This window comes from Paramormyrops kingsleyae, chromosome 15 (assembly GCF_048594095.1).
Source record: "Paramormyrops kingsleyae isolate MSU_618 chromosome 15, PKINGS_0.4, whole genome shotgun sequence".
Classification (NCBI taxonomy): domain Eukaryota; kingdom Metazoa; phylum Chordata; class Actinopteri; order Osteoglossiformes; family Mormyridae; genus Paramormyrops; species Paramormyrops kingsleyae.
The window spans coordinates 5,142,492-5,370,663 of NC_132811.1; the positions used below are offsets into that span (position 1 = coordinate 5,142,492).

At 45.5% G+C, this 228,172-nt stretch overlaps 12 protein-coding genes across 29 annotated transcripts; 4 read left to right on the forward strand and 8 right to left on the reverse strand.

Annotated features, from left to right (window-relative positions):
• The first annotated feature begins 20,603 nt into the window (after positions 1 to 20,603).
• On the forward strand, positions 20,604 to 24,000 carry s1pr3a (sphingosine-1-phosphate receptor 3a). Its single transcript, XM_023843577.2, has 2 exons — positions 20,604 to 20,994; positions 21,681 to 24,000. The coding sequence occupies exon 2, from the start codon at positions 21,788 to 21,790 to the stop codon at positions 22,976 to 22,978; it is 1,191 nt and encodes a 396-aa protein (XP_023699345.1). The 5' UTR covers positions 20,604 to 20,994; positions 21,681 to 21,787; the 3' UTR covers positions 22,979 to 24,000.
• A 4,734-nt stretch (positions 24,001 to 28,734) lies between these two features.
• On the reverse strand, positions 28,735 to 48,698 carry shdb (Src homology 2 domain containing transforming protein D, b). 9 transcript variants are annotated; one of them, XM_023843533.2, is made up of 9 exons: positions 43,634 to 48,698; positions 43,384 to 43,434; positions 43,158 to 43,218; positions 42,100 to 42,881; positions 39,543 to 39,693; positions 37,417 to 37,611; positions 31,696 to 31,849; positions 30,727 to 30,846; positions 28,735 to 29,639 (listed from the first exon to the last, which is right to left on the reverse strand). In XM_023843533.2, the coding sequence occupies exons 4-9, from the start codon at positions 42,436 to 42,438 to the stop codon at positions 29,453 to 29,455; spliced, it is 1,146 nt and encodes a 381-aa protein (XP_023699301.2). In that variant the 5' UTR covers positions 42,439 to 42,881; positions 43,158 to 43,218; positions 43,384 to 43,434; positions 43,634 to 48,698; the 3' UTR covers positions 28,735 to 29,452. The 9 variants fall into 9 exon arrangements, with proteins under 9 accessions (XP_023699301.2, XP_023699302.2, XP_023699303.2 ...); XM_023843534.2 differs by lacking the exon at positions 43,384 to 43,434; XM_023843535.2 differs by lacking the exon at positions 43,158 to 43,218.
• A 4,508-nt stretch (positions 48,699 to 53,206) lies between these two features.
• yju2 (YJU2 splicing factor homolog) lies at positions 53,207 to 58,602 on the reverse strand. The gene is made up of 8 exons (XM_023843528.2): positions 58,470 to 58,602; positions 57,953 to 58,053; positions 57,568 to 57,712; positions 57,078 to 57,212; positions 56,562 to 56,743; positions 55,344 to 55,500; positions 54,438 to 54,612; positions 53,207 to 53,506 (listed from the first exon to the last, which is right to left on the reverse strand). Exons 1-8 carry the CDS (start codon positions 58,491 to 58,493, stop codon positions 53,391 to 53,393), a joined length of 1,035 nt encoding a protein of 344 aa, XP_023699296.1. The 5' UTR covers positions 58,494 to 58,602; the 3' UTR covers positions 53,207 to 53,390.
• A 612-nt stretch (positions 58,603 to 59,214) lies between these two features.
• On the forward strand, positions 59,215 to 75,487 carry ankrd24 (ankyrin repeat domain 24). 2 transcript variants are annotated; one of them, XM_072699925.1, is made up of 23 exons: positions 59,215 to 59,289; positions 59,466 to 59,530; positions 62,349 to 62,479; positions 62,773 to 62,861; positions 63,786 to 63,850; positions 64,110 to 64,167; positions 64,436 to 64,506; positions 65,833 to 65,939; positions 66,833 to 66,996; positions 68,003 to 68,025; positions 68,458 to 68,538; positions 68,762 to 68,845; positions 69,141 to 69,260; positions 69,364 to 69,496; positions 69,738 to 69,919; positions 70,410 to 70,576; positions 70,682 to 71,301; positions 71,395 to 71,729; positions 72,841 to 73,074; positions 73,165 to 73,341; positions 73,436 to 73,579; positions 74,191 to 74,256; positions 75,136 to 75,487. In XM_072699925.1, the coding sequence occupies exons 2-23, from the start codon at positions 59,495 to 59,497 to the stop codon at positions 75,205 to 75,207; spliced, it is 3,159 nt and encodes a 1,052-aa protein (XP_072556026.1). In that variant the 5' UTR covers positions 59,215 to 59,289; positions 59,466 to 59,494; the 3' UTR covers positions 75,208 to 75,487. The 2 variants fall into 2 exon arrangements, with proteins under 2 accessions (XP_072556026.1, XP_072556027.1); XM_072699926.1 differs by lacking the exons at positions 59,215 to 59,289; positions 59,466 to 59,530; positions 62,349 to 62,479; ... (3 more) ...; positions 64,436 to 64,506; positions 65,833 to 65,939 and adding an exon at positions 66,563 to 66,602.
• A 1,090-nt stretch (positions 75,488 to 76,577) lies between these two features.
• shc2 (SHC (Src homology 2 domain containing) transforming protein 2) lies at positions 76,578 to 98,569 on the reverse strand. Of its 5 annotated transcripts, none has more exons than XR_002841976.2 (13): positions 90,255 to 96,309; positions 86,972 to 87,042; positions 84,571 to 84,631; positions 84,341 to 84,460; positions 82,604 to 82,657; positions 82,454 to 82,505; positions 82,230 to 82,356; positions 81,521 to 81,698; positions 81,171 to 81,261; positions 80,699 to 80,869; positions 79,930 to 80,219; positions 78,461 to 79,022; positions 76,578 to 78,268 (listed from the first exon to the last, which is right to left on the reverse strand). XR_002841976.2 is itself a non-coding variant. In XM_023843561.2 (13 exons), exons 2-13 carry the CDS (start codon positions 90,396 to 90,398, stop codon positions 78,894 to 78,896), a joined length of 1,488 nt encoding a protein of 495 aa, XP_023699329.1. In that variant the 5' UTR covers positions 90,399 to 90,494; positions 98,470 to 98,569; the 3' UTR covers positions 76,578 to 78,893. The 5 variants fall into 5 exon arrangements, 4 of the variants coding, with proteins under 4 accessions (XP_023699329.1, XP_023699328.1, XP_023699327.1 ...); XM_023843561.2 differs by adding an exon at positions 98,470 to 98,569 and having other exon boundaries at positions 76,578 to 79,022; positions 90,255 to 90,494; XM_023843560.2 differs by adding an exon at positions 96,317 to 96,619 and having other exon boundaries at positions 76,578 to 79,022; positions 90,255 to 90,494.
• A 173-nt stretch (positions 98,570 to 98,742) lies between these two features.
• Positions 98,743 to 103,449, reverse strand: cimap1d (CIMAP1 family member D). 2 transcript variants are annotated; one of them, XM_023843563.2, is made up of 5 exons: positions 102,557 to 103,449; positions 102,200 to 102,244; positions 101,642 to 101,752; positions 100,612 to 100,725; positions 98,743 to 99,856 (listed from the first exon to the last, which is right to left on the reverse strand). In XM_023843563.2, the coding sequence occupies exons 1-5, from the start codon at positions 102,639 to 102,641 to the stop codon at positions 99,369 to 99,371; spliced, it is 843 nt and encodes a 280-aa protein (XP_023699331.2). In that variant the 5' UTR covers positions 102,642 to 103,449; the 3' UTR covers positions 98,743 to 99,368. The 2 variants fall into 2 exon arrangements, with proteins under 2 accessions (XP_023699331.2, XP_023699330.2); XM_023843562.2 differs by having other exon boundaries at positions 101,642 to 102,606.
• Positions 103,450 to 103,780: 331 nt separating this feature from the next.
• On the reverse strand, positions 103,781 to 151,991 carry cpamd8 (C3 and PZP like alpha-2-macroglobulin domain containing 8). The gene is made up of 43 exons (XM_072699924.1): positions 151,442 to 151,991; positions 148,142 to 148,293; positions 147,758 to 147,780; positions 147,109 to 147,274; positions 146,894 to 146,946; positions 146,322 to 146,339; positions 145,517 to 145,571; positions 145,139 to 145,252; positions 144,613 to 144,697; positions 144,318 to 144,426; positions 143,974 to 144,201; positions 143,580 to 143,750; positions 142,647 to 142,775; positions 142,233 to 142,425; positions 141,798 to 141,973; positions 140,690 to 140,839; positions 140,419 to 140,580; positions 137,811 to 137,953; positions 137,053 to 137,115; positions 135,556 to 135,787; positions 134,451 to 134,604; positions 131,053 to 131,192; positions 130,875 to 130,926; positions 129,933 to 130,231; positions 128,125 to 128,350; positions 127,456 to 127,632; positions 127,270 to 127,351; positions 123,642 to 123,798; positions 122,564 to 122,638; positions 120,537 to 120,702; positions 120,276 to 120,362; positions 119,888 to 120,024; positions 118,725 to 118,880; positions 117,860 to 117,922; positions 116,409 to 116,647; positions 115,740 to 115,827; positions 113,612 to 113,686; positions 111,769 to 111,874; positions 111,533 to 111,643; positions 110,513 to 110,725; positions 108,686 to 108,760; positions 105,135 to 105,297; positions 103,781 to 104,547 (listed from the first exon to the last, which is right to left on the reverse strand). Coding segments are annotated over exons 1-43 (5,556 nt in total). The 5' UTR covers positions 151,534 to 151,991; the 3' UTR covers positions 103,781 to 104,546.
• Positions 151,992 to 156,827: 4,836 nt separating this feature from the next.
• On the reverse strand, positions 156,828 to 160,872 carry sac3d1 (SAC3 domain containing 1). Its single transcript, XM_023843841.2, has 4 exons — positions 160,766 to 160,872; positions 159,075 to 159,729; positions 158,014 to 158,290; positions 156,828 to 157,424 (listed from the first exon to the last, which is right to left on the reverse strand). The coding sequence occupies exons 1-4, from the start codon at positions 160,789 to 160,791 to the stop codon at positions 156,961 to 156,963; spliced, it is 1,422 nt and encodes a 473-aa protein (XP_023699609.2). The 5' UTR covers positions 160,792 to 160,872; the 3' UTR covers positions 156,828 to 156,960.
• A 271-nt stretch (positions 160,873 to 161,143) lies between these two features.
• Positions 161,144 to 166,446, reverse strand: haus8 (HAUS augmin like complex subunit 8). Its single transcript, XM_023843845.2, has 11 exons — positions 166,291 to 166,446; positions 164,956 to 165,085; positions 164,464 to 164,522; positions 164,299 to 164,360; positions 163,847 to 163,979; positions 163,379 to 163,489; positions 163,203 to 163,294; positions 162,553 to 162,711; positions 162,263 to 162,404; positions 162,045 to 162,180; positions 161,144 to 161,376 (listed from the first exon to the last, which is right to left on the reverse strand). The coding sequence occupies exons 2-11, from the start codon at positions 165,018 to 165,020 to the stop codon at positions 161,250 to 161,252; spliced, it is 1,086 nt and encodes a 361-aa protein (XP_023699613.1). The 5' UTR covers positions 165,021 to 165,085; positions 166,291 to 166,446; the 3' UTR covers positions 161,144 to 161,249.
• rex1bd (required for excision 1-B domain containing) lies at positions 165,061 to 168,352 on the forward strand. The gene is made up of 5 exons (XM_023843847.2): positions 165,061 to 165,517; positions 165,746 to 165,828; positions 165,906 to 166,110; positions 167,206 to 167,294; positions 167,822 to 168,352. Exons 1-5 carry the CDS (start codon positions 165,482 to 165,484, stop codon positions 167,892 to 167,894), a joined length of 486 nt encoding a protein of 161 aa, XP_023699615.1. The 5' UTR covers positions 165,061 to 165,481; the 3' UTR covers positions 167,895 to 168,352.
• On the reverse strand, positions 168,197 to 182,078 carry crlf1b (cytokine receptor-like factor 1b). Of its 3 annotated transcripts, none has more exons than XM_023843843.2 (8): positions 181,520 to 182,077; positions 179,095 to 179,373; positions 177,650 to 177,779; positions 177,120 to 177,289; positions 173,140 to 173,297; positions 172,474 to 172,642; positions 170,040 to 170,225; positions 168,197 to 169,291 (listed from the first exon to the last, which is right to left on the reverse strand). In XM_023843843.2, the coding sequence occupies exons 1-8, from the start codon at positions 181,575 to 181,577 to the stop codon at positions 169,275 to 169,277; spliced, it is 1,167 nt and encodes a 388-aa protein (XP_023699611.1). In that variant the 5' UTR covers positions 181,578 to 182,077; the 3' UTR covers positions 168,197 to 169,274. The 3 variants fall into 3 exon arrangements, 2 of the variants coding, with proteins under 2 accessions (XP_023699611.1, XP_023699610.1); XM_023843842.2 differs by having other exon boundaries at positions 170,044 to 170,225; positions 181,520 to 182,076; XR_002842008.2 differs by lacking the exon at positions 168,197 to 169,291 and having other exon boundaries at positions 170,089 to 170,225; positions 171,214 to 172,642; positions 181,520 to 182,078.
• A 4,991-nt stretch (positions 182,079 to 187,069) lies between these two features.
• On the forward strand, positions 187,070 to 197,056 carry tmem59l (transmembrane protein 59-like). Of its 2 annotated transcripts, none has more exons than XM_023843570.2 (9): positions 187,070 to 187,512; positions 189,333 to 189,438; positions 189,863 to 189,957; positions 190,165 to 190,317; positions 192,436 to 192,631; positions 192,993 to 193,107; positions 193,805 to 193,922; positions 194,221 to 194,382; positions 195,899 to 197,056. In XM_023843570.2, exons 1-8 carry the CDS (start codon positions 187,348 to 187,350, stop codon positions 194,377 to 194,379), a joined length of 1,107 nt encoding a protein of 368 aa, XP_023699338.2. In that variant the 5' UTR covers positions 187,070 to 187,347; the 3' UTR covers positions 194,380 to 194,382; positions 195,899 to 197,056. The 2 variants fall into 2 exon arrangements, with proteins under 2 accessions (XP_023699338.2, XP_023699339.2); XM_023843571.2 differs by having other exon boundaries at positions 187,081 to 187,512; positions 192,436 to 192,517.
• The last annotated feature ends 31,116 nt before the right edge of the window (positions 197,057 to 228,172 follow it).

The following is a 228,172-nucleotide window of genomic DNA, read 5'->3' on the forward strand; positions in this document are numbered from 1 at the left end:
TGAAAACAAGGCCCGGATTTAGAATCGAGGTCCAGATTTGAAACCCTGATTTAGAGCATTTAGGGAGCATGGAGTGGTATTAGGATAGTGGAGGTATTGCTAAAACAAATGGGTCTTGAGGTGTTTCTCGAAGGTGGAATCTGATGACCGGATGTGGTTCAGCAGCTCATTCCGGCAATGGGGAACCACATATCACACATAGCACATATCTCACGCGGCGGAGGGAGCTCCGAACGGCATTGGTTTGCTGACTGAAGGGGGCGAGATGGGATGAAGGTCTGAAGGCTGGTTCGTACTTCTCTGCAGAAACGCAACACTCGTGTTTATATATATATACATATAATTCGCTGCACACATACCACAACAGTGAGGTTTATGTTAATTTCTTTATGTTTTACAAATTCAGGGAGCCAGCTCACACAGTTTGGTCAGCTGGGAGATTTCAATTCGAGACGAGTCTGTACACACATACACTCGCATTTACATGTAAGTAACAGTTTTATGACCTTGTCTTTAGGGTTAGCAAGCTACCCCAACGCTCGTCAAAAGCATCCATGCTGGTATTTAAGCTGGACTCCAGAGAGGTATGACCAAGTCTTTAAGGAGCCCTTTGATGCCTTGATGGCTCTGAAAGCCAGTATGGAGGACTTGAACTCATGCATTCTATATACTGAGAATGTATGTGCGAGGGCTTGGGGCGGCACCTGAGCATCTGCTCATTTTGCCTGAGTGCTTGAAACTGCCCCCCTTGTGATGTTCTAAGTGCCATTCACTGAGGGGACACCCCCGCCGGGTGGCACATCCCCCTGTTCGAACACCTGACCCCTGAAAGGCCTGTGCACATCACTGTGGTGCACATTCAAGTGGGGGTCTTCATTGTGACATCAGATAGAAGGACGCTGGCTGCAGCTGAGGTGAAGGACCATTCCTCAGACCTGCTCTGCCCTGTGTCGTAAACAGAAGCTCACAGACACGACCGGTGGTGCAGAGGGTTTCTTGTTGGGAACGGGCAGACAGAACTGGAATCGGGCAGGCGGAATCGGAGTCATGGTCACAGTGAGGAGAGGGTCAGAAGCCGAGGGTAGCACAGGAGACACGGGGCAGGCGAGATGGGGAGGTCTGAGGGGAACGGGATGGGAGCAGAGCGGGCAGATGGCACAGAACGGGAGGAAGGAGGCGCAGATCGGCTACACCTCGCACAGAATGCGGGGCAGGACTGGGCTAAATAGGGAGCTGGACATGTGTTATCATCCACGTGGGGCTGCTGCCTCTGCATTCTCAAGGGGGGGCGTGACACCCAGCCATCGCCCCCAGGGGGAGGCCTATGGAGCACTCCAGCATGCTTGGGGGCTTCACAAAGTTCCCTAACTTTGCGGGGTCCATGTAGGAGGATCTCAACCCAGTCAGTAAGAGCCAGACTATCAGTCAGGCAGCTGGGAGGGACCATCTAGGGCTCCCCCCCCAGGATCCGGTTAGGAAACACTGGTTTACAGTGACAGGTGGGGCATGGCATATACAAGGGCGGGGCCACAGGGCGCTGGCCCCAACTGAAAGCTGATTGGCCCCCAGAGTGCCTCCTCCCTTCCCACCCACCAATTCAAAACATATCACTGGCCAATGATACAGTTGGCCCCTCTGTATGAATCATGCCCGTCAAATGCCCAGCAACTTAGAACCCTAGAATCACACCCGGTGCCATGAAAATGCTACAGAGACAAAGCACCCAGATGCCTAACAGGGTCATACAGAGGGTCCAGTCTTCCATCTCCATTTATCTAGCAGAGGCTTCCAGGGTGTGATCTAGAACCTAGTCCAGGCAGCACCATATACCAGGCAGGTGAACACCCTAGACCTGATACCAGTCTATCTCAGAAGACACACACTAGGAGCAATTTAGAGACACCAATTATCCTAACTGCATTTTTTTTTTAACTAAAGGGGGAAGCCTGCACAGCACATGAAGATCATGCAGACTCCATACAGGCACGGAGGAAATGGGATTCAAACCTCAAACCATGGGCATGTGAGGCAACAGAACACTGAGCAACAGTCACTTAAATGCAAATACATTAACAGTGCAAGGATTAGAGTGAGTAATACAAACCACCACAAGCTGTTACTGCACTACAGTAACGCTGAAGCTGAGTGAAAAAGGCACAGAAAATAATGAAATGGATCACAATGGTGGCAGTTTCAGATCTTCATTTAAGGAATTAGAGAAGCAGACAGCAGGCACCGCGGCTCAGGCAGTGCTAACCTCCCTGTCTGGCTTGTCATCTCTCCGTGCTTTGCTAAGTAGGCGGCGGCTTATCGTCACGCGGCAGATTGGTGGGCTGGGAGCTTGGACGTCAGTGCACTGAGCACATTTGTGTTTTGCGAGGGTGGGGGGGCGGCACCCTGACGTGGGCAGCGCTGATTGTGATCTCAGCAGCCCCGTGTGTCACGTTGGGAAGGAACAACAACATTCAAGATTGCCAGGCTTTCTCTAAGAAACAGACGATCTCTCTTTTCATTCCCCGAGTTTTGTTTGCGTGACTCTTAATTTTTCCTCAGCATAAGTGAAATTCTCCCTTTGGTTATACATTACCATATAAGATAAGATAAAATGAACTTCATCAATCCCACCAAGGGAAATTCTGGTGTTAGAGCAGTAGTTATACACAGGATCAGACAATACACACAACATAGTGTGACATACGCTAATATTCTTGTTTAGCTGTGGAAAGTTGAGTGAACAACTGTAAATGAAAATATAAGTCAAACAAAACAAGTGTCATTTAAACATGGAAAGAGTATGTAACAGTGCATGTCTGACATCCTATTTACTGGTTGTGTGGTGATATCATAGTCAAATTCTAGGCTGTCCTTTAACTTTAAATGCATTAATTAACTGTTTCATCCCATGAAACAGAGCAGTATTTAATGTCCCTTGTAGAAAGAATGTCTCAGTTTTATCTGCTGTTATAACTGCTAGAGGAGGTTACTTTGACGAATCAAAGATGCGACATTTTCTTTCTAATAAAGGCATTCAAATGGTGAACATATTGTAAATTTGTTAGCAAAGAATATTGAATGTATTTTTAGTAAATGTTAAATGAATAACATGCAAATGTAGAAAATATTAACGTGTGCAAAAACTTTTGACTGGTAGTGTAAATATATAAATATAGTGATGCCTTGATGGTTAGGGAAGTGCACTTGTAATTGAAAGATTGCTGGTTCGAATCCCCGACCAGCAAGGCACCACTGAGGTACCCTGAGTAGGGTACTGCTCCCCGGGCGCTGAATTAGCTGCCCCCTGCTATGTCACGATGTCACATATGGGTTAAATGCAGAGGACACATTTCGTTGTTGTGTACTATATACAAACAACCAAATGGCAGCCATTTAAGACCTGAGATTGTACTGTATAAAGTGACGAGTGTCTGAATGTGTAAACATAGGCCATGAGATTAGGTGGTTCAGTGAGAAGAATTAGCAGTAATAATAATGACACAATAACAACAAAAAGTAGCCCATCCATCCATCTTCTAAAACCACTTGTCCTATTCAGGGTCATGGGGAGTCTGGAGCCTATGGGCACAAGGCAGAGACCTAGGATGGGGTGCCAACCTATCGCAGGGCACACTTATGGGCAATGTCGTAACTCCAGTTAGCCTCAGCATGTCTTTGGACTGTGGGGGAAACCAGAGTACCCAGAGGAAAGCCCATGACGACACGGGGAGAACATGTGAACTCCACACACACGGAGAGCTATGGTGGAGACTCAAACCCAGGTCCCAGAGGTGTGAGTGACTAACCACCGTGCCACCAGTAGTAGTAGTAATAATTATTAGTTGTTTTGCAAACATATTTTACTACAGGAATGTTAATAATAATATTAGCTGATTTACTAACATTCTTTACCACAATTACCCTACTCATCCATTTTCTCTGGGGGGGACAGTCAGCTTTGAACTTTGAACCCCTGCCCCCTCCCCCAGTTTTTTTTTCCTTTCTCTGGAGTGTTTGGTTCCTCTCCCCCCTTGTCTTCCGGCAGTCTTCATTCCCCTCTTCCCCGTTTCATACACCATTTTGAATTTATATAAACCAGATAGGAATGGATTGCCACACACTCTTGTCCAGTGCCTTGTGGCGACTCTATTGTGAAAGGCGCTATACAAAAATAAACTTAATTGAATACACTAGATGACATCAGTCAGTAGCCATGACTACAACCAGGCCCTTCCTCTGCTGGCGTTTCCTGAGCTGCCCCCCGTCAAACCAGACACAGCCTACAGCAGAATGGGAGATGCACGCCTCTACGCCTATGGCAGGTAGCCAGGTTCCTCACCTTCTTGTCTGTTTGCTGCACCACTCCAAGCTGACCAGGCACCTATAATACAGCAGCTGGACTTGGGTAAACGGCAGCCTCCTTCGTGCACATCCAGCTGCCCGTCTATCCTCGCTGCCACATCACTGACAAGAGATGTGCAACTGACCACAGGCACCTGACGTCGCTGTACGTTTGCCTCCACCCTCACCCTGTCCTCCTTATTCTCCACGGACTGATTAAACTGTATTGCAGTACCTTGACAAATTGCTACAGTCCTTGTATTAGTGGGGGGAGCAAATATTACTACCTCTTTTTGTCTTTTGTCTTGTTTTCTTAGTATTTTTATTTTTCTTTTCTTTTAATTTTTTTTGGTCCAACATGCTAATCATGCTAACCCTAACCCTAACCCTAACCCAGTAAATACTAAGAACAGGAATCAAAAGTAATCATTTTCTACTATGTCATTGTTCATTTTCATTGGTTTTGGTTTCACCCCCCCAACCCAATTCTGGGTGAAGTGAATGGACGGATGGATTACTTTGGTTTCACATTCCTAACGATTTGTCTACATGAGGAATGCACTGTGACGTGAGTGAGATATGTGAGATATGACTGCTTAAGCACGTTTGAACAATCATACCGCTGATCTTTCCATTCACAAAATACACAAAACAACACAATGAGTTCCAGAATCGACAGTATCTATTTATTTTTCAGCTGAATACTTTTAAAAGGTTATGTATTCATATTAATGAAATGGATGAAGCTCCAGAATGGCCAACAGATAGAACCAGTTTATTACTCGATTTAACCTAACATGATGGTCTTAACCCAATCAAGATCACTGCCCAGACCCACATTCTTTCAGAGGTAAGCATGCCTGTACTGTACTCTGATACACTGAAATACATGCAATAGACCTAGTTAGCAAACTATTATGAGTTAGTAAAACATCGATTAAAGATGGTAAAAACTTAGGCCACCAATATATCACATACAGACACTCCTCGGACAGCCGTTCATAACTTGAAATGTTCGTAAGTCATTATTCAACATCATTTTAAGGGTATACGCAAGTACAAAGAACTAGGATGCTGGGAGTATGCACGCTACGCTGCTGCGCGGCGGGAGTAGCGGCCAGAAGTCGTACTAGGCGGAATTGGCGCGCAGAAAAAAAAATTATGTTGCGGACAGGAAACGAGAGCCCAACGAACACAATTTGGACTTACAGTCCTCTTCGTTTGTATGTCTGAAAGTTCGTAAGTTGAGAATTTGTTCGTAAGGTCATATTTATCTGTCTTGGATTTATTTTAGGCTTTGGGTTTTGATGATTGCGTCAGTATCAAGAAGCCATGTACAGTAGCTCATATTTTTAAGAACATCTAACGTCCTAAATATCCCTGTGTTACGTCCTGCCCGTCATGTCCGCCTGACCCTACTGTCTCCTCCTTAACGTGACCCTGATGAGCTATGCCTGTTGCTTATAACCCCTTGTTAGCCTTTGTTTTCAACATTGCTTTCCACTCATAACCAAGAAATTCCCTGGAACACCCCCTGAAGTCGGAACTCCTATTTGGAAAGTCAGAAAAATCTACACTACCCCTAACTCAGAATTCAAGATGGCTGCATCCTTTATCAACAGAAGTTAAAACTGTAGTTTTATACTGTTTTAACACTTACATCTTATTTGTGGCTCATTAAATCGGTCATATACCAAGTACTCTCCACGCAGTATCTCTGGACGTGTTGCTTTGGTGTTTTTATGTGCCAAGTACTACGTAATGTGTTATCAGCTGACATTGCTAACAGTGGCTAATAAGGAACCTGGCTAGAACTGGGGCATGTTTCAGAAAGCATAGCCGGATTACTTGTCTGATTTAATGTAGTCTGGGCTAAATGTATGTGAACGAAGATAAAGGCCATTTAAACTGAGGTAAACTAGGAAACTAAAACTTGCTTTTTGAAACAGGTCCCTGGTATTGCTAAAAGGCTTTCCAGCTCACTGCACTGGAATGTGGGTAACTTGGGTGTGATGTCATTCCCGGGTAAATGGAACACGGTACAACACAAAGTACCTGTTTGTCCCATCAGTCCCAGTCAGGTCATTGCCGTCGCTTCTCCAGTCTGCCTGTGTCCTTCCCCATGTTCGCCTTCTTGTTTTGACCCCTCACAGTCTTGTTTGTTTCCCTGCTCCCATTTAGTTCAATAAACCCCTTTTTGTTTGCCACACGCCTGCTTCCTTCGTCTCGTATCACGTGACCAAATAACTGGACTCCCAAACAACTCCAGCAGTCTGCCCCTCTGCTCTAGCTTTCACGCCTCTCTGTATCTGACAGACTGGATTCCCCCAGTGCCTCAGATCCAAAGGGGATCCAAAGGGATTGCCAGCACTGTGGGACTTTTTCCTCACTCAACCTGCCACTGCCTCTCCTGCACATGAAGTCGCTCAGCCCGCTGCTGCCTCTCCAGCGTGTGAAGTCGCTCCACTCGCCACCTCTCCACCACGTAAAGCCATTTGTCCTGAGCCTCTAGATCCCTGCCCAGGGGAAGCTGCTGTCATGCCCCCAGAGCCCATCATGGCCTCTGCTGTGCCCACGCTCCAGGAGCCTGGCCTAAGAGGGGTTGCTTTGCACACGCCTGGTCTCGCAGCAGCCGTGTCATCCCTCGGGAACTCTAGTGCTCGCCTTCAGGTGTTCCGCTGACTCTCACTTCACCATCTCCTGCTGTTCGATTGGCTCCCACCTCGCAGTCTCCTGCCGTCATGTTGGCACCCTCTTCGCAGCCTCCTGTCATCCCGTCGGTGCCCTCCTTGTCCCCTGCAGATCACTGCCAGGCCGAACCCTGACTCCCCAGTTGCCACCAGGCCAGGTTGGGTTGACCCAGAAGATGCCCTGGCAGAGGACTTAGAATGGGACACTCTGAGCCTTGGCCTAAGTTCAGCTCCATGGGCCTTCGCCTCAACCCGAAGTTCACACCAACCTGATCCTAAGTCCAGGTGCGGTCAGTAGTGTTGACTGCAGCCCCAAAGAGGGGCTGGCTGAGTCTCCGTCTCCTGGAGGGGCACACTATCCATGCTGGTCACCCTGACTCTCGATTGCCCGACAGTGTCCACCTGGATAACTCCTCTGCTGAGGTCCGGGGGAGAATTCCCTCGGTGGCCCCTCAGCACCCTCCGGCCCTGCTGGCCCTCTGAGACCTTTAGGTGCTACGGTTCAGATGGACCCTGCCTCGCTGGTCAATAGGCCCAGGAGGGTCCACATGCCAGGGTCACGGCCTAGTTCCCCTGGGTCCAGAATACTTCCCAGACATTTCCCGTTCCCCCTGGTCACGCCTTGGTCCCTGTCCCAGTTCCCTGTCCTGTCTTGGTTTTGTCCTGGTCTGTGTCCACTGTGGCCCTCTCCTGTGTTTCCTCTACCTGTCTGCATTGTCCGGGTGTGTGTCTTTTTGGGTGTCCTCTCTGCTGTCCCTGATTTTTCCTTAGTCTTTTCCATGTTGTGCCCCAGGTGGTGTCATGTCTTATCCTGTGTCCTGGGTGTTGTCCATCTGGTGTTCTCAAGCATGGTGTTTTCAGTCAGTCTCTGTCCCTATCTCTTCTGCTCCCTGGTCCCCATTGATGTCAGGTGTTTGTCTTTCTGGTCCCTGGTCCATGGTCCCAGGTGCCTGGCTCCATCCTATGTTTAGTCTGTTTAGTCTGTGTGGCTCTGTTCGGTGTTGATCTTTACTGTGGTCCTTTTGGTCCCTGGTCTGGCCCCTGCCTGTTGCTTGCCTATTGTTGTGTTGTGTGTCCTGTCCTGTTGGTGGCTTGGCCCCTCTGGTCTGCTGTGGTGTCTCTTCCATGTACCCTGTCGGTCCTGCTGTGCCCTGTGCCATCTGGTGTCCTGTCTGTCCCCGGCCCTGTATGTCTGCCTTTGCATTCAGTCACCCTGATCCCCTCCCCAGTTTGTCCTCCGTGCCCAGAGGCCACGCTTCGGGGGAGGGACATACTGTTATGTCCTGCCCATCATGTCAGCCTGACCTAACTTGGCCCTAATGAGCCGCACCTGTTGTTTGTTACCCCTCGTCAGCCTTTAAATTTAAGTACCTGTTTGTCTTGTCAGCCCCAGTCCGGTCATTGCCGTCACTCCTCCAGTCTGCCTGTGTCCTTTCCCATGCTCGCCTTCTTGGTTTGACCCCTCGCAGTCTTGTTTGCTTCTCTGCTCCCGTTTACTCCAAAAAAGCACTTTCTGTTCGCCACACACCTGCTTTCGGTTCCTTTGTCTCGTATCACAGGGCACCATGCGTGTAACAAATTCTAGAAATAAATTTTTGGTTGTTTTAACATGCCCTCATGTATATATAAAACAGAAAAAAAATGTAAATTGGATGTTCTCCACTTTTTGTGTTCACGTACATTCACTAGACTATTTCATTGTAATTGTCCGTTGGTCCACAAGAGGGAGATGTTGATTTTAGAAAACCAGATGCAGTTAATAAATGGGGAAAACCTTTATGAAAAGTATTATAGCTTTGATATCCATTTAATGTATCGTTGTAAGTCATAACACTACGGTTATTTTCAGAAAATCGTCACTGGTAAAAGGATTAGTGCACTTTTTTAATGAACTCTGTATGAAAAGTCTCTTGTTTACGCCCAGTGTGTATACTGGGTTTTGTCTTACGCTTAGTGTGTTTACTCTATTATTGTAATCATGCATTGGTCCACAAGAGGGAGATGTTGATTTTAGAAGAGCAGATAGAGTTAATAATCAGAAAACCTTTCGCAAAGATATTGCTTCACAGCCAGCTAAAGTTTTGCCGAATTCAGTGACATTTGTCATCGTTGTGACACCACATTACATTTGGGGAAGCCGTCGATAGTAAGATTTATAGTGTGACAAAGATATTTGAATTTGTCCTGAAAGTCTGAAACAGCACGGGAGTTTCTTGGCTCTTGGTTTTCCATCTGAACCACAGTACAGTTACAATAGGGCTTATTAGGTTTCCTGTTCATGTACAGGCAGCCTGCGTGTAACGTTTATTTCCTTGATGTCCCTTCTGTTTGGTGATTTTTGTCTTATCGCTTTTGAGTTTGCGGATAATTATGCACAACTATGGGAAGTATGAATAATCTGAGAAGCTTACGCAGTCAGTCCCTGCACTTCCCCCTTGCCCTTTGCAAGACTCCCACTCACTCCCATTCGTCCGCTTGGCTTTTCCCAGTTTAAACAGGATGTTTATGCTTCCATGGGGCTGCAGACCAGATCTGATAATGCTCTCGTGCTCCCCCTGGACCTTCTCTCCTAACTCATCTGGGGTTTCCTCACCTCTGCCAGGGTTTCTCACGCCAAGGCGGTAAATATGCCACACAGAACAATTTACTTAATTTAATGTTGAACCTGTTCAAACCGCAACAAAGCTCAAGGAAGAAGCAGATGAGGTCACTGCTTAAAAAAAAAAAAGTGCCTTAGGTCATCAGGGACACATAGTGTCATACGGCGGCTTTCGTCAGATGGCTAAATTAAAGACATCATTTCCCTTTGGCTCTATGCGGTTTGTCTGTGAGTTCACAGACTACAGTAATCATTCGTCTGCCCAAACATATGTTCACAAATGTGTCTGAGTGGCGTGAGACTGCAGAATTATACAGGCCGGTGCGTGATAACCCAAACACTCCAAAATGACTCCAGCAGGGCAAAATCAAAGCGTGTGAAAGAGCTGTCTAACCAATTATTTGTTTTAGCCTTTTTTTATGACAAGTCACTGCTTCTGGCCAAAAGAGGAACTGAATATCTGTTGGGTGTGTTTGTCAGCAAGGATTTGAATAGAATAGAAATCCACCACATGATCTCCTTTGAAGAAAGTCGGAGAGCTGGTGGTGACAACCACATTTTAGGTGTTAGGTCACTTTTTCAGTTCTATCCCAATGTCCCACCCATCTGTCTCCAGATATTTTTCAGTGGCATTTATTTTACACATCAAAATTCCTTAGTGCGTAGCAGTTTAACAGCTGAGTTTTTGTGTTCATTTTGAGGGCACATTAGTCTGACAGATAAATCTAAGCCATGCCTGATCACGCTGCGCCGGTTAGAGTCAGCTAGCCGCCGTGTAGCATCCAGGCCGGTGCGCGAGCCTGGCATCTCGCATTCTGCACAACCGCGGAAGACATTCCTATTAACGTGTTCGACAGGATATGCAGCAAATGAGCTCCAAAACCACCTTCGGGGGGTTAAATAAAATTACACTTAAAGGAAAACATCAGTGACGGGTCTGTCTGTGCTAGTGCTGATAAGAATATTGGTCTGGAATTTATAGCAATAGTTACTTTTACAAGCTGTCCAAGTATGCATGCTAAATTTAGACAATGGGAGGGTGTCTTTACCTTATAAGCCCAGCATGGAAACTCCTGATTATGGTGGGCATTTCCTGTGGACTGTAATCAGCAAATGAAAATACCAGTGCGGAAAAAAATACCAAACCCTTTCCCATTCTCGCCCCCCCCCCCCCCCCCCAATCCATCCATCCTCCGTCTAGCATCCTACTGTTACTTTTTTTCACCCTCTCCATTTCTCTCTCTCCGTTACAAGAACACCGTGTTTGAAGTGATGGATTTCTGGATACTCCCAATGAAAAGAAGGCCTTGATTACTGTACAGCTGCACCCTGCATGAAACACGCCCCTCTGCGTAGCAATATACTCTTTCTGGCCACTTTCTTAGGTGCACATAGCTAGTTCTGGGGTAGAACTGGGTTTTGCCTCCAGGACCACTTCAGGAGTGGATGAGTTGGGTGTTCCGAGAAGCCTTTTTGCACACCACTGTTGCACTGAGCTGTTATGTTTGCAGTGGTAGTTTTCCTGATAGGTTTAATGAGCCTGGACGTTCTCACAGTCACATGGAAATGCCATAGATTGTGTTTTTTGTGTATGACACCTTCTAACAGACCATTTCTATAAACTCTAGAAGCTGTAATGTGTGAAAACTGCAGGAAAGTGGCTGTTCCATCTGTCACCAACAGTCACACCATGATCAGAGTCACTTAGATCACGCATCTTGGCCGTTGTAATGCTTAGCAAGACAGTAATCTCAAACCTCGGGAACCTTTGTGCTGCAGCCAAATGATAGGCTGTTTGTAAGAGCCTTACACATTACCAAGCAGGCGTACCTAATAAACTGGACACTCAGTGTGGGAATATTTCTGTTACTTTTCTTAATATTCACCCTAACCCAGATCTGAATTTGCATTAAGTGACGCTGTTAAATTTGTTACACCTAAACCAATAATCTTTTCACATACTCTTAAAGGCCCTTTGTATGTGTATGCTAATCTATGGTCTAATTAGCAATTTCCTTTGATCAGTTGTGGTTTGTTTTCATATAACACTGCTGGCATTTGGGTTTGAGTACCTAAAGCTGATATCCTTCTGAATGGGCCATGAACTATGGGTTGAGAATTAAAGGCCCACAGTAAACTGTGTCCACTTTTAGAAGGTAGTCAGGAAATGGAAGCGTTTCTCAGAGTCGTGTCCACTCACCTTCTACGTGGAAGTCCCCCAATCCACGTGCTTTATCGGTGGAGCTGCCACAGACATGACAGGCGCCTCTCAGAACCATTACGCAAATAAACTGCATGATTAGCTCATGATTAGTCACAAAGATAACTCAATCTGCAAGCTCCTCTACATCACAATGACATCACTGCCATGTGCTCTGGACTTTGTCACCCTGGTAGATATTCCTCTATAAAGCGTCCCTCCCCTAAAAAAGGCAAATCCGAGTCACGTCAGGAGAAGAGGCACAGATGTAAGAACTGCTAGTGATGATGCAAGCGATTCGTAACACAGTGGATGCTTTCTATGAGACACACTGCCTCTGGAACATCATGTTATCAAACTGCTCGACACTGAATAAAAGCGAGCCTGGCCCTCCATTCCAAATCCAGGCCTTGTTTTCAGTTCTCCCAGGTAGTTAGTTTAATAATGACTGATTCTGATTGGCCAGAGGTTTCACATCAGGCTCACAGGTAAAGGAAGGCTGGAAAATCGGCAGTGCTCAGTCCTTGAGGACCGTGATTTGAATAGATCTGTCGGTACAAGTTAGTTGAATAAATTGCAGCACTAGGGCCTTCTCCCTCCTTTGGTTCATTTATGTGTTGTATATAAGCACAATGTATTTGTGAAGTTACACGTAACTTCGACGGTTCCTATCAAAAAGAAACTTTGAGCAGCATGTTCCACACGGAAGAATATGCTGGTGGCTCAGTTCTCCCCAAATACTTATAGCGAACGCTGGTCTGCCAGACCTCAGTCTGAGCATTTCTCATGACCTTTTATTACCCTTATGTCTGTACTGCGATATCCAATCTGAATAAGGTGTAAGTATGTTGTGATCAGTGTGAGATGGCACTTCCCACTTCTGCGAGTTACTCTATGGAAGCTTGTGGACGTCCTGAGCTTCAGAGAGAGGCCACCTGGGGCTCTGGGCCATAGAGATAGCTGAGCTACACCTGCAGACCAAAGACTGGACACCACAGTCTAGCCCAGTTCTGAAAGCTCATTGTTTCCAGCCCTCGGCCAGTTTATTTTCCCGCTACATTCCCTTCCCCAGCACGAGTGGCCTCTCATCTCTTTCAACTTTCTCCATCAGACCAACACGTCTGAGAACAGCTCCTTCTCCTCCTGCACCAGAGCGTGTCACCCACACCCCTACAATCAAGAGTCCCCGTGGGGAGCACAGATATGAGTCCCCCAGCACCTAGGAGATCTCTCCTCCCCCCCCCCAGCCTCAGCAAAGATGCCTGCCTATTATTCCCACTATCTGGGCACAGATGTGGCTGCAGCAGCGATCAGACAAGCCCCCACAGCCTGGAAACTTCCTCATTACCAAAAACAGGCCCACTAGAATCACCACGGGTCCACTGAGAGTCACTGTAAAAAAATGCATCCCAGTTTTAAATAAGTATGACTACTTTAATTACACACATGCTAAGTCAGCCAAAAAAGAATGTCTAATTTTCAGGACAGGCAGGCTTTTAGTCCAGCAGAAATACGCATTAATTAATTCATCCATTTACCTTCATTAACCACTTATCTAGTACAAGGGTCATGGTGACATTGTTTTAATTATTGATCAATAACCACAGTTCTTAATGCAGAACCTTTAATAACATGTCACTAGGAAATTCTTGTCATCTACCCCATCCTGCTATCCATGAGAAAGACAAGAGCAGGCTTGGGGAGGGTGGTCACAGCAAATGGCAGCCACCTACATTGCCCAGGGGGGGGTGGGGGGTAAAAGGCCTTGCTCAAGGGCGCACGGACATGTAACTACCCCGTCGAGGTCGGGGCTCAAACTAGCAACCTTCCGACCACAGGCGCAGAGGCTTAGCCCACTGAACCACGCACCGCCCAAAAGCTAGTTGAAGAGCAAACTTCTGTCCTACTTTAATAACGCTAAAGAGCAGCACACTGAAATATAGAGACTGATTTCTAGCTACAGATTCAATAGGTATGATTCTAAGTTTAGAATAAAAGTGTACATACAGTGGCATGAAGCAAAAGTAGATTTTTCTTTGAGTCAGCTGAAGGAAGGTCTGTGTTGTTTCAGAATGTGCATCATCTAGTGAACCAATCGGATTCGGGCCCCGGAGACCCTCGGCCAGCCAGCTTGCTGGAGGTGCGGCGTGGTCTTGCTCTGAGGTGTCAGGCAGCTGCTGAGTCAGCACAGGTTCTGCCATTCCTGCACACTATCACTGGAATCCCAGCGACTGAGGTATCTCCTTCACCTTGCCCTCTCTGTGGCTTAACCCCTCAGGGTTAACGACATCATTCCCCCACGGGAGACAAAAGAGTCCCAAAATACCCGCTTCCTCCATTCATCTCAAACAAACAAGGTGTGGCTAAACGCTAATCTCTTGTCATACTAGGGACTGAAGGCTCAGTTTCTGCAACAGCACTTGAAGGACGGAGTCTTTTTAGAGGATTTGTGAGTAGGGTTGCAAAGGGCTGGAAAATTTCTGGAAATTTTCCTGAAACTTTCCATTCCATGGGAAGTTAAGCTGGGGAATTTTGGAAATATTCCACATTAGAAACTTTCCATGGGAATTAACGGGAAAGTATGGGAATTAACAAGAATATTCCTAGAATTTTGCAACCCTATTTGTGAGTCACAGTCCGCTTGTGGGAAGCCCCTGCGACTGTGAAAGCACTGCTTCACTGGTAGGTCCGACTGACTCCGCAAATAGACGGTCCAGATGGTTTTCAAGTTTCTCTGCGTGGCCACATGTGCTCGAAGCAAGAGAAGGGCAGACGGAAGAAATGGAACCAGCTGCTTAGCTGTGGCTCACTATCTTCAGTATATCTGCTATGAGAACAAGAGTGGAGGAGGACAACCCTGGATAAATTTATTCGTAGGAAAAATAAATGTTTGGGCATTTGGATTTATTAGCCTGCATCCTTATTTCAGCATCATTTCTAGAAAATCCACTAATCTGAAGAGTACGGCTTATAAATAAGGCTGAATTCGATTGAATGATGACCCTGGATTTAGCATTTGCAATGTCAGATATGCCTGATTGTAGATCTTGATGGTTCCCAGGGGAACAGAGCCAAAATCTTCACAGACACTAACAGCATGTCACCCATGAGATGGTCGATACTGCACACGTTTGCATAGCCAAAGGGTAAAGGGGTCCACTTTTTGGTCATCACAACAAAACCCACATACCCTGAAAATGCTGCTTTGAACTACATACCTAGGGGGCATCTGTAAAATCTCTCACATGTGTGCTATCTGAGGTAAAGAGAGAATTGCAGTAAACTCGCCATACGAGCCGAACTTTAAAGGGGAGCACTTTGAGAAGGATAGCTCAAGCCAACTTGAAATTCTGAAGGACACAACACAGAAATATAAAGAAAAAACAAATCTGTTAGTTTGCAGGCAGCCATGGTCACAGGAGAAAGAAAGCCATGTTTTTACAAACACACACAGGGACACAAGACCGTGCTATATGTCTGGGCATGACCTTGGCTGTCAGCCTAAAATGTTTCATGAATCAGTAAGAATCAAAGCACTCAAATGTTTACATGACTGGGATCCAAGTTATTTTTAAGTTATCTGGAACTGCAAAAGCCAGAATGTTATTTCCAGTTTAAAATAGTGATTGCACAGAAAAACAAATGGATGCCATTAAAATGTCCTCATAGGAGCACCAGCGAACGAGCAGTAGTACCGTGAAGCAGGGATTTATTTTGGAGAATCTGTGTTTACAGAATGACTCTCAAAAGTCTTAAGGATTTTGTTTAAGTATCTTTACTCTACGAGTCAAAGTTCTTGCACACCGCAGGTTTTTATAATTTATTTCATAACCTTGTCTTGTTAAGTATTGGAAAGTTGAGTGAACAACTGTAAATGAAAATGTAAGTCAAATAAAACAAGTTTCCTTTAAACATGGAAAGAGTATGTAACAGTGCATGTCTGACATCCTATTAATTGGTTGTGTGGTGACGAGTCAAATTCTGGGCTGTCATTTCACTTTAAATGCACTTGTTAACTGTTTCATCCTATGAAATAGGGTGGTATTTAATGTAGAAAGAATGTCTTGAAATTTCTCTGCTGTTTTAATTGCTAGAGGAGGTTACTTTGATGAATCAAAGATATTTTCTTGCTAAAGGCACTCAGATGGTGAACATGCTGTAAATTTATTTGTTAGCAAAGAATATTGAGTGTATTTTTAGTAAATATTAAGTACTTTCTACATGCAAATGTAGAAAATGTCAGTGTGTACAAAAACTTTTAACTGGTAGTGTATATAGCCAATATCAAATCTTTCCAGAAATTTCCCTAAAACCTTAAAGTCTCATTTGTGTGCTTTGAGCGGTTTCTAACTTGGAATATTTGGAATAACCTTCTGTGGTACATTAGTGGTTGGATTATAGTTATAAGCACCCATTAATTTTCAAAAATGACTCACCCAGTCAGGGCCTAACCTATTCCTGGAAATTAAGGGGGCGGGAGGGGGGGGGGATTTGGGGTCATCTGAGCAGCACTGGACTGTGGGAGGAAGCCAGACCGTCACTGGACTCAACGCATAGCTGCAGCCACAAACCATATGACATGGGAGATGCTTGTCACCCTATTGACCAAACGGAACAGTTACTGACAAAGTAAAATGATTAGACACCAATAATATCATTTCATTGGGAATCCATATATACTCATACACGCATTATAAAATGCAGAGAAAAACATTCAGCTATTTGTTAACAAGGGCAAGGAGATGTACAGTAAAATCTGAGCAAAAGGAGAATACATTTTTAAATGTGAAAACTGGGTATGGTAGGTTAAATTTGTGGCCCGACAGTACAGTGTTCCTCTGGTAATGAAGCGCATTCCCTCATTTCTTGTGCAGAGAAGGATTTTTTTCCATTTTGGTCCGTAAGTGTTAATTACATGTTCATAGTTTCCACACTGTATGATGAAATTTGTCTCTGTTTCTCTTAGATAATGGGGTGTCTGTGCCCCCCCCCCCCCCATCTGAATTGACCTTTGTCTCTCCAGCCTTAGAGCCCCATCAATACAGATGCTCTTTATTTTAAGTTTTCCCGGTGCCCCCGTCTCCCTTTGTAAGGCCGCTCGTCGTCATTCATTTTGCCGTCCTCATGTTTGCCTGCGATCCAGACGAATGTCAGAAACAGACACTTTAGTCTGAGCTCAGCCTGCATGTAATGAGCTGATTGCTTGAGTGAGAGACCACCCCCCTGCTCCGACACACTTTTAATGAGCCGTGTGACGGGCAGTTAGGGAACTGTCCCACTTATGGCCCACATGCCTTATTTGGGGGGGGGGGACCCTTTTTTTTTACCAGAATCATCTTCTCATTATAGAGGATGACCTTTATATATGATTTCCACATTGTGCAATTAAACTAGAGAGTAAATTTCAAGTTTCAATAATTATTTGTCTCATGCACAGTTATACTGAGGGCAATATGCAAATGTGTGGTTGCTCTAAGCTCCAGTCTGTGAAGGGAACGTAAAAAAAAAAGGACATAAGTTTAATAGACATGACAGAGACAAGATATGACACATTTGATACTAAATAATCATAAATATCTATGGTGGTAGTGGAGGTAGTGCAACGATGTAGGAATTAATAAGTATTCATACATGTGCATGTGTGGGTTAAGGAGGCTGCAGGTTGGTCTGGAGGCCCTGAACACTATCTACACTACAGAGCTGTAACATTTATAAATCTGTAATATTTTAACAATATTCTTAAAAATTATTCTTAATATTTGTTGGAATATACCATTTTATTGTTTTACTTTGACATAATAGATTCTCAGTTGCATCATTGCTGAACATATTTTGGTAATCTTAAACATTTGTACACGGGACGTTTTATGGAAGAAATTCAGGATCTTTGCTCAGTTTGTGTGTTGGATTCACCCTCCGGGACACAAGCACCATGTCAGCAGTGACTCTGGCTGACGGAGATCCTGCTCGTCTCTCCTTGGAATCTTATCTTTCGGGTTTTCCCTACATTCCTGCATCATGGCTGACTTCTGGCACAGTGACACAGTCAGCCTAGGCAGGAAAACGCCGCAACAGACTCTCCTATCCCACACCTCTAACCGAAGAAATGCCCACATTTTTCCCCCCCCAGTTTGCCAGTGTGCCAAATCCCGTCTCCCGCTCAGCTGCCAGTGACACTCCCCGAACGTGCCGGCGAGTGCCATCGGCAGCGGGCGTTCGCCTTCCAATTCGCACCCCTCGCTCGCGGCCCGGCGCTCCAGCACCACACCCCACACTCAGAAGGTCCCGCCGCTCGCTGCACCGCGCCGGCCGCGCCGTGGGCCCCCGCTTCTGCCGGCAGGCACAGTCGGTATGATGGGACTCCCTAGATATGCTCCTCTGTTAGCATCTCGGCATTTGTATATTTAATTACATCGTTTTTTTCCCCGCTGCATGCTACCAATTTAGCTACAGCATCTTTCTGGAGACAACAGATGCCTTTAAATCGATTGATGCACCTAAATGCCATAATATTATATATTTATAATGTGAAGTTTGCCGTCTGCTCCCACCAGCTACAACCACTATCCATGTAATTTCCTTAGCCAGTGGTCCAGTACCAGACTGTCTCAGTAGTGCATGGGACAGGCTGTCTGTCCATCACAGAACACACACACACACACACACACACACGCACGTGTCGGGTATACCTATCCTTATGGGGCCCGCTCATTCACTTCTATGGGAAAAATGCTAATGACAACCTTAACCCCCACCCAGCCCTAACCATAACCATAAGTAACCAAACAAAATACAAGAATTTTTGCATTTTTAGTTTTTTCGTAGCAGTCACAGATTTTTCTAAAATAGAGTTTCCCCTTATGGGGACCAGGAAACCGGTCCCCATAAGGGAAAAAAAACAGATATTTATCACGTTATGGGGACATTGTGTCCCCATAAGGATAGGCATACCCGCTCGCACGCGCACACACACACACACACACACCAGGGGCGATTTAGGGACACTTATTCAACTGTGGGAAAAATCCAGAGCAACCTCACTTGGACGCAGGAAAAGCAAGCAGACTGCGCACACAGAGCAGGACCCCAGAGGCACGAGGCCGCAGCTTCACATGCACGGCTGCGCGATCTGACAGCAGTAACCATGCGCGGCCCCTTCCTTAGGAAAAGCTTGCTACGCTGCCGGCGGATGCAATTACTGGGCAATGCATGTAGCGCATTTGTTTAATGAGACGTGGAGCAAACAAGCTTGTATATGGGGGGAGATATGCAGGGAATGTGTGGGTTAGGGATGAGGATGGCTGGGGGGGGGCGGGGGCAGTGAGGTGAAGGCCCCAGAGTCCCCCCTTGCCCCCTCCCCGCTGCCTCTCACCGCTTTCCCACCCCAAATCCCACTAAACTGTGGATTCCAAACCAGCTGCCTCGCCCGCCGGCTCCGTCAGCACAGCGCTAGCCAGCCGTGACGTGCGCGTACTCACACACACACACTCTGTCTCTGTCTCTCACACACACACAAATAAATTAGCGGGCCTGTTTTCCCAGCGGTCTTGGCCCGTCTCGGTCTGTTTCCAGCCCATGCTCCTCTGACCGTGTGGAGTCCGGAGCAGCTCAAATGATCCCTCCTGCTTTTCTCAAAAAGAAAAGGCCGGGACACGCTAATGCTAACAGCAACGAGATTCGCTCTGCCTTTCTAAATGACTTTTTTTACGCTGTTTTCTTTGAGAGAGAGGCTGCGATGTTCAGGCCGTCCGGCCCTGTCTGTGCATCGCCCTCTCTCTCCTCCAGGGAGAAGTAATGGCTTCACTCAGAGGAGTCGGAGGGCAGGAGGTATCGTGAAACGAGGGCGGTTCTTGTAGATGTGTAACTGCTCCGCCAGATAGCATTTCTGCTTGTTTATTTTCCCTGACCCCGTCACCCCAGGGTGCCTGTCTATCCATTGCTCGCAGAATGTTCCCACTTAGCATGGGAATACTCTCGGAATGGACGGCTGGTTCTGAGATAGCATATGGGAATGCAGCTGGAGTGGAAGAGACTGGATCTGTGACTCTGGGCCCACAAAACCACAGCAAAGATGACGTTTAAATCTGCCAGATCGGTCATCTCTCTCTTCAGCTCCTGTGGTGCATTTAGGACAGTATGCGAGAAGACAGGTCTGTCAGACTTGTGGAAGAACAGCAGGAAACATCTGCTGAACAAGGAAAACAAAAGAGGGTGGAAAAAAGCAGATCTGGTGACACTTAACTTGAGGAGGCACAAGTAACTTAGTAACTCAGTTACTACTCAAGTACAAATCATGCACAAATATAGTAACTGCAGGAAATACACGAACGTTATGACTGATTAATGATGACCGAACATGGAATCGGTAGGTAATTAACACTGAGTTTCTGGTTAATTCATACATTAAGTAGGAGTGCACAACTACATTATTTGCGCCCCCTCAAGTAAAGCGTTACCGGAGGTTTTACTAAAGGACATTTTACTAACAAAGGTGTAGTTAATCTATTGAAATTTAAATGCTTGTGTATATGTCTAAGACAAATAAAAATACATACAACAGCGCATATTAATAAAAGTGCTCTGCTTGGTTACGTTTAGGGCTTGTTTTGTGTATTTCAATTTTGAGCTTCGAGCCCTGTAACACAGTCCCTTTATCCATCTACGAAGCCGTAAGTTGCCGCAGCCTCATATGCATGCAAGATGAATAAAATCAGCCAATGACGTCCACCGCCGTTGTGTATATAAGTAGTGCCGCCCGTTCTCCGTGATGCGCCAAGCTGAAGCTGTAACAACTTGCCAGAAACGGCTCCTTTGAAACTCGAAACACCCGCCCTGAACTGCGTGCGTTACCCCCGATTGGCCGAGGGGCATTTGGAGAGCTGCAGGCAGCTGCCTTATTATGGGAGAGACCGAGAAGACACGCACATACACACGGCGCACCGGCAAAAGTTTGCGCAGGAGCTGGGAAGGGAACGCGAGCTGGGGTCCGCTTTAACGAAAGCGAAACTGATCGAGCTTAAACTGATTTCTAATCGCATGGAAGGTCAGAGAGTGATGTGTTCAGGAACGATGCAGCCTGCCGGAGACCAGTGAAAACGGGGGACCAGCGGGCGATCGGGCCGGGATGTTCAGCCAGATGTAGTGGCGTACCGGCAATTACGACAAAACAGGTATGCATGTCACCTGGTTAATAAATTCGTTAAGGTAAACTGTAATTATTAAACCCAAGGGTGGGGTGATGGTGCATAATTATTTTTGACGCAGTCTAATTGGAAATTTATGAGCCATAAATCATGATTGTAAGTTTAGAGGAATCAATGCAAATATGCATTGATAAATGCTTCATTACGTGCGTATTACATTTTACTTAAGGCATGGGGTTCTCGCAACATGCTTGACTAATACCGTACTAGCTTTAAAAATAACTTTTTTTAGTGTTTTGGTTTTACTTTGGCAAATTCAAATGTAACGATTATTAGGCATAAACCTTAAATAATGAAGCGCGAATTATTGAATCAAATTTTTGTCTTGCTGTGTTTACAGCGTGATAGTGCGACAACAGTCTTTAACTTTAACATCTGAATGTGTGTTAGAGTAGATGGAGAGGTTGAAGTGACTCGGACGCCGTAATTGAAGGATGAATAGACTATAAAACATATTAATAGGTAACGTAAGTAAGTTTCGTTCATATGGTTCAGAAGAAACTTGAGAACTTGCTGCATATTTACCGATCGTGATACTTTTACCTCTTAACCCTTTATGAAAAGACCTTTTGTTATTTACAGTGTATATATCATATATAAAACCGTATCCACACATATGCTTAAGTATCTTTGTGTTTGAATTCTGCTGACAGGCTCGGATCCAATACCGAAAGATGCCACCCGTGTCGGGCAGAGGAGTTTGCCCCGTATTGGGCACACGCTCAGTGGCGCCCTCTCGTGTTTGAACAAGTGATTCGGCATGGAGGCCACCATTGAAGAGGGGATGAACCTGGTGATCGTCAACCACTATAACCACTCGGGGAAGTGGGAACGACCACGCGGGACAGGCACCTGCAAGACCACGCTGGTGCTGATCATCTGCGTGTTGATCGTGCTGGAGAATGTGACGGTTCTTCTGGCGCTGTGCCGTCACAAGCGCTTCCACAGCCGCATGTACCTGCTCATCGGCAATCTGGCCCTGTCGGACCTGCTGGCGGGTGTGGCCTACGCCGTCAACATCTTCACGTCGGGCCGCCGGACCTTCTTCCTGACGCCGACGCAGTGGTTGGCGCGGGAGGGCAGCATGTTCGTGGCGCTGAGCGCCTCCACCTTCAGCCTACTGGCCATTGGCATTGAGCGTCACATGACCATGGTGCGCCGGCGGCCCTCGGAGACGGCTGGGCGGGGTCGCCTGCTGGGCCTTCTGGGGGCTTGCTGGGCCGTGTCGGTGCTGCTCGGCGCCCTTCCCAGCCTGGGCTGGAACTGCCAGGGCCACCTAGAGGCGTGCTCCACCGTGCTGCCACTCTACGACAAAAGTTACGTGGCGTTCTGCATCAGCATCTTCAGCGCCCTGCTGGCCGCCATCGTGGTGCTATACACCCGCATCTACCGGCTGGTGACGTCGAGCGGGCGGCGGCTCGGTGGGAGCCGGCCCTCGGAGTGCTCGCTGGTGCTGCTGCGCACCGTGGTCATCGTCCTGGGCGTCTTCGTGGTGTGCTGGGCGCCCCTCTTCCTGCTGCTGCTCCTGGACGTGGGCTGCAGCCCCGAGCGCTGCCCGGTGCTCTACCAGGAGGACTGGTTCATCGCCCTGGCCGTGCTCAACTCTGCCCTGAACCCGCTCATCTACACGCTGACCAGCCGCGAGCTGAGGACCGCGTTCTTCCGCGTGCTGTGCTGCAGCCAGGCTCAGCTGGAGGCCACGCCTCCCATCGAGGGCCCCCCCAACCTGGTCGCCATCATCCCCACTGGCGAGAACAGCAAGTCCAGTGCAGGTGGACCTGGGGCTGCTGTCTCGGGACTGACCAAAAGCAAAATCTCAACACCCCTGAGTTCCAGCCTTCCACACCCTGGGCCCTCATCTCCCACCCTGCTTCACCCCTCTGGTCCTGCTGAACTTCTGTCTGCCGTCCTGGTTAAAGCAGGGGCACTCCCAAGCCTCAGCAAGTTCTGACCAAATTCTGACCAGTTCCGACCCGGGGTGTTTCTCAATATGAGTACTCGTCCACATCCTGTTCTCATGTACCTGTTTTTACATCATCTTCCATCGCCAAAGACCAGTTCCAATACTCAAAAACAGAAGTGCAGAGGTGGGTAAAAATCCCCGGATGTTGTTCTTGCCTCACTCCAAATATCAATAACACACCGGTTGCATCCTCGCCAAACAAGACAAATCCCACGATTCATTGCGCCCCAAGTTTCTTCTTGGGAGGCAAGTTGGCAAGACGGCTCCTGCCAAGACCACGGGTACGATCTTTGCGTTCTTGGCATTGAGAAACACCCCAAGTTCTGACCAAGTTCTGACCAGATGCCCCCCTCCCCCCTCAGCCTCCCACAGTCTGAACAACAAAACACACTTTGAATACTGACGGATAACTGAACTCGGGCAGCTTGCTTGATGGAATATTCCAGAAATTCTGTTCCTCTGTGGAAATGACACTTTTTTTTGTAAATGAGTCAAGAAACTGCTTGCTGTTCACAAGGCCTGTTAAAGGGCTCGATAACCTCACATGAACCACTACTGCGTGTGATACAAGATCAAGATCACAATCACAATCACAATCAGATATATTCAGCTGCTTTTTCTGCCGCCTCGCACCATGGCCAAAAGTTCGGAATGCATATGTTGTTTTCTTAAGTATTATAATAATATCTTAGGGTGACGCTGTGCTTAAAATTCAGCCTGAGCAGTTTATAGGTAGCAGAAGCAGCCATTCGGTACAAAATGAACATGGTAAAACAGCGATTTACTGTATATATGCAAGTTTGAGTGTCCCTATTCATATCACATGTCCATCAAAGTATAATTTCATCTTATGCATATTTTCACAAAAATATTGAAGTTCCGGCTATTTTTATGTACCATTTAAAAGGTCGAAGGTACAAAATCGAAATCATTCATGCTGATATTCTCACACTTGGATTTCTGTTATTTAAATCACTGCTGCAACTTCAAATAAAGCTGTACGTGGTAAATATGTACATTGTTTTTAGGCAGCTGTGTAGAGAGACCAGTTACCTATGAGTGTTCAACTCAAACTGTGCAGCGAGGTGTAGATGTTTAGTGAACGGGGTGGCGTCACGAGGGTCCAAGTTTCAGGTGCCTCTAAAGTTCAACAGTGTGTGTTGCTCACTTCAAACTTTACCAGTAAGGTTTTGAAATGATTTACTTCTGCGTACATTATACATAGAGATGTACAATATATTGGTTAACGTATCGGTATCAGACAACATTCATTAAAAGTAAATATCGGCATGATGTGTCCATCATGGCTGATATTGCCGGGCAATATTAAAATTGTTACCAGCACTGGAGTTGAAGAGACACCTGCTACAATAATGGTGATGACTGCATTGGACCATCAGCCATTTTCTGTAGCGGGGGACGAGGGATTTGTTCAGTCCCAAATTACCGGCCCATGGGACGGCTTTATATGGTCCACAACGTGCTTAGAATTCGTTATATCTGGGCAGCAGATCAATCTTTTGTTTTCCACAGAAAAAAAAAGAAATTAAGTAAATACATTCTGCTAATCTGCGCCTGCCCATCCCCCCCCAGGGGTGAACTCGTTATCGATATCAGCGTTATTAGACTACAGTATATGACATGCAGAAGAGCATCTCTGAGTACACAACATGTCGAACCTTGAAGCAGATGGGCTACAGCAGCTGAAGACCACACCGGGTGCCACTCCTGTCGGCCAAGAACAGGAAACAGTGGACACAGGCTCAGCAAAATTGGACAATGGAAGATTGGAGAAATATTGTCTGGTCAGATGGGTCTCGGGTTCTGCTTCTAATGGCTGCTGCCAGCAAGATAAACACACCATGTCGTAAAATTCATACCTCAATGAGTTCACTTACTCAGATGACCTCCACGGTCACCAGATCTCAGTCCAACAGAGCACCTGTGGGATGTGGTGGAACTGGAGATTTGCATCATGATGGTGCAGTCGACAGCTATCACACCAACATGGACCAAAGTCTCTGAGAAATGTTTCAAACACCTTGCTGAATCTGTGCCACGAAGAATTAAGGCAGTTCTGAAGGCAAAAGGTGGTCTAACCCGGTACTAGTGAGGGGTACCTAATAAAGAGGCCTGTGAGTGTATGTTGAATGTCTAATAGGAAACACAGATGCCGTTTATATAGGATTTTGAGATTCCAATAATCCACCCATCAATCTTTCACAAATGGTTTATCCAGTACAGATTCTGCTGAGCGTGGAGCCTGTCCCTTAAGGCACAAGAAAATCACAGGGCAGCTTCTCCCACGCGCACCGTGGGCACTCCTCAGAAAGGGGGCGCCACTGGACACCGAGTGAGCGTGCAGACAGAGCCGGGGTGATGATGACAGACGCCACAAGCCCGGAGTTCCAGTTACGGCTTAATTCCATGCGAGAATGAGCTGGTTCGTCCATTTTGGCGGAAATCGAATGTCAAAGAACTAAACTGAAAACGTATGATCCTGTAAAACTAACAGCCAGGTCAAACCATGTCCTCTCCTGTCACAGAGACGGTAATGAGTGTCTGAGCTGTCACACCTGAACCTGTTTAGGCCAACAAGTCCAAACAAGAAGGTATGGATTGTCACTCAGCACAGTGTAGGATTTCTCTTTATTTAAATCTGCCTAATTTATTCATCAGAGGGTATCGTACTTAGTATGCATTCTGTGGTATATAAACATTCATAAATTGTGGTTTAATTGTGGTCTATACAAAATCTGAAAGAGCTGTTTAAAAAAAAAAAAAAGTGTCACACCTGTTATGACCTTTTAAATACTTACTATTTAATTCATTTATTTGGAGAAAAATCAATCTACATATAGCTGTGTACTTTTATACTGCGCTAACATGTATATTGTTAATTATATACAGTATTTAAAATAGCCTCATGAGCTCAACATTTCCCTCTGGTGGCAGAATTGAAAAACTGCATCTTAGAAAGGGAGCTCGTGGTTTAGAAAACAGGCTGTTTAATGTGTTTGTTGTGTTGCCCTGATGCAAGACAGGATATACCTGATGCAGCTCATGTACAAATACTCAGTGACAAAAGAGTTAAGCACCCAGAAGTAATGGTCTGATTTGGGTGTAATTTGGTACACGTGCAGACCAGCGATGGTTATGTCAATGGTATGATTCACAAGGAGCTGGCAAGTTTAGTCGCCAGACACAGAGGACGCCTCGTAGACGCATCAGACAGCATTACCAGCACTTGACAGAGTTTGATAGGGGTCACATTGTGGTTTTGCCTGAGGCCGGATGGTCGTATTGTGCAATTTCCCAGCATGTGGGGCATGGAGATGTCACAGTCACCCGATGTTGGAACCAATGGGCACGTTAAGGCACCCACACCTTACTGATGTGGGACCAGCAGTGTACCCATACTACCAACTGTGTTGTCCGTTTGATCTGATGATATAATCATTGCGATACAGTCACATGACCTTTCACCACGTGCAGATTCATGTCATTCCCACCACTCCGTCTGGGTGCTTAACCTTTTTTGTCAGTGAGCGTATTTCTGATCAAGTATATAATAGTAATCCATGGTATGTGGGAAAATAGTGCATCCTACAACAGATTAAACAGCACATTATTGAAAATCTTAACTAGTAACTGGTAAAAGCTAGCTACTATGGGTAGTCCTCAGTGAATAACCATCCGGAACCAGCAGAACAAGACTTTCCATCATTACAGCACTTGGCCGCTAATATTTATAAAGCTATTTTTGCATAGACAAAGACATTTGGTAAAGACATCCACTTTCTTAATGGCATCTCTGGTGGCTGGTGAGTGTGGCATATACGCTCTCATCTATGAAAGGACTGTGCTTGCTGGTGACAGAGTGACGTCCCAGACTAGATGCTCACCTCACCAGCAGATGGCGTCTGCCGTAACATCTGGATGTGGCTCAGCGGACCACAGCGATGCCTGTATTGATCTTAAAGGTTAAACCTGTCAAGAAAAGCATCTGCTTAATCATAACCTGTGGTGACACTAATTACAGTGTTAAAAAATAAATTAATGTAATATTATGTATTCTATAAAGCATCCATATTTATACTGGAACAGATGACTGATTTAACTAGTTAACATAATAAGTGTCCATATCTTGAGGCAATAACGCATTTCCATATGTGCCATTACAGAATAAACCCCCCCCCCCCCCACACACACACATATACCTCCCATCTGCTTAGTGCCACAAGCCAGCAGGTCCAAGTGCCGAGATGTCAATTCTAAGGTCAAAGGTCACACAGCCAGCTGCAAATCCCAAGCAATCCTCTCAAACATTGCCCCAACCAATGGGAGCACACTTAGGCAGGCAAGGGCCAATCAGAAGCCCAGCAGGGTCAGGAGTCATAGGGCAAAAGCTATGCCCTGCGCAGGCGGGGTGGGGGGATGTATACATGGGCTGGAAATTTCACATCTTCTGCATTTGGGGAGAACATTCCTACTTGGTGCGACACACATGTTCATGTAACGTTCACATAACACTCATATAACGCTTCGTCCCCCACAATGGGCACAGCCCCATCATCTCGTAGATCACAACGAAAAAAAAACACACTAAATTATTGTGAGTTCCCCCCCCCCCCAGCCCGGTTCACCCGATACCCGCGCAGCGCAGACGGCCGCCGTCACCCAGCCAGCCAGCCAACCGACAGACCATCTGCAGGGGATTAGCGCAGCGCTAGCGCGGGGGGGCCAAGCCGGCGCGGCTCCCCCCCGAGCTCCTGGAGCACTGGTGCCTTGCGTATGTGCGCCCGCACGTGTGTGTGAGCACAGCTGCCCGATCCGTCACGGATTACCAACTGCGGCACACATGCATCCATGCTGCCCATGTGTAATGGCGGCGCATCACGGATGGGGGTTTGCATCACAGGTGTCAGTATTCCTCGGCTTAAATGATCCGTGATGGTGATGGATACCAGATCGGGTCTGTCAGCAGCAGCACAGTCAGCCACTTTGTGCTGGAAGACAGCTGATACTGACACACACACAGACACACACACACACACACAGTTTGTATTCATACCTCTGAGGGGACCATCCATTCCCTAATCCAAACAATGACAACCTTAACCTTAAGTAACAAATCAATACAAGATTTTTGGCATGTTTAGTTTTTCCATTGTAGTCACAGATTTTGAGTTTCCCCTTATGGAAACTGAAAAAATGGTCCCCACAATGTAATACATATATGACCGCCCCCCCTCCACCCCCCCAAACACACACACTGCCTACCCAAAGGTACATAATGACTTACACACTTTCTTTGGGTGTGAATACCGAATACCCCTACACCTAACCCTTCTTCAGACAGCTGTGCCTCAGACACTGATATATATTCACTGGACTTGCTCCCCCCATTTTTTATATCAGGCTCTCTAATGAAAGCACTGGTCCTTTTCATTCTGGCTGAGGCCAGATAATGAATACTTCGAACCCCCCCCCCCCCATTCCATTACAGGCCTGCTGGGTGCTGGAGGAGGACGAGTCGCCGTCGGGCTCGATATCAAAAGGCTCGGCTGCTGCGGGTCAAGGCCTCACCTCCACGCTCACCTCGCCTCCCCGCTGTTCCTGCCGGACAGGACCGCCGCTGCTCACGTACCATAAAGGACAGCCAAGCGCAATGGGCAACAGCGCCCCCTCTGGCTCGCGAGCGATCAACCGAGACGAAGCAAGGCTCCAGTCAGACAGGAGGGTCTTCTTCAGAGTTTATTTCCTCAGCACAGGTGAGAAACCCCAAACACAGCTCAGTTAAGCTTATTGGTAACCATCAGCAGTAACGAGGACGACCGTCGTAACAATACTACTAAAATAGGTTGGTTCGGTTTCTCCTTTGCAGTTGTTACTAAAACATTCAACATTATGATCAACTTGTCAGAGACTAAAACGTTTTGCCAAGTTAAAATTCTGAACACTGCAAACCAGGCAGTGATCTTAAAATGGACAGGGGATGGGGGTAGGATGTGGGGGGGCAGGTAAGGGTCACAATACAATATAACAAAACTCCTCTCCTGCCGTACATGATGACTACACTAAGTCATCCAGCAGGTTGGTGGATGCTGAACCGCAAACCCAGGAATAACAGGGTTAATTATTGAGCGGGAATTTAACGAGCTTGATGATATTGGCAGACATGAAAATCTGCATGGCTCCAGGCCAGTCTCGCCGCTTGCGTGAGTAACACGGGGTCTCCAGAGACCATTTATCGGAAAAGAGGACGTCCAATTGGAATGGGGAATATTATACACTTGATTAAAAAGTCTTCATTTGACAGAAAATCAGAAACATTGTCTAAGTGACAAGTGAGAAACCTTAAACAGCCACTGGATCCTACGTAGTGAGGACAACACTGGGAATAAAGAAAATCATCGGCTGAGGTGTGCAAACAGGAGCGTCCAATCAGGAGGCTGCAGCTCAGAGAGTCTGGACCAGCACGGGGAAAAGCAGGGATAAGTGTTCTGCGCCCTTGATGGGCAGCTTGTGAGTGGTGTAATAGTGAACCACCTCCGGGATGGTGTCAAAGGGCGGGCTGTTCTGGCCCAGGATGTGCTTCCCCTCTTTGGACACGGTGAACTTCATGTGCATGAAGCCTTGGCAGCTTCTGCGGGAAAGAGGAAGGGGGGGGAGGGGGCAGAGATTACACACATCACACATGTGGGACCGGTGAGTCACATGTCACAAGCGCTGAAGGAAATGGAGCGACTGCAGTGACAGGGACAGCGCCGCCCCTTTAAGAAGACAAGCTCCGCCCTGGGGTATTTCTAATTATAGTAACAGAGGGAGACGGATGGCTCTAATTGGCTGACTGCTGTGACTTATTACGTGGAGCAGGGCCAACGTGGAATAAAAATTAATTCAGCACCTAATTTCAGGTTTCATTTCCAAACTGAAAAATCCGACTTAGCAGACGAAGCACTCTGAGGGAACCTCGTGTATTTATAATGATATAGTAACTACACGTATCGCCCCCTGCTGGCAATCTCATTTGATTCAGCCAATTTTCCCTCCCAAGATGTAGTTCAGCAGTACAAAGTAATCTTGCGAGCATCTGGTTTTGTGTGTATGTGCGGCCGTGTTGCGGCAAAAGCCAGACACAAAGGCATCGCATTAACTGCGCTTCCCGCCCCCCCCCCCCCCCCCCGCCCGGTCTCGCTCATGTCTTTTCACCGCTGCTCGAGAGCACTTTAGCCATCCTGCTAACGTTAAAATGTCACATAGGGGACCCCTGGAATTAAATTAGTTCCAAATCCATTAGCGCTGATTGGAGCAGCGGGGATACGGCGGCAGAACCGCCACCGAGGGTGATTAATATTCATGGAAGGCCGGGTCGCACACTCGACTGCACGTTACCTGCCGGAGCGGGGGGGGCGCCAGCTCTCCGCTCTAATTAGGAGGATGGAATAGGTGCTGTGGTGCTGAAGAAAGGGGACAGCTGTTCCATTGAGGGGAGGGGGGCTTTTAGGCAGCATCAGACGGTGCCGAAGCGTGTATTTAGCACAACCCTGCCGGCTTTACGGCGCGTATAAAATTGGCGGCTCCACCAGGGCGCAGCGCTTTGAAATGCAATTTGACGCAATTTAAACTTCAGTTATGGACAGCGCGCTCCGTTTGATTTCCGATTGGACGCGGTGCTGGGAGGAAAGGGAGTGGATGGGGAGGCAGACCGCGCAGGGGGGGGTGGAAGGTACCTGAGAGAGAGGGAGTAGTCAGAGCGGCCCGTTTGGCTGGTCCTCACCAAGTAGCTGCACTCCTTACACAGGGTGAGTAGGGACTCTGCTTCTGAGCGGGACAGGCTGCCGTGGTACCACCTGACACACACACACACACACACACACACACGTTTGTATCCATATCTTTGTGGGGACCATCCATTCATTTATATGGGGAAAACCCCTAATCCCAACAATGACGACCTTAACTCCTACCCAGTCGTAACCTTATTTATCCATAAGTAACCAAATGAAATACAAGACTTCTGGCATTTTTAGATTTTTGATAGCAATCACAGGTCTTTATAAAATTGAGTTTCCCCTTGTGGGGACAGAAAAAATGGTCCGCACATCAAAATAACAGGTTATTATCATATAAATATATACAAACCACCACACACACACACACACACACACGCACACACACACACACACACGCACACACGGAGAGCGCCTCTGTGGATGACAGCTGACAGCTGCATCTGACACACAGACATACAGCAAGAATCACAATTCAGTATCTACATTCTAATAATACATTTCTGCACACTCGTTAACTGCCTTGGGGCAACTAAGCAGTGAAAGGCACTATATAAAATTGAACAAAAGCAGCCAGCGCAGCTTAATACAGCTCAGGACGACGTGGGACAATCCTATAGTTCTGCTTTTTGGCGAAGAATTTTTATGTATGTGAAAATAACACATTTCAAAAGGCTAGACAATGACCGTGATAATTCACTCAAGTTCAGGGCGACAAATGAATGAAGAGCAGAAGCGGGGGGGAGTCACACCGGGAGGTGAAACATTTATCATACCCTGAGTGCAGCCATTACCCTGCTGCTACATCCATCAGACGCTCTCGGGGTGACGGACGTCCACGGTGAACCAGAGGCCCTGCAGGATTAAAAGTTGCCCCTATGCGCATGGCGGCAGGCGGAGAGTACCTACACCTGCTTCTCCAAGGGCAGGGTGGGGTCCACTCTCTCCCCCAGCATGGCGTGGGCGTCGGCGGGCTTCCGGTGCCTGGCGGCGCCCAGTCTGGCCTGGTGGAGGCGCTCCGAGGGGAACGGGGAGCGTTCCCAGTCTGCAGCCTCGAACTGCACTGTAGGCGGAGAAAGGGGAGGGACTTAAGGGCCGGAAAATGGAATGTCTACAATTCTGTCCCAATCTAGCTATTTCTGTGGACAGCACTGGGGAGGGAACTGCTGTCAGGCCTGGCAGTCCGTGTCATAACGCTGAGGATCCGGCAGAGGAAGAGCGAGTGACCGCTGCGCTAAGGATTCTGGGAGGTCAGGTGGACCAAAGCCTGGAGTCGGACTCTGCTGGGCCCCATGACTCATGGCGACGCTTCACTTTGAAGCACGCAGGGAGACGAGTGGTGTCATGGGTGGGTGGGGGGGCGGGGCGCCTGGCTCTCCATGGGAAGGGGAGGTCGCAGAAGGTCAGCAAATCTCTTTAATCACTAGTGAGGGGAGCGGTCTCAATATCGGGGTGGGGGGTGGGGGCTTAGAAAGGACTAATAAAAAGGAACGTATAGAGAAGTACCAGTGCTATAAAAACGATGATGGGAAGGGGAGGAAGAAACAAAGCAGCAGCCGGACAATGGGAGAGGGGCTGCGGTGTTAGCGGTTAGCGGTTAGCGGTTGCCAGACGAACAAGGGGGCCTTCTTTGGGATTTAAATGGCCACAATCATGCAGTGAAGTCTCGGCTGAACACACACTCTGCCCCCCCTTGCAGTCACTCCCAGAGCCCGGGGGGGACAACAGACGAGGCACAAAAAAAAAAAAGAGAGAAAAAAAACACCCCATTAAGGGAACAACTGACGTCTTTATGAACTGACATATCCGCCTTGCCCCCCGCCCGGGAGATGAAAGGGAGCAGTGTGGCCGCTTTAAAAAGGAAACAGCCCCTACATGCCCCCCCCCACTTAATTATTGAACAAGCCGGGCCGGGCCGGCGCTGCCGCTCATTCTCTGTGAATTATTGATGCGCGGCGCCTCACAATGGGCCCATCTGGAGCCCGACGGACAGACAGAACCTGCGATTACACAGCGAGGCAGCCCCACTCGACCCCTCGCCCGCGGGACCGGAATGGGCCGCGGGGGGGGGGGGGGGGAGCTGGGACCTAGAGCAGCCCCTAGAAGAGAAGGTGTGAGGCGTGCGGGGGTGGGGGGCGAGCGGAGGGGCCTCCGGGCCAGGCGGAGAGCAGACACCCAGTGGGGGTTCCTGAAGAGCTTTTTAAATCTCACACATGCAGCACTCAACAGGGGCTGTGTCCCCCTCCCACAAACGGGCATGATGGGCCACTGCTACTCTGAGGAGGGGGGCAACTCAAGGCAGAGTTGTTTCAGAGAGTAAAATATTATTATTATTATTATTATTATTATACTAATAATAATAATAATAATTTCCAACCAGCGCGCAAATTCCCCTGCATTCCTGGTCCAGTGGCAGATCCTCATGCCACAGGCTACTCGGCTCGACCCCCCCTCCCCCAGCCGCTCGTTTGTAAGAGACTCTCGGCTCTGTCCCCATCCCACGCCTGTCAGCAGTAACAAAGGTGGGATGCCCTCCGCCCCATCACAGCCACCTTCTGACCCTGCGGCTCTGTAAACACAGCGTCTGTATACGCCGCGTCACATCTGGCCTCTTGGCGAGTTTGGCCACATTTACCCCCCATAACAAATAACCTGCGTGTGCGTGAAAGATGAAAGTGCAGCAGCAGAGACAGACAGACAGACAGACAGACACGTTTTAATTAATGTCCCTGCCACTGACACTCAGGAACGGTGCCTCATAAACACTAATACATAAAATATATTTAAAAATTTAATTTTAGGTTCTTTACACTAATGTATCTAAAATATTTAATTCAGGCTCCAAATAGAGTGAAAATACTGCGATTTATACGCGACTCACGACGGCAGCAGCACTAGAAGACAAACAGAATTAATGACATTATTTACATTTTATGGCATTTTCAGGGACACCATGTTCCGGTCACACTAATTACCCCACGACTCTCTACCGCGCGAGTCGTGACGTCGTCTGTTAACGGGATGCAATTAACACCTCTGGTTAGCGGCGCGGCGCGGAGACGCGGGACACGCAGGGCCTCCCATCGCAACCCCGGCCCGTGGCAGCGGCAGGCCAGTGCCGGCGCGTTAGCGGCGCGGAGACGCGGGACACGCAGGGCCTCCCATCGCAACCCCGGCCCGTGGCAGCGGCAGGCCAGCGCCGGCACGTTAGCGGCGCGGAGAAGCGGGACACGCAGGGCCTCCCATCGCAACCCCGGCCCGTGGCAGCGGCAGAGATGCAACGCAACTCCGCTCCAAGCTTCCGGCCTCAACCCTCAGTCCATGAGAACCATAACATCATAAACCCCCATCGTCAGATTCTGCCTCCCTCCCTGATTTTTTTCTCCCCCTCTTCACCGAAGTGAGACATACACCCCCCCAACACCTCCCTCAGTCTGCTTTGACCCCAACACACACACACACACACACTGTGTGCGAGTGAGTGAGTGAGACCAAGTTTTATTAATGTCTGTGCTTCTGCCACAAAACTAATGAATCTGTGCTGGGGGGGCACCCCTGGTGGAAAGAGAAATTGAGAGAAAAGCCAGCCGGCCCTGAGGGACCAGCGAGCTGCATGCTGGCTGGGGGGGGGGGGCGCGGGCAGCCTCCCCCACAGGTTACTGCGCACACACAAACACAAACGGCCAGACACTTCGGCAGCTGGGCAGACCGCAAACAAGCGACCAGGAGATACTGCTTTTTATTTCACGGCTACTTAAGATGGGAGGCTTTCCGAGCAGCCAACACTGCAGCCTTTGCAGTTGCATCCGACTTGTGATGATCTCAGCAGTTTCAGCAGGTCCTGCTCACCGGGACCTGGTGCGAAAATGCTGATCGTTCCGAGGGCCCCTTCCCAGAATTCCCAGACACGCGGCAGACGAAACAAACAGCGCAAACCATGTGAACACTTCCTACCAGACAGAGTCCTATGATACTGATGCATGAACCAGCAGTATCCAAAAATGCCTCAGTTGACCTGAGCAACCCACAAATACACACACACACACACAGACACACACAAACCCACACACACACACACAACCCCCCCCCCCCCCACACACACACACACAGTATAGATTTTATTGTCCTTGATTGTTTTACTTTACTTCAATATTAATTAAAATACAGGAACTCGTGGCTATAGGTGGAAATTAGCAGGAGAACACTTGAAACTGGATTTGAATAAGCACTTATTTACACAGCGTGTAGTTAGAGTATGGAATAGTCTCCCTGTTAGTGTAGCGGAAGCTAAAACCCTGGGTTCCTTTAAATCAGAGCTAGATAAGATTTTAACAACTCTGAGCTATTAGCTGAATTCTCCCCAAATGAGCTTGATGGGCCGAATGGTCTCCTCTCGTTTGTAAATTTCTTACGTTCTTAAGAACATTCCTTGTATCAAAGTTCCAGGTGATAAACAATGTCTCTTTGGGAAAAAAAACATTGTTTAAAGATCAGCGTTCAAACCAGGGCCGCGTATCTGACAGGAGGGGCACTGTCTGGCGATGGTTAACGCTGAACAGGGCAGCGGAGAGGACGGGTGAGAGGCAGCTGGTGATAAGGGGGAGAGGACCCTGTACTCTCCCCGAGGAGGTGGGGGCTTATCTGCACGTGTGTGTAAAATCAGCGGTGGGGGTCGGGGTGGGTGTCTATCACCGCTGGAAAGATGAAGCTGTGAAGATGGGAGTCAGCATCCGCGTCAGCGTGAGAGTGATCGCACCCGAGGGGAGGGGCATACCCACAATCCCCCTGCCTGCTGGTGTCACCTCTGTGGTGACCTGGGCCATCCCGCTGCTGTCCTGTTTATATATACACACACACACACACACACACACACACACACACACACACACACACACACACACACCTGCCTGCCTGTGCTGAAGAGGACATAGTGGAGACCGCTGTACCGCACACTCCAGGACCAGAGATCTACTCAGAAAAAATGACACTTGCCTTGCCTTGGGGGGGGCGGAACCTCCCCGACAATTAGTGACGCGTTCCATTTCCGAGAACCTCTCCTAACGACCCTGTAAACGATCCCATCCGGCAGCCTGTGCATGTCGGACGGCTCTCGGAATAACTGTCACCATGGAGATGCAGCCTCGGCTTCGTATCCACTATGACACCCCCCCCCCCCCCCCATCTGATCACATTCCCGCTTCCGTGGGCTTTATTACCTCATCAGTCACGCACGCGCAAGCATGAAATTAATTAATCCAGGGGTGAAGGGTTGGGAGACAGAGTGGGGGGGGGGGGGGGGGGGCACACGGGCATAGAGGACGGCCACGCTGATTTACTGTCACACGGCCCAGCTCAGAGCTCGTTCCAAATGGCTCCATTACGAGTATGCCCGACCCACGCGACGCGTGACAGCCCCCCCGCACACCTGCCACACACGCCTGGCCACTGACACGCATGTCCACCTGTTACATGCGCGGCCGCCAGCGCGCAGAGGCCAAATGGGCACGTCTGCCAGCATGCCACCGTCTGCCACGAATCAAAGGGGGCATTTACCCCGGCGGCTTGGGGCACGACAGCCATGGGAGATACACACACAGGGCTTCTGTGTGACTGGGCAGGCGGGCGGACAGACACAGACTGACAGAGAGAGAGAGAGAAATGCACAGACAGAGACACAGACACGCACACAGTTCACGCAGTGACTACAATGTGGTAAATAAATTAAAAAAGAAAAAGACAGACCGACAGACGGGGGTTGTGAAGACTACAGACGCTATCTGCGGGAACAAGCAACAGGAGATTCAGCCGCCATCATAATATTCAAAGAGATTGTTGCATAGCAACACAATCAAGCCAGTACACTTATCCTAAGAGGCAAGGCGCCTGCTGGAATCCGCCTCTCTCCCACACTGGCGGCACTTGTCATTCTCAGAAACGCCGGCCCGTAACGGCAGGAGGCAGAGATCACTGTGCTTTCGCTGCTGGAAACACACCTTGTTTACATACAGCAGGCATGTCACAGAGTATTTCTGCAGACCGCTTGTTTTGTTGGCTCTACACTCCTTTGCACCAATCATCCTTCACGATTTTCCTTATCGCATTTCCAGCATAAAAGCTACCGCCAGCAATCACTGGTACCGATCACACACCCGGGGCCATCCATCCATCATCCGTCCATTAATCAATCAACCCACGGGGTGACTGTGAGCCTGGAGCATATCCCAGAAAGCACTGGGGCCATATTCATTTACATGTTAGCCAAAGGGGCTTTCATTAGCCACTTCTAGCAGGACTCAGTGCCGTCATTGTTGTTTCTTTCCTGGATGACATTACCGGGAAAAAGAAGATACAGGGTGCACAGGGTCAGTGGAGGTCAATGGATGGATCTTATGATCAGTGGACCAGCACGATGCTTCAAAAAAAAAAAAAAAAAAACAGCGTGACTGGAAGTCGTTAGTTGCTAAATGACGGATTCAGGACTCCATTTAGTCTTGGCGTGAACATGGCCTAATGGAAATGGGAGAGGAAAGGGGTGAGGCATCAGAGGGGGTGGGACCAGACAGGTGGGCGGGGCTAGGTGGGTGGGCGGGGCTAGGTGGGTGGGCGGGGGTTAGGCAGGTGGGCGTGTACCTGCTAGGGCCTTGGAGATGTGGTCCTTCTTCCACTCCCACGGCTGGTCGTACTCGTCAGCCGGTCGCTCGTCGTCCCGGGGCAGGCGGCTCTCGCGGCCCTCCTCGGGGCCCCCCGGGGCCCGCTCTTCGTACGGAGTGTCATACAGCTGGAATCCGCATCTTGGGTGGCCTCCCGCCGGGGCCCACTGCAGCTCTGGGGACATGAGAATGGTGTCATGGCGACGAAGGTGGCATCACCTGATCGGTGAGCGGTCCGTTCTTCTAAAACCCGCCCTATGACAACAGAACACTCTGCTTGCCGACTGGCACCGGATTCTGAAGGAACCAATTTGCTGCTCATGCAGAGATACTTTAAGGCACTAATCCTTCAGGTGGATACGAGCTGAGCTCTTAAGCACAGAGGCATTGTAACAATCAAAGCCTCCACCGTCTCTGGTATTACATCACAATGTGTGATTTTTTGCGTTTTAGTTCCCAGTGTCCCAGCACGACAAGCTCAGCGGCCTGTTTATTAGGTACACCTGCTTACTAATGCAAACAGCCTGCCCTTACAAACAGCCAATCCTGTGGCTGAGTACATACAGCACACAAGCAGAGCCTAGAGGATCAGTCATTTTTTGGCTAAGTATCAGAATGGCTAAGCTGCTTGATCTATTTTTCAATGTGGTGTGATTGCTGGTGTGAGACTCAGTGGTTCCAGCATCTCAGAAACAGCCACTCTACAGGGATTTTCATGCACAATGTCATTTCTGTAAGTTCTACACGCTGGAATTTACAAAAACATTCAATAAGTGGCATTTCTATGGTCAAAAACGTTGACTTGTTAAAGTTAACAGGAAAGCCGCAAGTGTAAAAATTACAGCTCAGTGCAGCGCTGTACAGAAAGGGTTTTCTGAACAGCTAGTCTACCCTTGAAATGGATTTGGAAAGAAAAAGTAGGTCGTAACCAGTTATGTATGTAATGAAGTGTATGTATGGCAGGGATTTAAAATTTTTTAGTAAAACCGCAGAATGTAAATCGAGTACTTTTCCTCTCAGTAATGCCCAATGTTTAATAAATGTGATGTTACTTTTAACATTAGCCGTTATCAGGGAACAACACAGGAGGAAGGTTCAGAGAGAAAGAACAAGGGGCAGACAAAGCGAGATAAACTTTAACCTTTAGAGGAATCTCTGCTATTGGGTGCCCCCTGCTGTAACTATGGCAACAGAGGATGCCCTGGGGATAGACCCAGAGGTGGAAAGATGAGGAGAGGGGAGCAGGGGGCTCGTTCTGATGTTAAGCCGCTCAGACAGAGACACGGGGTCACTGCATTCCACTGCTCAGGCCCACACTGGACATTCCAGAGATAGGAGGACATCAAGCTGGAGAAGCCAGTATTCAAGAGAAAAGCGGTATCATTTTAGAGGGCGAACAGGGGGCTCTGGAAGGATTTTCTCCCCAGAAGGCAATATCTATGGAGTATAGGAAAACACACACTCTAATACCAATAGGAAAATGGCTACCAATAGTGTGGATTAGACTCTTACCCACAGTTAACTGTTGCCGCAAACATCAAAAAGGCTCAAAGTAATGAGAGATGGTAGCCTTCAGCAAATGTATTCACCACCCCCGAATTTAATTAGGGGAACAAATCCTGTTTATATCTGCACACATAACTAGAGTAGCAGGCAAAGCGCGGAACAGCCTCCGCTGGCAGCCCGAAGCAGACTGAAGGTTTGGGTCGTTTCAGGGCTGCTTCCATTAGCAGCCATATGATGCATCTAAGCCGGCTGGTTTGTTTGTAAGCAGAACCTGAAGGACTTACTGTGATTAGTGAGACGGAGTTTGCCATCTAAAAGACTGCGGGCTTCGTACCATTCTGAGAAAAAATGACCACGAGCAGTACTGACCGGGAAAACAACCAAGACGGACGACTGGCTAAAAGTAATACCTCAAACTGATAAACGGACCAAAAACGAGCATGTGGAAGAATCTGAATTACGACCATTTCAACAGGCAGACGTGGCCGGGCCAGAACAGAACAGAACAGGAAAGGCACTATAACCATGAACAAGGGGCTGTGCAAAGTAATCAGTGTGAAGATAAGGAAGATTCCAGAAATCAGAAAGGCCTGTGTGCACCTGTAATGACCCTCTGGGCCTCGAATGGCTCCATGTAGCCATTATTCTCCGGGGGCAGCTGCTCCGTATCAGGATCGGACCTGGGGTCCGATCGAGCGTCGAAGGGATCAGAGTAATCGGTGTCGCCCACCGCGGGGGCCGACGGAATCACCTGAGAAACGAAACCATGTCGTTAGACCACGTTCTTTGTTGCCGGGACGTTACTGTGGCAACACATCAAGCGCAGAACGCTGCAGGTGTAAACAGAGAACGTAATTAGAACACATAGCCTGTATAATCTGTAGAAGGCAATGTGCAATATTTTGAAGGAGGGCATTCGTGTAACATTCTATGCAATGTTCTTAGTGTAGGTGACATGTGTGAGACTGGGATGCATGTGTTCACTAGAATGTCCGAGACAAATTTTTCCTAAGGGAGACAATAAAGCCAAGCCAAGGCAAATGTAACGTAACGTAGCCTAAAGTAACGTGACGCAGCCTAAAGTAACGTAACGCAGCCTAATGTAATGTAAAGTAGCTTAATGTAACGTAACCTAGCCTAAAGTAACGAAACCTAAAGCAGCGTAACGCAGCCTAATGTAACGCAGCCTAATGTAAAGTAACGTAGCCTAATGTAACACAACTTAGCCTAAAGTAACATAACATACATTGTTAAGATGACTGGCCAGGTCTCATTACAAAAGCACTGCTCACTGCTCCCTGTAGCCCTGAGTGTTATTTTTGTAGCTAATATGTGAATAAATCAGTCAATATACGTGCTTTTCAATAATGCCAATCCCTCAGAAAGCGAGAGAAGCCATCTGACCGACACTTACGGTTATATTCGGAAAGCACATGGGAAACGGCCGTGGTGATTAAACCGATCCCTGCAAGAAACCTCTAGCAATGAACGCCTGTGCTTGGGCGCCTGATGCTGTCCCCCCCGCGATTTCCAGAGTGTCATTGATAGCAGAAAGCTGCAATTAATTAATAACCATTCCCAGAGTAGAGAGAACAGGGACAAATTACTGGGCAGCCAGCTGCACAGATCGCTAATGGGTACAAGGCTCTCAAAGATCCCCAATTCATATTTGAGGCAGAGCATACTGTTAGCTGTATCAGACACAGAAGCAACGGATTCAGCACTTTTCATGGATCTGCCTTATCAGCTACCTTATCTGTCAAGGAGCACAGACATTCGGATGCAGCCTGGGCTCACGTCAGCAGTTGGCAAATGTGAGATTCGCTTTGCTACTGGCGGTGCTGCAGAGTTTGTCGAGCAGGAAGTAATGCAAACCTCGCTCAAGCCGTCGCACCCGTAGGTAGAGCAGCCCTGCCTCAGCATTAGGGTGAGAAACCCTGTTTTATGAGGGCCAATGGTGTAAGTGCGTATGTGTGTGCGTGGGGGGTGCGGGTGGGGGGCTGTTATGTATATATTGCATTGTGGGGACCAAAAATCTGTTATTTTGACATTGTGAGGGCCATTATGGGGAAGTTCAAGTTTATAAAAATCCGTGACTGCAATCTAAAAACTAAAAATGCCAAAAGTCCTGTATTTCGGTTGGTTACTTATGGTTAAGGTTAGGGCTGGTTAGGGGTTAAGGTCATGTCATCATTGTTGGGATTAGGGTTATGCCCATAGAAATGAATGGACTGTCCCCACAAAGATGTGTCAGCGTGTGAATGTGTGTGTGTGTGTGTGTGTGCGCATGTGATCATAAAGATATACACAATGGGAAGTAATGCATGAATTTATTTTTTTATAACTGACATAAAACCATTAGCTCTATTCTTGACTTTGTATTAGGAGAACATACAAATTCTTTTAAATCAATATCACAAATAACTGAAGTGATTATACAATATATACCAGTATCATAAACACTTTGCAGTTGACAAGGTAAAGCTTTTGTTTACCTCGTGGGAGCGGGCAGTAATACCCGTGTTACCAGCACAGTTACCAGAGAGTGCCCTAAATCCAAACTTCATTCATTATTTATCAGAACACGAAGCACCGACCTAAGATAAGAGAGAGAGCCGTCTCATCTCTAATTAAAAACCATTTGCGTTCACAACCTTCCCATATTATAAATCAGTTATGCCGGGCATAAATTAAGCGCCAGTTAGAAACCCAGAGAATAATTCGCTGATTAATGGTTTCCGCGTAGATTTTTAACTCTGATCAGTTTTTTTTTTTAAATCCATTTATAGGTGATAAAAACTACATGCAGAGCTCCATTTTATGTCTCAGTAAGCACCAACTGACTTGGATTGTATTTTGAATTGTTTAATGACCTGCTGAATGTTTATATATTGGATTTCAAGCGAAAATGTCTATTAAAATCGAAATTTCTGCCGTGCAGATATTACCCAGTTAAAGCACATCTCAGCATGAATAAAATGACCAAGAACTTCCATTTCAAGGATCATTTCATGAAGTTAAATTTGTGTAGAACTATTTCTATGACGAGGAGTGCCATTTACAACATGCACCGTTATAATTTCTCTCTCCAAGTTGCTTTGCAACTGCGCCATGCATAATTGCATACGTGTGTAATTGAGCTTCCGTAATTACTCACCGGCACGGGTGGCTCCTCGATAGATACAGCGCTCAGCAGTATTTTGCTTCTGCCCAGGTCCTGCGATTCCACTTTGATGAGTCGGTGTTTGGGAGACAGGATCTTCATGTCCAGAGTGCCAGACTTCAGCGGGGATCCGAAGCCTGGCTGCGCCACATCCGCCGCTCCGGATTCACTCCGAGCTCGTTTCTCCGACTCTTCGTACGGGTCTTCGAAGTCCAGGCTCTTCTGGATGCGATAGGCTTTGAGTATCTCGCTTTCGGTGTAATCCGGTTTTGGTGGCTGCGGCGGCACACGCCTGCTCCCGAAACTCAGGTAATCTTTCAGCCACTTTGCCATCTGTCCGGCGAGAAGGGCACGGCAGCCCCCAAAACGTGCGCACCGAGGTTTGCTGCCGGACAGTGAGAGGCAACTCGATCGGGAAAAGTCTGCACCTTATTTCAGCAACCCGGCATCAAAGAATTTGGATTTCTTTGAGGGAAACACGTTGTCCGTATTTTAAATCTGAGGATAAAGCGCACAGGAGCTTAATAAGCACGAACTGGCTACATCCGTGGGATTTTGAAGTGGTTGGCAACCGCCAGTAAATCCGGCTGAATGTTCCTCCCATGCAGTCAGACTCCCATGTGTTCATAGATACGCACCTCGCACACTTTCATACAGTCCCGACAGCTGGCACCGATCTGCGGATCCAGTAAATGGGAAATGTCTAGACTGACGGCTTGGGAAGGACTTCGGAGTGCATCTCCATATACTTATTAATAACAGCTGTTTAAACGTGCCTGCCAAAAAAAAAAAAAACGATAAATGTTTCTTAAATGTAATCCGTGCCACAGCGCTCCATTGTCCCCATCTCCTGTTATCACTAAGCCTGTCACAACATTTGCCTCTAGCCTTTTCCTTTATAAAAGGTCCCCTTCTTTCCAAGCCGATAACGTTTCTCAAAGAGTGTAGCCTTGACGTTTCAGACAACTAATTGACATTCATTTCCCCCCGTAATTAAAACTATTATTTCGGTTATCATTAAATGTTGTTAATATGGTAATGTGGGCTATTACCTGGCATCCTTATAAATTACAGCGCTCGTTCCATGCAGTTAGAAACCCTACAAATGCCAGACTGTAAAAAAAAACGAGACGTAAAAAGTACAAAAATTCTCGTTAAACAGAGTTGAACTAACAAACTGTTAAAAGTTCAGCCTTCACGTATCCCACATAACACAGTTTTCTACGTGTTTATTGTACGGGTTTACAATAAATGTCTCAATTTAATGCTTTTACCAACCTTTTACAACCGCGTCCGATTTGCTAAACTTCTGGACGAACTGCATACCAGCTGTGATGCAACGATACGAACGTGACTATCAGAAGATTGCAGTTTTAAAAAAGCTTTCAACAGCTTCCCACAACACTAAAGACTCCGGAATAAGGAAAGGCCCCTCTCCTTCCCGGGGAACGACAATGACCAGGCGATCACATATTAGTTAAATCACGTTTCAGTGCTTGCAAACCGATCCTGGGTTAACCATACCAACCTTCACGCATTTCATTGATTGACACTCCGCTCCTCCATTCCAGATGTCCTAATAACAAATTCAAAAATAGTTTTTTTATTTAATCTGACTATTAAAAATAGTTTCTGTCCAGAGGGGAGTGTAAAACTAGCTCCCGCAAAAGTGTGCCGAAGCCTGCAAGGAGACTAACTGCCGACCTCCGATGCAACACGAGCGGGGGTGAGAACGAGCGAGACCACCCCGTTTAAAGGAGAGTGAAAGCGCCAATGGATACCTCTTATTATTCTTCGCCGACATTTAATTCGTACGACTGCAGGCCTATCACAAATACAAAAAGAAGAGCGGAGTGGCATTTAATTTTCACGCTCGTCGGTACCAGTTGATTCGTTTCAGGGACAAAGGACAACTGCGATGAAAGCCAAATAGCCTGGCCCTCTCCCATCGGGATCAGCAGCGCGCATCTTGGCGGGCGGCTGCCAGGAATAGCTGCTTCGAACAACCCCTTGGATAACGGCCACGGGCTCCATGTAGAAATCGCGCACGAATTCTTAATGCAAAAAAAAGAAACGTACAGCGGATTATTTTGTGATTTCAGTGTGCCTGTATGACTTACAGGTGAATCATTTGAGTCAATGAAAATGTAGCATTTCCTTCCCTGAATTATTTACAAATGTTCTCCTCTATATTATATATACTATCTATTTTATAGTGGGCAGTGGTGGCTTAATGGTTAGGGATATGCACTTGTAATTGAAAGATTGTAGATTCGAATCCCTGACCAGCAAGGCACCACTGAGGTACCCTGACCAAGGTACCACCCCCAAGCACTGAATTAGCTGCCCCCTGCTATGTCACATATGGGTTAAATGCAGAGGACATATTTTGTTGTTGTGTGGTGTGTCAACAATGACAATTAATCACTAAATTCAGGTATGTATGTTTTGTAGTTACTGATGTAAATATATATTTATGTTAAAATAGATGCCGATTTCATTTACGATTTCTTTAAATACGAACGCAAATCCATCTAGGGCCAGAGAAGGGATGACGTATAAAGATGGATGTAAATGCGGAGATTCTGTAAGTTACTGACAGCAGACTGGAGATTATTTCAAAGGCTGCCGTAGCAAAGGAGACTTTGAATGAGACAAAGACATGAGGTTCTGATAAGTTACCAAAAGACTGTGTGTCTAGGATTTATTTCCACTCTGTTCTGTCAACACAGACGGTCCCCGGGCCAAGGACTGGGGTAAAGTTGTGCTGGCTTGGAAGTCAGTAAACAGAAGATCAAGAGATAAGACAGTAAAATGGTGGTTGTTGAGCAGGATAGTTCTGGTGGAAAGAATGGAGCACGAGGTAGATTACAGCAGAAAAATGGAATGAAAGGTAGATGGAGGGACAGAGGGAGGAATGCAGGATGGAATGAGAATCGTTAATGAAAAACCAGCCTGCTGCCCACTTTCTGCGGAGAACGACTGATGTAGTGAGGTTGTGTGACTAGGGGGTATGAATGTTGCAAATTTCTGACACCTGAAAACAATTTTCAAGAGAATTGGAACAAAACTTTAGCCAGAGTTTCTAAATATTAAGATATGCAGTGTTTTTTTAAAATTATTTTTAGAAATGAAAAATCTTTCCTGTACCATTGTGTAGTAGATACAGGTCTGCATCACCACAGGTGTCATCGATTTACTGTTTTATAAGTAACTGGCAGATAAGAAATGCAAAGCCATTGTGCTGCCTGGCGGCAGGACTGGGTCGATGTACAATATAAGATGAATGTCCTGTTTGCATCTGGTCCAGCGTGGACCTGGGGAGAGGCTGCCTTCTCCCTAGGGTTTGCTGCGGCTGCATCTCCTTTGCCTGACTGCTCACTGTTTTGACATTTGTCGGTTGGTATTAGGCTGCTCGGTGCATTTTGACGCTGCTACGGTGTGGATGACTGGGGAGTCTAATCCCCAGCCTGGATCAGTGCACGGCTTCATGAGCAATGGGTGTCCTTTTTTGGAATCGAGCCTCAGAACTGTTTGGGGGGGGGGGACATTGTTATGTGACTAGATCAACAAAGTAGCTCAGGAAGCCTTTTCCACACAGGCTGCAAAGAAACCGCTTTATTATGCAGACTGTTGCATTCCCTGGGTATTGCTTAACTAGCAAATAAGATTTAACATATCCAAAAAATAAACAGTCCCGACCTGCCGGTATGATAATAGGATTTAAACAGTTAATGCATTCAAATTTACAGTCGGGGGCAATTAAGAATGAAAAGCAGCACACATTGTGTCATGAGGAACAGGATAAAATAATAAAGATGCTAAACTAGATGTAGGATAGATGTGTAGCCAGACTTCAAAGGTGAACATGCATGTAGGGCAGCATTTCCCAACCCGGTTCTTGGGAACCCATAGACAGTTCACGTTTTTGCTCCCTCCCATCGCTTTGGAGATTACCCACTCTGGTTCTCCATCACCAGTATCTTCTGGACTGATTGCCTGGCACTAACGAAGGTCAATGTCAACAAACATTGTAACAAGACACTCTACGAGAGCAGTTTTCTTGGCATCCTCCTATCTCCATATCTGCAACTGTCACAAAGTTTTTCTGATAAATTTTATCGATGCCACCGATTAACAGCAGTGTGATTCATTTAACAATTTAGATGCACTTACGTATGTATGTAGTGGAGTTTAAGCAAATACAGGCCGCGGAGAACCAACTCTCACAAAGCTCGATTGGCAAGTAGAGACAGGCATCGTATCCCAGAAGACATTTCAAACTGTACGAATGACTGAAAATTACAAATAATTGTATGTAACTGTAAGCCAAAGCTAGAACAATAACTGGAAAATTGAGAAAAACCCGTCGAACATCAGTATTTACTGTCTGAAGCCCACTTGAGAAAAACATAGATACCCAGGTATGATAACCAATTTTGGCACCTTCTGCACATGGAAATGGGCAGTTTGTCTGGTATGTAGAGAGAACCAGATTATTCATCTGTCCAGATGACAGCGAGGGGCTGTGAAAGGCGTTCAGCAGCGTGGTGGAGAAAATCTTTGCTGCCAAGCAAAGCACTAATAAACAAAATGATCTGTTACAAGGTGCAATTTGAGCTGCGAGTCATCCTGAAGGTCGGCGAGATCTATTTCCAGATGCATTTATTGTTGCAGCTGTCCCTGCCTGCACTGTTTTTTCTTGCAATTAAAGACCAATTCTACTGAAATTTGAGAATTGTGTTGTAACTAGTCCTTGTTGACGTAGGAATCTGTACCAAGAAAATAAATTTAAAAATCCTGTGCATTTCCATGTCATCAGTGCTCCAGCATGAATCGCCGGCTGTAGTTTCACTGACATCCATCGTACGAGGTACCGTACATTATCCGTTCATACACCTAAGGAAACTACAGAACCTAAATCGCAAAATGGGTCCCACATATTTTCAAAAGTCACACACATCAATTCAATGCTGACACTGATAAGAAAATTAGATGATTTTTTTTCTATAGAACTGAGGTGCTCCCCAGTGAGAAGCAAATGTTCCTAGTCAAGAATGCATTTAATACAATTTCCTTTGAACTAGCAGGACGTCATGTTGACTTTCCTATTCTGAGAGCTTGTGTCTGCCAGTAGGTCCACAACATGCAGCAGACACAGTGGGGTACCGTCAGTACTTGACTACGCCGCTTCTGAATAAGCGTTGAATAACGATTCAGTCCATGTTGGCTTACCATCTGTGCTGGAACAATGAGCATGTAAAATGGAATCACATTTGCGATTGTGCTGCACAGCTACAATGGATAGACTTCTGCAATTCTGGTCACTTCTTAATTCCATAGCTTAGTTTTCCTTTAAATGTTAAATATCAATAAATGGCCCTTTAAATCAGGGCTCCCCAATTCTGGTCCTGGAGGCCAGAATCCAACAGTCTGTAGATTTCGCTACTCAAACATTAAGATTTCGGCAGTGAAATCTGCAAACTGTTGGATTCTGGCCCTCCAGAACCTTAAATGGTAAACCCTGCTTTAAATATTCCCGGTTCTAAGGGCGTAAGTGACATTATCTTTATTAGAAACACCTTTGTCCTGGTGAATACCAGAAAAGGTGTTATCCTAAATCTCAAACTCATTTTGCGTATTTGCAAGAATGCTTGGTTTTTCACGAGCATTACATCTCTGTAGGCACACATAATCACCAAAGACACAAATGGTTTCACAGAAATGATGGCACCAAGTATTTTCGCCCTCTGCGGCTTGGCTCATTTGTCATGTTGTATTGTACTGTACAGTAATGCTGTCCTTGTGTTCAATCTGGTATGTTTTTATCTTGCATTTATGATGGATTATGTTTTTAACACCTAACTGCAACTAAGTTTCCCTGAGTGGGATAGTAAATTTGAAAAACCGTCATTGACTGTGATTATGGCTGCAGGTCGGCACAAAGAGCATGATGCTATTCAAACTGTAACATTCGGATGAATAAGGTTTAAACTGATGCACTTAATCAGTAATCAGTCAATCGGATGTATCCTATTTATTAGAAATAAAGTGATGCGGGGCACTGGGACACAATCCCAAAGGACACTGAAAACCAAGCACATGAAGTCGAGTTTATAAAATACTATGCAAAAATGACAATGTTTGGGAACTGAATATGCCCAGTTTACCGCAAGAATCCTGTAATATATGGCTATATATTGTTACGTGCCGTAAGTTCGGGTTACGTGCCGTAAGGAATTTGTGCCGTAAGTTTCGGGTACGTGCCGTAAGTGTTACGTGCCGTAAGTTTAGGAGGATGCCTGCAGGTCCTTCGGACGTCCTGCCCACTCGCCGATTGGTCGCCCGCCCCCTCGACTCCGCCCTCAGGACCTGACCCCGCCTCCCTTGCCCTCGAAGCCGTTTCCGGTTCGCCAGCTGAAGAGTTCGCCGCTTCGTCCCTTCGTCTGCCCGCTACTTGCTTCTCGCCTGCTAGCTCGCTCTCTGTTCGCTTTTGCTTTGTTTGATTGATCGTGTATGACTGTTTTGCCCTTGACTTCCGATTCTCGCCTCGCCCTTATTTGTACTTTCGCCTTTGTTTCTGATTGCTTGATTGGTTTTGGACTTTCGCCTGTGTTTCGACTTCGCCTCTCGGTTTTCCCTTTTGATACCTTTGCCTCGGCTTGGTGTTTCGTGTTTCACTAGGTGTGTAGGGAGTGTCTGCCTTTTTTGGTTTATTCGTTAACGTGGGGATTATTGTTTGTTTGGTCAGGGAGATAGATTTAGGCATTGTTGTTTCGTTTCACCATTTTCTTTGTGTTCACTTAGGTAGCTCAGCTTGGGTTACTCGGTAGATGTGCTTTTGTTTGTTTCTTTGGCCTTTGTCACTCCTGACGTTCGTTACACCTAGTGTTTGTATTGTGTTTGTGAAAAACTATAAAAAAAACTATAAAAAAAGACTCCCTCTGTGTCCCGTGTTCCCTTCTCCTAGCCCTGTACGAGCTTCTCCTAGCCCTAGTTGTCCTGTCCTCCCCAATCCCTCCTTCCCTTTCACTTTGTTGCGGTCCAACCCTAGACTGGATCGTAACAAAATTGGGGGCTCGTCCTTTCCTTCTTTCCCTTTCGTGCTTGTCTGGCGGATTTTTTTTGTGTGGGGGGGTGTTGTGGTGATTGCAGTAATCGTGATGGCCCAATTCGACCTTGTTGCGTTCACCCTTTACCCCACACTCGAACAATTTGATGTGTGCCGCAAGGATGATCTGCTACAGATAGCAGACTTCTTTAACATTTTGGTTCCCGCTGAGGCTTCCAAGCGGGTTGTTAAGCAAATTCTGCTCGATGAATTGGTTCAGCAAGGTATACTGCCTGAGTTGGGTGGATCCCCTAGTGTTGCTGCCACCCCGGTTCGGATGTCTGCTGTAGCGGAGGCCAGCAGCGACGATCCAGGGAGTGGACACCGCATGGATCTTGGAGATCCCCGCTCAACCAGGGAGGACCTACTGCTGACGATTAAGCTACGGGAGCTCGAGCTTGAGATTAAGAGACAGGAGTACCAGGCTCAGCTACTCCGTGTCCGGGCTATGGAGATGGAGGCTGAGAAGGAGCTGGAGTTACGTCGGATGAGCATGGGCGACCAAAAACCAATGCCTCTTCCGCGTAAGGTACCCACACCAGGTACACCTCCACCCGCAGCTCGCTCCGCCCGAGACCAGGCTGACGCCCAAGACGCTCCTAGACCCCGTCCCCGGTCTCCCTTGAGCTCGCCTGTCTCCCCGGAAATTGGTAGATCGAGCTTTGATGTGAGCCGACACATCGGTCTTGTTCCTGTGTTTCGGGAAAATGAGGTAGACGCCTACTTTTCCATTTTTGAGCGCATTGCTATGACATTGAACTGGCCCAAACACCTTTGGTCACTGTTACTGCAATGTAAGCTTGTGGGTAAGGCACAGGAAGTTTGTTCGGCTCTTGCGTTAGAGCAGAGCCTGGATTACGACATTGTGAAGGCTACTGTGCTTCGCGCTTATGAGTTAGTGCCGGAAGCTTATCGGCAGAACTTTCGAAAGCTTCCCAAATCCGCCAGCCAAACATACGTGGAGTTCGCACGCGAGAAAGCCGTCTTATTTGATAAGTGGTGCGGCGCTAGTGGTGTGTTTAACCACGACCAGCTTAAGGAACTGGTCCTGTTAGAAGAATTTAAGAACTGTGTTCCTGATCGAGTGGTAGTGTACTTGAATGAGCAAAAGGTCACTTCGCTAACTGAAGCTGCCACCCTCGCTGACGAGTTCGTTTTGACCCACAAAACGGTGTTTGCTCCGATTCCTTTGCCTCGTAAAACTCGTCCGATTGTAACCTCCCCTTCGCAAGCGTCTCCACCACCCGTGGAGAAACGCGAGTGCTTTTACTGCCACGAGGTGGGCCATATTATATCTGTTTGTCCTGTGTTAAAGCGCAAGGAAGCTCGTACAGCAGCTAGAAAAGTGAATGTTGCTGCCTGCCCCAACAGTTCTTCGCCCTCCTCCTCTCGTGTTGATGCTGCTTTCGAACCGTTTGTATTTACTGGTTCGGTTTCGCTCAGTGAGATGGATGCTCGGCACCCTGTGACTATCCTGCGGGATACGGGAGCCGCTCAGTCATTCTTAGTGGAAGGAGTTATTCCCCTATGTGACGAAACGTACTGTGGTACGGATGTGTTGGTGCAGGGAATCGATTTGTGTGTGGCTGGAGTTCCCCTGCACACCGTTTATTTGTGTACTCCCGATTTCTCGGGATACGTGCGAGTAGCTGTCCAGCCCCAGTTACCTGTCCCAGGCATTACGTTTATTCTTGGGAATGACATAGCGGGGAAGAGAATCGTTCCTCTACCCGAAGTCGTTCTGGACCCTGTGCTGTGTGAAAATGATGTAGCGGTGGAACACCCGACGGTGTTTCCTGCGTGTGTGCTTACTCGTGCACAGCGGCGCCAGCTTGCCGACATTGACCTCGAGGACACGTTCATGTCCGTGCCAGTGTTGGATAAACCTTCGAAGGTTGAGTCTGTGACCCCGGATCCTAATCACTCTGTTCCCTCCCCTGAAGTTCCGTTCTGTTTGTTTTCTTATGTTTATTTTGTGGTTTTTGTTGTTTTTTGTTTGGGATATGTGTATTTTGGTGACCCGTGTGGGTTCACTCTTGTGTGGGGGGGTGTTACGTGCCGTAAGTTCGGGTTACGTGCCGTAAGGAATTTGTGCCGTAAGTTTCGGGTACGTGCCGTAAGTGTTACGTGCCGTAAGTTTAGGAGGATGCCTGCAGGTCCTTCGGACGTCCTGCCCACTCGCCGATTGGTCGCCCGCCCCCTCGACTCCGCCCTCAGGACCTGACCCCGCCTCCCTTGCCCTCGAAGCCGTTTCCGGTTCGCCAGCTGAAGAGTTCGCCGCTTCGTCCCTTCGTCTGCCCGCTACTTGCTTCTCGCCTGCTAGCTCGCTCTCTGTTCGCTTTTGCTTTGTTTGATTGATCGTGTATGACTGTTTTGCCCTTGACTTCCGATTCTCGCCTCGCCCTTATTTGTACTTTCGCCTTTGTTTCTGATTGCTTGATTGGTTTTGGACTTTCGCCTGTGTTTCGACTTCGCCTCTCGGTTTTCCCTTTTGATACCTTTGCCTCGGCTTGGTGTTTCGTGTTTCACTAGGTGTGTAGGGAGTGTCTGCCTTTTTTGGTTTATTCGTTAACGTGGGGATTATTGTTTGTTTGGTCAGGGAGATAGATTTAGGCATTGTTGTTTCGTTTCACCATTTTCTTTGTGTTCACTTAGGTAGCTCAGCTTGGGTTACTCGGTAGATGTGCTTTTGTTTGTTTCTTTGGCCTTTGTCACTCCTGACGTTCGTTACACCTAGTGTTTGTATTGTGTTTGTGAAAAACTATAAAAAAAACTATAAAAAAAGACTCCCTCTGTGTCCCGTGTTCCCTTCTCCTAGCCCTAGTTGTCCTGTCCTCCCCAATCCCTCCTTCCCTTTCACTTTGTTGCGGTCCAACCCTAGACTGGATCGTAACAATATTTGGAGCATGTCCCATGATCACCAAGGCCTCTGGATGGATCCATTAGAGAATCCTAAAGACACAGCAAGAAATATTTTATCTGGTTAAAGTAACCAGACAGGAAACCCTCTGCATGTAGTCATCGCTGAGACAGCAACTGTTCCCCTCAATGAGTCAAATGTTAAACTCAATGAAGCATTGTTTCACAGATTTTTTTAAATATACAAACACACACACACACACACACACACACACAGTACTTGAGGGGATGCATTCATTGCAAGGTTTTTACCAAATCCCAGCATGCAGCAGTTCATATTAATATAAATGGGAAATGTACTGGTTGCCATCTGGTCCTCATGAAGAACCAGTCCAATTCAGACTGGATGAATTTCTGTACAATGTGATTAACCACTTCAGCGTGTCATGCATTAACAAGGAAACCATATGGTCACACGCACTGCAGTTGGAGCCGCCGCCCCGCTCTCGGCACACGAACGCATACACACGCACACACACGCACACACAATACCCTGATTTGCATGGCTTAATTAGCCGGTTTGTCATTTACAAAAGCTTGAGGGTGGGGGGGTGAGGCAAATGAAGCGTCTCTCACACATCCATTCACACACTGTCAGGGTAACTCACCAATGGTAACACACCCCCCATCCCGTTGCACATGTGACATGGTGCACAGGCAAAGGACAGAGCACAGCCCCAAACCCTCCCCCCTTGCCAAATGCACTTTATATGCCTCTTTTCCCCCGCAGTCCTCCCTGATAATGCACACCGTGGCGTCTCAGGCAATAAAGGGCCCATTAAAGCTTCCCCACAAGAGCCATGATCTCACCCTTCCCCTGGAGATAAAGGAGGGGGGGTAAAGTCACACAGACTCCCCCAGCTCCCCGAGCACCATCTCCGCCCTGCCATCAGGGGCTCGAGGACCAGCAGAGGAAGCGGTGACTAAAGACGGACGCAGAAGAGGAAAGGCAGGATGGCAGACCAGTGTCTCAGAGTGACCGGCTAAGAAGCAGCAGGTCACCCATAAATTCAGGGCAGCATCACAAAGTGAACATTAAATAAAGACAAGATTACCCTTTTCAGCAACTGGTTCTTTAAACACATTTAATTAAGAACAAAATGAAAAAAAAAATGTCACAAGTGGGCTGTCCTCCCTCCATCTTGAGAGATCTGCGATACAGCACAGTGCACGTGTGCTCGGTGTGCCCCCCCCCCCAACGCCGATTTCTTTGTGACAAAGAAAATGTGCCCTGGAGCCGAGAGACGAGGCTCCCTCACTCACTGTCCTCGCTGTCGGAATACGCCCCCAGCAGGCTGAGTGAGGAGCTGCAGGCGGCCGGGCCCGGTGGGCGGGGGTCAGCTGGAAGAGCTGCTTCTGTCAGGCTGGGGTCTGAGTCGAGGAGACGGGGGGGGGGGGGAACATGAAAATATTACACTGACGGCAGACTTTAAATATAAACAAAGGCATTTCATTTATACCAAAACATCAACTGCTATTTTAACCAGATTCCCACAGCACTATGCTTTATTAACCCAGTGTGGAAATCACACACATTCATCACTGAGTAAAAGCACCAATTAATCCAGAGAAATGTATAAATCCCTGCAGCGGGTGGTTTGTTATGTAAATGTTCCCCCTGGTGGTAATCTGGCTGTACTGCATCTGCTTTGTCTAAGGACAGTATCTAGAAACGGATTTTTATTTTTTTATTTTTTTAAATCACAGGGAGCGCTGAGAATCTCATTGGAAAGTCCATTTACTCAGCATCTCTCATATAACCCTGAGTTCCAATAGAGGGATGTGTTGAAATTGAACTAAAATATACTGGAGAAATAATTCTACCAAAGTTAATTGAATGCATTGTGTCTTCCATTACATTTATGGAAAAAAATGTGTAAACAGAAATCAAGAGATACAACCATTCCATTAATGGGTACCTGACATAAAATCCCAAATTGGCTACAATATTTATTGCGCTATATCAATTTTAATAAGACCCATTCAAACACTGAAATGATCTAAACACTGAAAGTGTATTGAATTATCATCATCAGGATATTAAAATTCACAGTCAGCTGAATGTGACAAAGTTATTTTGCCATTTTCATTGTCAACATCACTCCCGTGCTGAGAAACATCTCTCTGTAATATACAGCCTGTGTCGCATCAGTATCATAATTATACTATCGGAAACTATGCATGCGAAAATATATATCTGTGCGAGTGAATCATGCAGTGTTATGCTAAAGAAGAAATACAGTTATTCTGATTTTGGATCATACTTCCTGGAAGCCCAGGGAGTGCTGAGAATCGCCCAAACCTGGCTGAGAGGAATTGACCGCTTTTGAACTGGGAGCTGTGGGTGTTTGGGTCGAAGATCCTGGTTTCTTCCTCACTACCAGCGCCCCCAGTGGGCCGCCACCGAGTCCCCCAACACTCCTCTCCCACGTCTCCACTCGGGAACGTTTCACCCCTCCCTTGGAAGAATTCAACACCTGCAAAAACATGGGCGGGTGAAGTGGGGGGGGGGGGGCGAAAATCTGGGTCTGATGATACATTTCAATATCTTCAACCAAAACTATGTATTCATGGTTTTCCTCATTGTATAGCCCATTTTTTTTAAAAATCTATATTTGTTCATCACTAAACAATCCAATATCCCATTTACAAATGGACAATGTTTTCGCTCGTAAAACGTTATTACTGATTGAGGTGAATTACGCTTCATAAAGCTCGGCTGTACTGCAAAATTGTATTTCATCTGTCGGCCATATTGAGAATGAATTTCTTTTTGCAGACGGCTCCAGACAACTCTGTCCACCTCGGGAGACGTGACAGCATGCAGCCCGTCACCGGGGGCGACTTTGGAAATGAAGTGTCGCATATTGGTTTCATTTCCTGGCTAATTCAACCCTCGAATCTTATGACATGCCCGAACACCTAGCCCATTCTACAAATATGCCGTTATCATATTAATATGCCTCTCAACTTGTATTCTTATGCAGCTGATTGCATCTTACAAAATATTTACTGCAGCCATTCAGTTAAAGCTATTTACCTGGGGGCAAAATAGCAGTACTCCACCTGAAGCTGAAGCCAGCGTTCATTTGATTTACAAGGACGAGTTCCTAACAGTCTTGCTAAACACCAGCTCTTATCCTTGCTGTACAGTGACATTTGGTGCCTCCGACTGCACGCACGCTGCATAAGTTCCCCATTCCTGTACCTTGGAGTCCACATGCCCCTGTGCGCTGGTGGTCAGGATGTCCGTAGGTCTGTCGCCGCCCTGCTGGCGGACCGTCCTCTTCGTCTGCTCTCGCTCCTGATCGGAGTCCGAGTCTGAGTCCCGCAGCCTCTTGATCAGGGCCTTATCCAGCATCTCCCTGTCACAGGGGAAGGCATGTCAGTCGTCACCAGGGGCCTCGACAGGGCGTGCATAGTGAGGTGCTGCATTAAGGCATTGACTACGGCCCAGGAAAAACTCAGCCTTGACATACAGCTGTGGAAAAAGTTAGAAGACCACTGTAAAATTTTCAGTTTCACTCACTTCTCAATTTATGGGTATGTGCCTGTGTAAAATATACATATTTTTTTTTTGCAAATTCCAGCCTGACTGTTCCCTGGTTCTCATTAACAAAGGGCTTCTTCCTTACTTTATGGGACTTCAGTCCTGCTTCTAGCAGCCTGTTGTGATTGTCCTAGCAGTGGACATCACACCACTAAATGTTTCCCATTCTTTTTGAAGGTCACTTGAGGTCATCCTCCGATTTATGAGACACTGCTGGATAAATTGACGTTCATCTCTGGCATTAGAAAGTTGGTTCTGGCTTATTAGTGGTTGTTCCCAGTGTCTCCTGCGTCACATTGTTCTTGTTTACTGCTGTCTTAGAAACTTTGAGCCTGGAAGCAGCTGCCTCATAGCCTTCTGCCAGCAGAACCAGGATTAAACCAGGATTAAACCAGGATTAAACCAGGATTAAACCAGGATTAAAAAATACAGATTTTTTTAAAATATAGTGGTCTCTTAAAATTTTCCAGAGCTGTATTAAAAGGGGAGAAATTGTTAATTCACAAATTTCTACACTTTAAATAAGGATGAAAAATTCACAAGGGTTTGCCAATATTATAAAATTTATACACTGAGTGTCTGGACCTTGGTTTCCTAAAATTGTTCCCAGATGTTCTTATTTCTAAATTACTAAATACATTTTCAGACCTTCAATGCAGATGAACTTACCTACATTGTCACCAGTGAAAAAGATATTTACTCTGACCAAGAAAATAAACATAAATAATATTTTTAAAGAGACTAAGTATTTGATGAAGAGGGGTTTTGAGGTAAGAAAATGGTGTTCCTGTAACAAACACTGGCCATTTCATCTGCGGCCTGACCCCCCCCCCCCCCCCCAGCGGGCGCTGACCTCAGCCAAACTGCTCCCCTCACCTGGTCTCCCTCTCGTCCTCCTCCTTCTGCCTCTCCCTCTCACGCTGCTCCTCTTCCTTGTAGCGACCCAGCATCCCCTCGAAGTCCACCTGCGCCTGTCTCTGGTTCAGCTCCTTCAGCTCCTGCAGATTCTCCAGAACCTCCATCTCCATCTTGGAATCGCGTGTCCTGTTTTCAAGAACCTGGGAAAAAAAAAAAAATCAGTTAATTCAGTGTTAAAAATCTAGGGCTATTGCTGCTCGACAATCACACGTTACGGGCAACGGAGACAGTAATTCACCTAAACTCCAATCTGAAGCACCTAGGAGAAATCCACAGAGACACGGGGAGAGTGTGAAACCACAGTTTACACACTGAGCCACAGTCCCCATGGAAAATGGAGCCACATTACAACCTAAAAGTCACAAAGGGTAACACTCATAATATGCGATTCCACAAAAACCTTTGGGGTGCTGGGTGAAAGCGACAGCACCATAAAGCTCAGGCCAATGATAATTAAAAGCTGTGCCAACGTACCTTCATAGGGTTATTAAGCTCCTCTTCCTCTCGATCCCTCTGCAGTTTCTTCTCCTCTTCCTCAATCAGCTTCTCCGCTTGGAAGTTGCGCGTAGCACCATGTTCCATAGCATAGTCTGTATTTTCCGGGTCGGTCTGAAGTGGAACAAACACACAAACCTGTTTGTTAGGACATACAGTACATCTGCGGGTCACATGACAGACAGGAAAAGCTAAAGATCCATCGCCTGCACGTTGCTGGTGAGCGTCCCAAACGCAGAGAATATTTCACTAATGAATCACACGGTAGACTTTAGTATGATATGTGGCAGAAATTAAATGTGACAGCAGATTAACACAGTATTTTCCAATCCGGTCCTCAGGGACCCACAGACAGTCCACGTTTTTGCTCCTACGGGGAACAAAAATGTGGACTGGCTGTGGGTCCCCGAGGACCAGACTGGCAAATACTGGATTAAAACATTATTTCTGAGAGCAGCAGCAGTCTTACTTTGAAGGTGATTTCAGCCAAGCAGCGTGTGCACTTAATGTAAAAGCGGAATATCGGCAGCCCCAGGTAGAGCTCATTCTGAACAGTCTCTTTACGGGCATTGAACTTCTTTCCTTTGTAGATATATTCGCCGCATGTCTTACACCTGAGAGACAGTCAAAGTTCAGCATCTTTCATAATGCAAAACAACAAACCACTTGCTCCCTCCTATTAATACTGATTTGCTATTTACGGGATGAACATTGTAAAAAGAATATTGGTAAAGGGGGGAAATGTACAAGTGGGGCTGTCACTTTCCAGCCATGTGGAAGATTTAAAAAAGCACTGACACTTGAATAAACGATTGTCTAGTATTAATCTGTGTTATGTCATCTTAACATCTTACCTCATGTTAAAGGGTGCCATCAACCTCACGACATACTGCCGGTCTTTCGGAAGTTTAAGTTTGGGGATTTTTGAGGGATCGAAATCCGGTGGATAGTATTTCTACAACAGGAAACAGAGGACGATTTATACATTATAGCGACATACAGTATTTATCATGGCGAATACCTGACATTTTCAACACAGTATCACTTACAGTTTAAATACCACAGAACACTTTATGTATCAAAGTGCAGCTGAATAAGGAAACACCTTACATTTGCACAGCAATGCAATAGTAATAACGTGCCGCAAGTTCTAGGCAGTAGGGAGTACTTAATTTCAACAAAATCAATGCAATCCGACTGAGCGGAAAAAAATAAAATACTTTCGAAATAAGTTTGTCCTTAATGAATAATTTTTACTCTTTAGCTGTCCCAAGAAGCTAACTAGCTAAAATGCTAACTAAATTCTTGCCAGTTAGTTAAAACTGATTAAGCTAGTAATTGTAGCGACAGACGTAAAGAAAAAACACTTACATTCAAAACCTTCCTTTCAGACATGACTTTGGCAAAACTAAAAACGTATAAAAATATAGTGTATTTATCCGAATAGCCACACAACTAAGCCAGAGCACACTTCCGGTAATACTCTCGTCACTTCCGGCTAGGACATCCCGCCCCCTTTCGATCGCTGTTGCACTAGTATCATTCATTTTATTGGCTTACGATTGTTTTCGTGTTATGCTGTACATTGTACGTTTTTCAATTACATTTTGCCGTATTTTTATGTATTCGATTGTTTCAGAAACACGATATATAGTGTTTATAATAATAATAATGATGATGATGATAATAGTAATAATAACAATAATAATGTTTAAATTATTAAATAACTTTAAATAAAATTCGGTTCAGAACCCATCGTTGCTTATGAATGTGACACTTCCCTAATATAATTAAAAGCTGTACCAAAAAGACATATCCCTGTCCAATGCTGTTTTAAAGTACAATAAAACGTCAAAAATTTTGAACACTACTTTACAGACAATCTCCTATCTTATAAAATGTTCAACATATGTACAAAACATTTTCGTATAAATCCAGTCATAAAAAATTAACAATTGTTTTCCTCGCTAACGATTCATAAGAAATTCATAAGAATTAACTTCTATCGTTAGGTATATATACGGAATAGGCCTACATGACGTAGCTTCACCTGCCAGTCAGTGTAAGGGCCGGCCCCTGTCAGCTAGATGATTGGTGGAAGTTAGATCCTGGGCCAGGTAAATCCAACAGGCTCGATCTCTGACTCAGGCTGGAGCACTTGAGACGGGACACTCACCAACGCGGCGAAACGGTAAAGAAATATCACCCAAACATAGCAGGCGTTTCTATATTAATGCATCAATTGAAGGTAATACTAAATTGCAAAAATGATTTTTAAATGCAAAAGATAATGTGAAAGAGAATATATTAATAATTATGTTGAGTATCAAATATGACATAGTCAATGAATTTTATTTCTCTTTTCAGAGTGTGAAATCCAGCTGCCTTAGAAGACCATGAAAAGCCTAAAGGCCAAGTTTAAAAAGACAGAAGTAAGAAAACAAGAATTTCTCACTTGCATTTTTTCACAGGCAATATCACTGCTACATTCCGTGGTAATCTAGGGCATTTCAATGAAAAAAAACGACAAAACAACAAATTGCATGTGTACTTTTTAACTCTCCTTTTTCTGAAAGTATCCGCAAAGTCTTCCTGTAGCCATCTCTTGTCAGTCCTCGAAAGGGAGCCCCTGGTGAGTTTGTCCAGTGGCGGGGGGCTGCGAGCTGGGTGTCTGTAACACAGAGCAGCTGCGGGCCACTCTAGCTAGGCCTGCAGACCGAGGGGGTAACCAGAGACTTCTGCCAGGCCTGAATTATTCACAATGTGGGTGACAAGCCGGGAGCTCCCACGGGGGTCTGGGGTCGGCCGTAATAAAGGCTGATTGCTTTTGCCATTACTGCACAACTAAAGCACTAATCATCGCCAGTCAATCAGCAGCTAACAGGGGCTCAAGCCAACTGTGGGGATGGTAGCTATTATTTACGTAGAACCATCAGCCATAACAATAACAGTATTACCCACTATAAATAAAACATATTTATAGTTTATAAATAAAACATTTTTCATGGTGGGGCAGTGTTTGGTTCAGCAGGTTAGGATTCTGCGGCCGCGAACGGAAGGTCGCCTGTTGAAATCCTGTGGTTGCCGGAATGATCTCCTTGGATCTCCTTTTCCAACTTTATGTTATAATAATGGTTTTGTAGCATAATTTCAGTCCTCATGAGTTCAAATGTAAGAGTTCAAATCAAAAGCTACTCAAAAATGAAAATTCATGATTTTTCATTTTGCCGAAATGACGCGTCTCAGCATCATTGTTTTGTTTGAATATTTTTAACAGTAAGTCAAGAAAGTGTTCAAACGCGGCAGAAAGCTTTCATTACTATCTGAAGCCGTTATTTCCTACATTATCAGTATCCTTTCTCACTACAGCAGTTATAACAATAGCCTCATTCGTGTCTCAGGTTACGGGTGGCATCCTTTACCTGTGCAGAGTGTCTCCTGTTCCTCTTTATTTTGTGTGGCATAGGCTTTTAAGACCCTTGGGACCTGCCCTGTTTATGTAGATCACCTTGGTGCGCCTATGTCTTCACAGCCCCGCACAGGGACTGTAATGAATCATTTTCTGACAGGAAATCTGCTCTTTGTATGAAGGGAATGGCAAACGGCACCTTCCTCTCGCAGGTGCGATGGTGCTTTACTCAGCTGGACTCTCCTGGATTGGTCATCTTCCTTATTAATGGTGTTATCCGGGCTCCGCTGCAGTGTGCCTCATGTTGCATGTCTCCATTGTTGCACGGAAATGCAGCCTTAGCAAGGGCAGTAGCCTTGAAATGACTTCAATCTATTAAACCTTATTGCCTTGAAATACATTGTTACCAATGCAGAATTAGCCAAGACCATGTTTAAACCAAACACTGCTTCTCCTTTCACCTTTTGACACTCTGTTCTTCGTTTACATATGTGCTGGCTTTTAGACTGGCTTGTACTGTACACAATGTCATTATAATACCCGTAAGACTTGTGCAGCTCAGATGTGCTTTACTAACTAGCATAGCGGTGACTGATCAGCTAGAGCAGGCGGTCATGCTGCCGGGACGCTAACCTTTCCTCTTCTAACCCCAATTTCACCAGCTATATTTGTTCCTTTGTTTTACTGAGCTTCCAGGTCAGGATAGTAAAAGGCTGAGAGAGCTTAGCCCAGAAAAAGCTGTAAGAGGGAGGGGAAAATGGACAGAAACAAATGTTCAGGCTGGGATTGGGGGGGGGTATGAGGTGACAGTATTAGGTTATGATGTGAAAAAGAAGGACACCAAAGGCGGGACTATGTGTGAGTGTGTGTGTGTGTGTGTGTGTGTGTGTGTGTGTGTGTGAATGTGCTGATTGCAGTATGCGTGCGTAGCTCGGAGCAGCAGGACAGCTGAGCAGGGAGAGTCGGGCTGTGAGGAGCCAGTGCGTCTGCATGTATCTGCATGCGTCTGCGTGCGTCTGCATGTATCTGCGTGTGTCTGCACCTTTCTGAGGGGACATCGATGTTTCTGTCAGAACGTGTAGCATCCAGGCCACAGGACCTGCTTGTATCCATAGGCCTTCCATGCCTCCGCATGTCTGAGTCTCTCTCAGACCAGTGACGCCTCCCGGGAGCCTTCGGGAGGGGTGAGCGCACTTTAAATTGCTGCCTGAGAGTTATTTCGGGCTGTGTGAATTTTGCTGTGGGTGCACGAGGGCCATCTCTGGGGTTATGATGCGTGCGAAGGGCAGAGACTCTTTGAGGGGGTCTGCGCAGGGCTCCGGCCGCGTGCGGGCGTGCCCATCCTAGTCTGCGTGCTGCGATGCGTGTACTCCCATGAGCGCTGGCCGGCGCGGTGGCCAGGAACCTGCCGCTCTGTGTCCGGCGCCCCCCCTCTATGGATCCCCGGTTCTGGCTGTGCCTCATGAAGCGATTCTGCCCGTGTCTCTGCGGACTTGCGGTACGTACCTCCCTCTACGGGCCGGGATCTCAGAGAGGATGGCGGGAGGTAGCCGTGCGCAGCGAACTGGCTCGTGATATTTTCCTTCTAACTGTAGGAATGTCCTGTTTATAAGTCGAGCTTTGTTAGACTTAGTCAACCTTGCGGACAGAAGGACTGACAGCCATGGGTCGGCTGTCAGGTTAGACCTGGTGGGTTGGGGCAGAAAATGCAGAGTTCCAGATTAATTCATGCCTCCAGCTGTTTGTGTGCTGTGGTGCTGGCTGGTGGACCGACGTGGACTCAACCTAGTTGCGTGTGAAGTTCTGACCTGGTTCTGAACGCTGCGCTCGTGCTGTCTCAGAGCCAGGACTGGAGTAAAAGCGACGAGAGGCTGTTGCAGGCGGTGGAGCAGAATGACCTGGAAAAAGTCGCCGCCCTGCTGGTGAAAAAAGGACTCTGCGCTTCCAAACTAGATGGAGAGGGGAAGTCGGCGTGAGTAGATGCATCTTAATTCATTTAGATTCTGACTCTGTGCAGTCTGGATCGAGGTGGAAAGTTCAGGTCCAGAAAATACAAAGCCAGACCAAGATTTTGTTTCAACCAACCAGTTGAGTACTCTGTGACTTTGACTCTATATACTTAACTGGTTGGTTGAAACACAGTCTTGGTCTTGATTTGAAATTGGAGCTGGACTTTCCACCTCTGGATCTCATCACCCAGTGACACTGAGAAATTGAGCTCACGTTCTCCAGATGCTGCAGCATACGGCTCTCTGTTCTTGTCAGGTTCCATGTGTGTGCGGCCCAGGGTCGCCTGGACTGTCTGGAGATCATCCTGTCCCATAACGTGGACGTCATTGCCACAGACAGCGCTGGTACGTCATGTGACCCAGCAGTGGTCACACACTGGCCGCTCGTCTTGATGGCCATATTACATACCTCCCATTCCACCTTCTCAGAGGAATCAAAGGAACAGATCCTGGTTCATACAGCCCGGGATGCAGTGAAGATCCTGGTTCATACAGCCCGGGATGCAGTGAAGTCAGCCTCACTGTTTTCACTGTCTGGAGTCTGACCCAGGAGGCACATATCACAAGGCAGGGGACAACCTGGACGGGATGCTAGTCCATCACAGGGACACAGGCAGGCACACACACAGACACACACACACAAACACACACACACACACACACACACACACACACACACACAGACAGACACACACACACAGACAGACAGAAACACACACACAGACACACACACAAACACACACACACAGACACACAGACAGACAGACAGACACACACACACAGACAGACAGACACACACACACAGACACACACACACACACAGACAGACAGACAGACACACACACAGACACACACAAACACACACACACACACAGACAGACAGACAGACACAGACAGATACACAGTTTAATGGCACTTATTAGGAGAAACCTAGTCAACATGCAAACTCCACACATGTAGAATGGGTGGGACTGATACCCTCAGCCACTGGATTGGCTGGAGGGATGGAGGGGGCGACACCCTGCTGCTGTGATTGGTTCTTTTGTCACAATGGACCAACATGAGAACAGCATGAAAGTTTGCTGTGATCATCTCCACTGACTCCAAGGAGAAACAACCAATCACAGTGTCCCTCCCACCACCTCTCCCATCTAGCATCTACCATGAGACAACAGCGTTACCTGCCCCCCCCGTGTATGACTTCTACTGACCCTGTCTTTGCTTGCATTGCTTTTATCTTCCCCCCCTTTTTCTTCTATCATGGAAAAGGCTCCAACGCCCTTCACCTGGCAGCCAAGAACGGGCACTCTGAGTGCGTGAAGAGGCTCTTGCAGGTGAGTGAGTAATTCAGACACTCCTCTTGTGACCTTATAATGGAGTCAGAGCCGTGGACAGACAGCCTGAAATGTGTTCACGAGGCAGCTGGAAGGGAACGTGTCCAAACCACAGGCATCAGGCACAAATCACACTCACGGTGCTCTTGGTAGCTCCATCCAGTGAGGGCGACTTTAGCTGGAACGATGATGCTTCTGTATCGACAGACACAAAGGTCGATTCAATTCTTTCATTTCCCTCATCCTGCTGCTGGAATAGGAGAGGGTGTCTGTGGACTCCACCGACTGTTTCGGTAGGACAGCTCTGCATCATGCCGGTGAGATAAAACTTTTATAATCAAATATAATTCTGAACCCAGTACAGAACACTCTGACCTGAGCCAAACCCAGTACAGAACACTCTGACCTGAGCCAACCCCAGTACAGAACACTCTGACCTGAGTCAAACCCAGTACAGAACACTCTGACCTGAGCCAAACCCAGTACAGAACACTTTGACCTGAGCCAAACCCAGTACAGAACACTCTGACCTGAGCCAACCCCAGTACAGAACACTGATCTGAAACCTGTAAACTCTTTTTGTAGTGGTCTGTGGTTGCCTGTCCTGCACTGAGATTTTGTGGGATTTCAAGGCGTGTCTTGATGCTCAGGATGGGGTAAGTGGAAATGTGTGCTGACTGACAACTTGTCTGCTTTAATTGTTGTCTGATACATAGTGATGTCATTGATGTAATTAGCACATTTACGTTTCCTGTAGTGCTTTATCGAAGTAATGCCACCTGATGATTGCTGTACTGTATATTAGGTTGCATGTTTTTTTGACAGGCCACTTAGTCATTACCAGGAACTGTGGGAGGAACCATGTGACAGGGGAAGTGGCAGCTAGGGCCTGGATCATTTAGCAAACCATGTGACAGGGGAAGTGGTGGTTAGGGTCTGGATCATTTAGCAAACCATGTGACAGGGGAAATGGCGGATAGGGTCTGGTTCATTTAGCAAACCATGTGACAGGAAGTGGCAGCTAGGGTCTGGATCATTTAGCAAACCATGTGACAGGGGAAATGGCGGATAGGGTCTGGTTCATTTAGCAAACCATGTGACAGGGGAAGTGACGGATAGGGTCTGGTTCATTTAGCAAACCATGTGACAGGAAGTGGCAGCTAGGGCCTGGATCATTTAGCAAACCATGTGACAGGGGAAATGGCGGATAGGGTCTGGTTCATTTAGCAAACCATGTGACAGGAAGTGGCAGCTAGGGCCTGGATCATTTAGCAAACCATGTGACAGGGGAAATGGCGGATAGGGTCTGGTTCATTTAGCAAACCATGTGACAGGGGAAATGGCGGATAGGGTCTGGTTCATTTAGCAAACCATGTGACAGGGGAAATGGCGGATAGGGTCTGGATCATTTAGCAAACTTTTTCTAGGTTACATGTGGGTGGGGCAACAAAGAAAGGTTTTTTGGATGAGGAGGGAAGATATGGCAGCGATGATGTATAGGAGCGGAGCAGGGAGGGAGTGCAGACAGGGTGACTGCTGTCCGGCAGACCTGCCGTCGATGGCAAAACATTACTAGGGGCAACAAAGTGCATTTATTAATACATACGGCAGAGAACGACAGACATGAGCGTAGATAATGGCTACTTTTCCCTGCTGGGAAAGGTGGTCTTAAATGGGCATGTCCCAGCTCTTGCTGTTTAGCCCTATGATGGTTTAGCTGGGTGGGTCACCAGTTGGCCATGCTGGTACGGCCAGCTAAACCAGCTAGAAAAAGCACACATTGATCATATCACTGCGCAGAAGATATCGCGGGGGTGCTTGTGCTCGCATCTTCTGAGCAGTGATATGATTGGTGCGTGGAGTTTGGTAGATAAAAGAGAAGAAAATAGCCTGTCTCTAAGGAAAATGGTAACCTGATACTTATCAGCAGATTACTGATCCTTTTATTAAACATTTATATGTATCATTCACTCTGCCTTCAGGACGGGGCTACGCCGCTGTTGCTGGGTGCACAGATGAGCCGCGTGGAACTGTGTGCCTTCCTATTGGATCGTGGGGCCATGGCCAACCTGCAGGACAACCAGGGCCGGTAGGGAGCTGCCCTCACCCATCAATCACAGTGCGTCACCCACCAATCGTAGTGCATCACCCACCAATCACAACATGTCACCCCCCAAACGCAGCGCATCACCCACCAATCACAGCGTGTTAAAGATTTACATTCAATTATTTAGCAAATGCAGTGAGGGTCAAACAGGGGGTTTTTCAATATGCATACTTGACCATACTTGTGTTCTTGCACACCTGTTTTATCATCTTCCATCGCCGAAGACCAGTTCCAATACTAAGAAGAAAAGTACAAAGGACGGTAAAAAAGACCAGATGTTGGTCTTGCCCCACCCCAGATATCTAGGATACATCTGTTGTATCCTCGCCAAACGAGACCAATCCCATGATTCATTGCGCCCCAAGTTCATCCTTGGGAGGCAAGTTAGCAAGAACGGTCTTGCGAAGACCATAAGTACGATCTTTGTGTTCTTGGTATTGAGAAACACGCAGTGGGGTTAAGGGCCTTACTCAAGAGCCCAAAAGCGGCATCACTCAGCCAGTCACGGAATTTGAACCAATGACTTTCCAAACACGGGTCCGAACACGCAGAGCCTCACAGCGCAGCCAGGACAGCTTCCTCATTAGCAACTCTGAGCTGAAGAGGTAGAACTTGAGTTCCCTGTCAAACTGGCAGTCAGGGGAGGTACGTGAGGAAACGATTTTGGCAGAAGGAGGTTCTTCTCAGTGATGCCTCTACTTTTCTGTGCAGTTCAGGTAGAACTTGCATCCCATTCAGGATACTCTGCTGGCTCCAGGGCCAAACTCACAACAGCCACGATGCCGGCGGTAGCGGCGCGGAACTTCCCCGTGGGGTGGAGCCCGTGTCCCCACGCTAATAGTGATGCCCAGTTGCATCCCTGTCTTGTCCTCCAGGACGGCCCTCATGCTGGCCTGTGAGAGCGACAGCGTGGAGACGGTGGAGGTGCTGCTCAGGGGTGGAGCCAACCCTCTGCAGACCGACGCCCTGGGACACAGTGCCGCTCACTACAGCGTCGTTTCCGGCAACCGGTACATCACACGCCTCCTGCAAGACGCAGGTAAGAGCAAGCGGGGAATCCCTGGGTGCCGTCGCGTGTCACACCTCCCGTCGCACCTCCCCGGTGTCTCCGCTTTGCCGTGGTGGTGAGATCATCATTGCATGACAGAGCATTTATCTACAGCTTCGAGATATCCTAACATTATCGCCCTAGTAAAAATTACACCGGATCGCTGCTCGATAAACGTTAGCGACATCCATCTTTACTGCGGTTTCTCTTAAACGTGTTTAAAGAAAAGTAGCGGAGAAAGGGTTCAAACTTACAAACTATACTGTTTACTTCTGTGGGCAAAGATCTTCTTTCACTAAGTCGGAGAAGTAAACATGGCATCTGATTTGGGTTTTTAAATGACAAGGCACCCTCCTGCTAAAACTGCACCCTCCTGAAATCCATGGGAAAAAGAGATTTTTTTTTTATTATTGATTAAAGTTTTGATTTGACAGGAAGAGGAAGTTGGCCAGGTCACACCACCACACATGCGGTGTCAGAGTACAGAGCTAACTGTCATATTTAGTATGAGAGATATGAACAAAAATGCAATGAAAAACAAGATTTTGGATGTCAGATGGACATAACTGTGGCAGAGCAGAGGTGGCCGTTTCAGGCCCAGAAGGTAAAAATCCAGAGCAAGATTTTGTTTCACCCAACCAGTTGAGGAATCTCTCTCTGTGGCTCTTTATTCTCGACTGGTTGGTTGAAACAAAATCTTAGTCTGGATTTTTACCTTCTGGACCTGAAGTGTTCATCCCTGTGGCAGACATTGGCAGTTATTCATAGATGGAGAGCTGCTGGCTTTAGTTTTCTGAATTTATCTGGCCAGAAAATATTACATTTATAAGTGTGTGTTAACCCTTCTTGGACTGATTGTTGCATCGTGTTGGAGAATTTGAGGAACTGCAAAAGAATGCGTTTTGTTTGCATTGTTAAAAAAGGGAACTATGTGCTTTTGGGAAGTAAGTTAGAGGATAAACGTCCCCCTGTCTCCTTCTCCCCCCTGCATACGTAGCCAAGGAGGGCGCAGGAGAGGAGGTAACTGCTCAGTGCTTTGTAATGCAGGTAAATCAGATTTCATTACCACTCACTGCACACTGAATTCCCACCTCGCCGAGCTTCTGGTATCGGGGAATCTCGAGTCTCCTCTCAAACCCCAAGCTGCTGAACATAGCCTTCAGTGTGAGTAACACCACAAGCTCATGAGTCGATTTTAAAGAATTCATATTGTGCAGAGATTGGGACTGTAATCTGTTGAATTTATTTACTGTTTTTTTTTTTTTGTGAGGAGTTATTCTTTAATATTTTGAGCTGTAATAGTAGAGCGGCACAGTCAGCTGTTATAGAAGCCTTCTGAACTAGGGATGGTGACAGAAAGCTGCTTTCGGCTTTAGCTTCCCTGACCTGTGATTATCTGCTTCTGTCCTGCTCCTCTCCCCCTGTCACTTGTGTGTTTGTCACTTATTGCAGCCTCCGCCGCCCCCTCCGCTGCCTGGCCGCTCCACACCCCGCAAGCGGAAGGCCCCCCCTCCGCCCAGCTCCCCTTCTCAGGTACAAGGTTTCTCTGTCTGGGGCTGTAGCGCATGTGTGGCTCACACTGTGCCAGAGGTGGAGAGTCCAGGTCCAGAAAGTAAAAATTCACCTCTGCACTGTGTATCTACTGTATAAAACATTGAGCTTGAATCTCAGTGTTGTGCCTGTATGTCATTCATAGGATGCACCATAAAATCCAGGGGATGTATTGAGTGAAAGGGTCTCCTATCCATTATTGCAGGGCTCTTCAACTTCCCCGGAGCCACAGAGGCCCTCTCCGGCTGCTCAATCCCCTGACATACAGCGCCCCCCTCAGGCCAGCCTTGTGAGTGACAGCATGTGCATAAGGGCCTTCAGAAAAAGGGCAACAAATGGGAAATTTTACAGGGTTTGATTTGGGTAAATGGTGAAGCTTTTACATTTTTTTTTTTTTACATTTAGAAATATGTCCTAAAATCAGTGCATAAGTGAACAGAAACTACTGACTTTAGGATGAGGAGAAAAGAGGAGGTTTTAAGGAAAGACCTGCTTAAAATTCTGAGTTTTTTTTGTAAATAATGAGGAAAGCAATATGTGTATTTGTGAACAAATATTGGTTTGTAAACTTTCATTTCCATGAGACGGAGGATGAGGAGGTGTTCGAAGAGATCCGAAGGCTGAGGCTGGAACGGGGACGCCTGCTTCAGAAAATCAAGGGACTGGAGCAGCAGCAGCATAGCGCCCACTCTGCACTGGAGGAGGTACTGCACCCCCAACCCTTCACACAGAGCCTGCATATGTGTGTGTGTGTGTGTGTCTTTGGGGTCTCCTTGCACCCTCAGAACCGCCGCTCCTCTCGCCCAGCTGTGTCTGCTGAGGGAGCGGCTTGGGCAGGCCGAAGCCGACCGAGAGCGGCTGACGGCAGAGATGGAGGAGCTGAGAGGGCTACAGGCGGCCAGCGACTCGGAGGACATGGAGGACATGCTGGACTTCCCGGGTGTGTTTGGCTCTGTGGGAAGTAGGTGTGGAGGTTTGGGTCGTCCGCATCTTATTGGCGACTGGTGGTTTATTCCTGCACTGCCCCTGATTACCTCATCTCTCAGGAGGCAGAAGTACTTACTGGGAATTACTTCTGAATTACTTAGTTGTGTGAGACTGTTGGCTGTAGTTGGCTTCTCAAAAATGTTGATTTTTGACTGCGCTAAACGCCAAAATGCCGCTTCCTGTCTGCATCCCAGGTGCGGACCGACTGCTCTCCAGACGTTCCCGGGCTTCCGATCCTGAGTCGGAACCAGGCCAGGCTGACGCCGCCTCCCATGGAGAGTCTGAGTCTTCCTCCGGCCCTCGCAGCCGGAAGGATCTGGAGGCTTTGGTGGAGAAGCTCACTGCCCAGAATACTGAGCTGGTCCTCAAAGTCAAGGTTTGGATGCCCGTTGCCCCTAGTAGACATATGACCACACAGGGAAGCTGGTCCCATGGGACCAGAAGGACTATCCATCCATCCATCCATCCATCCATCCATTTTCTGCACCCATATGCAGGGTCGGGGGTCCAGAGCCAGTCAGTAAACAGTAGAGCTCCACTATGTTTTTTCCAGATATAAATAGAAAGCCAGTAGAGAGTGGGTTGCAGTCATTTTTCATAAAGTGGATTGGGCTTTCTAGAAGAGAGTGAAAAATGGGTCAGAAAGACGTCACTTGCAGGGAGCGATATCTGGAGACGTGACTCTATCCAAAGAGAATTATGGCTCCGGAAATAAGGTCATTGGAGCAGAGCTGGGCTGGGGGAGGGAAGCCGTTCATGTTAGGAGGCATGTCCGGAGTGTGTAGCTGTTGTCAAAGGGCTCACTGGGGTCCGCTGTTAACAGCTCGGGGTGTCTGTCTGTCACTGACACTTTCCCTGGCCGGCAGATGCTGGAAACGTTCGAGAAGGACGACACTGACATGCAGAGCTCCGGGCCGGACTTCGTGCCCACGGTGCTCTATGACTCCCTGAGGAAGGAGTTCGATGAGCTGCAGGAGCGCTACTCCCAGGCCCAGGCTGTGGCCGAGGCCTCCAGCGTGACAGGAGAACAGGGGTACATACGACTGCCTTCGGCAGAAAACATTGGCGTGAACATTTTTACACCTGTGTCCACTTTTTCTGGAGCGTACCGAGGAGAGCTTTGTTTCGCTGTGTTCAGATGCATTCAGGAGATGGAGGGGGAGCAGGGTGAGGCTGAGAGTGCCGGCAAGCTGAAGGAGAAGCTGAAGGAGATGGAACAGCGGCTGGCTGAGACCCAGACAGAGTTGGAGGAGCTGAAGGAGCAGGTTCAGGTGGGGGTCTTCTCCGTGGAGCTCAGTGAGGGCCAGCACCCTGGCATGCAGCATCTGATGGAGCGGGTGAAGGAGCTGGAGGAGGCCCTGGCAGAGAAGCAGAGAGAGGAGGACGCCACAATGACGAGGCTTTCGGAGAGGGTGCACGAGCTGGAGTCCACCCTGGAACAGAGGGAGGCGCAAGGGGAGAGCGAGGGAGGAGGTGACAGAGAGCAGGAAGGAGAGGTGGTGCGTAGGCTGCAGGGCAAAGTGGAGGAGCTGCAGGCTGATCTCCAGGAGTGCGTCCCCCGGGTGGAGCTCGAGGAGATGCAGCTGACCATGGGGCTGCAACTGGAGCAGCTGGCCAGTGAGCGTGCAGAGGCCTCACTGCGGCTAAACGACGCACTGTTGGAGCTGGAGAAGCTGCGGCCCCCTCCGCAGGGCGACGGGGAGGACGATGAGGACGAGGAGGAGCATTCTGAGGGATCAGATCCCTCCATCACATCAGGCATGTCTCTCCATGTGTTTCCGTGCGTGGCTCTGTCACAGCCAATAGGGAGCTCCAAAGTCAGGAGTGATGAAATGCCTTCTATCCAATCAGATCGCTCTGTTCAGATGTCCGCCGGCAGCACCCTGGCTGCGGTGAGAGAGGAGCTGGAGGTAGCGCGACAGGAGGCGGCTCAGGCCCTCGACTGCCTGTGCGCAGAGCGGGAGGGACGGGCACAGGACGCCCTGCAAATGAAGGATGCAGTACCACTGTCCCAGCACCAGGAGGCGCTGTCCGCACTCACCAGTCAGCTGGAAGAAGTTGCTCAGGAGCTCGAGGCAGAAAGACACAAGCATGGACACACTCAGCAGGAAGTATCCAGGCTGGAGGCGGAACTGCAGACCACGAAACGGGACTTTATATCCAAAGAGGAGCATGAAAAAGTCAAGGTGCGTTCCGGCACATACCACTCAAAAGTATGGACACACCTTCTTTTAATGCATTTTACCAAATATTGTCTCGCAAATATTGCAGCAACCAAGAGTAGTGTTCAACATCTAAAAACTATCCCAAATTTTAGAGTGTTCAAAATAGTCTCCTTTTGCTTCAATGACAGCATTGCAGACTCTTGGCGTTCATTCAGTCAGCTTCCAGATGTAGCCGTCTGGAATGCTTCTCCAGCAGTCCTGCAGGAGTTTCCACAAGTTCTGGGTACAAGTTGCTACCTTGCTCTTACTCTTTGATCCAACTCATCCCAAACCAGCTCCGTAGGGTTCAGGTGGGGGGGATTGTGGGGGCCAGGTCATCTGTCACGGCACTCCATCTCTTTCCTTGTTCACAAGATAATACAGTACTTACCTAACCCCGAGGTGAGCTTAGGGTCGGTATCTTGTTGAAAAACAAATGATTTTCAGTAGGTGTGTCCAGACTGACTGGTACTGTAGAAGTTGTGCTTCTATCAGGTGTGGTGGCACACTGAAGCACAGAGCCAAGGTTTATAATCTGTGGGGGCTTGGGGCTGACGTACTACTTGCATACGCCTCAGGTTAGGAAAAGCAGACAGTTCATTCAAGACAAGGCTAAACTTTCACCATGTAGTCAGACGCCTTCATGGCGAAAGCTGCCGGCGTACAGTGGAGTTCCATCAGCAGGTCCTGCTTCCTGCTGGGGTCTGGGGTCCGATGCGGTTTCTGCTGGGAACCGTGGATTCCTCACTTCAGGGCTTTGGACAGACAGTTTAACGGGGAGAGATGGGCAGGTATTCGTGGTGGAGCAGGTGACCGACAAAGTGCAGGTGGGGAAGATTCAAAGCAAAGGTGTGGGCTTCTCAGTGGATATTTAAAAGCTTTTGGACTGCCAATAAAACAGTCTGTTCTTACATCCTTAAATTCAATATACTAAAACATACAGTATTAAAATATATATCCAAAATAACATACAGCACAGAAATAACAATCTTATAATAACGTATAATACAATTTTGTTTATTGAAGATACAAAAAGCACTTAATTGATATTGTCATATAACCTCTGCTCTCCTTCTTGAATCCCACCTGCCAGACGGCGCTAGAGCGCTCCCTGCAGGACAGTGAGAGCAGTGTGCAGGCAGCCCAGGATGTGCTAAGTGAAAAGGAGGCGGAGCTGAAGGAACTTAGGTCCCAGAGGGCTGCCGAGCGGGGCATGGTGTCCAAGGAGGACCACGAGGCTCAGCGGGTCTCCCTGCAGGCCGAGATCAACGCCCTGGGCGCCCAGATGGTGGAGCTCACACGCAAGCACGAGAAGACCTGCACGGAGGTGCGTGGGGAGCGGCGCAGCGTCCCCTTCCGGCCTCCCGCTGGGAGCCTCCTCTTGTCACCTTCATCCTACCTTCACACCTCCCCACAGGTGTTCCAAGTGCAGAGGGAGGCCCTGTTCAACAAGAGTGAGCGCCAGGCAGCGGAAGAGCAACTGGTGGCCACTCAGAAGCAGCTGGTGGACCTGCAGGCCCAGTCCAGCCACGTGCAGGAACTGCACAAGGGCATCCAGGACTCTCAAGGCCTGATCAAGGAGAAGGACCGCAAGGTGAGGCCAAGGAGCAGAGAACCTCACTGAGAGAGGCTGTCGCTCACTGTGCACCTTGGATTGCCGAGCGCTTTGTTTCCTTCCTCTCCCCTAGATCACGGAACTGTCCAAGGAAATATTCCGCCTCAAGGAGGCTCTGGGAGCTCTCTCTCCCCCTCTGGGCCTGTCCTCTTCAGGCTCCTCCAGCCAGCAGGTGGCGCTGCAGAACCACGTGACCGTACTTACGCAGCAGCTCCAGGTGAGGGCAGCAGAGGACGGTTTTCAAAGCACCAGCACATGGAGGCAGTCACGACCTATGTGGGCGGCACGCATCAGTGGCTGAGTGTTGGTTTCGTCTCTGTGGGGGAAGAATACTCCCCGTGTTTTTTAGCTCGGAGATCAAGCATGAAATGTGATCAACACTTTGTTTAAAGCTGCGGTAGAAAAAGTGGTAACACTACTTGACGGGGCACAAATAATGTAGTATTACGCTATTACTTATATATATAAATTAACCACAAACTCTTAGTTACATACTGATCTCATGTTACTTCATCATTAATGAATTGTGACGCACGTTTTATCTTAAGCAGTTACTATTTTCGTTACTATATCTGTTAATTCTGTAAACCTTTGTGAACTACTGAAGGAACAAATCATGAAAAACACAAGTGAGATACTGATCTCACGTTTCTTCATCATTAATGAATCGTGATGTATCTTTCATCTCAAGCTCCGACTGTATTCGTTCATGATTTTGTACTTCAGTAGTAACTGAGTTATTACTAAGTATTTGTGCTCCGTCAAGTAAAGTGTGACCTGTAATGTGAATAGTCTCTCCTGTCTGAGCCCCGATTTCTCCGTTGGCAGGAGTGGGAGCAGAAGCACCGGGCCGTGGTGTCTGTGTACCGCGCTCACCTGCTGTCAGCTGTGCAGGTCAGTCAGCAGCATGTGCAGGTCAGTCAGCATCCATGCAGGTCAGTCAGCATCCATGCAGGTCAGTCAGCAGCATGTGCAGGTCAGTCAGCAGCATGTGCAGGTCAGTCAGCATCCATGCAGGTCAGTCAGCATCCATGCAGGTCAGTCAGCAGCATGTGCAGGTCAGTCAGCAGCATGTGCAGGTCAGTCAGCATCCATGCAGGTCAGTCAGCATCCATGCAGGTCAGTCAGCAGCATGTGCAGGTCAGTCAGCAGGCGTGCAGGTCAGTCAGCAGCATGAGCAAGTCAGTCAGCAGCCGTGCTGGTCAGTCAGCAGCATGTGCAGGTCAGTCAGCAGCCGTGCAGGTCAGTCAGCAGCATGTGCAGGTCAGTCAGCAGCCGTGCAGGTCAGTCAGCAGCCGTGCAGGTCAGTCAGCAGCATGTGCAGGTCAGTCAGCAGCATGTGCAGCTCAGTCAGCAGCACATGCCGATTGCACACAGAGGATCTCACCTGAGGCCTGAGTTACAGTCATACTGAACATCCTTACACATAGGAATCAGTGGGAGATAAATATTGAACATAGGAGAAATATTTACCTGGGGAGGTTAATCCCATGATCCTGCGCTGGAATAGAGTTTAGAAGATAGATGGATGGATGGGCGGGCAACTCACTAGATTCTTCAGCTTGCCAACATACAAAATTGGTTTGCATCCACACAGTCTAATTATTACCAGCCGTAGCTGTTCGAGTCCGGACTCGCTCGGCCTGCGTTTGTTCGAGTCCGGACTCGCTCGGCCTGCGTTTGACGAGAGCTGCTCAGTGTCCGGGACTCTGTCACTTAACAGCACAGCGTGATGGTTGGTCCTCAGTATCTGACCTGGCCTGTGTCCCTCAGGGTCGAATGGACGGGGAGGTGCAGGCCTTGTTACTGGAGATCCTCAGGATGTCACAGAAGGAGCAAGGCTGAAAGCTGCCCCCCCGAATAGACCTCCTCCTACTGAAAACCAACCTTGTGCCGCAGCGGACTAGTTACGGCGTAAAACCGTTAGATGGAATATATTAGTTGTCGGACCCAAGAAGAGAATTCTGATTCATCACCTTTGCCCCCTGACAACAATAGTGCAATGAGGCGTGACAGTCTTGTCTGAATCACTGACAGGTAGCGATTTCATGCCTTCATTTCCAGCCACCCGCCTGACTTTCTTTTGTATTATATTCCTACAATAAAGAGAGATGATGACCTGCAACTTTCTCGTCTGAATGTGAGTCACCTTGACACAGTCACACATAAACATAACACTAAATGAGCTGTGATATGTAAAGCCCCTTAGCCTTCAGATGAGCCTCCGTTTGAAATACTGATGCTGGTTTTGTTCATCACTAAAGGGTCACACATATCCTAATGAAAAGGGGTCACACAGCTGAGACAGAGGAGCCACCATTTGGGTGCTAAAATACATCATGGTGAGGACATTCCTTATCCACATTGTTTTTGTAGGTCTGTAGAGTAACATCAGAAAGCTTTTTACAGATTCTTCTGATCGAAGATCATAACCTGCTCACCAAGATCACCCAGTCTTCAAATGACTGACGTTTTCAGCTTTTTATAACTTCCTGTATCTTACTTGGAATTGGAACAGGTGGAACATTTTTCCTGTTTTAAAAGTTTTCATGGAAAGACTAGTTGGTTGCAAAATTCTCAGTGACAACTGCAAATCTCTCCACCAAAAAATAAATAAATGTTATTTGGAAAACCTTCGTCCCAGAGAGAACATGAGGAGTGACGTGTGAGTTTATCTAGTCTTGTTGCTTTTCCTACTGAGATGGACACTTGTATAATTCGGAGCACTTTTCAGAAGTTGTGTGGGGTGCTCTGGGTAAAGAGGATGTGGGCTTTCCTACCCAGGTTAGTCCTACACACCTTTCCATCTTCACCCCCCAGGCCTGACACCTCAGCGCCCTGTACAGTGTACAAGATAAAGGGTTCAAACGACGGCTGAAATGAAAGGTGACCCACTTTCATTCGGTCCTGAGAAAATGCTCACACACATTTTCACAGCAAATTAAAAGGAACTTCAATACAGACCTTCCATGCAGTAAAGGGGATGCCAGCTGTAAGGTTTGCTAGATTGCAAGCAAACTGACGTCATTTTCCATAAGTAGCATGTGCTGCAGTCAATCATGATGTGAGTAGTGTACACATGCTGTACAGGGTTTTGACTGGCAAATTCGTTAAAAGAGCAGCTGAATTGTGGTGGCCATCGCATCGAAATGACACAGACAAGAGTGAAAAGTGGCTTCAGCCTGACAGTTTTAAACACACAGAAGACGTTTCCCTTCTTTGGAAGAGTTTTATTGAAAATTGCATTTCTTTCAAAGAGGAGCCAACGCAAGAACCTCCTGAGATGGCAGGCAGGTGCACAGAGGAATTTTTTTTGGGGATCTGCGTTCAGCGCAATATGGAAATGACTGGCATTCCTCCTTCCCTGGCCAAGTGCCGAGTGACCTCTGGGTCAGCAGGACCCATCAAACAGCAACTCAATAGCTCATTTGCTAGTATCAAATGCTAGTGATGGACAAAATGGCGCTTCATGAACCATTTGCTGTATTTTTTGACCCCACTAGATGGTGCTCTTGGGATGCTTTGGGACACACTTTGTGCCCTTTTTTGAACAGAGAGCACCATCTAGTGGGGTCAAAGAAATATAGCAAATGGTTCATGAAGTACCATTTTGTCCATCACTAGCACGTACTTGCTGGATGACCAGCAGCCCGAATGTGCACTGCAAAGGAAGGCAAAGCCAGCATCTTGTCACCATTTTTCCGAATAGGTGCAGATGAATAAATTATACAGGACTTGAAATGAAATGAAACACGTTTACCTTTAATCAATATAAATCTAATCGTTAGGAATTTTGGGGCAGACCGAGCTTTAACTCTGCCATCACCACTGACTACTCCAAACACAAGATGCATACACATATATCCAAAAACATGAGGAATTTTACTTTCTGTTCAACATAAATCATTTCAGATGGGCACGGAGACCATTAAGGCACTGTTCTGTGTTTCTCAGGGGTACTGGATACCAGGACTGATATTCTGCATTAATATATACGCTGACTTGATCTGTTTGCTGATTCCTTGACGGCACACAGAGACAAGCTTAGACACAAGGTCTCGAAGCTCACGGTCTGAGAGGGTCTAGGAGAGACCTGGTCGTAGGACAAGCAAGATGAAACAATGACACTTAAAGGACAGAGAGTGGAAGCCGCTTCCTGTCTGCACCCCGGATCTATCCTTTCTGGAAAACTAAGAACGAGTGGAATGTGACCATACACAACACCAGGCTCCGCAGGACCAGCATCCGTAGCACCAGTGTTCAGCTTCACCTTCGCTGTGTGTCACCGACATGCTAAGAGGATTGCGAGCGCAGGGCCTGGCTCTCCTCCATGCGAGCAGAGGGGTCACGGGGGCTAGCAGGAGAATGAGAAGTCCAGCTTCACAGAATCTGGATATTGGCAAAGTCGTTGTGCAATACTGGTCAGAATTAATGGTCATTTTTCTTTTTTATTGGGAAGAGAGTCAGTAAATTAGGAAGATCGTACGTAACTCAATATGTGGTCCTGAGGTAAAGCTTAACATAATGCTGCCATAAAATAAACAATATCTGGAGTCAAAAGTGACTAACCAAAGCATCGCTTTCAACATCAAACTCTCAGGTGAAATTCAACAGGTTGGGAAGTTTTACGCCACCAACAGTAAACTTCCTAACTGGTTGTATAAGGCTGACCGTAAAACAGGGCTTGTGTTTCTCGCCAGAGGAAGGTTCTTCTAACAGCATAAGCAGTGAGTAAACAGTGAGTAAAGTGAACCTCCAAGCGAGCTATAAGACCTGTGAGAAGAAGCAGGTCATCCTGACTCAGAGGAGCCTTACAGGCAAGCTGACGTTGTCGCAGTGCAGGGACACGGAGGGATTTTCTCGCTCAGAGTCATCCACCACGTCCGGCTTCCCGCGTCATGGATTCCTGGGTAAAATATAGCTTCACTCAGGCTCTGGGCTTAAAAAACGAATCCCTTCGGACGAAGAAAAGCAATACCAAGCTGCCGTAGCTCCTTTTCGAGCGGTTCTCCAGAAGCAGTTTAAGACTTCTGAGATACCGTTGAGATCCGCTCGCATCACTCCAGATCAATCAGATCAGATCAGGCCCCAAACGTACATTCTCAAGGGTGCCAATGGCGCCCCCTGGGGGAACTCGCACCATGGGGCACGTTCTCGTAGATGAAGCTCCATGTTAGTGCTTGGGACTGGCCAAGGGCAGCATCGGTCTGCTTCTCAGGGTCCATGGCGCATTCCTGCAAAAGGGGGGAGCTGCAGAGCTCCGTTCACATCCTGCAACACGGCGAGAAATGCTCTCTCAAGGCCACTGCTTTCCGTTTATTTTTAAATCGATGTCAGTTTCATAGAGCCGCCAGCGAAACGAGGAAAAGTGCAGAAGCGAAACAGATGAGAGGCTCGAAGCAGAGCTGGGAGACATTGAACGAGGGGTACAGGGCGTAAATCAGAGCGATCTGTCCGCCCCGAGAGCGCCGCCCCTTTGGCCTGTGCACTTACCACCACGAATGTTATGGGGGGGGGGGCGGGGGCGAGTGTCACTGTTTCCTACAGACCACCTGCTGGAGGTGCAGCTCACTCTCTGCAGCCACGATGGGCAGCTTGTTTTTCAGGTGGTAGTTTATGAGATGGTTGATGCTTTCGAACAGCATGTCCTTTGTCCGGACCTGTCAAGGCGAAGGTGTTAAAATTGTCTGTTAGCAAACAGCCGAAATGCAGCTGTGACAGATGAAAGCTTCCCCCTATGTAGTGCCTTAGGGGATGCAGTTTGACTTTTCTCATGCAGAAATAACTGAGTGTGATCCCAACTGAACAGTAGGGGGCGCACTTCCTTCTAAAGAAGTGCACTCAGATGTGCAGAGCAGTAATAGGGCCATACATTCAGGCAGGGTAAATGCTTCACAAATTTACCCATTCCAGCCCTGCCTATGTGGGTCAGTACCAGTCAAAAGTCTGGACACACCGGCTTGTAATACATTTGTCTCTATTTTAGCTGTTATTCACCTTTTAGGTAAAAGGCCTCGAGGCAATAAAGTAATATTAATCAGATATTGCAATGACCGAGATTTTCTCAGATTTTTGACTTCAAAATTGCTTCGATGCTTTGACTCTTGGCATTTTTTCAACCAGCTTCCAGATGTAATCACCAGGAAGGCTTCTCCAGCAGTTTTGAAGAAGTTTCCACAAACTCTGGGCTACTTTGCTTTTACTCTTTGATCAAACTCACCCCAAAGCAGCTCTATAGGGTTCAGGTGGGGGGGGGGGGGGGATTGTGGGGGCCAGGTCATCTGTCACTACAATCCATCTCTTTCCTTGTGCACAAGATAAAACCGTGCTTACACAACCTCGAGGTGAGCTTAGACTCTGTATCTTGTTGATAAATAGGTGATTTTCAGTAGGTGTGTCCACACTTCTGACTGGTACTGGATGTCTAATTAAAGGCCAATCAGTTAATCAAAATCTTTTCCACTCCCGCAGCTGAAAGATGGATCCTGTTTAATGGGATAAATGTCAGCAAGCATTCTGTAATACAATAAGCTGTGTGTATCTGCTGGTTGGCACGGCCTCGCTCACCACGCCCTCGGGGTCCACGAGCAGCAGGTGTTTGGGCAGCCCGCAGTGCATGCCTGTCAGGACGTACTGGCCCGGGTTGGTGGCGCTGTCGCGCACCAGGAAGTCGCCGTCGCGCGCCAGCAGCTTCTCGGCGTCGCGCCGGCTCATGCGGCCGTGGTACCAGGGCTCGCGGCACAGCTGCTCCTCGGTGGGGGCGATGGGGGCGCGCCGCCTGGGTGGGCTGGGCCACTGCTCCTCCAGCACGGGGGCGCCGCTGGCCTCGTGTAACTTCAGGGCGTCCTCGAAGGGTCCTGGGGAGTCAGGGGCGTGAGATGTGTACCCCCTAATATTTATTTTGGCTTCATCCACTCCCCCCCCCCCCCCCCCCAACACACAAAAAATAATCCTTTATGTTGAAATTATTAAGCTGCCCCCCCCAATATCAAATTCTCTCTCCATGGACATGATGGGTGGAGACTATAACTTATGGGAGGATGAGGGGGTTGTAACCCCCCCCAATTATCAAAACCAGCCAATACAACCCCCTAGACCCTCTTAACGCCCCCCCCCCCCAACACTCAACCCAAAGTTATGCCCTTGGGGTAGACAGCCAAGCACAGCAGCAGGCCCAGTTCTTTGGGAGGGGGGACTGCTGGGGGACTCTATATATAAATCAGTGTCTCTGCTCTGAAAGTTGGCGTGTATCAGTCATCTCATTCTGCTATATTCTGTACAGGACGTCCGGCTGGACAGTCAGCATGACTCCCAGACCAGAGAAGGCGGGACTCACTCATGTCGAAGATGTCCTTCTTGGGGCTCTCGGGGCAGCACGCGCTCCTGCCTCTCTCGGCCATCGCTTCCAAGGCTTCCAAGCTCTGAGTGTTTACATACAGGTGTTCCTCGTAGTCACGGCTACCGGGACCGTGGCCGTCCGCACGCAGGTACCCGTCCGAGGTCAGGCCTGCACGGCATGTGGCAAACACCGGTCACACACTGGTGTTATTCCATTAAAAACCAAATTGTCTGTCTATAGAAGTCATTCATATATCCAGTATATTCACCAGGAATGGAAAATCTCTCTTTCCACTACAGACACACTCAAAATGAAACCACACTAAAGTACATGAGAGTAAATGAAAAAACTGTTCCTGAGGACTGACCATACATATATTTGGTATTATACTGGATAAGCGGCTATGGGAGATGCTTGGATGGGTGAAAGAATGTACTGCAGAACCAACACACACCACAAGGGGTCTCACCTGAGCCACTATTAATCTCCGTGTCCCAGTGGACCTCATAGCACAACTGGCCAGGGGGGTGGGCAGTATCTCTTCTTGAGGAAGACCCTGACTGACAAAGCAGATGTCCCACAAATGTTAAAATACTAAGTCGCTGCTGGCTAATCTGCTGTAATAAATGTCAACTCATATTTAAGGCTCAAGGAACCAGGAGCGTTGATTTTAACGTCACCGTCTAATGCAGCTCATTTCCTGGATAAAGCAGTCATGCATCTGATACAGCTATCGTGACACTTTGAACTGGCCGCAGCTTATTTTGGTAAAAGTACAAAATGTGTGTGCAAATACAGCCATGAGCACCAGAGACATACCTGCGCTGCCTTGCTGGGGGGCTGGGAGTGAATGTGGCCCAGAAAGGCCCCAGCGGGTCTCAGCCTGGAGTCCACCAGGCCCCCGACCGGGGGCTCTTTCCCCGGGATGCTGTTGTAGTAGTCGTGCTCCGAGGCCTCCTCATCGTCGCCCCACGCCGATTCACCAGTCCTAATATTCCTAAGCCCCACAGACAACAAAAATAGTCTATGGATGCGGCCCTTTACCGCAGCCTTTCCCAACCTGGGCCTCGGGGACACACAGACAGTCCATGTTTTTGCTCCCTGATAGAGTGCTGGGAGGGGACTGTCAGGGGGTCCCTTGGAAATGGGTTGGGAAATACTGCTCTACTAGATATATGATTATGTAAGACGGATGGCTGGCTGGATGGATGGATGGATGGATGGAAGGAAGGATGTATGGATGGATGGAAGGATGGATGGTGGGTAAAAAGCTTAAAGTATAAAGACTCATACTAAAGCTGTGATAACTTTATGACAGGTGAGACCATTAACTTGAAGAGCTATGTTGGTTGACTAATGCCAGGAGTGTTTCGATAAACCATGCTTTTCTGTTTTAATTGCATTGAATGTATGTAAGGTTACTGCACTGTATGTATGTAGGCTCACACATGCATTTACCAAAACTGGCGTGTTTACATGTCGGCACACAGACAGCAGCTGCTATGGGTGCTGAGTGTGGCGCCCTCACCTGTCCAAGGCGGAAATGGCCTTCGGAGGGCTGTGCAAATACTGCTTGAATTGCAGCTCGAAGGCCTGGCCGATGGTGCTGATGACACTCTGTGCCAGGCCATCGCAGCACTCCAGGATGTGGCAGGCTGGGAGAGTGGGGGCCAAGAAGGGTGTTGGGGAATGTAGTTTTAACCATCGACTACGTTTCCCATGATGCTACGGTCAGGCAGGGCGGACTCTTACCTCTCTGATTGACAGGATCTTTAGCCACATAGGCCACATAATCCGGTGTGTCCTGAAAACGAATTCAGCCACCAGTTAAAATCGCCCAGTGAAGGCTGCCAAATTGAATTTAAAGCACCGTGAAATGGTGCCGTGGCTGGCCTTCCTCACCGTGTCTCCCCCAGAGGCGAACGAGATGGACTGCATGGGGTGGTGAGCGATCACCTAGTCAGAAAAAGACAAACAAACAAATAATTCATGCATCAAATGAGACTGTTTATCAACCAGCTGGTCATCATGTTCGACCTCAGAGGGGACCGTTTGACTCGACGGGGACGATCACTCCCGCATGAGTAAATTCTGCCTGAACACGCACAAAGAAATGGAAGCGTGACATTTCAAAAGAACAGGACGGAGTGATATTATGTGAAAAGTAAAAAAGTGCAGAGCAGAGCTCTACACTGTGAGAGATGAGATGGCACTTCACTGATCCCCGGTGGGACAGTAGGATGTTACAGCAGCTCAGAATCTGACTGCAAAAGCAGAGAGACGAAGCGAAAGGGGCAGAATGAGGGAGAATGTGAAGGTACAAACAGAACCTGAATAAACAATTTAAAAATAAAATATACAGATGTGAATGAAAAAAAGGTCTTTGAAAAATACTTAGTCATCATCAACGGGCAATTTGTCTTTATTAAATCTAACCAGCTATTGTCATTTGTCATCCATAGTATCATCATGAATATGTTTAATGTGTGAAATATAAATGACACTGTCTAACCATGTACCGTCGTATTTAATATTCAGCTCAGTGAAGCAATTAATGTTTTAAATGAAAAATGCACGGCAGTGCCGTAATATAAGGAAGAAGAGTGGAATATAATTAGTCTTTGCAATACATTATTAACAGAGCAATAACAAATTTCTCTTTATAAATGCAACAATCGGGCAGATAGAGCAGAGGGAGATCCATAATGAGTAATATGAGTCAAATATGACTTCAGCGATTCCTGAGGGACGTGCTATTATAAGTGACATTGTCATTTCTTTTGTTTCACATCATTTCCTCAATTTGGCATCGCCAGTCATGCCACCGCCTGCATGTCCCCCGCTCCACGCGTGACACGCACACCAAGGGGACCCGGTATTTACGCACCATCATGTTATCCACACGCCCACCTCACCGATCTAGGGCAGGGGTGGCCAGTCTTATCCGCAAAGGGCCGGTGTGTATGCGGGTTTTCGCTGCAACTCCCTAATTAGATTACTAATTAGAGGACTGATTGGCTGAAGAGTCCTCACACCTGGGTTTGAACAGCTGATCTACAGGTTATCCCAAAGACCTGCATACACACCGGCCCTTTGCGAATAAGACTGGGCGCCCCTGCTGTGGGCAGTGTGCCCGTTTCACAGAGTGATGCATCACGCTCAGTGGGGTCCTGGATGCATCTGCTCACCAGCAGGGGTCGCTCTAGAGCAGTGTTTCCCAATCTGGTCCTTGGGGACTCATAGACCACATTTCTGCTCCCTTCCATCCCCCAGCAAAAACGTGGACTGACTGTCAGGGAGCTGGAGGGAGCAAAGGAGAGGGAGGGAGTCTCCGAGGACCGGATTGGGGCGGGTAACCTGGTCACTTAGGCCATCAGTCAAGATCCAAAGTGATTCTCATTCTCTGGACCTCCACGGGACTAACAGCCGACGTACAATCATCATTTCCTCAACAAACAGCGTGATTCGGCTATTCAGACGAGCGGCATGAAGCGTATCTTGCCTCAATGGAGAAAATCTATGTAAAATCTAAAGAAGAAAAAAGAAGGTCGGCCTAGAGTGGGAGGCCGGAAATCCCCATTTCTGCAGTGGATGTTAGTCTCTCCAGCACTGAGCCAGGACGTCTGGCGGGGCGCTGACCTGGTGCGTTGTGGGGACCAGCAGGCTCAGGCCCTCGACGCAGATATTCACAGCGACACTCATGCCTGCAAAGCGCAGGTTGCACTTCCCCATGATGCACTGCAGCGCTTTGCCGTTGGCCTGCGATAATACATAATAATAATTAAAAAAAATATATATTAAAAAATGGCGGTTCCCCCGTTTCGTTCACAAAACCAGGCTTAGACGAGCTGGTGCTGAGAGGTTCTCACCTTCTTCTTCCAGGCCCCTTTCACTCCAGGAACGGCCTCGTAGAGTTTGTTGATGGCCTCCCTGCGGGGCAGCAGAGTCACGAGCGTCAGATCACAGAAGGACAGCGGACAACGGCTTGAAAAAGATCTGCCCAGGGACACACCAGCCAGACTGAAGTGCCTGACGGTGGCGATGTGGAGACCCCGTGATGGGAACCACCCAGAACACAAAGGACGATCTGGAGTTATTTGGCCAAGATATACAGTAGTTAAGATTAAACAGCAAGTTCATCGCGTATGACAGTGTAATGAGACTGTACTTTTCAGCAATATCTATAATAATCATTTCCAGTCAGCCATTTGTATAAGACAGCGCCTAGCAACAGCATCCAGCCATAAAAATGTTCTTCCTCAGTGCAGCGCATTAGCAAAATAATACATCCCATTAGGCATCTCTTTCAAACGAGGGAGGTGGTGCTTACATAGTGCCCACCCCATCACTCTCGCCGAAACTGAACTCTCAAACAAACTTTCAGGTTGGCAGCTGGTGTCAGAGCTGCGGGAACCAGGTCTGCCGGAACGGTTACAGGTCCGAGTGTCGCGAGTCGGCTTGGACGGGGAGTCTAATCTGCAGTAACGTAATCAGGTGGTAAGCGGCCTGAACTGGGAAACTACAGAATCCGGGGCGGCAGCAAAGAGGAAATTTAAAGGTAAACTCCGTAGCCATGGGGGAGAGGCTGGTAAGAGGGCGTCACTCAGACTGACAGAACGCGGTCGATGATGCTCTGATCTGAGCCAGCATCAAGACACCGGAGGGACCAGCGACAGCTGCTTGTGTCAAGGGCTTAGTCGGGATCAAGTGGCTTATAAATATTTAAAAAGCGAAGCTTGTCCTCTACATTAAGGACTTTCAGGTTTGTTTTTTTTTCATAATCTCATCCCCTGTGAAGGGATGACAACTAAGACAACAACCAGCTTCATCTGCTCATATTTTTCATACAATAATAAGCATCATGTAGAGGATGGGTGTAGGTCTTCTGAGTCTGGGCCTGGGAATCACATCAAATCCTGGAATGTGGGGGTGGCTTCCCCCCCCCCCTTCGTGCCTATATGTTTATCTGCATGGTGAGACGATACCTGGTCTACAAAGGATTCTCACTGTGCTGACCCATCCATGGTGAGAGGCTGAACTGTGTCACCATTCCCAGATGTGACTGCATCTTCTGTGTCATCTTCTCCATATCAAAAGAGTTAAAATGATTGATCGAATTCCTGTGTCATAAACATTACGCTGATTGTGCTTGTCGGTCTGGTGGTATGACTGTCAGAACCGATTTGATTCCAGTATTCTCCCATCCTCAAGCAGCTAAACTGGGATATTCCTGCTTTGAAGTCTATTATCACAATGCCTATAGTGACATTATAGAGCAGATTACTGTGTTTTGGTGTAATCTGGTGAAGCATCATTTTATAGTCAGTGAGCTGCATGCCGTAACATTTGGTCTTTAAGCATGACAAATATGCTTTCACATTTACTGTTTTGTCTGGTTGTTTGTTTGGCACCCCCCCCCCCCCACCCCCCACCCCCCACCCATACAGGCACTTTCCACCATCTTGCATCTATCTGTATATGACCTAGTGCACTGCAGCACAGCCATTAGAGAGCATCATCGATAATATATATCTCTATCACTCCATCTCAGCTGCTCTGGGTGCACTTAGCGCTTGCTCTGCCCACAGCTCACATTACGGTATCGATCGACTGGAGGAGCGGGGGAGGGGGGCGGTTTTCCAGCACATCATCATAAACCTCCATGTGTGCATGCTTGCACGTTTTGCGCGTGTGCACACAAGAGCACAATGGCTACGAGGAAGATCAGCTCTTTGGAAAATAAGAGCTATTGAAAAATTGAACCGACAAAATGTAAAATAGCCTGAAACATAAACCCACTTTAGTGCAAATCTCCATCTATTAAAAATCTGTCGTCCAAACATTCGTGTTTCCACTGAAGACCCCATCAAGATGCATGATAAACTGACAGAACATTGACACTAATTGTACTCAATTATTCAAGCTGTATTCGAGCAGTAAACTCTAACTAGTGATAAATCTACTAAATCGTATGTGTCTGGGTGTTTTACACACGTCAGCATTTGATTGAAAGTATATATTTTTTTCTATGGAAGAAATCTGATCTAATTTCTACCGGACCCATAAATAAGGGGACAGAGCTGGAGAGTATTTTTGAACAGTTTTACGTTACCTTGCAGAACTTATGCATTCACTCGCAATTGTTTTTGCAGAACGGAAATGTTTCGGGAGGGAACGCAAAATTATTTAAAAATAATATTTTCTAACCTTGTCCTTTTATGGGTTCTGTAGATTTCACAGACAACAGAGAGAGAGTGGACCCCGACTCACCTTGTCACCTGTGTTCTAGTGTTGAAGTCCAGAGATCGCATAGACTTCAGAACCTCAATGCAGCCCATGTACTGTAAAGAAGGGGAAAATAATGCTTTGGTTCACATCCGTTTGGAGATATTTTGTATATTATTATGCCGTAAAGTTAGCGTGAAATTCACTTTCTGAGACCTTCTAATGTCAAATGTCAATCAGAAATGTCAGCGAGCTAAAACCGGATTCTGAAACTGAACCGTTTATCACAAACAGCATTTGTGAATTGCACGGCATCAGCTGCATGCGCCAGCACAAATGACTGACACTTGGTCATAATTGAACAATACTTTGACTTAATGTCATTCTAGACAATAATTATTTTCTAGAACTCCCATAGAATGACGTCGTGATTGGCAGTCTGAGGAGGATAATTGTTTTTTGAACAGATAAGCAATGATCCAGGCCGTTAAGATGTCAGCTATGCATTAAGTTCCAGGTCACGGATGCTGGGAGGTGTTTTGTGTGAAGATGTGGGAATCCTTATTGACTGATTCAGTGTGAATAAAGTAAGCAGAAGTAGTATCACGCCAAAATATGTACAATGTTTATATAATGGGGTGATTCACAGACGTCTTGCATCGAAGTATAAAGACCCACATTTTAACAAAATAATTTGCCACTCTGTTTTCTCGGTCCGATCAGCGCGGTTATGAATCTGCCCGACCTGCACCCCTGACTGAACAAATTTAATCAAGCAGCATCAGGAAGGAAGACTGGCTCACCTATATATCCTCACATAGTGTCAGCAGAAATGACTAAACTACCTCCATGACGCAGAAGCGCGAGGAATGTGTGATGGCCAATGGCATTTCATGTAGTTAACCAGTGTTAATATGGTCTCACTTTCACGACAGACACGGCACACAAACTACATCGGCATGCTGGTAACCCTTAAAACTACCTAACAACCCAGAACCTGCAGATGCTGTAGAGAATGTTGTGACAGTTTCACTGAAATAATGATGCGTTTTTCTTTCGGTGGAACTGAGGACACGCCCACACTTCAGCAAAAAATAAAAAGACTTCAATAACCACATCGATAAACAACAACAAGTGCACCAATTATGCTAATATACTACCATACACTTACTCATAGCTGTCCCCCATCCGCTGGTAATGTTTACCAAAGGTTTCTGTGGGCACCCCCCCCACCACACAACAAACTACAGTACATAAACAAATGCATCAGCTGTAGCCAGAAGAGAGATGGGACAGGTTAGCACACACTGAAATAATGAATTATGGAGTACGGACAACACACACATACAGTATACTGGCCGACAGGCCCTCTGAAGGATCCATATCCTTGCAAGAGCATTGGGCATTTTAACAAGATTAGAACACAAAGGGGAAGAGTTACATTGGGAACACATGTTCTGCTTTTCAAAGCCCTTATTGTCTGCCTCCACCCGCAGCCTCACACCACCATCAATATTCATCAATTTGCACTGACAAACCAAGATTTCGCAGCCCAGTTTGCAACAGCAAGCACATTGCCGATTCAACACTAGCGCTACGGTGTTTTCAGGCAGGTAGAACCGGATGTTCTGGTGCACGCTTAATCCAGTGAATACTAGTGCCTGTGCTAAGAAACGTACACGACTCGGAGCCAGCGAAACCGTGCTCTTTAGGAAACAGCCGTAAACGGTAAAGGAAGTCAGTTTTATGAATTTGCTTATCTTCAAACAGAAGTGACAGAAATAGAGCGGCCCCTGCGCGCGATGAAAGTCCCCGATCACAACGAGCTTTCTCTTGTTTTAATCAAGATAAAAGGAAGCGTGAAGCAATCCTCGCCGACTGCCAAGCGGATGGTTTTTAATTTCACAAGCGCATTGCGGCGCAGCGCCGGGGAATTAACGTTACGACGCTGGGGCAGATTTCGCTGTCAGGAAGCCCGAACGGAAAGGTGACTTATGCCACGGCAGTGAGGCAAAGTTAAAATATATACATGGTTGCAAATTATTTCGGTTGCACATCTGGATTTTTTCCCCCGCCCTTTAAGAATTTTGCTAATACCTAAAGAAATATTCTTACCCTAAACTCATAACGCCCAGGCAATATTTAGCCATTTTAATACGTCTTTATATTAAGAACACTATAGTGCGCGATTTGCGCCCGTTTCATCGGCGGGGACAGTAAATTATTATCATCGCATATCAGCTATGAAAAAAAAACCGCCGCTCCGCCCCGCTTCTTCCCCATAACACGTGACATAAATGAGTGTAATTAAATTTAATTGAATGTAGGAATGAATGGGTCTCGAGTAATGCAATTAGACGGCGTGCTTTGGCGCAGGCCCGAGATAATAAGGGTCCGTATCGGTTTGCTGCCAGGGTCAATGTGGGGTTGCAGGGTGATGAGGGAGATCATTGATACTGGCGTCAAGTAGTCTGAATTTGAAGTCCTGCATGTGCTATAACCACACAGTAATGCTCATTTTCAAATATACAAATAGATGAGTGAGGACACAGATACAACGATAATATATTTGTGTAACTGACACACAAGGTAAAAGGTTGCAGTTGCAGGGCCTGTGTGTGCATAACCTTGCACTGGTCAGATAAACATAAAATTAATGAGAAACCCACACAAGTAATAGCTAATACTGGAATATCAAGCAGAATATATATGTGCACTATTGTTGTATTTGAAGTGATTGTTACATAATTCGAAGTCTATTTCCTGAACTTTATCTGTGTTTGCCTGTATAGATCAGCTCTTGGGGGCATTTAATCTAACAGATTGGCAATGAAAATACAGAAAGTCCACGACTGACTCACAATTATCACACAATTCATCCGTACACCGATACGTTACAAAATAAACGTGCAATGATTTTACAATTAAGTATTACGACATGGAAACTACGAATCCCAAAATATAACGCAAACTCGCTAAACAGCTATGTAATGTACGGATATGCCAGTATTCTTAATGCTTGTTTGCGTTGTACATTTCGGGTTTATGAATTTCTTTGAGGAAGAAAACCCCAAGTTCAGTCCAGCAGGGGGCACAGCGACTAAAAACAACACAGCACACATCCATGGCCGTAAACAGCCAAACATAGGCTATCTTCCTCCTCACAAATACAAACATAAGCTGCTCTGAGTTACGAGAGCGTATCACGGGACACTAAAAGTCGTGTCAAGCCCCAAACTTATTCCAACATATGCCTGAATTAGGAATTTTTTAGTGAAAGTACCACGAAAGTGAAAGCACAGGCACCTGAGCGGTTTGATGGACTCACCCGGACGATGTAGGAAGCGCCAGGTCCTGTGATCTTCTTGTCTGGATGCAGCCATCCCTGGGAGGGCTTGTGGATGAAGCTCCCCTTCTGAGTGAAGTCCTCCCCACCCACACGGATGCCGTCCACCCTGCCCCTGCGGTTCATCCCTGTCCCCGTGCTGCTCTCAAGTGCCTCGGCGCCGGACACTCTGGGGGCTGGTGGGCTGCTGGAGCCCGCGGCGGCTCGCTGCCGGGCAACGGCCTGAAGGGAACACGGGGCGACACATACTGGGTCACAGGAGTTGAGGACGGCAGCCAGGCTGGCCACGGGGCCACTGAGTGGCGCCCCGCTGGCCCCCGCCGAGCCCTGGGGGGGCCCCTTGCTGGAGTCCTTGCTGGAGCTGGAGCCGGAAGGACTCCTGCTGAGCAGAGAGTTGGAGAACTTCCACTGTGGCATCTTGGGGATGAGCATGCAGAAGGTGGTGGTCCCATCCTGGTCCCCGTCCACGCCGGGGGAGTCGGCCAGGGCCGGAGCGGCGGGGGGGCCGGGATTGCGGCCCAGGGGGGGCAGCGGCAGGGACGGGGAGCCCGAGGGGACGACCGGAGTTGCCACCACTTTGCTGCTCATGGCTAAGCTCTGCATCAGGTCGTCGGAGGAGGTCACAGAGTCGTTGCGAAAGCGGCCATACTTTGGCTTAAGTAGCATGCCCGGGGGAGCAGCTCAGCGTAAGGACTGGTAGGGGGATGCACTTGGAGGATGAGGGGAAAGGGGAGGGGGAGGGGGAGAGGCGTTTCGGAAGGAAAAATTATCTTTTTAATTCGCAAAATCTTCCGGAGAGTGAGGTCTCCCTTGTCAGTCTTGAAGGAGCGGGCTCCCAGTCTCTCCCTCTCGCCTCCTCTCCACTTTGTGCCTCCAAGCCTTCCTTTCTTCTGAGCTTGGCTCGCCGGTTGGCTGGATCCCTCCCCCCGACCTGCTCTCGATGATGTCATCTTGTTATTGGTAGTCTATTAGCCCTGCCCTGCTCTGCTGCTCTCGCGCTGCATTAGCTAACGCACATCTGCTGACTCCGCCCCTCCGGCACGCGGCAGACGCACAAACAGGAGCCCGGGCAGGAAATAAACCGTGTCTAATTACAGCGGCTTACTAACACACAGGATGCGATGGGCCTGCCCTTTAAAAACCATCAACCGTCCAGCGTTTAGTCATGTGTGTACATCACCATACTCAGTGATACATATGTGTTCTATGACTTGAGACTGCGTATCTGAAAAGCATCATCGACCCCATGTGACTACTAATGATGTTTTTGTTTTGGCACATAACACACTAAGAGAGGTACAGGCTGGCGACTGGGCGGAATTGCAGCGAAGCAAAAGCACGATTATTGGAAAACGTGCCGAAATCGATCTGCACGACAGCCATCAGTTTCAACTGCCATGGCCTAACGCGATGCTTTCAGACGACGTGACGGCCTTGGTTTGAACGCTGCCTGCGGGAGAAGGAGGCATCTGCTTGGGCTGCTGAGGGAGAGAGTGCAGCCTGGGCCCACCTGGATTCCAGAATGAGCAGAGAAACCTTTACAGAAGTGGTGGAAGTTACTGCAACATGTCAACACTACGCGTTTGCTCCAGGCCCGGGGGCAGACCCGGCGAGCCTCAGCCGTGAACTGAAATTATATTTTTTATATTATCAGAAAGAACAACAGGAAACATTTTACAGCACGACATTTTCGAAGCCTCCGTGTGGGTGTTTGGTCTTTGAAATAAATGTTCTGCTCTCTAAACCTGATTTGCATACAGCCCATAATCAATTGGCCCATGATGTCATGCGGGACACACATGAAAGGCGTTAAGTGCCGATTTAAAGAGAAACGCTAAAACATTCTATTCACTTTGGGTGTCTATCACATGCAGCGCGGTGTGCATAATGTCAGGACATGCGACCGTGTGACCAGGTTCAGTGCAGTAAAAGACAAAATTCGATATGGGTGGGAAATAAGTTCCATAGACGAAACGACACTACGACTGACAAGATGGAAGGAAACGAAGCACATGTTTAGAGCGTGTGCACTTCACCAAACAACAAAATTTGCTATTTAAATACACTGCCGCCTTAAAGCTTACGTTGCTGAAATTTCTCAGAAATATATTTAAACTAAGAACAAAATAATCCACTGGATAACAATAGTTTAGTTTGTTTTTAAGGGTAACTGTAAAAATATTGCCATGCAGTTCTGTGGTAAGCATTGGCATTGCAGCCATTTTGAATTAGCTAAAGTGTAAGAGATTACACCAGCCTGCTGTTGATGTAATCATCTTGTTTTATATTTTAAATCTGATATGAATCATCTACAGCTAAACTACAGCTTAAGGTAATTCACAGAAATCATACATATAAAACATCAACATTACCTGTTTTGAGCATAAATTCATTGGCCAGCTCATTAGGTACAGCTGCACGTTACATCACCATACGCAATCATACACGTGTTTTAAGACTGCGTATCTGAAATGCATCATTGACCCCATTGCTGTTATAGAAACACACTGACAGAGCCACAGGTTGGGCTAAATTATGACGTAGCAAAAGCACGATCATTGTAAAATTGGAAAATGATCGTGCTTGGGTGATAAAAACACGTGGGAACAATGGAAGAGTACTTAAGGAGAATTACTACTGGGAAAAGCCTTGGGCCTTTCTCTCTTCCTGTTGCCTGTGTCTCTCTGCCTCTTCCTGCTCCCCAGAGGGCCATCAGCCAAGCCCAATGGGAGCACGGGAGCCCCAGGCCTGACCCCCCCCCCTTTTGTAGCTTTACTGACGTCAGATCGGCTTTCAGCTGGATGGCCATAAGTGGGTTAAGCAAGATGTGCAATGTGCGCTTTTCTGGGAAACCGAACGTGCGAAACTGCCATTACGGCACGGGGACTTTCAACTTATCTGCATTGCGATAGATTATTATACCAGTCTCCAGGTGGTATGAGAGGGTCGTTCATCCACTTAGCGCTGATGGGACACAAACCTCTTGGAGAGATAAAGGACAGACGAAAAATCTCAGGTTTATTCATCCAGACATAAAGGGTTGAGAAATCTGAGTTGAAAAGTAAAATAACTTAAAATAACTTGCACCAAAATTCTTAAATAGCACATAACAAACATACGGTCGTCTAACTAAAACTAGGTTATGTGCATAAAAAGATTTAACATCACCCTCAAAATAACCTGAAGATTTTTCCTTCACCTAGCATATAAAGCAAATGATATTCGTACAGAAGTTCCTTCGGCTCACCAATAATCTGATATGAATCATCTACAGCTACATTAAAGCTTAAGGTATCTGACAGAAATCATGCATATAAATCATCAATATCACCTGTTTTGAGCATAAACTCAGTGGCTGGCCTGTTTATTAGGTACACCTGCTTTCTAATGCAAACAGCCTGCCCTTACAAACAGCCAATCCTGTGGCTGAGTACATACAGCACACAAACAAAGCCTAGAGGATCAGTTATTTTTTGGCTAAGTATCAGAATGATCTATTTGTCAATGTGGTGTGATTATTGGTGCGAGACATGGCGGTTCCAGAATCTGAAAAACAGCCACTCTACAGGGATTTTCATGCACTACAGTGTCTAGAGCAAGGGACGCCCCAAGGTCCACGAGTCGCTAACGAGTGTTGCTATTCTTCTTTAATCACATTTGCATTTATACAGATTTGAAAATGACAATATCTAAAAAAGCATTTAAAACATGTTTATTATACATGAAGTTTAGATAAGTTTAGGAGGGCGTTTCAAACTGGTAGCCCTTCGTATGGCTCAGTACCCGTGAAGTAGCTCTCAGTTTCAAAAAGGTTGGTGACCTCTGGACTAGAGTTTAGAGAATGGTGTGATGAACAAAACACATCCAGTCTGAGGCATCCGTGGCCAAAGACACACTTCTAAAAAGGGAGGTCTGAGGAGAACAGCCAGAGTTTTAAAAGTTAACAGGAAGGCCGCAAGAGCAATAGGGCACCCCTCAGTTTGACAGCGGCGTGCAGAAAAGCTTCTCAAAACAGTTCTTCTACCCTTTAATTGATTCCGGAAGCAGAAGCAGGTTCTACCTGGTGGTGGCTAGGTCTAGTAATCTATTCAGCAGCTGCTTCAGCTAACTAAATGAGTAAATATCAAAGTTATAGGCTGTACACTTATACAAGACAGCGAAAAACGATTCCAATTTGAATGATTAATTAATCTTTCTTACAGGCCTGAGTGTTGCATATATATTTCCCCCTTAAATATACTGCTTTTAGTTTTAGTAAAAAATCAACATCATAATGCTAAAGATAAAAGACAAATAAACCAAATATGGTATGATTAATATATAGCACGAACGCGCTAAAAGGTAGCACAATCCATCCCTCTCACTGCACGATGCAAACAAATGGCAAAGCACACAGCAGGTTTCTGTCACAGATTGAATGTGCAAGGTGCAGTACATCATATTTTTCCTTATTATAATATCAGGGCATGAGTAATGGTCCACAATGCAGCTTTCCAGACAAAGGGGAACTTTTTTGCCAAAAACAAACCAACAAAACTAAAGAGACCACGAGGGATCGAAACAACGGCGGGTAGAAAATACTGGAAGTAACTAGGACTGAAACTGAACAACAAGGGAACTCAGAGCTATCTAACAAACAGGGAAGGAGTTTACAGCGAGGGGCATCAACAAGGACCACGGGCAAACATGCTCTAACACCTACAATAACCGACAGAGGAGCATGGCATGAACAGGCACATATATACACTGGTAACGAGGGCTAAACAGGGAACAAGTGTGGGACATTAACAATCAACAAATTGCCAGGGATTCAAACAGCAGGAAATACAAGGAAAACAGGACATAATAATAATAATAATAATAATAATTTACACTTTATTAATCCCCGTGGGGAAATTCTTTTTACGCCTCCCTCAACTTGCTCTTTGTAGAGCAGGCTGTCTGCAAAGGGCAGCCACCCGTAGCAGCGCCCAGGGAGCTGGGGGTTGAGGGTCTTGCTCAAGGACCTGCAGACGTGCTGAGGCTGGGCTTGAACCGGCGACCTTGTGATTACAGGCACACGGCTTAGCCCACTGAGCCACACGCTGCCCCTATACGTATAAGGCTGGGCAATGGCAGGGTTATCCAGAACAAAGACACTAAAGGCAAGGACTTAACTGTGGTACATAAACAAAAGGAACATGATTAACGTGAGATAACCAAGAAAAATTCCAGGACACAAATATTGTACATGTTCAAAGTAAGAGTCAAGCTCATGATAGTATGGAATGTGTGAGTTGTAGCCATACACTCAGCACATTCAGCCACGCAGCGGTCCTGGGACCAAGACAAACCTAGAGGATATTAACTGTGGTAAACCTTGGGGAACACAGGAAGCAGAATGGGATGACCAGCGACACCCACTGGCCAAACAGTGAAACAACAGGCAGAACAAGACAAGACAGGGACCGATCCTGACACTTATGCAATAAGAATATAAATAAATTCAAAAATTCTGTTGTCATTATCCATTTATTTAGAATATTAAAAATAAGTTCTGAAGGTGGCGGAGATCTTCAATTTAAACTGCAGTCGTATTGTGTTGTTACTACAATCACAGGTTACATTATGTTACGGCGAAAAACTTGAGAGTAACACAACGCTCACACTACTTGCTAGCTGTATATTATGACCACCACTCCACAGAGTCCCTCCAAACCTTTCACAGAGGTTTCCGAATGAGGCCTCCGATAATTTTCTCTATCCATTTAGTGTACATTAGAATTACTGCTTGCCCTGAATAATAATCATATCACCCATATCACCATCACAGCGTATTAATCTTAAAACTGGAGAGACGTCTTAGAATAGTATGGATTTACTTTGTCTTCTGTTTCTGTTTTTTTTTTTTTTGCAAGAGGAAACGTATAAAAGGAGGATATTAATTAGTCTGGAGGAGAAATTATTAGCTACTGCCACATATTCAAAGTTAAAATTTCATCAGAGAGATTAAAAAAAAACACAATAATCCCATACAAGTAAATAATGTGCAAAACATAACTCACCAGTATCAATGTATGATGGTTTATCTGAGCTGGTTACAAACTATGCTCTATCTTAAAAAATAGTTACGTGAATCACACTCACTTTGAGTGTGCAGACTGCCGCGTGCGCAAAGGCTAACTCTGTGTGGGTAGGACCACTAACCATGTGTCCATAGATCAAACAATCGCTCTCCTGTGCAGGACGGCAGAATACCCCTGTCACACTTACCACAGGGCCATGGGTCACACCCTCTTTAACGCCAGCATCCAATCACATGATCACCAGCATCCAATCACATGATCAACACACTTACTTCCTTGTTCAACACAAAAAAACTGCAATTTTTCTTAGAAATGATGTAACACATGTTTGATGTAGGCTAATGCATGTTAATACTCAAGATAAGTGTTGACTAGACAAGAAGTCAATCATTCCACTATATTCTAATCATTACAGGAAGAGGTAACTATATGTTTACTGAACTGCTTAGTACAATTGTAATAAAATACCCAGGGAGTCCACTAGCAAGACACAGATATCAGACAACACATCTGGTTGTATAAACTGACCAATGGTACTCAGTTACAAAAAAAAATTATTCTAAAATGGAGAAATCGTTTTTATACAGAAATACTAAAGAGACTGCTGTCCAGAGTCATTTATTTTTGTTTTGCACTGGCATATCAGAAAATGCATGAAAATTCACCATTGTGATCTTATTTTAATCTCCGCAGGTGGCCAACAACGCAATTAGATTAAAAACTGCCCAACCACCAATGCAGCGCGATTTGTGTGGTTTGTGTTGTGCATAGTTTGTATAGCATCAATTTTATAGGCTTTGACAGGTGGGTGAACATTCTTACTGCCTTCACAGAAACAATGCGGTTAACCACCGTTGACATTTAAAACTAAAAGTTTACAAAGTAGCAAAGTTAAACAATCAGGTCAGTGTATGTCCATGGCATGATTCTGGTAAGGCCATGTTTGACTTCGTTCTTAATCAAATCGCCTGGCTCCTTTGTTCATCATTAACTTTGTTTGCTTAGCTCAGTGTTTACATGGAACCAGAAAATGTATTAATTTGTGCCTATTAATATAAATGACGTTTATTGTAAAAGCCAAAAAGAAAACACAACAGAAACAACTTTAATTAGTAAAAGAAATTAATATATATAAGGATATGTATTTAGGTATGTATTCGTTAAATGTGACTGAATTCATCCTTTTAAACTTTTTCTCATGTTCATATTTTCAGACCAGCTTTACCACATATTTGTCATTTCCCTCCGTTGTTCTATACTCGTTGAAGGCTTCTAGTTTATTTCAATTTTCTTAACAGTTACAACAAAAACCACACAATATTTTTCATATCAACTGAAATCAACATAACATACATTCTAATATCATTTTTCATACAGGACTAATGTAGTAGTCAGTACTTATTGAAACACCTTGTCCAGTGGACCTATATACCAGCGAGTAAACGTCAGTAGTGACCTACATTGAAGCCAGCGAGCTTGAAAAACCGGATAGCAAGAAAAAAAATCAACAAGGTTAATTACTGGGTCATGATCGCCTTCAATTCCTTTTCTAATACATTCCATCTCATATTGAATATACTTGATTATTGAATTAAGTTCCCGAGCTGGCCACCTTGCAGATTATTGTCAGCGTACGCATTGCATTGCCTGTGTTTCCTCGCCGGTAAAACGTCCTTCTCCCGATTGAATGCAGCCACACGCATACATGCACCCTGGACCCGGTCCGTGCACCTTGGGAAGCGGGTCTCCGTTCTATATGCAAGTCTGACAACCGCTTCCCATCACATGTACAGCTGACTGCTAATGGCTACGTCCATGAGTACAACGGCGGCGATTCAATTCCGATTTCAAAGCAGAAAAAAAAGTAAGAGAGTAAAACCCCAAATCGTATAAACACGCTGGCGCGTCGTTTCGGTTCATTATGTATAATCGTGTTGCCCTTCATTTCGTTCCGTTTACGGTTCGTAACGAAGCGGCTCCGTTCTGCAAGCGAGGCATGAATAAAGTTAAAATGTCACCTGGGTATTTCTGCTGTTAATAGCTAATATTAATAGCAAAGCCGAATAACGGCGCATCAAAGCAGCAAAAAGGCTGGTAAAGTTAAGGACGCAGCGGTCCGAAGCGATGCTCACCTGTAATATAGCGCCGGGACAGAGATGCCAGTTTGCGCCGGAGTCTGAGAAGCGGGCAAACGCGCGCGGGTGCCCAGCGCCCGATCAGTCAGGGCTTCCGACGGCAAGAGAACCAAGTAACGGCTGGTACATTTCACTTAGGCCTATTTATAATTCGTGATGCACTTTTTTGAAAAGTGCATCGCACATCATCCTGCTTTTTCAAGAGGCGCTTTACTTATTTTGCTCTTGATTATATTAATTTCACATTTTTGCGCATGGTCGTTGATTAGGCCTTTTTCTAAATAGTGCAGAAAATCCACGGTTTCGAAATAAATGACAGTAAGAAGTATGAGGTATTGTGGTAATGAATATGCAAAGTATTCAAAGTATGATATTGTTTTTGATAAACTTGGAATAGTACGTTTACAATAATATATTTCTCAGAATTAACCATTTTAATCCATAAAATATAAAGATTTTTAGCACCTTTGTACAATTTTGACCTAATTTTAACAAAATTAGTGATTATCGAACCCATAGTGCCATTTTCCTTCTACTACAGGGCTACATTGTTAAGTAGATTTTTTTATTGCATTAAATGTGAATTGCTATGATGTGTGTTTATTTTTTGAGTCACATGCACTTTGATTTGCTCACGTTTCCGTATTAGCGTAAGCAGCCTCTTTTTCTGTCTTTCCTTCGTAGACATTATGAAAATGTTACCAGAAAAAAAACCCCCCAATCACTCTTATCTGACACCTCCTTCACAATTAAATGCCATTCGAGAAAGCTGCCTTTTAAATCGCGAATGGGACCAGAGAAACAGGCGTCTCAAAAGAAATATTAACAAGAAAAAGGATTATGAAACACGGCAGGAAACAGGATCGGAATCTTGCTGAGGTGGAGAGACCAGCAGGTCAGTCCAAAGTGTCTATCACCAGCGGGGTGACGAACTCAGAGTGTCTGATGCCCATAGAGAAGGCTGGGGGGCGGGGCTTATGCACCATGACCTTTTCGGGGCTGTGTGAGCCGGGGCCCGGCTTGCAGGTCCTGTCGCGGGGGAGGCTGTGCCGGCTGAGCATGGAGAATGCTGGCTGCCTGGGCAAATAGACGCTGGGATCGGTGCTGTTGTACCTGCCAGGACCCGGGGTCTTGGCCAGGTCTTGTGACGCCCCCCCGGACTTGCAGTGTCCTGATATGGTGTAGCTGGCACTGGCTGGCTTGGTGGGCACTTTAGAGCCCATTAGTGAAGGGAGGCTGTACTTGTTGGGGGCTGGAATGCTGTCCAGCCCACGGTAGCAGGTTCGAGAGCCCATGGTGTATGACGGGGGCCTTCGCTGGCCGTTGACAATGGGAGCCACCTCAGGATTGTAAGAACCGGGTCCTGGAGTCTGGAAGTTTGCCACTATGAAAGAGACATGGATTTATTCTTGAGAAAAGCAGATTCTGAGGGCCCGCAATTTCGGGCACATGTATTCAGTCACATGCTTTGAATACTGCAGCAGTTTGATTCAGTGAACTGGAAGAACTTACTGAAACCTCATGCCCTGCCAATACATGAGTGTCTGTCTAACAAAACACAGTGCTCATCCACCAGTTAGCCTATAGCAGGGGTCTCCAGCTCCGGTCCTGGAGAGCTACTATCCAGTAGGTTTTCTGTCCCACTTGGTTTCTGATGAGCCACACCTGTTCCTGGTATTTATCTGAGAACAGGTGTGGCTCATCAGAAGCCGGGTATGATAGAAAACTTACTGGACGGTAGCTCTCCAGGACCGGAGTTGGAGATCCCTGGCCTATAGCCTAGCTGGAGTTGAGAGGACTGCTCTGTCTCCGAGCATTTCCTGGTTTTTTGTAACCTACCTTTCGAATGTCGGTCGGTAAAAGCGTCCAGTTTTTCAGAAAAGGAGAACAACACTTGGCACAATAGGCACTTTTGCCATCGCTGGCTGAAGTTACACTTCAGATGCAGGCCACTTACAAAATCCAACTTCAAGTTTTTCTAACAGCTTTATGTGGTAAAATAGCTCACTCTTAAGAAACACGGAAATCTAGTTTAATGTCCTTCTTCGTGTGCATACTGTGGTTCTTAAAGCACTGGACGAAGGCACTGCACCAGATTCCGATGAAATAAAATTGAGAAGCTAACAAAAGTAGACTTACCACAAGGCCTCATCCTGCCCAGCATTGAGTACGCTGGGGTACCGTCCCTACCGAAGCGAGTTATTTTTGCGTCAACATGATATTTAGGCCCGGGACTGGAGTCTACAGAGAACACTATGCAATGCACACCCAAGAAAGAACCCATGAGTCACAAAAAAATTCACAGGACTTTCAGAAATCAACATAAACTTCACGCTGCTCATCTCTTTAGTTTCACAAAAAAATCAATTTGACACACCACTCTATTTTTCCGAATATAAATCATTTTATGTATATAAATGACTATTTACGAACAGGACTTGGATAAAAATATGCAGCTTGAAATCCAAGCACTGTACAGTTTCAAATCCTAGGGGAGAAACTGTAGCCTAGACAAAGGTCAATGTCATTCAAGAACAATATGTGCGTTGGTTTTAATTCATCTGACCTAATTGGTCAAATTAGTATTAAATGCCTGTAAAGTTCATTTTCGTAAAATGCGTTTTTTTCTTCTGGAACAGAGGGTGAACAAAGCAACAGTATTAAGGTGTTAAATGCAACCAAGTCGTTTGTGGCTTTGTACAGAAGTGTCAAACTGCAAATGTAAATACAGTAATAGGGACTTGGTAATTAAAGAGGTTCACAACAGCATTCCAGAAGCCTAAAGCTCCAGACCTGATTCAAATGATACTCAACTGCTTCAGTTAAATATCAGGATCTTTTAAACAGGTAAAAGTGTCATCACTGCCTACCGTGGAGATAACGTCTCAAAGGAAAAACACCGCCAGCCCAAACCACCTCCGCCTAAAAGAGCTCAGGACGGTTAAATCTTGTGCTGTTGTCACCCTCAAGTGGTCGAAGTCTGACATTACAGTTTGCTGATATAAATGGGAACGTTTTAATTTTCAATGCTAGTCTTTGTTCAGGTTTTACCAAGATTTTTGCTTATTTTTCATTTGCAGATCTTAATGTTAAGAAGGTGGAAGAAATAATCAAATTTTAAAACAATTTTTTTGATTAAACGCCCTCCTGACAGCTTGGTCGTACTCACTGTGGTCGAACATCCTGCCATGGAAGGAATACGCAGGGCTGGTCGACTTCGTAAAATCATGCCCCAGGAAACCGATAGTCGGAGGCAGGGCGTAGCGGCCTGGACCCGGGCCTGCCGACAGGATTAGCCGCTTTAGAGCCTCTGGCATCGTGGTCACATGGCGCATTTTAAAAACGCGCGCAAGAAAAGAGATTTTTCCGGCCGTGTTCATTGGACCATTTGGGTTCGTCGGTATTCTAACGGCGCTACATGAACTTCTGATCAAGATATGATTATGGAAATACATTAATACAAAGAATTTGTCAACTAAATACCCTTGGTTATCAAAAATAAATCCAAATTTAAAATGAAATTTCACATAAATATACTGAACACATACATTTAAATTCCAATCTCTGTAAAACGCAAACATAAGGTTAGTATACGCAGGATACTGTAGTGAGTTGACCACACTCTGGTCTAAACTGTAACCTCTTACACCAGGGTATTCAGAGTAATCAGCACATAACGGGATCTATTTTTTAAAAGCTAGTGACTAATAAAATTATGGAGACTTACCCTTTTCTCTGCCTGCAATATTGGGAGGATTCTTCTCCATTTGGTCTGGAATGCAAGTTTATTTGAAGAGAAGTGACTTATACGGACAGACAGGACAGGGGGGTCACATTCAGTGAGCCACACTTCTGATCAACTGTCCAGTTCATATGTGCAATGTACTTACTACAATACATGCATAAACTATAGACATCAAATGAAAAATGAACTGAGGTGTTATGATGAATCTCATTGCAATGATTCTCCTCAGTGTGAATTTTTAAGATTCAAAGGGCTGCAGAATCAAAATGTATCCACCACTCTTTTACCCCAATATGTATTGTTAAAACCTGAAGGCAAGAGTACAGCGTCTTGACATACCGATGGAAATGAATGCAAAGAATGCAGACTGGCTTTCTTGAATGATGCCAAAAACAATTAAAACTGTTGACAGAGATGAAGCCATCTAATGCTGGTTTAACCTCCGAAATTCAAGCTTCCGGCCAAAGAGCTGAAGCAGACAGTTCACGCTTGATCAGCAGAATGTCATCTTCAAGGTGAGGTATCAGAGCTGGCCTCGTATGAAGTGAATCGGAGATCTTCAGGCAGGGCAGTGGAGGATGTCTTTCCTGATTATCAAGCATCTGGGTCCTTCGGCGTGATGCATGAATTCTTGGTGCTCACTGTCAAAGATTCACTCTCTTTCAGGACTACAAAAGTAATGAGAACTAGTTACATTCTTAACAAATGCAACTGAGTTCATATTAAAGTTTTATAAGCCCTAACGTAATGAGCCCTTTGGTGTTCATCCACTGGAAGCTTCTCATGAAATAGCTACTTTTCAGGTGACTGTCAGGCACAGCAACTGTGTCATCACTCGGGTTCAGTCTCACGTAACATAATCTGCACTGAAGCAGTCCTTCAATTCGGAGACCCCCCCCCCTCCCTTTCCTGTTCGCTCATCCCATCCAGTATCTGAGGGGATAATCGTCCCTCTTCCAGACACATCAGACCGTACTGCATTCCTGCATTCCGTACTCTGGAATTCCATATTCCTCTCTCGGTTTTGTAAAATAATGAGAAGACCCAACTGGAGACGAATCTGGAACATTCTTAGGATGTATAACTGATTAATGCTGCTCGTAGAACTCGCCAGTAACTCAGTCCTGCACGGTGGGCAGATGGGATCCCAGAGCACCGGGTCTAAATGAATAAAAATTTCTTGTCAGACCGTTAACATTTCCAAGGAGAATAATGGAGAGACCGGCCGTGTGCTGTTAGGAGCGCGAGTACCTGAAGACGCGGCCTACCTTTCTGACTGACACACAAGCATTAATGATTAACGGGCTCCGCAGGAGGCCGGCTAGGAAATCCAACTCTGCGTTATTAACGAGGGCAAACGGAGGAGCTGACCCGCAGCAGGCGGTTACGCTAGCAGGGCTCAGAGGGTAAGGTTACTAATCACGTATTATTGAAAGCGTGAATCAGCAGCGGCGCATGGCGCAGCGGACGGCCACAGCCCAACTTTCACCCGCACATGCCTGTGAAAGTTAAGAACCACGTTCATGAGTGAAGGTTCTATATAAACCAGATCGCACACAAGGGTCCATATACACAATTTTATGTTCTTATTTTTAAGAAGCACTATAGTCGCAGTTGGGGTGGGGGGGTAGGGAGGTTACAATCTTTAAAAAAAATCTTAATTTACAGTAATTAAAGACTTCATTTGCTTTCATTTAATTGTTTAAGACACTAGGTAATATAACAAAATAGCTTATACAATGTACAATAAAGTCCATGTCTGGCTTTATGATTTTGAGCAAGACCGTCATTAAATAAAAGTATTTGAACAGATTAGCTGTACAAGGCTTTTTAAAAAGGATCCTTGGTACAAAAATATTATCTGAAGTTTCTAATATGTTGTGGTTACAATATGGTCAGCGATGTTGGGCTGGAAAAAGTGAAAATAGAGACATAACGAACCAAACAAAAAATCAAACAAAGATGCCAGGCTAAAAATAAATAGCACAAGGGGAAAAAAACAAACAAACAGACATTTGTTTTAACTCAAGTATAATTACAAACATAAATACTTGTTCGTTTACGCTGGAGATTATATGAAACATCATACAGACACAGAATAAAGGGACGCTTGCTGGTGAGGGTAAGGTGGGGGTGTAAAAGACGGCCGGAGTTGTCGATTTGAGCAAACTTCTCCCGCCCACACGCTCTGCTCTCCCCGTGCCTCTCACTCCCCCCCCCCCCCCAACCCTGTTCCTCTTCACTCTCCCCTCACCGTGGTTTATTTACAAGCACTGTACAGCTGAGGAATGTCTTGCGCTGTGGCCCAGGGGGTGGGGGGGGGGGCACTTCTGTGGAAAAAAAGCAGGACAGGACACAGCGTGAGGGGTGCAACTCGCAAGCGGCTGTTTGACACCATCATGCCCTGCCAGAGACAGACGCGCTACGCCTACGACAGGCATGCCACGAATGTAGGCCTCCGAACATACGGAACGTCAATTAAGGAGACAGAAATTCCACGTGCGATGTAACCGTTCCATCCGATGCGTTATTAGCATAATGACCACAGATAAACAAAACGTGAATAAACACCAGATAAAACTACAGCTACTTTCAGAGTCTTTGGGGGGCGCTGGAGTCAAACTCCAAACTTTGAGGGGTGTAGGGCATGCTGGTGTTTGTTTCAGCTGCAACCTCAGCAGAGGTGGAAAGTTCAGGTCCAGAAAACACAAATCCAGACCAAGGTTTTGTTTCAACCAACCAGTTGAGTATAAAGAGTCACAGTCACAGAGTACTCAGCTGGTTGGTTGAAACAAAATCCTGGTCTGGATTTGTACTTTCTTTACCTGAATTTTCCACCTCCGCACCCCAGAGCCTTGTTCACTTAAATGAGAATCTAGCCACCCCTGTGGCAGGCGGCGAGGATGCAGGGCCGCACCATCGCTCAGGGGTGTCCTTGGTGTCCACCGGGTGCAACAGGCTGTCGTGGGGTCCTTCCGTCTGGCTGCCATCGTCCTCCTCTGCAGGGAAGGGCTCGCTCTCCGCGCCGTATTCATAGAAGTAGTCTGACGCTTCCGCTAGTGACTCATGCTCCTCTTTTCCTGGAAAGTCACATGACAGTGAAAAATACGCTGACAGATATATGCTAAAAATCACGGTACATCAAATGACCGCATTATTATTGCCAGTGTTGGGGAAGTTACTCACAAACGTAATCCAGTACAGAGAGAGGTGGAAGGTTCAAGTCCAGAAAGTACAAATCCAGATGAGTACTCTGCAGCTGTGACTCTTTATACTCAAATGGTTGGTTGAACCTAAACCTTGGTCTGGATCTGTACTTTCTGGACCTGAACTTTCCATATCTGTAATGGATTAGCAACTTCCCCAACACTGGTTATTGCTTGTTATCATTGCAGTCCATCTAACACATATAACAAATTGTTAGGATAATTTTACCAGTCTTGCCTGTAGGGGTCACAATAGCCCAAGAAAGCAGAGCCGGGCCCAGCACAGATGCCTACAGAGCCTGAAATCTATCACTGGGGGGGTTAGTCACTTACTCATCTCTAACCTCCAGCATAACAGCAACCTTGGTTTAGTGTGTGTGTAAACAATAGCAGCACAGTTGTCAGTCGAAGAATTCCCCGGGATGTGGTATTTCACGGCGATTGTATATCTGCTTCGTTACGGACTTGGCTGCGCACTGCGCTGCACTGCGCTGCACTGCGCCCCTGCTGCCGACAGCTGTAACGGCTTTTTGAATCTAATGGCTCCCCCGCAGTGCACATTCTCGCCCCCTGCGAACTGCAGGATGGGAACAAGTTGACACAGGCAGAGCCACATGAAAGATGCTTTGGCGTGGCTGCAGTACCCCCCCCCCCCACACACACACACACACACACACACCACAGGTTTGTAATTATATCTTCGTGGGGACTCCCCATTCATTTCTATGGGGAAAACTTTAATCCCATCATGACGGCCTTAACCCCTACCCAGCCCTAAACTTAACCATAAGTAACCAAACAAAATATAAGTCTTTTGGCATTTTTAGTTTTTTGCTTGTAGTCACAGTTTTTTACAAAAAAAATTACAAAATCTTTCCCCACAACATCAAAATAACATGTTTTTATTACACTGTGGGGGCATTTGGTACCACAATGTACCCCCCCACCCACACACACACACACACACACACACACACCATGTGTGTCTCCCTTTCCAGAATAAACAGGGTTCTATCCTTTGGAATACCAGCACCTCAGAATGAACTCTTCAAAATCTACATGCCCTGTGGCAGAACCATTTTACTACTGTATGGTAAAAATTCAGAAATCTCACAACAACTCTGAATGGCAATTAAAAATCTGGAGTCAAACGTTCTAGATGTTCAGTCAAATGTCCTGCCGGACGACTCAGAGCCAAGATGAGAGCGTGAGCCTTTAAATGGGGCTCTGGTGATATGCACAAGCACGCAGTAGTGATTACTCAGCTGGACCCCAGCCCTCAGTTTATCAGGGGCTCTGCTCTTCACTGTCCCAAGCCGGTGGGGGGGCAAGTCCAAACAGCCCTGTGTGGAAGCCCAGGCCTGGGCAGGAGGGGCTGTTTCAGCCTCGCCCCCCGTTTGGTTAGCATGCTATGGGGAGGGGACACTGACACTCGCGACAACATGTCCAAGAGCTATAAATATTCTCACATAGATTGACGTGACTTCCAGCCTTCCATTTCAGTGTAAATGGCCCACAAAGCTGTTAATATGCAACTAATATTGTTCCAGTTCTGTGCGCACCCAGACAAATCCACGTTCTTTGGGTTATATGCATGAGCAATGCAACTGGTCCCACTAGCTGGGTGTGTCAGCTCCCCAGCAGCTAAGATGATCTAGGGTGACACTGATGGGACAATGTAGTGCCAGGGATGGTATGAGGTCACTGTAATGTGTACTATGATGTTACTGTAAGCTGCAGTATGAGGTCACTAAGATGTACTCTGACATCACTGTAAGGTATACTATGAGGTCACTGTAAGATGCACTCTGACATCACTGTAAGGTATACTATGACGTCACTGTAAGATGCACTCTGAGATCACAGTAAAATGTGCTACTGACTCTTTTCCACTCCCATCAAGAACCAAGCTTTACCACAGTCATACCGCGAAGAGATAGTTTCTCATTGCAGATAAGTACCCAAGCTGTGTCCGTGCTGATGTGACCCTGCTTACTAGTAGTGCTGAAAGCATGACTTAAACGAGTTGACTGCATCTCCATCATCTGATTAGTCAAAACGCATGCAGACAAGGAAGAAACAGTGTTATTCATTATTAGTAGTATCATATAGTGCAATGTATTGATACATTCCCGATGCCTCTGAACTTGACAATTTCGAACCGCCTACTTGAAAAAATTCATTGCGAATTGATTTGTAATGCAAATGTATGCAAGCTAATGGTAATTCCACTAGTATTCAATGCTAACATAACATAAATCTCACAGACATGCCAACATAAATGAGTAAATAGTAAATCATAATGTACACAGTAAACAAGCATCTTTTCAGTTTTACGTCGCTGCTGCTCTTCAAACCCAGCCACCCATTGTGGAGTGGAAAATCAAAGTGCACTGGAACCGGGCCGAAACTAGTGTCTCTTCATGATACGGGTCGGATATGGCCTGGTTCCTGTATGCCAATGGAAAAGCTGTGCTATGAGATACCTGTGAAGTGTATATGAGGTCACTATAAAGTCTATTATGAGGTCACTGTTAGGTATTTCCCACTGAACTTAAGGAACCCAATTCCTCGTTCCAAATTCCTGGGCCATCCCTAACCATCGTGTGTCGCTTTTCCACTGCACAACAGGAACTGTGATCTCTAAATAAGCATGGGGGATGCAAAAGGCTTGCGGGCTAAACATCACATGTATTTCACAGGAAACTACGCTGCCACTCCAAAACAATGCAGGATGAACAGGTTGTTCCTTTAGTTACTAGGGGGATTGATTGTGTGGTCTTCATTTTTACAGCCCACAGCATCTTCATACTTCATTATTAAATCTGGTCAGCAGATCAACCTTTTGTTTTCCACAGAATAAAAAAACAATGTAGCAATATTTCCTCTAATAACTGCTGGCAAGTGTTACCATCAGCACGGTGATACAAGGTAGAAGTATGTTGATTATTGATTGGATTTTCCAATGCAGAAATATGGAGATAAAATAGGTATTCATTTATGCATTTATAACCAATCAGCAAAAATGATCACTATTAGCTCCACCCAGTAGTTCTTGGTCGAGTGAAAAGCACCTACTCTGGAGTAGGGACTAAAAAAAGGTTCAAGAATGACCTCCAAAGAATTATAATTGAGTTCCTGCAGCAGGAACATGACAGAACTGAAAATGGTTCTGGTTGGCGAAAAAGGTTCCTGCTGTGGGAAAATGCCTTATGAGGTTACAGTAAGGTGTACTGTGAGGTCACTGTGAGGTGTACTGTACCTGTCTGTGTGGCCTCAGGTTCCTGCACTTGCATCGGCCTTGTCACTGGCTGCCGTTCCTCTGCAGCTGGCTCTACTGCACACAGAACACAGAGTGTGAGCATTCAGTGAATATGCAGGAGAGAATAGACAGTAAGACCTATCATTACACACAGGAGCCAGGACAGCGTGTGAGATCCTTCCGTACAACTACCAGACACTTAAACAGTAAAGCCAGTGACCTGGCCAGAGTCCCATCCAGAAGTGAGTCTCTTCCACAGATAAGCTACCTGTCCTCACCAGAGCACCAAAAAATAATCATGTCTGGTCAGCTTTTAGCTTATTATTATTATTATTTAGTTTACTTCATGCACTGTCAGCAGTGTTGGGCATTTCAGGTCCAGAAGTTACAGATCCAGAACGCGAATTTGTTTCTACCAACCAGTTGAGCATAAAGAGTCACAGTCACAGAGTGCTCAACTGGTTGGTAGAAACAAAATCTTGGTCTGGATTTCTAACTTCTGCACCTGAAATGTCCCAACACTGAAAGTCAGTGGTTTGATCCCTGTTCTCATGCAGATGTTTGATGGGGTAAAGGGAGCAAACGGCAAGTTTCAGGGGCCTGTTTATGCTGCTGAGCTGCTGGCATTTTACCAGCGGAGGAAAGTCAACAGAGACACAGAAACAGGAACAAACAGGCGAGACCCACTGACCGTTATTAATGTAACTTCCCAAGCCCCCGAAAACCAAACATTTGTACACACGATTCCCCGTTCTGGAAAGAGGTTATTTTTTTGGGCCCTTGGACTTCAGAGGAATGTGTCAGGCTTTTCAAAGCACTCTGTCATTTGGGCTGCCCTGTAATACTGCAGTGTTGGGCTCGGGGGGGGGGGGGGGGGGAGTGGGCTGGCCACCTCTCACACCTGAACAGCTGTTTTCACACCAAAGTCCCCCCACAGTCAGCTTTCCAGGAAGCCGGGACATGACCGTGCCCATGGGGGGCTTGCCTGGGCACATTCAGCACTCCCCTAATTGCGAAGTGCAGGCTGGCTGTACCCAGCATGCATTTGGGCTCTTCTAATGCATTTCAACTCCAACAGCGAGCGGCTAAACGCTATAATGTGACAGCCAGCCTTTAAATGTGGGAGAAAAATGAACTGCAAGCTCCGTCTTCCCAAGGATCAGGAGCAGCGACTAAAAGGTGGAAGAGACCTTTAAAAAACAGAAAGACTGTCGGGATCCACTGCTCAGCCGTTGCATAAGTATCCGACACAGAACACTGCGTTTCACATGAGGTCTGCATAACAAACGCGTGTGGCCCTCAAATGCAGACGCTCCTCAAACACAGCACTCGTTTCCAAACAGCTTCACAGCGTCGTCCTAATGCACAACACATTTGATTGTTGTGGAAAACATGATCTTCTCACATGCAACTGTAACTGTTGTTTATAGTCTGGAAGAGTTCGTGACCACGATGTGTCACTGGACTAATAGGAAATTATTTGCTGGGTGAAAACAAAAATGAGGGGAATTATTTGCAAATGTTCCACTGGTTTTTCGTTCTATAACTAAAAATAAATATACATATTCAAATATGTGTGTGTGTGTGTGCGCATATCAAAAACAGAATTTGTTTTGTATTTTTTAAAGAGTAAGATTGCTCATTGACATTTTTCCCACCTCAGGCTTGCAGTTATGCTGCACTGGAAGCGATAAAGCCACCAGTAAAAGCATGGCTGCACATGGGAGGATAGTCCGTGAGGCCAGTGGCATCATCTGCCAGGTGACAGGACCAGTTCTGGGTGCAGTGTCATAACCAGCTCAGCGAGGATTGTACGCGCAGACATACTCTGGGGGCACTGGGCCAGGGGCATCTGCTGGATGTGGGTCCCGTTGCGGCAGGCGGCCGCCTCCATCTGGCACTGGTTCTGGTAGAGCTGACCATCGGAGCCGCACACTGGGTCGCCATCGTATCCGCAGTCCTGGTAGCAGGTGCAGCGCTCAAAGTGCTCCTCTTCCGGACAGCCAAAGACATTGTTGCACTGGTTCCCCTGTGCAAATCCTGGGCAGGACAAGGGGATCAGAGGATGAGGTGCTCAGCTTCAGTCCGACATTACACCGCCCCCCCCCCCCCCCCCCATGCTGACAACCTTTCAGGGAAGTGAAGAAAGAAGATATTAAGGCTTAGGGCAAAGCTGAAGCTTCCCTTGTTTACACTTGGGTTTGCCTGATCTGTTTGAACAGGCCAGCAGGAAGAATACACTGCTGGGGTGTCCATGGACTGCCGCCCCTCCCCCACACCACATAATTACAGCCCACGAGCTGCAGCTTCTAACGGCAAACCCTGTGAGTAGCCGGCCGTGCATTTCCCACCCATCCCTGCAGGTGGAGGGGGCAGCTGTCAGCTCCGCACGCGGAGAGAAAGACCTACTCCGTGGGATGGAGGGTGGAGAGAGTGGCTGAACCTCCCGGGGGTCATCAGAGCAAAGGAGGCCACAGCTCTCCCTCCGTGCCCCAGGGCCTGGGCATGGCCCCCTTCCACAAACATCGGGCCCCCCGCTTGAGCAGCCAGCTGCCCGGGGGTCACTGCCTCACTGGCAGGCCAGGAAAACACTGCATCAACAAAGCCCTGGCGACGGGAGCAAATGCCGCCGTTTTGTTGTAGCAACATCAGTCCCCCCGCGGACGTGTGTACATCAGCAGAGCACACAAACACAGGCAGGGGGCCGGCAGGCATTCCTGCACAGGCCCGTCCCCCGGCGACCTCCTCGTGTGCGAGCGAGCACCAGGCACGCCGAGGGCTTCAGGCCACAGTCACGGTGGAGTCTAACAGCGGCCGATCCGGCGCCGCGGCGGGCAGTCGGCTTACCTTTCCACTGGTTAGCAGAGCTTTCCACCTCGTTGCAGGTGGTGCCGTCGCACAGCTCGCGGGCCAAGGGGCTGTTCTCGCTCACGTTGTAGAACCGCGTGGCCTCAAACGCTGGGGAGGAACCCAAGCAGACAGCAACGTCAGCCACGCTACACGCACACAAGTTATAAAATGACTAAAGGATGTTTTCTTGGCTAGAAACAGGGGCCTCCCTATTAAAACCTGACATGACCAACCTGGTTCATAATAGTCATAGACCTTGACAGGCATGGGCGCCGTCTTGCCCACAATGTACTCCCTGACGGCCTGGAAACTGACACAGGTCATGCACTGACTGGGGATCTGTGGAAAAGGTCAAAAAGGTGAAGCTTGTCAAGGACGGAGGCTTGAGTTCAACTAGATATGGCACCGATGCGATACCCACTGTCGGTTTCAGGCCGACACTGGCAAAAAGGCTGGATTGGATGGGGGGGGGGGGGGGGGGGGGTACGGGGGAGCGAGAAACCAACATGAGTTTCCATCAGAGAAGCTCTAGCCTGAAAAACTGCAAAAAATGCTTGGAGCCTTAGCGCCACATGCCGTAAACAGAAGTGAGGGTCACATGACGCATGTGCGTGGGAGCGGTCATGCCGGCTGTGTGGGAGCGTAGTTACTGATATGCTTGAGGAAGAAAACAGCCAAACTGCAGAGTATGTAAGGCTAATTTTTTTATTTGGTACTTTACTGATCCCCATGGGGAAATAGTCTTTACACCTCTCCCAACTTGCTCTTTGGGGAGTAACCTGGCCACGAAGGGCAGCCACCCGTAGCGGCACCCAGGGAGCTGGGGGTTAAGGGCCTTGCTCAAGGACCCGCAGACGTGCTGAGGCTGAGTTCGAACTGACAACCTTCTGATTACAGTCACACAAGCTTAGCCCACTGAGGCACATGCTGCTAATGCCGATTTTTAAGTCTGAACACAGTAAAATTTATACAAACCAAATGTCTACAGACGTGTATAATTTCTAAAGTTGAGTCAATTGCTACTTAAAAGTTGTATCTGTGCTGCGATATGTTGTATTGCAGACTTCGTATTTTGTACTGCAGACTTATGTGTACTTTTTGACTTGAAATAGTTGGTTGTGGTAAACCGTGATATTTTTATAACTGATTTCTTTATTGTATTGCACGATTTGCATTTTAAGAAATATTTCTGCCAATTTTGGTGAAATTAAAAAGAATCATGTTGGTTTTGGATTTCGTCCTTTAGCCTACTGGCGTAGCTTTTATTTGAGCAACATCACCATTATATTTTTCCTGTTCTTAGTAAACTCAAACAATGCTGCTACAGCACTAAATGCAGGTAGTTTGCCGTGTTAATTGAAATGTATTGATACAAATGTCTCATTTAATGCTTAGTAGCTCATGAAAGGGAAAAAATATCAGATTGCTATCAGTATTGAGAGATACTCAATTTATATAAGCTCATTGGAGTTTTAATTACACAAAAATGATCTGAGGGCAGAAAGAAAACTGATTGGTTCAGAGAGATAACCAATCAGATTGTAGAGGAGGTGGGTCCAAGCAACTATGGGAGGCAGGACCAACCAATCAGATGTTTTTTCATTCTGCTCTCAGAATATTTTTGTGCAAATAATACTCCCACAAGCTTTTTATATCGTGTCAGGATTGGAGCAGAAAAAATTTATATTGTGCCATCTCTAGTTTCAACATTGGTAGTGACCAAATCAGCCCCGAACCCCTTGCCCCCCTAAAGAGACACAGTCCTCCAACAATATTGGTCAGGACATGTCCCTACCATCCATACCTAATTCTGAGCCCTTGAGGAATGTTTAGTGTCACTCAGAATGAACGTCTGATGCCAGCAGCATATTTCGGCTGACAGTTCTTGCAATTCTAACCATCATAGTCAGTCTTAAGGTTGGGCTTTTTGATTGGACATCACTCAGTTATTCTCCTTCAGAGAGGCTGGGCCAGCTCTCAGGCAGGGGTGTCAAAAACACAACCCGAAGGAGGGCAAAAAGGAGCTTCTCCTCCAGGCTCCAGCAGTGAAGTCATCCTTCAATTTGCTGGGCTTACCTCGTCGAAGTAGAAGAGAACCTTCCTTCCGTCCACCTCGTACCTTTTCAGGCCGACCCGTTTGTCCATCAACAGCTGAGAGGGCAGCGTGGGGGGGGGGGAGAGGTGACACAGCAATGAGTGACGACCCGAAAACATGTGCCAAAATCTGTCACTGCTGCGCACGGCAAGTGTTACAGCAATCCAGCATTCATGTACATGCATCTGAGGGAAAGAGAACGAACAGGTTTATTCTTGCCTATGAGCATTTCTGTGAATGTTCATTTAAGGAGGGGGCTAAAGAGATGCGTTCTTCCGCCACTTCACCAGAACCAATTTTACCGCCATTCATGTCCCACCACAATGACTCCCCCCCCCGAGCTCATCAGTGCCACAGGAAGATAGTTTGACGAGTGTTAATAATACTGTTAGTCACATATTTAAATACGGTGGGTTTTCGCCTCCATGTAATGTACCCTGACTTTTGTTTCATTCCAGAACTTGTATCGCCAGGGTAACCAAACACAGGAATAGAGGAGGCAGACCGGAGGGGGAGGGGCTGCCGCGCCATCGGTCAAGGCGGTGTCCTCAAAATTAACAAGGCGCGATGGAATAAGCGGCACTGCGTCTCGTAAAGCAGGGAATGCGAGCAGCCAGGGGCAGTAAAAGGGGCGAGCAGAGTGCGGCGCGAGGTGAGCTTGTTAGCATTCACGCCGCGGGCCGGGACCGGCGTGGCGGAGGCCCAGATGGTCAGGAGCCGGTTTCTGTGTCCCCCCCCCCGCCCCTCACAGGAAGAAGGCTTTATGAATGGGCGGGGCCAGGACTGTCGGCGCCCATAACTCTGGCCGGTAATGAGCAGCTAGCAGTTGACAAGAAACCAGGGAGGCGACCTAAGCTAACCTCCTGCCCCTGTCAGCGGACGTGACTCCACTCCCCCGCGGCAGCAGGAGGGCCAGGGGAGGGCCACCCCACCTCGACTAGGCTTTCCCCGGCCCTGGCTGCCATTGCTGCCTGCCTGGGGTATCACTGGTCCACAGAGGCTCTGTGCATCCCTACCCCAGTACACTGGAGCAAGTGGCCTGGCTCCTACGGCTCTCTATAAATACAGCAATGAATGGGGCCTTGAATAATGTTTACTGCCACTAGTGCTGGGTTTCAGGCCGGCACACACGCACACAAACTTGTAGTTATACCTTTGTGGGGATCATCCATTGATTTCTATGGGGAAAACCCTAACCCCAACATGACGACCTTAACCCCTACTCAACCCTAACCCTAAGTAACCAAATATGAGACTTTTGGCATGTTTAGTGTTTTGAATACATTCACAGATCTCTGTGGGGACCTGATAAATGGTCGCCACAATGTCAGAATAACAGGTTTTCATTACATTGTGGGGAACACACACACACACACACACACACACACACACACACACACACACACACACACACAGAAGATCCATAGCAGTCTAACTACCCACTCGGCTCCAAATCTGATTACGGATTACAGATATACAGAGATCCAAACAGCCTATTACAGATTTTCTCCCCCTAGAGTTCAGGTACGGAGACAGGCTTCTTCTCCTCCGACACCCAACCAGCCCCGGCTCCCGCGCCCCCAGGGGCAGTGGTGTAGATCGCCCCCAGCATCTGTCGCATGCAGTAGTGGGGATAAAAACAACTACGAAAAGAGGAAGTGTGTGTGTGTGTGGGGGGGGGGCAGAGAGAATCGTCGAGCCGGAAAGCAGAAGGCGGACACATTCCACGACAGGCCGCCTCCGTGCAAATCACCTCCAGATGACTGTGTGATGTGTCTGTCTGTCTGGGGGGATGCGGCCGAGATGAGGGGTGGGGGGGGGGCACCGCCTTCCCAAACACGCTCCCTGGGGTGTCCCGCTCAGAGCCCCGCTGTGGTTTTCACATCACCTCAGGCGCCCAAAAAAAGAAAGCTTCTAGCTGAAGGTGTGTGAACAAGATTGTACATCACCACTGGGGGGCGCCGGTCCCTCTACTGCAGCTCCAGTAGAAACGGCAGTGGGGCACTGGGAGACGTTGCTTCTAACCCACCCCCTGAATCTCACTGCGGCATGTCGCTAACATACATCGCCACTGGGGGGCGCCGGTACGCTGGCATCATGGCTGATTACCTTCTCTAAGCTCTCCACGTTGGCACGGAAGCCAGACAGAAGCGGCACCTCTAACACGGCCATGTTGGAGGAGCCGGAGTGAAGCCACCTGGGGAGACAAAGACAAAACAAGCGGAGGGAACATTTTCCCAAGTCGTCATGCAGCAAAACCCTCAAACAAAAGGTAAACGGATAAAGTCCCATGAAAAGGGCACGTGTCACACATGCTAATTGAGGTTCTTCTTCACACAGCTGCGGTTATTTACAGGCCCGGCAGCACGCTGGTGTCAGATGCTGCCTCTGTTTACACGAACCAGTGAAAAAATGTGTCGTGTATCATTTTTCTGTGGTTCTGCAGGGTTCGTCAGTATTTTTAGCCGGCGGGAGGACAGGCTGAGATGTTGGGACACAGAAATAACCTCTCCAACTCGCTCTCCCTCCTATGATTTTTAATTTAGCTGCATTATAAGCTGTTACAAGACCAATTATGTTCATTACGGCTGAGCGTTTCATCCCCCTGTCAACACGCCCCTCCCCTCCCCTCCCCTCCCCGCCTGTCATTACCGCATGCCGCGCTCATCTGGCTTCCAAACCTTCCGCTCAGCGCTTTGATCTCGGAGCTCAAGTCGATCCGTTAGCAGAATGCGGCCAGATTAGCCTGTCTGAGATAAGCCCCACCCACCTACACACCTGGCACACACTTCCAGCATGACTCGGTAGTCGAGGTGGTCCTGATGGGCGCCGGGGTCCTCGTCGTCGGCGGGCGCCCGGCGCCTGCGGCTCAGCTCGGAAAGGTTCTCGACGCGGGAGCGGGTGCGAGAGCGGGAGGCCGCAGGCTGGTGGCACTCTGCTCTCGGTTCCTTCAGGGCTACCGTCAGCTGGAAGGCAGGTTTGACCACAGGGTCGGGAACGCTGTAGGACACGTCAATCTGCGGGGAGAGGAGAACCGAAACAGAGTTCATATAAACCTTGGTTGTCCTTTCCCCTAAACACACACATACACACATGCACAAGCATGCATACATACACACACACACATACACACAGGTGTGTGTGTCTAGAAGCAGTGGGCCTCAGGGTGGGGGGTTAGGAGCAGGGGGGCAGCAGAAAAGCAGACAGACAGGCAGGCTGACAGACAAGGAGACAGACAGACAGGGAGAGAAGCAGACAGGCAGACAGACAGGCTGACAGACAAGGAGACAGACAGGGAGAGAAGCAGACAGACAGGCTGACAGACAGACAGGCTGACATACAGGCTGACATACAGGCTGTCTGTCTCCTTGTCTGTCAGCCTGACAGACAGACAGACAGACAGGGAGAGAAGCAGACAGACAGACAGGCTGACAGACAAACAGACAGGCTGACAGACAAGGAAACAGACAGACAGACAGACAGGGAGAGAAGCAGACAGACAGAGGCAAGATGCTGATCCAGGCAAATCCCAGGGTTTACTCCTGCCCGCTGTTAGTTTGTCTTTAATACTAAGCTATATCTCTATCCCCATTCCACCCACTGTTTTTGGGTGCGGGGGGGGGGGGGGGTGAGGGGTCAAACCTCTTCTTTACAAAACCCACCCTACTTCTCAGGTTTCATTCATTTGTTTTCTCGACGTGCTTAATCATTCATATTCCACATGCACACAGTGACACTCAAGGTCAGAAACGCTTCTCAGGAAACATTTTCAAACGATCAGGAAGAATCTAGAAAACTTGCCTAGAGAATTTAAGCCACGAAACACATAATGCTCATTATAATAGTTTCCTTTGTTTACAGGGGTAAAGTTTTACAGCTAGTGTTCAGAAAATCCAGATGACATTTAATTCTGGGTCGGGGGTTGGAGGATCATTCAGCCCGCAGTGGTTTTTGTACCCTGGCTTGAAAGAATCTTTTGTTTTTAGTGACAGGGGAAAGGTACAGGGGAAATAATATGGCGTCCTGTCCTTGGGGGGGGGGGGGGGTTGCCCTAATTGTAAATGACTGAATCGCATTCAATAATTGCTTAAGTTTTTCCAGACCACTGTAGTTTACAATTACTTGTGTACAAGTTGAAGGCAGCAGCAATATTCGCACCCCCCCCACCCCCCCACCCCCCCGCCCCAAGGCTGAGCGCGAGCGTGCTCACTGGCTGACGGCGTCGTTACCTGCAAGAGGCAGCAGCCCTCTCCCTTGGCACTGACGAAGAGCCCCGTGGGGATGCTGGGAATCTGTGGGGGGGGGGGGGGTATTTAGGGTGGGGGAGCTCATTTCTGTTGCAGGTCTGTACATAGATGTTCATACCTTGGCCATATCCCAGCACAACCGCATTACACTCGAACAAACCGACTCGGCGAACGGAGAGGCAGAGAAGGTGCAGGGGGGGGGGGCTCTTACCGGGGAACTCGCTCTGCCTGACTGACAGGAGGCGCTAAAGGGGGGCATATTAAATCTACTGTTCCTGCAGCTGAGTGAGAACGCTCCGTTTCAGGGTTTTCTGATTCACACGAGCCACCCCTCAGTATTAAGCATACTTCTGTAAAGCTCAGCGATACAGCAAAATCTAGCTGGACATCGAGAAAGAAAACTAACAAGTCAACACACATGGATAGCATAACATGTCACAAATATTTCCTATTTTGTTGTACAAATACTTCTCTTGTTCTGGCATTTTTGGCAGATGCAGATCCTTGCATTTAGTTTAAAGGCAATTCCAGCATTGTGGATTTTATACTCACATTGGCAAACAAAATGCCTTGGAGGCTGGACGAGCCAAGTATCAATGGGACAATTTGCGCATCTTTTCATGTAACCTCTTGGGTTTTTTTTTGCAGCAAACAAAACTTTGCATGGAATTGCCCTGAATTTATCACTGGTTTTTAACAGCTGAGCCCACAGATTTAAAAACAAATCACTGTTATGAATGGTGGACTTTGCACCTTAATGAGATAAAGGAGCCACAGCCGCTGTTTAACCCCAGACGGGAGGCCAGGCCCCATCCAGCGGGGCTCCTCGGCCTCTATGGGTTCATACCTTGGCGCTCTGCAGGATCTTTTTGTTGCCTCTATGCAGTTCGAAGGTCTCCTGGAAGTCCAGGTTGGTGGAGGCCAGGGAGATGGTCAGGTTGACTCCGCCCATGTATGACAGGATGGCATATTCTGATAAAGCCTGCAGGGCCACGCATGTGTCCTGGAACATCAGAGAGAAATGAAAATGCAGGTGAACAACAAAAAAATAACACCCATCCATCCATCCAATCCTTTATCCAGGACAGGGCTGTGAGGAATCTTATCCCAGGAAGCAGAGCAGAGGGGACACCCCAGGCAAGATGCCAGCCCATCAGAGGACACACACACACACACACAATATGGATAATTGGGATGCCACAAACAGGAAGTGCATCTCTTCGGACTACAAGAGGAGCAAAGAACATGCAAACTCTACACAGAGACTGGCGGCAGGACCCCCAGTGCTGGGGGAGCGAAGGGAGAGTGCTGCTCTGCCAGAATGTTATATACTTCCTGTACTCTGTTAATATGTTTATAGTGCAAAAAGTGAGTGGTACAGGGCACAAGGATGAGGGACACCCTGGATAGGTTGCCAGTCCATCACAGGGTACACACACACAAATGGACATACACACACTCAGACACACACACACACATTTGTATTCATATTTTTGTGGGACCATCCATTCATTTCTATGGGCATAACCCTAATCCCAGCAATGACGACCTTAACCCCTACCCAGCCCTAACCTTAACCATAAGTAACCAAACAAAATATAAGACTTTTAGATTTTGATTGCAGTCACACATTTTTATAAAATTGAGTTTCCCCTTATCGGGATTGATTGACACATCATCACAAACATGAAAGGTTTTTATCACATTGTGGGGACATTTGATAAACCAACCCCCCCCCCCCCCCCTGACACACACACACACACACACACACACACACACTATGGGCACTTGGTCTGTATATTACAGCCCTTCACAATTTTTTTAACATTTTAAAGTGTAATATATATAACAGAAAGTTTTCTCTGTAACAAACATCGCTTTGTGCGATACTAAATCAATCAAAATAAAGTGTGTGATTAGCACATAGGAAGTGCAGGCCTGTGAAGAGGAAGCCATTGTCTTCGCAGGGAATGAGCAAACACACGGTGCGGGGCGGGGGGGGGGGGTCACCTGTGTAGAGGAGAAACCACCAAGGGAATTCCTCTGCTGGGAGAGCCACTTCACCACGGGCAGGGCGGACGCCACGTCCCCCAGCAGCGAGTAGGTGAGCAAGCCATAGGCGGTCATTTCAACCTCCGCTGACACGACTGCGGGAGAACGGACACCAGAGCGAGGGTCACTGGCGGCGTGACTTAGAGCCGTGCTGAATTAACACAGAACTTTGGTCGGTTAAATACAGAGAAAATGGAGAGTGAGGCGTCTGTTCCTGCATCTTTACACTGCAAATGCAAGCGATTATGTTTCACTATAGAAATAAAAGCACACTTGCAGGCTTCCTTAATTGGCTGGAAATACATGCGTATGAAGGCAGGCAGCACAGGGAGGCTCTTTGTGGCACCTGACTGAGACAGGCCGTCACTGAAGCCCATGAAGGTGTCCTCATCTGTCACCGTGCTGCCAGTCAGGCTCCAGTGGGTGAAACCATCTGGGGGGGGGGCAGGGTAAGGAGAGACGGAAAATCAAACATGAGGTGCAGGGAATGACCACGTGTAGACGGCACTGCAGAAGAAAACTCGCAAATCCAAGCGGGGTAGAGGGCTACAGCGGACCTCCTAGGAGACTGGACGCACACACACACACACACACACGCACTGCATACCCTGTGTGATAGCCATGTGGTTGAGCCGCCGCAGGGCGAGGGGGGCATAGGGGCTGCGTAGAAGCGCCAAGGCGTAGGCCGACAGAGCCGCGGTGTACGGGTCATCGGCGGAGTAAGCGTTAGCCTCCAGGAAGCCCCTGGCCTTGGATACTGCCATCTTCTCCTCCTGGCAGAGGGCAGAGAGCAGAGAAGGCACAGAGAAGGCTAATTCCAACAGGAAGGGCTCGTCCTCGCAGGGAACCAGGCAATATCCAGAGCTAATTCAGCATGTGACACACAACACACATCACCTTAAGAGGCCTTTAATCGACAATCACCAAACAGAGCACCAATGGGCCCATTAAGCAGAAAAGAGTCAGTGAAATTGCACACGCAACTCTGCAATAACCAATGTTTGTGTGTGTGTGTGGGGGGGGAACCAAATGTCCCTCACAATGTAATAAAAACCTGTTATTTTGACATCGTGGAGACCATTTCTTGGGTCCCCACAAAGATCTGTGTATGCAATCAAAAAACAAAATGCCAAAAGTCTCGTACTTTCTTTGGTTACTTCTGGTTAAGGTTAGGGCTGGGTAGGGGTTAAGGTTGTCATGCTGGGATTGGGGTTTTCCCCATAGAAAGGAATGGAGAGTCCCCATAATGATATAAGTATATACCTGTGTGTGTGTGTGTGTGTGTGTGTGTGTGTGTGCGTGCGTGCGTGCGTGAACAAGGATGATTAAGAAGCAGAGGTCAAAGGTTAGATGTCTGTAAATGAGATTCTGGTTTTCAACAGCAATGAAAAACATTTGCAAGTAAAATTCTGAGATGCCCTGCAGCACTGAGGGTCAGAGCCAATTATAACAATTAGATCGTGCGAGTCTGGAGATGGCTTCCATTCTGACTTCACAAGGCAACCTGCTGCAATTCGAAATCCTCTAACAATCCGTCCGTCTATTCATCCATCCACATCTTCATATCGCCATATCAGTAGTAAGTTTGGTCACTGACTGCTTTAAGATGCCCTTTACTTTGCTGATCTAGCCTGTCCTGATTTATCTCGCAAGATAAAAAATGAGCCACTGTGCTTAGTTTCCAAACTTTCTATTATCAAATATGATCCTAATAAACTTTCCAACAGCCAGTAAAGCTGTCAGCCATATTTTTTCCCCGATGGATGGATGGATATTTACCTTCTGGTTAGCTATCTAGTGTGATTTGTGTTATTTTGTTGGAAGACTTTGAGATATTTTCAAGTGGAACAATTTAACAGAGAATCAACACAAGGTGCAGCTTGGAGCTCGGATTCATAACCAAACAGCCTACAGAATGTTTAAATGTTACTAGCAATCCCACATTTAAAAACAGAAAACAACAATATAGCTGCTAAAAGCTTCCTAATTCCCCATAACTCAGGAATAAGTCACCTGTCTTTAAAATTTTATTTTGAACTTTGGTCAAGCTACTCAAATTATCTTCCAAACTATTTACCTCGCCCGAGGCATGTTAAATTGGCACTCCCGTCTGTCAGGACCATATGTTACAACTAGAGTTACAGCTATAACAATGATAAGATCCATCCGGTCAGATTTGTTATTTCTAAAAAATGATGAACATACCAGAGGATCGAAGAGAGGAACAAACCCCCATAAAAACTGATGGAATGGGAATGTAAACAAGGTGTGAGCTTTGCAGGCTTGGACAGTCCCGCAGGGCCTTCTGTATAAATCTTAGGATACGGCTGGTGAGGATGATTGAATTTCCGACAACTTAGCATAATGGAATACTGCAGAAGTGAATCCAGAGCATGTCCTCTGTGGACCGGGGAATGCAAGCTGAAAATCGGGGCTCGTCAATCTTTAATATGACCGTCAGTGAACTCGTGACACCTGAAGGTCGCCTCAGTCCAGTTCTCAAGGCGTACAGCACTGACCTGGATGCCCCGAACCTGATCAGAGCTAAGGGCGAAAGTCCAGGCCAGGTTTAGCAACCTGCCCCGAGGGAATATCAGAGTTTTCTGGGGGGAGCCTGAGAGGTGAATCCCTTACCTCAGTAGATATCCCCGTCTCCAGGAGGGCCGTCACCACATATGCAGTCAAGGAAATTTTCCCATGAATCCCACCCTTCAAGAAGATGTACATGTGGGTCACTCATGTGTCACTGGCCAAGCTGCATTTCTATGGCTAACAGCAAAGAGCCTGGCTCTTTATCACTCTACAGCAGGTTTCCCCATCCGGTCCTCAGGGACCTACAGACAGTCCATGATTCTGCTCCCTGCTAGGGAGCTGGGAGGGAGCAAAAACGTGGACTAGCTGAGGGTCCCCAAGGACTGGATTGGGACACACTGCTCTACAGTATAATCTGCAAGGGCATAGGATTGGGTATGGATGGTAGGGACATATTATTACAGAAATAAATAACTTGCATGATAAGTTCAACCCCCTCTGCCACCTCAAAAGCAAAAGCGGCTTGATCCTCCCGCGTGCAAATCTGTCACGTAAATAACATATGCAGTCGGTGGCTTTCGCTGATGCTGAATTCACAATGAAACCGAAGCTAAAATCCGGATCTCAGAAGCGAAAGGAGCACAGAGAGCGAGAGAGAGAGTTAAGAGGGCAGGCGACTGCGGGCAGGTTTCATCCTGACAACAGGTGAGCATAACGTGCTGAACAGTCACAGTCAGTGTTGGGCATTCCAGGTCCAGAAGCTACAAATCCAGACCAAGATTTTGTTTCAACCAGCCAGTTGAGCATAAAAACTCAGTCACAGAGTTCTCAGCTGGTGGGTACAAACAAAATCTTGGTCTGGATTTTTACTCTCTGGACCCGAAATGCCCAATACTGAATACGATTCAGTAATGCACAATAGGTTTGAGGGGGTTGATCTGGGAACCAGGCACACAATTTTGTTTTTGGTCCAAAATGCAAGTGTGTTTTGGGGGACGGGGGTTCGGGCTGATTTGGTCCCTACCCATGTTAAAACCGAACTTCCTTAACAGAATTCTCTGTTTGCTGCAGTATAACCAGACTGTAAAAAAGATCAAATCATCAGGCAGATTGGCTGTTCCACTATCAGTTCTCCTCCCCATCATGCATCTGTCCTCTGATTGACGGCGCCCAGGAGAACCTGGAGGTCTTTGTTGAGGATCCTGCCCATAGCTGGGAAGGAGCCCTCCTCTCGCTGGTGTCTGATCAGCCAGGCCTTGGCAGCCTGCAGCTCCTCCGGGTCGATGAAGATGAACCCGCGTGACTGAGAGAAGGACTTCAGGACGAAGGCCGTCAACCTGACAAACGGGGCGGAGCACAGATTGACACTGTGGTACGTGACAGCTGCTCCGAATAAAGTCAGATTCTGCGTGGCTGGGACGGTCCAGCGACATAGCGGAGTGTAAACAGGGGACACGGGATCACATTCCTCATCCTGACAGAATCCACACACAAGACAGCACCACAGAAAAAAATAAATAAAAACATGACGACACCACAGTGGGCTAATAAACACCTTAATAATCAGATAACAGCCCCCAGAGGAACCTAGGAGTTTGGCAAGGAGTGTTAATTACAACATTATATACCATGGCGGAATTATCCTCAGAGCGGCCAAGCAATGATGCAAGGTACTCGTGAAAGAAAGGAAATAAATGTTCTTTAAATTATATACATAAAACATGTATTTTGAGACTTTATAGCAGGAGCCAGGCAAAAGAGGTGGAGTATTAAACTGGAGTATTAAATCTTCTCTAGCTGGACCCTGGATGTTATCTTCCCCCTGGGGGAGGGCAGGAATGGAGCCTTGAGTCTTAAGGAATTTTTATAATGTTAAAGTAATATTGTGTCACTGGCTTTAAGAGCCCAGCCCTGGGAAGTGTAAAGATGATTTAGTGCACAAGGAAACACAGGAGACACCCCAGCGTCCCATGCAAGTCTCCCACTGCGCCAGTGCCTGTCGCATCCCTCCACTGTAAACAAGGCGCTGAAGTCTCCCACTGCGCCAGTGCCTGTCGCATCCCTCCACTGTAAACAAGGCGCTGAAGTCTCCCACTGCGCCAGTGCCTCTCGCATCCCTCCACTGTAAACAAGGCGCTGAAGTCTCCCACTGCGCCAGTGCCTCTCGCATACCCTCCACTGTAAACAAGGCGCTGAAGTCTCCCACTGCGCCAGTGCCTCTCGCATCCCTCCACTGTAAACATGGTCTGCTGAAGTGATTTTGAATGGAATTCCTTAAGGAGGTAGATTTTTAATATATATCTTTTTGTCATTATTCAAAACAATCTGCTTGTATTTGGCATTTAACGGCCTTTTGACCAGCTGCAGTCCATTTGCCGTAAAGAGACAGCAATGCTTAAGGGATTAGGGAATCACAACGGTTTTCTGGAAAAAAAAAAAAAAAATCCCCTGTGAATGATGAATTGCACGGCATTCCAATTCCCCTGGCTACCAGTCATTTTGTCATGCACTTTTAATATTTTCAAGCCGTGTGGTGGAAACCAGTGAAAAGCGACTCGTTTGGAAGACAAATTATAATAATTAAGAGTAGCTGGAATAGCCTCTAGTCTGTGTTTGCGGGGTTTGCATGTCCTCCATCTCCCAGAGCTGAAAAACATGCCCTTAGGTGAGATGATGACTTTAAGTTGCCATAATTGTGTGATTGTGAATGCGAGTGAATCCCCTGCTATAGCGTCCTGTGTCTCCTGGGACGGACTCCGGGCCCCAGGCGGATAATTTGCAAAGACGGATGGATGGAACAACAGTCAAGTTGAGTATGTATGACAATCCAGGTGTAAACTGCATGAATGCAAACAATAAACCACCCTGATCCGACTGTCTTTTTCCAGACGGACTTTACCGATGCTAAGAAGTCGTGTGACCAGGTAAGTTAGTTGATGGCTTGATGTTACAAAAGTTCAGCGGCCTGAGAGTGGAGCTGCTGTTGTGCCAAGGTACTTAAGCGGAGTTAGTAGAACAACTTTCCCCATGACCAGCCTGGATCGCACCACTTGTGCGGTGTGACGGGTGGGGGGACAGCGAGCTGGGCTGATTGGCTGGGAGCTAGCGGATAACACCAGCATGTGGCACTCATTGGAAGCAGATGCCCCCGGTATGTGGCTTATGCCGTCAGAGGCGCTGCCAGCTCCATTAGTGCCCCAAGTGCCCTACATTTCTTGACAGATAAATATGTTCCCCCATTCTGTGGGAAGAGCGCATGGGTGGCCCACAAAACTCCTGCACTCCCTAGAGCAACAAGGCCTGCTGAGAGTGTTTAGTATCTCCAAACTCAGGTGACAGCCGGTTCCCCATTCCTCTGCTGCCTTTTAATAAGGAGCTACAGCTTTTCCTGGTACAGCTTAACGGAACGACTCACATTATTACGCCGCCCTCACTGTTGTTGCAATAAAATATGACCTACGCTAATGACTACCTGTGGGCCGTAAAAAAAAAAAAAGGTAGCCTGTTCTCGAAAATTCAACTCGTCGCTAACGCAAGAATAGAGCAGCGTTTAATGACAGCCGGCTCACGGGCATCGACGTCCGCTAGTGCCGCGCTGCCCAAAGGCGCTAACGCTCACGGAAGCTGTGGTGCCGTAGCGACGGATGTCTTCCCGATGCGCATTTTCCTTCACCACAACTTCCTAAAAATATATCCTGAGCCACTAGTGAGCGGGGAGGCCAGACACAGGTCAGTACGTACAGGCGAGGAACGGCGAGCCGCGGAGGGCTAACGCTAACCGCTAACCCTCATGAACGCTAAGGCGCTGGTAGTGAAGGGCAATCCCAGGCCTGACGTAACGGAGGTACCGCCATGCCGACTCGTCCCACGGCGGGGGCGATCCCGCCTTTGCCCCTTAACAGCAAATAAATCATTCCAGCCCCAGTCGGCCGTGTCACAGAGCTAATTACAAGTTCGCGTTTAATACTCTGGAGTTTACTTAGCCCTGTGTTTTGCAGCGAGAGCCCCCATTAAATATAATAACACCTCCCCTGGCTAATAAATCGCTTAGGCACATGCTTCACCATGAAGTCATTCGGTTCCGCTTCAGTGTCCGAGGAGAATACAGAACTTTCCTGACCCGGTTTATGTCAAAGTTCCAGGTATTATGAAATACATACAACATCCTGCTCAGGTGTGTAAACAACATCTTAAAACAACAGTTTGAATGGAAAAAGAAGATGGCAACGCGAAGTCAGGAGACCTAGCAAACAGTAGTGCACCAGATGTGCTAACAGTCTAAAGCTGTATGTTACTACACTTCTAATCTATTATTAAAATGCAAATTCTACGTTTTTTAGAACACAATGCATTAAAATCTAAAAACTTACTTGAAATTTCATTTTCCTGTTGCTACACAGAATCTTGTAAGAAGTCTTGGATAAAGGTAGCGTGACCAGATAATCCATATCAGGGAGGACACTTTGAGTTACTTCAGGTTTTTACAAACTACCTTAAATCTGAAAGGCTCCTGGGCTTGGCTAAATAGTTCAGTTCTTCTTGCGCTTCAACTGGTTTGTCTGTTTCACATTAACATTAGTGACACGTGCATGATTATAGGAGACTGACCAATCAGCACATAGCAAGAACTCAAACTTGAAATCCAGGTAATTTAATAGAAATGTTAGTTTTCAGATCACTCCTCATAGTGCCCAAGCCGACATAGATTGTCTGGTCACCCTAATAAACGAGCTGGTTAAGCTTCTACTCCTGCCAATAACAACATTCCCTAACCAATCAGATGTGGACGTAGGTAGGATTAGACCAACCACATGCTGCCGGATGAGTCCCTCTCGCCAAAGGCGCTGTAGGAGCCATCCTGCCGCTTATAGGTTAGCTGTCTCTGGTAACCTACAGCAGGAGGAGAACCAGTCAGGTTGTACCGTTGTGCAAAGTGTCAGAATCGGGGCTTGTGTGTGCGGCCATTTGAAAGTCCAGGCTGGGCTTTCTGCTACCTTGCAGCAGGTAGTCTGTGGCCTCGGCCGCGACCTCGGGGCTCAGCTGCTGGGTCTTCTGCAGATACTTCAGCACGAAGACGTTGGGTGCGAAGTGGATCATGTTCTGCTCACCGCAGCCGAAGGGGAGCCGCAGCAGGTTGTCCAGGTTGTTGAGCGTAGGACCCATAACATCCCCTGTCAGAAAGTCATCAGCCATGTCATGCCCAGCTCTACATCATAACACGCCATGATGGTGTCACTTATAACACTGTAATCAAGGTTTTCTTAAGCTACTTCCTGGCTGACAATCAATGCCATCTCGCCTCCCAGGACAGATTACAGTAAACGCTCCTCCAAATCACACCCTAGTCAGTCCGCTGTCTTTGCCATGCCTTGCCATTTGGGGGCAGAACTCCTGCTGGCATCTGGCAGATCTCAGTATATAAAAGAAAATCAAGATACTCTGGCCAATTTACATTTTCCGGTTCTCCTTTAATGTGAAGAGGCTCTTCATCTGGAGGACTTCTGGTGCATATTAGATTCAAACTGTATACTAAACGTTACAACCAAGCCTGAATGCAAAAGACAAAATTTGTCTGTTACCAGTAACTGAATCATTTGATACAGGCCATAGATAAGTCGTCATCTGGCCGGGTGACGGAGTGACAGGTATGTTGGAATCCTCACCGATCATGGAGGCTGTGGCCCTCTCCGATCCAGGCACCACATTGTGCGGGACCCCCAGGGTGAACGCCTCGTTGTGGTTCTCGTCCACATCCTCCTTGCGCCAGATCTTGAACTCCCCTACGGAGCCCCAGCCGGTGGAGAATCCCACGTGCCGCACCTGAGCCAGCAGGGCCCCCCCCCACTGCATGATCACCGTGTCGTTGGAGGGCTGCACACCGTGGCCAACCTGCCATGGAGAGGTGGGCCACAGTTACCGGCTGTCCTCTACTGATCCACCTCTGAAGCAGCAGTGCCGGACGGCAGGGCCCGTTATCCGGGCCTGAGGGAGACAGGCAGGCCTGACAGCGCAGAGCAGCAATCGGTGTGTAGACCAGCCTGCTGGAAAACCCGGCCTGCTGCTGGGGTAGTGAGGCCCCCTGTCCCAGCCAATGGAGCGGAAGCCTAACAGGATATGACAGCTTCCAGGATACAGTAGGCCGCAGCTGAACAAATACACATGCATGACAGCGAATCGGAAAGGATCCACCACAGCCATCATTCCAGGCAATAAAAAGCCATCGGAAGCCAATTAGACTTTGTATAAAAAACCGTCTGATCCACACTGGGATTTACAAGTTGCAGGCTCCTTGTAAAAGCTGGTGTCAGGCTCTGCCAAATGCAGCCCACACCACCTTATTATTTCAAAGACCCTTTTGAAAGTGAACCGGATTTACAGGTTACCGCTTTGAACTTCATTCACCATTTAGTTAAACCCAAGAACACTTAATACTCAAAAAGGATGTTGGAGACAGTTCTAAAAGCTTCTTGTCGCTGTAATTAATTACATCCGACTATGTTCTGCTCAGTATCGTTTCTTTGTTGGTCCCTTCGGTGCGGCGTGCGTGTTTTTTCCGCCGGCGGGTGACAGCCAATCGGCACGGCTCGGCGAAAGTGATCATTGACATCAGTTCCCACACCTCCTTCCACATGAGCTCACAGCCCTGGTGCCAGCAGTCGGTGCCAAGGCCTCTGCTGGGCACGAGAGGAAGTCCACCAATTCTCCAGCAGCCTCTTTGGCGACCAAATTTCCGACCTGGAAGGATGCTGTCTGGCTCATCTTTCCGTCTTAGTTTTAATCCCTAATAACTCGGGTAGGGAGTCAAATCGGGTCAAATCGAGATGATTCTTTGGATTATTTTACTGCCCCCTGGAGGACTAATAAATCCCAAGTTAAATATATTGTCATCTGCAGTCTTCGACTCTGAAGTAGATCTGGTGCTTACCGCTAGAGTCGTGCCACAAAAATGAGACAGACAAGATTTGTCATATAATTAAGCCTTTTTCTTTGCATCCAATGAATGAAACTTACCAGTCACAGACTGGGAGGACTGGGGATAAATATCAAACTGGGTGGGCTTTTCTAATGGATACAGTAATCATGCTACATAGCTTAGACTCCCCCAAAAACCACCGGTGTTAAGCAAGCCACTTGAATTCGAACTGAAAAAAATGCCTTTCCTGTTGTGTCTCCCCTACAGGTCAAATGATGACGTTTATGTCTGTCGTATCATCTGCAGAACTTTATGGCGGAACCATATAACGATATTCTGAGTCATACAAGAGAATATAAAACATTTCCAGTTTCGTCTTCATTAGTTCTTGATTGTGTTTACTGTGTTCCCTCACCATCACGCTGAAGAATAGACCGCAAAGGGCAAATGTCCGTTGTTACTAATTATTAGCTATTATCACTCCAAGATTGTGTTGTCTGCTCCCCAAATACACACCACCCTCGGGGCAGATCTGAGTCCGCCCACTCCGTTCCTCACCTGGACCACGCCGCCCTTCCAGCTGATCCAGAAACTGCGGAACTCGTCCCAGGAGAGGATGCCGGGTGTGACGGCGCTGGCCACCGGGTCGCCCATCTTTCCCAGCGAGATCCAGGAGCGAGTGTTCTGCCTACCGCCCAGCACTATCTCTACCATCTCGGCGCTGTCGTGGGGGCTGGCCGACAGGGCGAAGTGGGCGTCGTTGTGGGTCTTCACCGCCGCCTCGAAGTGCGTCATGCGTCCAGGCTTCTTCACGTACTGGTACTCGTATTTGTTGGGTGTGGAGATGTGTATCCTTTCTGAGAGCGGCAGAGAGGTCCACCATGACGAGCCTGAAAGGGCCCCCTGTACGCACTTTTAGGGCACTTTCTGCTAAACACTCATTTTGATATTGGCATGTCACTGTGTTATTTTGGAAATGCAATGTTTTCATGTAAACACAGGCTTTCCCAAGCGCTAAATTTAAAACAGGTAGCTACTATGACACTCATTTTCACTTTAGTAAATGCAGGTTTGACGTAAATAGAGAGAAGTGCTAATATTTGATCTCATTTTCACCCAGGTACAGTGAAAGGTATTACAAGAACAGGAGAGTAGCCAAAGGCTTTGACTGCTTTCATTCAAAAGCGCCTGGTGACTTCTACAGCATGTCCCGCCTCAGCCAGAACAGCGGCTGCTTTTAAACAGACTATTTCGTACCTGCTCTGCACATAAAATGTGTTTCCCTAAAGTGTAATCATAAACAATCTTCTTTAAACTTTTTACTGGAAAGGGCATTCTAAAGTTCACTCGTAGAAATTCATAATCGCGGTAGTACTTGCCAGTTGAGTGCGGGAACATATTATGAGGGACTAACAGATCGACACAGTCCGATTGAGCTTGAAAGCTCAGCAAACAATGCCAATTTTGAGAGGATGTTTGCCAGGGCAGGGCATTACTGACCGTTGGGGCAGAAGAAGACACTGTAGGTGTATTCCCTGGGTACGCCCTCTGGCTGTAGGGAGGAGACACAGCACAGTTCATTTTCACCACGTGCATCACTGTAGTGACATTAAGCATTCTTATTGCACATGGTCCAGGTGGACAGGCCTGCACTGCTCCCCCCGTGCCCCCCATGCACCTCCACCAGCACGCTCCGGCGCACAAAGTCCATGCCGATAGGTGTCCTCCGGTCCTCCGTCTCCTCAGGTCCTCTCCCTGGTCTGGTGGCCTGGAACGCATCGCTGCAGCACCCTGGTTCACTGTAGGCCACGGCACGTGCTGCAACAACAGCGCGTCTGCACCATTACTCACTATTACAGTGTTTCTCGATTGCTTTGGCACATTTCCTGAAACATTCGTAACATTCTGAAGACTATAAGAGCATTTCTCAAAACAATTCATGCATATAGCACAACAATATGGTTTAGGTGCAAAAGCCTGTAACTTAGCCAAAACAATTCTTATGTCTCAAAGGCAAATAATTCCACCAGAGTGTCAAAATGCTTAGATACACTGTCAGTATGTCAGTGTGAGTATGCTCCTGAGCTCCACAATTCTGAATGATAGACGGTTTCCACTCTCTCATTAGTCACTTACTGATCATTTTTTTTTAGCAAACTGTTACTTATTCATGTCAAAGACACCAGTTTCTACAATGCAAGGCTTTACATTAGTTTGTAACGTTCACTCACATGCACATGTAACTTATTCAGATCACCAAACACAGCACAAAAGCAAACAAAAAACAGTCATGCAACACTGTATAACAACGATACGAAACGGCGATACAAGAACAAGAGAAAAACAACAGAATCGTGAACTATGGGAACCAAAAACACAATAATGCTGTTTCACTGCAATTTATGGAATATATCATATTCACAACTTGGTTAACTGTTTAGGTGTAAATGTTGATGTTTAGGTGTAAAATTATTACAGTGGGAATCTGAATGATTTATTTTGACTAACGCGACTGATTTTTGGGCTAATTCTTATAGTATAGCTAATCCTATAAGAAGCAAAACTAAATCATTCGTGAATGAATGAAAACAATGAGAAATAACATTCTGTTGCGAGACATCGATTTAAGGGTGTGCAGGTTTACATATGTAGTTATGAGAAGATCCATTTTCATTTGAGAATTTGTCCAAAACAATTAACACCGTAACGAAGTTTAACAACTGTTTCAGTATGCTTATAGCAGCAATACTAATTAATAACAGCAATAATACACAGTAAATATACTATAAATAAAATATTGATTATATCATGCAGGGGTGTAGCCTTCTGGTTACCTGCCTGCTCCACACCATCTCCAACATACATGGCCCACCCCTTTGCACGTCGGCCAATCAAAATCCTCCAACTACACTAATGACACTTAATTCACTGTTTACACCATTTTCAGTAGATGGGCTCATTCACTGCTATACATTTCTTAGAAAAAATGTAAACTGACAGACAGACCGATAGATTTGCCATTTATTTATGGTCAAACATGCAGCCAAGATCCTGTCTGTTCTACACTGGTAATGACATAACCAGGCAATTTTATTGGACAATGTTAATTTTGCCCAGAGTGGTTTTGTCTTCACTGCTCTAGCTTTCAAAAAGCAGAGGTGGTTAAGTAGTTGTTTCCAAAGTAAATCTTAAGAATTCAAAATTACTTTATTTACCAGAAGCTTTTATCCAAACCGACATAGAACTGAAGTCAATCCCCGACAGTATCCCCACAGCTATTGGTGGTTTAGTGCTCAGGAGCCTGACGATGAAATCCATCTGCCGACTGGGATTTGGAACCAGCAACCTTCCGGTCACAGGCAGAGTACACTTGCCCAGTGAGCCACACCTCTCCTGCATAAATGCTGGACTTCCTCTAGATGGTCACTTCATATACGCTCACTGGTGCCCAGCTTCAAACACACCTTAAATTAAACAGTGCAATACCTGTAGTTACCTGGAACATAGACGGGAGAAAACATCCGCAGGTTCTACCAAGATCTCTGGATCACTGGATTTAAAGTCCAGAGCGATAACTGCTACACCACAGAGCCTAACCCAGATAATAAACAGTCACATATGCAAACACACATACGCACATGAATTTATTCCATCTGAGTTTTTCCAAATAGGAACTCAATCTAAGTTTAACTTAATAAATTATTAAGTAATATGACATACAAATTATATGTCTGAGCAAGACTGAGAGACATACAGCCATAATTCTATGGTATAAAAGATAACAGCATCTTCAAAGATATGGTTTATTGGATTGATTCTTAAAGAAAAACATGTAGATAGGGACCAGATCAGCTACACCTCCAAAGGTTTAGCACAAAGGGAGTAAGTGCCTTTGTGTGTGTGTAGTGAGAGGGAAGAACTCAGTTCAGGGGCAGGGGAGAAACCACAGGGGCCCCGTGGGCTGCAGTGACCCATAAACCGACCTGCATGTCGCCGAATGTCTCAGCAAAGCCCTGCTTCCAAACTCACCCGGCATCCGCTCGTTAGCGTGTCACATGATGCACGACACGGCACAGCACAGCACAGCACAGCACAGCACAGCCCAGCACAGCCCAGCACAGCCCAGCACAGCACAGTCTCCCCAGCCACCCCCAACAACCAGTTACCTTGAACTGGCAAGATACGTTTATTTATACAGCATATTTTCAAGCACAGAGGTTATTCAAAGTGCTTTAAAAAAAATAAGATCAGATAAAGGCAATCATTAAATGTAGAATTTAAAAAACCATGACAATAAAAAAAAAAAAACAGTAATTAAAAATTATAAATAAAACACCGAGTAAAAGTAAAAAAAATTTAAAGTAAAGGAAAAAGCATCAACATTGATGCTAATCAAAGGATGTTTTGAATAAAAATGTTTTGAGCCTGGTTTTAAAGGTGGCAACACCTGACGCATTTCGAACCTCTTCAGGGCGTCAGTTCCAGTTATGAGCGGCAGAGACGCTGAATTCCAATTGGCCTTTGCTTACTTTACGATATGCACCATTCGTTTGAGAAAACAGGATGTGGTTTTCACAATGTCAACGACTCTGCAATAATGCAATATAAAAAAAACCTCACCTTCTTATCAATACAACCGCCGCTCATTTAGCGATTACCTCAGTTAGCGACCCTTTGAACACACAGCGGCAAAAAATAATTTTCCGACCGAGGCGCGCATTTACGACCAAATTTCGTTCGCCTGATGACGATGCATGCCGGAGTGGGAGAGCTCATTGAAAAAGAATGTAGAAAATGATGTTAAAAATGTCCCCTTAATGAAAGATAAACAAAACTGAGTAGGGAATGTTGAAGTAAAGTTGTAAGCACTGTAGTGATCACACCTAGGCTACCGTGATTTTCACTTCATGACCATTTCGCTTAACGGAGCTTAGTAGCTAAACGAGGAGCGGTTGTATATATAATTTTTTTTAGCAGCCAATCTAATCTTAGGCATCGTAATGATGAATCACAGACACAGAGATGTTTCTTCATGTCCCAGAGCAGTGTGGAAGCAGGTGAGAGAGCATGCTGTACCTGTGATGTTTGATGCGCCCAGTTCAGCGAAAGACAGGACGATGGATGTGGGGGTGACCTCCCCCGCAGCAACACACTTCTTGCGGGTCAGGTAATACTTTCCAGGGTGCCCCACAAACTTGATCCCTTTGGGCACAGATACCTTGACATAGACCTGCAGAATGGAGTTGTGGATTCAAAAGATGGTCACTATGATAGAAAATGGAAATATGGATGGATGGATGGATGGATGGATGGATGGAGATGCTAGAGTATCACCATAATGACCTACAAAAATATATTTTCTTGTAATAGTAGATATAATAGCATATAAAATCCCAACTGCTGACTTGGTGGTCAGACCACAGTAGGCTGTGAAGGACATGCATCATCAGTAGAGACTAATGCAGTAGTATTATATTACATGTACATTTACCCATGCAAAACAGAAGCAAGGACCAAACATTATTCAGCCAATTTTAAAAATGAGAAGCCCTTCACCATTATGGGTTTATTTAATAGAGATTACTACTGACATATAGTGTGGAAACTATGAGTTGGACTAATGAGTGAAGGCCAGATTCTTCACTTTTCATTAAGACCTAGGGATAATTTATTTAACAGTATCGGAGAATACTGTATGTACTGCGATGTTTGTACAATAATATTCAATAATGGACTGTCTGAGGGTACAGAATAGAACTCTCATAAGTTGTTTTACAGGATATGACAGAATTCAAACACAGCATGTCATTATCATGTTTATATAGTATGTAAAATCTGAAAGCTACACTCCACAGTCCAGCAGCTACACTGTGTTATCGTGATGAACATGCACACATTACATCTTTCAAAATCAGTAATGCAGAAAGCAGTTTGTTCTATTTTACTGGCAAATACTTGAAATGAATGGACGTTGAAGCAGGCTACACTTGACCGTTCTCTACTAAAAGGTTCTGGCCAACAAAAGATGTTTTAAAAAGAACGTATGAAAATCATTTCACAAGCAAGCGTTGATGTGACACACTGACCCCTTAAAGTAAAACGTATAGTTATGTCAGTGGCTTTAACTCTTTCTCCACTGCCTTTCTCCCTCTCTGGCACCTTGACTCACTCTCTCCCTCACCTCTGCACAGGAGGGCAGGTAGTTATAGACTGTAAGGGGCACTTTGGTCTGCTCCCCGCGGATGACGCTGTACGGCAGAGTGAAGTCCACAAAGAATGGCTTAAATGTACGCAGCTCCGCCCTCTGGGCCAGGCCCAACCCCTTTTCCTCTGACAAGCCAATCGCCTCGGTCACCCAGGTAGTAATGGAATCAGGAACATCCAATTGCAGCTCAGCTTCTCCAGTTACATTGCTGCAACAATAAAAAATACAGATAATGTTAATGGTTCCTATTACACTTGCTTTATTAATCTTCGGGGGTGAGCCCTTCCGCAGCGCCAGGGTTTTCCCAAAAAAGCCTCATTCAATAAGCATTTACTGAAAGTTAATGCATGAATGAAAGTATAAAAATGACCTCTTGAAACTTATTACATTTTATCCTTTATCCCAAGCTGACCATAAATTTACAAACAGAACTGAAACTCAACTGAAAGTTAGTGACTGATGCATCCAAAATGTACATTAAGGCATATTTCAGTTCAGTGTTAATCTCAATATAAAAGTCCCGGGTTTTGGCGTAATAAATTACTTCAATTAATTGTTACCAGAAATACCCTTGTGTGTCGTTTTAGCTAAATTAATTTTAAATAGATATCTAACCAAAAGAGCTGGGGATGGCACTCGTCTGTTTTTGTGTCGTTCATTCTCAGCCTCAAATCTCATAAAGGTCACTCCTTCTTCGACCTTAAAATGTGTTTGTCCCCTTTCAAAGTCTGTCCCTTCCCTCATCCTCCCATTTCCTCTCCTTGTCTCTCTTTCAACCTCCTCTGAGTTTTGGCTCCACTTCCAGATCTGGTTTTACCCGCACAATCTGCTGTAGCTGCCCCCCCCCCCCGCCCCCCCACTACAGATTGACCTCCACTATCCGCCCCCCACCTCAAGCCTACGGCTGCTCTGCTGGGACCGCAGCAAAAAAACAGTAATAATGTTTTTATTCTCACACATGGGAGCACTTCGGCCCCTGGGTAGATGCCATGGGGTGGGATGGCAGTAAGCGTTTGTATACAGCACCATCTTCAAAACAAACTGGCCCAAGCAAACAAAACAAACATGCATTTTCAGAATGCCACTAAAAGTATAAAAATACTAACTGTGCAAACTGAAGAGCAAATCTCCGAAATGTACTCCGTCCATGTGATACATTTTCGGGAAAATATCTGTCGGACGTACTGAATTTTGGAAATTTGACTAAAGATCTTCATTGGATTACATGAGGACTGAGTGAGGTTTGGTTCCCAATACTGCAACATATAATGAGCTATTGAGTAAGTGGGTTATATATAATGAGCGACTGAGTGGAAATCGAGTACATTGTCCCGTAATGAACTTCAGCGTTTCCGAATGTGTCGCAGTGACGTAGATATTTGTTCTTTGATGTTATTATTTCCGATACACCGTTGAAGTCAGTTAACGAGCGTTTGAGGCTTTGCTGTGGGACGAGATGGAAGAATGAGGCACCTGATGTTGAGGCAGATCCATACCCACGTCTCCGGGAAAAACGTGCGCCTGCGTTTCTCTGCCCTGCGAACAAAAAAAAAAACAGTCTGACACAAGCTGAGAAGCACCAAATTACATTATGGTCTTTGTGACAAGACAAATACGAAGGCGAAGGCATAACAACCCTGGGGGGGCGGGGGGTGTAGGGGGGATATGTACCTGTATGGGATACTATTTAGAATACAAGCTGTATGATTTGCTGATTGGGTCTAATGATTTTTATAGTGAGAGAATGAAGACCTAGACCAGGGAAGGTATGCTGGCTGCTGTACAGATGCTGTCCGCTGATCTGTTAGCTACTTAGCTGCTAGTCAGCATGTGATTCCCTTTGCATAGAAACATCAGTGCTGGTGGAAGTCAGAGGGGCACGTTCTCCCCTAACTGCCCCGGAGTAACTGAAATGATCACATCTGAGGAAAAAATACACAGATGTATTATGCTAAACGATAATTCAGTGTTATAACATTGTAGAAAATGACAGATGTCACATTAAACTGATAGGGTGGTTAATCAATCTGTCGTCTTGTTGTTTTGGGCTAGAGGACAGAAAGATATAAATTATAGTGCAATTTCTGGAGTATTCTGTTTACATAGTTACCGAACCAAATATTGTTATAGCGATGGAGTGTTTAAGTTCAACACGCCAGCTTTGATTTAACTGCGGGACTGAGGGAAGCGTGTTGGGCGCGTGTGGGAGCCAGCAGACGGCGGCGGGGAACCTGGGCACGGCGCGGGGGGGCAGCGAGGCCACCAGCGTGGCCGTATGGGGCTGGAAGGCTGGCACGGCTTCATCGGTGTACATGCCCCCGCTCTGCCGGTGATTGAGGCTCACCAAGTCAGTCATCACTACCAGGCCGGCTTCCTGTGGCGGCGGTCAGGAGAGAAATCTCTGTCATCGTAAAGGAAGGCGCCCGGGTTTACTTTACATTGACAGCTTATACCTTGAAGAAAAAAAAAGGCAATCCAATATCATGATTATTTAAAATAATAAAAAATCCATCCATCCATCCATCTTTCAACTGTGTATCCAGTACAGGGTCAAGGGGGGGGGCCTGCAGCCTATCTCAGGCAGCATCAGGGCAAAAGGCTGAGGATCACCCCTAAAGGGACGCATGTCCATCACAAGGGACACAAACATATTTACATACATAATTACACATTGTGAATAAGGTGGAGGAATCTGAAGCACCTGGAGGAAATCTGCACAAATGTGACATCATATTGACAGAGAGATGGTTGATAGTTGCCCATCAGAATGTGATTTTTGGTTAAGGTTACATCTTGGCCCGGTTTCCACTTTCTTTGGCAGCATTATTTGTTAACCTCTCTGCTCCTCAGCAGGATCTCGCACCTTCTGCTCAGCTGGGATCGTGAACTCCGGCGGAGAGTCTGGAATGTCGGCGTGCACAAGACGATGTCGAGGCTCTTTTTGAGCGGCCGCCTTTCATGCGTGCAGATATTTTCAAAAATCCATGTGCGTCTCTCGCGTGTCTTCGTTGTTACGGAATTTATTTGTATTTGACAAATGGCTAAATGTACAAAAGAGCATTCTTCCTCACTGCCACACATATGGCTAACAGACACATGAACTTAAGAACGATGGTCAACAGTTATCCCAGATGATGGAGTCTGCAGGGATAGAAGACCTTTCAGACATAAATGATCATAACGACCATGATTGCTTGTCAAGAAATTGTTATGATGGTTCATGGGCTTCAAACGAAAATAGCAGCACAGCACAATCAACCTCCAGAACATGTAAGACAAAAGATCTGAACACAGAATCTTCCACTTTACTATAAAAAGACTGCAGACTGTCAAATCCCTATGCAATCAAAAAGGAGCTTACGTAGATCAACAAAGAAACCGGCATATAGTATTAGCTATCAGCTCATTGTACAAAGCAAAAAGAGAAGACAATTTATGGAGTGTAGAGATCGGAAGAGAAGCTTTCCCAGCAGCGATGCCACTGAAATAGTTCCATATTTTCTCTGCATTGATTCATTTTGAAAACTGTGGGCACACATGCTGACCGTGAAAGAGACGAGCTGACTGTAATTACAGAGGACACCAAAAAACAAGTGAGGATCCACGACCTCATGCCCAGTCCCCATAGAGACGAAGAGGTTGAACACCACGCTCCATTAAAAGGAAGCTTTCCATCTGCCAGCATCCAACAAATCCATGGCCAAAATGCGGCATCGAAATTTATTATGTGATTTAGCCGAGTCTAGTTATTCGGGGGAATATGCTGCTCTGTACAGAATAACCACCATACCGAGCACCTGAGAAGATCAAGGAAGTTTAGGTGGTTCTGAGCATATGATGTATGATGTGCAGAATGAAGTACTTATGACACATGTATCACAATTGCAGGTTCAAATCCCAGAATGGACTGTGTCGTTATAACGTTAATTACCTCAAAACACCTGCAGCTGTATTAACGTACATAAATTTAGATGGGGTAAATGCAGCAGTTAGGCCAACTATTAATGCAGACAAACAGATTAGCTTTCTTCAAAAGTGCTACAATTATGCTTCACCTCACCAGAAAAATGAAGGATGTCTTCGTTACAAACCTTAAGCACAAATATGGTCAAGAAAGCTGCAAATTATTCTATACTACAATTCTAAGGAAGCAAGGGTCGACATCCAGGATGACATGATGTGATGCACGGCTAATGGCAAAAGCTAAGTACCCACACAGGAGACTCACACCCAGGAACTAATGCTTACAGCCCATTCACTCACGTAAGACAGGAGCAAAATGATGGAAAATTGCATCAACTTCACATGTTCCTTTAGAAGCTTGGCAAGGTTGCGGTTGCTGCTCGAAATTGCTAGCAAGAGTGACTTTAAGAATGTTTACTGGTAGTCTCAAGTAATTCTAAGCCTGATTGTTTTGCTCGCTGGAAGTTAACTGGCTATTACGATGACTATGATTACAATTATGTGTTTATCAGATTTGTAAATTCATATTTAAATTAAATACAAATCTATTTGTCTTTTATAATCCTTGGTTAAATAAGGAATTTGCCCAAGATTACTGATATTCTATCCACGATCTGTTTTTTTGTGAGTTACACAGTCTTTGGTGAAAGAGCCTGGAAGGCAAAAGGCAGTTTGTCACACGGAGGGAACGACAATGGCTATTGCTGATGGGTTATTTTGCTCATCAGAACATTGGCTTTGAAAGGAGGATTATATGCGATGATGAGCCGCTGTTGGAATTTAAACAAGTTTGACGTCAGAAGTAACAGAGATGACAGACAGTCCATCTGGCTAAGCGGCAGCTTCATAATGGATGGACTGCAAGAACAGACTCACCGTGAAGGCAAAGCGGGCATCTTTGGTGATGTCCCAGTGCCAGGGGAACACTGACGAGCGCCTCTTTCGACGCGATGACAGTCCTGGCCACCAAAAGTGTCCGTCGTCCTTGGGTGCTCCAAAGGCATCAGACACGTCAAATTCAACAAGCTCCCTGAACACCTAAAAAGAGCAGGTCATGCACTGAGAAGATACATCACTGAACCTAGATAACCACTAAAATCCACCCGAATAGAAAGGTGGTTTCAGTGAGGCCTTCTGAAGGACCTACCTTGTCTATGCTGAGCTGGAAGCCAGGTTTGACGAGATAGAGACTCTTGTCCACAGCGGCCACGCAGACACAGGATCCCTTCTCACCTTTGACCCGCAGACTGACAGGGTCACCTGGCATCGACTCGTTGGTAGAAAGAGAGACAGACACCTGCACGAAGGCAGACATTTCAGCTCACATTACTACGGCTTTGCCAGGTACAAGACTGGGACTCCTTCTGGTACTTGAATCCAGAATTTTCTTTGCTATGTGTCCACATTTTAACTGCTACCTGCAGCCCCATATTCCCATACACATAAATAAACATGAAATACCGGTGTGTAGTTTGAAATACAATCAAAGAAGACATGGAAAGTGAAGACATGGAAAGTTCACATTTACAGCTATAAAAATGAACATCTGGGTGAGGAAGCTCTTCCTTGTCAAACTACTTTTTGGGGGCAGCGTTTGGCTCATCGGGTTGGGATGCTGTGCTGCTGTAACTGGAAGGTCAATGGGTCAAATCCTGACGCTGATACGGTGATTTTACCATTGGACCCTAAACAAAGACCTTAACCCCTAATTGCACCAAAGACTGTCTAACCATGCCGGCTCCAGAAAAAATATACAATGCTCTAGATAAAAGTGTCAGAAAAATAAATGAAATGCTACAATTTTGTTTTCTTTAATTACTCCGTGCTTTTTCCTTTCCACATAATCAGTACGGAGCTGAGTAAGGTAACACAGAACCATCCATCCTTCTTCAAATCACTTGGTCAGGGGCGCAGAGGGGGTTGGACCCTGTCCCAGGAAGCACAGGGTACACGGCTGGGGTTTTATCTGGGCCGGATGCCAGTCCATCGCGGGGCACACAGTCACACACTACGGGCAATTAAGAAAGACCCATTGCCTAACTGCATGTTTTTGGACCGAGTGAGGAAATCGGAGGATCTAGAGGAAAAGTGTGTATCACAGGGAGAACATGCACCCTCCATACAGAGAGCAAAAGTGGGATTTGAACCACCCACCCTTAAGGTACGAGGTCACAGCGCTACCCACTGAGCCACCATGACAGCCTGAAACATACAACCGTTCTTTAAAATTAAAATTACAGTAGAAATGATTCAACCTGATTCTCGAAGCTGGGCTGCACGGGAATCTGCAGGCTGTCGGTCACTCCCTCCCCGTTCTCCCGCACGTAGTACACCAGTAAGCGACTGAGCGGCGTCATACTGGGAGTGACAGCGAAGGCCAGAGCGGAAACGCAAACGTCTGCCTCACTGTGTGCCGAAGAGGCTGCAGAGGCTGAAAAAGGCCCAGAGGACGATAAAGTAGACAAGTATTACTGTTGAAAAAATGCCAGCAAATTCTGGCATCTAATGAGGCAAGACGTGTCTATACAATACAAGAGCAGTGATACCATATGCTCTGCTGATAAGTTTGCATGCCACTGACTTTAAAAATTCAGCTTAGCCTTTTTTGCTCATTGTTAATTTAAGGCAAAACAACTACCAGCTAGCTAACGACGTTAACCATAATTTATTCCGACTTCTCTAATACTGACCAGAGCCACTAGGGGGCAACGTGGCGTGGATATTTTTGTCAAAGGTGACAGTTGCTCTCTTGGCACGGTGATTGGTGACATTCGCCAGCTGTTTACCAGACTGTACAATGTTTCCGCGTGAAGCTATCTCATAGTGCAGTGTGAAGTTACAGGGGCAGGTAGATTTCAGAGCAATCTCAGCCTCCTGACCAACCTAAATGCAAAAAACATTCAAATAAGACCTAAAGCAAACTGCATATCAAGACAGTTAGTGAATATCACACATATTAACTAAAAGACTCAGTAAGTTGTATGAGTTATATTGTTTGCCCAATTATTCTTCCACTAAATTAATATTTAAAAGTAACGACTTTTGCAAGGTACAAGATAGAGAAGGAATATAATGGTAGTAGTTAAAGAACCAGGAGAACATACCTGCAGAGGTCTACTGGGACTCTGTAGCTGGATGTGACACTTGCTGGGTGAATACCAGCTGCTGATTGACAAGTAATTAGGAAGGTACTGGTCTCCAGCTGGCCTGCCGCCAATCGCCGTGACCTTGGTCTGTAGCGGAAAGGAACAATCAAATAGCTGTGACACTAACTAACATCACATCTCCATCTGTCTCATGGATCCAAAGGAAGCTGTATTATGTAGATCCTTAGGAGGGAACTGGCCTCAACGTCAGCTATTACAACTCGAACCATGTTATACTGTGAGCTTCACATTAAAAAGGAAAGTTCACTCCTCAACTTTGTAGCTGACCATACTCAGTTTCCCACTAAGCTTTTTGCTGTGTTCCATGTGAACTTCCAAGTTCCTAGTGGGAAATTTCAACTGGAACGGCCCCTAAAGTCGGAGTTCTGACTCAGAAAGTCGGAGGAACCTCTGCAGCCCAGACCTCAGAATTCAAGATGGCTGCCTATATACTATTTAATTTTATTTGTGTCTCATTAAGTTCAATCTAACCGCTATCGGTGGACATGTTGCTACAGTGTTCGTATGCACAAAATACCCCGTAATGCATTGGTACAAACTGCTAACAATAGCTAACAATGAGCCTGTCTGGAACTGGTATCGCTAAATGGCTTTCCAACTTCTTGTACTGGAAAGCAGTTACTGTGACGCCATTCCCAGCTCCGACGTCCGAGGTAAATGGAATGAAGCGTTAGAGATATTAATAGGTAAAGAGCAGCCTGGGATGGTAGAATGTTCAGGGGAGTAAGAAGCCTCTTTGGATAGTTCTATAATGCTAAATTATTTAGACAAATTCTGGTGACTTAGTTGATAATCCCACCTTTCTACTCCATCCTAACACACATTCATAATGTCCTTCAAAACCCCCGCCGCACCCTGATACCCACTGACCTCCAACCAGACATACTGAGCGGCTGTAGGGATTGAGGGAATCTCGAAAACGGCCTGGCCCGATCTGGACGTCAGCTCGCTGGTGTACACGTTGTCCTTGGGCGTCAGCTCAGCCTTTACTCTCACCTTAACCCCGTCCGCCGGGCTCCCATCTGGGTAGGTCACCTCCACCTGGGTCACAAGGGGACCCGGGACGAGTGGAAAGGGAAGACCAATAGAGAAAGGGAACAAGTGACATCACCACAGCCTTACACACAGAGCTGTAAAAATCTCAGATTTTATCTTTACTTTTCATTCCCATATCGCACAATTAGCAAGCTCTGTTTAAGCAGAACAATCCTCTGTAGCACACGAATGAGGCTACAAATGCTACAAAGAGTTAAAGTTCTTCTACCTTGCCTTTGTAGGGTAGACCAGGTTTGAACTGCTTGCGCGTGTCCTTGGAGTACTTTATGTCGATCAGCTGCTTATGGACAGGTGTCGAGTCATGGATCATGGTCTGCCGTCCCCCATCCACACTGTTCACTGACGCCCATATGTTGACCGTGCCCCGGAAGTGGTCAGCCACGTCGACGGGCATCATTTCCCGTACGCAGAGGTCAAAGGTCACAGATCCTTTGATCTACGGACAGTTACAGGAGAGAGGGAGCAAATGTGCCGATCTGTAAATCTATTAGTGCCTCAAAGTCAAATAAACTTTCAATACATGGGAACAGGGTAGATGTTTCTTCAGCTCACGTCCATGGTCTTCACCACTGGATGGCCCAGTTCATGACGGTAATATCCCACTCCGTTCACCGTCATGTTCACCGTCAGCTTGCCCACTACTGGTTTCCCAAATGTGTACCTGAGCAAGAGGAGGAGACAAACAGATATACATCCCAGTGCTAACATTTAAAATAATGTATAATACTCATTAGCCTGTTCAGTGTTCATAAGCATACATACCCTGTATGTATACTGAGTGTGTATACTCAGGCAACACAGGTCAACCAGCATTAAACGTCATTCACAGGACAGAGCCGTAACTGACCTGGCATGCACTGTCGTCTGTTCACATGCGTTCAGGTCACGGATGTATCGGGGCGGATCGATAATCAACTCAAACTTGGGCATCACTGTGAAAAAGAGTCATACATAACAATGCTGGCATGACTACACAGTCAACCGTGCATTTCGGGTCAACGTTCTCTTGTAGTTAATTTTTTTCTCGATCCATTTACAGTTATTTCAGAACTTCCTATGTGACTTCGAACCGGTTTCTGTGATATACCCAATCAGGGGTGCAGGAAGTGTGGGGGATGGGGGGCATCAACCCCGCAATATTTATTTTGGGTTCATTCATCCCCCCAATAAATACACCATTGAATTTAAATCATTAAGTTGTGTCCCCCCCCCCCCTCCCATGCCATCACTCCTGATGCTTTACATAAGCTTAAAAAAAAAGTTCTGGTTTGTCCATTTGATTGTTTGTTTTTCTAACACATGGCTGGGAGACGGGATTTCATGTGCAGCATCCTGTTCACTTAGTTTGCCACAGGACCAGGTCATGGGCTCACCATACTTCTGCACCTCAAAGGACTTGTTGTAAGTGTGTCCCTGCATCTCCACGAAGATGAGCCACTCGCCAAACACCGGCTGGTCCGACAGGGGGAAACTCACATTCACGATTCCTGGGGGGCACAGAGAGGACTCGGCTCATTTAGAAGTGGGAAGTCTGCGAGGCCCAAATTAACACACTCTTACCAAATGATGAACACCTTGCTACTCAATCTCCAAGCAGAGCACAGAGCGCGAATTGCTTTAATGAATGTTAAGCTGAATTAATGTTAGGTTGAGCTTATTAAGCTGCACGACAATAATGCATACAACTGTCTTTAGATAAGAGCAAGAATGAACAAGTTAATTTAAAATCTTTAACTAGTAATTTTTATTACCACAACACAAAGGTTTGGGGTCTGTCCACTGAATCATCCGGGATCCTCGCGGGTCCTAAAAACAACACGAATTGTAAATGTTAAGTCCTAAGTTTCAAAACAGATATATCCCCCTTTTTGCCATCTTTCCAGGTAAATTACATCCTTGATGTTTCAGGCTGACCATGTGATTTACTTTCAACCACACAATGTGCACCTTCAGCTGCTGACCTATGACCTACGTCTGACCTCATACAGACAGAAGGAGGGAAACTAACATCGTCACAGCAGTCAGTCAAACAATTAGGCGCACTTAAGCAGATGCTTTCCTACTTGGAACAGTGGGGGCAAGGCTGTGGGCCTCACACTAATATACATTTCTGAGAAGCTATTTAAGCAATTTACACGGCTTTCCCGGGCTTTCTCGATTCTATGTGTGAACTGGTACACTGGTATGAGTCAACAGTTTCAGACAGTGTTTCCCAATCCAGTCCTCGGGGACTGGATTGGGAGCTGGGAGGGAGCAAAAATGTGGACTATCTGGCATGGAACTCAGCGGGAGCAAAAACATGGATTGACTGTGGGTCCCTGAGGACCGGATTAGGAAACGCTGCTTTAAGAGCCGCAGAGCAAACTGAAGCCAGGAGAGTGTACGCAGCGGGAGAGGACGGCCGGCACAGGGCGATCCCTTCATTTCCTGGTGGATGGTGTGTATCCTGGTATTGAAGCAACTGGCCGCATAATCTCCAGCCGCTGCCGGGTGGCGGGGAACCAAACCCGCCCCCCCCCCCCGTCACTCAGGGTGGTCCCCGTGACCTCCACTCACCACAACGTAAGCGTCCATCTGTGAAAGAGGGGAGGGGTGACAGGGCGGAGGAGAGGGGAGCCCAAAAAAGGGGGCAAACATCAGAAACACAGAGAGGCGCCGCGGACCCGAGCCGCTGTCCCACAATGGGCCGTCTGTGAGCGGCGGCACAGCACTGAGCCAGCGGGGAGTCTTTATGACCCCCCCATCAATAAGCACACTGTCTCCTGGACCATCTCCACTCCCTGCAGTCACACAGGGTGCTTAGAGCTCTCCGCAGAAGCCCAGCAGAACGGAGCCTCTGGCTTTCCTGCGCAAGATTAATTAAACTCCCACACTGCCCATCGCCTCCCCGACCCCCCACCCATACAAGATGAGGTTGTGCCTCTTGCAAATAAACTATCTGGCATAATTGGCGTGACACCCTGCTTCACAAAGAGCTTCACAGCACCTACACGTGATAACTTACCCATAGCATTAATGCTTGTTTAGTCTACAAGTCAGCACACACTCCTACAGCAGTAATATTTTAAATCCCCAGACAAACAGCCACACTCCGCACCAGGCCTTATAAGAGGCAGAATGTGTATTACCTTGTCATTCGCTGGCCTCAGGTCTGGCATGACTGAATACACATTAATAAGCACTGGAGAGAAAGAGAAAAAGACACAGTTACCCATAAGGCCTTGAAAATTTGTAATGTTTTGTTGTCCGCTGGTGGAAAAAAAAAAGCTGAAGCTTGGTGAAATGTTGTAGTGAAGCTGTGAAATGTCCAGCGTGAGTCCGGACGAGCACGCCGGGCTGAGACCTTTCTGCCGGGGTCTGTACACCGGCTTGTCCGTCTGGATGAAGACGGCTGTGCCTTTGCTGTCCACCGTTACGGTGGTGTAATTCTGAAAGATGTAGCCCTCCTCCGTCAGCTGCCGGTTGCCCCACACCTTCAGGTGGGCCTGTCCACGCAGCCCGGGGGGCACCTGATCAAGGCAGAGCGGACGAAAGCAGTATCACCTCTCTGTTTCACTAATCACTGTCCTACATCAGTGACTTCCAACCTGGTCCACAGAGACTCAAAGCCCACGTTTTGGCTCCTACCAGGACTGGGAAGAAGCAAAAAGATGGACAGTAAGGGAATCCTGAAGACTGGCTGGGGAAACAGGTTTTAAAGGAGTGGGGGAAAAATATACCTTTGCATCAATGTATTCTGACTATTTAAAGCCGCCTGCTTGCTTGAATGAGGTCTTGTCACTTCTATTGTGTCACAACAACACAGGAGAACCCATTTATTTCACGATTCAAATGCTTAGTTGCATTTCTGCTGTGCCATAATGAAATTATTATTTTGAATATGTTATCTTTCACTGTCATACAAGTGATTCACAAACAAACTAGACTTTACTAGACTTAGGTATAATACATTTGAAAGGAACATCACACAATATGGGAAATATAAAACTCACCTTCAATTTGATTGTGCCTTTGTCTAAAGAAAAATATACAAAAGTAGATTAACTGCTCAGGTACAAGATATGACTGGAATTTGGAAAAGCTGATTCCTTTGGTAACCTTAAAAAGGCTGTATAATAAAGACTAGATTAAAGTAAGAAATATGCATCATTCTTCAAAGTTTCTGGATGATTAATGGCCATCTATGCTCGTTCAATGCCATACTGAGGCAGAACAAGCTTTAACTACCATTGCTCAAGTCAAACAGAGACACATGAGAGCCAAGATAGGCATACCAGCATTTGCTGTGCACCTTAATATAGCCAGTAATATCGGGCCAAACCCTTGAGCTTAACCTGGTTTTAATCAAAGGGAGCAGAGCCAAGAATTGGACTCACCGCGCATGGTGCCATGGCTGTGGGCCACGGCCTCGCCTTTCACGGACAACTGCACCTGCACATGCGTGTCCGCCACGGCGTTGAAGATGGTAACGCTCAGAGCTTCCTCCACACCCGCACGGAACACAGAGGGAGCAGCGATCAGATACCCCCTGGGAAGAATGAGACGGTGTTGAGTTAGTGTTAGGGTGTAACCTGAAGTCCAATGAGATGGTCCTGATAGAAGAGAATTGATTAAGTGGATGTCTCACACCCCACTGCATGTTTATTGGTCACACAGAAACATTGTAGCACAGTGGCACGGAGGGGGGGCTGACGTATCACAACTCCAGGGTCGATTGCCTCAGCCTACACATGCGGTTAGTCTGGCGGGGTGTGCGTACGAGCGTGTGTCCTGCACTGCACTGACAGCTCATCCTGCATGCCCCCTGCTCTGTGTCCTCACACACGTCCCCTGCTCTGTGTCCATTGCTGCCTGGGATAGACTCCAAATCCCCCCCCCCAACACACACATAAACACACAATACCAAATAAGCAGTTAGAAGCTGGATAGATGGAAAGAACATTTTTTATTATTTATAATAATAATATGACATGCATACACACACACACACACATATATATATATATATATATATATATATATATAGCACCAGCAAAAAGTTGTGACACACTTACTCATAGAAGGTTTATTTGTAAAATTGTCGACTCAACATTTTTGAATAATTATAAGGACATCAACACTATAAAATAATGGAAAATATATGGAATTATGCACCGACCAAAAATGTAATAAGCAAAATGTTGAATTTGTTGGGGGGGTGTGGGGGTCAGCAATGTGGGTTGTTACGCAGAAGAAGGTCCTTGGTTCAAATCCCTGGGTCGGCAGAATGATCCCACCATTGGGCCCTTGAACAAGGCTCTTAATCCCAAATACCCCAATTGCCCCAGGGACTGACTGACCCTACTGTCCCCTCCACACCAGTTCCATGAGGTGCCTCCTGGGATGCTTTCCCAGCCGCCCTGAAGGAGGTCCCACATATGCTGAGCTCTCATTGGCCACTTTTCCTTCACTTTCTGGTCAGACTTCTCCAAAACCATTTCTGCTGTGTTTGGGTCAGGTGACCAAGTGATGTGATGCAACACTATCTCTCTCTGTAGGAGATTTGGTGTGTCCAAATTTAACAGGTAGTGTGCATGTGTGCGTAAGTGTGAAACACATAGTTGTGTACACAAAGAGGATAAAATTATGTCAGCCCCGCCTCCATTCTAAAGTAACCCAATTATGCTTCCTGCAAAAGAAACCATATTTCAACCCTCCAGTTATAAACTGAGAGCAGACAACAGCTATTAAAAGAGGAAAGGTCAAAGGGCAAAGGTCACCATGTTCTGGATTCAAAAATTAGAAAGAGCCAGATTTTTATTGCTGCGCTGTCAGTAGGAACACTTTGGGCCTGAGATCTTACTGGGGTAACAATGATGTCTATTGTATTTCAACGGTTCATAAAAGTATATCAGTCTGATTTGTTCAAAACAAATATATCATGTATATAGATACTGTTGCCTTAATTCTTGAATTTCACTACCTTGTGAGGAACTAAGACCATCCACCGACAGCACGAAGTTTACATTAACACCTTACACATGCAGTGATTTAACACATGATTGTTACTACAACACAGCACTGCAGTACAACTGGGGCATGGATCTGCCACACAGATGCTGACAGCAATGAAACAGGCGCAGAACCTAAAACCCCTTTGCATGATTCACTAAGCATGAGGTCAGGTGGTTGGCATTATGGTACTGGGGTGTCAGGAGCGATTCAGTCCCTGACAGTCGGGACAAAATCCCTGAACATTAAGACTGAGAGAAACCAGATCGTGTGAGAACACATAACACTCCCATTTCGATTTCTAAACTAGCTCCTAAGTAAGTGAATATCAGGTGCCGAACCCCACGTCTGTTTTTAACACTTATGGACTGACAAATTTGCAGTTTAAGTGCTACATACTTTCTGTTACTTCTCTCATCTGCTACGCTGTAGATCACACACATAAAGCCGTCTCCTCTAATGAAACGCCGATGTTCTTCTGGAAAGGTAAAGCACGCATGCTTCATACCCATTTTCCCCCCAGCAGTCGGTTGTGTAAAACACTTGGCAGCAATGGCTGTTTCCCTTCGCAATTAACGCCACAAAAAGCCCCCGGAGCTGGGTATTAAGCTCAGGCACGCTGCTGACAGCGGCGGCTGCGATCGCATCAAAGCGCCCGAAGTCAAACCCTTTAGTGAGCAGCGGGACCGGCGGCTATGAAGAGGGAGCGCAGCCTACCGGCGGGGAAAAAGGTGTCAAAAGCTAAATGCACAGGGAAAGACCAAAGAAATGGAAAAGGGAAAGACAAAAACCTGGAGAGAACGGAAAACGACAGTACATGGAATACACAGGCACAGACACGGCCATGTTAATCTAATAATCTTACTAGAGGGAAATTATATACAAGGTCTGTCGGATAACTTTAAATCCAAACACTTCCTTAAACCCATTTTAGCGTTTTTCATTGTTTTCATGCAGACGCTACGATTCAGAGAAACAGGCAGGTATACGTGTGAACTTTGTGGTCTGTATTTATAAATTTCATTAGTACTTATAGCGCTGACATTTTGCTTTGAAAAATAACCTAAAATTAAATTGTGGTTCAAGTGTCATGTTGCGTAAGGTTAAAACGTTCGCCCGCATGTTTCCAACAGACCAAGCATGTAATGTCTGTGATACTTAATCGTTTCTTGTTTCATGCATATTTCCACTTATACATAAGACAATCGAAATATACAGTGGGTCAGATACCGTACCTTCTGGTTTAGACAGTATAGGCTACATCTTAAACTTAATATTACCGTCTTCTATCCAGTAATGTATCGAAAGGTAAGTCGCAAATATTATAATGCACGCGTTACTCTGATTTCAAAAGCTCTAAAAAATGAATTAATAAGTTTGAAAGAGCAGGGTCTTTTGTCTAACAGGCAAACAGAAGCCGAAGAGGCTTCCCAGCGCGTTTTTCTCCGACTTGTTTCTCAGCTAACGATGTCTCGTTTTATGCATACATAACCCTACATACGCAACACAAAACACAAAAACTCAATTAAGATGCCTTCTGAATGCTAGCAGTGGTAGTTTAGTTGAACTTGATTGAACACGGTAAGGCAATACTTTAGTATTCTCCAATCTAATAATCAATTACAGGAAATTAAGTTACATTGTAACTCATCTAAAACAATAAAACAATCGATAATATTACTCACTGCCTTTCTTGTGAATAACTTTCAGTGACAATACAGATGTAAACAGTCAATGAAAGAATCCATGATGCTCGGCGGAACTTCGCCACTTTCATTGTAATCTTCACTTGGACGTAGCGTGGGACGCCGCAACTTCTCCGTTCTCAAAGGCGCCTGATAATAAGTGTTATAAAGGCGAGACGCCGAGGGGTGCTGAAGCGCGCGCTGCGCTGAAGCGTGTTTGGAAGAAGCGAGGGAAAGCGGCCGCTCGATTCCCCCCTTGTGTCAGCGAATATGCGTCAAGTTTTACCCCACTTTGAGAAATCCTGTTCCTTGCAGGTTTTTTGGTAAGCTTAACTTCACTGAACACACACACACACTGTCTCCCCTTTGGCGTGCCCGATTCACCCGCCTCAGTTTCGCTCTCTCATATTTCAGCATTACAAATTATTTGCGTCCACCCCCACATGTTCCTCTATATAAAACAAGTGATGTATTTCTTAACAGCCTGCATCTCCTGCTCGTGGAGACATCATTCTGTTTTCTTTTGCAGGCGATCTCCTCTTTGAAGTTTCTGAGCTTTTGATCCTACAAATGGTACGAGCTGGTATCGCGGCTCGTTTCCCCTTCAATCCGTTCCTTCCTAAACTGCAAAACACCTCTTTTCTGCGCCTACACTTCATGCGAAGTGACCACTCGCAAAGTGAAGAGTTGATTTAAGTTGATCAATCAAATCAATTATCGCTTTTAGCCACCGCTTGTAGTTAAGTACAGGGTATATAACAGAATACATTTGTTTGCGTTTAAAGCGAATACAGAATAAATAACTGAAAATGACAACTGTATTTCGTTCAATTGTGCATTTAATAATAATCTAAAAGACTTTGAGAGAGATCAATTACATTACACAATATAGTGACAGTTCAATTCATACTTAAAATTAACTGCAATTAACATCGTAGCAGAATTTAAGAGCGGTGTTGTGATTCGTTATTGAGGACCACAATTTCGTTCAAATACAGATCTATGGCACCATCACGTGGCCGAAGAGCATAGCATTCGGTCGCGCTCACAAATAAACTGTATATTTATTTGACATTAAATCTCGTCTTTAGGACTCGCCGGTCTTTTGCTTTCTTGTGTGTGTGTGTATTATATTAATATTACATTGTAGGGACATTTTTCACGTCCCCACAAAGACATAATTACAAACCTGTGTGTTTGTTCATATATATATATATTGCAGGGACATTTTTCACGTCCCCACAAAGACATAATTACAAACCTTTGTGTTTGTGTTCATATATATATATATAAAAACTAAAATTACTCGACATTTGCTAATAAGTGTTTCATAAGAATGAAATGACGTCCAGGACAAAGAGGAGACTCAACACCATCTCTTACTCAGCTCCCTAAAATGCTTACGAGTGTACTAACTCGACCGGGTGCCTCAGTTCATCGTAAGCACTTACTTACAGTAGGTAACAGAAATACAGTGGATTGACATAAAGTACCTACCACCAAACATACTGCATAATTTAAGGTGAGCACGAAAGTTAATAGTCCATAACGTTGAGTCATGGACCTTTTTACAGAACCTGAGAACATATATTTATGTTTGGTGCAATGCTGGAGACAGAAAAAAACCCTTTCAAGCTGTGAAAAAAAATGACATTTTACTTCCTCTTGTAAAAAGTTCTAGAGGAACACCTGTGCCCTGCAGCTTCTTCATAAAGTCACGCGCCGTCTCTCACCTCAGCGCTTTTCATAGAGGTGCAGATCGCTATGTCCTTATTTTTATGAGCTTCTCAATGTGAATACAGGGTGACCAATTTCGTACACTCAGGGCTGAGCCCCTGTTTGAATCTATACTTCCTGAAATTATTGCCATCCTAATTTGAATAATGGACACTTAAATAAACCAGAAAATCCCGAGAGTATCATTACTTAACTTTTCATAGTTACCCAATGTATCCATCCATTTTCCCATCCATCTTTTAAACACTTATCCAGTACGGAGTCACAGAGCATTTCTTAGTTTAGCTCCAGGGGTGCCGCCAGAAATCTTGGGCCCCATGAAAGATTAGAATTTTGCCCCCCCTCTTTTTGCAAAAAGGTAAAGCCCCTAACAGGGCCCCATGTCAGTGCTGGGCCCCTAGAATCGTTCCAACCTTTCCCCCCCTGGCGGCGCCCCTGTTTAGCTCAAAGAAATATTTTATGATCTCAGTTTATAATTGTGTGCAGTCAGTTTCATCACGTCTAATCAATTTCTTCCTTTTCCATCATCCTTTAATTTTACCAATGAAAGTAATTCGTGCTACTTTTCACTTTTATCCAGAAATAGAAGAATTCTCACTGGATCTAATTGGTAAAGTAAAATATTATATGCTTTTGAGGACTACAAACTACTATAGGCCTGAGTAAAACTTCATCATTATCAATGCTCAGGGATATATACACATCTATTACTTCTATACTTGTTTCTTTGTCATCTTGAGATTGAAGCAGACCTTTCAAACCAAAGCCCTCTCATCGTTTAGCGTCAATTTCGACTTCCGGCCTGATCATCTAAGGGTCTTGTCTGGACGGATGACCTCGGTACTCCTAGTTGCCTGGCTATGGCACCTAGAGAGTCTCCCCGGCTTCTGCAGCTGTATTATTGTTGTTCTTAGGTCTTCAGATTGTTCTTTTCCTATTCCCATGTTGGAACAAGAAGAAATGAAGCATTAGCAGGTAACTCTGGTCCTTTATACAGCCCTGGTTGCACCACCTGAACTATTACAAGTTAATTGCAATCAAGAACCAATAGGACACACATGAAAAGCATTTGGGGATAATCCACGCTGTTGCAAACACAAAAAAGCACCAGATCACCCTGGTGTGTGTAAACTTTTGACCTACTAATTTTGTAGCTTCATTAACTGAGCTACGAATAAAACCATTGAAAATGAAAGAGCTGTTGAAATCAGTCATGGAAATAAAAGAGTTTGGTTGACATTATTATAGATATAAATAGAGTAGAATAAAATACTATGTTACCACGTTCATAAGTGACTGTAAAAAGTTATTACAAATGTAACTTGAAGAGAAGAAAAAACTATATTGCACATTATCGTGAATGGTTCTATTGCACATGTTAATAATTCAGTAGAATGAGCAGTATGTGAAGTATAAGTATATTGCACTGTAGAATCTTAGTTCTATTGCACATGTGGATAGACTCCAGTAGGTTGACGTTTATATAAATTAGGGAACATACAGTATATTGCACTGTATCATAGATAGTTCTATTGCATCTGTTAAATTGTCATCAGCTAAGGCATTGCATGTTGGTTATTGGACTGTTTTGTAATTGTAGCAGCGGTAAATTATTGAGCGCATTGTTGCGAGGATGCATGACGGAGGGCGGAGTTGTAGAGTCTGGTTTGCGGTGGGGAGGAAGGATTTTCTGTGGCGTTCAGCTCAGACACCACATTGTGTAGTGGCCGATAGTCATAGACACAGATTGTGTGATACTCTATTTCTAATTAGTTGTTGTACATTATATGATGTCATTTGAAAGTGTGATTTGCATCTCTGAGCATTGCTGAATAACACTCCTTCTCCTTTTATGTGATACTTGGCTAAGCGTTGCTGCTTGATATTCACACACACCTGGCTCATGTTTGCTGAGACTGAGCGTCACCTTTACACAAACAGAATGAAGTGCCTGGGTATGTATTTCATGGGTTTTTTTGCAGTTACTCAGAGATGTCAGGAATATGAGTTCCTCCCATGCACTAATTGCAAGCCTGGATGATAGTATGGCGGGATTTTCTACTGATGTTTTATGGATGCTCACATTACCCAAATGCTTAATCCCAGTGGCGTCTTTCAGGACTTGTCCAAGGTTGAACCTTATAAAAAAAAAAGTCAGACTAGAACTAATGTTTATTTTGCCACCTTCAAAATTCACCATTTTCCCACTTTATGACAGACTGGTCAAATTCTAACTGTGGAATGTAAAAAAAAAATCCCTTTTTGCCAAAGGTTAAAATCCTGTATAACCGCCCCGAAGCCAACTCAGTAAACAAGTCCAAACCCCAAGTCTCATTTCCTATGTGCTGTGGAGAGTGTTAGCTCATGTTGGCAGCTGTGATTTCTTCAGTGGTTTGCATTCAACGTGGAGGAATTGATAATGTTGATGGGCATGTTTTTGACAAGCCTGACATCAGTGATGTTATCTCACCCTACACTGTCAGAAAAAAGGGTACCGTTCTGGTACAGCTTTGCTCCCAGAGGTACAAATAACATTAATGTACCCCAAATTGTACAAAAATGTTCCTCAGAATCCATTTCTGTATACCGTAAAAGGTACATTTCCCTACAACTAAGGTACAATTGGCAGACCCTTGAGGGTGCAGCCCCAGTGACAAGTAATTGTATCCTCAAAGGTACGAAATGGTACTTTTTTCTGACACTGTAGACTACAGTCATCTTCCAGAGATACAGAAGGCTTGGGAAGAAGTCTGCATACAGAACTAAGGGCAGAAACCCATGCAGGATTCTTGGAACTCGGGAGTTCCAGGCTCCCGAGGCTAGCAGAGCTTTCTGTGATTGTGTGTCAGGTACTATTTCATCAGGGATGAGCATGTGAAAGTAGGCGAGACACTTTGGGGAATATAAGGACTAGCAACTGCTGCTCTCCATAACTGACCAGTGCAAGATTCGCAGCCCAGATTTGTCACATACCCCATCTACCTTATGGCTCCCCATATCCTCCTTAAGCTGTACAATGAAAAATATTTTTAAGAAGCTTTTCCATTTCTCTGTTCTCTAAGGCTACTGTTTTTAAAATCCTGTTTCATCCCCTATCTACTGAATTTTAAGCTAAATCTATTGAAGTCTCTCAGGTAGCCCTGCAGTGAGGGAGCTGCTGCTCCTGGCAGCTACAATCTTACGTGATGCACCTTGTGCATATTAATTGTAGGGTGGGAGGGGACTGGTTAACGACCAATTGGGATGATGCACATCTCTGTTCCACGAACCCTGCCAAAGGCATGATTATTCTTGTGATCTTGGCCATAAAATGCCTGCTTTTTTATCTAGTCAATCAATTTTGACTACAGACTGATTTTGTCCATTTTCTTTCTCAGTCAAAGTAATTTTCATGTTTTTCGGTTAAATTGCAATCGTACTAATTAAATTAAACTAATTAAACTAAGTCAACTCTGATAACATTTATTCATTTTGCATGAGACTTTTTTGGGTTTTGTTTCGTCTGAATAAAAGCATATGGAAACATGCAGAAAAGACGAAACAATTCAAGCATTTCAAACCAGCTTCCCTAATATAAATGGTATATATGTGTACAAAGTACACGATGTAGGATCCAAAAGTATGGTAACATACACATTTGAACAGAATGGATTTTTTTAACAAAATACTTTTATTTTCCATTGTGTGTCCATTAAATTCAAACATCCTGAATGTCAGCATTAATATTAAAACATAAATCTGTGTAAAAAAAAAACCCTTAATATAATTACAAGAGAGGAGGTCTAGGGAGAACCATGGAGGACAAGAGCCAGAGAGTGATCGCCCTGCTTCCTGTCCACCAGTTCGTAAGAGCGTGTGCTCTGCCTTTCGCCCGGTGGCGGCTCCACGTACGAGGCTTTGGAAAAGGACACGCGGTCTCCCGTCACGGAGACTCCACAGGCCCGGCACAGGCTGGCCGCCTGGGCGTCCTCCAGGGCCAGGAGTCGCGCTAGCTCCCGCAGCGGGAAGCGGCAATTGCGGCTGCTGTGGCCGTAGCTGTAAAGCAGCAGCAGGTGGCGGCGGCAGGCCTCTAGGTGGCGGTGCAGCGCGCAGCTCTGCAGGAAGTCCAGCCGCCGGGCCAGACGCAGGAGTCGCACGGGGTTGCGTTCCAGGTGGGCGCGGTTCACGGAGAGTGCCAGACGCACCGCGGGCGCTGCTCGCACCTCCTCCGGCAGCTCCAGGGCATGCTGCAAGGCACGGGTGGACCCTGGCGACACGGCAAAAAAAACAAAAGAGATTAAAGGAATGTTTATTATCATTCAGCAAAACACAGGGTAATGAGAATGGAATTTCTCTGGATACCTGCTGCAAGATGATGGCATGGGGTCATAAATAATAAGAACAATATATAAACAGGAAGTAATAAAATGTATACAAAATAACAGTAAAATGTACACAGTACACAACAAAGGACCCAAGAATATTGGTGCAGCAGGAAGTATACAGTAGTAATTATTATTGTATGTTTTCAAAATTTTAATACAATGTACATAAGTAATGAAGGCAGCAATAGTAGCAGTTATGATTTATGTCACGTGGCACAGAGTTATTCAGAAATAGTCAACAGCCTGACAGCACAAGGATGAAAACGGTTAGTAAGCCTCATAGCTGTGGCTGGATTAAAGGCAGACTGCATCAAAAATCTGCAGCTGGTCAAATCGCATGACTGAAAACAAAAAAATGCTTATTGAGATCACATGCAAATCAGAAAAACTGTCTGGAAAATGGCAGCGCAGGATGAGAACATGGTGCATTTCCCCAGACGTTGCTTGGGCTGCTGCCTTTGTTTTACTCACCCAGGTTGTAGAGCAGGCTGAGAGCCTGAAACTCCTCCTGGTGTGGGTGGTGCCCGACGCAGTAGCAGCTCAGCAGCCAGCTGAGGCTCTCCTGCAGGTGCGTGTCGTTTATCCGCGGGTCGTAGAGCCGCAGCGGCTCTTCGCAGAGCCTGTACGAGGCGTAGAGCAGGAAGCGTACGATCCTCTCCAGCACGGCCGCGCACTCGGGCCCAGACACCCGCTGGATGATCATGTCCTGACGGACGCTGCGCAGCCGGTCGAACACGAAGTCATACACCTGCAATGTAGACAGGGGGCCGGACTTCAGAGTGACGATACAGAGCAGCATCACGCCCAGGGGGGGCCCTTCTTTGTCCTTCCTGGGATAGACTCTGTCCTAGGTGGTGGATGGATGGATAATACCACTGGCCAACAATTTTTTATTTCCTTACTTCCTTTTTGTCACATAGGTGAATCTTACAGTATTTTTTTTTACACTGAAAAAAATGTCATATTATTTTTTTCATCAGAAATCTCCCGATGAGTGTCAAGACATGTTACAGCTTGTAAGCTCTGGAAATATAGACTTATAGTACTTTATGTCCTTCTGCAAAGTCTTAAATATGCTCACAACTTGAATAAAATAATTTCCCCTAAATTAAAAAACTAATATGCACGTACATTCTTAATAAGAATTATATACTATCAACATAGACTAAAACAATCGTCAATCAAAAACTATTGGTAATAGCAAAATTCTGAGTGCATTTCTGAAATCGACATGCAAATATTACATAATAGACATGCCTTAGTTGTTCTGTGACAAAGTTTTTGTTGACCAGTGTTATCAAATAGCAAAGGCTTCTAAGACAGATTAGGAAGGAATTAAATCCTTAGCTATCTGGATATATGACTTGTTTTCTTGCTGTTACCTTATACCTGTTTGATAAAAATAACGCTAACGCACAAATGGCAAACTGGCTTGAGTGACTACTGTCTAGACATTTGCATAAAAAATAATATATTACAGCTAAAGTACAATTTCATCTATGTATTAGCAAAGTAGAATTCTAAACACCTGCCTCCGTCCAGGGTTGAAGTGACGGGGACAAGGCAATGGCATTGATCAGGTAGCAAACAGTCTTGAGCAGCACGGACGGGGGGCGCAGGTCGTGGGGCCGAGTGGCATCCTTTCCCGCGGCGGGCCGCGAATATTCCTTCACGGTACGTGTGGGATCTGCCCTCGGCCACCGGTCCTTCTCCATGCCCGGCATCATTTCAAAGCGGTGCAGCCGCTTCTGCGCCTCCCTCTCCCGGCGTTCCCGCTCTGGACACATGAGTGTGCAGGTGCCCCTGGGGTCCGTGGGGCCATCACTGTGCTCGTTCTTCTGCGCCTCCCTCTCCCGGCGTTCCCGCTCTGGACACGTGACCGTGTAGGTGCTCCTGGGCTCCGTGGAGCCATCCCTCTGCTCGTTCTTCTGCGCCTCCCTCTCCCGGCGTTCCCGCTCTGGACATGTGACCGTGCAGGTGCCCCTGGGCTCCGTGGGGCCATCCCTCTGCTCGTTCTTCTGTGCCTCCCTCTCCCGGCATTCCCGCTCTGGACACGTGACCGTGTAGGTGCCCCTGGGCTCCGTGGGGCCATCCCTCTGCTCGTTCTTCTGCGCCTCCCTGAGGCAGTCCTTCTTCCGACCGCACCCCCTCCCCTCGCTCTGGGGGTGAGGTCCCCTAGGCACAGGGCTGTGTGACACCACAGAAAAAAAAAACATCACGTCAATCATTGGGGTTGACTTCCATCATCTGAGGTTTTGTGTTCAGGGGCTGTTTGATGTCACATCCATAACACTGATGAAATCAAAATTGAATTTCGATTATTTGTCTATATTCAACCCAAGCAGTTTCATCAGGGGTGGTCAATTTTATCCAGAAAGGGCCATTGTCTTCATTGTTTTCGTTGTGACGCCATAATTAGAGGAATTGTTAGCTGAAAAGTCCTGACACCTGGGTTTGAGCAGTTGACCTAAACCTGCATACACACTGGCCCTTCGCAGATAAGACAGGCCACTCCTGGGTTACATGAAAAGATATGCAAGTTGACTCATGACACTAAATTTGTGCATGCTGAGGCATTTTGTTTCCCAAAATGGTTCTAAATGTCATATCCATAATGCTGGAATTGCCCTCTGTTAATTTAATTAAATTACCGCTACGAAGAAAATGAATTTTGAGGTGTACCATTCAAAACTACACATCTACAAACTACACACCGCCAAATGTAAGAGTTTAGTGTTAAACTGAAGTCATAACACCACAGCAATAGAGCAGATAGTACATAAATGTAACAAAGAAGTGTAATATGAATCGAGCGACTTTCACGTTAGAAATTGGTAGAATGGTCAATACAAAAAAAACGAGGATGTCTGTTAAACAAAGGTGCACCGTACGATTCTCAGAAAAAACATATGTAGTATTACTTATAACGGCGTGACACTGCTGCATCATTATAACATACATTTAAACCGACAGAGAAAACATTGAGACGAAATTTCGTCACCTACAGTGACTATTCCTCTTTAGTAAATGTCGAGCGACCAGTCAGAAAACGGTAACCAGCACGAGACAACCGAACTACCTTGTAATGCGCGAATTAGTCAACACCTAAATTTCGTTCACTATTCGTACATGACAGTACACGTTACGATTTGGAAAAAAAGAACTCAGAATATTCCGTAAATATCCTTTACAATTTGTCAAAACGCTATCAACATATACTCACAAGCTATTCTTAGGTTCCCTACTCATTGGCGGAATTCCGTCAAAATACGAAGGCGCCAATCACAAGGCTGGATTTATGCTTATGCTACGTCACTTCCGAAGTACGAAAGCACGAATGGGGGTTTACATGACAAAGAATCAAATAGCTAATCTGTGCGACATACTGGCATTCGTTATATATTATATTTGCATATCCTTCATTCGATTAATACAAGATTTTTCTATCGAAATGACCAATGACCATGCTTCTAACCCATTAACCCCTGGAATGTTTAGCAATGCATTGTTTCTGTACGTTTTTCTTAAAAGATTATCATATATTCAGAAAAACAAAACACAATCTATTTCTATGTTCACAGGAAAAAAAAGCACACAGTGGTATATTTTAAACATTTATTTATTTAAAATCCACGTGAGAATTATGCTATTTACAAAAAGTGACTTTAGTTATAAAGGATGGAATGTATTTGATCCCATCTGCAGGCTCATTGCTTTAGAAGGGAAAGTGCTTGTGATTCCAACATCCCAAGTCTGTCTTCCTCCAAGGTCCGCTGGACTTCAACTGTCTGCCGACTGACCAGAGCGGCGAGTTCCAGAACATCCAGGAAAACTCTAAAAGAATCACGTCCATCAAAAGAGCTGTCAAAAACTGGAAGTGAAGAACTCAATCTTTCAACCTGAGCCATAAACACACTCAGACCATAAAACACCACACTTCTCATGTCACTACAGAATTCTCTGTACTGATTTTTTAAAATAATTTCTGAATTTGTTCCCTCTCGTGACGCACGTTTCGCGTAACTCGGGTAATGACCAGACTGGCAGTCTCCACCACCAAGTTGATAAGGATTTCCATGTCTCCATAGAACAGAGATTGAAAAACTGACGATTACATGGCATCTGAGTTTTACTCAGTATATAAATAACCCAATTATCTCCACTAATGATTTAACAGGAAGACCATTTCTTGAACAGAAAAAAAAACATTAGGCCCTTTAAAAAGTTATTACTCTGCACCTTAAGGCCACATATTATGAGGCAGGCCTTATAGTCATACCATCTATATACAGCTATACAGTGGCACGAAATAACATTTTTCCAGGAACAGGGTGCAATACACAGCATTTCAAGTGCAAAACAGGGGGGCTGGACACAAGGGTTTATATACATAGTGCAAGGTGCATGTAAATGACACATACAGCAGCATAAAGGGGTGGGAATACATATTGTATTGTTATTACTTATCTGTTTACTCATCTGCTATTTTTTTGCAGGCTTACCTTGAGAGCTGCTCATCAAGCCCCTGTGTTGCACCTTTGATCTCACTCAGAAACCTGGAAGCCTGACCTGACTGAGATGCTCCATGACACCTCAGTAATACCTTCTCACTCTCCTTCAGACAGACTTCTGCCTTATCTGCACAACCAAGCGGAAATGTCTCCAGTGAAGTGAAGTATTAGCAGCATATCATAAAAGCGCGTGAAAGATATATTCTAACCTAGAAACTCCCTTCGATCTCCCTCAATGTGGAAGTTTTTCACTGGAAGCTGGTGGCGAGTTGTGTCCAGCGCAGTGGTGAACACTTTGTACTCCTGTGCAAACTGCTCCACTTCCGCCTCAGCCGGGGTCAGTGCTGCGACCTGCAGATATATCAAGACCGATTTATCAACCACAGTTTGGTCTTTAAATCATACTTTTATCTGAAAGACTAACCGCTAACCTTGAGTATCATATCAAACATCAGCATCGTCGAAATCCCTTCAACCATCTGCAATTCAGAAATATTACCTGCATGTCCAGGAGGTCATTGAATTGCTTGCACTTTTCCCGCCGAAGCTGCTTCCATTTCTTCTCATGGAGCCTCTTTCGCTTCTGCTCCTCTTCCTCCATCACTGCTAATATGCTGCCTTCTGCCTCTTCTTTCAGTTTTTGTGTATTACTCTCCATCTGTGATTGAAGCCAAATTATCCCGGCAAAAAAGCTCTTAGGAAGGAAGACGGGGCATTTGTGGCCGCTGCACTTCAGAACCGTTTTCCCAACTTCAGCAAGGAATCTTCATCGACTGAAGAGTTTAAAACCAGACTGAAGACTAACTTCTACTCTATAGCAACTCCATGTCCTTCAATGATACGGGTGCTGCTCTCTTGACAAGAAGCATATGCTTTCGTTATGCTGCTGGTTATTGTTTTATTTTGTGCTTTTTCTTATTAATTGTATCTCAGTGGTGTTTTTCATTGCTTTTCATTAATTTTGCTGTGGTTTTGTTTCATTTTTATGTTGCTGATCGTGAAGCACTTTGGCTATAGAACTATGGTTCAGTGGTAAATCTGCTATATAAACAAATGGCCATTGCCATATATGGAGCTATGGATTTTCACTCAGCTAAAAGCACGGTAATATACATAAAACCAATAGGTATTGTACCCAAAATGTCTTACCTTGGCTGTGAGGAAAGTCAACATAAATGTCTGCATCTCCAAGAACTTCTTGTCGTTTTCTGGGTCTGCTGTATACTGTTTTACTGTCTTTTCTGTATGATTTAAAATAACAGATTGGTTTATTTTGCTCACACCTAGTTAGATGAACGTGCAAACGCTTTGGAAACAACACTTGCCTTTAATAGCGGACATGTCAAACTCTGGGTGAACGCAGTGACCATCTAATACTGTGGACTGCAGGATGCTTCCTCCCAATTGTGAAGGCTCCAAAATACTGGACATCATTGCTGCGGGAAAAAAAAAAACCTTAAACGAACATACTTTTATTTTAACGTTATTAGAATATCAGGAGGGTGACTTGCACATTTTCCAAATTCTGCTACAGTGTAGCATTTTCAAAAAAGACAAGTAACAAATTTCTAATGTATAAAGCAAAAACTAACAATGAACCCTGAATATTACACATCATCTGCATCATCAATATCCCTTCAGCCATTTGCTACTCAAACATGTTACCATAAATGCATCCAAGTTCTGGCTTTTCAACATACAGCAGAAAGTGCTTTAAAGGCAGAAAAGTAACAACAAAAGATAAATCAAAACACAGTAGAAAAGCAAACAAAACAGTGTAGCATCTTTCTTACACGCAGGAGTATTAAGGGACTGAGGAGCAAGGGAGCGTCGAGAGGGCATCTCCAGGGAGAACTTCTGACCACTCCCCATTTTAGGGGAGGCAGGCCTTGGTCCCACAAAGATGGACTCATTGAGCACAGTGTTCTGTAAATACACATATTGACTACTAAAGACGACATCCAAAAAACAGGCCCCTGAAAAAACTGCAAACGTTTAATCAGTTTTATTTCATGCTCAGTGGGAGATATTAATATTAATGATGCTTATCTCAGTAGCCGAGCTGTCAAAAATAATACAGTCAATTTGCTTTGCTAACAGATGAAAATATGAATATTACTTATATTTTAAAGGAACAGTTGCAGGGGATGTCCTTTGACATCGTTGAATGCATCCTCGCCTAATAGCAACGCCTCCAAACGTTACTATAGCTACTGCTACTTCACGTGGGCGACATGACTGTTACCTTTGCGGGCTGCTTCCGGTCAACAGCTTGTAGATAACGGGACTTGACTATTCTACCGGAAGCTGTAAAATGTGAAAATGCACATGTTAACACTGAGAAGGGCAGCTCCATTTGCAGATATTTAATACAGATCATTAGTGTGTGTGTGTGTATATATATACACACCTTTTTTCTTCGTCGTTCCGTTAAAGCTGCCGCTGCTGTTTTCACTCCCACCCTTTGAACTAAAGCAAAAAGCAAATAAATTGGGATTAAAAACAGCTATAAAATGATTAAAGGATAAGTAACAATTCATAAGTAATGATATGCCTCCGAATTTACATAAGAAAAGCAGTTCAAGGCTAATATTTATATAACCATTTAAGGCCAAAACAGATTATCCAATCCCACAGTCTTCTAATCGCTAATCCGTTACAGGGTCCTGGGTCTGATTATTTCGTTAACAATTTCGCTTGCTGTAATTTCTACGCAGTTCTTTTGTTTTTCAAACATTTTGGATAAGCAAATCTATCGTACCACATATTTTCAGCTTACTCTAAGCTTCTTAATACTGACTATTTTCGGTAATACCTTTTTTCAAAAAAAGTTCATATGTCTTATTTCTAGTGGGAAAACATATTATTGGACTGACTGGTTTTTCTGCACTTCTGCACTCACTTGTTTGAATCACCCAAAGCAGCTTTCAGAGGTTTGTGGACCGTTGAAGCTCTTCTCGCCGCCATAATTTTTCGAAGAAACCCGCCGGTGCAATACGGTTATTTCCGGCTGGCAGCAAACCACTTTAGCTCTGGAAAAATATGCTAGTTTACTATGCGATTTATACATATAAAAAGTTTAAATGAACTAATAACCTAGCAACATATTATATATATATGCGTATATACCCAGTATAATACCACATGGCGCACATAAAAAAATATTGCTGGATATTTAAGACGGGGTGGTTATTACAGCATAATACTCCATCGGACAGTATTTAGTGACAGACAGGAACAGGAAGTTCAGCAAAGCACTTCGTAAACTAATCTTTACTTGTTTGCATTTTTTTATTTTAAATTTTATTAGTTTTTTTTTATTTCTAGCGTATTGCGACGCGTGGCAGACAGAATTATTTTGTAACATTCTGTGAACATTAGACATTGTCGCTTCTGTTGGAGGGTGAACAATTTATGGGTGGAAATATATGTCATTTTTGGAATTGTCTGGAATAGTTGTCATGGTTAGTTCATTAAAAAAATCACGTCATATTGCGACTATAAAATAATTTGTTGGTTAGTTCTGTTTTCGATTAAATTGGCAATGTGCGCCATTTCATTGCTACTGTTAGTGTCTTATTGTACTGTAAACAAATGTATAAGTGTGACTGTTTCGAAAACAACTGGGCGTTGCATGGAAATATGAGTTACTGGTATGTTACATTTTAATGTTTTTTTCCCCCAAATTCCAGTCAGCAGCGGAATTTCAAAAGGTACTGAAACGATTCTACGACCTGCAGGATGAACGAGCGCAGGCTTACAAGCTTTTCGAAGAGTAAGTCATTTTAATATAAACGAAAAATGTTTTGAGTGACGGTTGTTATAAATCGTTGCTACGTTTTTATCTTGCAGGGGTCATGAGGCGTATTTGAGAACTGGGCCCCACTATGATTTTGAACATTACAAATTGCTGGTCCACGAGATAACACAGGCCTTTTCCGGGATATCGAAGGAAATATTAGAAATCAAACGGCAATTGCATGAAGACTTCGATCGTCCCGATCTCTCCGAGCACGTTGAGAAGCTGCAATTCAGAGAAAAGACAAAGCTGGAGCAGGTGTGAATACATTTCGCTTTGCAATATACTGGTATCTTCTGGAATAAGCGGGGCTTACTAAATACAATAAAGACAAAGATATCAAGCAATGTCATCGGAATCGACAACATCACGGCATCGGAAATGTTGGATTTGCAAAGTTCTCTTTGCTTCACAAAATATGTTGCATGAAGTACTCACTTTTGACTGGCTTGTTGCCTTTTACAAAGTGGACAGGAGATTGATTGTCCTGTCTCTTGACTAAGTTCAATTTTCAAAACAGGGCAGATCTTTTTTCCCCTCTGGTGTCACTTGAGCATGAACTTCAAAAAATTATTATAGCGTTTGGCCGTTATTTTATTTTATTTGAAAGCAAATCTTTTTCATTGGGCTATTTTTTTTTTCTCTCTCCTCCCGGGATCTTGCTTCTAACGAATGAAGCCCTGATTTTTGTTAAGGTTATGCAGGGTTGCCGACTTTGGTCAGCTGACTGCCGTGAGATTGTCAATTCGAGACAAGTCTGTACACATGCATTTACATGTATGTAGTCGTTTTATTGTCTTGTAAATAGTGTGTAGGGTTTGCAAAATACCCAACGCTTTTGATGTAGCTAATCTTTGGTTTACAGTGGAATGGTATAGATTTGCTGTAAGATTTCTTGCCTGAGCGTGAGATTCTGAAAGCTTGAGTGTCACGCCAGATGCAGGAGATTTGGCAACCCTCGGTTACAAAATAGGTGAAGTTCATGAAAATTGCTCCAAGGTGTTACAATTACATACCTTTATATAATTTCAGTGATTCTGCCTGAAGAAATAACATTGTAATGTAAGAATGATTTTCAGCAGGAGGCTAATGAGCTGGTTTCATCTTCAGGGGGGAAGTTTCATATTAACTGATCTTTAACAAGAGACACTTGGCTCTTCCTAGGGGTATTCAAAAATGACAGAGGAGTCTAGTATTAACAAATTAATCATTTCTCACTTTGTATGGAGCCAGGTGTCCTGTGATAGCAGTTACGAGATTGTTTAGTGTACAAAGCCCCCCCAAAGCATAGCAAAACATTGTAAAAATATTGTAACATTATCATATCTTTTTTTTGTCTCTGTCTGATTACAGACAGCCAAGCTGCAGTTGGCGAAGCAAAATGCCTTGGAGCATCCAGACGATGAGGACTGTCAAGAGAAAATTCAGGAAATCAGACAGCAGTAAGAGCCGTTTCAGTCCTCTCCTCGTTTTGTATTCTCAGTATGTTTCCCAGTATGAGGGGATTGTCACTTGACCAAAGTGGAATCCTTATGCCTTGTTTATCATAGCTTTAGAGCAGGGGTCTCAAACACCAGTCCTGGAGGGCCGCAGCCCTGTGTAGCTTAGTTCTTTCCCTGTTCCACCACAAATGATTCAGCTCAAGAGCTGTGTGGTAATTAGCACAAGGAGTTGAATCATGTGTGTTAAATGAGGGTGAACCAAAAACTGTGTAGGGCTCCAGGACTGGAGTTTGAGACCCCTGCTTTAGAGGCTTGTTTGGCTCTGTCAACCAACAGTGCAGTGGGTTAAATTCGCAGATGTCATTGGTTTTGGATCATGTGACACTATGATTCGGATGTGTTTTGAGCCTTTTTTTTTTTTTTGAAATCTGCTTTTCTTTTCTTGGTAAAGTTCTCCATGCTCTGTCCCGTGTCTTTTAAGTGTGAAATGCTTGTGCTGACATGCAAATGATCTCATTCTTCCCCAGTATTATAAAGAACCAGGAGGCACTGGGTGAGATCCTGCAGGACTTCAGATATGACTCTGAGGAACCTGAATGATCTGAGTCCTCCCGCTTGGTGGTGCCTCACGGACAGAATGGAAAAGACTGGACTGCAGTAGCTTCCTCTTTCATTTGTCTGTGTTACCCAGTCGGGACAAGTACCATCAATATAATATAACCCCTCTTACTTTTGAGGTTCCCTTTGAATTTGAAGGACACTTTTTGTGCTGTCAGGTTTCTGAAAAAGAACTGAATTACTTTGCAAAAAAAAAAAAATCCCTAAATGTTACTTCTGCCAACCATGGTTGTGGTTATAATCAGCATGAACATGTGTGTATATATAATCATGACTGATCAAAAACAGTTTTTAAAAACATTTTTTATTGTTTTATGAACAATTATTTTGTGTAATTATCGTAATTGTTATTGCTACCTACACATAACTTAGAGATATACATGTATTTAAATATGCTGATACAGTTCAATACAAAAATAAAAGCAACAAAGGTGTCTATAGTCATACAGTCACACGCGCAGTTCACACAGTTCAACAGGATGATGTGAATTCCACCTACTAAGCACCCTCAAGTGCCTCCACATCCTTGGGTCAGATCAAAGCTTCCATGTGACCAAGGACCCACGATTCATGAAGCTACCGGCCGCCTGCATCATGGTGTGGAGACCTGCCCACAGTGCTGGATTTCGTTTAGACGACAACAAAAAAAGAGTCAGCCGGCAAGTGGAATCCCTAAAGAAAGCACGCGCAAAAGTCCTGGTGCTGAACAAAGTGCTGTTGGCCGTTGGTTATTCTCCTCCTACTGGTGGAAAAAAACTCGGGCAGGTTGGCGATTTTCTTCGGTGCACCTGATCCTTCTGTGATTTAAATTTTTTTTTGGATGGGAGTCGGGGGTGTGATACTGTGATACGAAGGCACCTGAATGATGTGACGATGGCCCCCCCATTTCCTTATTTTTGGGGTAGAGGGGCTGCGGTGGTGGCCACAGGATGATGCCACACTTACTGGTCTCCATGCGTTGTGTTGCTAATAACTTACTGATGCTACATTCAGACTGGTGGTTCTTTCAGTGCTCCTGGATGAAGATACATATTTTTTAATCAAAGAAATCCACTTGGGGGGGGGGGGGGGAATGCAGGTTTTGGTGAGAATCCTTCCAAGGCAGTCGTACGGATCTGACAGAAGGCAAGTTTCTGGTCACAAATCCCAGTCTGTTAGAAAAGTCCTTGGTAAACAGCACCATGAAGTGCAGGAAATTTCCATACAGTTTTTTTTTTTTTTTTTTAACCTGGAAGTTTCCCCCAATGTATCCCTGCAGGAGTTTGGCCCTGGTGCACGTCAGAATACTGAATGTCTTGTATTCTATTCTATTTCGCATTTAAAAAAATACATATTTTGCTTTTGTTGTGAGACTGCTATGATTTATCGCCTTGTAGAATCTGCAAGAAGGAAACACATTTATTTATTTTGCTTTGCCAAGTAGTCTTTAAAAGGTCATTTTCACTCTGGATTTTTCATATATATAGTAGTTGTGTGTCCTATTTGGAAGAAACCAAAGCAGGATTATTAAACTCATTGTATGTAAGCTGACAGAATCCCACCTAACTAAATATGTGATGGTATTTTGACTAACAGTCCACTCCCCAAGTAGCACAATAACCGCTGACTTGGTTCATGGGGTGAGCAGAGGATGTGGGTTAGCAGTGATCTGCACAAAGGGTTCAGTCCTTCTGGCTGCCATTTGGGCTGTGTTATAACATGAAACGGGAAGTCAGCGTCACAGCGAGCAGCCAAACGCAAAAGGAATACATTAAACTCCTCGTTAATTACATTTATATGCATCTTTCTCTTTGTTGTGGTAATTGACAGAAGATCGCAAATCTCTGCGCCATTAAAAAATGCAATAAAACGAGAGTGCATGACTCAAAAATGCATAAGTAAACTTTCTCTGTGTTCCAGTGGAATAAAGGCAAAACCACTTAATTACCTGAACATGACTCTGTCTCATGCCAAGGCAAACAAAAGCAGTTCTTGGAAGGGTGGTCTGCCCTCTAGAGGCGGTGCGTGCTTTATATGGAATTCAGGGGGGGACTTTGGATGTGAATAAAATGTATAATCCTACTAATTTTGGGGTTGTGCAAATAATGACTGCAACAGAGATGGAGACAAAGAGCGGGGTATCCTTACCTACCTGGTTGCGCGTTTTGTGGGACTTCTGTAGCCACACGCGCCACTGGTCATACAGCTTGATGCTCATGCCGCTGCAGCCGTAGGCGTGCTTGCGCACCCAGCCGAAGAACTGCTTCAGCTCCCGCCGCAGCGTGGAATTCTGCTCCCCGGACTTGGGGTCACATGACCCACTCAGCAACCGCTCTGCCAAGGCAATGGGGGATATCAGCGAGCACTGAACAGCCAGAGACGGAAAGTTCAGGTCTAGAAAGTAAAAATCCAGACTAAGGTTTTGTTTCAACCAACCAGTTGAGTATAAAGAGTCACAGTCAACTCAACGGGTTGGTTGAAACAAAACCTTGGTCTGGATTTGCACTTTCTAGACCTGAAATTTCCACCTGAACAGCAATGATCAGAAGACAGAATTTAACAGTTCTGATGGTCTGCACGGCTTCACTGTCTTAAGAACATTCATTTAATGTTCATGTTTAAGAGCAGCATTTAAAACTGAGTCAAAATATATAATAATTTATATAACATAAATTAACACTGGCTGAGCTAAAGCTCATGACAGACATTTCCTCTTCTTTGGAAGTAAATAGAATGTAACCCATTATCTGGTGTTATGTCTTCAGATCTGTTTCTACTTAATTTTCATGTCCTCTAGTGATATTCTGAACCTGAATGTAGTTGGCTGGCTGCATTTAACCATATCTATCTTTGAAGATTTGGAGGGGGAAAAAAAAGCCAATCAAGCACCCCCACGGCCTTCTGCCATGTCTTCTTAAATTCTTTGAATCTGTTCCTGTAAGATTCCAATCACGTTTTGTTTTCTTGTTTCGCTGGGGTCACATGCGGTTTGTATTTCCTACGTACAGCATGGTGCAGCTTGGACAGCATTTAAAATGTACTTCCAATGTCTGTCATAACATTTGGCCCTGCCTTGAAGAACACAGATAAGTATTTAGCTGTCACTCAAAAGGCACATGAGGAATCTATTTGCGGAAAAATCCTTCAGGACGGAAGCCTCGCTATAAATAAACGGCACAATTTAATGCCCATATTTCATTACTGCATGACCACCTGTGCTGAGAGATGTGCGGGGGCCCCTCTGTGCCCAAACACAGCCGAAAGTGGACTCCCCTTTACATTCCCCCCCCCCCCCTTTACATTTTCCCACCCCGTTACCCACCTAGCTAGAGGCGCCAGATGTGTCACTGCATGTTTGTGTGGCGATATCTGATGAACCGAGACGTTTCTCGTCCGTAGGGCAGCCGTAAACAATGCAGCATGAAGAAAATCTTACTGAGTGTCATTAGCATTTTATCCATTTACTTAAACAAGAATAAATTAAATCCATAGCATGCAAACTTCCAAAACTAAATCCATGTACCACTTCTGACTGAACAAACCCTTGTAGCAAATAAGAGTAGCACAATCTATTCTACTGTCCATGATAGCAGTTCATTATTTTAAATGGAAAATGACAATGTTATACTTAGGAGACATTTTTATTTGAAACAAAATCACTTGTGGCTCCATTGTTGTTTTGTTTACAATTATTTAAATCCATAAACTATGTTAAGTTTAGTTTGTGTTGGATACTGAAACACAAAAAATTATTCAATTTTCTTTGATTCAGCTATGACTCGTATGGTAAGATATTGTGCAAAAGTAGTTACAGGTGACCTCAGAAAGATTGTTTTGCGGGATAAACCCTACCTATAAACATGAAATAAACCATTCAAAGTGCACTAACGTCTGGCTCATCAGCAGCACGACACTGACCTTGTGTTTTCATGTAGCTCTCTGGACGTCATCGTGCCGAGTTTCTCGGATAACGAGCCGGCATTAAGGCCAAATGAAATAATCCAGACAGCATGGCTATGATAGCAGACTGGTTGATTTTCCATTGCGACTTAGACACAGCTGTTCCCAATGCCCTCCACATCCACTAGGATGCTCTATAGCTAGCGGTTGCGCTATCGACCGTGGACTGCCCTGTCGTTTCACGCCACGCGCCTCCCTAACAGTAGAAGTTCACCTTTCTTAGGCGCCGAGAATCGGCGGTTGACTCTGGAAAAAACACTGCTAATTTTGCCATGACCCAACTCCCATTAAAAGTGCTCAAAGTCAGCCAAGACCACATCAAAGACTGAAAGCACGACTGGGAGAAACTCAAGTTCGGGGTGACAGCCCTTCTTAGCCACCCCCCCCCCAGGGGCTTCCAGAGCATCACAACATTTTTGACCTAATGAGTCCGATCCTCAGGAACTCACAGATAGTCCATGTTTTTGCTCCCTCCCACAAATTATTCCTTTTATTAAAATTATTATTCATTACAATGTCATGCAAAAATGTTAACTGTCTGTGCGTCCCTGAGGATCAGACTGAGAAATAATGACCTAATGTCACGATGTAACCTCTACCGCGATTGGCCTGTTCCACTCACCGCTGTTGGGGGTAGAGGCTGCCGTCGGGTTGCTCCACTCACTCCAAATGCCAGCTTTCCTAGAGCCATAGATGCCCACGGGGTTGCATCGTACCTGGACAAAGTAAACCGTGCCAGCCCTCAGACCCGCCAGCCTGCAGGACGTCTGGTTCCCAACGTCGTCCACGACCTGACAGAAGACAAAACACTGACAGTGTGCTGTGGAGCGCCGCAACCAGAAGCTGGTTCACACCAACATATACGCTCTGTCCCACTAAACACTCAATTCATAAGCGTGCGAACACAAGCTTGCAATCAAAGCCACATTTCACTTTGCACATTCAGCAGGCCATCTTGCCCTGGACTGTCTCAGACAAGAAAAGACTTATTGACTTTATTGGGAGAACAAAACATTACTGCTCCGAAACCCACTTTAAGGGGTCGTAATTCACTACATGATATTAAAAAGAAAAGCCGTGTTGAGGAGATTTTTACTTCTTTAATTAGTTTTCTTAATTGCAGCAGACAGCTTATGGGTTACAGAAGTGGAGACTTAATTTTCCAATCAACTGAGGAATGTCATAATCCTTTTCACTTCTTTTTATTTCATATAGTCGTCCAACTTGCACCCGAGAATCCGAGTCTTGAGCCTTATTCACAGCTCCCGTGCCGAGTGCGGAGCCGTACCTTCCAGTCGGAGCTGTCCTCTAGCCGGTAGCGGATCTGGTACTTGGCTTGAAAGAGGAAGTCTTTGAGGGCGGGAGGTGTACCCCAACGTACACTGAGCTGGTCCTCCAGCTCCCCCACGCGACTCACCAGGATGTCGGCAGGGGGGTCCGTGGTCACTTGGGAGGAGACGGACGCAGAAGTTTAGGACACACTTCAGACCAGGGGTGAGAAACGACGTATAACGAAGAATATAGCCACTAATTCGCTCTATGTCAAATACACAATCCATGACATCATATCTGTGGAATGCACAAAGAAAATAAGCATATAATTTTTACCATATCCTTATAAAGTCGCAATATAAAAGAAAACTATGGGGAGTTGGTGGAGACAAGGAATACATTTTTTCCACAGCGATCAAAGATAGTGGATTCACAGAGCTTGGTCTTTGTTTGGCATCTTTATCTCCTGCACCAAAACATTTAACAGAGAAAACCTCGTTTTGACCTGTGCAATCGCTGTCTAAGTGAACCTGAGTGCTTTTTCTGAATACCACAGGCAAAATCCCTGCATAAATCATAATTATAAATGCTGTGCTCTTCAAAGCCATCCACTGGTTCTCTTTCTTTCGCCATACCGCCCCAGATGGAGACATTGCCCTCAGCCCCCTGGTCGATTCAGCCCTGCTTTTCCCCCTTGAATGTTTAATTCACATATTCCTCCAAATGCCACCACCCCCTCTGCTGTGCCCCTTAGTGCTTTTCATGATTATGACTATTAACCAAGTCAAAGAACGCACAGTTATCAAAGTAACTCCTGTTCAAGCTACCAATCCTGTGCTTAATAATATGAAACATGCCCATGTTTCAGGCTTCAGTATTGCAGTTACGGGTTTATCCCTCTGGGGAAAAACACTTCAGTAACAAGTCCAGTTGAGACCATAAGAGGAATATTCTGAGTAGAGCAGTGATTCCCAACCCGGTCCTCGGGGGCCCACAGACGCTCCACGTTTATGTTCCCACCCAGCTCCCTGCCAGACAGTTCACATTTTTGTTCCTACCGGAAGCTGGGAGGGAGCGAAAATGTGGACTGTCTGCAGGTCCCTGAGGACCGGGTTGGGAAACACTGCCCTAGAAGATGACATAAAGCAAGAATTCCTGTGGGCCCCACGCCACCTGCAGGACTCCCATGGGACTGGACCGAAAATTAGAAATACAATCCGGGACGGGTCTGTACAGGATTAAACTCCGCAGGAGCGTACAGCATCATTTCCACAATCATCAGGCGTAGCAGACCCACTGCGTTTGGTCTTTGTTTGCCATCTTACTCTTTTACACCAAAATATTTAGCGTAGAGAAATCCTTGTTTTGAGCTGTGCAATCGCTGTTTACAGAAGCATAAATGGGAGGCAGGAGACTTGCAGATAATAGGACCAGCTACATTTGGGAAAAAGGTCCCTACAAACTACAAACAATCACTACAACTACAATCACTACAAACAAAAGTTTTAGCGAGTGACTGATTTCATGATGCTAACATGACAGTTTTTTCTCTTAGCCTCTTTGTCCTGTGTCAGGACATTACTACAGGTGACAAACCCTGCTAGGACTATATTCTGAAAAAGACTGAGAAACTGAACTTCTGATACTGAAAGGTACAAGTGACTATGACTCTTGCACATTATGCACACATACTGCTAAGTCTCTGTATACATATTGCATTCTTGTACATAAAGTTGACTTGGCTGATACTTAAAACTGTACTATAAATTATATTATTTTATATACTGTAGTTTATTTTCAAATAGTTTATATTTATACTTAAATTATTTCTATGTACATACATATACACATACATAATTACATATTTAATTATATCTTTACCACCATTACTACTACTGTTATAATTAATTATCATATAATTATTATATACCCAAATACTAATCTAGTGTTTTACTTTTCTGTATATGCGTAGCTAAATGCTGAATGTTCTTTGTAATGTCCTTTTTCGGAATATCTTATAATAGCTCCACCAAGACAGATTGTTTGGAAACATACTGGGTCGATAAAAAGATGATTCTTATTCTGATTCTGAAAAATTGTAAGAATCTATTCCTCCGCAGCAACAGTTGTTGCCAATTTGCATTTTATCAAATTAACTTATTTTATTGAAATACATGCATTCTTGATATATTTAAAGCACATCATCAGCTATTTTGCGGTTTATTTTTCCGTTAAAAAGTCAGATACGACACTGGCTAGATTTGTTGTATCAATCTGCCTTTTGATTTTGAATTTTATTTGATTGATTTTCTTACAGAGTATCAATATAAATGTACATTATTTACATACTTAATTTGCATAGTTTACTTGTTCTGAAAACTATTTTGTTGAATTAAAACGATGCATAGCTAATGGGACAAGAGGAATGGAAAAATGAATTAAAGGGATATAGTTTTAGAAATCACATATATGGAACGGGAGACAATAAGGCAGGATAGGACTAGATTGATTTCTTTTTTTATTTTTACAGTATAGGAATGAGAAAGGGAAAAATTTTGATGGGACAAGACAGGACAGGACTGAGAATCCTCTCACGTATCATTCTGAAGTGCCCACTTGTGTTTTTCTGTTTAGGGAGCTGTTGCTAACATCCTGCTTTCACTGCACACTGCACACTGCACACACTGGTACATTTACTGGTTTTATCAGAAAGCCTCTGGGGTAGGCAATCAAGAAAACATTCCAGAGGTTATTGTTTCTGTTACTAAGGGGGCGAAGATGATGGGAGGGTGTGTCACACATCTGCAATCCCACCTTTCTCCTTCACCATCCCCCTCCCATTCCGTCCTGCAGCTTCTTCGCAGGGCGTGGCTCAAGGAGGCTAAGTCTCAACACAAAGGTCACCTTTAATAGCCTTTTTTTCTTCCATCTCCGTTCCCAAGGACACTCCTAAGGATTCCGCGATCCTTGCTTCATCTCAACCCTAATGAACACGACCGATCCCAGTATTACACCACATGTACGTTTACATTTTACACAATAAGCAGACGCTTTTGTCCAAAGCGACTTACCAGGGAGGCGAATAGCACGTTATAAACATATATGCTGTCAAGCAGTCGACTAGGCATAAGGGCAGCTAGACTGAGCTTCCAGTGAACGTCCAGGTACGAGTGTAAGCAGGATAAGAGCAGGAGCTACTCAGCAACATCTAACAAAGCAAGAACCTAATAAGACTGTTCAAGGACCAGAAGTGCAACATTAATAACATTCAGGGAACAGAGAGAGACATCAGGCTAAAAGAGGAATTCATGGAACAGATGGGTCTTGAAGTGTTTCTTAAAGGTACTCAGTTATTTATTTTGATCAGTTTTACTCTTTGTTTTCTTTTAACTTTTTTCTGATCACTCATAAGAATATATTGGTCTTTTTGAATGAGTTTAATAAGTAATCCGAATGTACAGGGTAGAATAGTTAAATGATCATTTTTTCCGGAACGCTTTTATTAGGGAATGAAACAGTGGTGACATTCAATTTGGAAATTCAAAATTCCAGCCATAACGGTGTTTTATAAATCTGAAAAAGAGAACATTAAATGGAGTGGGAAGCGCAGGTGTCAGAGTGTGAACGCATAATTCTTACGCAAACATCATGCACTTATCCTTCCTGACTGTAAGCATACTTTTGATCTACCCTGTATGTTTAACATATCGCTGAGACTTCTATGGTATTTTAATTTATCTCATTTATTTTTACTTCAATCAGGAAGGTTAACGTTTTCATGGCGCTGGGCTCTCTGGAGGAGACATGAAGGGCTGATCTCGCACGAATGCACGACTGCGGTCTGTGAGAGCCTGCCTGCTTTGTCACGCACCGCGGCAGATATGTCTGTCCGTTACGGCTCCACACTCCCTCTCGTTCTGCTTGTCACACGGTGCCTTTGTGCTGCAGGCTCCTTCTAACAAACAGGAGCTACTGGGCCAGTATGCACACACTTACCTACATCTAGGATATCTAAGGTGATGACATCAGAGACGGCAGCTCCGAGCTGGTTCGACGCCTCCACCCAGATCTCGTAGGGTGTGAAAAGGGCCAAATCACGCGGGATGTAGCATGTGTATGGATGCCCGATGTTATAATCCTCGCACTCCCTTTCTCGGCCGTACCACCTGAGTGATACAAAACCAAACATTACTGTCAAACTTATCTACAAATGAGTATTCAACTGCTCAAACGAGTATTCAAGTGCTCAAATGAGTATTCAACTGCTCAAATGAGTACTCAACTGCTCAAATGAGTACTCTGCTTTTATTATCCTGCAAAGTGTTACCTATCAGCCCTTGTAGTAAAGCCACTGTAAATTAATAATACAAAAGCCATTTCTAAAATAGTTTACACATTGATTTATATTCATAAATGAAAGATAATTAATTCTCTATGGTTGTTGACAGGAAATTATGTTTGAGGGACTAGACAGAAAGACCAAGCTCTAATTCAGGGAGATTTTGAAGGGGTTTTTGGAGCCGTACCTAAGCTTGTACTTGAGGGTGTATTTGGTCCGTATGAAGGTCTCTCCTTGCCCCCCAGGCGTCCACCTGCACGTGAGGTCCTTAGTGTTCCTGGACCAGCAGGTCAGGTTCACTGGCTTCTCAGGAGGCACTGAGGAGAAACGGATCCAGATTTCATTCACCTGGCATTTCGTATCGCTGAGAGGATGCCAACACTTCATGCCAACTCACTAAACAGGACCACGTAACCACATGCCACTCCAGAAACATATGATCTAATGAAACAACCTAAACCTCAGGCTCTTAAACTAGATTCTTTGCGACACCTGTCATTAACATTCCTAAAGGGTTTATTCAAAGATCCTATGACTTAAACTCAGATAACAAGCACAGCGCTCCTTATAAACCCTGCCACTAGCTGAGGTTTAAATCCACCGCTCTGGCCTTAGCAGGCCTGATTACATTAGTGTGAATGGAGAATGAAGCCGTCTAGTAGCCCATGTCCTTCTGTACGCAAAGCTGGTATGTTTCATATCACCGTCACTCATGCAAGGTTCAGCTGCACCTGCAGCACATTTGCTCTCACATAAGGCTCGATCACATGCCGCATATTATATGCTAAATTCTAAAGTGCGTATCCAAGCCTAAGTTACAGCGATAACCTCTTTAAAGACTGAACCCTATTGATCCATCTTGTTCAGTCGATATTCATTAATGCACATTCTAGTAGGAGCCACAAAGTGGTGGGACTCTGGATTTCAGATTCAGATCCTGAATCAGATTCAGATCCTATATCTGAAAATAGAGAACATTAATTGCAGTCGGAAACATGGGCGCTGCAGTGTGAACGTATAATTGTTATGTAAACGGTTTGCCGACGGGGGAAAATTTTCCAAGCGATGGTCAGGTTTGCGTGAATGCGAAGGTCCATTAGGGACGGCCTTTCTCCGCCACAATACCACGGCCCACTAACGGACCACGGCTTGAGAAATCTTGCTCTAGAGAGTCACATCTTCCAGCCGCTTACCCTGCCCAGGGTTGCCTGGAGTCTCTCCCAGGCAGGAGAGGGCACAGGGCAGGGGTACAGAGTGGGCGGGATGCCAGTCCATCGCAGGGCACAATCATACATGACAGGCAACTTACAGGCATCAATTATCCCCACCGCATGTTTTTGGGCAAGCAGGGGGAAAATTCACAAAATACAGGGAGAATATGCAAACCGCATACACACACACACACACACACATGCACACACCGCAGAATTGGAACCCCGTTCCCTGGAAGCGTGAGGCAATAACGCTTCCCAGCATGCCACCCAAGAATGGGACGTAAACAATGTATTTCCAGACCATTAGCACAGCCTGCCTGTTGTATCAAATTAAGTGCTACATCGAAACGCTTCAGCTAGAACTCAGGGCAAAGACGACATGAAACGACAGTAACTTCCGTCCCAATCCCAGACTTACTGCCGACGTAGAGGCAGGAACCTGCCAGCACGTGACCCCCGCTGTTGTGACACACCAGGTTGTCACCTGACTGTTGCCGGGAGCCGTTGAGCCGGTCAAGGGTGACAGTGAGCGCGGTGGGGCTCAGCAGGTTGTAGATGCCGCTGGGTAGGCGCCTCCCGTTTAGTGTCCAGAACAGGGTGCTGGCGTGGAGCCCCAGCTCGGGGCTGATGGAGCAGGTCGCCGTCAGGCTGGAACCGACCCGCAGCGCCGGATCCTGGGGGGAGACGGCCGCCACCTCTGGGAGACGGGTAGATAAGCCAGGGGGATTTATAACCCGCGGTGATGATGGGAGATTTACGGCTCCTATGCTGAGACTGTCGGGAGAGATCACTCGGAAAGGTCGCGCGAGGTTCTTCGTCAGACCCATAAACGCTTTACCATACCGTGATCTCTAGCTGCCCTCGTCCAGCTCGACATTAACGCCGGTGTGAAACGTGCTGGAGACACTGTTGTTGTCAGGGGTTATCAAGTCGGGGAGACTTAAGGGTTAATGTGAGAAAGTTTATTAAGTTTGTTCTTGGTGGGTGGGTGGAAAAGCTATCTAGCATATGTGCCAAAATGCTGAATTTGCTTTATCTAGCTACATTCATTTACTGTTGGCGTTCATGCATGGTAACTATACACTCCAAAAATGAAATATGAACACAAAGGAAATTAAACGTTTTCACATAAAACAACAAATGAGTGGTGGTTTAGATTCCAAGGCTTATGAGAGATTAGAATGATGTATTTCAGCTATTACTGAATATAACCTCCATGAACCGTTTTAAACATCGAGACAATTACGGCCTAAATAGATACAGAGGTAAGAAATCCTTCAAGCTCTAAAGACCCCTAGCAAATTATTGTTGCAAACAGTAAATAAAAGGCTTAACCAACTGCTTATAAAAATGACCAACTTTAAAAAATTAACAGTGATAATTATAAATACAGATAAATACTGATTATTCCGCAGGTCTAGAGCTTCACGTGTTTGCAGGATTCATCAAACATGCAAGAATTCAGTTCAATGAAATAGGATGCATAGGTTTTTAAAAGCACATCATTAGGTTTGGGGGATTTTAATAAGACTTTAATATTTCCTCAAAATGATTTGAAAATTAAAGGACTTTTTTCAAACATTAAAATCTAATGCAAAAATAAGGCACGATTACTCAAATAGTGTAAGATTATGCAAAAAAATTAAACATCATTTTCACCATCATATGACTTTTGCCTTTGAATATAGAAAAATTCAACAACTGACATATTATTATTTGGATTTTCAGTGCGATCAAGATATTAAAAACACACATTTTTATTTCTAAAAAAAAAAGAGCCTTTGCCTGATTTATCCACAAATACAAAAGGGCATTTTTAATGAATGCAGTTCATGCTTATATGTTACTCAATTTAAAATATCAAAGAAATAAGAACCTTAAAACGAAAAGAACTGTTCTGAGTAACAGTAACTAAAGAGTGTTTTAATTACAATAAGCAGTAGTGTAAGTAGTTATAAATCGCACAACTTACGTATAGCAACTGTCTTTTTGATAAAGTTTGATTTAAAGAATCCAATAAAATAACAAGAAAACGTGCAGTGCAAAAAGTGGCTACAATGTTAAAGTTACGTGGTAAAATTACTGAATATCAATATCATTAATATTTTGCATTAATTTCTTTCAGCATACACATAAAAATTAATTTAAATGATTTATTACAGTGGGTCTAAAATATTGATTAATTATACTGAAAAAATGTATAATTAGTTTAGATTTTTCTCAAGTGTCATGTTATTAATATCGCATTATATATGTTACGATGTAATAGAAAAATCGCGGCTATTTATCTCATGGCAAATATTCTACCACCATTTATAGTGAGAATTTTATTTCGTAGTTTATTGATATGTTGTTTCACGTGAAACATTTAATTATATTACACATGTTTTCTATTTACTATTTAATACAGAATAATAAATAACAAGTAGCCTAAGCATATCAGAATTATATTCTTTTATATTTGGCATCAGCAATAAAAATGATGCATAACCTCGACCATCTTGAGTCATAATAAATGCTAAAATAGCAGAGTTGAGTTTGTGGACGCCTGCTGTTGTTTTATATTTACATATTCCTGACTAAACTTAGTATTGCGAAGATACTTAACTGTCAACACATACAGGCGTTACACATAGCTGGGATGAAGTATATCATATCGTCATACTAGCATAATTTCCATATGATCACCGTTGGATTCTTCGGGGAGATGTACGAATGTGTCTTTTTGTGGGAAATCGACATTTCCTCCTGCTATAGTTCACTAAAATAATATATCCTGACAATGCGAAGACAGCAGTCGGCAGTGAGCTACGGCTGTCCTGGGTTTTATGTTCTGTACTTACGTGTCGAAGAAGATAGCACACGAGGAACAAACAGGACGAGAAAGAGTAAGGTGATCATATTTCAAGTACTTTGTGACTTTTTTTCTCGTTTGCTCCTTTGCAGTTTCTTTCCTGTTCCCTTCACACACGTTTGCAAGACAAAAAAGGCACTAATCCGCCGCTCCGGGCACTTGGTACAGTTGCTCGTCTGATTGTGAGTCGTTCGGCAACTTCACAGCGGTTTTATTGCGCTCCGTATCCCCTCCGGCCGTCCGTGCCCCGCTAACGTAATAGAAAGTTTGCGATACCTAGCGTTTCCCTGCAGTTTAGGAATGGTTTGCTTTGGTGCACGCCTCAACAGCTAAAACATACAAGTTGATACTTTTCAAGCCCCTCCCAAGCCTTCCCACACAGTAACTAGTCATTTTTCCTTCTTTTCATTTAGTAAATTCCTTGTTCCTCCCTTTCCCCTGACTGGGCTGATTTTTAGAATAATTGACTTGTGCATTTTTCCCGTATCCGGTAATATTTTCGGTGCAGGCTGGTGGGTGCGTGAGTCACTGGATTTCGCGAAATCCGCGGTACGAAGGACTCTGACAGCCACAGAGAAAGATCTTTCATGCTGAACGACGTTGCGTAATTCCTCTTTCATTGTGGTTTTAATGAAGAAACCTTTACCCTAGGGTAACAAGGAGGTAGTCGGGAATGAGCTTTTATCGTGGCGCTATATACGTTAAAAAACAGGGTAGAAATGTTATATCCTGTGTTAAAACACCCTGGGCTACAATAACATACATACTCAGAATCACAGAGTCGTCGATTCTCTTGTAACTGTAGATGCTTAATTCAGACATTGCGATAATTTGTTTTTCATTATTAGGTCAGAGTGTTATAAATTTGGCGTAATCTAAAACTAATTTTAAAGAGCAATCCTGTAAGCATATACAATGTAATGCAAAAAAAAAAATATATCAAATGAACATACCTCCACGTGAACCTGCCAAGGATAAGTGGTTGGAAGATGAGATGGGAGAATCTACCGAATATTATTTTGGCTTAGTCATGCTTTTTAGGGGAAAAAAACTATTAATTTTTCATGACTCAGTTGCAGGTATAAGCTACCTTTGCATGACATGAGAAGGGATACTTAAATAAATCTCTTAATCGATGTTTTAGGCTGTTCTGTTCTGTCCGCTTAGAAACTTGGGGGCGAAAAAGCATCCGGCCGGGATCACAATCAGGAGTGACTAATGTTTGACTAACAGAAGTGGGCACCTCCTATTAGTAGCTGGGCCAGTGACTCATTTCGGTGTCTAGTCTAAGTGTGAATGATGGACATATTTATGTAACGGAAAATAGGCTCCTTCAGCCCCTAAGATCACAGTAGCCTGCTTTGTTACGTCACAGGGTGTATTGTTATAAGCAGGACGCTTAGCCACTCGCCACGTGCCAAGCGGGAAAGTGAATGAATGGAGGCCTGTGTTTGACACTTGCTGACCGGATACAAGCTCTTGAGTCTTTTGTAGCCTGACTAGGAATGCGTCGCTCTTCCGATCACCCAGATGACATCATAACGTCCTGGCGACCCTTGACTCAGTTTTGGTGGCCACTTTGCCATTTCATCTTACAGAAATCTATATATAGTTCATTATATTAACTAGACTGACCTTAACCTCAGTCAAAGGTGTGTCAGCTGTATAGAAAATCCTTTGCTCTAGTGAATTGCATCATTGGCTTTCTTCTGTATTTAGTACATTCCTGGACACGTGGTACCATGAGTTTTGTTCGCAGCTATTCTTTTACTCGGATAGTATCCCAAGTTTAATTCATGCCCCTGCAACAGATGAAATGGTGCAAGGCATTTATGTACGTTTGTTGATGGATTGCGCATTTTCATCCATTCAGCTTCCATAACCACCCATCTCCTACAGGTTTGTGGTTCATGTACTTTCAGGGTAATGTCATAATTTTTTGCAACAGAATGAAGGGTGAGAAATACCTCTTATTCTTTATATCCCGTGTTTTGCATTTAGTAGCTATACGAAGGAAAACACTGTGGAAAAAGTCCCCAATGAGGCTTTTACAAACGGAAAAGCCTCTTTCAGGGTGATTCTAACCATTCCTTAACGGACAATTTTAGATCCTTCAGATGTTCAGAGGTTCAGTTCAAAACACAAATGTTTAGTTACATTTAGGTCCTGAAATTAAGACGGCGCGCCCAGTGTTGATTTTATAATCAGCCAACCATTTCACGGCTGATTTTGATGTATGTTTGGAATCACTGTCTTGCTGGAGAGTCTGTATGTGGACATATGCTTGCCTCTTGGCAAAGGCAGAAAGGTGTTCCATCAAAGTGTTGCGGTTCTTTCTGGAGTTTATGATCCAGTCTTAACAAAGGCCCGTTCCCAGTAGGGGAATGAATCCCAAAACAACAAGAACATGTTCACTATATTTTACAGTGGGTATTAAATCTGCGTCTTTCTGGTGCCAAACAAAGCACTAGTGTACATGTTTAAAACAGTTAGTTAGTCTCCTCAGAGTGTAACATTTGATTGTCACTGGTTTATCTCACCAGTGAAGATGAGTGAATTCAGGTCACCTTTTTAGCCGATTTCTCTCCAAAAGGAGTTTTTTATTTTCATAAAGTCAGTCTCTGTGGATTTTTTTTTTTTCACTTTGTGACAAGATTATTCTGCAGTTTCCGACTGTTGCCCATGAATTTCCTCAAATGGTTCTTCAAACGCCTGTCTGAAAGCACCAGGAGAACCTCGTGCCCTCTACCTAGGCAGGTCGCTACTGTTCCGGTGGCCTGAAAATTGTCTCTAATTGAAAACAGTCAAAGGCTGCATTTAGCATTTTATCAATTAATTTTTTTTTAGCTATATCCTGCAGAAGTCAATGACCTTTTTCTCTGGTCCCCATAGAGTTGTCTGCTTCCTAAGATACTGATGCTAATGGGCTTTGGTAATGGCTCTTGGAGGCAAATATGGAATTCCTTAACTTTCTAGACTTTGCGTGATTCACTGTGTATATGTTGGTTAAGGGACATCAGGAGAGTGGATAATTCCAATGCAGGTGTTTCCCAGACAAGGAAATCAAGCCATATAAATTCTTACCAAATGCATGTATCCAATTATATAATTTTCCATTTTTAAAAGAAAATACAGCCCACTACCTTTTATGTTTGTTTTATATATTTCTTTTGTTGACCTTTCTCAACGGATCAATAAAAAACAAAGAGCACTCTGCATAAACAAGCGTGTGAGTAGAAAGTTATTTTTTATCTCAAAAGTTTGTCCACGCACATGTATTTAAGATGTGGATCACAGAGAGTGGAAACATGTGCAGTTGAACCGCTTTCTAAATAAACACAATTTTACCTTTGATATTAGTAAAGAAAACAACACAGACACACACACCTTTTTTTAACCGAGATTTGACGTCGTCCCCAGTCTGTCTCGCTTTAAGTTATGTAGTTATATATCACAATTCAGTTACAATTAGTTTAAACACAGTGCTCTTCCCAGTTTGGATGTTGCAATGAATAACAAAGGATCGATCACCAAAAGATTTGAAATAATGAAGACGAATAAGGAATTCAATGCTAGACACGACAACAATGAAATATATGGAATTATACATCCCCAGAAAAACAACATGATGCAAAGGAGAAACATACTATTGGAATCTACTGATTTTCCCTATGATATACAGAAGAGCAACATTTGTTTTGTAATCAGTCTTATTAAAAAAATATGCATGTGTTCCCTGAACTTTCAGTTTAAGCCAGTTAGGCTTCATCCCATGAAGATGACACCACACACACAAGGTGGATTCTGAGAAGTTTTTTTTTTTTTTTTACATTTACCTGCATTGCATACCACTCATTATGGGTTAGCTAAGTTTTGGCTTTTCCCGAGAGCAGTGTTTCCCAATCCAGACCTCAGGGACCTCCAGAGTCCACATTTTTGCTCCTACCTGGAGCTGGGAGGGAGCAAAAAATGTGGACCAAATTTGGGTGCCCAACGACCGGTTTGAGAAACACTGTTCTAGACAAAGAATGAGATGGGTCAAGGGGGTGTGTTACTAAAATTACACAGAGATCATTAGAAAACACAGTTAGTGCATTGTTTGTTTAGTCATGTTCATTAGTCTGCTTGTCATTAAATAAATAACATGCATGTTTACCTTTACATTTTCTGAAAATTTTGTATATTTGGATTTTTTTTAAATAATGTACATTCAAATATACATGTATATATGTATGTGTGTATATATGACTTTTCTACACTATCCCCTTTGATAAACCCCAAACTCAGATAAACTGGAGAAGGCAGGTTTGCGTTTGCCAGCCTTAAGCACGAGTGTCCGGCCCTCTCCGATTCACCTGTTAGCTTCAGGATGTCTGCCTGTGATTTGAACCCGTTTTGTTATTTGTGTTATTAAGCAAGATCTGCGTCAGTCTCCCATCCCAAATCTATCTGACGAAAGACACAGAGCTGTCATTCACCTCCCAAGAACCATAACCAATGACTCTAGTCACCCTCTTAACAAACAGTTTACTCTGCTGGCATCAGGTCGCAGATACAGGACTCTGAAATGGAAGCTGGCTTCGCTTTGGCAAGAGTTTCGTCACTACTGACAAAGCTGCACTTAACTTGCCACATTAATTTTGTACCCATCAAATCTCCACTACTAATTGTGTGTATATTGTATATATATATGTTTATGTGCCATTCTATGTATCTGTGCCTAACATGTTTAGCATGTTAGAGGCCTGTAATGTACTTGTGTTTGTATTGGAACAGACCGTGAAGACAAATATCCTTATAGGACAATAAAGGCTGTCTATACAACCCCTCCTGCCCCCTCAGAAGGTATTAAAATGCCACCAGTGCATCCCACTCTGAAATCACCCTGAATCTGTTTCTTAGGCAGCCTTAAAGCCCACAGTGAATTTCAGACGACTCCTGATTTGACTGAGTATTTTTTAAAGTGAAATGCCCATTTTTTTTTTTAATCCTAATCTAGATTCAAATTATTTTCATTGAACATTCCCTACATCCTGCTATGGCTGTAGATAGAGATTATTAATAACCACCCCCACCAACTGATTTATCATAACTGCTGATCAGGCCGCATTGAGCTTAGGGCCTGTCGCTGGATGCAGGGGCGGGGATGTCCCCTGGGGGGTCCTTAGTGATGAATGGAGAGGGGGGCTGAATCTTTACTAGGGGGGGCTGATGGCAAACTAAACTGTACAACTCTACTGTATAAAGTTATTCATGAAGGCTAAACCCCCCCCTAAATTAGGCCTAACGACGCCCCTGGTTATCCATATTTTATTTCCATAAATCGCAGCACATTATTCCTGACACCTAAACAGTGTCTGTGCTGAATCATGAATGAAGTACAAAATTGTTTGCGTCAGACTTTCTCCTTTTTGAGCCATTACCAGTTGTTATTCCGTGCAATGAATTGACAAAATACAAATGCGAATTATATGCCTGTCTTATGCATAGAAATATGCCTGTAAGCAGATGACAGATTGCGTGGAATTTCGTCGTCTCTGGTGCTTGCTAATTAATATTTAATAGCTGTAGCAAGCCAGATAGAACGATTGTTCTATAGTATTAGTGGCGCAATGTATAGAGAGAAATGAGAGACGGAGAGAGGGGTAGGGGGCACTCACGAGTTGTGATGTGAGGAGAGCCGACGTCACGGGCTTACTGCTCAAGACGGGCTCTGTAACCTGCATGTAAGGGCAGTTATCGACGATCTTTCTCACATAGGGCACCATCTGCATTAATTGTTGGTCCGAACACCTGGGTGCTGGATACAGCTCCGAGATGTTTTATGTCGGCGTCAGGGTGTGCGCTGCTCCAGCCCTCGTTTCTCTGCTTCTTCTGGGCTTCGCAGTCGCCTCTTCTGATGTGTTTGATACGCATCAAGGCGACATCAGTTACTGCAAAAAGCGATGCCAGATGGCCGCCAAAAACAAAAACACCGCTAAAGTAAGTGGCACTGGAAATCGTTGCGCGATTATAAACGATTTGTGCGACATAATGTCCATATTACAATAACACGACGGATTCGATGTTTAAAAATGTGCCGTCGAGCATGTGATGATGATAATTAGATATCATTTGGCGTCTCTGCACCAAAATGTTTGTGGGGAATTATCTAATTAAGTATGCAAGGTTTAAAATAATATACGTCCAATGAAGCCTTCAAGGAAAGACGGCAACCTATGCAAGGAAGCAACATTTCTGTGCCTAGTGCGATGTAGTTGTATGCAGTTTATTTATTAAATCCATAATTATTAGTTGGTACTTCGCAGTTAGCACATTTTACCTCATCTGCATGTTGTTTACGTTTCGTCTTTGTGTGTGCAGTATTAGTGACGTATTTATTCTACTGCTCATTATAATAAGTAGCCTAAAATGGCATTTTGGCATACCCCATTTTTGCTAAACACGAATTCTGATTACGTGTTAATCATGTTTGTTTGTAATATTTATAGTTTAATTATTTATGCGTTTATTTTAATTGTCGGTTTGAATGAATCAATGAATGTTACGTTGTCAGACTCTTCAGTCCCTAGATCTAGAATAGATTATAATGAGGAGAAACAATGTAACACTGATGACTAATCAATGTACGCCTCACATTCAGCCCTGTTAATTGTTTGGACATTTTAGTTTTCCTTGCACATGTCTGGCTTCTGTCAGTCACCCTTTCATAATGAACGTTAATGAAAAAAATATGTCGCAGAATAAAGCACCAGACCTCAGTTTAAACATGGCGTATGCAAAAAGTGCTTCTGAATTTGTATTTGTGATTTACAAAGCGTTAAAAATACCTAAGCTATCAGTAGCCAAAATGTAAATGGAAAGGTTTTAAAAGTCGGTCCTCGAAGTCTGGAGATGGTTCTGAAATATAGGCCTAATGCAAAATACAAGTCAGAAAGTTAGGTGTGTGAAATGAATGGATGAGGAACATCCATTGATTTAATGACTTCCAGGCTGCACAGAAGCGATTTAAAGCAACGCTTAGATTAGCGCTTTCACGGTAAAAACGTGCCCGAACAGATGTTCGCTGTTTACTCGCGTATAACTATAATTTCCAGTAGCCGTAGTGTTTAAGTAAATTATACCTATTGCCAATGAACAAAAATGAAATTATATCATTGGACTGCCCCGATGTTTGTGCGCGCGCACACGTGCTCGTGTATAAATATTTTATAGTAAGTAAAACAGGATGTAATTATTTCAGATCCTGCGGTTTGAAAGGGTTTTTTTCCCTACCTCCTGAAACGGCTTTGATAGCCATATAACTGTGTTGTTTCTGTGATCCTTCTAATTTTGTTTACCTATACAATGATACTGAGTTCCGTTTATTCGAGAGCCAAAAGTAAAACTTGAGGTTAAAAAATAGAAAGGATAACACATGGAAAAATGAAGTTTGATGTACAAAAGAACACCGAAACTTGCTGATATTTGATATTTGCTTGATCATATTCATGCCAAGTATTTCGCTTAAAAGCAAGTGATCAATACTTTATTGTTTAGGCATTAAACCAAGCAAAGATATGTTATGTATTAGTATTACATAAGAAGCAGTCCACATGCTAGAATGTGTGTTTCTCTGCCTGAAGAACTTCCTACATTGACTAATGTGCTGGTGTAATTTGAAAAACATTTGCTGTCTTTTTATAAGTGATGACAAAATAACAGATTGTTTTCTGTTGAAGTGTTTAGTTTATGGCTGTTTGGGGTCTTTCAGCTGCATATTTCCCTCCGCTTGGATGCGGCGTTCTGTTTGTCCCACGCAGGATGCCGTGCTGAACGCCTGTCACCGTGGCTGCCTGCTTTTCTCAATCTGCCAGTTTGTAAACGGCAATGCGGGATTCAATGCCAGCAAGGAGGAGTGTCATGGAGGTGAGGCAGCAGGGGGCACTGGGGCGGGGGGGTCATTCATTGTAGAGAGATGACGGGTGATTCTGAGATGCTATGATTATATTATGGATGCTGAGTGTATCCATTGGCGACACAGGTAGCTTTTGAACTATGTTGCACATCTCTGGTCTTTTTGCACTACACCTTTGTTACTATTTATTACATTGTTTATTTTTGTTGTTTCTGTTGCTTTCACTACTTTTATCAATGCAGAGCTGATATTTCACTACAGCTTACAGCCAGATTGTGTAGGCCTACTTTGCAAGTGATTAATAAAACATTTGAATCCTCAAACGCTTTATGGGCGTAAACGACTTCTGCGTGTGTGTCACTGCTGAGCGTGGCTGAGCATGAAGGGGCTGTGGGGGTAACGGGGCGCCGCTCTGCACCTGCTGTCTCTGTGAAGCCTGCCGGGAGGCGTACGGTCGGCCGGCCGAGCTGGAGGCATGCGACAGAGGCTGCGGAAGCCAACGCTCGGAGGCGGAGAGCAGGAGGAGGAGGGTGAGTGAGCGCAGTTCCCAGCGGTGGCTTCCAGCCGCGTTACACACCCCGCATCTGTTAGCACAGGCTGCACGCGTGTGTACATGTGTCCTGTGTATGTGCGCGGGGGTCTAATGCCCCCCCCCCCAGCTCAGATAGCGGTTATTCCGCGCACATCACATCAATTCACAGCATTTGCGAGGCTCTGGACCCCATCTGTCTCCGCAGCTGAAAGCGCTGGTTCGTCGCTCCCGGCCACGCTCCGTCGTGGACTTGCTGTCCAGCTGGTGCAGTGATGTCATCAGTTCGGCTCAGAGTCTCATCTCCTCCAGCTGGACCCTCTACCTGTGGGTGGATGACGGCAAAGTGGTCACGCTCCAGGTGAGACTTCAGAAGTGCTTGGTGAATGAGGAGTGTGTTGTGGAAATGAGGGAAGGGGGAGGGGGCGGGGGGGGGGGGAGAAGTGGGGAAGAGGGGAAGAGAGAGAGAATTCCAGTCCTGAACTTCAGCGAAGGGAAAATAATGCACAATTGTTATTAACTGTTTATCTGAGTGAAAGTCATTATCCAAAAAATCTTAACAAAACACACACAGAGCCACGATTTAAGAAGCAAAGCTGTAGATGTTGCCGTTCTGCTCTCCTGGGTGATGTAAACGTGTTATAGTCACAGCTGTGGGCCGGGGCGTGTTTTATGTGAGAAGGTGAGCAGATGCTGGGCTGTGGTCAGGGGTCTCCGGCAGAGTGCCGCCCACCTGAGGGGAGTGGTGGGGTCGGGGGTGGGGGGAAAAGAGAGTGTGAGACAGCTGAAAACATCTGTGACTGAAGTATAAATTACAAGGTTTGCAGTCGGGGAAAACGCCGGGGAGAGATTGTGCTGGGCGGGGCTTCAGCCTCGGCCTCTTCACGGGCAACGGGAGAGCGATTAGAAGGTGGCTGAACTTGCTGAGGTGGAACCGCAGGTCACATGTTCCGTGTTTAGAGCAGAACGCAGAGCTCTGTGGCAGAACACAGAGCGGGGGTGTTTTATGGCTGGATGAACAAAACTGCAGAAAAACTTTAACACCACACAGAATCCGTTTCGAGATGCGACTAGTACCATCAGCAGCCGGGGTAAAATAAAAAAATTTAAAAAAAAAAGGTTAGTGTGGCCTTGTTTCCTGGTCGCCTGGACTAACCCTGAGCCCCGCCCTCCCATATTTTTCTGTGTGGTGGGACAGCAGCCCCAGGCTTGCATTTTTCTCATCCCTTGTAGAGCTTATCGAGCTGCTGCCTTCATCTAGCAGTGTTTACGCGTCGACCCGATCCCTCAGAAGCCCTCCACTCATCGCAATCAGGGGGAATCGAGATGCTTTCTGGTCACAGAGGCAGTAAACAGACCCCGATGCCACAATCCCCACTGATTGGTGCAGAGATGCATTTTTTTTTTTCTTAAATTCACATGTGCCGCAGTGAAGCGAGAGCACGGAAAGGAATATCCCAGAACCCAGAAAGGCTGAGTAAGGGAAATCAGATTGTTTCTAATTTAGTCCGCATCCCTCTGACTTTTAAGGCTAATGGGGTTCCTATGGCGATTTCGCCGAATAATGCATGACAGATGTACATCCGCCCGCTCTTACTGATGGCATGGTTCTTCCAGCCTGTTGCCAGCGTGTATCAATTTCTCGCCGGGCCCTCAGATGTTCACTCTCGTCACATCTGGTTTCAATACGCTGGGCAAAAATATACCAACAACGAAACCAAAAGAGTAAAAAGTGAAAAAAAAAAAAATGGTGATAGGTCTGCCCGCAAATTCCTCTCTCTTTTTTCTGGTAAATTGCTCATGCTCTATATTTCATGCAGTATTTAGATATTCGTCATCCGCCCGCCCTGGTCAATTCCTGTACCGCTTGCCATTGATGTCCATACTGTAGCCCCCCCCCCCCGTGTCGGTATTCAACACCAGGCTTCAGTGTGCTTGCTGCCCGCCCCCCCCCCCCCCCACCCTCACCTGGTCTGCTTACCTAGGGATCGTCGGGCAGGACAAAATCCTCTTTTAATGAGCTCTTCTGGGGATCCAGACACAAAGTCGGAGTAATGAATACGAGGGTCCTGTCCAGCGCGGCGTGAGCAAGCAGGAGGGGAACGAGGGAGGTTTGCGTGGCCTTGAACGGGGGGGGGGGATGATCATTATGCCTCACGTGTGAGTCTCTTCAGGTACGGCGCCGCTCGTCCAGTACGATCTTTGCAGGCTCTTTTAGGTCCCTCTCTGCAGACAAATCACTGAGGATAAAGTTGGAATGATGACTCTGGGCAGCCAGCTGGAGCTGCCGGTCTGTGCCAGAGAGTCTGCAGGGGATGCTTTCACCGTTTAAGGGCTTGCAGAGGCGGCTGTGGTGAACGGCCCTCCTCTCCCTCGTGGGAATGCTCCCGGTTTTGAGGAACGATGGGATCCGATCGCCCTGCGTGAGTCTGAGAGATGGCTGCCATGTTCCTTCACGATGCTTGTATTTGGCACCCAGGCCCAGCCGGAGGGTGCATACCATTTACCCAAGCTGCAAGTGCCTCGATCCGACGTGTCCCACACCCAAAGACCCCACGCGGGTGAGGGCGACCCCCCTGCATGTCTGCAGCACGGGCCCCACGCCGTGACACACCCTCATGTTCTGACGACATTGGCTGTACTTTGCGGAGCAGACTTTGAAGAGGCATGTGTGTGTATGTATGTGTGCGTTTGTGCGTGTTTGTGTCCGTGTGTGTGTGTCTGTGCGCTTGCATGTGTGTGTGTGTAGGGGGTGGGTTTAGGGGTGGGTGTGGGTGGGTGGGTGTAGGGGTGTGTGTGTGTGTAGGGGTGGGTTTAGGGGTGGGTGGGTGTGGGTGGGTGTGTGTAGGGGTGTGTGTAGGGGTGGGTTTAGGGGTGGGTGGGTGTGGGTGGGTGGGTGTAGGGGTGTGTGTGTGTAGGGGTGGGTGTGGGTGGGTGGGTGTAGGGGTGGGTGTGTGTGTGTGTAGGGGTGGGTGTAGGGGTGGGTGTGTGTGTGTGTGTGCGCCACACTGCAGCAGGTCTCCTGTCTGTCACCAGGTGTGAAGCAGCACGGCGGGAAGGCCGGGTTCGCACCGGGGGGGAAGCTGAGACCCGCAGTCCAACACGCCGGTGAAGCCGCTGACGAGCACGACTTCCTGGGCTGTATGTCACGGTGAGCAGGGCCTGTCACTGACGTTCAGGATGCCGGTGGTCTTATCCAGGTTCCTATGCGCAGCAAGGTTACGGCAGTGACTTCCCAAGCCGGTGCGAACGCAAATACAAAGTAAAAAACATAACCGTAGTAAAACTGCTAAAGAAATAAATTATAGAGACAGACTATGACTGCTGATTGTTACTTTTTGTACTTGCACTAATTTTCCTAATTATCTATAATACTAACCTATAATTAGGCAATGCGCCAAATTTCACTAGAACCATTCAGAGCTGTAAGTTACCCCTTAAGCCCCCCATCGCCTCCCAGTACGCCGATCTCACTGAGACGTACCTTCGCAGCTGTCCCACTGTCACCCTGGGTGTTCCTCAGCATGCGTACTTTACCGTACTTGTGTTCTTGTGGTCATCTTCCACTGGCAAAGACCAGTTCCGATACCAAGAACGGAAGTACAGAGGACGGTAAAAATCCCCAGATGACTTTCTTGCCTTCTCCAAAATATCAAGGGTACATCAGTTGCATCCCTAGCAAACAAGACCAATCCCATGATTCATTGCACCCCCCAAGTTCTTTCTTGGGAGTCAGGTTGGCAAGACCACTCCTGCCAAGAGCACAAGTACGATCTTTGCGCTCTTGGTATAGAAACGCCTCCTGTCTCTGTCCCCTGTTACCTTGTACCATCCCCCTTCCATTTCAGGCGCTCTGGGCTGCCTCGGTGGATACTGGCCAGCTGCATCTTCCTCTCCATCATGGTTATGCTGTGGCTGAGCTGTGCAAGCCTGGTCACTGCACCCGAGCAGCACGTCAAGGCGCAGGTAACCCGGAGAGCTGTGCTGCGTGCTTGACAGTCCCACACCCCCCACACCTAGTATGGTAACTTGGCCCGAAACTAAAGGCAACAGATGCACACCTGCTGGAACGCTGGCAGAATCCCACCGTTTCTTCACTAGGGTCAAGAGAACCTTAGTTCCTCTGCCAGAGCTGCTGTACCCCATAACGTCAGACAGAATCGACTTTACAGTCTTATTGGCTTGAGAGACGCCACGCTATTATGCACATTTTAGGATTTATTGTCCAGTCAGCTGAAACGTTCACATTTACATGCTCTTACAGTTGAGCATCAATGGAGATAAGGACTTCTGGGAGGACGTCCAGAAAGTCGCACCCTACCATGTGACCCCTGTGATTGCTGTGGCCGTCAGCCAATCGGATGCGGGCAAGGAAGTTGGGCCCCTCCCAGTCAAGGTGGACTTGAGCAAGGCCACGATCTGAGAGGTCAGCGCTATTGGCCTTGCTATGACTGTCGCGTGTGTGTATGTGTGTGATATTTCGCACTATTTCTAAATAAATTTCTTGTTTTAACATCAGTGGGCCTGATCAAGCTGTTGTTGTTTTTTTTTTTTTCTTCATGGCATCATCACCAAGCTCTCTGTTTGATTCACCAGCTTTACGCACATCTTTGTTAGAGGTTAAACCCCAATTCCAGGGATTACATTTGGGAGGAAAAAATAAGCCATGATGATCTCAGGGCTTATTTCACATGTGCATGTCTGTATGTTTTAGAGGAAATCCATGGATTTATAGGGCAGCATCCTGCAGAAATCGCATTTGCCTCTACTTCCACATAATTGGTGGTTGGAAGAGGAAAGGCCTATTAAGGAGCAATTCCACCCAAAAATGCTTCATCCAAAAGAATTCCTGTTATATGTACTTGGCTCGATAACTGGCTTCTCTGACATATTTAAAAGACATTTCTGTGCTTCAGAAGACATTCCTGTTCCTACAGTAGAAGTCATCGGAGAGTAGTATTTTTTTTCAGAATTTTTTTTGTATGTCTCACATCAACATTAATAACATTTACTTGGTAGTTGTTTTTTGTCCAAAACATACAGTCTGGGGTATGAGAGCAGTTTCTGGGAATAACAGCCTCACTCAAGGGCCCAACAGTGATACAATTACTCTGCCGATGGCGGGATTCAACACCACAACCATCTGGACACAGGTCCAACCCTACTACTGCTGAGTTGCACACCACCTCCTATATATTCCTGATTGCCGTCTGTTGGCCTTTTTCAGTTGCTGTGTTTGCGTTACAGGTGCCCCAGTTCTTTAAAATGATTAATTCTTAGTTTCCCGTGAACTGATGCCATCAGAAGATAAAGCAGGGCTGTCCAGCTCCAGGCTCTGTGCACCGCAGGCTCTGCTGGGTTTTGTGCCAGTTATGCTAATTAATTAATATTACCAGATTAACCTTGTCTTTGATTGTGATATCAACTAACTTAATTGCATGATTTAAAAGATGTTTAATGCATTTGTTGAAGCTGTAATTTTTCAATCAAGTTAAACTATGTTTATTGTTTAATAGAAAATGTTTATAGGTGCATTGATTGTTTTGATTCTGGATTCTTTAAGCCAATCAGAATAAATTAACCTTGAACTTAAAATGACTGCATTTATATTAAGTGCTTTAAAATCATTCATGAATTAAAATGATGACCATGGGTTAAATTATTCATCCTGATTTTTAAAATTCAAAAACATTTGTAAGTTTTACCCAAACATGTTCACTTTAACACTGTTTACAACTTACAGCAGGTTTTCACCCGTCCCATAATGTTATGTGTGCGTTTCATTCCGCATAAAAGTACATTATCATTAATAAATGGCATTTTGGGGGAATTTCACCTTCAGGACCTCCTGTCTGGGAGTGCGGCTGTTGTGCTTTATCGTTCATTTCCTCGTTTCCGTTATGGCTTTTGAGTGATGCGGCCCATTCCTTCTGTGTTGACAGAGCATTCCGCTGGACCACGGCTGAGGCGAAAAGTCTTCTGTCATGATTGATTTTCGCACTGAACGGGGGGCTGCATTGGCCGGCTAATGGTGGGTAATGAAAATAAAAAGCTGGCGTCTGTCCTTGAGTACAGTTGCAGAGCCCTGCAAGGTGTTACTGGACAGTGTTACTGTAACGAAAGTACGACTATGAGCAGCTACTAAGCTTGAACGTAAGCAGTGTATATTTATTTACTTGTTTTTATTTATGTATTTAAAATATAACTAATGCTGAATCCTTTTCATAAAATCATCACAGAAATTTGTCTTAATCTAGTACCCTTCCCAATGCCATTGCCCCTTAGTACTTAACAAAAGTTTAACATTAACTCTGCAAGTAGAATTTACATTATTTAAATTGGAAACAGCATTTGCTTTGGAAACCAATTAACGTTGCACAAAAAAATACTTGGTTAGAATAATCCAGCAGGCATTAGAGGACAAGGACTGAAAAATCCCAAGGTAGGTAGATGAAAGAACAAAGTTCTGCAGGGATGCAAGGCCAGCCGGCTGAGGTTTCATCCTGTGCACGCTAACCTTATAGGATTAGGATAATTGTTTAACGTCAGCTGAAAAAGAACTGCAGAATGTTGAAATTAGTGTAAAGTGCTTCAAGTTTGTTTTGCGAAAAATGCACATTTGTAATACTTTATTGTTGTACTGTGTAACTTTTGTTTTTTAGACATAATTAAATTTGCATCATTGCATTTGTTTACATAGAGACAGTGAGACACAACAGACCTTCTCGGCAGAACCCCCCCTCCCCATAACCTTTGTTAATGTCTGGAAAAGGTTCTTCTCTCTGGTTTTCATTTGATGTATTATTTATTCAGTAACAAAAATGCATGTTTTGTATGTTTTAATAGTTTAAATCTGCTCAACATTTCAATGGGGCAGAAAAATACAGTAATTTGTGACTTGTATGTTTCTCCTGTTTAAACATATTGAATCGATAGTATAATAGTCTTTAAAAAAAAACTAAGAAGAAATTTAAAAGCCGTTCAAAATCGATAAAGCAACAATTTTTTATTAACTAAATAACATTGATTTTTGTTGACTGGTTGTTTTCAATAATACGTGTTTCCTAAGATGCTAAAATAAAGATGCATTGCTGTTAGTAGATTTGTTTGTTTGCAGTCTTTTATGTTTGCTTTGACATTTAGAAGCATTTTATGAGTGGTTTCAAATTTAACTATTAAATCTGGAATGATATATTTTTACGTAGACTATTCTGAAGCACTGCTTTGCAAACAAGTGTGCATAAATGTACTTGCCTCTGAGCTTGTCTGGGTGATCTTCAAATTGTAGTCAAGAACATATGATCACAATCCATCAGTCCCAGTGTGGTGTAGAACTTCACGTCGTTTTGCTGTGTTGTTGCATTAGGTGTGTCAAAAAACTTTCCAGAGTTAAACATAAGCTAACTTTAGATGAGTTTATCATTCTGGTGAAGTAATTTATGTTTGATCAAAGCTTTTATCTGCATAGTCTATGTAATTCTACTGTACTTCAAAAGCAGAGCTAGAGGGGGAAACTTCTATAAAAGCCAACATTTCTGAGTAATTGTCTGTAATTAACAATAATATTTTGACTTGCTTACACCTCTGAGGCAACGTTTCATTTTAAGGGAGAAACGGGCAACCTAAACATTTTATATTTCTTTAGCAGATGCTTTTGTTCAACGCAAAGCACAAATAAGGAAAGTCAGGGGTCGGAGTCTCCAGCACCTCTGAAGCAGTTGACGTTCAGGCCCAACGCTGATGTGATGTTTTGTCAGTCATGGGATTCGAACTCAAAATTCCGGATACGGGCCCGGATCATTAACCTACTGTGCTACATGCAGCCTCGTCATCAGACGGATGTCACAAGTGCACAAATGTCAAACACTGTCTGTTTGTGAGAGGGGTCACTTCTCGTGTTGTTGCTTCGGGATAACGCTGCAGGTGCTATCTCTCGTGCTGGGATATCGGTAACGGTTGCGTGCAGCATTCCTACAAAGACCGAATCATGAGCTTCACCTCAGACAGAGATTAAAAAAAAAAAAAACACAACTGATAACTTCACCAGAACAACCATACCCCCCTCCACCCAGCTCGGGGTGGGAAATCAGTAGCTTTGGGGCACTATTTGTGATTAGGATCAACCCCATTGCTGATTGCTGGATAGCACAAAAGGTGTGGAGCGCCGCCCTTCAGGCACAGGAAAGCATCAAGGAGAATGCATAGGCGGGGCTGCGGGGGATGTGTCTGTCGATTTTTTTATTTTTTATTTTCCTACATCCTTGAGGAGATGCATTCTGTCACAGTGCCGAGGGCTGTTTAGCCCTAGTATATTAGCTTTGTTGCAGGCGGGAAAAATGTATGTTATGATGCTGTGAAGGCATGTACACACGTCAGCTGACCCTAAGGTGCCTGTTTAATCGTCCAAAGACAGGCAGGCAGACCGCAACCCGTCATGAACACAGTACAGTTAAACACAACTGTTACAGACAAAATATGACATTCCTGAGATAATGTCAATAGGTCGTTTGTAAAAATGGCAGTAGACCGAAAGCCAAATTAAGTATGACATCTGAACCTCTAATCACCTTGCCACAATTGAAATGTTCTGTTTATTACAGCGTTACTTTGTACCAAGCAGTGACTGCGTAATGCGTGTATGTAGGCCACAGTCCTCGGGCAGAGTGCTCAGGGTTGCCCTGTATTTCTGGGAAATTCTGAAAGTGATTAAATTTATCCATGAAAAAATTAATTCCATAACACAGGAGCTCTGAATTTACTGTCCACTTGCACGAGACCGTGAAACATCATTGTATTTTGTGGTGGAAGACTGACTGGTGTGGCCACAGTTAGCTCCGTTATATTACTCTGAAGCACTACACAAATGCAGAGAAGTGCATTTTATGTATACAGTACTTTGTTGCTCTGCCGTGTATGGAAGAACTTCTGGTCGTTCCACGTGAGGGCGCCAGAGACTCATAAGTAATATGCTTTAAACGTTACCAGAAACAATTTTAAACTGTATAAACATTTTATGTTGTCTGTGTAACTGAAATTTATAATGTTTAATATCTGCCACAAATGACTTATTCTTAAATAACATAAAATGATTCCTTTAATTTGTATTTTAAATTGTAGTCGTGGGGGAAAAAAACGAGTTAATTCAGTGCAATTGTATGATCATGAGTAAGTTTAGAAAAGGATTTTGAATTCCAAACTGGACACTGACGTGACAGTGAACTCACTGACACTTAAACCTGCTGTGTACCTTCTAACCATTTCACAAAACGTTCATGAAGAACTGGCAATTATAATCACAACCACAATAGAGCGCCATGAATTTTAGAATATACTGTAGTACAACAGCAGTTTGCAAACAGCCTGGAAAAGCATTTCTGCTGAATTGACAAACGGGCTCCAGCCATTCTCCCCTGAGCCAGAAAGCAGAAGAGTAAACACAAAACACACAGTAATGCAATAAAGGTAAGTTTACAACGCGGAATTTAACGTTTCGACACTACGTTCCATAATAAATAGAAATTCCTCGGGATTTTTTTTACTTACTACAGTATGTTTAACAAATTAACTAACAAACTACTTTTGGTAATCATTTCGAGGAAAAATAAAATGTGCCATTTTATTAAGGATATGTATAGATAGATAGATAGATACATCTATCTATCTATCTCATTTTAATTTAACAGAGATTCGGCCGTTTTCGACATTTCCTCGACGGTGATTGGCTGGCCGCAGTTTAACCATATGCGCCTGATTATAAAAATATCTTTGTAGCCTGAAAGTGAGACAGAGCCGCGCGTCATCACGCGCGCAGGTGCAGCGTCGACATATCCGCTTTCTTATCGAACTGCGCGCTTATAACGAACGTGTTCATGTTGGGTCGTCGGGGTGCACAGCGAGCAGCGTAAATGGGAGCTGCCTCTTACTCATAGCTGGTGACATTAGCATGGTAAAAGATGATTCACTCGGTGCGAGCTTGACGCAAGAGCACAGCGAGCCCCCAAAAACAAAGTCGGCCTCTTTCATTCACTGCACTTTAAATGCTAGCAGCGATCGTCCCCAAATGTTTACGACCGAGTATGGCTTCCTGTCCTGCTGCTCTTCCAAATGCTACCAACAATGAGTTAAAAAAATGATTTAGGTAGCTAAAGTTGGGGAAGAAAATTTAAATAGTGGCAATACGAATCACTTAAATCACTATCTACCTTAAGAACATTAACATTTGCTGGCCCACTTTATCAACATGTCTTCTGTGCTCCATTAAAGGGTGCATGAATATGAAATATGCAGAAAACCTAATGGCACACTCACGACTGGTTTTGATCCTAAACGGCCATTGTCAGGTTAGCTGTAATGTGACTTATACCTGTCCTGACCTAAAAGGATATGTATAGTTAGATTTATTTGCCTTAATTTTAAGCATGTCATATGTAAGCTATCCTGACATCCTCAATTCATTATTTTGTGAAGTTATAACGACCAGTGTGTCAGCTGATTGCATTACAACTGCACACACACAGGGGGCGCTAGATATCCTGTTTTGAGCAGTGCCTTGCTCACTAAAGGCTGGAGCTCCTACCTGGACAGAAGTGGCTCTTACCAGCTTGCAGAGACACACCAGTAACAGCGCACTGGTATCATATCAAGAAAACCCAGTGAGCTGAATTCAGCCTGTAATCCTTCAAAACATTCTGTACCTGTTTATGCTGTGTATGTCAGAAAATAGTGATGCCCCTATGAAATCAGACATACGTGACTCTTGAACAAATGACACAGCAATTCTTGTGGTTTTCACAATATTTAAAAAACAGGATAGCTCCTGTTACACACACACCTACAATTACTGCAAGGAGTCTCAACAGTACTTGTCTAAGAGTAAACCAGTTTTAATATAGAAATAAAAAAAGTTACTCTTGCCAAATTGAGACATGCTAAAATACAAGATTGTGACTCCCCCCCCCCCCCCAAAAAAAACTGCTGCAACAGAAGATAAACAAGGATTCAGAACATCTGCATGAAAACGTGGGAGTCCAGAGATGCTGAGGATGCTGTTGGTGGAGTTTCCAGGAGGACGTATGGCAATCCGTTAGTAGGACAAGACTGACGGCTGCCTGAGACCTGGAGTAACACCAACCAGGCAAAATCACTGCAGGAGCAGACCAACAAAGAAGCGTGTTAAACGGATACGTGCTAATTTCTCCCTACTCTCCCTGCAAAGTAAAAGAACACAAAAAACACGCAACTGTTACCTAAAAAAAAATGTTAATCAAAAGCAATGATTTGATGGGTAGCAGTGGTGTTGCACCTCCAGCTTTGTGGGTTTCATTGTGACTGTGTGTGTGGTTTCCCCATCCCCGAGTAGGTTTCCGGTTTAGGTGTCATTGGTATCGCTAAATTGCCTTCTGTGTCTGTCCCCTGTGATAGCGTGACCCCCAGTCCGGGCTGTACCCTGCCTCACTCCTGGAAGCAGCTTCAGGTTCACTATGACCCTGATCACTATTAAATAAATGGTTATGGAAATGGATGTTCTACAAAAAAACATAATTTCCAGAGCAGATTCAGCATTTATCAAATGTGCCAGACTTACAAATACTGTTATAATAAATATAGAACTGACATGTTGGATTAGGTAGAATTTTCCATGTCAGAAATATATACCAAAATAATTTTTTAACACACTACCTTTAACTCGGAATACACTGTCAAACAAAATATATGTATCTTCATTTTGTGTTGTCATGCAGCCCTCTTTGACCATTTCTTTAGACAGTTTTGCCTGTCTTCCCTTTATCGATTAATCATGTCTAATATCATCATTACATTTGTGTTTGCCTATTATTTAATTATCGTTTTAGTTCAGCGCGCTCTGGGATAAGGAAAGACGAATGTAAATACTACACTTTTGGATCTCTTCTTAATGCTTAAGGGCTCAATGCAAACAAGTTATCATCTATTATTCTGGCAGACTTTTGTCCAAATCAACCTGTGCGTCCGCATAGCGATGCTCTTCGTGGCTTCATTATTTGATTAAAATGGATGAAAGCCTGAACCTTGGAGTATTTTATACAAGCACTTGGCGCTTTAGATGTTTGAATACAGATTCCCTCAAATTTCGCCCAATACATTTCAGACCAACCAAAACACGGTAGTCTCCCATTTAGTAAAGTCACAGAATGCCAGAATTTCATTACTGCCTTACTGTTCATTCATAAATGGGATTTACATATCAACAGCATGTCTGAACTCTGTATTGTTGTGAATATGCATGTATGGAAAATGTTTTTTCTAATCGAAGTGTTACTCCGAATTATGAGATGACCGTTCGGTGTAGGTTATGCATTAGTTGAGACACGGTATAAACTCCTGTCACTGCAAACCGGTAATTCCGTCGCGGGGACCTTTACTTTGCTGCATCGCGATCATGTATTTCAGTCAGGTGGCGTGCACACACCAACTCAGGTAAGTCAGATACACAAGCGTTTACAAGGACTTTATGCATTAGCGTGCAGCCTAAGATAGTTATTTCGGAAATGTTTAAGCCCTTTATCTCATACTTATACAACGGTCAGTTGTATGAAACAAACACAAAGAAAACAGACGTGAACGCTGGTTTGCAACAAAGCGACTGTGTAACTATAGCCAGCTAACCTTCCTCTTACAAAATACCTTTATCATGCCCTTAGATAATTGGTTCGTCGCTGATACGGTTTAAAACCTACAGATAACGTTCGCAAAACGTCTTAAACACTTCCTCTTCATTTAAAAAGAAAAATATAAAGTAAGTTAGAGTAGATAGGGGACATAAACCTAACTACTACGCTGACTATTAAAATGTAACTGCCCCACACGCCTCTCTCCAAACTCAGCACCGGAGCACGAGCTGACGGTTTCAAGCTGCCCTCTCTGTGAATTGATTCTACTATGGGCCTCCTTGAAACGCAGTTAAATAAAGTGGGGGTGAATGTAGCGGTTCACAATGTTGGATTCAAATTTAGTATAAAGATATAGTTATGAATACATTTTATATTTTTTAAAAACATTATTTATAATGTTGTAGGTAAAATCGAGATCTACGAGCATATATTTTTATTCGGACTTGACGTCCAAAATGTCTTCTTCCCCGGCTTTGAAAAATGGATCGTTCCACAATTTATTCCAGGGAAAGACTGACAGTTTTTTGGGTCATGAAGCAGCTGTTCAAGTCAGTGTGCTGCGCTCCCTCCGCTAGAATAAGAAATTAGTCCGTTTTAAAGTAAATGAGTAAAGCCGCCCGTATAACCCCTAAATTGTACGGTAAATTATAATGTGGCGCTCATGTCTCCTTTACATTTGCATTATTTTCGTGAGGAGCGATAATTGTTGACATATTTCTGGTGATGCTAAGAGATTCCTAAGAAGTGACTTGCATTCTGATGGATTTTTTTAAGAGTAAATTGAAAAGTGGAGCGGCTTACGTTGACTATGATTATAGTATCCTTATTTTAAAAGCTAATATTCATTATTAATATTAATATAAATATTGTGTGTAATGTCACACATGTCCCTCTCAGAACAGTTTTCCTACCGTTGAATACAGGAAATGGTCCAAACACACAGCCAGTGCTGATTAGTTTTTTGTTCATGAGACAACAGATTCCATCCCTTAATTCAGGTATACTGATCAAAATGTATATATATGGCCAGGTAAGCCGAAAAAATGTAATCATCCTCACATTGTCAGTCTTGTTCATTGAATTACTTGGCAAAACTCAACCTTGACTGATCATGGTCCCAGTAACTACATAGTTCTGTTCGTATTAGTAGTAGACTTGCTGAACATGTTCTGCAATTCTTTGAAGTTACAGTTCATTACTCTCCACGTCCATGATCAAGATAACATGTTGGATGGATGGATGGATGGATGGATGGATTGATGGATGGATGGATAGCTTTCTGAAAATCTGAAGAGAAGAGTCTTCAGATATAATTGTATCTATCATGTCATAAACATGTAAAATATGTTCTCCAGCAGTATTCTGGGCTGCATTATACATATTGGATTAATTTTACACCACATCTTCACACTTTGTTCTTTTTTTTCCTGCAATTCTACTTTTAGACATATATATACGTCTGAAATATATATTTCAATTCCGATAATGATGTTCCAGTAGGTTACCGGTGTGGGTCCCGTTAAATAATGCTCTCTTCAGTCTCTTCATGTGACACTGTGGCTATGGGCAAAGAGGAAGTCTTAGACATGCTCTTCCCCTTGGAAACAGGCACTGGAGACCCCGTGGCATTTAGCTGGATGGGAGTTGCTATGAAAAAAGCCATTGGTAACATGCGGATCTGCTAGCTGTGTTCACGTAGGTGACGAGTTTAAATTTTTTTTGGAGATTCCATGGACCTGCAGTCATGCCTTCGGTTGGTGTTTATCATCTTTCAGCACATTTTAGTATGAGAAGAATTTAGCATTTTTATGAGGCTGTTGTGTGAATAAGTGGTGACTTCTTTATGCTGAAATATAAATCCTTGGTCTCTGGGACCTCGTGTGCTGATCTGTCACTATCCAAAGTAGTGTTTGAAACAGTTCAGAGAGGATCTTCAGAGAAGAATCTACCAAATAAATGAATACAATGCTTCTGAAGCTGATTCCATTTCATTTTTTTTTTTGTGGCAGGTAAATTAATTTGTCTCTTTAAGGACTCTTTTGGTACTGAGGCTCCTAATCTCAAAGATTATTCCACATAATGCCAGAAAGGTCTTTCTTCATCAGCTCTAGTTCATTGGCCACAAAGTCAACAACTCAATATGGATTCCCACTTGTCTTTAATGCAGATCAGATGTTCAACCAGACCTGAAATTCAATAAGACCCATACATCAAATAAAACCTGCAGCTAGCACTCTGGCTCGTTGGGGTGGTCAAAAGCACATCATACAGGTAGGTCTAGACCATCGTCCACTGGAATGGCTGAAGAGTCCCGTCATAGGCTACAGCTGCGATGATCCCGTGAATCTGGGTTTCCTCCTTTGAGAATGTCATGCATTTGCTAGTCGTCTTTGCTATTTTGGCCTCACTACTGTAGTTGTAGCACAGGGTACACTACGAAATTTTGTTGTTAGTCACTTGCATGTGATGTCAAGTAATTCGAATGCACAAATTAGAAAATTTACATTTTGCTCCTCTTTCTTACCGTTTTATTATCTTAGGCTGGGATATTTAGCCTGAATGATATTTTGGTAGCAATGAATTTTTGAACAGCATGGGGACGTGATACTGGGCCCGCCCAGTGCTAATGTGGATTCTGCCTCAGAGAGCATCTTATACTTATTTGATTTGGGAAACCTTCATAACAAAGCTTTATATAATGGCTCTATGAAAGAAATTTAATTTTGAAATATGTATTTCAATCAGCAACCTTTAGCTAATCGAGTGAATTAACATTGTATCATATCCAAAGAGCCAGCAAGTGATGTAGCCTTAAAACACTAATAATGCGATCTGCTAAAAACGTTATTTTGGTTTATAGTTCTTTTGCGTTAGAATATTTTTCAAACCCTTGCATGACTGTGTTTTTCTGCAGGGAAAAGGTAATGCTTCCGGGTCCGCAGCCACCACCTCCTTGCCGTGGCCACAAATCTCGAAGCATTTCTTTGCTGTGGTAGCAGTCATCTCCGGTCTTGTCGAAGTTCCAAAGCTTCGTGGAGCGGCGTGCTCCGGATCAGCAATCCGACTCTGCTGTTCATCGCCGACGTCTGATGAAATAGTGTCTCACCAGGAGGCGTCTGCGATGAAGTAGGCAGTTTATGGATACGCGGCGGCCCGGCGTGTAAATCCCATTTCTGGAGAGTGAGCGACACGTGGATTACTGCCACCTGCCCTCAACTTTCAACTTTCTTTATGCCGCAAGATGTTTTTAATTGAAGAGATCTCATTATTTATGCTTGCATTTAGAGCCAGTAGTGGGGATTGTTTGGATGCCTTTAAAAATATCGCATTTCTGCCAACATACTTACACCAATTCTCGAATACAGTCAATGAGGAAGTATGGAAACATACATTGAGAAGATTTTCTTTTCTCTACTTTTCTTTTCTTTAGCAACTGTCGTTCTGTTGTATTTCCTTTTTACCGGTGCGATGTCAGGCATTTAAAGATCAAATATTTGTGAGCGTGGCTTGTTTAACTGACACTTCTCCGAATGTTTGAATCGTAATTTCTCCATCTTTTTATCCTGCCTCTCCAGAAAAAAAAAGATGTAATATACCCAGAAGTTCTCCGTATTATTGCTCGGGTTTATCTTTCCCTTTCTTTGTCTTTCTACAAAGAGGAGATTATAACTAGATATGAAGTTATGAAAATCCTGAATGGACATAAGAAAGCATAGAATAACCCTCAAGTGATCTTGAGAAGATGAACGGCTCTCATTAAGCGGACGCGCGCACTTCATCTAAAAAAAAAAAAAAACTTCTCCACTAAAAGAAATAAGGTATTCCATAAAATATGTGTGCAGTGAAATTAGGCATTTTTGTAAGGAAGGCTTTCTGTATGGATAAGCAGGGTTTATGTGTGTCCAAGGTCAGCATGAAGGGTGTGTGTCTGGGTGGACGTGGATTGTGGGTATGGACAATGGTGATTGCTTATGTCTGTGCATGAGCATCTTCTGGAGACACGAGAGTTGCAAGCTCTGAAGCTGTTGGTGTCGCACACCTTCAAAGAACCAGATGGAGTGTCTGCAGGGCCAACAAGTGAGTGGCACAATCTCCGAATGTCGTGTGGGCATAGCGAAGGGGAACTGTTAGAAAGCAAAGCTCTGTGTGTGAGAGGCGCTGCCAAATTGTAGATGGGAACAGTGCTGGGTCCAGACCCTGGCACTGGTGGGAGTCTGCACTGAGTCACTGCCTAAACAAAACTCAGACCGGTGGTCCTAGAAACGAGATATTTGTTATAAGAAGCACACACTGCAAATGACCTTTCACACCCCGTTTTATGTACGAAAGATGCTCCATTTCAGTCTTAATTTCATTGCGTGAGCTTACAATAATTTTAGGTGGGTCTTGAATGCATCTAAGTATGTACAGAGGTTTGAATGAATGGGTATGTGTGTGGTCTGGTGTGTGCGCTTGTGTGGAAGTGTATTACATTGTGGGGACACACAAAATGTGGGGACCATTTTTTTGGTCCTCAAAGGGGGAAACTCAGTTTTATAAAAATGCCAAAAGTGTAGTATTTTGTTTGGTTAGTTATGGTTAAGGTTAGGGCTGGGTAGCGGTTAAGGTCATCATAGTTGGGATTAGGGATTTTCCTATAGAAATGAATTGACAGTCCCCACAAAGATATGAATACAAACGTGTGTGTGTGTGTGTGTGGACAGGCATGGACAGGGGCCAGCACACGTGTGGCTGTGAAGATCAGTGTGTGTAGCTCTGCATGGGCGGCTGCGTGAGCTGGTACTGCGGCGTGTGCCAGTGCGGCAGAGCTGGTCCGAGTGCCAGGCCAGGCTGGCCGCAGTGGTGCACTGGAGCCCGATTCGCCAGTGCGGCGAGTGGAGCTGGCAGCTGAGACGCTCCTGCAGTAATCAGCGAGAGTGTGCAGTGCTGGCCCTCTCCACCTCTCCGTGCCTGCCGTTCATCCACATGCTGCCGCTGCTGCTGTCTGGGGGAGGGGCGGGCGTCAGCGTGGGGGGAGGGGGCGGGGTGCGGAGGCCCGGGAAGGGAGGCCGAGGGGCCCAGCGCCTTTGGCCTGGGGTTGAGCGTCTTAATGCTGCAGCTTTTCTGATGTTTATGCAACGCTGAAAATGGCGGGGGAGAAAAACAATTTAAGCCTTAATGCCGAACACGCAGGCAAAACTTTATGTGTTTTCACATGTGATGTAATGGCGCACATCCCGGGAGGATCGGAGCAGACTCCTTGCGCTCCGTAGGCTGTGGGCGGCTGCAGGGGTCTTTCACCATGTCCCCCGGAACCAGGATTCACCTCCGATAAAACAGTTTCGTCTGTCACTTCCCATTGCCGTCTTTCCCCCGGAATATAAGGTACCAGTAAAGAAGCGGTTTCCAGAAGGGACTCAGCAGTTGGGGGAGGGGGGGGGATTCAGTCTGTAGGCCATAATACCTTTTCAGAAGGGATTTTCCTTTTTTTTTTTCCCCCTGTACTTTTAACTAGCATCATACAGGCAATAAGTAGATTGCAAAGCACGTGTAAATAATAATACCTCCCTACACAAAGTATGCCTACAAAATTCTACTGGTTTGGAAGAGAAATGCGAAATTATAGCAAAATAGCAGGCATGGGGTGGATCTCATTGTATAAGAAATATGAACGAATAAGAAATGTTTTGAATGTTGAGGGCTGTTGGCTTTAGAGTGGAACAGATAAGGTATGTTAGAGTGGTGATGTCACGGGCTGAGAGACGGATGCGCGGAAAAGGCAGCGCAGGGCGGCGGAGACAGGGCGTGATGGATAGGGGAGGCAATAAGGGTGCGGGCTGCCTCAGAAGGAGCCAAGGCAGGGAGTAGTGGGAGATCAGCGGTTAGCGCTCTGCCGCGGCTCAGGCGGGGAGCAGCCGGAGATCAGCGGTTAGCGCTCTGCCGCGGCTCAGGCGGGGAGCAGCCGGAGATCAGCGGTTAGCGCTCTGCCGCGGCTCAGGCGGGGAGCAGCCGGAGATCAGCGGTTAGTGCTCTGCCGCGGCTCAGGCGGGGAGCAGCCAGAGATCAGCGGTTAGCGCCCTGTCGTGGCTCTCTGCGGGCGTCCCTAGAGCCCGCGCCGGCGACTCCGATGACAGAATGGGTTTACTGTTACTCCTGTGCTGGCCAGCGAGCCCCATCCCCTGCCCCCCCTTGCAAAGACAGCTCTCCCGGCACAGTAGCGAAGCGCGATAATCCAAAGCGTGAGGCTTTTTCTGCTCAGGGGCCTGGTTGGGCCCCCCCCTGTATGATCATACCCTGCCGTTTACGAAGCAGCATGTTATGTGGAATAAAATTAATGCTTAATGAAGTTAAATGAAGCCTTTGTGATGTTGGATGTGGGGGGGGGGGGGGAGGCAGTGACAACCATATGGAAAGAAATGTGAACCATGCCCTAAAAATAAATATTCGTTATTCACAAATTATTTAATTATTATGGCGCTCCTGTGCGAGAAAAATATGGGGGGGGAGTGCAAAATTAATGATAGCGATTGTACTAATATACACTTTTATTATAATTAATAATATTACATGTGTTCTAGTGCATTGTCTTAATATTTACTTCATCAGAAAGTGAAAGGCTATGTATTTTATTGATTATATAAAACGTACATTCTTCAATTCTTTTGCCAAATTTTGACACATCATTCACAGCATCAATAGAACACGTTTTAAAAACTGCATTAGTACATAGTACCTTTTTAAATTAACATCTTTATTGTGTATGTATTGTAATACATCTTAAGATAATAATACAATGCTTTTTATTATACTTTCATATATTGCAACATTAGTACCATATATGGCAGTACATCATTTTGTCATTCTGGGCAAATTGTTTAACTGTGCTGTTGATAATGATGGGGCATCTTCATTAATCTTAATCTTTATTGTGGGAGAATGCCGGCGAATTTCTGAAGATCTGTTAGGTACTTCACGGCCAGCATGTGTGTTCACAGGTGTAAAACAGCCTCTCTAGACGCCTAAATCCATTTAAAAGGTTACCAGATGGCAACTGTAAAATAATAATAATAATGTTGAGTTACAAGCTATACATCAAAGGAAAGATACAGTTTTCTGTCTGTTTAGTGCTGGGCGTCTTCCTCAGCGTGCTGCTCTCTCCGCCACACTGCTCACGTGGGTGTCCATGTGAGATGCGCTAGGCCTATATTTGCTGTAGACGTGGATTCCCGGCTTGACTCAGGAAGTCCCTGCACAGGGGCCCCGCTAGAGATTTTGGGCCCCATGAAAGCATATCATATTTGGCCCCCAACCCAGACCAGTCTAATTATGTTCCAAATCTTGTAGGCCCCCTGTCGTGCAGGGGGTCGTTGGAATTGTCCGAACTGACTCTGCGCCCACTTTAGCCTGAATTGTAAAATATACAAGACATCCAGTCGTTCAAATTGTCTCTTTAGGAAAAGGGATCAGCTAATATCAGAATGTAGAATAATGGTTTATGTCTCAGTTAGCCTCATGCACACTGCTTGTGGGAGTTTTACTTACACAATGTTCTGAGGGCAGAACGAAAAATGATTCACAGTTCACAGAGAGAACCAATCCAATTGCAGAGGAGGTGCGTCCAATCAACTAGAGGAGTCGGGACCAAGATGTGCGGTTGGTCCCGCCTCCTCTAGTTGCTTGGACTTACCTCCTCTACAATCTGATTGGTTCAGAGAGATAGCCAATCATTTTTCGTTCTGCCCTCAGAACATTTTTGTGTAGCTCCTAGAAGCATGCATACTGAGGTACATATCCTTTTTTAAAGTTTTGACTGTTAACTATATTCATATTCATATCATTTCATGTCAGTTCATATATTTAATTTCAGTCAGGCCACTGTTACTTTCCCATCACTGAGCTTTACCAGAACGGCTGTTTATTTATTGTCATCTTTTGCGTGTCAAGCCATAGTGAACGGTGGCAAACCACTAAGGTTTCAGCCAGAACCCTGTTTCTAAAGCGCTGCTCTGAAGTCACATTCCGTCGCTTAACTGCTGAGTCAATAAGAGTCTTATGAAGGTTTATTTTGCAAAGATCTTCATATATTTTTTTGAAAACCGAGTAAATGTGAAATAATAGAGCTATGTAGACATAAGTCTAATCGTTTTGCCAGAGATTTGTCTAGTTGAGTCATCAGTTGTCACTATGAAATTAAAGGTTTTTAGTATTTGCTGTCTTCAGCCATTAATATTTCATATGATATGTAGGCTTACTTATACATACATGTTATTGCACAATTTGAAATTTAAAAATCATCTAAGGCAACGCCTGGTGGATGGTTAGTTTTAATTTAGCTAAACCTTAAGGTAACACTTTGCTTGAAGCAGTCAACATAATGCATTTTAGATACCTTCATAATGCATTATAATGGTCAGTATAAGCCATTACAATACATTATGAAGGCTGCATTAATTTTGAGAGCTTCGTAGAGCATTCATAATGCATAATAAACATGGGTATAATGTGTTATGCCTTTTTACGGTTACAGCTGTGTTTATAATGCTTTATGAATGCATTATGAAGGTATCTATACCTGCTTTAAGTAATGTGTCACCAAATGTAGCTGGTGCTTATGACACATTGCTGATGATGGTGGATAATATGATTAGTTTGCACCAAGACAACTCATCATTTTATCTAGGCTAGACTGGTGGCTATCACTTTTCTACAATTTCTCCACCTTTTAACGTAAAACTTAAAAAAAATAAGAAGAATACAGGCCTCATTTCTCCTCAGCACGGTAGTGGGACACCTGCTTAGTAGTAAGGCGTAAGCGTCTGTGTACTTGTTTATTTAAACGCTAAATAAATCAATATAAATAAATAGTGCCAATAATTAAGTGTTAATATGTCACTGAATAAATCATATTGGGGTATCAAAGTACGGCAGATGCAATCAGCTGAAGACCTCGAGGCCTTTTGAGGCGTCGCTCACAGGTGACTTCTGCACTAGGTGCCACTTGCTGGAATCTTCACAGTATCTAGGAAGCATCAGCTTCCCCGGTGTGGCTGACACACGGCGTTTGGAGCCTCTGCCCGCCACACTCTGTATTCCTTTGTACGTGCTAAAGTGCTGGGTGACACAGTCGCTGCGTGTTTCACATGCATCTGCTATCGTGCACAGCAGAGGCATCAGAACGACAACAACAGGACCTACTGTAAATGCAATTTAATATCACCCGTCTCTATCTAGTAAAAAGTAAAAAATTGTGGGTAAGACGTGTTAAACGGAACTGCTTCAAATACTTCAGGAGAATAATTTTATTCTTGCAACCAGGACTGTGCACTGTTGTGTATGAGTTTTGTCAGTCATACAAATTCACTGTTGCTATAATTTTTTGAGTTCCACTCACCTCTCCATTAGTGTTTTCCCCTTAAGATTAAGATTAAAGGAATAAGAAACATTGTGTCTTAGTTACTTTTCAAGGCAAAGAGAAGCATTATCTGGCTTCTGGCACTCTGTTTTGTCTCCAATACAAAGGTGGTATGAGATTTATCTCTCCACAATGCGCCCTCACCTGTCCACCACCGGGCAAGTGCACTTCCTGTAATCCTGCGGTCATGTGGCAGCCTGCAGGAGAGCTGATTGGTTGAGTGGTGGTCACCTATCTGTAGATACACAAGATATGACCACATGTTCCCTCCAGACAAAAGTAAAAAAAATGTTACAGAGATTTTCTAGACAGTAAGTGCATTTAAATTGTGATGAAAAAGAAATCATATGTAACATGCTGACTACACAGCATTTGTTGCTGGGTTTATCAGGACAGGCTTGAAGGCTTTTGAACATCAAGTGAAACTCTAAAGATGTTCAATATTGTGATTAGGATAACAAAATTCAAAATTGAACAGAATAAACCAACCTCAGCTGTAATTGAAGGAAATCATAAAAGTGTCTCAATGTCACCTGATAGCTGGGAATAGCAGGCAGAGGGCTTCATATTCAGCAAATTTGAGTTAAACTCTGGAGAAGGTTTCCATCATCTTTGGTGCTCATTTTGTTTGCAAGACCTTGTTGCTTTGCAACCGTAATATATTACATCTGCCTGTCTATTCACAGTCATTAAAAACTGCATGTAGGGCTTGACTGTGTAATTAGTTTATGTTATGTTTTGTAGAAAATTATTTTTACAGCACAAAACTAGTTTATACTAGTGTGTGTGTGCGTGTGTGTGTGTGTGACAGAGAGAGAGAGAATAAAAATGTGACAGTATAGTTATCCTTATGGACTGTCTTGCTAAAACAGAAGTGTTGTTCATTTAGAAGAAATTGCTCATATAAGTGAGCTCTGCATAATAATAGGGCAGAGTGAAATAGCAACATCAAGAAAAAAAACTGCATTTGATGACAAAATAATCTGCGTTTTACGCTTTTAATTAGTCTGTCAAACATATCCTGTATCTAATGTCTGCCTGCGCCTTTGTTTTTTTTCCCACTTTAATGAAAATGCTTTGGGAAATAATTGAAAAGAAAAGACATGTGTTTAACTGTAAAAATATTAAACACCTGAATTTTTTCTACAGATATTTTTGACCAGGAACTAATTAAGAGTTTTCGCTGCATGCCTTCGCCATGACGCATGTGGGAATATACAGTGTATGGAGCCTCCCTCAGCCGTATGAAAATGAGGTACAGATTTCGCTTCAGTCAGTGAGCCGGCAGTGGCTGTCTGCTCTCCTTCTAATTCCAGCTTTTGAGGACTTGGAAACCTTTGGGGTGTCAGGTCGTAAACCCACCAGATTAGGTCAGTGAGTTTCAGGACCAGCAGGCCGCGTTCTGCCCCTTCTCTTACTTGGGGCTTCCCTGCTAATCCTCTCCTCTCCTTTCTCCCGTCGGTCTCCCGCTCTCCTCTGCTTGTAGCTTGTGAATTTTTCTTGTCCTTTTCGTTCGTTCCTGCATTTCCGTCCAAATTTGTTCTTTCTGAGAGTCTTATCTGCAGGAAATGGGAAAAGTGAAGATTAGGGGCAAGTCAAGTCAAACAAATATACATGCACAATCATGAAACTAAATATTGTTTGTCCAAGACTCTAAAGACAACGTTACACATTAAATGACATAGATGCACAAAACAAAAACAAACAAACAAATGTGCAGTTTAGTGCATGAGGACATTGTACCTCAATGTTTCAGATTTTCTTGAGGCTTTTCTTTTTTTTAAAGGAGTCCTTGGGATGTTAAACAGGTAGAGGACACTCACCTCATGATCTGTTAAAGTACAGGATTTATCCCCAGATTTATACGGCTTCTTCCTTACCGTAACCTCAGAGCTCAGAGGGACTGAAACAGTTCCATTGTCTTCATTGAAATAGTTCTGAATGGATGTCTGAGATGACACCAGCATATATTAGAATTTGATTAGACACCATGAAGGACTTGTGCATGTGTTCATTTCAAAATGAAATACAGGCTGTCCCCGAGTTAATAAGGTCCAGCTTATAGACATCTTGTACTTAAGAACACATGTAGATAGTTCAGGTCCAGAAAGTAAAAATCCAGACCAAGATTCGATTTCAACCAACCAGTTGAGTACTATGTGAGTGTGATTGTTCTTGCTCAATTTGCTGGTTGAAACAAAATCTTGGTCTGGATTTTTACATTCTGGACCTGAACTATCCACCTCCGCTTATGAAAGGACTGACATAAAGCCTATTGTATTATAAATTGGGGTTAAATACGGTGGCTTAGCTGTATAAGTATAGCTTTATGTATACACACAGTGGTAATAATGAAAGCCTGTACTGCTTTGTGATGCTTGTGAAAACACCGCACAGCTTCAGTGGACTGGCATCTCAACATACCGTACCTTACAGTAGTTACTTTTATTATTACTGTATTATTACGGTATTAGCGATGTTATTACTGTATTATTACCATATTAGCAATATTATTACTGCATTATTACAGTAGCTGCAGGATCCCTGTTGTTTTTATTGTTATTATTATTATTATTAGGTGTATTTTTTTTCGACTTGCCTAGAAATTCGACTTAAAAACAGACCTAGGGAGCGGATCTCTTTTGTGACCTGTCACCTGCCTGTATCCAGCAGTAAGGCTACAGTACTGACTGGAAGCTGACACACGTTGATACACATAGATGCTTTGTGTGAGTTTTGCTGTTTGTGTACACCAGGGCCTGACTAGTGACTGTGCCTCGCTGCACATGAGCCACCGAATGAGCAGATTACAAGCAACAGAAAGGAGAGGAGGGGGGTGGCAGTGCTGGGTGGGGGTGGGGTTGGGGGGGAGAATGCAGCATTAGCATTTACAGCCCATAATTATATATCGTTTTCCAACGGCATTGAAATTAGGATCCAAACAAACCAAGAGGCCAAATTGCTCCCAGGATTAGCTTCTCATCAGCGAATGTGGTACAGAAGAAAGGTGGGAGGGGGGGGCAGTGATATAATACATGCAAATATTGACAGACAGGGGCCTTTGGGGACAGGCCGGGTTGCCAGGTGGAGCGCACCGTCACCGGATGCACCGCCCGGCCTCTCTGTCGGAGAGCATTTGGCCTCAAGGTCTGACGGTGCCTCTCATCACCGGTCTCCATGGCGGACACACGCTGCCCAAGCTACAGGAGATCGGCCCTGTTTGGCTGCCACCCATCCCTCCATGGTTGCTTACAGAGGCGCATGGCATCGCCCAGCCCGGCGATTCGGGCCAGACCGCCGAGCGGCGGCGGCATCGCCGTGGAGGCTGGCGGGCGGCGGCTCAGCAGGGACATCGTCCCCGTCCCTGGCATCAAAACAAACAGCCCTGGCCTTTCGGTGACCAAATCCGTGGGAGTTGTGACCTGTCTCATTCAGCATCTCCGAAGGAATTTACAGCGCAATTCATAGATAAACAAATTAACATGCAAATTAGCCACTTAAATAAAAAAAAATCAAGTGAATCTAAAAATAAGCACTTTGAAACTGTGAATCCCACCAAATTTAAAGTGGAATTGAGGGTAATTAGCAGGGACTTGGTCTGATATAAGAGTGCAACAGCCCTCAGGCTCTCAGATCTAGTTAGAGGTTATGTTTTCAATGACATCTGGGCTGGGGTAATTAAAGCAGCGCTGTATAAATAATCCCATCAAAAGGGAACAACATATCAACCTCTGTTTAATCCCTAATTACCCTAGCTCCTCCCCTGAAATTTTGCCCCCTGAGCTACATTAATTACCAGGCTGCTAACGAGTAGCCAGCAGTTCTTGCTCCCTCATCTCAGCGCTAACAACTCACTACTAAATATCTCTATACACTTTATTGGCAGCCATTTTTCTCGTTTAGCATTCAATTAATATCACAGTTTTAGCGTAAAACGAATCGGCCTTCGTTTAACATTAGCTTTTGTGATGCAGTTGCCCTTTGTCTGTATTTAAGCGTTTGCAGTGTTGCTAATGTAATCCGTGCTTTTTTTCTCTATAGAGGTTTTATACGTAGTGTTGCTAATGCTTATTGTGCTTTCTAATTTTTGTCCACACTGGTTTGCTGGCCTCTTCCAGTTGCTCAGTGCTTCCTTTGCTGACCTTCAACCACTTCTGCCGAGCGTCTGAATGTTCTATGCAGTGAAAAGTGTGCGTTGAGTCACTGGCACATCACTGGTCATTGTCTTGCTGACTCCAAGTTAATCTGCCCATCATCCAAGCCACTTTTCCAGTACAGGATAAGGGTGATCCTAGAGCCTATAACAAGTAGCACAGGACGTGAGGCAGGGGACACCCACACTGGATTACACTGCATCACCACGGCAACTTGCAGACACAGCTCCACCTAACTGCATGTTTTTTTCACTTTGGGAGGAAAACCCTTACAAGCACAAACAGATCATGCCTGTTCCTGACACACAGTCAAGGGTCACAAAACCAGTATATCCTGCATAATATCTACATTGCTGTGTAACATGCTAAATTGGCCCTTATGCATATGTGTATGTGTGAATACAACTGTGTGAATACATGAAACTACACTTACAGTGTTAAATGAAATGCTCAATTTCCAAATGATATTTTATTCCGCTTGAGATATTGCTATTAACGACACAAACATACAGCTATGTCGTATTATACATAATCTTACATATTTTAAAACTGGTATTGAATTTAGCCTAGGGAAGAAAAAAACAAATATTTAAAATAAAGATAGATAAGGCAGACTTGGATTCCTGACAAAAATACCGGCAGCGAACAGTTCCGCATCTCGTGGCTGTTTAATCAAACTGCAGCAACGGGCCAGGCTGACAGCTGATGGATGGAGGCCTGGAGACGCAGGCTGCGCGCGGAGACCGTCGGCGAGCGCGCGTTACCACACCGGCACGCCGGAGACCAAAGCGGCGGAGGCCACTGCCGGATAGGTGTCGCCGCCTGTTAATCATCAGCCCTGACGTGTGTGGGAACACCGGGCCCCGGCTCTCCATGCGCGCATCACACCGCCGTGCATTTCCCCACTCCAAAGATGACACCTGTCAGTGAGACACACAACTTTCCACTTGCATTATGGGTGATTTTTTTGGATCAGTCTGTGTGCTTGGGTCAACTGCAGCATAATAAAAATATGTAGCAGAATCCCTATATGGTTACGGGGAAACAAAATTATTATTGTTGAATTGATATTATAACTATGCCCTGAGATAGAATGGCGTCTGATACGGTCTCACCCCTGCCTTGTTTGTTTCCCAGACTGGGATAGACTCCAGGCTTACTGGCACCTTGTGCTGGGAAACTGGCTGGGAGATGGATGGGTGGATGGATGGATGGACAGTACTTTTTTATTATTATTTATTTATTTATTTACAAATCTGTCCCGCTGTCCTAAACAGACAAAGTCCGTGAAAGTGACCAGATAACATAGATGCTAAACACAAAATGAATGTGAAGCAATCGTCAGATGTTTTCATTTAACTCTAATCTAAAAAGAATTCCTTTAATGTACAAAGTTTATGTAAAAGATGAATTCACTCATGCATCTTCTATACTGCTTGTCCCATGCAGGGTCGCGGGGGTCCGGAACTTACCCGAGAAATAATGGGTGCAAGGCGGGGAACAACCCAGGACGGGGTGCCCACCCGTGGCAGGGCACAAGGTGGGTAACAACCCAGGACGGGGTGCCCACCCGTGGCAGGGCACAAGGCGGGGAACAACCCAGGACGGGGTGCCCACCCGTGGCAGGGCACAAGGCGGGGAACAACCCAGGACGGGGTGCCCACCCGTGGCAGGGCACAAGGCGGGGAACAACCCAGGACGGGGTGCCCACCCGTGGCAGGGCACAAGGCGGGGAACAACCCAGGACGGGGTGCCCACCCGTGGCAGGGCACAAGGCGGGGAACAACCCAGGACGGGGTGCCCACCCGTGGCAGGGCACAAGGCGGGGAACAACCCAGGACGGGGTGCCCACCCGTGGCAGGGCACAAGGCGGGGAACAACCCAGGACGGGGTGCCCACCCCTGGCAGGGCACAAGGCAGGGAACAACCCAGGACGGGGTGCCCACCCGTGGCAGGCCTAGCAGCTCCTGTTGGCAGGGCTCATGCACTCCTTTGAATCGAGCTGACTGCTTTCGTTATGCACAGAGAAGCACACCCCCCCCACCCCCCACCCCCCCACAGCTAGCAGCTGGCGAGCTGTGTGCGTCTGATAGGTCCGTAGGTGTTTCACTCCTCTCCGCCGCGGCTGACTGCTACAAAGCCAGGAAGGAGATCCTTCAGCATCCGAACTTTCCGATAAACAGCCGCCCGGTTAAAGCAGAGGTATTATAACCAGATGGCGTCATTCATGGTACCCCCCCTCCCCCCAGGAGCCAGTGCTTTTGGAGAAAATGGGAGAGGTTACATCTTTCACTGAGACTCTGCACCTCTTTGCCCTCTAGCTGTGTCTGTGTACTGGTCCACCTTTCTTCCTGGGTCAAAATTTTGCATAGACTGGCGCCTTGATAATTATCTCATCTATTAAACTAAGGATCTTCTGACAAAAAGGTAAATGTTGCATTTACCGGTTTGACATTCTGTGACACCTACTGCTTTTTATTCGAGACAGAACCTGGAGGGAACAATTATTGCTCACCGCATTAAATATTAATTCCAGGCAAATAATGTCATAAGTCAGTAAAACAAGTTTTAAAAAGTAATATTTACTCTTCTGTGTCCTTGAATGATTAATGTTATTGTGCCTGGGTCAAGCTGGTCTGGGAGAAAACACTTTAAGAACAATCAGCTAAGGAGCAGGTGTTTACTAGTTTACTAGCTCATCTACTTCATTGTCACTATAAAGGTTAATCACCACTGTTATTACTGATGGTAACTAAACCAAGGACACATAGATTCCCAGCCAAGTTTAAGCCTTTAAAACTGATATGTTTTCTTGGTAAGTAATTTGGGAATTGTTTGTGTGTCTAACGACCTTGTGCTGCATCCCTAACTGCATCTACTATCCCTTTGTACTGGAAATGTAGACAGGAGACTTTATCTGGCACTTGGCTAAAACCACACTAGGGCACTGGATTCCAATAGAAGGAGGAACCCTATTAGCAATCTGCTACTTGACCTAGAATCGTAGGACTTGCTGTTCCTATGTTGTATGTGAGTGTTTCTGCTTCATTGTGTTTGAAAGCTGAGCTTCCGAACGTCGGACATTCTGACCTCTGACCTTAGAGTTGGACACTCTGACCTCTGACTGGAGTTCACTGGCATTGGATGCTTACTGGTGGTCACGGAATTTCCATCACAAGATCGCCAGTAGACTGCACTGGCAATTGTGAATTAAGCAACATGTTGCATGAATTACTTTAGAAAATATTTTGACCATATAGGATGAAATGAATTTCATTTCCAGACAAAGGCAGGCGTAGGACCTAACGAAACCGCAGAAAAAGGCTGGAATGTTTCACTTTGAATGGCTCGTTATGCAAGCCGACGGCGTTCCTGCTTGTTCGCCCGATTTTATTGGCAATCTAAATGGCACTATTGCAATTCAGTTTGGGAGCTGCTCAAAGAATCGTTTTAATTGGATTTATTTACTCAGACACCTTTGTACACTGCTTTGATTTCAGTGCTTGTGGGCCAAGCAGCAATGTGAGTTTTTTTTTACTTCATTAATGACAGACCATTAGATGATCATCACTAGGGTATCTCAGTACTCCATCACGTCTTCTGCATGTACCCTAAGGTTTTAAAGCTACATCAAAACACCATACAGTCACAGGTTAATTAATAAAGGAGCAGGCCACAAAGAGTGCAGCTTTCCTCTTGTCTTGGCTTATCAGGCAGGATGAGTTTCTCTTCCACTGGGGCGATAGTTTGGCTGTGCTGTAGCATCCGCGTGTCATTGATAGGAGCCTGAGGTGCGGCTGTGATGAAAACAGAGAGTGGCTGGTCCCACAAGGCCGCCGTTCCGACACAGCCTCTCTCCGGCGGTCGAGTATCCAGCGACCCCCCCTCACGGGACGCCCCATACCCCCCAGTCTCATCCTTCCTGTTGCCTGTCTCTCCCCATTGTTAAACCTCAGCTCTGTTTATGCACTTCAGCAGACAGATCCGCACCGAGCAGCATTAACTCCGTAGCTGCGTTTCCCTCTTTGTTGTAGTTAATTTCTCATCAGTCTGGCTGCCCTAAGCCAGCGAGGCAGTTACTGAGGAGCAATTAAATCATTAAAGCTTTGGCCACATACAAGTCCGACCACGGAGAGCAGCAACAGGGTCCAGGAGGGCCTAGTAATTATGTGTACATTTAACTCATTATTTAGTTAAGGGCAAACAAAGGCACTTCATAAATGCACATTAAACAAACATTCGCAGGCATTTGCGAGGTGCTTATGCATGTATATTCATGCAATTACGCTTTTCAAGATGCAGTAATTAATCATTACTAAAGGATGGGGTTGCTAGGATTCATAGTCGTGTTAAACCACTGAGCTACTGAAACTTGTGGGAGAGTGATTTACACAACCTGTTTCAAAAACTGTTCTTCTTTAGTGTAATGAAAGTGACTTATAAAAGGCAGAAATGTGTCATCGCATGCATGCAATAATGGCCGTGCCTACTGGTTAGGGAAGTGCACTTGTGACTGGAAGGTTGTTGGTTTGAATCCCCGACCAGCAAGGTACCACTGAGGCACCCTGAGCAAGATACCGCCCCCATGCACTGCTCCCTGGATGCTAAATCATAGCTGCACACTGCTATGTATTAAATGCAGGGGACACGTTTTGTTGTGGTGTGTCAACAATGATACTTCTTCACTTCCCGTTCAGAGCATGGGAACATTTCTGTGAGTGCTGTTTACCAAAAACAGGATGCCAGTAGTACGTGCCTTCTGATTGTCTTTGTCCGTTCCCCTCTGTATGGACCCATTAGCCTACCGATTATGTTCCTCTAGCCTGAGATTTGACATAAGCAAAGACTACTGCTAAAAGGAATACAGGAATGCGATTGATTTTGAAAATGAGTCATGCCTATTAACCTGCTTTCCTAAAACCCATAGTTACCCGTTGTCATTGTTTAGGGCTGAACCCTGATTAGTTGTCTGCTATTAATGACACTTTTTTGTGTTCTACTTGTGTTCTTGGCATAACAGTGACCTGAAGCGCGTGACAAAAGGTTGGGAGGAAGGAATAGGAACTTTATTGGGGGTGGGAGCGGAGAGTGGAATTCACTAACTGGTAGAGAGGAACAAAAAAGGCTATTTCGGCGTGAACATGGGGTGGGGGAGGGCGCAGATTTTTTTTAAAAAGGCAAACTGGGTGTCAGGTCATGAAAAGGTTATAGCTGGGGGGTCCACAGCTGGGGCTCGGGGCTTGGATGTGTTTATGGCGCACAAGAGAAAGAAGACATAGTCTTATATAAGGATTTGAAGAATGGCGCGGGTGAATCGTGCTGTGTATCACTGCTAGCCATGTAACTAGGGTGTGAAATATTCAGAACACGCATATCAATGCATTTACCCTGACTGTGAGAGGTGGGAGAACAGAGGAGCTCAAACAGACTAACCGTGAGCTCAGTGTGGGCAGTCAGAATTAATCTCATAGGCAGATGTGCTGTGGCTTATGCATGGCACCTATAACACATGACACTTATATTCCTACATATTATTGGTGAATGTTGTTATGAAAGTTCAGCTCCCTGGTTCTGGTTCCTGGTCAACAACAACTGGATTTCTGCTGCTTGCAAAATGGAATGACAGACCATCAAACTCTCACATTCTGTTATGTGTTCTGGATTCCTTACAGTTTTATTACAGTTTAAATATTTCATGATATTTTGAATATTATCGTCGAAGGCAAGCATTGTTGGCGCAGTCGGTGGATCAAGTGCAGTCGACACTGAAGCCAATAAGGAGGACTTATCTGTAAAGGAAAGGGGGGAAAGACAAAAAAAAGGCTTTTTCTTTACTGGTGCACATTTTTGTACGCTGGGTGTGTTGAGGCTTTTATGCTCTTGCAGCTTTTTGTTGTTCATGTTAGAAAACTTTAAAGTGGGGCTGAGCAGATGAAGCACATGCAGCCTTTGTAAGTCATGCCATCGTTTCTGGGGAATCATGGGATCGCAATTTTTTCGACTGGTTAAAGAAACTGTTGGTGCAGAAAAAGGTGGGACTGCAGTGAGCTCACTTGGCAGTGTGCTGAGTGTGAACGCGACACAAGCTGAGCAAATTTATGTAAAAAAGGTTCTCGTATGCTTGCTAGCCGCAGAGAGATGGTGCAGTAAGTGTTGTCAGTGTGAATGGGCCGGTAATGCCGGCCATAAGGGTGACATCTTGAATACTGTCACACCATGCCACTGTATGTGGTCGAAATGTTTCTCAGCAGAATCCTTCAGGCTACGAGAAAGGTTGGTGATTAAGATGTTTTCCAATCCCCGTTCTGCACAGGACGATGAAGTTGTTGGCACCTTGTCAGATCTAGGAATTCATCCATCGTCTAGCTGTGTATTCTAGTCGTGGTCAGCTGGAGGACCATCTCGGGCAGCAGGGGGCCAGGGGAGACCCTGAACGACAGGCCAGTCCCTCACAGGCACAGACACAGTCATACACTAAGGCAGATTAGAGAGGCCATTGAGCCTAACTGCGTTTGAAGCCAGAGCACCCAGTGGAAACCCCATATATACCGTGAGATGGGGTGGGGTTCTAACCCCCAAACTGGGAAGTGTGAGGCAACAGTGCTTCACAGTGCAGGACCATGTGAGGCAACAGTGCAGGACCATGTGAGGCAGCAGTGCTTCACAGTGCAGGACCATGTAAGGCAACAGTACAGGACCATGTAAGGCAACAGTGCTTCATAGTGCAGGACCATGTGAGTTAACAGTGCTTCATAGTGCAGGACCATGTGAGGCAACAGTGCAGGACCATGTGAGGCAGCAGTGCTTCACAGTGCAGGACCATGTGAGGCAACAGTACAGGACCATGTAAGGCAACAGTGCTTCATAGTGCAGGACCATGTGAGTTAACAGTGCTTCATAGTGCAGGACCATGTGAGGCAACAGTGCAGGATTATATGAGGCAACGGTGCTTCATAGTGCAGGACCATGTGAGGCAACAATGCTTCACAGTGCAGGACCATGTCACTCAGATCCAAGAACGCAAACTATAAATGTGTCTCAACAGAACCTAAGACTACAGTGGCATTTAAAAGCGCGTTACTTCTCTGAGCAGAAAGCTCAATGACTGACAACTTGAATATTTTCGTTACACGGTCCAGTAGCAAACCGTTCAAGCAAACTGCTGACCCCAGATTGACCTTAATGTATCAATATTTGTGTGTCCTAAACTGAACTACACGTCTCTTCCGAGGTGTAACCTACCATGCATCCATCTGTCAGTAAAAATGGATGGATGATAACCATCCATCCGTCTTCCAACTACTTATCCTGGTCAGGGTTGCAGTGGGTCTGGAGTCTATCCCATAATACATTGCACCAGGCAGGGGTACATCAGTCCATCACACAGCACACATGTAAACAGATGGATTATGATGTTTGATAAAATTATAAGTAATGGCTCTCAGTTCCTATGCCTTCATTCTTAATGAATAAAGAACCACAGGCACAGATCGTGTCACTGTGGAAGGCCTAGTTGGCGCAGATTGACTTTACCTAACTATGCAAAATAGTGGCCTGAGGCACAAAAATATCACAGAGTGCTCAGACTAATGATTCATATTTAAAATCTTACAGATGGCTATAGGTGGCTCCGTGGGTATCACTGTACGACATTGGGGCTTTAAATCCTGCCCCTGCTCTGTTCTGTCTGGGATGTGTACGTCTCCTCTGGATTCCTCCAGCAGTCAGAAGTTAGACTAATAGGTGTCTCCAAATTGGCCATCGATCGTGAGTGTGTGCATGTGCGCTGCACCAGCATCCCGTCCAGGACGTACCTCTGCCTTCCACCCTGTGGTTCCTGGGACAGGCTCCAGGCAAATAGCTGGAAATCAGACGGATGAAGAACGTATTAGAAAACCCTTTCATTTGTCCAGTGCCTGAGTGGTGTGAACAATAGCCCACTCAGGTTACTGGTCTTCTGTGACTTTCACTTTAGCGACAGTCTGGACCGGTACCCATGGGCAGAAAAATCAGCGGGACCTGAAAGAATTCTGCACGACTGATACGCCGTCAATTTCAAGGGAAGCGTGAGCTGTGAAACGATCATGAAGGGCCTTTGTGTCAGAACCTTCCAGTGGCGTCCCGAACCATGCTGGATCCCTCCCACCTTCCGTACAAGCCGTCCCGGGTTCACCCAGTCACCCAACGGCAAAGAGAATCATGTTTTTGTCAACTTCCTGTAACTTACAGCCTAATTTCAGCTAACTGCACTCAAACAAACGCTCCCACAGGGAATGTTTGTGCAAATAATCTTTCACTGCTATAATTAATAAACCATTATATTGAAATGCAGTCAAGTTCAGATATGAATAAAGGGACAGTGCTGTTATGCATAAGGGGCCTAAACTGACCCCATGTATGTTTTGAATCATGTACATACCAACAGGAATTTGGAGTAATTTCTTGTTTGCAGCAATTTATATATTCGGGACACTGTTTTTTTTTTGGTCATATATTTTGCACAGAAAATCCTTGGGCCACTAAGGCTGAAACAAAGACTTTTTTCTTTGTAGGTAAGCAATAAATAAAAATATTGATAATTTATGCAAAAGGAGCACGTGCACAGCCATTAACGACAAAGTAGGGCTCCGCTACGAGGCGGCGGCGATCATGCTAATTTATCGTGGCGTGACTCTAAAAAGGGTAGATACTGCAGTCAGACAGCTGCTCTCCATTTGTCCGTCAAACTCGTCACCAGTAGAGTGGTGTTTGTGTGTGGACCATCTGGTCGGGAGGTGAGAACCTTAAAGACAGACAAAGGCCAAAATGAGAATGAGCGTCTTTTCTGTGCTCTCTGAGGCCTGAGTCGCTGTGCATTATCTGGCACTCAATTATGTATGTATGCTAATGAGCAGCTATGTGGATATGTAGGTCACATAAACCTATTTTCCACAAGGGTTCAGCCCCTCCCTCCCTGCCCCCACCCTGCACACAGCCCCGTTTCCCCATCTCTAATTCCCCTCTTCACACACTGCACACACACACACGCACACGCACGCGCACGTATTTTCCTGCACACCCGGATTGGTGTGAAACAGTCACGCTAATCCCAATGCGTAGAGAATTCCGCTCTATCCCCATGAACGTGGGACACGGTCGAGAGACAACGTTCACAGATCCGGACCACATTCCATGTGTTTCCCAAACAATGGGCTCATCGATTCCATATGCATCAATTCCCCTTATTTTCCAATAATTTCATTCTCATTTAAAAAAAAATAAAATGGCAAATGCAAGACTCAAATTGGCTACTCATTCGATCTCGCTGAGTCCAAAATCACAAGAATCTTCCTCGTATCATAACTTTGTAATATTTACTCTTAAAAAAAATTTAATCGAATACGCCGAGGTGTGCGGCGGCTACAATGCTAACTGTAACTGTTTACCAAAAAATTTATTTTTATGCTACAGAATGGTACACATGCACGTTCTCCTGTCAGCCAGAACGCTGTGTAATTTTCAAAATCATTCATTCCACTGTCAGAAAAGCGAGTGGGACACAGAATTTCAGCTAGGGTAATCAATACCGTTAGTTATCACAAACCAGTGAATGGAAAAAGGCATCGTTAAAACTGAGCCAGATGGCTCGGTAAGTCGCTAGTTAATGAATTCGATTTCGGAGTCATTGCCAGATACCCATCTACAACTTTGTGCCAGCATCAATAAAATTTTACAACAGTAAGTCGTCTGGTTGAATGATGCAGAATGTTAACCCTGCAGTGCCATTTTCAGACCGGTTTAATGTGTCTGCATCGCTCACAGGATTGACACTGGATTCTTGTATCAGCTATTTATGTGTGTAATTAAATGTATTTTTCGGAAATGTAAGGGACCAAGGTCGCCTCTCTTTGTGGGGGCTGTTTGGGACTTTGCAGGACAGTGTTGGTGAGCGCTGACCTCACAATGAGATCATGTGACTCTCTTCAATAAATGAATGGATGAACAGCAGTGTCCCTTAGACCACTGCACGATAACTCCTCCCCTACACTGGCACCCCTCTGAGCTGGCAGAGGTCGAACACAGCGGCTTACAGGGAGTCCTCATTGTGGGCTTAGACTCATATGAGGGACATGGTGGCAATAAAGGCACGTGTAAGGAAGACGGATATTTTTACTCCTACTCTACACGAAGCCTCTTCTCAGCCTTTTCTCTCCTTGCTTAGGCTCTGCTCCTTGTGCTTCTTTATGCTTTAACAGCATAATAGGCCTACATGACGTGTTATCGTACAAGCCAACAGTACTAGAAATAGCTTTCATGCATGCATGGTGTTTGAAGGCTGCCTTTGCACGGGGATGACAGTAATTTGACAGTCTGTGGAAAGACATAACAAAAACAAACGGCAGGAGGAGACGAGAGTATTTAGTTATGGATTATAAATTTATACCGGGTTTTTGGGGAATATTAGATGTAATGGGCTGTGTACATGGAAGGCACTGAGTTTGCCCTTGGCGTCATTTAAGTTTATGTTTCTCAAGTAACACGGCCCACAATGCCACCAGCTGAGAATTCATCTCCCAGCCTAAAATTGTCATTTTACAGAGTGTTGGCTTTCCGCAGTTACACTGCAGTCTTTCCTCAAATCACGTATTCTTTGCCATTCTTCGAGTGTCTCTCATCGGCTCACCAACTCTCACTCCCTCTCGCTCACTCTCTCTTCTTCCCCTCCCTGTACGGGAGATGCCTGTGGAATATAGTCATCAACATGATTTTCTTTCCGCTTTTCTGGAAGAAAGGCGAACCCTCGCAAACACACAGTCAGCTGCGGTGGAGCCGCGCGCTTCCCACAGAAGAACAGCATGAAAACATCACCGCTGCTGCACCCACCGAGCCGCTGCCCTGCTCGTGGTGCCTCTTAAAGGGACAGACGCGCGATTGGCAAAGCACGGCCTCCGCGCTGATGCCCAGACCGCAGAGCTGCGCTAAGCTCTCTGTGGCTGCTTAGCGAACCTTCCCTTCCGACACTCTGCGGTGTAAGACTGACTGCATGAGCTCCATCCCTTTGGTAGAAAGAGCTCGTCTTGGGAACATATGTTGCTCATATGTTGCTTAAAAGATTCATGTCGAGCCAGACAAAGTAGAATTATCATCCTGCTTGTTTCCTCAACACTCACACGGGGAAGTTAACCGGTTTAATTTTGATTTAACTCTCATCTCTCAAGCCTCTCTGCTGTTTATAATCTGTTGGTCCCCCTCAATCCCCCCCCCCCCCCCCCCCGCCCATGACACATCGACCTTTAGGAATTGCAGACCACGTGTTTCATTTGCTTCCTGCTTCGATTAGAAATGAAGGGAGCCATTCCGCAGAGAGACACCAGCCTCAGCGACGTATATCAGTGGCCATCACAGGTTTGCATTGACTCGCCAGTCTGTGGGACACAAGGACTGCTGATGTACGCTTGGATTAAGCAGGAATGTGCTTTCCAGTAGCCCCCTAAATGGCTGCATAGTCGGGTTTGCTCAGAGGCTGCCGTTCAGACGTACTGCAGCTCTCGCACTGACTGTGACTTCGGGCTGCCATTTAATGGGGCCTCGTTTTCCAGACTTTCGTCGCTGTTCTGTGGCGCGACATGGAAATGAATGGAGCAGAAGCGATGGCGGGAGATAACAATGGACCGCGGGTGAGTCAGGGCTGACTCATCCGAACGCTGGGTGGAAGGTGACGTTTTGTGGGTGTTCGCAGGTGGTGTGAATCTTCTCCCCGTGCTGCCAAAACGGAAGCGAGTTTGCCTGTCACAACAGTCTGCAGGACCTCCCCCTAATCAGCAGCAGGAGGTGGAGCCAAACGGTCCACCATGCTGCTGTGCTGGTTGGATCCGGTAATCTTCAGTAGGGAAATATTTAAGGTCTGGTTCCCTATAATCTAGAACCTGAATGGTGTGCATTTTAGGCATAAAGAGCTATTAGAAATGGCTGTCTAAGAATGTTCTATCTGCGCAAGGACAACACAACAGAAGACACGACAATAAGGATATTTAATGATTT

Coding starts and splice junctions, on each gene's coding strand:
- s1pr3a (XM_023843577.2), top strand. CDS start 21,788: ATGGAGGCCACCATTGAAGAGGGGATGAACCTGGTGATCGTCAACCAC.
- shdb (XM_023843532.2), bottom strand. CDS start 42,438: ATGGCAAAGTGGCTGAAAGATTACCTGAGTTTCGGGAGCAGGCGTGTG. Junction 39,694..42,099: donor TCGAGGAGCCACCCGTGCCG/GTGAGTAATTAC, acceptor TTCGTTTCTCAG/GTGATTCCGTCGGCCCCCGC. Junction 37,612..39,542: donor GGCCCAGAGGGTCATTACAG/GTGCACACAGGC, acceptor TCATGTCCCCAG/AGCTGCAGTGGGCCCCGGCG.
- yju2 (XM_023843528.2), bottom strand. CDS start 58,493: ATGTCTGAAAGGAAGGTTTTGAAT. Junction 57,213..57,567: donor TGGCTGAAATCACCTTCAAA/GTAAGACTGCTG, acceptor GTTCCACTTCAG/ACCGACCCGGAAAATACAGA. Junction 53,507..54,437: donor GGTCAATTCCTCTCAGCCAG/GTTTGGGCGATT, acceptor TCCTCGACTCAG/ACCCCAGCCTGACAGAAGCA.
- ankrd24 (XM_072699925.1), top strand. CDS start 59,495: ATGAAAAGCCTAAAGGCCAAGTTTAAAAAGACAGAA. Junction 62,862..63,785: donor CATTGCCACAGACAGCGCTG/GTACGTCATGTG, acceptor ATCATGGAAAAG/GCTCCAACGCCCTTCACCTG. Junction 73,580..74,190: donor TACTTACGCAGCAGCTCCAG/GTGAGGGCAGCA, acceptor CTCCGTTGGCAG/GAGTGGGAGCAGAAGCACCG.
- shc2 (XM_023843559.2), bottom strand. CDS start 90,938: ATGCTACTTAAGCCAAAGTATGGCCGCTTTCGCAACGACTCTGTGACC. Junction 87,043..90,254: donor GCGCTTCCTACATCGTCCGG/GTGAGTCCATCA, acceptor CCTTCTTTACAG/TACATGGGCTGCATTGAGGT. Junction 80,870..81,170: donor GGAGATTAATAGTGGCTCAG/GTGAGACCCCTT, acceptor CATGCCGTGCAG/GCCTGACCTCGGACGGGTAC.
- cimap1d (XM_023843562.2), bottom strand. CDS start 102,053: ATGTTTGCGTTTTACAGAGATTGGAATTTAAATGTATGTGTTCAGTAT. Junction 100,726..101,641: donor TGGCAGGATGTTCGACCACA/GTGAGTACGACC, acceptor TGCATTGCATAG/TGTTCTCTGTAGACTCCAGT. Junction 99,857..100,611: donor GGGCAGGATGAGGCCTTGTG/GTAAGTCTACTT, acceptor TCTCTTTCATAG/TGGCAAACTTCCAGACTCCA.
- cpamd8 (XM_072699924.1), bottom strand. CDS start 151,533: ATGAAAGTGGCGAAGTTCCGCCGAGCATCATGGATTCTTTCATTGACT. Junction 144,698..145,138: donor CTTTGAGGTGCAGAAGTATG/GTGAGCCCATGA, acceptor TCTTTTTCACAG/TGATGCCCAAGTTTGAGTTG. Junction 131,193..134,450: donor GGGCGCATCAAACATCACAG/GTACAGCATGCT, acceptor CTGTTGTTGCAG/CACGTGCCGTGGCCTACAGT.
- sac3d1 (XM_023843841.2), bottom strand. CDS start 160,791: ATGAGTAGGGAACCTAAGAATAGCTT. Junction 159,730..160,765: donor AGGGAACCTAAGAATAGCTT/GTGAGTATATGT, acceptor GGTGTCACACAG/CCCTGTGCCTAGGGGACCTC. Junction 157,425..158,013: donor CAGCCTGCTCTACAACCTGG/GTGAGTAAAACA, acceptor CCGTGTCGCCAG/GGTCCACCCGTGCCTTGCAG.
- haus8 (XM_023843845.2), bottom strand. CDS start 165,020: ATGGCGGCGAGAAGAGCTTCAACGGTCCACAAACCTCTGAAAGCTGCT. Junction 163,980..164,298: donor ACCGGAAGCAGCCCGCAAAG/GTAACAGTCATG, acceptor GTGTATTTACAG/AACACTGTGCTCAATGAGTC. Junction 162,181..162,262: donor AGATCGAAGGGAGTTTCTAG/GTTAGAATATAT, acceptor TTGGTTGTGCAG/ATAAGGCAGAAGTCTGTCTG.
- rex1bd (XM_023843847.2), top strand. CDS start 165,482: ATGTCATTTTTGGAATTGTCTGGAATAGTTGTCATG. Junction 166,111..167,205: donor AAAAGACAAAGCTGGAGCAG/GTGTGAATACAT, acceptor GTCTGATTACAG/ACAGCCAAGCTGCAGTTGGC. Junction 167,295..167,821: donor ATTCAGGAAATCAGACAGCA/GTAAGAGCCGTT, acceptor ATTCTTCCCCAG/TATTATAAAGAACCAGGAGG.
- crlf1b (XM_023843842.2), bottom strand. CDS start 181,577: ATGATCACCTTACTCTTTCTCGTCCTGTTTGTTCCTCGTGTGCTATCT. Junction 177,780..179,094: donor TTCCTGCCTCTACGTCGGCA/GTAAGTCTGGGA, acceptor GTTTCTCCTCAG/TGCCTCCTGAGAAGCCAGTG. Junction 177,290..177,649: donor ACCCTCAAGTACAAGCTTAG/GTACGGCTCCAA, acceptor TGTATCACTCAG/GTGGTACGGCCGAGAAAGGG.
- tmem59l (XM_023843570.2), top strand. CDS start 187,348: ATGTTTTATGTCGGCGTCAGGGTGTGCGCTGCTCCAGCCCTCGTTTCT. Junction 187,513..189,332: donor AAAACAAAAACACCGCTAAA/GTAAGTGGCACT, acceptor TGTCCCACGCAG/GATGCCGTGCTGAACGCCTG. Junction 190,318..192,435: donor GCAAAGTGGTCACGCTCCAG/GTGAGACTTCAG, acceptor TTTGGCACCCAG/GCCCAGCCGGAGGGTGCATA.